Source organism: Aquarana catesbeiana, linkage group LG04, assembly GCF_042186555.1.
Source record: "Aquarana catesbeiana isolate 2022-GZ linkage group LG04, ASM4218655v1, whole genome shotgun sequence".
NCBI classification, from domain to species: Eukaryota; Metazoa; Chordata; class Amphibia; order Anura; family Ranidae; genus Aquarana; species Aquarana catesbeiana.
Window position 1 is genome coordinate 258,127,538 of NC_133327.1, and position 288,358 is coordinate 258,415,895.

The following is a 288,358-nucleotide window of genomic DNA, read 5'->3' on the forward strand; positions in this document are numbered from 1 at the left end:
TAGGTTCTTCTTGTCAGTGGGGAGAGGGTGGTCCCAATCTAGCGACTCACAGGTTAAGTCTCTAAGTAGTGCCTTACCCTGGATGGTGACAGGTGCTGCAAAGCCTAAGGGATCATACAGGCTGTTTATGGTAGACAGAACACCTCTACGGGTAAAGGGTTTTTCTTCTCTGTTTACTTGGAAAGTAAATGTGTCAGATCTTAAGTCCCAAAGCAAACCAAGACTGCGTTGCATGGGAAGTGAGTCTGTGCCTAGATCTAAGTCCTTTAACTCGTTAGAATGATCTTGGACAGGAAAGGCTTCTAAAACTTCTCTACTGTTGGAGCAATCTTGTGGAGTCTTAAGTTGGAACAAGCAAGCATTGCCTGAGTTCTTTTGAGGAGACTGATTGCGGCTTCATTTGTGGGTAGTGATTTCAAGCAACCGCCTACATAGAAATCCTTGTCCACAAACTGTCTGACATCTGACCCATACTCTAACTCTCCCACTCTAGCAGAGTGTCTGAGGCCATATATAGCAACTGCAGGGGAAGGACTGTTGCCAAATATGTGCACCCTCATGCGGTATTCTGTGATGTCTCCAGAGGGGTTGTTGTCCCTGAACCAGAGAAACCTTTCGGTGTTCTTCTTTAACAAGAAAGCAATAGAACATTTGTTGTATGTCTGCCATGAATGCGACTGAATCTTTGCGAAAGCGAAGAAGTACTCCTAATAGTCTGTTGTTAAGATCAGGGCCAGAGAGAAGGACATCATTTAGAGAGACACCCTCATGTTTGGTGCTGGAATCGAACACCACTCTAATCTGCCCTGGCTTAGGGTGATAGACTCCGAATATGGGTAAGTACCAACATTCCTTTGAATCTTTGAGGTCTCAGCATGACCATTCTGGAATATTTTCTCCATGAAGGAAAAGAAATGTTCTTTCATCTCTGGTTTCCTTTAAAGATTGTGTCTTAGGGAAGTGAGACGTTTATATGCTAATTCTCTGTTGTTAGGCAAACGTTGTCTTTGTGGTCTAAAGAGAAGAGGTGCAGCCCAGCTATTAGTCCCGTCTTTCTCCATACTCCTTTCCATAACCTCTAAGAAGAGCCTATCCTCAATGGACATTGCTACCTGGTTGTCTTCCTTTGTTCTCCTGAACACTGCTTCCTAAGTCGCTTTGGTCTTCGTCATAGGTATTGCTGTCACAGAGGGGACTTAGGAAGGGAAGAGGTACAGGGTTGTTGTGTGGTAGCTCCTTTATGAGGATGTGATTTTGACAGGGTTGGAAAAGAGAAGGACGACCATTCTAGTGAGCAGGTTATTAACAGATGCCAGTTTGTGTGCACCTCCCAGGCAAACATCGCCTATAATGACCCACCCGAGATCCAGTTTTTGGGCATATGGGGCATTTTTAGGACCGTTGACCAGTTTTCTTGCTTTGTGGACTTGCAAGATATCCCTTTCTAGGAGTAAGATTATCTGAACCTGATCATCTAGTTCCGGTATGAGATGTGCTATGTGATTCAAGTGAGTCTGGTGAGCTGCTGCGTCTGGTGTGGGAATCTCTGATCTGTTGTCTGGCATCTGGTTGCACTCTATTATGGTCGGTAAGGGTAGGCATGCCTTACATCCATAGATTCAATTTGTAGGCCGTCAGCTCTTCTCCCCGCTGTTTCCACTGTACCTGCACAAGTCCTAAGGGAGTAAGGACTGCTGGGGCCTTTAAGGTTTAGAATGTAAAAAAACATAGATCTAGCTAGTGACTTGTTACTCTGATCATCCAAGATGACGTAGAGCTTGACTGCTTTGTCTCTGCGTCCTTTTGGACAAACTCTCACGAGACAGATTTTATAGCAGGATCTGCCACCTGTACTTCCTTTGCAAACTTCAATACACTGTGAAGTGATTGCTATGGCGTCTGTACTAGAGTCTTTGGTCTCCCCGCCTTGCTCCTTGTCCCTATGAACAGGTGGGAAAGTTCTTGGAGTAGGCCTTGGGTGTAGAGCTGTGTTGTGCTCTGTGCTGTCACATTCTGTACATTTGACACTGACCTTACAGTCCTTGGCGAAATGTGTGGACGAAGAGCAGCACTTGTAACAGATGTTGTTCTCTTTGAGGAAAGCTTTGCCAGCCTGGATGGTCTTTGTCCTGAAGGATCTGCATTTCAGAAGAGGATGTGGCATCTTATGTAGAGGGCAGAACTTAGGGTCGCTGTCTTGATCCTCTGGCTGAGACTCTGCAAATCTGTGGGAAGAAATGTTAGTTTTGTGCACTGCTACTGGAGCTCTGAGTTCTTTAGGGCCAGAAGAAGTGGTATAAGACACTGGAAAAATGAAGCTGGGGTCATCTTTCATTCCTGCTTGTCTGTCTACAAGGTCCACAAACTCAATAAAGGGTGGAAAAGGCACATTGTGTTTTCGTTTGTAGTTACAGACATGAGTAATTCATTTTTCGTGTAACTCATAAGGAAGTTTTTGTGCTAAGGAGTTAATACCTCTAGCAGAGTCAAGATAAGAAAGGCTAGGTAAGTCTCCTTCTGCTTTAGCAACTTGTAACTCCATACACAGGTCACTGAATTCTCTGAGTCTTTGGTAACCTCTGCTAGGTATTTTTGGGAAGTCTTCTATCCTTTTAAACAGTGTACTTTCTATAGCCTCTGGTGAGCCATAACAACTATCCAGTCTGTTCCAGATGTTTGTAAGGCCTATCTCAGGGTGGTTTATATTAATGTCTCTGATCCTTTTGGCATGTTCAGCAGAATCATTGCCAAGCCACTTTACGAGAAGTTCTATCTGTTCCCTGCAGGATAGATCTAGACCTTGAATGACACTCTGGAAAGCGGATCGCCATGCCCTGTAGTGTTGAGGGCGATCACTAAATTTGACAAGTCCTTGGCCAGGAACTTGGCAAAGTCTACAGTAGCCTGATTGGCATTGAGGTAGGCTGCTGGTGTATTGTGGTGCGGTGTAAAGGCATACCTGGTAAAAGTCTCTTCTTTAGGCACGCTGGGTTCAAACTTACATAAGGTTGGCAGTTCGTACCTGTTTGTTGCATACACCTTTGGAGTGAAGACTGGTGTTTGATGCTTGTATGAAGGCTGGGTACCTTGTGGAGTAGAAGGTTTGGTTGGAACTGGAAAGTCTGGAACTCTGTCAGATTTTTCTTGCTTGCAGCGTTGGGGTCCCAGGTCGTCTTGTTGCTGCTTTATTTGATGTGACTCACTGACATCATGTTTAATCTCTTGTTGTGGGATGCTTCTTGGGTTCCAGTGCTGGTAGACATAATCTGACGTGCGTTGTGAAGAATCTTGTTGGTCCTCTTCTAGACCCGGTATGCTGCTGCCTACTCTTGGCTCATCATGGACGGCTGCTTCTAAAGCTTCTGCTTCTGCAATGGCGGCGGCAGTGTCTCTTTCTAGTGCCAGCTTCTCCATGTTAGCTTCTAAGAAAGCTTGCTGCAATTTCAGAGATGCTTCCTGCTGGGCTAGCTCTTCTTCCAGGCGTATTCTTTCCTTCTCTCTCTCTTGTTCCATGTGTACTCTTTCTCGCTCTCTCTCTTGTTCCATGTGTACTCTTTCTTGCTCTCTCTTTTGTTCCATGCATACTCTTTCCTTCTCTCTCTCTTGCTCTAAACGTACTCTTTCCTTCTCTCTCTCTTGCTCCTGTCTCACCTTTTCTGCATCAAGGCGGGCCTTTTCTTTTTTCATCTGCAACTCTTGGTCTGCGAATGCGGCCCTGGCTTTTGCTGCTTCAGCTTTTGAACGGGCGATAGCTGCTGCATTTGCGACAGATGACTTAGATGAGCTTGCTCGTGAATGTGTTTTGTAAGAAGATGTCCCACTGTGAGACATGGCTGCGGGGAAGAAGCTGTCTTGCTGTATAGAGACCGCTCTAGTGTAGATGCTGCTTGACAGAGCGCGTCTCTGTGTAGCGTGGCTGCTTGCTTTGCCTGCCTCAGGCCTGTTTCTTTAAGGCTTCTGACTGTATGGATACTGCGTAGCCCCGGGCTGTACAGACTTCCGAAGTCGGCTTATCTTCCCTTCAGAGGTCAGCTTAAACATTTCACCATTCTGCCTCTGGGACAGCTAGCTAAACCTTCTCATCCCAATAACTGTAGATACCATATTTCTTTGATCTCAGTTTTATTAGAACAAGCAAGGTGAAACTACAAAATAACAGAAATAGACCTCAATAAGTATAATATTGCATACAATACAGCATACATTGCATAAACAACGATATACAGTACAAGATGGGATAGTAAAAACTTACTTTTTAACTTCTCTAAGGGGTGATGGCGATAGATAGAGAAATACATGTGTTGTTTCCTGAATGTCTTCTCACAAAATGGTGGCTGTTTCACTTCCTGCTAAGATCCTACCCAAAATTCCCTGCTTGCTGACAACTTCCTTATTTACACATACATTAAAAGAAATAAACAGAACTGCAGCAATACCAAAAAGGAACACTAGATGGAGCCTGCACACCACATATGATTGTCTTAAGTAAATTACACATTTTGCATGTAAATTTAACAACACAGGTACAAATAACCAGTATAAATCTGGTGGACAGAACAGACAGTGCTAAGTACAGTTACCTTGCAGGGCATTGTTCCAGAACTCCCAGGCAGCAAGCAGGCAGAGGGAGCCTACATCTCTTAGTCAATACAGCTTGTCAGGGGGATGGGGTTTTAACAGACAGACAGAGCTCAGAGCAAAGCGGAAGTTCAGGTGAGTAAACATCCCTCCCTCGCATTTTCATCCTGTTTTAGCTTGTTGGCGAAAATTGGAATTGATTTTCTGCATAGTTTTCGTCAATTGACTTAATTAGGATTTTATTTTTGTTTAGTTTTCACTACTGAAAACATGCAGCTGATGAAAATTATGGCGAAAATATTTTCATTGACTAAATTAACACTGCTGGAGTCCCCCGCCAGCACTCCTGGTTCCTCCTACCTTCCAAGTACCCCGCCTAACAAACCGCTTGCTGAGGAGTACTCATACGGGCTCACTCCTGAGCCCCACTGCCTGTGTGGGGATTTTCCCTGCCCCCTGCTCCCTCTTCATAGGATTTGATTGACAACAGCAGGAGCCAATAGCTCCTGTTGCTATCAGTCTGCCCAGTGAGGAGGGAGAGAGCCATTGCTCTCGTGTACATCACTGGATTAGGATCAAGCTCCGGTAAGAAAAAGTGGGGGCTGGGGGTTATCCTGAACACAGAAGTTTTTTTTTACCTTAATACAGAGAATGCATTGTTGCATAAACAATGATCGGGAATTGTCTGTGACAGCTTAGTTACTGCGCAAAGAGCATGCAGTGAGGGCGCTCTTTGTGTAGAAAGTGTGCTGCCTTCAGCAGTATAGGAAAAATGTGATTGCTTGTATGTATACAGCCTATACTATCTTAATCGTTTTTGATTAAATGCCACCTTGTGATCGTTGTTGGTATTACTTTTAAGTTTCTGCATTTTCCTTTCCATTAGGCTCGGTTCACATATATGCAAATCTGATGCGTTTTGAACGTCATTTGGTTTGCATAACATGTGAACCGGACTGGCTTGCAATTGAGCCAATTCACATATGTCCAGGGCAGCCAGGGCAGCCCTGGTCTGTTTTTGAAAAGATTCCTGATTTTAGGTTTGGTTCAGGTGCAAATTCAATTAAGAACAAAGCTGGACTTCTTTTAAAAACTGCAAACCGCAACCGAACATGTGCCTTAGACCCCATACACAATATTAGATTTTCTGCAGAATTTTGTTGTCAGATTTACCAAAACCAGTGCAAGGGCCTGCCTGATTGCATACAAATTGAAACTCTTAAGGTTTGACTTCATATTATATGGTTTTGGTAAATCTGAAGACACAAATCTGCAGAAAATCTAATAGTGTGTATGGGGCTTTACTGTGATGTAATTTCTCTTTCCTTTTGTAGGAGCTTCTTAATGCTCCCCTTGAAGACACAAATTGGGGCTAGGAGAGCCAATACTCATTCTGAACTCTCTAAACACCTCTATATCAAATCTGCCGCATCTTATTGCATTGCCAGAGCATTCTTCTTACAATAAAGACATTTGAGTTTGGTCAGTTCAGCTATCTGATGAAGATAGTCCACAATGATGGTCCCTGCTATATTCAGGCTAAGCATCAAGGTCTCAGGAAGGAATAGTCACTTTCACAATGAATGAATCATAGTGAGAATAGGAAGCCATTCCCCACTGATGCGGTTGTGCAGTGACTTGACGGTAAAAAAACCTGCACAGCTGCTGCATATATGTGTATAGCCAGCAGGAACAGTTTAACAAAAGCCCATCAACACAGGTCCTAAGGTTTCCATCTTGTTAAAAAAAAAAGTGCAAATTTGATGGTGCATATGTAGCGCTGGTAGATTTTCAATCTACTGCTGACAGGTAAATTTAGTGGGTTATCCGTTCATAAATAGTCAGATCTGCCTCTGTTCCAGCTTGGCTGAGTTGCATATAGTTTCACACTGTGCCTGTGGGTGTCGTTGTCGCCATGGGTCGGTGTTGGAAAGGCAACACGCTGAAGCGTATGAGTGCTCCTCTGTCCTGGAGATAACTCGGTGGAGGTGGTCCTCCGAGTTGCATTCTGGGAAAGGGTATTTATGGGACAGACACCATGTTTTAGAGTTTGTTTCCTTCCACCTGCTGACCCTCCTGGCCAACAGGTATGTGCTAGGAGTACTACCTCGTGGTCCTCTGTCCGGGAGGCCCACGTCGCTGCAGTGTGTGGGCGGGCCCAGAAGCCTGTCTGGGGCCTACCACAGCGGCAGAGGAATGGTCCTGGGCTGTCTGTCCTATGGGAAGAAGCTGGACAACTGAGAAGATCCCAGGGGAGGACCCGTCATTGAAGGATCATGCAGAGTGCTGGTCTGGAGAGGGGCCTGGTGACTCAGTTGGAGGACGTATCCTAAAGTAACCCTACTGCATAGTACTGCCGGGTCGGCTTAAAGGTTCTAGTGCTGTGTTTGCTACTCATCTTAAACCATTACATCCTGTGGCAGAGGATCGTACGGGTTTTGTTCCAATCAAGTCTGTGGCAGAGACTTTTGTTCTTGCTGCGTACTGGCTGCTAGGTTAGTGAGAGAAAGCTACCCAGGCGGGCAAAGATTCAACTATAAAGAGGGAGTACATTCTTCTATGAGCTCTCAATTCCTAATACTACACCAAGAAAAGGTATTTGAACTTCCTTGCAACTCTCCTTCTACCTCTTTCCTGCTACTTCCTTCAATTTACATTTATTAAAGCATTGGAAAAGATACTCAAGTGTCCGGTGCCTACATTGTCTGGTATTAAACTCAACGGGACCCTAGACCCGGTTCTGGTGAAATAGAGTTAACGAAGGTGACGGTAACAGCCCGCTTTAAACCAGCAGCTCCACCGTGAGTTATTGCTACATGTGTGGGCGTCGTCCAGGATTGTTAGCTGTTAACCTCCCACAACCCTGAGAAGTATTTCACCGGGAGTTTACGTTGGAATAAGTTTCTGGACTTTGTCGATATTTGGAGAGAAGAAGGGGTTAAGTTGCAGGACTTTATTTCTGACTGCGTAGGCTGTGGGTGAGAAGTAAAAGCCCGGGAGCTACGTGGTCAGAGGAACAAGTGGGAGGAGCCTAACCTACTTGTTGCCGCGTGGGACACGTGTGTGTGTGTTTGGCGCCAGAGGAGAAGAGAGGCCTCGTGGTCGTGCTGAGAGGATCAGAGTGCAGCCATGTCTTCTTTTTCGTTGATACCGCCAACTATGGGACCTAAGATGTTCCCTACGAGTACCGCTGCGGGTGCTATGTTGACCGGAACCCTGCTGACAGATACCGGCATTCGTCTGAGACCGCAGGGGAGGTTTGTTCTCTACACAGTTGGAGATATTGAAGGGCTGGGCATGCTTTGCCACAAGTGTGAAGGACTGGCCATACATCTCTGTCCATTTGTTCGTTGTTTGCAGTGCGGAGAATATTTGTTCATAGTGGAGCAACCTACTATGTCGCCCCGTGCTTATCGGGTGGACTGGGCTACAGGTATTGCTACAGTGGAAGCTGCTACCATTGCTGTTAGAGAGCAACAGACCATGATTTCACCTGTTGCCACCGAGAGTGTTCCTGAGGGAGATACCGCTGTCACTACTTCTTCAGCGGACATCACTTTCATTTCCACGTCTACTACACCTATCCCTGTTGCACCGGTCCAGAGGAAGGTGGGATATGTAAAGGCTTCCCGCGGCCGTGGTCGAGGCCTACCGCAGAGACTACCTGAACCAGAGCCGGAGAAATGCATGGATCCGGAGAAGTCCACGTCAGGAACGGGTGAGAGATCAAAGGGGGACATATCTGGGACTCTTTGTAAATATTTGCCAGCAGAAGAGTTGAGAGATTTGGAGATAGATTCCATGTCAGATCTCCCCGGTGATGATGATTTGTTTGAGACAATGTCACAGGAACTATTGTGGGCCCAGGGCGAAGATGTTGCTTCTGCCTTGACTTTCTCAGAGTGGACAGCCATGGACTCTGGGAGAACATCACCTTGTGTGGAGCCGCACAGTACTACTAAGGAGACATTATCTAAAGTTGCTAATTTGCTTCCCACACCCATCGGGTCTATGGTGAGTAAATTACCGAACTCTTGTGTGCCTCCTGGTTTGGGGAAAAATAGATCTTTGCCTAAACTTGCACGTTTACAGAGAGTGCTTACCAAACGTGTTGCCACAGAATATGGTCTGGAGTTTCCTTATGTTACTCAGGAGATTATGCAGGAAATTGAGGCCAACTGGGAACTGTGGTACAGTGAAGCTGTTTGGGACTATTTGTCTGTGCCAAAGCCTTTCCGGAAAACTGGATATTCTGTTGCCATGGATGAATGCTTCAGTGGATGTTTCCTGCACTGGAACTATGGTCGGCACATCTATGCTGACAAAGTGGTCATTTGCAGACCCGGAAAAGATGACATTGTGTACTTTATCACTACAGTGGATAAACTGGGAAAGAAACTGACATTACCAGATCCACGGTTTTATTGGTGATTAGGGATGAGCCGAACACCCCCCGGTTCGGTTCGCACCAGAACCCGCGAACGGACCGAAAGTTCGCACGAACGTTAGAACCCCATTGACGTCTATGGGACTCGAACGTTCGAAATCAAAAGTGCTCATTTTAAAGGCTAATTTGCATGGTATTGTCCTAAAAAGGGTTTGGGGACCCGGGTCCTACCCCAGGGGACATGTATCAATGCAAAAAAAACTTTTAAAAACGGCCGTTTTTTCGGGAGCAGTGATTTTAATGATGCTTAAAGTAAAAAAAAAAAGTGAAATATTCCTTTAAATATCGTACCTGGGGGGTGTCTATAGTATGCCTGTAAAGTGACGCGTGTTTCCCATGTTTAGAACAGTCCCTGCACCAAATGTCATTTTTAAAGGAAAAAATCTCATTTAAAACTGCTTGCGGGTTTAATGTCATGTCGGGTCATGGCAATATGGATGAAAATCAGTGAGACAAACGGCATGGGTACCCCCCAGTCCATTACCAGGCCCTTTGGGTCTTGTATGGATATTAAGGGGAACCCCGCACCCAAATTAAAATAAGGAAAGGTGTGGGGCCACCAGGCCCTATATACTCTGAACAGCAGTGCAAACAAGACAGGGACTGTAGGTTTGTTGTTAAGTAGAATCTGTTTGTAATTTTGAACATTTTTAACGTGTTTAGCTCCAGCCAAAAAATCTTTTCTAAGCTTTTTGGAAAACATAGGGAAGGGTTATCACCCCTGTGACATTTGTTTTGCTGTCTTTCCTCCTCTTCAGAAGATTTCACCTCACTTTTTTGTCCCAATGAAAAATGTTTTTTGAAAATTTGGGTTTTTTTGTGGAACAAGGATTGGAAAGCATCAGTGGAAAGGAGAAATTGTTTTCCCATATTAACTCTTACAGGAGAGAATTTCCCTTCCTAGGGGTAGATTTCATCTCACTTCCTGTTGTCTCCTTCCGTTTGCAAGTAGGAGTCATTTGTAAGTTAGATGTTTGAAAGTAGGGTCCTGCCCTATATACTCAGCAGAAATTTGGGCCTTAGGTATTGCTGTGGCCACAACACTGTAAGCCCTCACAGGGCCCTGCTGTGAAATATTAGATCAAGAATTGTAATTACATGCCCCTGTTGAACAGGAGCTGAAAAATTAGGCCTTAGGCACTGGTGCTGGTGCCACAACACTGCAACCCCTCACAGACACTCTAGTTGGAACGCAGGAATGAGCCCTGCTGCAAAGTATTGCTTCAAAAATTGTAATTACACGCCCCTGTTAGACAGGGGCAGAAAAATTGGGCCTTAGGCACTGGTGCTGGTGCCACAACACTGCAACCCCTCACAGACACTCTAGTTGGAACGCAGGAACGAGCCCTGCTGCAAAGTATTGCTTCAAAAATTGTAATTACACGCCCCTGTTAGACAGGGGCAGAAAAATTGGGCCTTAGGCACTGGTGCTGGTGCCACAACACTGCAACCCCTCACAGACACTCTAGTTGGAACGCAGGAACGAGCCCTGCTGCAAAGTATTGCATCAAAAATTGTAATTACACGCCCCTGTTAGACAGGGGCAGAAAAATTGGGCCTTAGGCACTGGTGCTGGTGCCACAACACTGCAACCCCTCACAGACACTCTAGTTGGAATGCAGGAACGAGCCCTGCTGCAAAGTATTACATCAAAAATTGTAATTACACGCCCCTGTTAAACAGGGGCTGAAAAATTGTGCCTTAGGCACTGGTGGTGGCGCCCAGAACCAAAAATGTTCTTACAAGCTATCAGCGTGATGATTGAGGAGGAAGAGGATAATTACTCAGGGATAGTCACTCAGCATCAGCATAGGCAGTCTTTGAAGGGATCTGAGATTTCAAAAAAAATTATTCGGTTACATCAGCATCAGGTGCTTGGTAGCTGGTGGTGATCCAAGACTCATTCATTTTTATGAAGGTCAGCCGATCGACCGAGTCGGTGGACAGACGCACCCTGTGATCGGTTACCACGCCTCCAGCAGCACTGAATGTGCGTTCCGAAAGAACGCTGGATGCAGGACAGGCCAGTAGCTCAATTGCATACTGTGCAAGCTCTGGCCAGTGATCCATCCTCAAGACCCAGTAACCCAGAGGATTTTCGGTGGGAAAGGTGTCCAAGTCTGATCTTGCCCCTAGGTATTCCTGCACCATATAAAACAGACGCTGGCGATGGTTGCTGGAACCGATCATACCTTGGGGCTGCGGACCAAAAAATTGTCTGAACGCATCGGTCAGACGGCCACCTTCTCCACCGCTCCTTCTTTGACTGACCGAAGCCTCAGCAACACGTTGTCCAGAAACAGGAGTTTGTAACCTCCCAGTCTCTGGGAACGCGTTGCACAGACCTTTCTGCAAGGCCTCCCGAAGATGTTTCATCCTCTGCTCCCTCTGCGATGGCAAGATAAGGTCCGCAACCTTACCCTTGTAACGTGGATCAAGGAGGGTTGCCAGCCAGTATTGGTCCTTCTCCTTGATACCACGAATACGAGGATCCTTACGCAGGCTTTGCAGGATCAGGGAGGCCATGCAGCGTAGGTTTGCTGAGGCATTCGGTCCGGAGTCCTCTGGGTCACTAAGAACGACATGGTCCGCAGCCACCTCCTCCCAGCCACGTACAAGTCCATGTGTTTCTTGGGACTGATCCCTTAAAGACTGCTGCTGATGCTGAGTGCCAGGCTCCACCTCCATACTGACACAATCTTCCTCCTCCTCCTCTTCCTCCTCGTCCTCTTCCTGTGTGATCGGCGGGCACGCAGGAACACTGTCTGGATAAAGGGGGCCTTGAGAGCTAAGGAAGTCCTCCTCTTCCTGCCTCTGTTCTGCCTCAAGTGCCCTGTCCATTATTCCACGCAGCGTGTGCTCCAACAGGTGGACAAGGGGGACAGTGTCACTGATGCATGCACTGTCACTGCTCACCATCCTCGTGGCCTCCTCGAATGGTGACAGGACAGTGCATGCATCCCTGATCATGGCCCACTGGCGTGGGGAAAAAAAACCAAGCTCCCCTGACCCTGTCCTGGTGCCATAGTCGCACAGGTACTCATTGATGGCCCTCTGCTGCGTGTGCAGCCGCTGCAGCATGGCCAACGTTGAGTTCCACCTGGTGGGCATGTCACAGATTAGGCGGTTCTTGGGCAGGTTAAACTCCTTTTGGAGGTCCGTCAGCCGAGCACTGGCATTATATGACCGGCGGAAATGCACACAGACTTTCCTGGCCTGCCTCAGGACATCCTGTAAGCCCGGGTACCTGCCCAAGAACCGCTGCACCACCAAGTTAAGGACGTGAGCCAAACAGGGCACATGGGTCATTTGTCCCTGTCGGAGGGCAGAGAGGAGGTTGGTGCCATTGTCGCAAACCACCATTCCTGCCTTAAGTTGGCGTGGCGTCAACCACCTCTGAACCTGCCCCTGCAGAGCTGACAAAACCTCTGCCCCAGTGTGGCTCCTGTCCCCCAAGCACACCAGCTCAAGCACCGCATGGCATCTTTTGGCCTGCGTACTTGCGTAGCCCCTTGAACGCCTACGGAGCACCGCTGGTTCCGAGGAAGAGGCCATAGAGGAAGAAGAAGAGGAGGGGGTGGAGGAGAGAGGTGTGTCACAATCAGCATTTTGGAGGCGTGGTGGCGGAACAACCTCCAACACTACTGCACCTTGTCCTGCATCCTTCCCAGCTGCCAGCAGAGTCACCCAATGCGCCGTGAAACTTAGGTAACGTCCCTGTCCATGCCTGCTGGACCATGAGTCAGCGGTAATATGCACCTTACCGCTGACCGCCCTGTCCAGCGAGGCATGGACATTGCCTTCCACATGCCGGTAGAGAGCCGGAATCGCCTTCCGTGAGAAAAAGTGGCGTTTGGGTACCTGCCACTGAGGAACCGCACATTCCACAAACTCACGGAAGGGGGCAGAGTCTACCAACTGAAAAGGCAGCAGTTGAAGTGCTAGCAATTTTGCCAAGCTAGCATTCAACCGCTGGGCATGTGGATGGCTGGGAGCAAACTTCTTTCGGCGGTGCAGCAGCTGGGGCAGGGAAATTTGCCTGGTACAATCTGACGTCGGTGTACCAAAAGCAGATTGCCCACAAGTACTTGGCTGTGACACACCTAATTCTACACCTTCATTCCTCTCACTGCAGGTCTCAGAGAGGACTGAAGGTCTAGTGGGGTTGGAAATCTCAGCTGATGAGGAGCAAGGAGAGATCCTCTTTGTTCTTTGGTGTGGGTCTTTTAGATACGCTTGCCAACGAACTGCATGGCAGGTCAACATATGTCTGGTCAAGCATGTGGTACCCAAGCGGGAGATGTTTTGGCCACGCGAGATACGCTTGAGACATATGTTGCAAATAGCAGCGGTGCGATCTGATGCACTCGTCTCAAAAAAGGCCCACACCAAAGAACTTTTTGAATAACGCGCAGAGACTGCAGCGCCCTGCACATGTGGAGCTTTGGGGTGTGATGCAGTCAATGTGCTGCCCTTAGGCTGGCCCCTGGAGGGCATCCTGCCTCGTTGGTGATGTGCCGCCGCCTCCTCCTCCTCCTCCTCCTCCTCCTCTCTCCTATCAGGCACCCACGTTGAGTCAGTGACCTCATTATCCCCTCCCTCCTCATCACTGGAGCAAACCTGGCAGTATGCTGCAGCAGGGGGAGCATGACTGCCAGATTGCTGTCCTTCTTGGGCACCCCCTCTGTCCGTGCTCATGTTACTGCCTTCATCGAGCTCAGTATCGTCATCAGAGCCTTCCAAACGCTGGGCATCCTCCTGGAGCATGTACCCAACACTGTGGTCAAACAGTTCGAGGGAATCCTCATGAGGACATGGTGGAGCTAGGGAAGGAGTCACTGATGACATTGAGCTGAGGGAAGAGGCCGCTGCTTTGCCAGACAAAGCACCCTGGGCATGGGTGAGAGAGGATGAGGAGGATGAGGACGGCTTGGTCATCCACTCGACCAAGTCTTCCGCATGTTGCGGCTCAACACGGCCAGCTGCCGAAAAAAAGGCCAAGCGTGTCCCATGGCCACGTGCTGATGAGGATGCACCGTCTCCACGACCAGCACTAAACACAGAGCCTGCTTGCCCTCTCTTATTGGCTTGTGACTGTCTGCCTCTCCTTCTTGGCCTTCCAGACATACTAATGGCCTGTAGCTGCACTAAGCTGGGATAGAACACCTGTAATTTTCTTCAAGTAGCTTTATATACTGTAACCAGACAAGCCTGCCTGTCAGTAGGAAGATAACAGGAACGGATCTAGCTGAACACTGTGAGCAGGACGCACTGTACTAAATGTAAATAGTCTAGCTGCCTGACCGTGGTACTAATAGGATCAAATAGAACACCTGTAATTTTCTTCAGGTAGCTTTATATACTGTAACCAGACAAGCCTGCCTGTCAGTAGGAAGATAACAGGAACGGATCTAGCTGTACACTGTGAGCAGGACGCACTGTACTAAATGTAAATAGTCTAGCTGCCTGACCGTGGTACTAATAGGATCAAATAGAACACCTGTAATTTTCTTCAGGTAGCTTTATATACTGTAACCAGACAAGCCTGCCTGTCAGTAGGAAGATAACAGGAACGGATCTAGCTGAACACTGTGAGCAGGACGCACTGTACTAAATGTAAATAGTCTAGCTGCCTGACCGTGGTACTAATAGGATCAAATAGAACACCTGTAATTTTCTTCAGGTAGCTTTATATACTGTAACCAGACAAGCCTGCCTGTCAGTAGGAAGATAACAGGAACGGATCTAGCTGAACACTGTGAGCAGGATGCACTGCACTAAATGTAAATAGCAGGAACGGATCTAGCTGAACACTGTGAGCAGGACGCACTGCACTAAATGTAAATAGCAGGAACGGATCTAGCTGAACACTGTGAGCAGGACGCACTGCACTAAATGTAAATAGCAGGAACGGATCTAGCTGAACACTGTGAGCAGGACGCACTGCACTAAATGTAAATAACAGGAACGGATCTAGCTGAACACTGTGAGCAGGACGCACTGCACTAAATGTAAATAGCAGGAACGGATCTAGCTGAACACTGTGAGCAGGACGCACTGCACTAAATGTAAATAGCAGGAACGGATCTAGCTGAACACTGTGAGCAGGACGCACTGCACTAAATGTAAATTGCAGGAACGGATCTAGCTGAACACTGTGAGCAGGACGCACTGCACTAAATGTAAATAGTCTAGAAGATAACAGGAACGGATCTAGCTGAACACTGTGAGCAGGACGCACTGCACTAAATGTAAATAGCAGGAACGGATCTAGCTGAACACTGTGAGCAGGACGCACTGCACTAAATGTAAATAGCAGGAACGGATCTAGCTGAACACTGTGAGCAGGACGCACTGCACTAAATGTAAATAGCAGGAACGGATCTAGCTGAACACTGTGAGCAGGACGCACTGCACTAAATGTAAATAACAGGAACGGATCTAGCTGAACACTGTGAGCAGGACGCACTGCACTAAATGTAAATAGCAGGAACGGATCTAGCTGAACACTGTGAGCAGGACGCACTGCACTAAATGTAAATAGCAGGAACGGATCTAGCTGAACACTGTGAGCAGGACGCACTGCACTAAATGTAAATTGCAGGAACGGATCTAGCTGAACACTGTGAGCAGGACGCACTGCACTAAATGTAAATAGTCTAGAAGATAACAGGAACGGATCTAGCTGAACACTGTGAGCAGGACGCACTGCACTAAATGTAAATAGCAGGAACGGATCTAGCTGAACACTGTGAGCAGGACGCACTGCATTAAATGTAAATAGTCTAGATAGAAGATAACAGGAACGGATCTAGCTAAACTGAATACAGTGTATATATATATATGCAACACCTGGGATGCATATATATACACAATACACTGTAAGTGCAGCTAACTGACTGACTGTTCTGCCTAATCTATCTAACTCAAATCAAATGACACTGTCTCTCTCTCTCTCTATCTCTCAGCACACCGGAACACACACTACACAGGGCCGCCGTGCAGGCGGCCTTATATAGTGTGGGGTGTGTACTAAATCCCCTGAGCCATAATTGGCCAAAGCCACCCTGGCTTTGGCCAATTACAGCTCTCTCTACTGACGGCGCTGTGATTGGCCAAGCATGCGGGTCATAGTGCATGCTTGGCCAATCATCAGCCAGCAATGCACTGCGATGCCGCAGTGAATTATGGGCCGTGACGCGCCACACGAATTTAGCGCGAACAGCCCATAACGTTCGCAATTCGGCGAACGATCGAACAGCCGATGTTCGAGTCGAACATGGGTTCGACTCGAACACGAAGCTCATCCCTATTGGTGATTATGAACAAAGAACTCTGGGGTGTATAGTTAGAGAGTGTCAGTGTTTAGAGATCTTCGCGGTCAAGAGATAATGTTCATCTCAGCGTTTCAAATCCAAAGACTCTTTGCTAGCTGGATTTTCTTCATTGAAAGGATGTGATTTACTTAGAAATAGGGATGGACTGCTCAAGTTACTCTAAGTTTGTTTCATTAAGAGGAAAAAAAAATGGGAAGAGAGTGTCATTCTTCTTTTGGAATGAGACTTTGCTCCTAAACTGTTTATTGAGGGTACTGTACATATTTCGTGTGTGTCTAACTTTGTGTTTTTTTTCAGGAACAATTGCATCTCCTATCAAGCTGTTAGGCTTTTCAGCTAGATAGACAGTGGGGTTGTGACAGTCATAATGTGATTTTGTTTGCGGATGTGAACATGTTGTTTTATAAATGTTGAAACTGTAATATCTCCATACTGTCCTTTCTTTTTCCTTGCCCTTATCCAAGTTTGCAAGTTCAAATTCCTACTCTCAGGCTTGGGAGTTATTTTGACAGACGTTAAGGACAACGTCTGTTGTAGTGGGGGGAGTATGTAGCACTGGTAGATTTTCAATCTACTGCTGATAGGTAAATTTAGTGGGTTATCCGTTCATACATAGTCAGATTTGCCTCTGTTCCAGCTTGGCTGAGTTGCATGTAGTTTCACACTGTGCCTGTGGGTGTCGTTGTCACCATGGGTCGGTGTTGGAAAGGCAACATGCTGAAGCGTATGAGTGCTCCTCTGTCTCGGAGATAACTCAGTGGAGGTGGTCCTCCTAGTTGCATTCTGGGAAAGGGTATTTATGGGACAGACGCCATGTTTTAGGGTTCGTTTCGTTCCACCTGCTGGCCCTCCTGGCCGACAGGTATATGCTAGGAGTACTACCTCGTGGTCCTCCATCCGGGAGGCCCACGTCGCTGCAGCGTGTGGGCGGGCCCAGAAGCCTGTCTGGGGCCTACCACAGCGGCAGAGGAATGGTCCTGGGCTGTCTGTCCTATGGGAAGAAGCTGGACAACTGAGAAGATCCCAGGGGAGGACCCGTCATGGAAGGATCATGCAGAGTGCTGGTCTGGAGAGGGGCCTGGTGACTCAGTTGGAGGACGCATCCTAAAGTAACCCTACTGCATAGTATTGCCGGGTCGGCTTAAAGGTTTTAGTGCTGTGTTTGCTACTCATCTTAAACCATTACATCCTGTGGCAGAGGATCGTACGGGTTTTGTTCCAATCAAGTCTGTGGCAGAGACTTTTGTTCGTGCTGCCTACTGGCTGCTAGGTTAGTGAGAGAAACCTATCCAGGCGGGCAAAGATTCAACTATAAAGAGGGAGTACATTCTTCTATGAGCTCTCAATTCCTAATACTACACCAAGAAAAGTTATTTGAACTTCCCTGCAACTCTCCTTCTACCTCTTTCCTGCTACTTCCTTCAATTTACGTTTATTAAAGCATTGGAAAAGATACTCAAGTGTCCGGTGCCTACATTGTCTGGTATTAAACTCAACGGGACCCTAGACCCGGTTCTGGTGAAATAGAGGTAACGAAGGTGACGTAACAGCCCGCTTTAAACCAGCAGCTCCACCGTGCATTATTGCTACACATATATTGGTGTTAAAAGGTACTATTTAACCTGTTGACCTTGTTAGAAACTCAGATCTTCCCTGTGTCCCATGCACACTTCCTGTGTTATCTCAAGGGAGCATTTTGGACTAGAGAATGATTGAAATTATGCAGGTTGCAATGGTAATTGGGAAGTACAGAGGGTCTAGAAGTACGGAGAAGTCTACATTGCGCGGACATAGACAGCAATAAAAGTCTTTTTTTTTTAAAGAATTTAAAGTGGTAGGAAAGTCTTTTTTTAAACTTGTACCTACAGGTAAGTCTATAATAGGGCTTCACTGTAGGCAGAGTAAATATCTCCTAAACTTGCACTATTTAAGAGATATTCACGCTGCATGCAGCCGGTGATGTCACCGGTACATGCGCTCTGTAGGGATGGCATACACGGAAGTGACATAATCGTGGTTTGGCTAATCAGAGGGCTGGAGCATGCAAACCTGGAGCAAAGACCAGGTGAAGATGGAAGCCCTATCAGCGGTGACAGTGTGCCAATGGAGGGCTTCGTTCTAAGGTAAGAATTTCATAATGTGCTAGTATGCGATGCATGCTAGCACATTATGCCATTGTCTATCCTTTTTTCTTTTTTAAAGACTGCAGTTTACTACCGCTTTAAGGCTTCATGCACACAACTGAAAATGGCCAGATAGTGTACAATATGACCATTTCTTGGCCAGGAGTGAAAGGTGCAGTGTACAGCTACTAACAGTTAGCCTTCTACAAATCAATAGCAGATTTGTAGGTGCACAGATTAGTCCTGTCAATTTAGGAAGGTGCTCCTAACGACAACTCGTTATGTGTATAAAAGACACCTGTCCACAGAATCTCTTTCATTCAAACCTCACCAATATGGGCAAGACCAAATAGCTGTCAAAGGACGTCAGGGACAAGATTGTAGACCTGCACAAGGCTGGAATAGGCTACAAGACAATCAGCAAGAAGCTTGGTGAGAAGGAGACAACTGTTAGAGCGATTTTTTGCAAATGGAAGAAATACAAATTAGCCATCAATTGCCCTTGGTCTGGAGCTTCATGCAAGATTTTGCCTCATGGGGTAAGGATGATCACAAGAAAAGTGAGGGATCAGCCCAGAACTACATGGGGGGGAGCTTGTTAATGATCTTAAGGCAGTTGGGACCACAGTCACCAAACAAACCATTAGTAACACAATAGGCCACCATGGATTGAAATTTTGCAGCGCCCGCAAGGTCCCCTCCTCATGAAGGCACATGAACAGGCCCATTTGAAGTTTGCTAATGAAAATCTAAATGATTCAGAGAACAATTGGGAGAAAGTGCTGTGGTCAGATGAGATCAAAATTGAGCTCTTTAGCATTAACTCGACTCGCCGTGTTTGGAGGAAGAAAAATGTTGACTGTGACCCTAAAAACACCATCCCTACAGGCAAGCATGGAGGTGGGAACATTATGCTTTGGGGCTGTTTCTCTGCTAAAGGTACAGACCGCATTGAAGGGCCAATAGATGGGGCCATGTCTGTAAAATCTTGTCTGAGAACCTTCTTCCCTCAGCAAGAACACTGAAGATGGGTCATGGATGGGTCTTCCAACATGACAATGACCCAAAACATACCGCCATGGCAACAAAGGAGTGGCTTAAGAAGAAGCACATTAAGGTCATGGACTGGCCTAGCCAGTCTCCAGACCTTAATCCTACAAAAAATCTATGGAGGGAGCTGAAAATTCGAGTCGCCAAGCGACAGCCAAGAAACCTTAAGGATTTAGAGAAAATCTGTAAAGAAGAGTGGACCAAAATCCCTCCTGAGACATGTGCAAACCTGGTAACCATCTACAAGAAACGTTTTACCTCTGTGTCAACAGGGGGTTTCTCCACCAAGTACTAGGTAATGTTTTCCTTGGGGATCAAATACGTATTTTCTGGATTTTTGGTTGAAACTTTGTCTCTATCATTTAAAATACCAATTGATAAAAATGATAGACCCTTCATTTCTTTGTAAGTAGGCAAACTTACACAATTTGCAGGGGATCAAATAATTATTTTCCCCACTGTATATGCAAATCTGAGTGGCTGCATGCATACAGGGCCATATACACCTCCCCAAACGCAGACTGTCTGAGTTCAATGAGGCACATTTGGCCCTGTATGTAGCCATTCGGATTTGCGAATATTTGTGTTATATGCACTCAGTTGCCATCTGTTATTGGTTTGTACAGGCTGACTGGCAGCAGCTGTATGCTGCACCTGTCACTCCTGGTAGAGAAAATATGGCGGCATTGTACGCTATTTGGCCATTTTACAGCCATGTGCATTAATTGTTACTAACCGAGGTGGCAGAGTTTTACAGACAGAGAAACTACCTGGAGAAGTTGGGAATTATACTCACCAGTGATCCTGTGTCCATGAGCACCTTTGCTAGCTACCGACATCTTCGACCAGTCTTCTTCTAGGTTCTGATCTTCAACCAATTTGATTGGTCGGGCTGGGATGATGCCACTCCTGTGCATATGCTGGAATTAATTAATCTCGGCAGATATCAAAATTGTACACTGAGCTGTGCATGTGTACATTTCATCTGTTCACCGTCACGATTTTCATACGAAGGTTTTCATATATATAGGACTCATATCACATATTTATTATTTTTTAATTTTTTATTTGGATTTCGTTTGATGGTGCATTATTAGTCATTGAATTTACAGTATTTACACTATATATACAATTATATATTGTTTATCACATTTTCTTTCATGATTTTTCATATTAGCGCTACGCTTTTTGTTTCCAATGTGTACATTGCAGACAAGCTGGTAAGGATACTTTAATGCAGACATAGTAAGATATAATTCTATTTTAAAGACATGTTTTGTCATAGAATTTTCTCAATGATGTGGCACAATAATTCCACATGTGAAACAATAAACAGTTTATTTCAAAATGAAAGAGGTCATATTTACTTTACTTTTCTTATCATCAAGTTAGTGGTATTTCTTAATGAATTTGTCACAACAATACTGCTTTATAGTAAAAACACTGCTAATTCGAACTACTTGAATTTGCTACGTACATCAGTATTAACAATGGAAATGGGTTCTCATGAATATGGTGTAAAGCTTCCAATTACTTACACACCTTCATAAAAGTGTTGCAAATGCCTTATTGAATCACCTTGATTGAGATCTAAGGTAAACAGGGCCTCTAACGGACAAGACCACAATTAGAGAGGCTAGAAAAACTTAGTTGAATTCTAGTAACAAAAAGATAAGGGCTCCCACTACTGGGAGTACCTAAGTTTTGTAGCAGAAATTGTTAGGTCAGTGATGTTGAGCAGTAGGTGGTGCCACATGCAGTATTTAGAGAGAAAGGAAAAAGAGATCCCCTATGTGGTGGACATTTAAGGCACGCTAATTTTACAAAATTACATTACAATTTACAACATTTTTTGTTGAGTATTAGGATAATTTCAAAAACATTTATTTAGAAAAGTATGTATATATACCAATAAAAACATGGGATGTTTGGATATATCTGCAATTTTTCACCATCAATACAAAATTATACAATACAGTTTGATTTCTTGCACCCGACGCGTTTCAGAGCACTAAGTGGTCTCCTTCCTCAGGGGTGTAAGCAAGAAGAAAACATATTTCAAGAATAGAACAATACAGAAATCAGTACATAATAATATTTGGTGATATATGGTATAGTTAAAATACAATATTTGCAGAGAGAACTTACAGGTGTTGTAACAGTATGGTTAACATTCCAAGGATTGCATCTTTAAAAGCATGAGAGAGTGTATATGCCTTTTAATTTCAACACCCAGCCATCAAGTGGAAGGAATGCGGGGACGAGCGGTCACTGCAAATATAAAGGGACCTATATGTGTGGGTCCTGCCATTACTGTAGGTTCATGCTTACCGAGAAAAACCCGAGGTTACCAAATGGCCAAATTTTTCAGTCTAAGCATTTCGCAAACTGCAAAACATTTGGCGTGGTATATATATTAATATGCGACTGCACATGTTTTTATATTGGTAAGACCAAGCTGCAGTTCTGGAGAAGGGCCTACAGACATGTTAGGAGTATGCAGGTATGTGACCCAGACTTCCCGCTTGGTCGACATACCAAGATCGTACACAATGGCAGATTTGCAAAAATTAGATTTCTTATTTTGAACCGTATCCATCCCAACCCCAGGGGAGGGGACTGGAATAAGGCCCTTCTCCAGCTTGAAGCACGCTAGATCCACAAGTTAAAGGCAACACAGCTGCCAGTACCAATCCATTTTGATGAATTTGCTATCAGACACATCCCCTCCCTTTAAAATCATTGTATGACTCAACATATAATTTTCATTATTATTTATTTAATATGAATATATAATATATTTACTTGGATCTTTCTATAGCTTCCAGCCACATATATTCACTCCCACCCCCTTCTAATTGCCACTTTTGCTAGTCATGCACTCCTTGTAATATTGTATTTGTTGCTCTTACTCTTCTGTATATCCATTCCATTATGCATTGATTGCCTTCCATTTATGTATGATGTTTTCTCATTATATCTTACTATTTGCCTAAACCAATATAACTTGTCAGTACATAGATACTGTACTTTGCATATGATCCGTCATCTGTCATATTTATCCCTTTCTCTTTTCCCTTTGAAGACTCCCCATGGTGCCTATACTAGTATAGCACCTCAGATGCAGATCCTTATTGGAAGGGCTCTGCCGTTTTTCCTCCCCCTACCATCCTTTTCCTTGCTTTGGTGTGGGCGTGTCCTGGCGACCGCCCGGCACGCAAAGCCACCTTGTTTCCTTGGAAGCTTGTGGCGGCATTATGGAGGCTGGTAGCATATAGCCACGGCGCCAGGCCTCTATTTTGCTTCACTTGGCGGGAATGCACTGTCCGTCGGTGAAGCTTTGCGTGCCGCTGGGCGTGGCCGGGTTCCAGTGTGCGGCCTCTGCGCAGGCGCGCCGGGACGTGGCGGCGCGCGCACCACTGAGAGGGGCGGGCTTATCAACCCTGTATCCCTCCCACCCCCTCACGATCAGCTGTGCTGTTAACAGCTGATTGGGGAGGGAGGGTGATATATACCTCGATGTGACCACTCGTCCCCGCATTCCTTCCACTTGATGGCTGGGTTTTGAAGCGAGCGGTCATAACAGATTTCTACCTAAGGTAAATGACAGTTTATTTATATTTTTTTTACACCAACTTATATCTTTACTGCCTATTGGGATCACCATATTTACTCTTAACAGCACTGTCTAGGATCACTGCATAGTTATCCTGGACATAGCAATGTTTTGAACTATACCATTTTATACTCATTAAACACTTCTTTATTAACTATATTATACATAGACAAAACTTCTTACTGGCTGTCTTGTATAGTAACGGGCTCTCCAATTGTTTAAGGCAGTTTAATTTTTTACTTTGGTGTTTTCATAGGCATTATTTTTACCACATCCATACTTACCATTGATATATATATATTTTAGAGCCGCGAGTACACCTCTTTTTTCATCTGCTCCTTGTAGAAACCTATCTACCATCAACAGGTACCAAATATCTTTAAACAATTATTTTACATCTATAATATACATATTAGATCCATATACTTCTATGGACTTTCTCCTTACTCCTTTTCCCGACCCCAGTGTGTCTTTGGGGCTACCCCTGCACCCCTGTTTGGTTATCCCTCCTGTGACAGAAGAGAGGGGTTTTGGGTCAACGGCAGGCTCCCTCCTAGGTCTGCACACAGTTACTCCATTGGGGGTCTCTCTATGGAAAATTAAAAGGCATATACACTCTTGCATGCTTTTAAAGATGCAATCCTTGGAATGTTAACCATACTGTTACAACACCTGTAAGTTGTCTCTCCAAATATTGTATTTTAACTATACCATATAGCGCCAAATATTATTATGTATTGATTTCTGTATTGTTCTATTCTAGAAATATGTTTTCTTCTTGCTTATACCACTGAGGAAGGAGACTACTTAGTGCTCTGAAACGTGTCAGATGCAAGAAATCAAACTGTATTGTATAATTTTGTATTGATGGTGAAAAATTGCAGATATGTTCAAACATTCCATGTTTTTATTGTTATATATATATATATATATATATATATATATATATATATATACTTTTCTACATATTTTCTAAATAAATGGTTTTGAAATTATCCTAATGCTCAACAAAAATTTTTTTGTAAAATTAGCGTGCCTTAAAAGTCAATCACATAGGAGATCTCTTTTTCCTTTCTCTCAGTTTTGTAGCAAAGCAATTTTCTTATCGTACATCACGGGACATAGAGCCATAGTAGTTACTCTGTGGGATGTCCCATAGCAATGCCAACTGAAGGGAGGGAGACACAACAAAAGTAGGGCACTAAGAGACTAGAGGACTTATACTGCAGCCTGCAGTACACTGCGCCCAAAGGCGATATCCTCATGACCTTTTACATCTACTTGATAGAACCTGGTAAATGTATGGACTGAAGATAAAGTTGCAGCCTTGCAGCCATGGAGGCCTGGTGATGCACTGGCCAGGAAGCACTAACAGCCCTGTTGGAGTGCGCTTTAATATGAATATTAATATGAAAAGGTGGAATTTTCCTCTTTAAACCATAAGCTTGAACAATCACTTGATGAATCCATTTAGAAATAGAAGATTTTGACGCTGCCTGTCCTCTCTTAGGACCTTCTGGAACACAAACAAAACATCTGTTTTACGAATCTGAGCGGTCACCTTCAAATAGACCTTGACTGCTCTCACCACATCAAGAGAATGTAGTGACCTTTCTTCCGCAGAACGAGGTTCTGGAAAAAATGAAGGCAGAACAATATCCTGGTTTAAATGAAAACGTGTCACTACCTTCGGTAGGAAATTAGGATGAGGACGCAATACAACCTTATCCTTATGAATAATCAAATATGGCTCTTTACAAGAAAGAGCAGCCAACTCTGATACTCTTCTTGCAGAAGATATGGCAACCAAAAAAAGACTAATTTCCTTGTCGAAAGGACCAAGGGAATATTGTATCGGCCCAAAGGCTGTTTCTGTAATGCCGACAGGACTAAATTCAAGACCCAAGGGTTTAGGGGTGACCTAACCGCAGGATTAATCCGCGTTACTCCCTGAATAAAACTACGAACCAAAACTACGAACGGCCTCGAATGAAGCTACCATCTTTCCCAACAATCTCATGCAAAGCGAATAGAAGGATTCTTCTTTGCTTTGACCACCTGAATCAGTTCCCTTATGGAACTGATCTTTGCCTGGGGCAAAAAACCCTCTTCTGAGCTGTATCTATGATCAGGCCCAAGTACTGCAATCTTCTTGATGGTTTTAAGGAGGATTTCTCTAGGTTGAGAATCCAACCTAGGTATTCCAGGTAGCTGACTGTGGTGACCAAACTCTGGTTTAAGCGGGCTACCGACTGATCTATCAAGAGTAGATTGTCTAAATAAGCTAGAATCGTTGTACCCTGAGCCCTTAATCTTACTAAAGGGGGAGCCAGAACCTTTGTAAACACTCGCGGTGCAGTAGCTAGACCGAAAGGCAGAGCTACAAACTGAAAATTAAGATTTTCTATCTCGAAGCGTAGATATTTCTGGTGAGCGGGGAAAATAGGTTCATGTAGATTTAGCATCCTTGATGTCGATTGACACTAGCAGTTCTCCACCTTGTAGAATGGAGACCACTGATCGGATTGACTGCATGCGAAAAGAGCGGATATTCAAAAACTGGTTTAGATCTTTGAGATCTAAAATGGGTCTGACTTCCCCGTTTGGTTTTGGTACCGTAAAAAGGTTTGAATAAAACCCTAGCCCTCGCTCTTTCAAGGGGACCACCGATATCACTTTTTGAGACAAGAGATGATCCAAAACCAGAAAAAGAAACTTCTTTTTTTCTGGGTCTCTGGGAACTTTTGATCTGAGAAAACGAGGAGACGAGAACTCTCAGAACTCTAGTCTGTACCCTAGAGATATTGAGGAAGCCACCCATTTGTCTTGACACTGTTCCTGCCCGACCCTTGAGAACTGCAGAAGTCTTCCCCCCACTCAAGCGAGTGGGGGTGCCCCTTCATAAGGAGAGTTTAGTATTTTGTTTAGTGGGTTTCCTCCCCCAGGGCTTCTTTTGACCCTGGGGTTGACCCTGAGTTTTACCTCTTGAATTTGACAGTGGAAGCTGTCGAAACTGCCTGGAGGCAGATGCTCCTGGCACTGGAGAAGAAGCTTGTTTAAAAGAAAACTTCTTCTTAACTGGTAAAAGGGAACTTTTTCCATTAGAAATTCTTTGGATGTATTTATCCAGATCGTCTCCAAACAACCGTTCACCATAAAATGGAAAACTAGCCAAGAGCTTTTTGCATGGTGCTTTGGCTGACCAATTTTTCAACCATAGAACTCTACGCACATGTACCAGCCCGAGCATAAGTCGCGAGGCTTGGAGAATAGAATCTTTCATAGCGTCTACTGTTAAACATAACGCCTCTGATATCCTGGCCAAATCTTGGACCTGCTGATCAGGAATAATCTTGAGCACCTCTTTAAACTGGTCTTTTAAGGACTGACATACCCCGATCGCTGCCAGCGCAGGCTGGACCACTGACCCTGCCAGAGAAATATTGTTTTTAAATAGGAATTCCAACTTCTTATATGTTGGATCCTTCAGCATTTGAGCATTGTCTACAGGACAAGTCAAGTTTTTGTTCACAGAGGATATAGCAGTGTCAATTTCTGGAATTCCCCATTACTTATTAAACTCTTCCTCCATAGGATAAAGTGATGAAAACTTTTTTGGAGGAAAAAACTGTTTATCTGGGTACTCCCACTCAGAATACATAAGCTTTTTCATTAATGAATGGATAGGAAAAGCATGTATAGGCTGGGGAGGCTTTAGTGAACCCAAACAAGAAGTGGGCTCATCGACTGACTTCGTTACTGGCAGCAAAAATGTGGAGCGAACCAATTCAGTAAGAGATTGTACCAACAACCTTTCTTGTGAACCCGATCCTTCCATATTAGACTCTTCAGAAGACGAGTCATCAGCCTCTTCCTGGTCCCTTGAGAAAAAAGCGTCATCTCTTGCCCCCTGTTCCTCAGTTTGAGGGTCCTGGGTAATGGACGGGGACCTTTTACGCTTAGTCCCACTCTGGGATGCGATTAAGGCATCAATTTTTTGTTCTGAGCCTAAAATAGTTGAGGAAAAAACCTCTTCAGTAATATATACAGGGGCTGCAGTGCTAAAAGCAGCTGCAACACCCGATGTCCCTGATGGCTCACTCTGACCAGCCATATCACTCTCAGGGGAGGAAGCCATCTTTTTTTCGATGATTTTAGGCTTCCTAGTGGCTGTAGAAGTCTTTCTAGAGCCCTTTTTGAGGTGTTTTTACCCCCCCTTCTGACCATAGCCCGATGCACAAAGCAGAAGGAACACATCCACTGCTTGAGCAATAGTCCAGCCCTGCCGCTGCTATTAATGCTTAGCCTGATGCAATAGTAAATGTGTCAAAAGGAATGCCTGTGTCACCAAACGTCTTTCATGCCCCTCCTGCTCTTGTGTCCCTCCGTCAGCTTGCAGCAGTAAAAATGGTGCTTTAAAACACACATTCCCGTGCTGGACGTTAGAGGACGCCAAGCTAAGCCCCGCCCCCCTCCGTCGCCTTCGGCCCCCTCTTTTTTAAAAAACAGCTTTCCCGCGCCTCTGATCCTATGGTATCACTCTGAGAGGGGGATAAAAATGGCGAGAAGAGAGCCTGGAAGCCGCCAAATAGGGCGGCGTGCCGATCGTTTTTTTTTTTTCCGTTTTTCTCCTGACACTCTTCCTCATGAAGAGGGGGAGAATACAGCACAGGTGGGGGTGTCTGGTGAGGAGGTAACCCCCCCCAGACTTAGCAGAGGTCTGCTGCTGGCTGAAGAGAAAGGAAGCCTGCTGTTCCGGACACATCGTGATCTTTTGAGCAAAGCATGAGAAGGTATGTGCTCCATACAGCCTCCAGTGGTGACACATAGGCATGACAACATTTACTAACTTAAAGGAGACATTCATAAGAAAATTCAAAAATGTTTTAGAAAACTCCACTTACTTTTCCCGCAGCAGGGTTTTCTGTGGTAAAACCAACAGACCCAATCTTGACCCTTCACAGTGGGTTCCGTTAATAAATCTTCAGGAGCTGGGGATCCTCGAGGAAACCCACAATCCTGGGCCCGTAATAGCACCTCCGCCAGTAAAACTTTATGGCCTTAATACCAAAAGTACTGGATCCCGGGGTCCAGCTCTCTAAACAGAGAAGCGTTTACAGGCAAAACCTTGTTTCTTCGGACACGAGGCCCAGGTACCATTCAATTCAGCCTAAAAGACACTTTGAATGGATCCGGCTGCATAGCTAGCCCCAGCAAGGATTTCTACGGTGGACCTCAGCACAGCACATGTTCACTCGTGACCAACACCTTAGACACTGGGGGAAAAACTGAGGTACTCCCAGTAGTGGGAGGGGTTATATAGGGAGTGGACTTCTTGTCTTAGGGTGTGCCAGTGTCCATCACCTGAAGGTGGCCTATAACCCACATAAAAACTACTATGGCTCTTTGTCCCATGATGTACGTTAAGAAAAGACATTTCTAAAAAATGCTTTGTTTTAGTAGAATTAGAATTAAGGCTTTATAAAGCAGTTAAAATATACCCAAAAAAATACCAAGAAAATCTTTAAATGTCTTACACGGTGGTGGCTTAGTCAAACAATTGATGGATAATTGCTGTATGTGCAGATTGCATATATCTTTGTTCCTCAAAAGCAACTTTATAGTTTCACAGAAGGTCCCTGAACAGCTCACAATCTCACAATACAGTATGTTCTCAAACCTTTCTAGTCATCACAATATCTCAGCTGCATTGGTGAAGGTGAAAGAAATCGTTATGCCTAGCTTTGTACAGAAATCCAAAACATTTATTTCATTTACCTCTGCCGCAGACTCAGAGCAAGGCCATGTGTCATTACATTTCCAGCGTCATCATCCATTGTCCACAGCAACATAAACAATGACATGCTGGAGGCAGCTGTGTGCTCTGAGTAGAACAGACTGTTCAATACACATAATATTTTCTGCCATGTAGAAAACAGTCTTTTATGGAACCTTTTTAAGTATGTTCATTAATGTTCACCTGTATTCTAGGTCATTAGAGTGCATTGATTAAAGGTGTTTTCTTTTCTGATCAATCTCTTTCAATAGGAATAATTGAGATCATCTATAGTCAACAACCCATTCAACTGATATGACACACATGGAAAAGTGGATTACAATCAATATTTAAAGCGATGTTCTGCTGACAGCTATCTCTCTGTAGTGCTCTGTGGAAAATCAGTCTCTCTCTCTTTCAATCACCTCAGCACTTCTCTCTCTTCAGTCTCCTGTCAGCACCCTCTCTGTAGTGCTGTGTGGAAATCCTGTATCTCTCTCTTTCAATCACCTCAACACTTCTCTCTCTTCAGTCTCCTGTCAGCACTCTCCCTGTAGTGCTGTGTGGAAATCCTGTATCTCTCTCTTTCAATCACCTCAACACTTCTCTCTCTTCAGTCTCCTGTCAGCACTCTCCCTGTAGTGCTGTGTGGAAAACCTGTCTCTCTCTTTCAATCACCTCAGCACTTCCCTCTCTTCCATCACCTCAGCACTTCCTGAAAAACCCTTTTCCCAGTGTGCTCTGTGTCTCTGGGTTTTCTGGAAGGACAAGTCAGCATCTCTCTGTCTCCATCTTGTGGCCAAAAGGAGAAATTCCATTAAAACATGCCTGCCACATATGCATATATCATACCTGGCTGATTTTCCCAAAAAGTAGAAATCACTGAAGTGTGCACCACTACTCCAATGATCTCCATTTGCTTCCAGGTCCCACGCTAAACCCGAGCAGATTCTCTCCTGCATTATGAACACAGGAATCGGCCACTCTGCATGGGCATCATTCTGAATGAATGAAAAGTGTTCTTTGATTGGATGAAATGGGGCGGTGACATCATACTCTCAATTTCACTTTGTATTCATTCAGAAAATGCAAAACTGGACCAATATAATTATGTAAAAATTGCCAGCTTTAAAATATTGCAGCTTGCCTGTACTTAGATGTAGTAAATGGATTCATTTTGTTTTCAGGGTAAGAACATTTTTGGCAAGTACAGAAAATATCTGTTGATCTTGCCCAAAATGCAATGTACTTGTCACTGCCTTCATCTGTTAGTCATCAAAGAGTTATCTTTTCAGCCTGAAACATGTTACAGCTGGATGGTATTGCTCTTCTGTAAACCCAATAGCAGGTGCTGGTAGACATACATTTTGTGTGCTGTCTTACTCAGTCTCTTGGATAAGTCAACATGTACTTTGCTGTAATTTTGTGTTTGTTTCTTCTATAGCCACAGCAATGTTTTGTGAGCTTTGTTAGGTCTTTTATGTTAAAGAGAATGTAGGTGTATCATTGAAACCTGTAGCACCCTCCTAGCGTAGGATGCTCAGTAAATTTAGTTTTTGGCTCCTTCTCTAATCAAGGGAGCAGTGATTGTCTGTTCTGACCTGTTCAGGGTTTCACAGGCTGGGAGTTTGATTGCTTCCCCTGCCTCTGGAACAAGCTTCCAGAGCTTAGTGAGGGAGATGCAGATAACCAGCCTGAATATTTTTCATGCTCCAGCCAATCCCTGGAAAGGAGTGTCCACAAGGGGGCCTTAAAAGGTGATAAAAAGACTGAAGCACTGGAGGGCTGGGTTCTCTCTCCTCAGGACAGTTTGAAAGCTTGAGGGGCTGCAGCCCTGAGGCAACCCATGGACTTTGTAACTGTTCTAGAGACCTCAGCGGTGTCAGGGCGGGGGGTCTGGAAGGATCTTGCTAGAAGCTCATTGCAGGACCTCACCACAAGGAATCAGGTCTGGAGAAGTACCATCTCACTCGCTGTTCTTGCTCTGAAGGAAGCTGGAAGGTGGCAGCTGTCCTGGGGACTTGTGAGTAAAGACCCTAGATTGATCTCTGTGACTGTGCAAAGTTCTCAAATACATTGGCTGCCAGTAGTTGTGCCTAAATGCAAGGTAACCAGATGCCAAAGAAACTTAACTCATGTTCTTTAGACTGTTCAAGATTCATGTTTACTTAAAGAGAAGATTGCTTTCTAATTGGTATGTGCTAATCCTTTTGGAGTATCCCATGACCCTCTCCTGTTAAAGTTTCTTCAAGCAACGAATCTTAGAAAGACATCCCCTGGCCTATACTGTGTTACTGAATCCAATGTGAATGGACTGGTACTTGTGGTGGTGGTCAGCTTCAGTACTTTTGGAAGAAACCAGTTATTACCAGCGATCCCTATGGGGGTAGCATGAGAAACCTAGGAGAGGAATACTCTGCAGATATACACAGAAAAAATACAGCTTAACGCCTTTAGTAAGTTATTTGTTGAAAAGAGGTTTTATGGTTTGAAGCATCCTGCAAGCTTGTCCATTAGATTAGAGTTATCCAAACTATACTATAGTACTGTGGCAAACAATTAGAATTCCTTACTGGGATGCAAATATAATATTTATTATGCATAAGAAAAGCAAGTTCTTTTAAGCTATATCCCTTCAAATACCATGTTTTGCAATTGCAAACTTGATCTTGAAAATTATATAATAATTTTATATATATTTATAATAATATTATTAGTAATAATTAATGTATAAAAAGCCAGAAATCACCTAATATGTGCAGAAATTTGAAACAGGCCTTTGTGATAAGGCAAAAAGTTTTTTAACTGGCTTTTTTAGCATTATATTATTTTAGTATATTTTCCATGTTCTGACAACAATGCTAAGAATGTCTAGCTAAAATAAACCTGTGATAACCCAAACGTAACAAACCAGTTTTCGCACTGGGCACCAGTGATGGGAGTAAGTCACACATGTGCAAGTCACAAGCAAGTCTCAAGTCTTAACCTTCAAGTCACAAGCAAGTCCCAAGTTACTGTGGCGAAAAGCAAGCAAGTCAAGTCGAGTCCCTGCTAGAAGTCAAGCAAGTCAAGTCAAGTCATTTATTTTGGTCAAGTCACAAGTTAAGTCAAAATACTGATCTACCCCGAAGCCGGGACTCGGGGGGAGCTTTCTTTTGTGGGGGGGGGGGGGGGGGGCGGCTTTTGCCTAGGCCAAGACACAGCACTGGTGGTGCCAAGTCATTGCAAGTCAAATAGCCCAAGTCAAAGTCAAGTCGCAAGTCATTAGTGACAAGTCAAAGTCAAGTCGAGTCATTTATTTAATTTTGTCAAGCAAGTCGCAAGTCCTCAAACAGGTGACTCGAGTCTGACTCGAGTCAAGTCATGTGACTCAAGTCCCCCACCTCTGCTGGGCACCATATTGTGTTGGCCACAAATCCTAAGCCTCCCTAAACAATACGTTTTTGACATTTACTGTTATTGTCAAATGCCGACCTTACCTCTATGTGTTTGCTGCATGTTCCTATTGGCCTTTCACTTTAATGGGTAACAATACTAATGAAAATGAACATGTAGGAGGGATGGGACCAGCATTACACACTACTAGGAAAGTGTTGACACTTGCAATTTACAGCAGCCCATTTTTTAGGGCAGCTGAAGTGTGGTTGCCGGACCACCACTCAAAGAGGAGATGGCAGTATAATGCAGCAACCTGGATGCACCTGACAGACTGCTATAGAATATAAACTGCATATACAATTGATGGATTATATGTATTTCTGGTTCCTCCTCTAAATGATCTCAAAATAAGTACACAGGTTAGCTGGACGTTTGAAGAAACTGTTTGGAGTGTGAGTTGACTTGACTTCTGGGAGCACAGCATGTTTCACATTATCACATGGAGTGAGAGGAGCATGACTGTACTGTGCTTGAAATTAAAAGTCGATTCTAATGCCGCGTAGACACGAGCAGACTTTCCGGCATACTTGGTCCGGCGGACCAGAGTCTGCCGCACAATCCGATCCTGTGTAGGCTCCCGCTGACTTTTTTTCCCAAAAGTCCGCCGGACCTAGAAATGAAGCATGTTTCAAATCTTTCCGTCGTAAGTCCGCCTGACGGAAAGCCTGTTCGTCTGTATGCTGGTCCGACGGACCAGATACGACGCAAGGGCAGGGTATTGCATCTCGCGAACAAATTTTCCTATTGCGGCGAACGCGGGGCATACCAAGCCCTTAGGTCTGGTATGGATTTTAAGGGGAACCCCCTACGCCGAAAAAACGGCGTGGGGTCCCCCCCCAAAGTCCATACCAGACCCCGATCCGAGCATGCAGCCCGGCCGGTCAGGAAAGGGGGTGGGGATGAGCGAGCGCCCCCCCCTCCTGAACCATACCAGGCCGCATGCCCTCAACATGGGGGGTGGGTGCTTTGGGGGAGGGGGCACACTGCAGGGGCCCCCCCATCACAAAGCACCTTGTCCCCATGTTGATGAGGACAAGGGCCTCTTCCCGACAACCCTGGCCGTTGGTTGTCGGGGTCTGCGGGCGGGGGGTTTATCGGAATCCGGGAGCCCCCTATAATAAGAGGCCCCCAAATCCCGGCCCCCCACCCTATATGAATGAGTATGAGGTACATGGTACCCCTACCCATTTACCTAGGGAAAAAATGTCAATAATAAAGCACATTACACAGGTTTTTAAAGTAATTTATTAGACAGCTCCGGGAGGGTCTTCTTCCGGCTTCGGGGTTCTTCTTCCGACTTCGGGGGTCCCTCCGGTTCCTCTTCTCCCGGCGTACTGTTGGTTCTTCTCTGCTCTCTCTGGCCTCTTCTCCCGGCGTTCGACCTCTGCTCCCGGTGTTCCAGTTCTTCAGCCAGCTCCTCCGATATCTTCATGCCGCTCTTTTGCTAGCGGCCGCCCGGACTTCTGGCTTCTTGGCTTCTTCCCTCTTCTCTTCTTCTGATGTTGACACGACGGTCTCTTTGGCTGGAATACAATACCATTGCCAGGAATAGAAAAATGTAAAAGAAAACCGTGTGGTGGTCCCTTGTCTCTCTCCCCCCCTTAATCCATACCACGTCAAAATATGGAGTGGGGTCCCCCCAAAATCCATACCAGACTCTTATCACCCTTAGCATGCAGCCTGGCAGGCCAGGAAAGGGGGAGAGTGACGAGGGAGCACCCCCCATCCTGAACCATACCAGACCACATGCCCTTAACATGGGGGGGTGCTTTGGGGTGGGGGGACAAGGGCCTCTTCTGACAACCCTGGGTTGTGGTTGTGGGGGTCTGCAGGCAGGGGGCTTATCAGAATATGGAAGCCTCTTTAACGAGGGGGCCCCCAGATCCCAGCCCCTCCCATGTGAATGCGTACCCCTACTCATTCACCAAAAAAGTGTCAAAAAGAAATAAAAACACAGAGTTTTTGACAACTCCTTTATTAACCACTTACGGACCGCCCGCCGTCATTATATGGCGCCACTTTGAAGTTGAATATCGTTGTTATGGCAGCAGCTAGCAGCCATAACCCCAGTATCTACTGCTTCAGCAGGCAGTCCGCTTTCAGATAAAAGTGGTCTCAGAGGCGGATTCACCGGGAGATAACTTTTATCGGTGGTGGGAGAGCCCCAACCCCCCGCCCGCCATGCTCCGGTGCCCTCCACCGCTTACCGGAGCCGCCGGCAGTGACGGAAGTGATCGGATCCTGTCCCCTGCTTGGCATGGAGCTGAGTGAGGGGAAGATGGCCCCCTCCCGGCTCCATACCATTGCAGGGCGAAAGCGATGTCAAAACGTCACTTCCACCCATCTTAAAGGGACATTTTTAATTTTTTATTTTTTCAAAAAGCCATTTTCTTTTATTTTATTGCATTTTAGTGTAAATATGAGATCGGAGGTCTTTTTGACCCCAGATCTCATATTTAAGAGATTCTGTCATGCTTTTTTTCTATTACAAGGGACACATTTTTTTAAAAAAAAAGAACAGTGTAAAAATAAAAAATAAACAGTAAAATAAATAATAAAAAATAATTTAACTGCTGTCTTATTTTTTCATTCAAAAAAGTGTATTTTTTCCAAAAAATGTGCTCGTAGAACTGTTGTGCAAATACGGTGTGACAGAAAGTATTTCAACAACTGCCATTTTATTCTCTAGGGTGTTAGAAAAAAAAATAATATAATGTTTGAGGGTTCTAAGTAATTTCTGTAAGTTCTGTAAAAAAAAAAATAAATAAATTATTTTAACTTGTAAACAACAAGTTTGAAAAATAGGCCCAGTCCTTAAGTGTGTATATATCTAGTGTTTGACTGCGCTACCTCCAACGCTTTAAACCAAATACACAAATCTATTCAAATAAATCATGTTTGTGATATAGACAAAAAACAAACAAAAATCAAAAAAACAAAAAAAACCCCAAAAATCAAAAATAAATCCACTATTCAGTAACTATCATGCATGAATAATATTACATATAGTCCATTAGATATATTCTGCAAACAAAGGGCTAAAATCTCAGTGTGGACTTCCCACTATGCCTGTGCTGTTTTTTGGTGCTCCTATTCTTAAATCGGAGCAAAAAATGTGGCGATGGTCAGGCAGAACTTTTGCTCAGCTCAAACTGTTCTCCCAACTCTATATACAATCTTTAGACCACCCTGGCTGAAGAAAATTGTATCTAAAGGTAATTGAAGACACTCTTTGGGGGTTTTTATTTTAAGTAGACATTCTTAGAGTTGTAGTCATAGAAGTTCAATTGACAATTTATTACAATAAGGTCCTTTAAAAAGCATATTACACTTTTTTGTCTTGTGGTGCAGGTATGTTTCAAATGCTGAACTTTTGTTATTTTTCACAGCCTATTAAGTAGAATAAGTACTAAGTAGTGGTGTTTCATGTACTTCTTCATAAAGTATTGTATTTTATCCTTTTTGCATTGATATTGGGTTTTTTGGGTCCCTCCACAGCTTCAAACAGAATATTAGCATTCTTCAGTTTGCTTGAGCCAGCTAATATCATGTCATCTGCTGGTGTTTAGATGATTCCAAAGCATCTAAATATTTCACAATTATTTTTTTGCCTTGGTTAAGAACTTCACTAGCAAATGTGATTCCAAATGGCAGCTAACTGAATTTGTGTTATCCCCAATGTGTATTAAAAGTACATAGCTGTGATGACTATTAATCTAAACCAGTGTTTCTCAAAGTGTGGTCTGGAAGCCAGTGCTGGCTGGTGGTGTGTTATGGAAACCTTTGCTGGCTGGTGTGGCTATGACTTATCTCCTGGTGCCGGGAGGTCCAGCTCTGAAGTAAAACTCCTATTTTTATTACTAGGTAAGCCCAGTGTGGACACCAGTTTGCATGACTCAAGAGCCACAGTCCAAGAACATTTCTTCTCTAACTGTTCCAGGTCACGGACTAAGTAATCGCCTAAGCAGGAAACATTCTAACTACTTGCTGCTATGGAAAGGTAGTCAACAGGTATTAAAGTGCCACATATAGACCTTAGGTTCCATGTTGGGTTGCAGGGATTTAAGTGGTCCATGTAGACCACAGAACATTAGAACCGCTGATCTAAACCAATATGCCAATAGATATGCTCTCTTCTAAAATAGCAAATCATTTTGCATTCAATTTGGAGTCCATATCCTCACGCACTGAAATGAAGTAACGCTGTTTTTAATTATTTTTCTAAGATCTCTGGGATTTGGGGAAGACTTTGGGATTTGGAATTTTGATCTGTTTAAACATTAGCATTCCCAGTGACAGGATTTTCAACTGCTCTAGCTTTTAAAGCAGAGCTCCAGTTCCTAAAATCATGATTGTTAACTTCTACTTTAATATTTGCATACTGTTAGAACTGTCTTCATGCTTCTTTCTTTTAAATCAATAATTTGTTACCTGATCTCAGAAGCAGGCAGGGGCCATCGAGGTTGTGGGCATCTGAAGCCCGCTCATGTTTTTTTCCTGGATGCAGCTGACTACCCAGCATGCACCTCCTTATCTCAAGCCTGTGCAGTAATGACACTGTGCAGCGTAGTTTGTTCATGACAGGTTGCCATAGCAATGGTGGCATCGGGGAAAGTTCCTGTCCTGTTGTTACTGCAACTTCTGATTTAAATGGCACCTAGCTCCTACCATCCAAGTCATTTCCGTGCTGCAAATATGGCAAGATTTTATTATTAGCATTACAGAAGACTGCTGGGATAGATAACGCCAATATTCCAGGAGCCAATGGGACTCGCCTAATGACGTCATCGCCTAGGCAGGCAGAACAGGAGGTGCTGCCCGAATACAACAAAGAAAAGTTATCCACAAACCAAAAAAAAAAGCCATTTAGCACTGTACACAGTGGGGGCATTCCGAAGAGAGGAATTAAAGAAAAAAGGGTGGAACCAGAATCTGCTTTAAAGTGGTGTTCCGGCCGAAATTGTACTTTTTAAATAAAAATACCCCTATAATACACAAGCTTAATGTATTCTAGTAAAGTTAGCCTGTAAACTAAGGTCTGTTTTGTTAGTTTATAGCAGTAGTTTGTTATTTTATAAACTTACAGCAGGCCATGGCCATCTTAAGTGTGGGCATTTGAAGCCAGACTGTATTTCTTCCTGAATCTCAATCTTGCAGATCTCACACATGCTCAGTGCAGCACAAGCAGTTTAATAGGTTTCAGGTCAGGTTTCCATAGCAATGGCAGTGTCAGAGGAAGTTGCCGCCCCTTCCCAGAAGGCATTGCAAACAAGAAATGATGCGATGGGCCACGGCCAGGGAGGAGGAAGTGAAAAATGAATACAGCAGATATACAGTAGGTGCTGAGAAAAAAATTTAAAAATATCCAATTCGTTTACAGTGCACAGTTTAGTGAGGGATGCTGAAGAGTTGTAAAAGTGGGTGGAACTCCACTTTAAGCTGTGAATGTGTTTTCTTACAGTGTATCTACATGATGACTTGAGGATATAAAGCTGGAGTGTTTGAAGGGTCATCTTGAATAAGGATGAGCTCAGGCGTGTTCGCAAGTCCACGTGCCCGTGCCCGCCAGGAAGCTGACACACCGCAAGTAGTGAGACAATTCCCGATCTGTGCAGCCGCGGATCGGGAAATGTCTCTCTGCTTGTGATTAGCGCTGCGGAGTGTCAGCTTCCTGGCGGGCGTGGGCGCAGGCACGGGCATGTGGACTTGTGAACGCACCTGAGCTCATCCTTAATCTTGAACATGGTGTACTCTTGGAAGATTGCCAACTCCTTCAAAAACTTTAGGACACTTGCTTTTATGAAAGAATATTTTAGCAATCTCAAGTGTAAAAAGTACACTTACATTTCTGTCATTTCACTTGCTACCTTTTGCATGTTTTAAGAATGAGCTTAGTACATAGCAGCACTGTAATCATATGTTAAATTTGCATAGGAGTGTTGCTGTTGGCATCACTAATACCTCTGCTATAGTATATGTCTTGACTTTTCCTGAATTGTCTCCAATAGGTAATGCTGAACTCTGGTCAAAAGTTTTTGTTTTTACATAGTTACATAGTTTGTAAGGTTGAATAAAGACACTAGTCCATCCAGTTCAACCTGTGTAGGTGTATGTGTGTTCATGTCGATAATCATTTCCCATACCCCTGTATGTTGTGTTTATAAAGATGTATGTCCAAGAGTCTTTTAAATCCATCAATACCTCCTGCTGAAGCCACAGATTGTGAAAGAGAGATCCACATCCTTGCCGCCCTTAAAGTGAAAAAGCCCCTATGCAGATTAAAGGAGAAGTACAGCCAAAGCTTGTTTGGCTGTACTTCCCCTGTGGATCACAGGAGTGCAGTTCCTCCTGCACTCCTGTGACTCCTTTTCAGCAGACAGCTGAAACTTTGTCATTGGTACCAACGTGTATGATGACAGCTGGGTCCTCTCCAGCCCCACCCAACAATCTGTCAATCCAATCCGCGATGTGCAGAACCGGAGTACACGGTAAACAACATACCGTTCGGCGTTCGCAGTCTTTGTGACAGATTGCCCTATCTGCCCTTCTAATGATTGAGTCCCCTACCACCAGTACCTGCCTATCCTTGCCAGTGTCCTTGCCTCCCTCCTTATCAGAGCAGTCATTCCCCTGGCAGTGCTCACATCCCATACAGCAGTATTAGCCCGGGAACGGCTCTTCAAGGAACACATACATGGAGCAATATGTGCACTGAGTCACATTACCAATCCTGGCGGACATTTTAACCGCTACTCTAATGTGGATAATCCAAAAAAGTTACTCTGGTACTCTACACCAGTGTTTCTCAACTCCAGTCCTCAAGGCGCCCCAACAGGTCATGTTTTCAGGATTTCCCTCAGACGAATCAGCTTTGGTAATTACCAAAGCAGTGAAACTGATCAAATCACCTGTGCAAAATAATGGAAATCCTGAAAACATGACCTGTTGGGGCGCCTTGAGGACTGGAATTGAGAAACACTGCTCTACACTACTCCAAGTTACCCCTGGTACTCCAAGTTACTCCTGGTGCTACAACTACTTCAAGTTCCTCACAGTCACTCCCAGTACTCCATGTCACTCCCAGTAATCCAAGCTATTCCAAATTACACAGTTACTTCCAATACTCAAAGTTACTCCAACTCACTCCCAGCACTCCATCGCACTCCCAACACTCCAACTCACTCCCAGCACTCCTCCATAACTACTGTGAGCATTCTAAGCTATTCTAAATTACTTATGGTCACTCCTTGCACTCCAAGTCACTACCCCGTACCCAAGTTACTAATCAGTACTCCAAGTCACCAATCAGTACTCCAAGTTATTCCAAATTATTCACCTTAGCTCCCAATACTATAAGTTACTTCAAGTCACCCTCAGTACTCCAAGTTACTCTCTGTACTCTAAGTTACTACAACATTACTCCAAGTTACTACAAAGTTACTCCCAGTACTCCAAGTTACTACAAAATTACTCCCAGTAGCCCAAGTTACTACAAAAATTACTACCAGTACTTCAAGTTACTACAAAAATTCCTCCCAGCAGTCCAAGTTACTACAAATATTACCCCCAGTACTCCAAGTTACTATTATTTTGAGACCCCACTTTTGTTTTGAATACAGCAGAGAAGGGTAAAGAAGGTTTTTATTGCAGCATGTGTCTCTATTGGGAAAATTTCCCTTCACTTCCCGTCTGGACAGTAAAGGTGGGAATTCTCTCCAACAAAGACATATAAAAATGAATTTTAATAGCGTAGAGAAGGATTGAAAGTTCTGACATTGTTTTATTACTGTTTGTGTCTTCCAGTAGTGATGACAGCTGCTCACCCATATCTTGGCACCACAGGGACAAAAGGTGAAGTAAAAACCTGACTCTTCACTCCACTACATTGAAAGCTTTGGTATTGTGTACAGTGCTGCTGAATGAAAACACCAATGATGTGCAATAATTCTGGTTCTTTAGCACTATAAAATCATTCTTTTGTTCATATTTATGGCCTGTGGATCTATAGGCTGAGCACTCTTATGGTTTGTTCTATTTATTATATTGTTTTGGTTGTTTATCTGCCTTGCTTTCTATTTAAAAGATTCTTGTAGATTTTTTGTACTTTTGCATTAAGATACAACCCTTGTTGGCCTCCCAGATACTCTAGCACTGGTCTTACCTCACTGTAGGCTTTGCAGGATCTCTGGAAGTTGGTGACTCTGGTTAATCAAGACAAAGTTGAGAATGAAGTTGTAGTTTGAAAATAATACCTAATTTTAGTTTTTTCAGACCAACATTAGCAACATGCACACGGAAATGGATTCCACTCAAATAGCATCCAGACGTTGCAAATACAGATCAGGTGATCTAGTGCTCCCTACTGTAAATCTGAAAGTGGCAACACAGCATTGTGAAATAATAATTGTATACTGCAGTAAGATGCAAAATTATAAAAGTATATATGTTTTGTGAATGTGCTTAAAAGTACAGGAGGTTGACTAAATATGTTTATCAGTCGCATCATGGTGAAGATAGTAAATAAACTCCTCCCCATCAGCAATAATTGAGACTAACAATATGATGCATCTTTCTGGCAGACATTCAGGCACAAAGAGGGTTAATCTGTGCTGCCAGCTTTTCTATGGGTATCAGATGGCTGGGTGGAATGCCACCATCTGTGACAGCCAACAGTGGCATTAAGCTAAACAAATAACAACAATCTCTGGTGCTGAAGCTAAATAACAGAGGCGGCAACTGGCACTATCTCCCTCTTCTCTGCAGAAATAGCAAATGTCAAAAAATCTTGTGCTTTATTTGTGCCCACGTATTAACTCATTCATGACTGCGAAGATTGTATGTCTACAAGTATGAAAACAAACTAATAGAACAAAGAAAACATTGTATTTCTCTCTCAAAAAAGAAGCAAAATAAATCAGACTCCAAATTAGGAACCTAAATTGATATTAGGAAAAATATATAAAAGTAAAGGTCAACTTTAATTTAAACTGATATAAGCTTAGGATCATTACAATCAGTTCCACTCAACCTCTACATGATATGCTTCACTCTGTATACCTTATAATGACCCAGTCAGTATTATTTGAAAGTGAATAAAGCAAAGTGCAAAATGTTCTGAGTACATGAAAGGTTATCCATACCTGGCCTGGTCTGTTCAAAGTGCCTAGTTTCAGAGTTACCTGCACAGATTGGGTGAGGTCTAAGCTAGCTGTGCCCAAGAAGATAATAACAAGTACTCATTATGACATACAGAAATTTTCTAACATATTGGAAAATCTTTGTATATGTGGATACTAGTCAATCTCATTAGCTACCAACATTTCTATAAAAACAGTAAAGACACTTTTCTTATAATGCAATACTCATGCACCTGTGACAAAAAGAAGGAAGAAAAGCGTTCACCCTTCAGTGCGTGCCTAACCGTTCCTGACTTCCATCTGCTCTTCTGTGGATGGCCCTCTCCACACTGTTCCTGATTCAACAGTGCTCCTCCCCTCAATTAAATACAGAAACTATTATTGATCTCTTCAGTTACCTTTGCAGCTCTTCTACAGCTATTGAGGAAAGTGCAGTCATGCAAGACTAGTGTAGCGCTAGCTCTGTAGGAGCCGCTGGATAGGATGGGTCCTCTGCTCTTTGCCACGACCTTCTCTAGAACCTCAGCCCCTCTGACACACCAGGTTGAGTGAACAAACATACAATATCACAGGAAATCACTGAAAGTAATACTTTGTGCCTGAAAGTAGTGCTATATGAAAAAAAACAGACACCAAACCATGTAGTAAAGGCAAAGTTTTTTTTTTTTTTTTAAATCAAAAAGGTGTTTATTGAACAAGTTCACATAGTTTCCAATGTACAAGCATCATACATTAATACACTTTCATGCAATCGGTACAGTCTACCCTTCATCTATTTCCACAATCTTGTCTATATGTCAAAGATGTGTATAACATACCAATACTCTTCAGACCTCTGACCTTTAATCCTTAATAAACCTTCATGGACCTCCCGCAGGACACTGTAGCAATCTAGACAATACCAATTCCCTGGGACTTAGTCCAGGGGTGTCCAACCACGGTGCCCAGATTCTCTCGAATCTGTTAGAACTACCCCTATGTTGATAAATACATTTTTCCATAATCAAGGTATTACCCATATGTCTTATCCACGAGGTCACTGAGGGTGGGGAGACCGATTTCCAGCCAATCAATATAAGTTTGCGTGCCTGGAACAATGCCCTAGTGAGTGCTATTCTAGTCATCTCTTCCAGGACAATTTTCTCTAGGACCCCTAATATACAATAAATTGGATCTAGGGGGATGGTAGTCTGGAACACTTGATTAAGTGTCCCAAGTACCTCACTCCAGTACCTATGGAGTTTTGGGCATCTCCAGAGTAAGTGGATGAGATCACTTTGATGTCGCTCACATCTACTACACAAAGAGTCTGGCCTTCTACCCATTTTATATAATTTAAGTGGAGTGTAGTGCACTCTAAGTACTATATATAATTAGGAGATCTTTTTAGCTATATTGAGAGAGCATATATTAATAGTTTGCAGAGCTTCTTCCCATTGATCTCCCGTGAGTTGTCCTACATCCTTCTCCCATAGGGACGGTGCCTTAGTTGGGTGAGCTTTTAAATGTTGCATCAGAAACATCTGATAGCAATGTGAGATAAACCCTTTAGTTTCTGTGCTGGTCTGCAACAAATGAAAAATGGGGGTAGGTGACAAGGTCCAGGGAGTAGCGTCTCCCTGCGCGCCCACCGCATGTCTGAGCCAGAGATAAGGGTAGTACATGGTAGTTGGTATATTATACCTGGCTTGTAGTTCAGAGAACGGCATCAACTTGCCATTCCGGAATATATGTGATAATAAAATAACGTCAAAGGAGCGCCACCTGGGACCCTGTTGTAATTTTGCTAGCTCGACATAGGAGAGGTTCCCCCATATCGAACTATATTCCGTGAAACCTGTCACCTCTTGCAGTTGCCTACCCTTGTTCCAGATTTTCTGGATCAGAGTGAAAGTGGGTGTCTGTTTATTAGATTTGTGGAACAACTGAGCCTCCAGACCCATCGGGATAGTCTCCGCTCCAGATCCAGTCAACATCAGCTGCGCCGATGAGCCGGTCGGATCTCGGGCCATGGAGCCAATTAGATGCTGTAGTTGGGCCGCTATATAGTACAGCCAAGGGTTGGGTACTGCCAGCCCTCCGCTGTCCTTAGGGTTCTGTAATTGTTCCAATTTAATTCTAGGGGTGCCCCTGTTCCACAATAGTCTTCTAAAAAGGGTGTTAACCACCCTAAAAATTTTTAGGTATATCACAACCGGGGAGTTGTGTAGGAAATAAAGTAGCTGCGGCATCAATATCATTTTTATTAAATTGGCCTTACCTGCCAGTGAAAGTTTAAGCTTATTCCAAGTGTTCATTTTGTCTCTAAATCTAGACAGTAAGGGATGTTTATTTAAATGACAGTATTCAGCAAGTTTAGGTGAGATTTGTATTCCCAAGTATTTGAATGAGGTCGTCACCGGGACCGAGCAGGAATCCGGCAGATTCACCAGTCCTTCCTCGTCCAGCATCATCAGAGCCGACTTAGACCAGTTAATCGTCAGGCCAGAAAAGTGGCCGAAACCCGAGATAATGGTGATCACCTCAGCCAAAGATGTGGTGGTGTCTCCCAGGAAAAGCATCATGTCATCAGCGTACAACATAATCTTCTCGTGGAGGTCACCATACTGGAACCCTGTGATCCCCTGACTTGCCCTCACCGCAGCCGCCAGTGGCTCAATAGCGATGGCAAAGAGCAGGGGGGACAGGGGACATCCCTGCCTTGTGCAGTAAAGGCAAAGGTAATATATTGACACCCAATATGGTTGGTAACTAGGCAAGCATAAAATACATTGACAATGGTAATAACACAAATTAGCATACTAAGTGATTAACAGTAAGGACTAGGCATAAGATGAAATCTGATGTCCAGTTCAGCTTAAACAGCAACAAAGCAACCTCAAGTATAGAAGTGAGCAGTAGTAAAATGTAATCTTCCAAGTGCTGGAACTATACTGCCAAAGCGCATTTATGGCGGCAATGCTAGACCTAGACCGACTGGGTATGCACTGTCCAAAAGAAAAGAAGGATAGTAGCAGTGGGGGCAGGGGAACGAAAGGGGCTTACAGAATGATTATTATTAGAGAAAGGGTAGTCCTTTGAGATTTTCTTCCACCGGCTATTGTTGGGGCGCTTTAAGAGCATCTTTGCACTTAACAACAGTCCCAGTTAACCTGCATGCAATATAGGGTACAGTATAGTCTCTGCACAGTTGCAAGGTAGGTGTGGTTCAGATGCATTAAAGGTTCAGAATAATGTGGTATAGTGTTGGTATAGGTGCAGTCTAGGTTTGGAATAAGTGGGTATAGAGTGTGGTATGGATTGGGTACACTTAGTGTCCTGCTCTTAGTGGCTCAGTGCCTGCGAGCAGAATAAGCAATGAGTGAATAGTGCTCTCACAAGTCCCTGCGGTCCCCTCTCGCTGTGGTAGGCGAGGCCCTTAGTCTTTCCCCGGAAGCCTCTGGTGATCAGTGATGGGAAGCAAAGGGTGAGTGGATGCTCCAGTTTGCTTGCTGAAGCAGTGCAGGTGCTGTGATGTGAACAGTGCCGCGCTGTCGCTGGGTGTTCTCACTTCCAATCTAAAGCCTCATACACATAATCGGATTTTCGTCAGGGAATTGTGTGATGAGAGACTGTTTGCCTAAAATCCGACCATTAGTACACTCCATCAGACAATTGTTGTCCAACTTTCTGCCAACAAATGTTGGATGACAGGCTAGTACATTTTCGGCGGACAATGGTCTGTTGTCAGATTTCCATATCGTGTGTACACAAGTCCATCACTTAAAAGTCCAAAGTACAAACAGGCCTGTTCGGAATCAATGCTCACTAAACACGACATTAGCAGGTCAAAGGGTGGCGCTCAAGAGCTGAAATTCCACGTAGTACGTCACTACGTTCGTGTTTGTTGGCCGACAATCATGTGCCGTTTGTATGCAAGACAAGTCTGTTGGACAACAATCCAATCGCGGGTACGAGGCTTTAGGCTTGTATCTCTGCCTGTATGATCTCCCGCTGGCAGGTGAATATCCAGACAGAGATGCTCTCTCTAACTCCTTCTGTGCCAAGAGGAAGAGCTTTCCTGGGCATTTTAATAAAAATCATCTCTCCACTCCTCCTACTGCTTGCTGCATATTGGAATTTGTTTTGTGAGGAGTCCATTTTTCCCATTATATGGCTGCTGTCTCAAACTACATCTCCCAGGTTTCTCAGGGCTCTGCATAGAAATGTATGGGCTTGCTTAGCTTTATCTCTCCCCCTGCTGGCCTGAGGAGAATGGTACAGCAAAACATCAGTATGTCAGTAGAGGGAGAGAAGAATAAAAGGCAATGTCTCCTCCATATTGCTGTAGCCTAGCACCCGACTATACTAATATAAATCATAGATTACATTAAACTGAGATGACCTTCTAGCTTTAGTAAAGTTGCATTTTTGCTACACAGCATTACCAATTTACTTAGTGATTTTAATGGAAATCTGAAGCTGCTTTTTTTTTTTTTTTTTTTTTAGCTCAGGTATAGATTGCAAATGAAACAATGATACAGGTGGGCCTTGGCTAGCTCCTGCACAAAATGCAAGTATACTAAAGCTAGAAAGTCATCTAAGATGTACTGGAACCCCCACTGCAGATGCTTTTCTCTGCATCACTTGCACTTATGTGATCTGATTTTGCATGACCAAGCACAGAGGGTCCATGGAGATGGGTCACTGCACTGCTATTGTAGCTTATCTGTTGTTTCTTTACTGGGACATACAGCTTATCTCTGTAACTAAACTACTGGGTGATAAAGAGAGATTTCCACCCACAAGTATTATTCAATGGCATGGGACACAGTAAGCAGCTACCTTCATGTAAAGAACTTGCTCGGCCTTTTGGCTAAGATCAAGTGCAGTATCTGTTCTTATCAGTTGTCAGGGGAGGCGCTATGCTACTCCCGAGAGTGGGGAGGGCAGATTCAAATCCATTGGTGTTATTGCACCTGGAAGGGCGGTTTCCGTAGTGGCCAGCGTCTGGGCGCCCTTAGAGACGTCAACGTGGTCGAGTCTGAGCCGCTCGGAAGGGTGCGCCTGGGTCTGACCAGAGGGACGGGTCCCTGGCCTTTTGGCCTAGATTGGGGTAGCTCTAGCTCTGGTCAGTTTTTTGGGAGAGAGCACCGGCTCCTCTCTAGCTGAGGGGGAGGAGCGGTTAGTATTCCCCGAATATAATTAGGAAGGAGTGATGGAAGCCACGGTAGAGCCTGATGGTAAAGGGCTCTCACCAAGCTCTCAGAACTTCATGCCTTCCTGCCTGGAGTGGGGACTGCTGTGGTCTGGGTCGTGGGTCAGGGTTGGTACTGAAAGCCTATGGTGTATGTGCCCCTGGAGTGGCAGTCCAAGGGTGCCATAAAATCACTGTGAGTGAGGGTCTCTCTGATTTGTGGCACCACGGTCACTGCACCATATACACGCTTTTTTTAGCACCTGCCTCCTGGGCCGGGCCTTTTGGCTGGGACCGGAGGAATATTTTATTAATTGCACAAAGGCCACCTTTTCACTCTCCTCCACTTCCTTCTTCCCCACTTTCTTTTATAGATTTCCTTTGTGTGTCACGTTTTTGTATTCTTTTGTTTGTACACATTTTGTTGCACTGTGTGACTGGTAGGGTTGCAGGTCCTCGGGCCTGCCCTGAAAGTCTTGGGAGGGGGTGGACATGGCCTTTTGGCTTAGTTCGCCCTCTCTCATGGGGCCTCCTTTCAGGGGAGCCCCACCAAGTACTTGGGTGGGTCTGTTTCGGCAGATCCTCCAGAGAAAGGGGTCCGTCTGGTTTCGGCCAGATGGACCAAGTGTAAGTACCCTTGTTCCCGCCAGGGGCCTAACGCCCCGGGGATTCAGGGCAAGGTACTCTGATTTTAGAGGGCTTGTGTACCCGTTGCACTTTTTTGTGTTTCACTCTTTATGTGTGTGCACATTTTTTTGGCACCGGGTGAAGTTTTTAAGTGTGTTTCACACGCCATGGGCTTTAAAAAAACTTGTTCTGACCTTCAATAGCCAGAAATGGTACTTTCATTGGAGGGGGTGGTGGCTGTTGGAACTTAGTCATGAAGTCAGGACCAGTAACAAAGTGAAAAAATATATAGGATGGTGCAGGAGAAACTTTTCTGATTTACAGTGCCTTGAAAAAGTATTCATAACCCTTGAAATTTTGTCATGTTACAACCAAAAACATAAATGTATTTTATTGGAATTTTATGTGATAGACCAACACAAAGTGGCAGATAATTGTGAAGTGGAGGGAAAATATAAACGGTTTTCCAAAATTTGTAATACTTTTGTAGAACCACCATTCGCTGCAATTACAGCTGCAAGCCTTTTTGGGTATGTCTCTACCAGCTTTGCACATCTAGAGAGTGACATTTTTGCCCATTCTTCTTTGCAAAATAACTCAAGCTCTGTCAGATTAGATGGAGAGTGTCTGTGAACAGCAATTTTCAACTCTTGCCACAGATTCTCAATTGGATTTAGGTTTGGACTTTGACTGAGCCATTCTAACACGTGAATATACTGTGATCTAAACCATTCCATTGTAGCTCTGGCTGTTTGTTTGGGGTCGTTGTCTTGCTGAAAGGTGAACCTCCACCTCAGTCTCAAGTCCTTTGCAGAGTCTACTGCTGCGTACACACGAGCGGATTTTCCGTCTGAAAAAACTTGGATGGATTTTCTGACAGAATTCCACTCAAACTTGCCTTGCATACACACGATCACACAAAAGTTCTCCGAACTTTCAACCGTCAAGAACGCAGTGACGTACAATACTATAACAAGCCGAGAAAATGAAGTTCAATGCTTCCGAGCATGCATCAAATTGTTTCCAAGCACGCGTAGGAATTTTGCGCGTCGGAATTTGTACAGACGATTGCATTTTCGACTAGGAACTTTTTCCGACTGAAAAATTGAGAACCTGCTCTCAATCTTTTGCTGGAGGGAATTCTGCCAGCAAAAGTCCGATGGAGCATACACACGGTCGCATTTTCCGACCAAAAGCTCTCATCGGTCTTTTGCTGGCTGAATTTCCGATCGTGTGTACACGGCATAACAGGTTTTCTTCTAAGATTGTCCTGTTTTTGGTTCCATCCATCTCCCCATCAACTCTGACCAGCTTTCCAGTCCCTGCTGAAGAAAAGCATCCCCACAACATGATGCTGCCACCACCATGTTTCACGGTGGGGATTGTGTGTTCAGGGTGATGTGCAGGGTTAGTTTTCCGCCACACTTAGCGTTTTGCTTTTAGGCCAAAAAGTTCAATTCTGGTCTCATCTGACCAGAGCACCTTCTTCCACATGTTTGCTGTGCCCCCCACATGGCTTGTCGCAAACTGCAAACTGTACTTCTTATGGCTTTCTTTCAACAATGGCTTTCTTCTTGCCACTCTTCCATAAAGGCCAGATTTGTGGAGTGCATGACTAATAGTTGTCCTGTGGACAGATTCTCTCACCTGAGCTGTGGATCTCTGCAGCTCCTCCAGAGTTACCAAGGGCCTCTTGGCTGCTTTTCTGATTAATGCAATCCTTGCCCGGCCTTTCAGTTTAGGTTGACGGCCATGTCTTGGTATGTTTGCAGTTGTGACATACTCTTTCCATTTTCGGATGATGGATTTAACAGTGCTCCGTGAGATGTTCAAACATTGACATATTTTTTTATAACCCAAGCCTGCTTTAAACTTCTCCACACTAAGGTTCTCTAACAAACATCTGAGGGCTTCACAGAACAGTTGTATTTATACTGAGATTAAATTACACACAGGTGGACTCTATTTACTAATTACCGTATTTATCGGCGTATAACACGCACTTTTTTCCCCTTAAAATCAGGGGAAAGTCGCAGGTGCGTGTTATACGCCGATCCCCTGCGATCCCGAGCTGTCAAAATATCAAAATCGCCGACCGCGATTTGAAAATGGCGCCGCCGGCGCCGAAATACACAGAGCCGGTCCTCGGCTCTTTCCGGCGGCTCTCGTTTACTTTCGGTTTCACTCGTAGTCCCGAGCGGAGCTATCCGAACCTACTCGGATAGCTCCGCTCGGGACTACGAGTGGAGCCGAAAGTGAACGAGACCCGCCGGAAAGAGCCGAGGACCGGCTCTGTGTATTTCGGCGCCGGCGGCGCCATTTTCAAATCGCGGTCGGCGATTTTGAAGCCCAGCAAGCAGGGACAGGGGATCGAAGGCTGCACTGGGGCAAGGCTGCACTGGGGCAAGGCTGCACTGGGGAAGGCTGCACTGGGGCAAAGCTGCACTAGGGAAGGCTACACTGACAAGGCTGCACTGGGGAAGGCTGCACTGGGGAAGGCTGCACTGGGGAAGGCTGCACTGAGAAGGCTGCACTGACATGGCTGCACTGACATGGCTGCACTGAGAAGGCTGCACTGGGGAAGGCTGCACTGGGGAAGGCTGCACTGACAAGGCTGCACTGACATGGCTGCACTGGGGCAAGGCTGCACTGAGAAGGCTGCAATGATGGGCATTTAAATGTAAGTTTTTTTCCCTTCAACTTCCCTCCTAAAAGTTTTTTTTTCCTTAAAATTCCCTCCTAAATTGGGGTGCGTGTTATACGCCGGTGCGTGTTATACGCCGATAAATATGGTATGTGATTTCTGAAGGCAATTGGTTCCTCTAGATTTTAGTTAGGGGTATCAGAGTAAAGGAGGCTAGATACAAATGCACACCACACGTTTCAGATAATTATTTGTAAAAAAAATGTGAAAATCATTGATCATTTTCCTTCCACTTCACAATTATGTGCCACCTTGTATTGGTCTATCACATAAAATTCCAATAAAATACATTTACCTTTTTGGTTGTAACATGACAAAATGTGGAAGATTTCAAGGGGTATGAATACTTTTTAAGGCACTGTATAAGCAGACATATTACGGCATCTGCTCTTAGGCAAGCTGTTTAAAAGTATAAAATAAAGTACAGGTTTAATAGAGTGGTGGATACATCACACTGAATGCAGCTCTTAAGCATTTCCCTTGCTAGTTTACCACACTTCAGAATGATTGCTGTAAAATTCTAGTAAGCATTTTGTGTTTGTAATGTTAAGATGCATGAACATTTATTTCTAGTTTGTTAAAAAATCTTTGATCACCACTTTAGGATTTGCTATAGTCCCCACAGCCCACCTTTTGGTGTAATATCTGTCGGTTACATTCCCATGGTAACCATCTGTTTACTAAATGCTGCAGTATTTCCTGCAAATTGGACTAAGATGCTGTGTAATAAACAGTGAAAAAAGCAATAGAAATGGACAAAGAGCAGTAAATCATAGCAACTAGACATTCAGATTTACTAGTCAGATTAAATGTATTCTGAGACTATGAACTTGACTCCTTTTAAAAATTGACTGCACAAGTGCAGCCGGACATGTGTGAACCTTAGATGTTGATTTATAAAAAATGATTGCTTTAAAAATTCATAAAACAATACCGGTGAGTAGGACTGTAATATTCCAATATTCAATATCCAATAATATTTTTTTTTTTTTTTAAATGGTATTGTGCACGTGGTCAGCATTACAATCATAAGACACTTCCACGGTTAAAATTTTTAGGGGAAACAATCCAAAACTGGGTATGATTCTAAAAATAAATGAAAAACAAGTAACGTGGAAGGGCTCAGTGGTGTCCCCCATGCTCAAAGTAGACATGTCAATAAATTTGTTCAGTTTCATTCCGTTCCGTTTCGTATTAGCCGATAATTCGTAATTCGTGTCCAAAATTCAATTTGGATTCATACGAAATATGAATTTTTGTTAGGTTCGTTAACTTTTCGTAACAATTACGAACGTTCGTTATGATTCATTTAAAAAGCAAAAAATACCTTTCTCAATATGGCAGTCATCGGACTCATTATGCTCATTATGAGGGGCTCCCACCATCCCTGTGCTGTGCTGACTTCCTCCTGGGGCTGTACCCCTGCTGTGCTCATTATGAGGGGCTCCCACCATCCCTGTGATGTGCTGTGCTGACTTCCTCCTGGGGCTGTACCCCTGCTGTGCTCATTATGTGGGGCTCCCACCATCCCTGTGCTGTGCTGACTTCCTGAGTTTGTACCCCTGCTGTGCTCATTATGAGGGGGCTCCCACCATCCCTGTGCTGTGCTGACTTCCTGGGTTTGTACCCCTGCTGTGCTCATTATGAGGAGCTCCCACCATCCCTGTGCTGTGCTGACTTCTTGAGTTTGTACCCCTGCTGTGCTCATTATGAGGGGTTCCCACCATCCCTGTGCTGTGCTGACTTCCTGGGTTTGTACCCCTGCTGTGCTCATTATGAGGGGACTTCCACCATCCCTGTGCTGTGCTGACTTCTTGGGTTTGTACCCCTGCTGTGCTCATTATGAAGGGCTCCCACCATCCCTGTGCTGTGCTGACTTCCTGGGTTTGTACCCCTGCTGTGCTCATTATGAGGAGCTCCCACCATCCCTGTGCTGTGCTGACTTCTTGAGTTTGTACCCCTGCTGTGCTCATTATGAGGGGTTCCCACCATCCCTGTGCTGTGCTGACTTCCTGGGTTTGTACCCCTGCTGTGCTCATTATGAGGGGACTTCCACCATCCCTGTGCTGTGCTGACTTCTTGGGTTTGTACCCCTGCTGTGCTCATTATGAAGGGCTCCCACCATCCCTGTGCTGTGCTGACTTCTTGGGTTTGTATCCCTGCTGTGCTCATTATGAAGGGCTCCCACCATCCCTGTGCTGTGCTGACTTCCTGGGTTTGTACCCCTGCTGTGCTCATGAGGAACTCCCACCATCCCTGTGCTGTGCTGACTTCCTGAGTTTGTACCCCTGCTGTGCTCATTATGAGGGGCTCCCACCATCCCTGTGCTGTGCTGACTTCCTCCTGGGGCTGTACCCCTGCTGTGCTCAATATGAGGGGCTCCCACCACCCTGTGCTGTGCTGACTTCCTGGGTTTTTAACTTCATCATAACGAACAATCGTAATTATTACGACAATAAGAAAACGATATTAACGAACATTCTTATTTTGTCCGATTCTGAATCTCCCATCGACTACCAGTACCAGTCTCCCACTCCAATATTAAAAAAGGTAATTTTCCCAACCCTCACTCAGCAGCAGAAGAAAACCTCTGATTGGTCAACAAAACACCAGTCACGTTTCTGTTGTAAGGGAATTTGGATCCGAAATTCGTCAACGGAATTTTGTATTTCGTATACAATTCGGAAGCATAGAAATTCATATTTCGGATGCTTCCAAATTAACAAATTTTCAGAAATTCGTACGAAATGAACCGCACATGTCTAGCTCACAGCCATCAAAATATCCATGTCGGAGCCTAGTGCCCTGTGTCGGGGTGGCTTCACAGTCATGCTGTCACTTTACCCTGAAAGGGCAGTGTCTTTTTAAGGTACAGTTAGTCTATGCTGCATTCTACACTTGATGAGTATGTTGACCCTAGTACAAACCATAAGTGACTTTAAAGTGTATTTCCACTTCTAAATTGGGATAACACATACTTTATATTTGTTACATGCCCCTATTCACATAGCATAACTTAAGAGAAATTACAATTTCAGTTTACCTTTTTTAGATTGTCTATTCTGGACCCTCTAGCAACAAAAATCCTAGGTAGTTCCCTTTGTTTATGGGGAGGCTGGGCAAGTGTGCTTGCCATAATTAACCCTGTCTGTACTGTGCATGACATTATTCATTGTAACTAAATTTAAACTGTCCTAACAAAGGGTTAAAGGTGTTGAGGCTGGTCTCCTTGTATTGTATGTTTATGAAGAAGACAGACCTGGGACAGGCTCACTAAAACATTGTTCAAAAAACTACCTAGGTAGTTCTCTTTGTTTATGAGGGGGCTGGGCAGCAGTGCTTGCCATATCTAACCCTGTCTGTACTGTGCATGCAGATCTTTATTATTAATTGTACCTAGATTTAAACTGTCCTAACAAAGGGTTAAAGGTGTTGAGGCTAGTCTTCTTGTATTGTATGTTTATGAGGACAGACCTGGGACAGGCTCACTGAAATATTGTTCAAAAAAACCTTGCAGTCATAACACCTCCTCCTGAGAAACATCTAAAGAAATATTTAAAAGAAAAAAAAATGTAGGCATGCTGCGTGAATGGGAATACATAAACATAGAATGGGGTTTTCCCAATTTGACTGCAAAAGTGGAAATACGCTGTAATGCCCCGTACACACGGTCGGACTTTGTTCGGACATTCCGACAACAAAATCCTAGGATTTTTTCCGACGGATGTTGGCTCAAACTTGTCTTGCATACACACGGTCACACAAAGTTGTCGGAAAATCCGATCGTTCTGAACGCGGTGACGTAAAACACGTACGTCGGGACTATAAACGGGGCAGTGGCCAATAGCTTTCATCTCTTTATTTATTCTGAGCATGCGTGGCACTTTGTCCGTCGGATTTGTGTACACACGATCGGAATTTCTGACAACGGATTTTGTTGTCGGAAAATTTTATCTCCTGCTCTCAAGCTTTGTGTGTCGGAAAATCCGATGGAAAATGTCTGATGGAGCCCACACACGGTCGGAATTTCCGACAACACGCTCCGATCGGACATTTTCCATCGGAAAATCCGACCGTGTGTACGGGGCATAAAAGGTTTAGAAGGAACTTTGTTTTTTTTTTCCCCTTTAGTTGTCTGTTGAAGCCTCCCCCTGGGGACTTGCCTTTCTGTTGCTCTGAAGATTTAACAAAGACATCTCCCCACTGTGAAGAGTGAACAATATGGGCACAATCAAAATTACCTATAAAAAAAGTCTTCAGAGTCCCAGATAGTCAAGTTTTACATATATCTGATATGGCAGAAAAAAAATGTGTAAACATTTACCATACACATTCATCTGATTGAACAAGTTTCCCAACATTTGCCCATCATCTGAATTTTGCAATTTTCCATTCCACAATGACCATTGTTCAATCCACCACCCAACACTTAACCCTTTTAAATGGAGATCAACTTGTTTTATAAATCATTCACCATTTTTCTTACAAGGACCCACTACCATCAAATCCATATTTACTCAACACACAGCACACTTCAGGATTTATGCCTAAAACCCTAATTTGCACGTGCTGTCATTCCACCCCTGAACCTAGCACCACAAAGCAATATAAGTCCTGTGTGTATGAGAGAAAACAGCAGTGGGTGATTGATAAATGCAAGTGGAATCAGGACTTGTAAATACACTATATTACCAAAAGTATTGGGGCGCCTGCCTTTACACGCACATGAACTTTAATAGCATCCCAGTCTTAGTCCATAGGGTTCAATTTAGAGTTGGCCCACCCTTTGCAGCTATAACAGCTTCAACTCTTCTGGGAAGAATGTCCACAAGGTGTAGGAGTGTGTCTATGGGAATGTTTGACCATTCTTCCAGAAACGCATATGTGAAGTCAGGTACTAAGCTTGGACGAGAAGGCCTGGCTCACAGTCTCTGCTCTAATTCATCCCAAAGTTGTTCGATCAGGTTGAGGTCAGGACTCTGTGCAGGCCAGTCAAGTTCTTCCATACCAAACTCGCTCATCTATGTCTTTATGGACCTTGCTTTGTGCACTGGTCCAAATCATTTGGTGGAGGAGGTATTATGGTGTGGGGTTGTTTTTCAGGGGTTGGGCTTGGCCCCTTAGTTCCAGTGAAGAGAACTCTTAAGGCGTCAGGATACCAAGACATTTTGGACAATTTCATGCTCCCAACTTTGTAGGAACAGTTTGGGGATGGCCCATTTCTGTTCCAACATGACAGCGCACCAGTGCACAAAGTAAGGTCAATAAAGACATGGATGTGCGAGTTTGGGGTGGAGGAACTTGACTGGGCTGCACAGAGTCCTGACCTCAACCCGATAGGACCCCTTTGGTATGAATTAGAGCGGAGACTGTGGCTCATAAATGCGCTTCTGGAGGAATGGTCAATTGTTCCCATAGACACAATCCTAAACCTTATGGACAGCCTTCCCAGAAGAGTTGAAGCTGTTATAGCTGCAAAGGGTATGCCAACTCAGTATTGAACCCTATGGACTAAGACTGGGATGCCATTAAAGTTCATGTGCATGCAAAGGCAGTTGTCGCAATACTTTTGGTAATATAGGGTATACCTGGATACCACCATTCTCTTCAACCATCAACCTGCTTTGGTGGCTTGGTGAGTCTGCAGGGGACAGCATCAGAGATCCGTTGAGTATAGCAGCTCAGTCTGCTTTATTATTTTAGCCCCTGCCAACATATCCATTGGCTTTAAATAAGTGATGCAGCATATTCAGATCCCAGCATGCAACATCATGTATAAATCTGTAAATGTATTGAAAGCTCCATGATTACTGTGTGAATGGGTACACAGCAAGATTTTTATGTTTGCCTTTTGATGCACCCCTTGAGATAAGTTTTGTTTTTACCATCTCCTGTAGCATAAAGTAGTTTAGAAACCGTTTACCTGACTTTGCTTTTGGACTAACCTGTCTTTTCTATATATTCATATGTGCTCAGAATGCTACGCTAACATCCTCGCTATTTGATGCTAATATCAAGGCATGCGTTGAAACTCCGCTTGGTGGATAATGTTTACCATGCTGTGATGGTGTATACTACTAACATTTTCATTGTGTTGCAAGAAGCTCTGTCATGCTTGGAAATGTTTGTCTGATGTGGATATTCAAACGAAAAGATTATTGTTCCTTTAACTAATTTGCACATTCTACAAAAGCACTGTCCTATTTTTTTCCTTTGTTCCTAGTAAGTGGCAGAATATAAGTAAACACTTGGAGCACGACCAAGGAATTCCTGTGTGTGCCTGCAAAAGCCTGGTTGGATAGCTAAAAAGAGAAAAACACTCTGTTCATAATGTCAGTGAACAAACGCTAGGCCGAGGGATGAGTCATGCAGACAGATCTGCAATAAGACTAGGCACAGAGGAAAAATAGCATAAGCTTGCTGCTGAAGATCATGTTAATCCTCTCTGTATGGAATGGTAAAACACAGAATTACAAAATCAGACCTACGTGTGCCAGTATCTGTTATGTCTCATTTATTATGTGGCTGTGAAATCAGGCCTGTAACCATGATCAGTCCCATGAATAAGTCATATAGTTTAAAACTAGTCTATCGTTAGTACCACTAATAAATATCACAATGCCCCCTACTGAACGATTGTGCATTCTGTTTCTCTTCCATTCATGCCTGTCAGCCCCTACCCTGCTCGAATAGTTGGGCATTCCTGTTAGATAGCTTAGCTGAAGCAGAGCTCTATTACTCCTGCCCCCTTTAGGCTCGGTTCACATTGCCACGACCTGAAAGTCGTGTGACTTACAGTGTGACTTTGCCAGGCGACTTCCTGGAGATTTGCTGGCAACTTGAGTACTACTTGATGAAACTTGATGTGACTTTGAAGCGACTTTTAAGCAACTTTGAAGCAACTTTCAGGGAATGCCTGGGTAATCATTCTGTAATGTGAGATCCAAATCACATCAATATAGATGAGAATCTGACTTGGAGGTGAATTCCATTAAAGTCTATGGGCACAAGTCAGATAGAAGTCGCTTTGAAGTAGTACAGGAACCTTTTCTAAAATCTGAGCGACTTTAGTAGTGCTACTTAAAGTGGAGTTCCACCCAAAAGTGGTACTTCCGCTTATATGCTCCCCCCCCCCCCCCCGGTGTCACATTTGGCACCTTTCAGGGGGGAGGGGGGAACAGGGGACCTGTTTTTGACAGGTCCTCTTCCCCACTTCCGAGAGACAGGCTGTGGCCCGATCTCCCGGAAGTTCGGCCCCCTCCTCCTTCGCCCGCTGCCAAGCCAATTAGAAAGCGCAGCGTGCCTTGCGCAGTAGGGAACCAGCAGTGAAGCCGAAAGGCTTCACTGCCTGTTTCCCTTACCAGGAATGGCGGCGGCAGCACCTAGGAGTCGATCCAAAGATCATCACAGGCTCCCTGGACAGGTAAGTGTCCTAATATTAAAAGTCAGCAGCTACAGTATTTGTAGCTGCTGACTTTAAATTTTTTTCACCCAGGCTGGACCTCCCCTTCAAGACAGCTCTCATTGACTTACATAGGATTTCACATGTCAAGGTTCGGTTCACACTGCCGCGACTTGGGATCGGACTTGTGAGACCCCAAGTCATGGCTGAAGTAATCTATGCAATATTATACAATCTAATATATCCTATATAACTATTGCATACATATATTAACTTGACTATCCCTATAAATTAGCTAGTCTATAAGAATCTGATAAGCACAATAATATAACAAACACATGTGCTTAGTAAACAATGTTACATTTATTTCCCAAGAAAATAGGAATATACTAAACAGCAGAATTAGGAAAACTAACATAAAGGCATTAAAAGAAATTACAATGTTACAAGGCTTACAATCAGAACACAATACAAGAATATACTTATCACATCCTCTAGTCTGGACTCATCAGCTGGTCTCAAGATGCTGAAAGAGAGCTCTGGGCCACATGGCTTAGGCCCAAGCCAGCATTCAGAGCAAGGTCTCAAGATGGCAGAGCCAGCAGGCTCCAGTAAAGACCTGCAGCGAAAGAGAGAGAGAGAAAGAACCATTGTGGCTCCGGCAAAGGCCAGCATCGAAAAAGAGAGAGCTCTTTGCTTGAAAAAGCCCTTTTTACAAACCTCAGTCACACCTAATCCAAACTCCCCCATTGCCAGCCCCACTCGGTCTTGGATGAATCAGAGTGTTCACAGGGCAGTCTTCCTCAATAGATTATATTACTGACTGTCTTGCCGTAATTGACCTCTGAGGACAGTGTTTGTCTACGAATCATCTCTATTAGTCCTGGGCCATCTTAGCTAGCTCTTATTCTCTTTGAAGCCTGTGATCACACATATCACAACAGGTGGGCTTGAGCCAAGCCATTGTTATTCTGATATGCTACAAAGCTTTGATGTGTTTCATTCCAACTTAGGCCACCTGGCTGTATCAACCAGGAGATGAAATACCAGAAGTATGATATTAAACCATGTTGCTTTGTTAAATTCTTACTGAGCAGTGATGCTAACTCATCAGGCCACTGCCCCTCATACAGAGACTGTACAATCAGCTTGATGTTGGTTGATACTCCTGCCTGTCGCTGTGTGCACGCCAGAGCCCATGACAGCTTTCTGTCCTGTACCATCACACTCTCTACCAACCTCTCAACATGGTTGGCAAAATCTGGAGCCACTTTAACCTGGGTGTTTATGTGACTTCGTTGAATGTTATTAAGGATGCCACCAATCTCTCTGAGTAACAAAGCCCTGCTTAAGCTGTGGCTGAGAGTTTGTTCCTCAGGATACCGATGTCCACTCCATTAACAACACCCATCCCAGCTCCTATTCCCCCCAATATAGTGCTGAATACATCCCTCCTCTTCCGGTTACTCCTCAAAAATAAGCGTCCTGTGTGAACCTCATCCTGTGTCCGCACATCTCTGGGAGTAAGCCACTGGTACAATGACTGCATTTGATTCAGTGTATACTCAGCACATACAGGGCAATAGGCTTTTCTCAACTATGGTGAGATGCTGAAGTGCCATGTGGTGAAGGCATATTGTACCCTGGTTGCCAGCGCTTGTTCCCTTTATTTAACGGAGCTTGCTCCTGTGTGTATTCACTGGCATTAACTGTGCAGGGTTTCAACCTCTCAGGTGAGACATCAACCAGGCGTATCTCCCCCATGTCCAGTTCTGGTGTCCAGATTGTCCAGTAACCGAGAGCTTCTCTACAGGACTGCTAAGATTGATACACCACCCCTACAAGGAAGTTTTCACCCCATTGATGTGTCACCTGGCACCTTCTAGTCTAGCCAACCAACACCTTATTATGTATAAGTGCCAGCCTCCTGGGTACCTGCACCATAATAATTCCATAACGTCAATACATGTCATACATTAAAAACCTTTTCTTCTTTCAATTCCTCCCTCCAATGTTCTGACGGATTGGATATGTTATATTCCTTCCCCAACCTCCAACCCATTGCACATGTATTAATAGCACATTTGCATTCATCAGGAGAGACTCCGGCAAAAATGTTTCACAAGTCTTGTTGATAGGCACAGTCTTTCAGATTCAGCATTAGCACTAAATTGTCCATAAGAAAAGAACAAGTATTAAACCGAATCTTTTCGTTTGTGCCTTCTTTCCTGAATGTTTATCAGAACAAATTTGTGGTGTGGTATGGCACAGACAAACTGCCAACCAGATGAACATCTGTCATCCATGTTCCAGAGACCTCTCCAATCTCGCTCCACCGGGACTCTGGAAGTGAAAAACAAGAGCAGAATCAAATTCTTATCCATAATATCTGCTCGCTTGCTACGTTTATTTATAGTTCCTTCCTTGGAACCCAGGAACTTAGTATTCCTGGCTTCTACAACTCTAACCAACTCATCAAACAACCATGACTTCTTTAGGCTGAACCCACTCTAAAATGGATCCCCATGATCAAAAATTTAAAAACAAACAAAGGTCAATGTTGTTTCTCAAAAATTCTCAATTTAAACACTTGAAAAAACAATGCAGTTATCTGTATCTTAAGACCTATGCACTAACTCCCCTTTCAGGTGGACAAAGCGTAAACCTTTTGGAACTCTTTCCACTTGAATGAAAATAAAAACAAAGGGAAAAAAAAACTCCCGCAGCTAGAATGGCTTTCTACCAACTCTTATCTTAAACAAAATGTATCTACCTGGAGGACATATCCCATGACCATCTATTCAGCTGCTAATTGAGGGCATAGCCCATTACCCCCCTTTCAGGTGGACTAAACATAATAATTTTTCCACCTGAACAAAGTAAAAATAAAATAAATTAATAAACAAATAACAAAGATAAAAAATGAATTATAAAAAAAAAATTAAAAATGTATTTAAAAAAAATTAAAAGGAGTGCGTGGTCTGGACATGGCGGAGTAGAGAAGTGTTTTAACTGAGCTCCGTCCATCCCTTCAGCTAAACCAACTACTAATGCAGCTTCTCACCCCAGAATGAGCTCAAAAAAGAAGTGGAAGGTGAAGGGCACCTACGCAAACTCTCCCCGTTCGGAAATACCACACTACTACCCCGGGTCCCGAAATTACACATTGTGGGCATGCACCACCGAGACACGTGGAGAGACCTCACCAAGCCCATGAATGGTGGCTCTCCCTGCCTCGCCAACAGCCTCGGACTCTCTCTCTTGGGCTTCCCTGGAGACCTGATATCCCAGCCTGCAGCCACCCCGGGCCCCTCAACCCCCCTGCCTTCCGTGATGGGAGAACAGGATCTCAGGGCTCTCCTGCAGGCTCTGCCCACACAAGCGGACATGGAGTCACTGATCAGCCGGATGGAGGAGGCACATCACAGAGACCTCCACGCGGTCAGAGCAGACGTCCACCAGCTGTCGGATCGGGTCTCCTCAGGCAAAGTGTCCAGGACATCCCTGGAGAGCTGGGTGTCTCAGCTGGAGAGGGAACAGTCCTCACATGCCTCTCAGATTACCGCGCTGCAGCTACGAACTGAGGAACTCGAAGACAGAAGCCGCCACAACAATCTGAGACTGCGGGGCATACCAGAAGCCACAGGTCGGGAGTCCCTGCAACCAACGGTCTTGGATATCTTCCGACGACTGGCTACTTCCATCGCACCCCAAGACCTGGAATTCGACAGAATACACAGGGCTCTTGGTCCGTGCTCCCCGGATCCAAACAGACCCAGGGATGTCATCTGTCGCCTGCATTGCTATGCCCATAAGGATCTGATCCTCCGCAAGGCCTGGGAGGTAGGTGACATAGACTTTGATGGGGCCCCTGTTAAAATCTCCCCTCCTGGACAGGCTGTGGCAACTGGGGTGTACCTACAGATGGGGCTTCCCTATGTCGCTGACTGTGCGGAAGGGCCAGGCATCTTTTGCTCTATTTGCTCCGGCTGACCTGCCATGTCTTTTTGCATTTCTGGAGACGGATGCTTTCCCGGTTCCCAATTGACTGCAACTGCTGTGGAGACCGCCACGCCGCTCGGCATCCTCCTCTACACTGTCTGGCCTCCCCCCGTGCAAGCAGGGGACGACACAGATCCCAAAACACCTCAATGGCTGGTGATCGTGAGTCTTAAATCATCCCAAGACTTCACAAGATCACTTACCCTGCACCAGAAACCGTTATCATTGAAGTTACCTGTAAGGTGAGATGTGGCCTGACAGCCTCAGCTATGCCCAGTGAATTCGCCATCAAACCTTGAATGTTGCTGACACAGGCTCTGCTCCTGAATTTTTCTAGTCCATCCTCCACAGTGGACTAAACCGGCCAGACTTGATGCCTGGTTGCCACTCCTGGGCCAGTATGATTGTGCTCTGGAGGACATTGCGCCTCAATTTTTTTCTTTTTTTTGGCCCTAAACTATTGTGGGTCTGCTCTGACCCTACCCCTCTCCTATGCTCTGTTTTGAAGACTGACACTGCTGCCCTTGGTGGTCCTCATGAGACAGTACCCCCCCCCATTATTTATTTATTTTTTTCAATTTTTTATATATTCTTGCATATGCCTATACATGCCTTTACTGCATAAGCTATGATTTATATGTAATATGTCTAACCTGTGTAGGTATGATCAACAGCACTAAATAGGTTTGTTAGTAAAAGGTTCAGGTTGGGTTGATTTTGAAGAAAGAAGTGTATATATTTTTATTACTCATGTAGTAGAGAAGGTAGTCAAACGATGGGGAATGTAGGCCTGTGGCAGCCCTTCCCCCCCCCCAGGCCAGTAGAGGTCAGGAGGGGTCGGTGGGACTCAGGCCAGGCTGGGGGGTGTGGGGGGGTTGAGTAGGCAACAAATTCAGATGTCAGCAGAGGGCTCCCTCCAAGGGCGGGTTATAGGTCTAAGTGGGGAAATTCAGGGAACGTCACTGCCTCCCTGGGAGGGATGAGCGGGCACACTCCCTATGGCGACACTGCAAGGTGAAGGGGTGGCCTCATGGGGTTGGTCCTCACCTCCCCCTATGTGGAGCAGAGCTCCAACTAAGTTTAATACTGGGTTTGACTAGGTTCCCAAACTATGGGCCGATAGACAGGGAAGGATTAGTTTGCACCCCACTAAGGGGGCTCCGCATTTGACCTTACGGGTTGTTATTTGTTATCTATTGCCTAATAATTGTTTGTTAATAGTTTGCCTTACTTCCTTAAAGTTCTATTACTGCATTATTTTCTGCTGCTTTATATTCATATTTGTATTTACTTCACTGCTGAAGGGCCCTGGCATGGGCTCCATACTCCTAGCTGTTGCCACCCACCTCCCCACATAGGCCTGCACTTGCATGAACATATGTGTTCTGTAACAAGTGCTATTTGTATCTTGTAGAACCTCCACTGCCTCCTGTTGTTCTTTTTTTTTTTCTCCTTTCCCTCAACCTTTCTTCACACCCCCACCCCATCTCTCCCATTCCCCCTGCGGTAATGGATGCTGTGCAAATTACCTCCCTGAATGCTAAAGGACTTAATGTCCCAGAGAAGCAACGTATGCTTCTTAACGCTCTAAAATGCTCTCGTACGGACATAGCGTTTGTGCAGGAAACTCATTTTAGGACGGGGGGACTTCCCTTTCTTCAAAATAGATCCTTTCCCTGTGTCTACCATACTACCAATCGGGAAGCAAAATCTAAGGGCGTCTCTATCTTGATCTTCAGTCGTATCCCTTGAACTCTTTCCAACAGTTGCTTTGACACAGAGGGTCACTACCTTTTTCTTAAAGGACATATTGGCGGCATTAAAGTAACATTGGCGACCATCTATGCACCTAATACCCGTCAAGACTCGTTTCTTTGTAAAACCCTAACAAAGCTGGGTGAGTTTGCAGAGGGAAAATTGATTCTTGGGGGGACTTCAATGTTCAGCTCGACCCCAGTGTGGATACCTCCTCTGGTTCTTCCTCTGTCCCCCTCAGCTCTAGGAAACGTATACAACAAAAACTCCATGATCTGCAGTTGGTGGATGCATGGCACATTCTACATGCAAGTGAACAAGATTACTCTTTCTTCTCTGCCCCTCATCAGTCGTACTCCCGAATAGACCTCTTTCTAGTACCACACCAACTATTATCTTTCATCCAAGACGTTTCTATTGGCCACATAACCTGGACAGATCATGCACCTGTTATGCTGCGACTCTCTTTGACTAGCTCTAACGCCGCCACGGATTGGCGATGGAGACTAAACGAAAGTCTGTTGCAGATCCTGGAGGTTCTGAATGAGGTTGTCCGAGAAACCAAAGCCTACTTTCAAACGAATGCGATCCCGGGAAAAGCGATCCGGGGAATCCTGATCAAACATGGATCCCGTATTAAGAAAGCAAGAGAAGCGCAACTGACGAAACTGCTGACTGCTATCCAGGATCTCGTATAAGAGGTCTCCTGACCCAGTGGTGGGGACTGAACTTGCCCATCTACGTTGGCAGGTCTCAGACCTCCTCCGCTACAGAGCCAAGGCGGCGCTCCAGTCGTGTAGGACGATAGGGTATGAATCTAGAGACAAGTGTGGCAAATGGCTAGCCTGAGCCATCAGAGACCAACGTAAGGCCTCTTATATCCCATATATTAAGGGCTCAGATGAGCAGAAACTCTCTATGCCCAAAGACATCGCCCATAGGTTTGGGGAATTCTATACCTCCTTCTACAACCTCTCATCCTCTCCTACCTCCTCCTCCAATGAGGAGTATCTCTGATCGGCGCATATATCGCGCCTTCCGACCCAGTTTCGGAGCGCGCTTGAAGTCCCCATCTCCATGGAGGAGCTGAGCGGGGCTGTGAAGTTAGCTAAACACGGCAAAGCACCCGGCCCAGACGGGTTCACAATACAGTATTATTAGACCCTCCTCCCCTTATTAGGTCCACATATGGTAAAAGTATTCAGTGGCCTAGGTCAGACTACTTCATTCCCGCCAGAATCACTCTTAGCACACATATCAGTTATCCCAAAGGAGGGGAAGGATCCCTCGGTTTGCGGAAGCTACCGGCCAATTTCCCTACTTAATGTGGACTTCACCAAAATACTTGCATCCCAGTTGCAATCCTTGCTACCCCAACTAATCCATCTAGATCAAGTGGGCTTTATTTCTAACCGCGAAGCCAGAGATAACACAATCAAAATGCTCAATTTAGTTCACTTCGCCAATCAAAAGGGTTCCCCCTGCATCTTCCTTAGCACCGACGCGGAGGCCTTCGATAGGGTGCACTGGGCCTACATGTTCGCGGTTCTGAGGCACATGGGTTTTGGGGAACAGATGCTCTGCTGGGTGTCTAGCGTGTATTCTGCGCCTAGAGCAGCGGTCAAGGCGAATGGGGTGTTTTCAGAACCGTTTCCTATTTCCAACGGCACCCGACAGGAAGGCCCGCTCTCACCCCTCCTTTTCGCCCTCTCGCTGGAACCCTTCCTAAACAGGATTAGATTAAATCTGGACATCTCGGGCATTCAGGTGGACGACGTCTCCCATAACGTTTCCGCCTATGCGGATGACCTATTATTCTCCCTGACCAACCCTCATATCTCTTTGCTGAATCTACTGAAAGAATTTGATCGGTACGCAACACTATCGAATATGAAAATTAACTACTCCAAATTGGAAGCAATAGGAGTCGCTTTGCCCATCCCCTTGCATCACTTCCTCAAACTTGACTTTAACTCTAAATGGACTCCCTTTGCATTGAAATACTTGGGGACCCACATCCCACCGAACCTAATGGACACATTTAAAATGAACTTTCTGCCCCTAAGTCCGCTCCCTTCTGGACAAATGGAATTGGAGATTGCATTCCTGGTTTGGGCGTTGTAACATCATCAAAATGAGCATCCTGCCTAAATTTTTGTATCTATTTCAGACCCTGCCCATCTCAATCCCTCCATCCTTCTTTCGGCAAATTAATTCCCTCTTTACCAAGTTCATCCAGGCACGCAAGCGACCTAGAATCAGCAGACACCTCCTGACACTACCTAAAATCTATGGAAGAATAGCTGCACCAGACGCTTTCAAATACTACCGAGCGGCCAATTTGGGCAGAATAATAGATTGGTGCAGGCATAGAGACCTTAAATTATAGACACACCTAGAACAGCAATTTAGCCCTATTCCTTTGAATAGAGCGCCATGGTGCTATATCTCCTTACCTGCCTCCCTCAAGTACCACCCTACAATAGGCCCTACTCTCCGGGTCAGACACATGGCCTGCACGAAACTGGGACTCTCCTCCGCCCATTCTCCACTATTCCCCATATTGGGAAACCCTATATTCCTGCCAGGAATGGCGCACGGCCCATTCCAGGACCTCCGAGAAGGGGACTGCTTCCAAGCTTCTCATTTTTTGCGTACGAATGACTGGCCCACACTTTCCATGTTGATGCTGCAAGGTGGTCAGTATAAACTGCCCTTCTGGCAAACGCTGCAACTCCATCACTTCCTCCACCCTGGGCCCCCTGACTCAATTCCGTGATCGGCGGACTCTGTTTGAATCGTACTGTGAAGACAAGGACCCCCTCCCTCACACCCTATCAAAGATGTATGCCCTGCTCGTCTCCCCTCCCGATGACTTTATCTTGCCGAGCTTTGGAAAATGGGAGGAGGACCTGGATAGGACCTTTACTGCTACACAACGCCAAAACATCACCTACCTATCCCTGAAGTCATTCATCTGCACGCGCACACAGGAATCCAACTATAAAATATTGATGCGCTGGTACCTTACCCCGTCGACCTTGAGTAAATGCTTTCCAGGGTCCTCAGAACGCTGTTGGAGATGCGGAGATGAGAGGGGAACCCTCCTTCATATTTTCTGGTCCTGTTCGAAGCTCCAACAATACTGGTCAGAGGTACAGAGGATCTCCCAACAATTCACGGAGTTCCCTATCCCGAGAGACCCAGCCTTCTTCTTGCTCCACTGCTCGCAAATGCCAATTAGAACATACAAAAAATCTATCCTCCGTCACTTAACTAACGCCACCAAAGCCTGTGTCGCCTTGTGTTGGAAAGACTCCAACCCCCCTTCCATTGCTATATGGCTTAACAGGGTTAGGAATATCAATACCCTGGAGGATCTGGTGCTTACTGCCCAAAATCAAAGAGAATGATATTCAAAGACTTGGACACACCTGAATATGTTCATATTCAGGGAAGTCCCTCCTGGAGAATTGCTCCGAGGATTGAGGTCCTCCTATTAATTGTACTGTTGCGCCCACGCATCTCATTGCCCTACCGCTTTCCCTCTCCTCCTTTACTTCTGTTTGCTCTCCTTTTCTCATCTGCCCCACTATTTCCACACTGAGACACCCTAAGGGGTGACTATATGTCTTTATATTATAGTTCTCCCCTATACTAAACAGAAACATCGGCTCGCTCATCACGAGCAACATGTACATAGGTACCATCTAATTGATCTAAGGGAGAAAGGTACTTGACTGTTAGCACTGTCACACTAACCTGCTATTGAGCAACTCATCCTCAAACTAAGTTATGGCTCTTCCGGCATAGCACCATATATATCCTTTTGTCTCTTTCTCTGCTAACACGTGCTGTGGCAGTTATGTTATGTTATGTTCTGTTATTCTTCTATCTAATTTCATAAATAAAGAATTTGAAAAAGAAAAACATTAAAAATGAATAAAAAGAAAAAATTGAAAAATTAAAAAAAAAAAATTCTTTTAAAAAAAATAAAAATTAAAAAAAATATCACAAATTAAAAAAAATAAAAACAAAAATTTAATACAAAAAATAAAAAATAAGAGAAGAGAAAAAAAAAACATAATAATCATAACAGAAATTTTTTTTTTTTTAAAACAAATAACAATTTAGAGGCTTATCCTTGAAAATACTAAAAACCTATCAAGGTCCTCTATTACGGTGGGGACGGAAAGTATTCAGACCCCCTTAAATTTTTCACTCTGTTATATTGCAGCCATTTGCTAACATTTAAGTTCATTTTTTTCCTCATTAATGTATACACAGCACCCCATATTGACAGAAAAACACAGAATTGTTGACATTTTTGCAGATTTATTAAAAAAGAAAAACTGAAATATTACATGGTCCTAAGTATTCAGACCCTTTGCTCAGTATTTAGTGGAAGCACCCTTTTGATCTAATACAGCCATGAAACTTTTTGGGAAAGGTGCAACAAGTTTTTCACACCTGGATTTGAGGATCCTCTGCCATTCCTCCTTGCAGATCCTCTCCAGTTCTGTCAGGTTGGATGGTAAACGTTGGTGGACAGCCATTTTTAGGTCTCTCCAGAGATGCTCAATTGGGTTTAAGTCAGGACACTGGCTGGGCCATTCAAGAACAGTCACTGAGTTGTTGTGAAGCCACTCCTTCGTTATTTTAGCTGTGTGCTTAGGGTCATTGTTTTGTTGGAAGGTAAACCTCCGGCCCAGTCTGAGGTCCTGAGCACTCCGGAGAAGGTTTTCATCCAGGATATCCCTGTGCTTGATGGCATTCATCTTTTTCTCGATTGCAACCAGTCGTCCTGTCCCTGCAGTTGAAAAACACCCCCACAGCATGATGCTGCCACCACCATGCTTCACTGTTGGGACTGTATTGGACAGGTGATGAGCAGTGCATGGTTTTCTCCACACACACCTCTTAGAATTAAGGCCAAAAAGTCCTATCTTGGTCTCATCAGACCAGAGAATCTTATTTCTCACCATCTTGGAGTCTTTCAGGTGTTTTTTAGCAAACTCCATGCGGGCTTTCATGTGTCTTGCACTGAGGAGAGGCTTCCGTAGGGCCACTCTGCCATAAAGCCCCGACTGGTGGAGGGCTGCAGTGATGGTTGACCTTCTACAACTTTCTCCCATCTCACGACTGCATCTCTGGAGCTCAGACACAGTGATCTTTGGGTTCTTCTTTACCTCTCTCCCCAAGGCTCTTCTCCCCCGATAGCTCAGTTTGGCCGGACGGCCAGCTCTAGGAAGGGTTTTGGTCGTCCCAAACATCTTCCATGTAAGGATTATGGAGGCCACTGTGCTCTTAGGAACCTTAAGTGCAGCAGAAATTTATTTGTAACCTTGGCTAGATCTGTGCCTTGCCACAATTCTGTCTCTGAGCTCTTCAGGCTGTTCCTTTGACCTCATGATTCTCATTTGCTCTGACATGCACTGTGAGTTGTAAGGTCTTATATAGACATGTGTGTGTCTTTCCTAATCAAGTCCAATCAGTATAATCAAACACAGCTGGAGTGAAATTAAGGTGTAGAACCATCTCAAGGATGATCAGAAGAAATGGACAGCACCTGAGTTAAATATATGAGTGTCACAGCAAAGGGTCCGAATACTTAGGCCCATGTGATATTTCAGTTTTTCTTTTTTAATAAATCTGCAAAAATGTCAACAATTCTGTGTTTTTCTGTCAATGTGGGGTGCTGTGTGTACATTAATTAGGAAAAAAATTAACTTAAATGATTTTAGCAAATGGCTGCAATATAACAAAGACTGAAAAATGTAAGGGGGTCCGAATACTTTCCGTCCCCACTGTATATTCAAAACATAAAGGGCAAAACTCACATCTAAACCTTTTCATAGCAAGGAAACATTGACCAGAAAACTCTTAGCATCCATGCAGCTCACTAAGTGCTGCTAACATTGTTTCCCCCAGTGCTATATTTGAATAGCCATGCGGCTACCTCCATTTTGACTTTACGCAACTGTTCTACATATTGATTATTTTCAGTTTGTAGTCTCCGCATTTGGGTCTTAAAAGGGAAATGGGTTTGATTACTATGGCCTCCATGCTTTGGATTGCTACCCCATCTGGCAGAATAAACTTCATAAGGCCTTGGTGTAGTTTTAGGGTATTTCCTTTGCATATCATTCTTAGCCATCAAACAACGTGACCCCCCTTTTACACAAAAAACATTTTAGAGCTGGTTTCCCTGCATAGGCCCTTCTCTGAGCATATGGCGCTGGAAACTCACATTGCTGGACAACATTACTATGATTGGAATGAACAGACTTTACACTTTCATCGTCTGAGGAGTCATCAGAAGTTTCCATTGTTTCAACTCCTGAATCAATTTCAAGTGCAGTTACTGCACTTTTATTTAAATCTCCAACATTGATTCCTATCATAGTAACATCATTTGCAGTAACAATAGCATCTGGTTTTTCTGCATGTTGTTTCACTTCTATCTTTGTTGTGCACTGAGCATGTGCGGAGGGTACCTCCACCATTGCACATTCGGCTTTATCTAATTCCTTCCTAAGCAGTATTATAATACGCTCATTCTCCGACCCTCTATGATTCAAAGAGGCAATGCAACTTTCTCTCTGTTTACAAGTTTCCTCTAACATATTAACTTTCTTATCCAATACACATTTTTCAGTCACTAATTGTTCAATGTGATCATGAGCATTTGCATCTGCCTTTTCAACCATAACTAATATATTCTTAGTTACACTTTTTATCTGTTCCAATAATTGTTTTCTCTCAGCATACCATTCTAATTCTTTTTTTTCAGCGATGTCTTTCATCTTCAACAACATGCATACAACATTAGCCATTCTCTCCTTCTTGCCTTTTTTTGAAGACTTTTTATATTTTGCAGTATCATTATGATTATTACATTGTTTCCAGAGGTCATTGAATTGGTGTGTTAAGGCATTATTTTGTATAGTCTCAAATCTAACACAGCCGTGCTTGTTAATGAAACCTTCAATAATTTCCATTGATATGCTAATTCGCAACTAGCTATACTGAAACCTGTTTATCCTGTTTTTACAACAGTTGCTTACAATGCACACAGACAAAAAAAAAGCAAAAACAAATACAAAGCCGTTTAAAACTGACTTATTACTTGTAGTTCTACAGCCTATAAAACAGAGCACACTCTTAATCAATGCTCTCTTGTTAAATTGCAGGTCACATTTAACTTCTATTGGAACAGAGAGCTATTTCACTCTCAGGTGGGTAAAAAATAAAAAAATAATAAAAAAAAAAAAAATCGATAAAAATCTATATTTCTCCCACTTTTTCCTCAAAGATGTATGGTAATCCTGTCAATTTCTAACAAAGGGTGATCAGCCCTTTACTCACCAGGCCACTTGACCAGCTACACAGGCCTTTTGCATTTGCAATACAAAAAACGTTACACATAAACATATAGCAGCCAAAAATCTCACCAGGTTTTGCACATCCACTCACTGATGAAATATTTCATAGAACTTCCAGGACCATCCAAGCAGGGTTTCCGACTTCATGACCAGCGCAAATCTTTATCCACGGTAAAGACAGCCTTCAGTTCTAGTTATGGGGACTTAGGAAATAAATACATTAGGTTTTGTGGATTCTGTGTAAAAATAAATCTCACACGCTTTCTGGGGTGCCAAATGAAGTAATCTATGCAATATTATACAATCTAAAATATCCTATATAACTATTGCATACATGTATTAACTTGCCTATCCCTATAAATTAGCTAGATTATAAGAGTCTGATAAGCACAATGATATAACAAACACATCTGCTTAGTAAACATTGTTACATTTATTTCCCAAGAAAATAGGAATATATAGTTACATAGTTACGTAGTAGGTGAGGTTGAAAAAAGACACAAGTCCAACCTATGTGTGATTATGTGTCAGTATTACATTGTATATCCCTGTATGTTGTGGTTATTCAGGTGCTTATCTAATAGTTTCTTGAAGCTATTGATGCTCCCCGCTGAGACCATCGCCTGTGGAAGGGAATTCCACATCCTTGCCGCTCTTACAGTAAAGAACCCTCTACATAGTTTAAGGTTAAACCTCTTTTCTTCTAATTTTAATGAGTGGCCACGAGTCTTGTTAAACTCTCTTCTGCGAAAAAGTTTTATTTCTATTGTAGGGTCACCAGTACAGTATTTGTATATTGAAATCATATCCCCTCTCAAGCGTCTCTTCTCCAGAGAGAATAAGTTCCATGCTCGCAACCTTTCCTCATAACTAAGATCCTCCAGACCCTTTATTAGCTTTGTTGCCCTTCTTTGTACTCGCTCCATTTCCAGTATATCCTTCCTGAGGACTGGTGCCCAGAACTGGACACCATACTTTAGGTGCGGCCGGACCAGAGTCTTGTAGAGTGGGAGAATTATCGTTTTATCTCTGGAGTTGATCCCCTTTTTAATGCATGCCAATATTCTGTTTGCTTTGTTAGCAGCAGCTTGGCATTGCTTGCCATTGTTGAGCCTATCATCTACTAGGACCCCCAGGTCCTTTTCCATCCTAGATTCCCCCAGAGGTTCTCCCCCAGTGTATAGATTGCATTCATATTTTTGCCACCCAAATGCATTATTTTACATTTGCCATTGTAGTTGCCCACCTCATTAATTTGTTCAGATCTTTTTGCAATTTTTCCACATCCTGCGGAGAAGTTATTGCCCTGCTTAGCTTAGTATCGTCTGCAAATACAGAGATTGAACTGTTTATCCCATCCTCCAGTTCGTTTATGAACAAATTAAATAGGATTGGTCCCAGTACAGAACCCTGGAGAACCCCACTGCCCACCCCTGACCATTCCGAGTACTCCCCATTTATCACCACCCTCTGAACTCGCCCTTGTAGCCAGTTTTCAATCCATGTACTCACCCTATGGTCCATGCCAACGGACCTTATTTTGTAGAGTGTACAGTAAATGTTTATGGGGAACTGTGTCAAATGCTTTTGCAAAATCCAGATACACCACGTCTACGGGCCTTCCTTTATCTAGATGGCAACTCACCTCCTCATAGAAGGTTAGTAGATTGGTTTGGCAAGAACAATTCTTCATGAACCCATGCTGATTACTGCTAATTATACCGTTCTCATTACTAAAATCTTGTATATAGTCCCTTATCATCCCCTCCAAGAGTTTACATACTATTGATGTTAGGCTAACTGGTCTGTAATTCCCAGGGATGTATTTTGGGCCCTTTTTAAATATTGGTGCTACATTGGCTTTTTTCCAATCAGCTGGTACCATTCCAGTTAGTAGACTGTCTGTAAAAATTAGGAACAATGGTCTGGAAATAACTTGACTAAGTTCCCTAAGTACCCTCGGGTGCAAGCCATTTGGTCCCTGTGATTTATTAATGTTAAGTTTCTCAATTCTAATTTTAATTCTGTCCTCTGTTAACAATGGAGGTGCTTCCTGTGTTGTGTCATGAGGATAAACACTGCAGTTTTGGTTACTGAAGCCCCCGATTCACTTGTGAAGACTGAGGAGAAGAATAAATTCAATACCTTTGCCATCTCCCCATCCTTTGTAACCAGATGTCCTTCCTCATTCTTTATGGGGCCAATATGGTCTGTCCTCCCTTTTTTACTGTTTACATACTTAAAGAATTTCTTGGGATTTTTTTTGCTCGCCTCCGCTATGTGTCTTTCATGTTCTATCTTAGCCGTCCTAATTGCACCCTTACATTTCTTGTTGCATTCTTTATAAAGTCTGAATGCTCAACCTTGTATTTTTTGAAGGCCTTCTCCTTTGCTTTTATATGCATTTTTACATTGGAGTTAAGCCATCCAGGACTTTTGTACGCCCTTTTTTAATTTATTACCCAATGGGATACATTGGCTAATGCTGTTATTTAATATGCTCTTAAAGCAAACCCATCTCTCCTCTGTATTCTTTGTTCAAAATATTTTATCTCAATTTATGCCTTTTAGCAAGATTTGTAGTTTAGGGAAGTTGGCTCTTTTGAAATTCGGTGTCTTTGTATTCCCTTTATGTTTCCTATTTGTGTGATTTATACTGAAACTAATTGACCTGTGATCGCTGTTACCTAAATTGCCCCGTATTTCCACATCCGTGATCAGGTCTGTATTGTTGGTAATCAGTAGATCCAGTAATGTTTTATTTCTAGTTGGTGCGTCTACCATCTGACCCATAAAATTGTCCTGCAAGACATTAAGGAACTGGCGAGCCTTAAATGAATGCGCGGTTCCCTCCGCCCAGTCTTTGTCTGGATAATTAAAATCCCCCATTATGATAACACTTCCCATCCTTGCTGCTAATCCAAATTGTGATAGGAGATCTGTCTCCACTTCCTCCCTCAGGTTAGGGGGCCTATAGCATACTCCCAGTATTATTTTCCCCTTAGCTTCATCCCTTTGGAGCTCTACCCAGAAGGTTTCCACCTCCTTCCTAGCTCCCTCAGTGATGTAATCTCTCACATTCACTTGTACATTATTCTTGATATATAGGCATACCCCTCCCCTCTTTTTACCCTCTCTATCCTTGCGGTAAAGGGTATACCCTTGAATGTTTGCCAGCCAATCATGAGAGCTGTTGAACCAGGTCTCTGAAATTCCCACAAAATCCAAATCCTCCTCGTACAACAGTATCTCTATTTTACCCATCTTGTCCGCCATGCTCCTGGCATTGGTGAACATGCCACATAGTTTAGACCGGTTGCATATTGTCCTCGTAATGGGTGTTTCGAGATTGCAACTAGGACTTGCAATCTCAAAACACCTGATATACTAAACAGCAGAATTAGGAAAACTAACATAAAAGGTATTAAGAGAAATTACAATGTTACAAAGCTTACAATCAGAACACAATACAAGAATATACTTATCACATTCTCTAGACTGGACTCATCAGCTGGTCTCAAGATGTTGAAAGAGAGCTCTGGGCCACATGGCTTAGGCCAGGCATCACTAAATGGCGGACCGCGGGCCAGATCCGGACCCAGTAGCAGCCCTATGCGGCCCGCAGCCTCGCCAGATGGTTGGCTGAGTGTTCTCTCCCCTCTGCTGGCTCGCCCGCCCGCCGCTGCCGCTCACATCCTTGATTTACATGGGAGGCGTGGTGGGTCTCTCCTTTACATCATCGCATCACTCCCCCCTTCCTCCCCCTCCACACACACTACCCTACCTTATTCACACAAGCCTGGAAGCGCTGCAGGTCCGGACAAAGGGCGGGACTTTTCAAGTTACAAAGCAGGTGATTGATTGCTAGACAGTGGGGCGGTCCCAAGCAACCAATCACCCGCCTTTAACTTGAAAAGTCCCGCCCTTTGTCTGGATCTGCCATGCGTGCTTCCTGGCTCATGTGACTAAGGTAGGGCAGTGTGGGGAGGGGGAGGGGGAGGAGCGGGGAATGCTGTGTTGATGAAAGGGACAGACTCTGTAATCTCGAGGGAGGACTGTGATGGAGGGAGTCTGGGGGGGTCTGTGATGGGGGGATCTGTGATGGGGTGGGGTCTGTAATGGGGGGGATCTGTGATAGTGGGGTCTGTGATGGGGGAGATCTGTAATAGTGGGGTCTGTAATGGGGGGATCTGTAATAGCGGGGTCTGTAATGGGGGATCTGTAATAGCGGGGTCTGTAATGGGGGATCTGCAATAGCGGGGTCTGTAATGGGGGGGATCTGTAATAGCGGGGTCTGTAATGGGGGGATCTGTAATAGTGGGGTCTGTAATGGGGGGATCTGTAATAGTGGGGTCTGTAATGGGGGGATCTGTGATATCGGGGTTTGTAATGGCGGGATCTGTGATAGTGGGGTCTGTAATGGGGGGGATCTGTGATAGTGGGGTCTGTAATGGGGGGTCTGTAATGGGGGATCTGTAATAGTGGGGTCTGTAATGGGGGGATCTGTAATAGTGGGGTCTGTGAGGGAGTGGGGTCTGTAATGGAGGGATCTGTGATAGTGGGGTCTGTAATGGGGGATCTGTGATAGTGGGGTCTGTAATGGGGGGATCTGTGATGGAGTGGGGTTTGTGACAGAGTGGGGTCTGTGTCGGAGTGGGGTCTGTGGGGTCTGTGACGGAGTGGGGTCTGTAATGGGGGGATCTGTGATGGAGTGGGGTCTGTAATGGGGGGGATCTGTAATAGTGGGGTCTGTAATGGGGGGGATCTGTAATAGTGGGGTCTGTAATGGGGGGAATTTGTGATGAAGTGGGGTCTGAAATGGGGGGATCTGTGATGGAGTGGGGTCTGTAATGGGAGGGGATCTGTGATGGAGTGGGGTCTGTAATGGGGGGGATCTGTGATGAAGTGGGGTCTGTAATGGGGGGGATTTGTGATGAAGTGGGGTCTGTAATGGGGGGGATCTGTGATGGAGTGGGGTCTGTAATGGGAGGGGATCTGTGATGGAGTGGGGTCTGTGATGGGAGGGGATCTGTGATGGAGTGGGGTCTGTAATGGGGGGGATCTGTGATGGAGTAGGGTCTGTAATGGGGGGGTCTGTGATGGAGTGGGGTCTGTAATGGGGGGGGATCTGTGATGGAGGGGGTCTGTGCTGGAGAGAATCTGTGATTGGGGGATCTGTGATGGGGTGGAGGGGTCTGTAATTGGGGTGGGAGGGATCTGTGATGGAGGGCGTCTTTAAAGGGACACGCTGTGATGGGATGGTCTGTAATGGGTTGGCGGGTCTCTAATGGGTCGGTCTATGATGGGGGACTGTGATGTAAAAGGGAGAGATGTGCTGTGAAGGGGGCACTGATGTAAGGGTTTCTTCACACTTGTGCAGAGATCTATAACAGAAAACAATCATGACGCGACGAGTCATCACCAATATGACACTCGGACCTTGGAAGAAAATTTTACTGACCGGACCCCCGTGAATTTTAATTCAGTACCCCTGACTTAGGCCCAAGCCAGCATTCAGAGCAAGGTCTCAAGATAGCAGAGCCAGCAGGCTCCAGTAAAGACCTGCAGCAAAAGAGAGAGAGAGAAAAAGAGCCAATGTGGCTCCAGCAAAGGCCAGCATCGAAAAAGAGAGAGCTCTTTGCTTGAAAAAGCCCTTTTTACAAACCTCAGTCACACCTCATCCAAACCCAACCTCCCCATTGCCAGCCCCACTCAGTCTTGGACGAATCAGAGTGTTCACAGGGCAGTCTTCCTCAATAGATTATATTGCTGACTGTCTTGCTGTAATTGGCCTCTGGGGGCAGTGTTTGTCCATGAATCATCTCTATTAGCCCTGGGCCATCTTAGCTAGCTCTTATTCTCTTTGAAGCCTGTAATCACACGTATCACAGCAGGTGGGCTTGAGCCAAGCCATTGTTATTCTGATATGCTACAAAGCTTTGATGTGTTTCATTCCAACTTAGGTCACCTGCCTGTATCAACCAGGAAATGAAATACCAGAAGTATGATATTAAACCATGTTGCTATCCAACAGTGGCAGTGTGAACCGAGCCTTACTGTGACATCTGGGTCACAGTATGCCTTCAAATTATGTAGGCATAGGACACACACCCTGCCACACCCATTTTAAGGGAGAACTATACATACAAAAAAGTATTGGTTAAACCCACATGTGCTTTTTTATGACTACTATTCCTTTATTGTCTTTTAGGATTTACAACTGCTGCAATTTAGAAATTGGATGAACAGTTTAGCCCCAGGAAACACTTTTTCAAAGATAAATAGTGCATTTTATATACAATTATATAGATGAGACCAAAATGAGGGGTAAATGAGGAGGAAAGAGGGACAGAGATACTTTTTTTCTGAATGAGGGACAGTCCCTCGAAATCAGGGACAGTTGGGAGCTATGAGTAGTGACTGCACATGAGTTTGGAGCAAAGACAGAGCTTCTGTCCAATTTGCTGTGAGTCTGCCTGTCTTTGAGAGAGATTTTTTTTTCCTGGCAGTCTCATTGACATGTTCCCTCCTGCTGCATACCTTGGTCAAGCATCTGGAGCCAGAGACAAGTGTATCTATACCACCTAGAAAAATGGGACCAGGTGCTACATGCACTTTGTGTCCTGGGTACAGGAGAAACTTAAAGTATAACTAAAGGTAAAACTTTTTAGTTATACCTCTAGGTAGGTGCTAGAGGTAGGATTTTTGTTAGGACAGGTAAAATTAGGCAGGCCTGGCTGTTTGTTTTGATCTTATCTGGGCTGGGAGTGGCTCAGGGTAGCAGCTGGTGACTCACAGGCAGCATCACTGAGACCTCCCTCTTCTTTCCAGAGTATGCTAGAAAGATCTGGAAAGAGAGGAGAGGAGAGGTGGAGCTGCCTGGGGTGTTTAAGAAGCCCTGACCAATCCCCAACCTGGATTGGCAGGGGGCAGGCTTCCTTAAATACCCAGGGTCAGCCCAGCTGGGGAGGAGCTGTTCGAGTGGAAGACCTGGAGATGGGGTGCTAGGCTGTCAAGGTCTTTGAGGGAGCTCCCCAGCCTGGGGGGGTGACCTTGGGCCTGGGCTCGGCTGCGGACGGGGACCTCCAAGAAATTGTGATGGTGTCCTGAACAGGTGGCACAGGAGGAGCAAGAGAGGACAGTGGGAGAGAGCATTGTCAGACAAGTCTCCAGGGAGAGGAACAACTGGTCGCAGCCAAGAGGGCTGGTGAGTGACATGCACAGTAGTAGAGGACTGGGGAGGCACGCCTGGGAGGACTGGGAGCACACAGTCTGGGATGGGTGCAGAACCAGAGGAGTGGACTGTGGTGTCATGGGCAGTGGAGAAGGGCAGCTGCAGCCAGGAGGGCTGGCAGGGCCTGAAGATGGGTTACTGGGCTCAGTAGCCGCATGTAGGACAGCTAGCACCAGGAACTTTCTATTTTGCTACATTAAAGGGGCCCACCTGGCTAAGCCAGTGTCAGGCCTAACCACTATGTGCTAGCTGTGCCCGAAGATTAGAGAGGAAGTGATGTGCAAGAAGAGAAATTAAGTGTGAACATAGGACTGTATATAGTTGTCCCAAGCAAGTTCTACAAATTCTAATGGGCATCCCATACTTCCCTTACCCCATCCTAGTTCAATCCCCTCAATAAAGCTCCACCCCGGGTATTTACCTGATCCTGCCAAGAGGAAATAAACTAATTTTCCTTGCTGGAAGGATTTTAAAGGAGCAGCTATTTTAAAGGGGCAACAAAGAGACCCCTGCCTACACAAAGTACTTTTGAGGCAGGAGAGGCTTGTGCCTCAGTCACTTTAATTTGTAGGTGCATAGCTAAGGCTATAGCCCCAGAGTTTGAAAAGACAACACCAAAAGGACAGATGACCAACTGAAATCTGCAGGGCCCAGCTGTCAGTTTGATAGCTGTGTCCCACTGTGAGTGTAAAGAAAGATGACAACGGCTCCTGTAAGAAAAAAGCTTGCAAACAGTCGTTGAAAATGTTGCTTATAAATAAACAATAAAGATTACTCCACTATATTTTGGCATCTTTGCTGTGTGTGTTAAAGTTCCTTATCCTGACTTGGTTGTCTGGATGTTATGATGACCTAACACTGTAGCTTCAGTATTTTTTAGGTCGCTGACCTGACACAAATATTCAGATCAGAAAAGTATTTTTTGTTTTATTTAAGAAGCTTTTGGAAAACATAAACAATGCGCAGTATTCAGGGCTTTTCAGCATACTTGTTCCAGGTCAGAGTCCAGTGGGAAACAGGGCTTTCATCTGTTCTTCTAGTCATGTGTGCGTAATGCTCTTTTGTTTAAGTTTTTAGACATAAAACATAAAATGCCAACAGTTATGACTAAGTGCTATCATCCACATTTAAAAAGGGATTCTAATGAAACAGAAAATAGCATTGAGAGACTATCAACATCAAAGATAGGATTCAATTTTTTTTTTTCAATATAGTACCTTTAATATTATATGACATTTAAAATGTCTCACAGTTTATAGCACAGTATATCAGCCTGTATATATCGCCACAAATTACCCCAACATGTAAGCCTATCACAGCTACCTGTCTGATTTTACAGTGCCTTGAAAAAGTATTCATATCCATTGAAGCTTTCCACATTTTCTCATGTTACAACCAAAAACGTAAATGTATTTTATTGGGATTTTATGTGATTATCAACACAAAGTGGCACATAATTATGGCACTTCTCAATGAGAACAGTAGGGGCATCAAACTCAACTTTGAGTCCAGCTTGGAGGAAATTCATTTCCTTGATCCTAAAATCACAGTGAAGGAGGAGAGGTTTGTCACGTCCACTTTTTTCAAGCCGACTGACAGAAACGTATACATCCCTCTAGACACTTGTCACTCTGAACCCTGGCTAAAAACTGTCCCCCAGGGCCAATTTATGCGCCTGAGGCGCAACAGTGCTGGAGTGGATGCTTTTGACAACCAAGCAGCTGTCCTTTGTAGTAGGTTTGTGGAAAAGGGATATGACCCAAGACTGTTAGCTGCAGCTGTAAAATCCACACATGAGGTGGATAGAATGTCGCTACTATTAGAAAAGCAACGTAACTGTCAGGAAAGGTCTCCTCCTCTGGTAATATCAATCATTTGGCATGCAGTACTGAGGTCCACCAGCAGGTGTCTCCTGGCAGTTTGGAGCTGTCAGAAGAGATTTTTCCTGCTGGTATTCTGTCACCTTTGGGCCACAGTACTGGCATCCACCAGCGGAGGAATCTTGGCAGTATGGAGCATGGAGCAGGTATTCCCCTCTGCAGACAGGTGTCACCTGACCTTAATTAGCAGAGCTGCAGTATAAATACCCGGCATGTGCACACTCATGTTGCCCTGGTATTGTCCTTGAGCCCTGATCTGCAGCCTGCTCCTCTGATCCTGAAACCTGATTCCTGAACCTGAACCTGAAGCCTGATTCCTGGAACCAGTTGATCCTGTTTCCTGTCTGTTACCTGTACCCTGGACCCTGAGCCTTGTACCTGACCCGTCCCTCCTGTGATCCATCCATCCTCTCTTGTCCTGTTTGTTTCCCTTCCCAGCTACTGATCTCCTGTTTATGACCCTGGCCTGGCTTGACTACGATTCTGGTACTCCCTTTTGCTACATATACTGGTTGTGTATTATCACTGTTTGGCTGTTAGGGTTGTTCACTCTGTATTGGTGGTGTGTTCACATGTATATGCATTTACCTTAATAAACTTACCTTCACCTATGTATGTCTGGTTCACTCTGTTGCAGTCCACACAGTTCTGGTCTTATCTGGTATATGACAGTAACACAGTAGATACGAAAAATACCTTTTATCACAACGTTTTCTGTGCAACATCAAAACATCAGAAAACTGATCCAAAAACACTAGCATCTATTGGGTAGCGATCAAGTTTTAAGTACCATCTTACCCGATAGACCACAGGTAGTTTTCAAAGGAGCGCCCTCACTGAGGGATAAGATTGCCCCTAGTATTCAGGCTAGTAGATGTTTTTTTTCAGAACCTCACAGGTTTTTATTGCTGTAAAAAAATGCCAGGTCTTCTCCCTCAATAAATGCAAAGACAGTAAAATTTGTAGTTTTGTGTCTATAAGTGCTTCTCGGGCTTTTGACATAGAGCCATTTATCATTTGTTCATCTGAGGGCGTAGTCTATCTTATCCAGTGCCCTTGCAGGCTACAGTATGTAGGGAGAACAAAAAGGGCTCTTCAAGTAAGATTATATGAGCACATTAGCAATATAAGAAAGGGCTTCAAAAATCATTCAGTGTCTAGACACTACGACTTGGTACACAATAGAAACCCTGCAAATACACTCTATATGGGGATTGATACATATAGGCCCCAATGGAGAGGTAGTTTACTGGTTAGAGAGATCTCTAAACAAGAAATAGCCTGGATATACAGACTTAAGATGTATGTCCCCTATGGCCTAAATGTTGACACTGACGTGAACGCATTTATTAATAATTCTTAAGTTGTATTTTACAGTTTTTTTTTTAGATGTGGCTTATAGAATATTTTGGATATCCCCGATATGGCCGTTATGACCTATGTATTGGTATTTAACATCACAAATATTTTATTTCTGTATGAGTGGTCTTTATACACCCATTTTTGGGTGTACCACATACATGATTGGATTATTGAGTGAAGATGTAAAATTATATAAGCTAGATTGTTTTTTTTTAGAGATGAATCTAGTTTTCTAATTATTTTTAATTATTAATGAATTTTAGTATTCTTATGCATTAATAGTTAGGATATTCTCAGCACCCTGTTCTGAGCCTCTATTTGTGAAGGACTAATAATCTGTAGCAATTAATTTTGGCATAAAATTGTTGCATTAGTGCCGGACAGCAGTGCAGGGAAGATTGGAATACTTGCTTATGTTCCCGGGCTGACACTATAAAAAAAAATTTTACAATAGGTATTTTGTAAATTGATTCTGCAGATAAGTGGTAATTTGCGTTTTGTTCACTAGGTGTCACTTTGCTTTAAGCGCTGAGTATGGCACCAGTACACACATTGGATCCACTTCCGTTTTACTTTTGCGGGAAGGAGGATCATACCAAATTCGTTATCTCCTTATTGTGTCCCATCTATTATGGATGGGTCACATAATAAATATTTGGGAGCTTAAAATAAGCAGTTGTTTTTTATGCATCTATATGCAGGGTTGTTTAAACTGCAGAAATCTTTTTTGACTGGGCTCAATAGCGTGATGGATATTCTCATTAGAGATTGTGTTCACGCTACCGCGCATGTCCACTGGGCGAGTCACGGCTCAGAGCTGAGCCTGGTTAGTTAAGTTTTTTATAAAGGGGGTGACACACCATGCCGCCCGTGCCCCTGGACGACATCATCTCTGACGAAAAGCGTAGGGCGGAGCGACGTGCTGACATCACCTCGTGTCTACTATTCGTTTCCCGGAAGGACAAGTTTGTCTGTTTGTGCGCCAACTGGCACATCAGAATTAAGGCTCATATTGATGATACCATTGTAAGTGCAATACTTTGTATTTTAAAGTTTTAACAAATGTAAAAGGTTTTACACTATTTGGAGCCTTTATCTTTTATGTACCATGCCCACCCACCCATCGGTTTGAGCTTATAAGAGGCGGCTTGAGGACTTTTGAGCGTGCTCACTGTGTATTGAAACCAAGCTGTGTTTAACTACAAATGCTTACACTGATCCTCTGTAATGGGGGATCATGGCAATCTGGTAAGAAGTGATTTCTTCTAATTGGTGGTGGATTCAGCACAACTTTTTGACAGCGCTGGGAGACGCCATCACATATGTGGATGGACTGTATTATTTGAGCACTGGTGGACTTTATATTGAACTGGAATTTTTATAACTATTAAATATTTATGATTTTATGATTTAGCGCAATTCTATTTTTCTTTTGATTTACTCCCACTGTGTTTATGTTATACAGGAGAATTGTAGCTTCCGACATTCCTTAGAATTTTTTTTTTTTCTTAGCGCAGTTTCTTCACTTTTTTCTACATAATTATGAAGAAGAAGGAAAATGATAAATGGATTTAAAAATTATTAGAAATATCTATAAAGTGTGGCGGGCATTTGTATTCAGCCCCCCGAGTCAATACTTTGTAGAACCACCTTTCACTGCAATTACAGCTGCAAGTCTTTTTGGGGATGTCTCTACCACCTTTGCACATCTAGAGTGAAATTTTTGCTCAGTGTTCTTTGCAAAATAGCTCAAGCTCTGTCAGATTGGATGGAGAGCGTCTGTGGACAGCAATTTGAGTCCTGCCACAGATTCTCAATGTGATTTAGGTCTGAACATTGACTGGGCCATTCTAACACATGAATATGCTTTAATTGGAACCATTCCATTTTAGCTCTGGCTGTACGTTTAGGGTCGTTGTCCTGCTAGAAGGTGAACCTCTGCCCCAGTCTCAAGTCTTTTGAAGACATTAACAGGTTTTCTTCTAAGAATGCCCTGTTTTTGGCTCTACCAACTTCCCATCAACTCTGACCAGCTTTCCTGTCCCTGCTGGAGAAAAGCATCTCCACAACATGATGCTGCCACCACCATGTTTCACGGTGATGTGCAGTGTTAGGTTTCTGCCACACATAGCGCTTTGCTTTTAGACCAAAAAGTTCAGTTTTGGCCTCATCTGATCAGAGCACCTTCTTCCACATGTTTGCTGTGTCCCCCACATGGCTTCTTGCAAACTGCAAATGGGATGACTTTCTTTCAACAATGGCTTTCTTCTTGCCACTCTTCCATAAACGCCAGATTTGTGGAATATACAACTAATAGTTGTCCTGTGGACAGATTATCCCACCTAAGCTGTGGATCTCTGCAGTTCCTCCAGAGTTACCATGGGCCTCTTGGCCACTTCTCTGATTAATGCTCTCCTTGCCCGACCTGTCAATTTAGATGGACGGCCATGTCTTGTTAGGTTTTCAGTTGTGCCAAACTCTTTCCATTTTCAGATGATTGATTAAACAGTGCTCCATGAGATGTTCAAAGCTTTGGGATTTTTCTTATAAACTAACCCTGATTTAAACTTCTCCACAACTTTATCCCTGACCTGTCTGGTGTGTTCCTTGGCCTCCATGATGCTGTTTGTTCACTAAGGTTCTCTAACAAACCTCTGAGGGCTTCACAGCTTCAACAGCTGTACTTATACTAAGAATAAATTACACACAAGTGGACTCTGTTAACTAATTAGGTGACTTCTGAAGGCAATTGGTACCATTAGAGTTTAGTTAGGGGTATCAGAGTAAAGGGGGGTTGAATAGAAATGCACGCCACACTTTTCAGATATTTATTTGTAAAAAAAAATGGAAAACCATATATTATTTCCCTTCCTCTTCACAATTATATGCCACTTTGTGTTGTGATCACTTAAAATCCCAATAAAATACATTTACGTTTTTGGTTGTAACATGACAAAATGTGGAAAATTTCAAGGGGTATGAATACTTTTTCAAGACACTGTAATCAGAAGACGGGTTTCCAGGTAGAGTCTTCTTCAGGACTGAACAGAAATAGTATTGTTATTCTGCACGTACGGTGATCCAAGATTTACATAAAGCATGCTAGCAAGCATTATCGGAAAAAAGGACTGCCTAAAACCTGGACCACATGGTATGGGATTTATAAAAACAAAACAAACAAGGAAAAACTGTAAACTCCTCCAGAAAGCAAGAATGCCCAAGTCAATCCCTTGTGCATTCAGCAGGTGGTGGCAATGTGTAAAACATAGAGGGTCGGATGTCAAGGTGCCATCCAGAATGTCCATTCCAAGCATACATACACTTGTTTGGGAGAAGGGATGAGCCGAACACCCCCTGGTTCAGTTTGCGGCAGAACATGCGAACAGGCAAAAAATTTGTGCAAACACCATTAAAGTCTATGGGACTCAAACCTGAAAAATCTAAAGTGCTAATTTTAAAGGCAAGTCATTGTCATAAAAAGTGTTTTGGGACCTGGGTCCTGCCTCAGGGGACATGTATCAATGCTAAAAATAAAGTTTTAAAAACGGCAGTTTTTTCGGGAGCAGTGATTTTAACCACTTACTGACCGCCGCATGACGATGTACATCCAAACTTTGAACGGGGATATCGTTGTTATGGCAGCAGCTAGCTGCCATAACCTCGGTATCCCCGTTTTCGTGTGGCGGCCGGCTTTCAGATAAAAGTGGTCCCTGTGGCGGATTCGCCGCGAGATCACTTTTATCGGTGGCGGGAGAGGGCCCCCCCCCTCCCGCCGCGATCCGGTGCCCTCCGCCGCTTACCGGAGCCGTTGGTAGTGGCGGAGGTGATCGCATCCGTCCCCGTCCTGTGTCTGGAGACGAGTGAGGCTAAGATGGCGCCCACTCATCTCCATGACACTGGTGGGCGGAAGCGACGTCAAAACGTCACTTCCGTCCACGCCTCTTAAAGGCACATTTTTTCAAATGTCATTTTTTTAAATGACTTTTTTTTTTTTTTTATTGCATTTTAGTGTAAATATGAGATCTGAGGTCTTTTTGACCCCAGATCTCATACTTAAGAGGTCCTGTCATGCTTTTTTCTATTAATAGAAAAAAGAACTGCGCTAAGTGCATAAAAGAATGAGTGAAATGTGAAATGACAATGTAATGAAACGTCCTGCTGCTAAACACTAAACCTCGATATAAGACAAAAAACAAAGTGGATAAAAAACAGTGTAGCGCTGGATAAAAATAAGAGTTACTCTAAAAATGTGTTAAGCTCAACCCCTAATATCACCAGATGCCTAGTGAGTTGGGTATCGGCAATGGAAAATGATGATAAATACACAGTGAATAAACAACGTGACATTAAATAAATAAATAAATAAATAAATAAAACAGTGCAGATAAACAATATAAGCACACCTGGTTTACTCATCAAAAACTATGTAAACTTAAAATAAAATCCATATAAGCAATAATGACCAATATAAAAAGAGAAGTGGGGGGGGGGGGGGTGCTGCGCTATCCGAAAGGTCTCTGTTTATTTGTATGTATATGATCCCTACTGGTCAATATGATTGATGTCAATATAAATGATTATACACAATCCATGTAAATAAATTAAAAGGTGATAAATATAAGTGAAACCGATTCAATATATGTTGAAATTATTCAATCCAATAATAAAATAAATGAAAAGTGCTCGTGCTCTTGTGCCATGTAGAAATCGTAAAATAATCCAAACTCATACATATGCTAAAGTGCAGAAATGTAACAATATTATCACACAAACTCAATGTATTAAATATATTCAACAAAAAAACACATGGTTGCCTAATCCTGGTGTTGCGACCAGTGCAACAGTGCAAAACGCAGTTAAAGTGATCACGTGAATAAATAAATAGATAATTAATCCAAAGATTGCTGGTGTCCTACAAAATCAATTGATAAGTAATCCAATATCTAAAAAAGTCCGTGCAGTCTAAAACAAAATTACTCAATGGTGCACAGAGGAACAGTGCTCAAACACAGCAGGATAAATGACAGTGAGGTGGTGATATGCAAATGAACCACTCTGTGTCCTCTTCATGCAGCATGCACTGGTGTGGGTAATAGCCTCTTACCTAGCGGTGCTAGGTCAACCGCATATAAGATATAAGATCTCGGGGTCCAGGGTCTCTCCTACGTCTCTGTATCCAAGTTGGCTGGCTCTGCAGGGTCCTATTGGGGGCTGGGTATATCTGGTTGTGGTCCTAATTGAGGTCCTGGGGCACTGCGACTCCTAGCTCCTCCTCCATATCACATCTCCAGTGTATGTAAAATATAGGACAGAGTACCCAAATAGTGAAGTAGGTTTTTCTTAGGGTCACTTTATTCACATATACAATGCACTATCGGTGCATTGTATATGTGAATAAAGTGACCCTAAGAAAAACCTACTTCACTATTTGGGTACTCTGTCCTATATTTTACATACACTGGAGATGTGATATGGAGGAGGAGCTAGGAGTCGCAGTGCCCCAGGACCTCAATTAGGACCACAACCAGATATACCCAGCCCCCAATAGGACCCTGCAGAGCCAGCCAACTTGGATACAGAGACGTAGGAGAGACCCTGGACCCCGAGATCTTATATCTTATATGCGGTTGACCTAGCACCGCTAGGTAAGAGGCTATTACCCACACCAGTGCATGCTGCATGAAGAGGACACAGAGTGGTTCATTTGCATATCACCACCTCACTGTCATTTATCCTGCTCTGTTTGAGCACTGTTCCTCTGTGCACCATTGAGTAATTTTGTTTTAGACTGCACGGACTTTTTTAGATATTGGATTACTTATCAATTGATTTTGTAGGACACCAGCAATCTTTGGATCAATTATTTATTTATTCACGTGATCACTTTAACTGCGTTTTGCACTGTTGCACTGGTCGCAACACCAGGATTAGGCAACCATGCGTTTTTTTGTTGAATATATTTGATACATTGAGTTTGTGTGATAATATTGTTACATTTCTGCACTTTAGCATATGTATGAGTTTGGATTATTTTACGATTTCTACATGGCACAAGAGCACGAGCACTTTTCATTTATTTTATTATTGGATTGAATAATTTCAACATATATTGAATCGGTTTCACTTATATTTATCACCTTTTAATTTATTTACATGGATTGTGTATAATCATTTATATTGACATCAATCATATTGACCAGTAGGGATCATATACATACAAATAAACAGAGACCTTTCGGATAGCGCAGCACCACCCCCTCCCCCCCCCACTTCTCTTTTTATATTTATTTTGGGCTTATGTCAGCCCTGTGTTCGGTGCATGCAGCTGCCCGGCGATATACGTCTTATACAGTTCTAAAAACCAGTTCTACATTTCGCACGATTGCTGTATCTTTTTTCCTTATCTGGTAGCGCAGGAATAGCCCCCGTTTTTATCAATAATGACCAATAATTGTGAAATTATACCCACAGGGTATATATGAAAAGAAACACAAAATATGTGAAAAAATGTTGTGGAATTGATATTAAGTTCAAAGGTGTCCCAAATAAAGAATAAGTGATAATTCCAAAAAAAATCCAGAAGATCCACAGGGTTCAGGATTGTTTAGTACACCTCGAGTGCGGCCCGCCACCAGATGTAAGAATTAAAGGCTTACCAGAAAGCCAGCGACCACCCTTACTCAGGGGGGTCAGGTCAGGCTTAGTAGTGGAAGGTAACCAGGGATGGTAGACCTCTGGACTCACAACACACTTTGTTCATCCGACCGGTAGTCCACAGCGATAAGGGCTCCAGTGTGAAAAAAACCTGGGGTTCCTTCAACTCTCCATCCCAGGAGGCCAAAGCCACGGGTTCCAAAAAAACACAAGAGGGAACTCCAATAGTGCAGATTGAAAACGGAGATTCAATTTATTAAACTTAATATGCCAAAGCAGCACTTACAGCAAAATGACAGTAAAAAATCCCTAAGTTGTTTTAAAAGCGGTTCGCGCATGCGCGATGCGTGACAACGTTGTGACCCTACGGCCGTTTCGTCACAACTGACGTCATCAGGGGTACGTAATCGCGTACGCGCATTATATAACCCAGCAGCGCTGCCAAAAGCAGCGCTATTGCTTAGTTCAAGTTCGGCTGGATATTTCATTTAAGTAATCCAAACTTCCGATCATTAAAATACACCTGATACAAGTTGGTAAGCAGCTGAATTCATACATAGCAAAAGGCTGATCACAACAGCGCCATCTAATGGACATTTACAAAATCTATTGGTAATTAAAATTAATGAAATATATATAAACAATTTTTCTATGCAATACAGACATATAACTGCAAAGGCACAATAAAATATATAAACAATACCAAATCTCCCCTAAATTAATGTAAAAAGGGAAACCACATAAGAATAAATAAATAAAATAAAATAAGAGCATGAAATTAAGGATAAAATAAATGGAATCCAGGTAATGTGTTGATTGATACTCACAACCTGCATCATCCTTATAATATGTAATAGGTCCTAATCATGATAATATAAAAATAAAGACCTTAAAAATATCTTGAAATAACCTCAATAAGAAGTAAAGATAAATAAAATCAAAATTAAAAATTAAAAATACAAAAAATACATAAGGGGGAAAAAATACACAAGGGGGAAAAAAAGGGGGGAAGGAAGGAAGGCAGTAATAGGAAGGCCAAAATGCCTCGAAATGGACAGCAGATAGCAACGGCAGGACAAAAAACCCCGAATGGGACATCAACTGTTATTAATAAAACAGTTAATGTCCCACTCTATGTTCAAGCCATTGGGGGCATGAGACCCCAATCTGTAGATCCAGTTGGTCTCGGATCTAGAGATGGTTCTCCTGCCATTGCTGCCACGCCAATGAGGAACATATTTCTCAATGCCAATAAAGGTAGTGCCCGTTGGATCCCGGTTGTGTACAAGGTCGTAATGTTTTGAGACACTGTGCTTGTCAAAACCTTGTTTGATATTGGCGATATGTTCACCCAGTCTCACATGCAATTTTCTAATAGTGCGTCCAACATATTCAAGCCCACAGGGGCACCTGAGAAGATATACAACACATTTGGTGGTGCATGTAATTAGCGTTTTGATAGGGTATGTTAGACCCGTGTTAACTGAATAAAATTCAGTCAATCTTCTGTCCTTTAGTGTGTTAACCCTACATACTGTACATTTTCTACAAGGTGAAAACCCCTTGAGATCTCCAAAGAAGCTCAAGCGTGCAGGTGGATCAGGGACATTGGGTGTCAACATATGCCTAAAACTAGTGGCTCCTCTAAATAGGATCCGAGGTTTATCCGACAATAAGGGCCCAAGGATCCGGTCATTTTTAATAACTGGCCAATGTTTTTTTATGATCCTTTTTATGGCCCAATGTTGGCTCGAATAGGTGGTAATAAAAGCAAGTCCAAAGTCCTCTCTATCCTCAGTACGGGGAGGTTTGTCCATTAATAAGTCCCTACAGTCCCTATTTCCTACTTCTAAAATTAATGAATCGAGGGTCATTTCATCATAGCCCTTACTCAGAAATTTAGATTTTAGGGTGGATGCTTCCTTGTGGAATTGTTCCATGTTCGAACAGTTACGCCTCAATCGCAAAAACTGTCCCTTAGGGACAGCAGCCAGCCAAGAGCGGTGATGACAAGAGTCAAGGGGAATGAAGCTGTTTCTGTCGGTTGGTTTGAAAAATGTAGAGGTGGTAATTCTTTCATTAACAACATTGATGACCAGATCCAAAAAATGGATCTGAGTTGGACTGGTTTCATAGCTAAGCACTATACCCCTATCATTGTTATTAAGGTTCGAAAGGTAAGATGCAACCGATACTGCGTCCCCGTCCCATATAAAAAGGACGTCGTCTATAAATCTTTTCCACATGACAAGCTGGTTAGGCCTGTCATGCAGAACCTCATCTTCCTCCCATTTAGCCATGAAGAGGTTGGCCATACTGGGGGCAAATTTAGCCCCCATGGCCACCCCCTTCACTTGCAAATAGTGTGCACCATTGTGCCAAAAATAATTATGCTCCATTGAGAAGTCCAATAGCTCCATCACAAAATTACATTGTGTGGTGGAGATATTGGAGTCTCGATAGAGGAAATGCAGCACCGCCTCATATCCTAATTGATGGGATATTGAAGTATAAAGTGATGCGACATCCGCTGTCCCCAACATATAAGTATCTTTCCATTCTACCTCCTTCAATATATTAAGGACGTGTTTAGTGTCCTTAAGAAATGAGGGAGTGCCCATCACCAGTGGTTGGTAGCTTTTTTCTATTACAAGGGATGTTTACATTTCTTGTAATAGGAATAAAAGTGACACATTTTTTTTTTTAAAACAGTGCAAAAATAAATAAAATATTGTAAAATAAATAATAAAAATAAAAAAAAACTTTTAAAACCACCCCGTCCCGACGAGCTCACGCGCAGAAGTGCCCGCATATGAAAACGGTGGTCAAACCACACATGTGAGGTATCGCCGCGACCGGTAGAGCGAGAGCAATAATTCTACCTCCTCTGTACCGCAAAATATGCAACCTGTAGAATTTTTTAAACGTCGCCTATGGAGATTTTTGAGGGTAAAAGTTTGACGCCATTCCACGAGCGGGCGCAATTTTCAAGCGTGACATGTTGGGTATCAATTTACTTGGCGTAATATTATATTTTACAATATAAAAAAAATTGGACTAACTTTACTGTTGTCTTATTTTTTTATTAAAAAAAGTGAATTTTTAAAAAAAAAAAAGTGCGCTTTTAAGACCGCTGCGCAAATACGGTGCAAAAAAAAGTATTGCAACAACCGCCATTTTATTCTCTAGGGTGTTAGAAGAAAAACCATATATAATGTTTGGGGGTTCTAAGTAATTTTAAAAACCTGTTTTAAACATGTAAACACTTAAAATCCAAAACGAGGCTGGTCCTTAAGTGGTTAATAATGCTTAAAGTGAGACAATAAAAGTGAAATATTCCTTTAAATATCATCCCAGGGGGGTGACAATAGTATGTCTGTAAAGTGGCACATTTTGCCCGTGTTTAGAACAGTCTCTGCACAAAATGACATTTCTAAAGGAATAAAAATAATTTAAAACTGCTTGCGGCTGTAATGTAATGTTGCCCCCCCAGCCCATTACTGGGGCCTTTGGGTCTGGTATGGATATTAAGGGGAACCCCGCACCCAAATTAAAAAATAAAAGCCCCCAGGCCCTATATACTCTGAGCAACAGCAGTATACAGGCGGTCCCTGGGTTACAAACAAGATAGGGACTGTAGGTTTGTTCTTAAGTTGAGTCTGTTTGTAATTTGGAACAGGTACGTTTTGTAAGTGTAGCGCTAGCCAAAAAATCTATTTTTATCATCACCCCTGTAACATTTGCTTTGCTGTCTTTGCCCCTTTTCAGAAGATTTCACCTCACTTTCTGTACCAAAGACAATTGGATTTAGAACATTTTGGGTTATTAGGGAAACAAGGATTGGTGACAAAGCATCAGCAGAGACACCTTTTTCCCATATTAACTCTTACAGGAGAGAATTTCCCTTCCTAGGCATAGATTTCCTCTCACTTCCTATTGTCTCCCTCCGTTTCTAAGTAGGAGTCGTTTGTAAGTCAGATGTTTGAAAATAGGGGACTGCCTGTATATACTATACGGCCTGCCCTATACACTCTGAAGAAAATTGGACCTTAGGTGTTGGTGGTACCAGAACACTGTAAGCCCTCATAGTTACTCTTGGTGGGCGCTGGAACGGGCCCTGATGTGAAATATTATATCAAGAATTGTAATTACGCGCCCCTGTTAAACAGGGGCATAAAAATTGGGCCTGTGGTGGTGGCGGCACAACACTGTAAAGCCTCACTGATACTTTTTTTGAGCGCAGGAACAGGCACTGCTGTGAAATATTGGATCAAATATTGTAATTATGTGCCCCTGTTAAACAGAGGCATAAAAATTGGGCCTTAGACGGTGGTGGTGGCACAATACTGTAAAGCCTCACAGATACTTTTGTTGAGCGCAGGAATAGGCCCTGCTGTGAAATATTAGATCAAAAATTGTAATTACGCAACCCTGTTAAACATGGGCAAAAAAAATTGGGTCTTAGGCGGTGGTGGTGGTACAACACTGTAAAGCCTCACAGATACTTTTGTTGAGCGCAGGAATAGGCCCTGCTGTCAAATATTAGATCAAAAATTGTAATTACGCAACCCTGTTAAACAGGGGCAAAAAAATTGGGTCTTAGGCGGTGGTGGTGGTGGTAGTGGTGGCACAACACTGTAAAGCCTCACAGATACTTTTGTTGAGCGCAGGAACAGGCCCTGCTGTGAAATATTAGATAAAAAATTGTAATTACGTGCCCCTGTTAAACAGGGGCATAAAAATTGGGCCTTAGGCGGTGGTGGTGGTGGTGGCACACTGTAAAGCCTCACAGATACTTCTGTTGAGTGCAGGAACACACCCTGCTGTGAAATATTAGATCAAAAAATGTAATTACAAGCCCCTGTTAAACAGGGGCAGGAAAATTGAGCCTTAGGCAGTGGTGGTGGTGCTCTGAAACGAAAATATTCCTAGAAGCTATCATCATGAAGATTGAGGAGGAATAGGATAGTCACTCAGCATAATAGGATAGTCACTCAGCATATGCAGCCTTCAAGGGATCCCACAGCCATAGAAAAATCAATCGGTTACATCAGCATCAGGTGCTTGGTAGCTGGTGATCCAAGATGGATTCATTTTTATGAATGTGAGCCGATCAACAGAGTCTGTGGCCTGGCGCACTCTGTGATCGGTTACAAAGCCTCCAGCAGCACTGAATGTGCGTTCAGAAAGAACGCTGGATGCAGAACAGGACAGTAGCTCAATTGCATATTGAGCAAGCTCTGGCCAGTGGTCCATCCTCAAGACTCAGTAACCTAGTGGATGTTCTGGTGGAAAGGTCTCCAAGTCTGATCTTGCCCCTAAATATTCCTGCACCATGTAATTCAGACACTGGCGATGGTTGCTGGAACCAATCAGACCTGGGCACGGAGGACTGAAGAATTGTCTGAAGGCATCTGTCAGCCGGCCACCTTCTCCACCGCTCTTTCTGTGACTGAACAAAGCTTCAGCAACACGTTGTCCAGCACAAGAAAATTGTAACCTCCCAGGCTCAGGAAACTCATTGCACAAACCTTTCTGCAAAGCCTCCCAAAGATATTTCATCCTCTGCTCCCTCTGCGAAGGCTGGATAAGTTCTGCAACCTTACCCTAACGTGGATCAGGAAGGGTTGCCAGCCAGTAATGATCCCTCTCCTTGATACCATGAATCCTATTGTCCTTTTGCAGACTTTGCAGGATCAGAGAGGCCATGCAGTGTAAGTTTGCAGAGGCATTTGATCCTGAGTCCTCTGGGTCACTAAGCATCACATGATCCTCAACCACCTCCTCCCAGCCACAACAGCCACACCACAACTCCATGGGTTCCTGGGGACTGCAAACAATCCCTTGAAGACTGCTGCTGATGCTGAGTGTTATCCTCCACCTCCATGCTGACACAATCCTCCTCCTCTTCTTCTTCCTGTGTGATCGGCGGGCCTGCAGGAATACTATTATCTGGATAAAGGGGGCCTTGAGAGGTAAGGAAGTCCTCCTCTTCCTCCCGCTGTTCTGTCTCAAGTGCCCTGTCCATTATTCCATGAAGCGTGTGCTCCAACAGGAAGACAAGAGGGACAGTATCACTGATGCATGCACTGTCACTGCTCACCATCCTCGTGATCTCCTCAAATGGTGACAGGACAGTGCATGCATCCTTGATCAGTAGCCACTGGTGAAGCAAAAAAAATCCAAGCTCCCCTAACCCTGTCCTGGTGCCATACTTACACATGTACTCATTGATGGCCCTCTGCTGTGTGTGCAGCCACTGCAGCATTGCCAACGTTGATTTCCACCTGGTGGGCATGTCACAAATGAGGCAGTTTTCTTTGAATGTCAGCCAGCCGAGCACTGGCATTATATGACCCGCGGAAATGACCACAGACTTTCCTGGCCTGCCTCAGGAGATCCTGTAAACCAGGGTACCTGCTCAAGAACCGTGCACCACCAAATTCAGGATGTGAGCCAAACAGGGAACATGGGTCAAGTGTCCCTGTCAGAGGGCGGAGAGGAGGTTGGTGCCATTGTCGCATACAACCATTCCTGGCTGAAGCTGGCTTGGCGTCAACCACCTCTGAGCCTGCCCCTGCAGAGCTGACAGAATCTCTCTGCCTCAGTGTGGCTCCTGTCCCCTAAGCAGACCAACTCAAGCACCGCATGCCATCTTTTTGCCCCAGGTGCTGTAGCCCCTTGAACACCTACGGAGCACCGCTGGTTCAGAGGAGAAATCTGCAGAGGAAGAGGCCATAGAGAAAGAAGAAGAGGAGGGGGTGGAGGAGAGAGCTGTAGCAGAATCACCACTAGCTTTTTGGGGGCGTGGTAGCGGAACAAGCTACAACAATACTGAACCCTGTCCTGCATCCTTCCCAGCTGCCAGCAGAGTTACGCAGTATGCTGTGAAAGAAAGGCAATGTCCCTGTCCATGCCTGCTGGACCATGAGTCAGCAGTAAAGGCACCTTACTGCTGACCGCCCTGTCCAACGAGGCCAAGACATTGCCTTCCACATGCTGGTAGAGAGCCGGAATGGCCTTCCGTGAAAAGAAATGGCGTTTAGGAACCTGCCACTGAGGTACCGCACATTCAACAAATTCACGAAAGGGGGCAAAGTCTACAAGCTGAAAAAGCAGAAGTTGCAGTGCTAGCAATTTGGTCAAGCTAGTATTCAGACGCTGAGCATGTGGATGGATGGGACCGAATTTTTTTTGACGGTTTAGCAACTGGGGTAGGGAAATTTGCCTGCTAAAATCCGATGTTGGTGTACCGCTAGCAAATTGGCCGCAAGTACTTGGGACACCTATTTCTATACCTTCATTCCTCTCAGTGCAGGTTTCTGAGAGGACTGGAGGTATAACGGGGTTGGAGATCCCAGCTGATGAGGAGCAAGGAGAGGTCCGCCTTGTTCTTTGATGTGGGTCTTTTAAGTGCTGTTGCCAATGGACTGCATGGGAGGTCATCATATGTCTGGTCAAGCATGTGGTGCCCAAGCATCTGCTGTATTGGCCACGCTTGATAAGCTTCAGTCATATGTTGTAAACAGCAACGATGCGATCTGCTGCACATGTGTCAAAAAAGGCCCACACCAAAGAACTTTTCAAAATATATGGGGGGGTCAGCAGCGCCCTGTACCTTCGTTGGAGATGTGCCTCCTCTTCCTCCTCTCTTCTATCAGACACCCAAGTAGAGTCAGTGACCTCATCATCCCCTCTCTCCTCGTCACTGGAGCAAACTTGGCAGTATGCAGCAGCTTGGGGAACACAACTGCCAGCTTCTTGACCTTCTTGGGCACCCCCTCTCTCTAGGCTCACGTTTCTCCCTTCCTCAACCTGGGTACCATCATCGGAGCCTTCAAATCGCTACACATCCTCCTGCAGCATGTACCCGACACTGTGGTCAAATAGTTTGGGGGACTCCTCCGTGCATGATGGTGGGGCTAGGGAAGGAGTGACTGTTGACATAGGGCCGATGGAATAGGTCGCTTTGGCAGCTGCATTGGCAGGCAAACTTCTTTGAGCCTGGGTGACAGAGGATGAGGAGGATGAGGAGGGCTTTGTTATCCACTCCACCAACTCTTCTGCATGTTGTGGCTCAATAACACTGCCAGCTGCAGCAAAAAAGGACAAGTGTGCCCCATGGCCACGTGCTGAGGAAGCACCGTGTCCACGACCAGCACTGTCGACTGTAGAAACAGAGCCTGCTTGCCCTCTTTTAGTGGCCTGTGAGCGTCTGCCTCTCCTTGGTGACCTTCCGGACATGCTGTAAATTTTGTTTTAGCAAAACCACACTACACTGTATTGTGTACTGTGTACACCACCAGAAAAGTAGTAGCAACTGCACTAGGGGTGCACGGTACTGTGCACAGAAGTGTAATAACAACTATGGGCGTACTGTATGTATTGTGTACTGTGTACACTACCAGAAAAGTAGTAGCAAGTGCACTAGGGTGCACGGTACTGTGTACACCAACAGAAATGTAATAACAACTATGGGTGCACTGTATGTATTGTGTAGGGATGAGCCGAACACCCCCCTGGTTCGGTTCGCAGCAGAACTTGCGAACAGGCAAAAAATTTGTTCGAACACGCGAACACCATTAAAGTCTATGGGACACGAACATGAATAATCAAAAGTGCTCATTTTAAAGGCTTATATGCAAGTTATTGTCATAAAAAGTGTTTGGGGACCTGGGTCCTGCCCCAGGGGACATATATCAATGCAAAAAGAATTTTTAAAAACGGCCGTTTTTTTGTGAGCAGTGATTTTAATAATGCTTAAAGTGAAACAATAAAAGTGTAATATTCTTTTAAATTTCATACCTGGGGGGGTGTCTATAGTATGCCTGTAAAGGGGCGCATGTTTCCCGTTTTTAGAACAGTCTGACAGCAAAATTATGTTTCACAGGAAAAAAAGTCATTTAAAACTACTCGTGGCTATTAATGAATTGTCGGTCCAACAATACACATAAAAGTTCGTTGATAAAAACTGCATGGGATTTCGCCATAGGGGAACCCCAAACCAAAATTTAAAAAAAATGCGTGGGGGGTCCCCCTAAATTCCATACCAGGCCCTTCAGGTCTGGTATGGATATTAAGGGAAACCCCGCGTCAAAGTTAAAGAAAAAATGGCACGGGGGTTCCCCTCCAAATCCATACCAGACCCTTCAGGTCTGGTATGGATTTTAAGGGGAACCCTGCGCCAAAATTTTTAAAAAAAATGGCGTGGGGTCCCCTCAATAATCCATACCAGACCTTTATCCGAGCACGCAACCTGGCAGGCCACAGGAAAAGAGGGGCAGACGAGAGAGCGCCCCCCCTCCTGAACCGTACCAGGCCACATGCCCTCAACAGTGGGAGGGTGCTTTGAGGTAGCCCCCCAAAGCACCTTGTCCCCATGCTGATGGGGAGAAGGGCCTCATCCCCACAACCCTTGGCCGGTGGTTGTGGGGGTCTGCGGGCAGGGGGCTTATCGGAATCTGGAAGCCCCCTTTAACAAGGTGACCCCAAGATCCCGGCCCCCCCGTGTGAATTGGTAATGGGGCACAAATTAGAGGTCGACCGATATGGGTTTTTCTCTGGCCGATGTCGATATTTAGAAATTGCGGTGGCCGATATATGATGCTGATTTTTTTTTGGGCCGATACGTTAAGCCGATTTTTTTTTCCCTTCATCAAATGCGCACTTCTGCCGAAGCGCCTGCAAAGCAATTCGGCGGCGGCGCTTCACGGCGCACTCAACCCCTTCCTCGGGCGCTAGCTGGGTTATAAGCGCCCCGCTAGCAGCCGAATAGCGCTGCTAAAATGACGGTAAAGCGCTGCTAAAACTAGCCAAGTAATAAGTGATACAGAAAATTTCTTACACTTAAACAGGTAATCAAAACTTTTGGACGAAAAAAAAAATGGGCTAACTTTACTGCTTAGTTTTTTTTTTTAATTCATTAGTGTATTTTTTCCAAAAAAAACTGCGTTTGAAAGACCACTGCACAAATACCGTGTGACATATATTGCAGCAACCGCTATTTTATTCCCTAGGGTCTCTGCTAAAAAATATATATATAATTTTTGGGGGTTCTAAGTGATTTTCTAGCAGAAAATACAGGATTTTTACAAATGTCAGAAAAGATTTAGTCTTTAAATGGTTAAACTGAGAACTCCTCCACACAGAGTTCAGTTCATTGACAAGTGGAAACATTGTATCTTTTTAGTTTATTTTATCAGACTTGGCAGGCTGCCCAGAGAGGATAGAAGTCGCTCCACAGAAGACTTCAGGCAACTTGCATTGACTTCTATTACAGAAGTCATTTGCAAGTCGCGCTGAAGTTATAATCGCACTTTTTTATCAGCACAATCGGCTGATACCGATTAATTAAAAAACGCCAAATATCGGCCGATATATCGGTCGACCTCTAGTACAAATGTACCCCTACCATTTCACAAAAAAAGTGTCAAAAAGTTTAAAAAACACAAGAGACAGTTTTTGACAAGTCCTTTATTAATTTTTTCTTCTTTCAGCTTCTTCTTCCATCTTCTTTCCTCTGGTGTTCTTTCGGTGTTCTTCTTCTTCCTCCATCTTCTTCTTCATCTTCTTCTTCTCCATCTTCTTCTTCCTCCGCTCTTCTCGTCCCGCATCTTCCTCCAGGCTTCTTTTCCGCTACGTCTGCCACGATCCGCCTCAGTGGGAGTCTTCAGCCATGTGACGCTTCGCTTCTCCTGACACTTCTTATATAACGGAGGATGGGGCCACCCGGTGACCCCTTCCTCTGACGCATTCCTCTGATGCATCCTCCTCTGGGAATTCACCCTCTGTTATATAAGAAGTGTGTTACTTACAAGGTGCAGAGTTAAGGATTATGCTATGTACAGAGTACAGAGTTCAGGAGTGCGTTATATATAGAGTGCAGGGTTCAAGGGTGCCCTATGTACAGAGTGCAGGGTACAGTGCCTTGCAAAAGTATTCACCCCCTTGGCATTTTTCTTGTTTTGTTACCACACAACCTGGAATTAACATGGATTGTTTGAGAATTTGCATCATTTAATTTACAGAACTTGCCCACAACTTTGAAGATGTTTTTTTTTATTGTAAATCAAAAAACAAATAGCACAAAATAACAGAAAAAGTCAATGTGCATAACTATTCACCTCCCTAAAGTCAATACTTTGTATAGCCACCTTTTGCGGCTATTACAGCTCCAAGTCGCTTTGAATAAGTCTCTATGAGCTTGCCACATCTTACCACTGGGATTTTTGCCCATTCCTCCTTGCAAAACTGCTCCAGCTCCTTCAAGTTGGATGGTTAGGGCTTGTGAACAGCAGAGGTCTGGGCTTTGACTGGGCCATTCCAACACATTTACATGTTTCCCCTTAAACCACTCAAGCATTGCTTTAGTAGTGTGTTTGGGGTCATTGTCCTGCTGGAAGGTGAACCTCCATCCTAGCCTCAAATCACACACAGAGTGGTACAGGTTTTGCTCAAGAATATCCCTGTATTTAGCACCATCCATCTTTCCCTCAAGTCTGACCAGTTTCCCAGTCCCAACTGCTGAAAAACATCTCCACAGCATGATGCTGCCACCACCATGTTTCACTGTGGGGATGGTGTTCTTTGGATGATGTGATGTGTTCGGTTTGCGCCAGACATAGCATTTTCTTTGATGGCCAAAAAGGTAAATTTTAGTCTCATCAGACCAGAGCACATTTCTCCATACATTTTGGGAGTCTCCCACATGCCTTTTCATAAACTCAAAACGTGCCATTTTGGTTTTTGCTGAAAGTAATGACTTTCTTCTGGCCACTCTGCCATAAAGCCCAACTCTATGGAGCGTACGGCTTATTGTCGTCCTATGTACAGATACTCCAGTCTTTGCTGTGGAACTCTGCAGCTCCTCCAGGGTTACCTTAGGTCTCTGTGCTGCCTCTCTGATTAATGCCCTTCTTGCCAGGTCCGTGAGTTTTGGTGTGCGGCCGTCTCTTGGCAGGTTTGCTGTTGTGCCATGTTCTTTCCATTTGGTTATGATAGATTTGATGGTGCTCCTAGGGATCATCAAAGATTTGGATATTTTTTTATAACCTAACCCTGACTTGTACTTCTCAACAACATTGTCCCTTACTTGTTTGGAGAGTTTCTTGGTCTTCATGGCAGTGTTTGGTTAGTGGTGCCTCTTACTTAGTTAGGTGTTGCAGCCTCTGGGGCCTTTCAAAAAGGTGTGTATATGTAATGACAGATCATGTGACACTTAGATTGCACACAGGTGGACATCATTTCACTAATTATGTGAACATAAATAAAAAACAAAGGCGCCTCTAAGTGCAGAAGAAAAGCAAATTTTAATGCCCCAACTGGGTTCAAAAACACTTACAGGATGGAAGATATGAACCCAGTTGGGGCATTAAAATGTGCTTTTCTTCTGCACTTAGAGGCGCCTTTGTTTTTTTTTATTTATGTTCCTATAGATCCTGCTTCAGTCTCTTAAAGCTGCAGCCCTTTGTGCTGAAGATATTACCACATCATCATCATTACCAGCACCCTTTGGACTACCCCCTCATATAGAGACTTTGTTTAGACTACTCTAGTCTTGTGCGCCCTATACTTTTAATTTTCACTAATTATGTGACTTCTGAAGGTAATTGGTTGCACCAGAGCTTTTTATGGGCTTCATAACAAAGGGGGTGAATACATACGCACATGCCAATTATCAGTTTTTTATTTCTGAAAAATAGTTTTATGTATATATTTTTCTAATTTAACTTCACCAACTTAGACTATTGTGTTTGGATCCATCACATATAATTCAGATTAAAAAAAACATTGAACTAAAGGCTGTAATGTAACAAAATAGGTAAAAAGCCAAGGGGGGTGAATACTTTTGCAAGGCACTGTATAACCTCTGGAAAGGAAGTGACACATGCTGTGGGAAGGCACAGCACAGCACACCATTAACCCCTGAGTTACCAAACATTAACCCTTAATGCAAAATACCAGCAGCATTTTAGGCACCTGCCTACAGACTGGGCTCACAGGAAATGGGCAGAATGACATAACGTCCCTCTGCCCTGAAGATGACCTCCAGCACTAGGCTGAGCAGGAAGTCGGGAATGTGGAGAGGGCAGGGGAAGCCTGGCAATATTTTTTTTTCTCTTTTTACAGGATGGTTTGGTAGGGAACAGGAATTTAAAGATTAAGAAAAAAAACTTGACGTTCTACTTTAAAAACAGAAAATAATAATTTAACTTTCAGTGTAAAAATTGTTCACTGGCGGGCCATTAAAATACCATCCACCTTATTTGAAACACAGAACATTGTATTTTGTATATACTTGTGGCGTTGTTAAATTGAGTAGCTCAAATGTCATCCTCTTTAGAAACATATAGATTATGAAATGGATTGAATTTAAAAGTGGATCTAGTTGTAATATAGAAAACTGCCACCAGGGTGCACTGTTCTACATCACATATTTCTATAGTCTTGAATGTATTTTGTCCTCTCCCTTGTGCTTAGAGCTTTGAAAAGAATACACATGTTTTCTGCATGTTTGCACTCACTAGAAAGTACAGGGCTAGAAATAGCATCATAAACCCCCAAATATGTTTGCCTGAAAATGTGGATATATAGAAGATATACCTGAGTGAAAACAAAGCCCTTTCCCCTTCTGGCAAAGTAGTATAATAACAATTTGCTAGGAAATAGTTAACTAATCCTTTATACGAGGAACTGACTGCTGTGCTCTTCATAATAAATGATATTTTATGTCTGCACATCTTAGACAGCTGGTTGCTTATCATCCATAATCTGCCAGGTTTTCTGTTCTCTGCTGGCTGTGCATTAATGCTCCGCTACCTTATATGACATGCTGACCTACTTCTGCGGAGATCAGAACGGCTCATCCAACTTAAAGAAAGCCGCAGGGGGCCCAGATCGTACAGTATGTGAGAGGTGAAATGAGGTAACGGGGATTCTACTGCAAAACATTCATTGTGCCGCTTCTGTTCTCAATAGACTTATGACAGACATAATAATTCTATAGGCAGCCTATGGATTTGTTGGGAAAGCATGCTGTTTTCTCACATAAAGCTATTTCTGGTACACACAGATTACAACAAGAACGAAAAAAAATGTATTATTCATTTACTCTGAAACAAGACATATTTATCGTGGTTCAAATTACAGCTACATTCGAAAGAAGCCATTATGAGAAGTAGTCTGTACAGTATATCAAAAAAATTGGCCTTGAGGTTTCTAATTTTGTGCCTAATTGAAAGTGAGATAAAGGGATTAAACGCCTACAAATATTTGTTACAGAGCATAGAGAGATGGTGTTGGGTAAACAATTCTGGCCCACGCTAGACTATGTGGTTGGGTGCAATGGTACTCCCTTTGATTTAAACCCATTTTTAAATTTTTTTTTTTTTTTGGTGAAACACTTTTTTTTGGGGGGGGGGGGGGGGTTGCATGTTTTTGGGTTTTTCACTTTTTGTCTATGTGATTCTAATTTCTTTGTTTAAAAGAAAACGAGAAAAATTAGGTTAATGGGGGATCGTTTTTTGGCAGAACAGGCCAAGGATAGTTGACAAGTGTCAGGAAGCTATGGTGACACGTCGGGAGCACAAACTTATTTCCTATGGAATGGTATCCAGGCATGCACATGTGCACAAGAATGTGCATGTGCACAGGAATGTATGCACACACGGAAGCATGTCCACAGTGTCCATTGGCGTCAGATGGCCTATTTAAAGGATGCTCAGATTCATGCTCAGTGCTGACTGGTCTTCAGCTGTTCCTTTGTGCCCTGCTTGTACCATGTATTCTATCCGTTGCTGACCTAGCTTGTTATTGACCTAACCTTGGATGCTGTATATGCTTCTGCTTATGTGTTCCTGACCTCTGCTTACCCTTGACCACGTTGCTGTCTAATGCTTCAGTACTTCATTGCCTGCTCGGTTTGGCTCCACCTTATTACTGAGTGCCTGCTCTGGCTGGCTTTCATCCCAGCTCCAGTTGTCACAGTGTGTTCTTGCTTCAAGCCTGCTGGGAGCTCCTACAAGCCACACATCCAGAACCTGCAATGCCAGTGGAGTGCCCCTTTAACCTCAGCTGGTCTACCCTGCATTGCCTCTGTTCCTGACCTGATGCCCTGCCTGACCCACTGAGTTTACATCCCCTGCTGCAAGTTCTGCTGTCATTACCTGCTGGCACTTGTGCACCTCCTGTCTCTTGGCACCATCTGTTCCACCTTCAGTGGGGCCTGGGCTGGAGATATAAGAGGCCAACCTTGTCAATTCAGGCTCCTACCAGGTACATGACAAAGGGGCTTCTGTAACCCTTAGGAGCCTTTTAATTCATTTTGCACCTCTAACCAAAATAATGAAATGTTGCCAACATGTTGCTTTTCAACCCCTATAAGAAGCATGCAAAACATTCTGGGCAAAACTCAGCTGGAATAGAAACGCAAACATGCAAAAGCCATGCAAGATGTATTTTGAATTGCACTGTGTCTGTGTGAATGACCTTTGCAGTCAATCTAGTGGTCAATAAAAGAATCTACTGTATTCACATCGCAGAGCATAACGTCGCGGGAACCATGCCAATAGGCAGATTTTATGAGCTGCATATAGATTTATAAATCTTCCTGGGGCAACATCAGGATAAATGCAGTGGTAGCTGGACATTTCTTTTTTTTTCTAGCCCAAATTAAACTGAAGAATAACACTAAAATGTAGGTAACAGGCCATTGTAACAGATGGAACAGAAGAACACAAGGTGCAGCATTCTGTTGCACAAGCCAGTGTGCTGACCACTGTTCCTGACCTGCTATTAAACACTTGGCTCATTTGCAGAGATAAATCAAACCTTCCTATGTGAAGAGGTAATTGTCTCTCATTTACTGTGTAATGTGTTCTCTTCAAATATCCAATCAGGTGCAGGAGAATTTAAAAAGTTGACATTCTCCTTCACACGATTGGATACTGAACAGGGGTGGTTTTGTGAGCTTCAAGGAGAACAACTGGCGCATAGGGGGAATGTTCAAAAACAAAGTCCAGCCAGCTTAAGACAACAATGTTTCTTATAAGCAATACAATAATATGGGATGGGAGGCAGTCTTCTGTGATCACAGGGCTGTGATGAGTAGATGGTAAACTGGGAAAGTTCAGGGATCACTTATGGCTGCTGACCTCAGAGTTGTGAAGGCTCTGTATGGTACAAGCAAAATAAAGAGAAGGACACGCCAATCTAAGTGCAGTATCCCAAGAGTTTTAATACAAAAGTAAGATTAAGAACACTTACAAGAGAAAGGATTAAAATGGGCTCATCTGTAAATAGATCTCCAGGGCATGGTGCTTGTCATCAGTAGGAGTATCAAGATGGGGAAGAAGTGTGGACTTCCTGCTTCCGTGGGGATGTGGTCGTCACTTTCAAGGCTGTGTGGATGGATGGATATTTTCTGTCCTAAGAGTCCTGTGGCCACCAGGAGATCGTAAGTGCAACCAGCTTGGAATGTGGACCAAGAAACCGGAAGTGACGTCATTGGAACGAGATGAGGCCAGACTGAATGGGAAAATGCTGTGGATAGAATAGGCTACGCGCTCGGAGGGTTCAGCTCCTTCTACAGGCCTCACACTTTATTAAATCAAGCCCTATGTTTCAGGAAAATAAATCATAGTCTATATATAGTAAGGATAATACATCAAAGAGGAGGTGTGATCTATAGAAACCCATCAGTCTTCTTGTGTGTTTTTTTTCAATGCAGGTTGATAAATTAAAGTACACCATCGTTTACTTGGATTGTGACTCTTTCTGTATTTTCTTCCTAAAAGAAAGATTCTAATTTATGCAACACTGAAAAAGGGTAATTCAGATTGGTTGCTATAGGGAGCTCCATTTTGGAATTGAAAAAAAGACCAATATATGCCATATAATGGAAACGGAATAATTTTAACAATGAACATACACTATATTACCAAAAGTTTTGGGACACCTGCCTTTAATTGCACAAAAACTTTAATGGCATCCCAGTCTTAAGACTCATACACACGATACGAAAATCAGATGGATCGGGTTCCCTGCCTCCAATTCGCAATAGCAGGAGATTTTGACCAGCTCTCTATGGAGCCGATTCACATATCTCCACAGCAGATCAGGTGCGTTTTGCGTTTTTGCGTCTTTTGGTCTGTTTCAGGTCCGAATTCAGCCCAAAATTCAGGCTGAAATCGGACCTGAAACGATGAACCAGGATGCACCGGAATCCTGCTGTGAGCCGCATGCGGTTAATATGTGAAGCTAGCCTCAAACTACATATATCAACTTAGTTGGTAATTACATTTTTTTTTTTTTTTTTATAAAATAATGCGATTGCCTGCCCTAATTTTCCCTACTTCCCCGAGGAGGGTATATTAATTATGCTATACCTATGTACAACCAAATTGCATGGTGTTTAATTATTCAATAATAGTAATAATTTATCAAGTACATTTTTCCGTGTTAATATCGCACCTTAGTATATTGCCGTTTTTATGTCAGAAGAAAATAAAGAGTTTCCAGTCCTGAATTTAGTCTGTGACTATGTATTTTACAGCTGAGTGGGTTCCTATGAGATTAGAAAAAAAAAGTACACCTGGTTTATAGTTTGGCTTTTGGCACCTGCACAGTTCAGAAATCTATTTTCAATGTGCTGTAGCAGATTTCCTCTTGTTGGGAACTTTGGTGTAATAAAGCACATTTTACCAGCTGTGTGTCTGTTTGTTCTAATACCAGGTGGCATTGCCTTGCCATACGCAGATCGTTCTATTTTTAACATTTCCCTTGATTACTGTTCTGACTCTCTAATCGTGTTCTGCCCAGAGCCGCTCTAACCCCATTATTTGAGAAGCGTGATCTTATCTCATGCTAGTTTAATTTGATATTTAAAATATCTTGCACTTGCCATAAATTGGGCTGTCAGCATATACAGGCCAGCCTAGTCAGCATGTGATTGTGTACTGATATGTAAAAGTCATCATGTCTCCATTGCTCTTCCTCTCAGGAGGTGAGGTGAGGGATTGTCAGTATTGTAACATTTAAAGGGAATCTGTCACAAAGCTGAGGACCTGTGTGATTAAGCTGTGGAAAATCTGCCATTCCATGACTCAGGCGCCATATGCCAGTTCTGTATTAAATATACAAAACCTGTCCTGTAACTATTGTATACTGTAGGTGTCAAATATTGCTTTTTTTTAGCTGTTGCATAAATGGCCTAATATTTACAGTTGTAAGTATCTCTGGATATAGTTATACTACTTAAAGTGGATCTACACTGCATCTGAGCACCACAAACCAAAAATTTAATTTAATTTATTTTTAATAATCAAGCAAACCATTGATCCATGCTTTATTTTGCTGAGAAATCACTTTGAAAACACCCCCTAGTACAGTGTTTCTCAACTCCAGTCCTCAAGGCGCACCAACAGGTCATGTTTTAAGGCTTTTCACTATTTTGCATAGGTGATTTGATCAGTTTCACTGCCTTAGTAATTACCACAGCCGTTTCATCTGAGTGAAATCCTGAAAACATGACCTGTTGGCGCGCCCTGAGGACTGGAGTTGAGAAACACTGCCCTAGTATTTGTAGCCAAGGCCATCTTGAATAAGAGCGAATAATTAATGTAGCATTTACCCCCTGGAATCCATCTGCCCTTAGCTCAGCCATGCATACAGGAGGGTGTGCTTAGCTGAGAAAACCCCTCCTACCCCCCGAAGCTTCCTGGGATGTATGACATCATCTGCCTAGGCCTGGAAACCAGGAAGTAACTGATGAAATGTAAAAAAAAAGTTTAAAACAAGTAAATATGATATACTTTCCCATCTCTTTACTAATGCTAGCAGCATGAGGATTAAAAATAATCATTGTTGATTGGGAGACTGAAGTTCCACTTTAAGAGAGTAATAACAAGTACCATTGGTGGTCAGAGATGCTAATTATTGCAACCATGCCTGATTTTTAATCTATGTTTCTTGGCTGTCTCTAGCATGCTGGATCCTGGAACTCCTGACTCCCTGATTCTGACTCGCTCAAGGAGAGGCAAACATCTCCTTAATGTTCTTAGGGATATTTCGGCTTGCCTATAGTTACCCCCAAGACCAGGAGAAGCACTTGTTTATGTGTCCTTTGTATTAGGGTCATGCCAAATGGAGTGGATTGCATTAGTGATATTTAGTGATTCTAAAAATGTTTCACAAGTGACATAAACATTACTGCTAGTCAAAGGTTACTACTTTGCTACCCAAAAGCAAAAACTCAGTTGCTAAATAAAAAAAAAAAAAGCAGAAATGGGGCAACAACAGAAGAGTCTGAGCAGCCACAGAGTGATTATGGATTATAAAAGTTGAATTCAATGACTCTACCACTGGCAAGCTATCACCAGCAACAGGATCTTCCATTTAACATGGGCCTTAAAAAAATATATTTTACTGGAGATCAGTCTTGTTCAGACATTTGTTATCAAATTTGTTATTAAATAATGGATTTGCTGTTAATGGGGGAATGTCTGGCTGTGTACGATGAGTGGGAACTGTTGGTGTTTGTATATACTTTAATTTTGAGCAGCTCTGTGCCTTCTGATTATGAATTTTCTTCCATAAAAAAAGCCTAGCCACACAGGTGTCTGCTTTATGACGGTGTCCCTTTTATACATACTTCACATCTATAAACCTGCTCTAGTTTATCTAGACAATAACATATCCTGTTAGTTATGCTACACCCCCTTTGAGTCCTTGAAGTGAAAAAGCAGTGAAGAATGTGTTTTCTATTTATTGCAATGCATAGCTGCATTTAATGGCAGCGTCATTCATTCATGCAGATCTAGTGCTGCCTGAAAAGGAAAAGCTTTTTAGCCACAGTTGCAGCCTGTTGTAATTTAGCATTCATCCCTTGATTCTAGGTCTGCGATTCGGTTCTGTGCCAGTGGACAAATGTTATTGTTCTGACCTATATAATCATTTATCTTGGTGACCATATACATTTTTAGGTGATTAAAAGTTAATTACAGTTTTTGTTTGTAAAGTCTAAAAAACAGCCTTCAGCTGGCCATACACATTACTTTTCTTATTCAACCCCAAGGCCTGAATGACATAAACCACCTGAATTCCCCTTCTACTCTAAGCAGCGTAGATGGACAAATCTACAGTGCTAGCTATTCTATTCTGACACAAAAACAGAATAGTTGCTCAGGGGATTTTAACCACTGCAGCCCAGGAAGAATTTCCCCCTTCCTGACCAGAGCACTTTTTGCGATTCGGCACTGCGTCACTTTAACTGACAATTGCGCGGTCGTGCGACGTTGTACCCAAACAAAATTGACGTCCTTTTTTCCCCACAAATAGAGCTTTCTTTTGGTGGTATTTGATCGCCTCTGCGGTTTTTATTTTTTGCACTATAAACAAAAAAAGAGCAACAATTTTTTTAAAAACGCATTATTTTTTACTTTTTGCTATAATAAATATCCCCCAAAAATATATAAAAAAACAATTTTTTTTCCTCAGTTTAGGCCGATATGTATTCTTCTACATATTTTTGGTAAAAAAAAAAAAAAAAATCACAATAAGCGTATATTGATTGGTTTGCGCAAAAATAGGGGATAGATTTATAGCATTTTTTTATTTTTTTTTTTCTTACTAATAATGGCGGCAATTTGCGATTTTTATTGGGACTGCGTCATTATGTCGGACACATCGGGCAATTTTGACACATTTTTGGGACCATTGACATTAATACAGCGTTTAAGGCTATAAAATTGCATTGATTACTGTAAAAATGTCACTGGCAGTGAAGGGTTAGACACTGGGGGGCGATTGAGGGGTTAACTGTGTTCCCTGGGAGGTGATTCTAACTGAAGGGGGAGGGGACTGACTACAGGAAGTGACAGATTGTGCTTCCTGGCTAAAAGGAACATACGATCTGTCACTCCTGTCAGAACAGAATAGGGAAGTATGTGTTTACACACACTCGTCCTTGTTCTGTCTCTCCTGCACACGATCGCTGTGCAGCGGGTGCACACGCGCACCTGCTATCCCGACCCCGTGAGCCGTCGTATAGCTACGACGGCTCGCGCAGGGGAGCCAATCTGACTGGATGCAGGTGCTGTTTGGCCAAGAATTTTCCACCTGGCTTCTTTGACAAAAGTCAATTGCAAATTGGACTATTATTGAGCCAGGTGGTTCCCGACAAGGTCACCCACAGACCGAATTTCATCTGATTCAGCAGGAAACAGCAGAAATTAAATCTGTGTATGACCAGCTTTAGGCCCTGGCCTGTCTGACTTTTCTACAGATTTTTATTATTATTATTATTATTATACAGGATTTATATAGCTCCAACAGTTTGCACAGTGCTTTACAACATCAGGGAAGACAGTAAAATTACAATACAATTCAATACAGGCGGGATCAGAGGGCCCTGCTTGTTAGAGCTTACATTCTAGAAGGGAGGGTCAAGTGGAACAAAGGGTAGTAGCTGTGGGGGATGATCAGATGGACAAAATGAAAATACAGTTGTTAGGTGTGGGTAGAATAGGCTTCTCTGAAGAGGAGGGTTTTCAGGGATCAACTAAAAGCTAATAGAGTAGGAGATAGACGGACAGATTGGCATAAGGAGTTCCATAGGCTTGGAGAGGCTCTGGAAAAGTCTTGGAGACGAGCATGGGAGGAGGTGATGAGAGAGCAGGAGGTCTTGAGAAGAACAAAGAGAATGATTAGGTTGGTATTTTGAGACTAGGTCCATCATGTAGCTGGGGGAAGAGTTGTGGATTGCATTGTAGGTAATTGTTAGTATTTTGAATTTAATTCGTTGGGTGAGCGGAAGCCAGTGGAGGGATTGACAGAGAGGAGTAGCAGAGACAGAGCGGTTGGTAAGGTGGATGAGTCTGGCAGCAGCATTCATGATGGACTGAAGGGGGGATAGAGTATGCAGAGGTAGGCCAATGAGGAGGGAGTTGCAGTAATCGAGGCGAGAGATGACCAGGGAGTGAATTAATTTGTTGTGTCATTGGTTAGAAAGGGGCGTATTCTGGAGATGTTCCAGAGGTTGAGGCGGCAAGGTTTGGACAGTGATTAGACATGGGGCTTAAAGGAGAGTTCAGAGTCCAGGACTGCTCCTAGTACCTTGGCATGTGGGGATGGGCTGATAGTTGTGCCATCAATTTTGACAGAGAGATCAGGGGAAGAGGCACGTGGGGGAGGAAAAATGATAAGTTCGGTTTTGGATAGATTAAGTTTGAGGAAGTGGTGTGACATCCAGACTAATATATCTGATAGTAAAATAGTGATACATGAGGAGACTGAAGGAGTGGGTTGAGGGGTAGAGAAATAGATTTGAGTGGGGAGGCTATCAGCTGACCCAGGGAGGAGGTGTAGATTAAAAATAGGAGAGGTCCAAGAACAGAACCTTGGAGGACCCCAACAGAGAAAGGAAGAGGAGAGGAGGAAATAGAATTGTAGGTAACGCTAAAGGTTCAGTTAAATAAGTAGGTAGAAAACCAGCGAAGAGTATAGTTACGGAGACCAAAGGCATGGAGTTTTATGAGGAGGAGGGAGTGGTTAACCGTATCGAAGGCAGCAGAGAGGTCCAGAAGTAGGAGTGTCCCTTAGTTTTGGCCGTTAGTAGATTGTTTGTTAGTTTTAGGAGAGCAGTTTCTGTGGAATGTTGAGGAGGAAATCCAGACTGAAGGGGATCAAGAAGGCTATTTTCAGCAAGATGGACGCTCAGTCGGTTGTAGACTAGACGTTCAAGGAGTTTGGATAAATAGGGGAGGAAGGAGATGGGGTGTAGGTTGTTAAGATTGGATGGGTCCAGTGAGGGCTTTTTAAGTATGGAGCAAGCAAGTGCATGTTTTAAGGAGTTGGGAAAGATACCAGAAGAGAGGGAGAGATTGAAGATGTGGGTTAGAGAGTGTAGAATAGAGCTAGAGGGTGATTGTAGCATTTGCGAGGGAACAGGTTCCAGAAGGCAGGTGGTAAGATGGACGTTAGCAAGTAATTTAACAACCTCTTCTATAGTGGAGGGGTTGAAAGAGGTAATGATTGTACCTGTGGACATGAGGTGTAAGGCATTGTAGGTAACGCTAAAGGTCTGAACAGTAGAGATCTGCTTGCGAATTATATCAATCTTCTGTTTGAAGTGATTGGCGATCTCCTGGGCAGTGAGTGAGTTAGTGGGTGGAGGCAGTGGAGGGCGAAGTAGAGAGTTGAAGGTAGAGAAGAATTAATGGGGATGGGATGATAAGTTTTTAATGAGGGTGATGAAATAGATCTCCTTGGCAGTGAGGAGGCTGGAATTGTATTTTTGGAGGGCAGATTTATACTGGCTGAAATCTTTCTGGGACCTCATCTTATGCCACACGCATTCGAGAGCACGGCTGTGTTTTTCAGACTTTCTAGTGTGATCTGTTTGCCAGGGTTGAAGGGGATGGGGCTTGATTATTTGTGTAGTGTGGGGGGCCAGTGTGTCCAGTGAGGCTAGAAGTGAAGTGTTGTAGACAGAAGTGGCTAGGTTGGTGCAGGACAGAGGTGCGATTTTGTCATAGAGGCGGTCAGTAGCAGAGTAGAGAAGAGAAGGGTTGAGATGGGCGAAAGTTTACAGTTAGGTGTATGGAGGGTGAGGAGGCAGAGGTGAGGGAGAGAGTGAATTTAATAAGGTAGTGATCAGAGAGAGGGTAAGGATAGTTGGAGAGGTTGCATGGAGTGCATAGGTGGGAAAATACGAGGTCAAGGGTGTTGCCTTCAGAGTGAGTAGGAGCATGTATCAATTGCTTCAGCTCAAAGGAGGAGGTTAGACTGAGAAGTTTGGAAGTTGTAGGAATGTAATGCCGCGTACACACGGTCGGACTTTTCGTCTACAAAAGTCCAACGGACGCTGACGGACTAAAGCTGGCTGGTAATCCGATCGTGTGTGGGCTTCTCCGGACTTTCAACTGACTTTTTCAGCCTCAAATCCGACGGACTTTAGATTTGAAACATGCTTCAAATCTTTCCGACGGACTCGAGTCCGGTCGAAAAATCCGCTCGTCTGTATGCTAGTCTGACGGACAAAAACCCACGCTAGGGCAGCTATTGGCTACTGGCTATCAACTTCCTTATTTTAGTCCGGTGTACGTCATCACGTAAGAATTCGACGGACTTTTGTGTGATCGTGTGTAGGCAAGTCTGTTCGTTAGAAAGTCCGCCGCAAGTCCGTCGAAAGTCCGTCGAAAGTCTGTCGGACAGGCTGTCGGACTTTTGTAGCTGAAAAGTCCGACCGTGTGTACGCGGCATTAGTATTAGTAGGGATGTTGAAGTCCCCAAAAATGATTGTGGGGATTTCAGAAGAAAGAAAGTAGGGTAGCCAGGCAGAGAAGTCATCAAGAAAGGATGATACTGAACCAGGGGGCCGGTAGATCACAGCTATCCTTAGAGAAACTGGGGAGAAGAGCTGAATGCAGTGCACCTCAAATGAGGAGAGTGACAGAGAGGGAGGCGGGTGAAGTACTTGAAAGGTGCTATGTGGGTCTAAAAGGATTTTTACTTTGTTATCTCGCAGATGCTACAGGAGGAGTTTAACCTTCAGCCAAAAGCACCTTGAAAGGACAAAGCATAAGGTTACCATCATTATCAATACATTACAAGATGACTTAAATATACCTTTTGTGTTGTTTAAACAAAATTCTATTTTTTGTCTTGTGTGTGGATATTACATTATGTTAGCATTATTTGTGATTTATTAGCCTGCTGAGGAGTTTAAACATTGAGGACAGAAGGCAAGAAACAGGAAGTTTGTCTGAGGAACATTTGATTCTCTATGTAGGACATTATTTATACAAAACCCCAGTATGCAAATAGCAGCTGGGCCGTGTGGTTTTAACCGGTATTCAGCAATATTTAACCCTGACATGCACATGTGAAAGAAAATTTGCAATGTAGCCATGAGCACTTGAAATGAAGATGTTGTACAGAGGCACAAGATTCGGGGCTATCAATGACTCACCAAGCAGTGAAGCACCTTCAAAACTACATCTGCAATGGAAATTCCCATATTTATAACCTGACATGTTATTTTTAAAGCTAGCTCCTCTGCTTTTTAAATACGTTTTCTAGTGTGCAGATTGATGGCCAATTTTTTCAACTGTAGAAACCATTAATTGCGGGTCCAGCTCATACTAGTGCTAATTAATTGAGACTATGCTGAATGTATCCAAACAAAACATGCAATGTTCAGGTATGTGAAATATTTACTGTGTGTGTATGCATGTATTTGTATATGTGTGTGCATGTGTTTGTGTATATAACGTAGAGCTTGCAGAGAGGTAGTCCAGACTCCAAAGTGAGTTTAAGGGCTTATTGCCCATGTATATTCATCTCTGTTGTCTCAAACACATAGCAAAAGTGTTTCCCTCATAGGGGTCTGTGTCAGCACAATCCAGTATACACAACAACACATTCAGCCTCCTGGTTAGTTCTGAGACATTTTTGGGTCAGCTGAGACCTGCAGACTGTTCCAGCACAGCCTGCATATAGTCTCTCTCTCCAGCACAAACCACACACTGCTTATCCCAGAGAAAGCTTAAATTTCCCCCAGGTGGGGAAAAGGGTGCTGTCTGCGCTTAACCCCCTGTCTACTGCTAGGCAAACCTAAATCTATCTCAAGTTTATCTTATAAAATGCTACAGTCCTTATATTGTAAAAGGGACAGACTCAATTGGTATTGGTAGCTGTAAGCCAGGCAAAAGATAGGGTCACCCAGGAGCAGTCCATTCAAGTTTGTCCTGCACTTTCATTCAGCAAGGCAATAAACACAGTCAACAGCTTGCAAAACATACAAAAACCATCAGCTCTCAAATTCACAATAAAGAAAACAAAAATCCATAGAGCTTGATTTACTAAAGGCAAATATACTGTGCACTACAAGTGCAGTTGCGCTAGATCTGAGGGGGAGATCTGAAATCAGGAGAAGCTCTGATGATTTCTATTATCCAATCATGTGCAAGCAAATATGTTGTTTTTTTATTTTGCTTGCATGTCCCCTTCAGATCTAGAGCAACTGCACTTGCAGTGCACAGACTATTTGCCTTTGATAAATTAACCCCATAGTGTTCATATGTTGACTAAAAAAATCGAGAACAAGTGGATTACAGACTCCAGTAGCTCCTGGTAGATCTGGAAAAAGGTCCCTCATAGGCATGCAAAGAAAGAAAACAGCAGGGTGCCAGGGTACAAACAGATAAAATCGCCAGTTTTAATGTGTAGCACCCGTACATGTAAAAATGTGTATAACAGCTCAGATAGCCAGGGCAGAGGATACATAAAGGACAGCATAGAACAGCAGTCAAAGAAGACCAATGATCGGCTGCAGGAGCATGGACAAAAAAACAGCCTGACAAAGGAGGATGGCCTCAGAAACACATTGCAGCCTGCCTCCTTTCACCTGTCACGGCTTCCAGTGTATGCCCAGAGCAAGAGCTAGCGACGCTGGTTGTTTTTTCCATCCCAGCGGGGCATATTTGATAAGGGCTAAATTCGAATGGCAAAACGACCGGGTCAAACTAACTCCAAAACTGTAGCTCTTGTGGGATGTTCCCAGTCTGCAGTGGTCAGGACTTACCAAAAGTGTTCCAAGTAAGGAAAACCAGTTAATAAGCAACAGGGGTGTGTAGGCAGGTGCAGTCTATATTCTCCACTGCAGGTGATGCTCATCTGCAGTGGCAATGCAGATGGGGGAGGAAGTCAGTAGGAACCTAGTTCCTCTATAGTTTCCTCAGTCACAATTGGATTCTGGCTCCCCATGTGACTTTGGTGCCCATCTTGGGTCAGGCAGAGTCTATTTAGGACCCTGGCTCCCGGGCTTGCCACATATTTTTGTGAGTGGCAGTGTAGGGACAGGCTACCTGTCTGTCAGGGACAGTACTTAGCGTCAGGGAAAGGTTCCAGAGGAAAAGGGAAAATGCAGGGACATGCCATCCTTCCTGGATGCCTCCCCATTTGGGTATGGACCAGTCAGGCTGCATTCTACTCCTCAAGACAGACACTCAGAGTCTTCAGTCTACTGTTCCATCGCTGTACAACTCGTGAGTGTTCCTGGCCGGGTAGCCATCCCATTGGGTCTGTTGTGTGTTCCAGGACTTCTGTTACAATATATTCCCATTACTGCACTTGGACTCCATGTGTTTTCTGTTCACCGCATCACACTGCACCTACCCACAGGTGGCCAATGCTCATTGATGCACATGGGAAGCATAGGCTAGCCTGTGTAGTGCGATCCAGTAGAATTACTGTAGCTGAAATTGCTGAAAATAGGTAATTCTAGTTGTGATAGAAAGGTGTCAGAATGCACAGTGCATTGCAGTTTGTTGTGTATGGGGCTGCATAGTCACAGATCAGTCAGGGTGCCTTTGCTGACCCTTGTACACAGCTAACAGTACCTGCAATGGGCACGTGAGCATCACAATTGGACCACAGAGCAATGGAACAAGGTGGCCTGGTCTAATGAATCACTTTTTATTTTTTTTTGTACATCATGTGGATGGCCGGGTGCATGTGTGCCACTTACCTGGAGAAGATATGGCACCAGAATGCACTATGGGAAGAAGAAAAGCCAGTCAAGGCAGTGTGACACTTTGTCTAGTGGTGCCCATGTCTCCATGGGCTGGACTGTTTTTATGGCAAAAGGGGGACCTACTCAAAATTAGATGGGTGGTCATTTTGTTATGGCAGGCAGTCATAATGTTATGGCTGATCCGTGTATACCTCTCAAGAGTTGTATACAAAATGGACCATCAGCACTTTCCTATTTCATCGACATCTCATACTTTAATACCTGTATTGACAAAGCACAGGTTCACTTTAATGACAGCATCTGGAAAAGTTGTAATTAAAATAAAAAACTAAAAAAAAAGTTTGCTTGTGCTTGAAAAATCCAGCATCAATTCACATTGATGCAAACTTAGTAAACTCTGCATCACAACTACTGATCTTTACACTGGACTGAGAGCTGTCTTTCACAACTCTGTCTTTGTGCTGAGAATAAGCAGCGAGCACAAGTATTTATTTTCTTAGTATTTTCCTCAATTACTGTGCACATCTGCTTCATATCTTACCATAAATATATATTTGCCTGTATTTCTGTACGTGGCCTTATAAATGTACACAGATAAAAAATGTTAACCAAAATACACAGCATACAGACGATATGAGTGTCCAAAGGCAATAGGGCCCAAGATTATCACCTCAGAAGCGGTTGTTAGCTGAGTTGATGTAGGCCCCTTTCACACTTGCGTGACTTGTCCTGCGACTTGGGACTACAAAGTCGCATGACAAGTCGTACCCCATGATTTTCAATGAGTACCAATGCATATCTGTGCGACTTTAAGCACTGACTTTAAAGTAGTCTGTGTACTACCTTGGTCCGACTTTGATGCGAGTTGAGGTCCATAGACCTCAAGTTTACACAGGCATTCCCTGAAATCGCGGCAAAATCACAGCCGCGAAATTGCGGTAAAATCATGGCAAAAGACTTTGAAGTCACGGTAGTGTGAAAGAGGCCTTACTTAGTTTTCCTAAACAAATACATCAAAAGCATAGGTGTGCACAGCCTATTGCATTAGTGTGTGCACCCCAAATTTCAAACATATGCGTGTGTGTGTGTGTGTGTGTGTGTGTGTGTGTGTGTGTGTGTGTGCGCATGTGTAGATATACTGATCTTTAGAGCAGTGGACGGTGTCAGAGCAGTGGATGGTGTCAGAAGAGCAGTGGATGGGTGTCAGTAGGGCAGTGGACTGTGTCAGTGGTTTTTATTTTTATTATTTTTTACGATTTTATTTTTTAAGCAAAAAAAAGCTGAATTCTTTTTTAATTTGGTGAAATATCAGTGGTCTAAACAGGAGGAATATGCGCCACACAGTGATTAGGGTGTTCCCAGGCACACCTGGCACACCCTGTGCGCACGCCAATAAACAAAAAGGTCGGTGTTGTTTGTATTGCACAAAATTATTACAGGTCAGCAAACAATGTTATAGGGCGTACACACGGTCGGACTTTGTTCGGAAGTTCCAACAACAAAATCCTAGGATTTTTTCCGACGGATGTTGGCTCAAACTTGTTTTGTCTACACACGGTCGCACAAAGTTGTCGGAAAAGCCGATCGTTCTAAACGCGGTGACGTAAAACACGTATGTCGGGACTATAAACGGGGCAGTGGCCAATAGCTTTCATCTCTTTATTTATTCTGAGCATGCGTGGCACTTTGTCCGTCGGATTTGTGTACACACGATCGGAATTTCCGACAACGGATTTTGTCGTCTGAAAATTTTATCTCCTGCTCTCCAACTTTGTGTGTCGGAAAATCCGATGGAAAATGTCCGATGGAGCCCACACACGGTCGGAATTTCCGACAACACGCTCCGATCGGACATTTTCCATCGGAAAATCCGACCGTGTGTACGGGGCATTAGTGTCGCACACCTTGCAAAAGGAGCCTGATGAGAGGAGGATGGCCTCCCTTTCACCTCCAGCTCAAGGCCCCTGATAGAGTGAACAAGAAGTACGAAGGCAATTAGTGGTATCAGTGCCTCAGTGGTGTGCTTCATGCTGGTACAGGTGAATGGAAGCTACTGGTTGGCTCATGATGTGGGACTTCCCTTGGAGAATGACCGGCTGGAGACCGGTCACTGGAACAGCAGATGCATTGGCCAAATCAATAGCCTGGTAAGCAGACAGATGTGTAGTAGGTAGAGTTGTAAGCAGATAGAAGAGATGCAGGAGTTATGGTTTGGTTTGAGGTCGGGCAGGCTGGGTCAGCAGCTAGTGGGCAGATCAGGTACAGAACCGATAGCGGGTGCAAGGTCAGGTTCAAAGTTGGGGTTGGTATCAGAAAAGCAGATCTAGAGCAAGACAAACAGGCGGAAGTGTGGTCATGTTCCAAACTAAGGTTGGTACAGGCGGACAGCAAGAGCAAGTTAGAACAAGCCAGGTTGATATCAGGAAGTTAATCAGGAAATACTGGGCATAGGTTAACAGGTACTGCTGAAGACACATCAGGTATCCAGTTTAAATAGTCTTCATGGTTCCAAGAATAGTAGAACGTGTTCATCCATGTGTACACATTCATGCACAAGTCAACCTGCAGTTATGCGCATATGTTTGTACGAAAGTGCCATTTCCAATACTGGTTTGACCTTCCTGACAGTCATGCCCTGTACACACGACAAGTTTTGCCGTTGGAATAAAATCTGAAGGTTTTTCTGATGGAATTCTGCTCAAGCTGTCTTGCATACACACGGTCACACCAAATTCCAACCGTCAAGAATGCGGTGACGTACAACACTTATGATGGGACAACACGTATGACGTCTTGTACTTGCTTCAGAGCATGCGTCATTTTTGGTATGTCGGAACAGCATACAGACGAGCGGTTTTCCCTATAGGAATTTGTTCCGTTGGAAAAATATAGAACATGTTTTCTATCTAAGTCCGTCTGAATTTTCGACGGAAAAAGTCCAATGGGGCATACACACGGTCGGAATATACGATGAAAAGCTCCCATTGGAGTTTTTCTGTCGGAAATTCCGACCGTGTGTACGGGGCAGCAGTAATTAATTTATAAAATGCTTACAGGAAGGCAATGCCGATAAAAGATTGTATTTGGTGATAAGCAGGATATTTGGACATAAGATATCATCAAAATAATGGAATTATAATATTGAAAATTGGGCAGTTTAATTTTTTTGACTGGTTCTGTGTCAGCACTTTAGAGCAGAGCAATCTCATCTGATTGCCCACTGCCCACTTTGCATGGACTTGCATTTACTGCCTTGCTCCCCTCCACATTGGGTTGTGGTTTTGGCGCAGAGCCTGTGCTGCAGAAATTCATTCTATGACTTTTCCTATTATCTCCATAATACTAAAAAAAAAGAACCTTGTGTGGTTCTGCATTGGGTCCCAGAAGATAAGAAGCTGATGTGGGATCCCCCTACGCCCTGGATTTATTTCATAAAACTGGACTTGCCCTTTAAAGAGGAATGAGGAACAGAAGGAGTTGGCTCAAGAAGGACTATTCCTGTAAATGTGGGGCACTTTATATAATGGATACAATTATAACAATGTAATTTGTGGCACAACAAGTGGAATACATTGTTCCCGGCTTTGGTGCTCCTTATGTTACCCTGATAATAAGCCTTACCTCCATGAACATACCCTAATCTGTTTAGAACACTTGCAATGAACACTTGTTTTTACTCCCATATCTGTATGTAAAACATAGGTTAAAATAGCAGTAGCAGTTTTTTGTAGAATCACTAAGATGTTTTCCTAGAAAGGATTGTTTTTCTGGAAATAAATATTGGACAGGGCTGTAAAGTTATTCCTTCCATTGTTCCTTTCCTGTCTTTCATTTCCTCCATCTGATATGTGCATGCCAGTCAGTTTACTCATAATCAAGGGAAAAAAGCAATGGGCGTATCACCACATATTTGGGAAATTAACAATAAAAGATATTACATTTTGACATGACCAGTATAATGTGAGATACATGGAGTAGAAAGGTTGTGTAATTGTATCCACATGTCAATAAATAACTAATCTTTTAATAAGTGATATTAGTGAAGCAAACGGAAGTTGATGGAACAATGTTCCTCTCACTTTGGAGACAGTACCTTTTTATGACATTATACTGTACATGGTATAAGAATACAGAAGCAAACCTGAAACAACCAATGTATGCCCAGCTGTTTCCAAACTGAACTCCCCGTGTGTACTGACAGAGCATACTGGGATGTGCAATTATGCACTGGGGTTGATTTACTAAAACTGGAGAGTGCAAAATCTGGTGCAGCTCTGCCTAGAAACCATCAGCTTTCAGGTTTTATTGTCAAAGTGTAATTGAACAAGCTGAGATTAAAAGCTGATTGGTTACCATGCACAGCTGTACCAGATTCTGTTTTGCATGACTTGATTTATACTTCTTTCTTTGACCAGCTCAATAATGAACTAAGGCTAATGCCCCGTACACACGGTCTGAATTTCCGACAGAAAAAGTCAGATGGGAGCTTTTCATCGTATATTCCGACCGTGTGTATGTCCCAACTTTTTACATCGAAAATTCAGACAGACTTAGATAGAGAACATGTTCTATATTTTTCAGATGGAACAAATTCCTATCGGGAAAACCGCTCGTCTGTATGCTGTTCCGACGTACCAAAAATGACGCATGCTCTGAAGCAAGTATGAGACGTCGTACATGTTGTCCCATCGTACCTGTTGTACGTCACCGCGTTCTTAGCGGTCGGAATTTGGTGTGACCATGTATATGCAAGACAGCCTGAGCGGAATTCCGTTGGAATTGCGTCGGAAAAACCTTCAGAGTTTATTACGACGGCAAAACCGGTCGTGTGTACAGGGCATGATTATCCAAAGTCACCGATCTGAAGTAATAGTAATCAAGCGATCAATGTGTACATAAACTGCTTCTGAAGTCATAATGCATAGAAAATTGGTGAATAACAATTATTATTATTATTTTACTGTGTTTGAACTGTTTACTGATGTACTTTAAAAATTCCGATAGCTTTGCCCTCAAAAGACAGGAGCAGCTATTATGTTACATTATCATAGACATATCTTCACCATGTACTGACTGCTCATGGTGCGATAAATATCACAATTCGAACAGATCAACATATTGCCAGTTATTTACCAACTTAAAGCGGAGTTCCACCCATAAAATCAACTTTGCAGAAAACAATAGCATTATGCATCAGCAAAAGCATTTGGGATTTTTTTTTTTTACTCACCCCTTCAGCACTGTTGCTATGGGGTCCTTTTTATTCTGCCACTTCCTCTCCATGTCGCCTGACGTCATTTCCTTCGTCGTCTGTGCTCGCTAGTGCTCCTGGGAGATTCTTGTCATCATTTCCGAGGGCTTCGTTGCCATCACAATGTGGCGGGCACTCCTGACGACACTACCCATTGTGATGGCAGAAAGGTGAGTGCTATAAACCAATGATATTCAGCAAAAAAAAAAAAATGTTGGAAAAAATAACAGTTGGAACTCCGCTTTAATATTTTGTGATGTGCTCATGTTTGTCATTTGCTTCAGCCAGTTAGAAATTTCCATGAATTAACTGACTTTTAAAATATCTTCTGTGCTTTCTGTGCACTAAAATCTCAAACTAAAGCACACCTTTATAGACCCTACTCATATTGGATTCCTTGTCTGATTTCTAAAGAACCGTGGGTCTGATTTCTAAAGAACCGTGGATCTCTCTGGAAAATAGATGTGGAGCAGAGCAAATGGGCAGCATGAATATTTATACAGCCCTGGCCAACCCTTGGGGGGAAAGGGGGGTTGGCCTAGATGGTTGCTGGGAGTCTGTATAAATACTCTGGGAAACAGAGCTTTCAGATATTTTCCTGTAGAAGAGGGATACAACCTAAAGGGGGCTGCAAAGAAAACACAAAGAGGGGCTGTCGTTTAAAGATCTAGTCTGGTATCACAGGAAAAAGGTATTGCATGGATGTTGGAAGGAGGCAACCAACTTTCCAAATTAACTCCCCAAAAGGAATTTTTTTTAAAATCTTTTTTGGGGGAGACTGAATAGATATTTTGGGAAAGGAAAAAGGCCCGGAGAGATCACTATTTATTTCTGTGGCCCTCTCAATCAGATAGCCCCTATGTCTGTGTAAATGTCATTGATTTGTTATGTTAATCATGTCCTTGTCTGTGTATGTTTGTCTTGTATGTTGATTTACAGTGGGGACGGAAAGTATTGAGACCCCCTTAAATTTTTCACTCATGCATTATGGAGGCCACTGTGCTCTTGGGAACCTTAAGTGCAGCAGAATTTTTTTTGTAACCTTGGCCAGATCTGTGCCTTGCCACAATTCTGTCTCTGAGCACTTCAGGCAGTTCCTTTGACCTCATGATTCTCATTTGCTCTGACATGCACTGTGAGCTGTAAGGTCTTATATAGATAGGTGCGTGGCTTTCCTAATCAAGTCCAATCAGTATAATCAAACACAGCTGGACTCAAATGAAGGTGTAGAACCATCTCAAGGATGATCAGAAGAAATGGACAACACCTGAGTTAAATATATGAGTGTCACACCAAAGGGTCTGAATACTTAGGACCATGTGATATTTCAGATTTTTCTTTTTTAATAATTCTGCAAAAATGTCAACAATTCTGTGTTTTTCTGTCAATATGGGGTGCTGTGTGTACATTAATGAGGAAAAAAAATGAACTTAAATGATTTTAGCAAATGGCTGCAATATAACAAAGAGTGAAAAATGTAAGGGGATCTCAATACTTTCCATCCCCACTGTATGTGCACTTCTTGGAATATATTTTTGCCTCCCCTTTTCTCTCCTCCCCTGTTCATGCCTTTTCCCTCACCTTCATGGGGGGTAACTATGAGGGATTGGGTGATGGAGATGGCGGATTGGGGGGGGGGGGAGGAGGTAAAGGAAGTAGGGAGGCATGGGTTGGAGTGACAAATTTTGGATTTGCAGTATTTGGTTTGATTATTTTGGTCAGTTTATTTGAGATTAGTTTGACATGGCTCCTTTGAGTGAAGTGCTAATCTCATGGAATGTTAGAGGTCTTGGTAGCCTTTCTAAGCAGCAAGCAGTGTTTACTTCACTAGAGAGAGATTTTCACCTTCATTAATATGTCTCCAGGAAACCCATTTAAACTCTGACACGTTGCATTAATTAAAACTGAATCAGTTTAATGCCCCATACACATGAACAGAAATCACGCCAGCAAAAGTCGGATGTGAGCTTTTGGTCAGAAATTCTGACCATGTGTATGCTTCATCGGACTTTTGCTGGCAAAATTCCAGCCAGCAAAAGATTGAGAGCAGGTTCTCTATTTTTCGGTTGGAAAAAGTTCCTATCCGAAAATGCTTTAGTCTCGGATGTGCAAAAAAACACGCATGCTCGGAAGCATTGAACTTCATTTTCTCGGCTTGTTGTAGTGTTGTACGTCACCGTGTTCTTGACGGTCGAAAGTTCAGAGAACTTTTGTGTGACTATGTGTATGCAAGGCAAGCTTGAGCGGAATTCCGTCGGAAAAACCATCCAAGTGGATTTTATATGTAGACACATTAAGAAGGACAGTAAAGGCTGATTTATTTTTTTGTAATGTACATTATCAGGCCAACCATATGTGATTGGAAATATATATATTCCCCCGCAATATTCAACATAAGTATTTAAAGAATATATTCAGTTTGTATCTGATAAATTAGATGTATTAGATTAGTGCCTATTGGTTGGTGACTTTAACAACTATATGGATTCTGCAATAGATAAATACAATATAACGGATAAGCAAACTTCATTGGGGCTTACGGCTTTGCCAGCTATGTAGCGGAATTCCATTTGATAGATCTCTGGAGACAGCGTAATCCAACAAATAGGCAATGTTCATGCTTTTCTAGCAGCTATAAAACTCTCTCCAGAATAGACTTAGCATTGGGAACATATTCCTTGCTCCCATATCTTTGTGATATTACCGTATTTATCGGCGTATAACATGCGCCGGCGTATAACATGCACCCCAAGTTTAGTAGGGAATTTTAAGGAAAAAAACTTTTAGGAGGGGAATTAAAGGAAAAAGACTTACATTTAAATGCCCATCAATGCAGCCTTATCAGTGTCCATCTTCAGCCTTGTCCATCATTGCAGCCTTGCCCAGTGTCCATCTGCAGTCTTGCCCACTGTCATTGCAGCCTTGCCCAGTGTCTTTGCAGCCTTGTGTCATAGCAGCCTTGCCCAGTGTCTTTGTAGCCTTGTGTCATTGCAACCTTGTGTCATTGCAGCTTTATGTCATTGCAGCTTTGCCCAGGCAGTCTGATTATTTAAAATTGACGCAGATTCCCGCTGATTGCAAGAGGAGAGGAGCGAGCGCCGCCGACATACACAAAGCCGACTGTACTCGGCTAGGCTTGGCTCCTCTCGGCTACTTTCTCAGTCCCGCCCAGTCCCGCCCCTATGATGGACATAACACAGGTCCAATGGCGGGACTGGACGTGACTGTGAGAGGAGCCGAGAGGAGCCGAGCCTAGCCGAGTATACTTGGCTATGTGTATATCGGCAGCGCTCGCTCCTCTCCCCTCAGCAGAGCGGAGATCGGCAGGGATCGGCATATAACACGCACCCATGATTTTCCCATGATTTTATGGGGAAAAAAGTGCGTGTTATACGCCGATAAATACGGTACTTACCAGAATATAAACAGAACCTCAGTCTCACTTCTAATATATTGGGATGCATTGAAAGCGTATCTCCGAGGTCTCCGCATTGCTCAGATATCAAAAATTAAGAAGTGGGAAAAAACTCTATCTGATAACATGATGAATGCCGAATTCCTATATATAACTAATCCAAATGAAGATACTAAAAAAGAATGGCTTCAAAGCCAACTACATTATGCAGCAGTGGCCAAGAAGAAGGCAGAAAATAAAAGATTCTTCCTACAACAACCATATTTTGAGGAGGGAGAAGGGACGGAACACCTATTGGCAACTATTGTAAAAGCTCAGCGGCCGGCATCATATATAATTGAAATACAATCATCTTCAAATAAGAGGGCTGTTACTACCCCAGAGATATTGGAGGTATTCAGGGAATTTTACCATGCACTATATAAGAGTAGGGTATCTTACTCGGAGGAGTCCCTGAATAGATTCTTTGATACTATTGATTTACCAAGCATTTCAAATGATGAAAGGGTGGCTTTGGAAGGCCCATTAACATTGGACGAGCTAACAAATGCACCATCTAAGTTATCTAATAATAAAGCACCAGGACCAGATGGTCTTCCAGGGGAAATATATAAAAAATATGAGGATGTGTTGTTACCTGAATTGCTCGATGTCTTTAGTTATGCCATGGAGGTGGGTTCATTACCCCCCTCTATGACTGAAGCAGTAATTATTGTCTTATTGAAACCTGGTAAGGACTCAAGTAATCCTGACTCGTCCAATATCTTTGTTAATGTCAGACATCAAGTTGCTGGCAAAGGTACTGGCAATTATATTATCAAGATGCATTTCAAAATTAATTCATTGTAATCAATCAGGCTTTATTCCTAACAGACCTACAGCGAATAATATCTGGCGTCTATTTTTAAATCTACAACTTCCAACAGACAACATGGGAAACAGAGCTACACTGGGAGTGGTAATTACACCAAATATTACAGAATATACAGATAAGAATATGCTCCCTCTTATTGTGAAATTTAGACAACTGAGCAACACATGGAGTAAATTCTCATTGTCCATGGTAGGAAGAGCAAATTTGGTGAAGATGGTGTGGATGCCCCAAATGCTATATGTATTGCATAATTGCCCCATATGGTTGACGTTACGATTATTTAGGACTATTGACTCGGTTTTTAGGGATTTTGCGTGGAAGGGTGGAAAACCTAGAATTAGATTTGAAACATTACAACAGGCCACAGATAAGGGAGGAATTGTGATACCTAATGCAAGATTATACTTTATTGCATCACAATTACAACATTGGCATGGCTGGGAGGTAATGGACATTCAGGACCCCATACAGAATATAATAATAACCCAATTCAAAAAATACCCTTTAGTTCAATTAATAGTAGCTCACCACTTTTATAATAAAAGAAAATTCCCTAATTTTTACTTGATTCATAGGGTATGGGAAGCAGTGCAAAATATTACTCAGCATAAGGGTTATACGAAACATATGCCTATATAGGATAACCACTACCTTTATGAATTGAATAGACTTTCGGAATTTTCAGATTGGAAAAAAGCGGGCATAATATTTTTATATCAGTTATATGAAGGGGATGTTTTACTTCCTTTTAATATATTAAAAGACCGCTATCAGTTAAAGAACAATAATTTCTACCAATACCTCCAATTACGCCACAAATCCAAAGCTCAAAAATCCAATTACAGTATAAACACTCTAAAATTCTATCAAAGGCAATTTCAGTTACCTGCATGAAGCGAGGATTAATAGGAGACCTTTATTCTAATTTACAAATAATAGAGAATACTGGAAAACAAAAAATTGTTTTGCCCGGTGGCAAGGAAACATAGAGGATCTAGATGAGGAGGACCAAACACGTGCCCTGGAAATACTTTCCAGGACATCTCTCTCGCCCTCCCAAATGTTATCTCAGCTCTTTATCATACATAGGGATCATTACAGCCCACAAAAACTCTATGCTTGGGAAAAATATATAACACCGTTATGCCCGCGATTCTCTCTATTTAATGGATCTCTTATCCACATACTCTAGTGATGTCCAAAGCTTCATTGTTACTGGGAAAAATATTTATAACCCTAAATTTATTATGCTCCACTGAGATAACAGGGATGCCCAAACTTGCCCTACTGGGAATAATCCCCAGTGGAGCATTACCAGTAGAGATGCATCCTTATATTTAGCACGTAAAGTTATTTTACAAAAATGGTCATCTGCTGATCCTCCAACCCATAAACAATGGGTTGAGAAACGTAACTATATACCGTATTTATCGGCATATAACATGAGCCAGCGTATAACATGAGCCGGTGTATAACACGCACCCCAATTTAAGAGGGAAGTTTCAGGAAAAGAAAAACTTTTTTTTTTAAATAAACCACTTTGAAGCAAAATAATGGTCAGTGAGAATCAATGCAGCCTGATAAGTGCCCATCTACAGCCTCAATGCAGCCTAATCTGTACCCATCTGCCACTTCAGTGCAGCCTGTTCTGTGCCCATCTGCAGCCTGCTCTGTGCACATCTCCCCCATCAATGCAGCTCACCATCTCATATGAAATCACCGAGCCGTCATCTGTTTCCCCAACTCTCAGTCAGCAGTGACACACACAGTCCCGCCTCCGCCATCGGCATTGGACCAGCTCCTGTGATAGACAGAACACTGGGCCAATGTCGCTGGCGGAGGCGGGACTGTGTGTGTGACGTGCGAACCGAGTTAGAGCCGAGTGAGAGCGGAACGGAGAGCCAAGTGGAGAGGAGATGACGGCTTGGTGATTTCCGGCGGCACTCGTCCCCCTCCTTTCCCTCCGAGGTACGCTGTCGGCGTATAACACGCACCAGCAATTTTCCCCCTATTTTCAGGGGAAAAAAAGTGCGTGTTATACGCCAATAAATACGGTAATTAAAAGAGAAAAATTAACATATAAACATAGAGGTACACCCCAAAGGTTTGGTAAAATATGGTCACGTTGGATAGAACCTAGTAATCAACTACTGTATTTGATGGTTTACCCAATGGAGAGGAGTGAAGGTAGAGGCGATAGATGGGAGCAAAGAGCAGGGGTGGAGGGGTGAGGAGTAGAAAATAAATAAGCATGTAAAAGAAAGATAATTTGATGCTGCATAGAGAAAGTTGCCATAGTCAGATTCTTGATACTAGGGGTGAACAATTAGACGTGTAAAATGTATCCATGTCTCTATATAATATTATGTTTTGTTTACTATATGCTAAGCTATTTTAGTCCGAAAGGTGCAAGGTTTGTTTGTTTTGTGTGTTTTCCTATTTTCAATACCTTATGGATTAATTTGACATAATATATGTAATTCAATGTATTTTCTTCTTTTTTGTGTGTGTGTGTGTGTGGGGGGGTATTTATCCCTATATGATTTAAATATGGTTATTTGTTTGTATGTATGTTTAATGATAAAAATTAAAACATTATTAGATTGAAAAAAAAACTTTCCTAGGACCTTTTGTGAGTACCGACTACTGTGAGAGATCTTACAGATTTTTGAGCTGCTGTCACCCCTCTGGTGCTAGAGAGTCAGCTACGTGAGTGTAAAGGGGACATTGGCTGGTGTCCTGAAGAACTCAATCTATCTAATTTCTTTGTGAAGCAATTCTTGCTCTAATTGCTCAAAAGAGGAGGCTTTTTTGCCTCTAGTTGCTACTACTAAAAAGCCCACAAAAATAAAAACACCAAAAAGAACACCCTTGAACCGATTATTAAACCGAAGAGTGACTGTGACCATGTGCCTGGCTGCCAGGCAATTACTGGGAAAACCTGGGCAAATTTCTAGTGGTTCTTACAGGAGTAACGCCACACTCATATTTAAAATTAGCCCTTAACATTTCCCTTCCAACTAAGATATAACACTTTGTTCAGTGGTGAAAAATATTTATCCATAACAGAGTGTGAATTTCTAATTCAGGTTGATTTAATGTTAAAACAGCACTGGTACTATGTAAAATGGTTTAAAACTTAAGTTCTACAGAGAAAATGAAATCTTATTTCAGGCATTTTAATTCCCACCTGAGAATAACAGGAACTTTTTCTTGGTTTGCGGAATTTTCTTTTGTATGTGCAAATGTAACGGCCAGAAAATCCCAGAGCTGTATCCTTTATTTTCATACTAATGCATCCAACATTTCTTGGAACGATCCTTGAATGATTTCAGACCCATTTCTTCCTGCTAACCCAGTTAGGAACAGATGTTTCCCATATTTCTTGTCCGTGTCAAGTTTAGCAGGTTGTGTTGCTTTTGCTGTTACACTCTAAATTTTATGTTAGAAAACACTCTATTGGTCAAACACATATCATTAATGGAAACTGTTTTATTTTTAATATGTGGCAATCTTTGTAATTAGTTGTTTTTTGGAATATTGAATTCCAGAATAAATGGACCACCCTACAATAGGATTATGAGGTACAGCATCTATATATATATTATTTTTTCTAACATTTTTACATATCATAATGGAGTTATCATCATCTTGCAGGTCCATTTCTGGGTGGTAATTATGCTTAACCACTTCCAGAGCGCTGCATGCCTATATACGTCCTTACTTTGAAGAGGAATATCATTGTTATGGCAGCAGCTAGCTGCTATAACCCCAGTATCCGCTTCTTTGGCCAGCGGTCCGGTTTCCAATAATAGTGGTCTCTGCGGCGGATCACTTTTATCTGCGGCGGGAGAGGGGCCCCCCTCCCACCGCGCTCCGGTGCCCTCCGCCGCTTACCAGAGCTGTCGGCAGCAGTGGAAGCGATCGGATGCTGTTTCATGCTGGGTATGGAGATGAGTGAGGGGAAGAGGGCCCCAACCCGTCTCCATACAATTGCAGGGCGGAAGCAACGTCAAAACGTTACTTTCACCCATAGTCCTTAAAGGACCATTTAAAAAAAAAAAAAAATGTTAAATTACATTTTTTTAATTGTATTTTAGTGTAAATATGAGATCTGAGGTCTTTTTGACCTCAGATCTCATATTTAAGAGGTCCTATCATGCTTTTTTTCTATTACAAGGGATGTTTACAGGAATAGGAATAAAAGTGACACATTTTTTTAAAAAAAAGAACAGTGTAAAAATAAAAAATAACAAGTAAAATAAATAAGGAAAAAAAAATGTTAAACCACCCCGTCCTGCCGAGCTTGCGTGCAGAAGCAAACGCATACTTGAGTAGCGCCCACATATCAAACCACACATGTGAGGTATTGCCACGATCGGTAGAGCAAGAGCAATAATTCTAGCCCTAGACCTCCTCTGTAACTCAAAACATGCAACCTGTAGAATTTTTTAAACATTGCCTATGGAGATTTTTAAGGATAAAAGTTTGTCGCCATTCCACGAGTGGGCACAATTTTGAAGCATGACATGTTGGGTATCAATTTACTCAGCGTAACATTATCTTTCACAATATAAAAAAAATTGGGCTAACTTTACTGTTATCTTATTTTTTAATTAAAAAAAGCGTATTTTTAAAAAAAAAAAAGTGCGCTTGTAAGACCGCTGTGCAAATACGGTGCAACAGAAAGTATTGCAACGAACACCATTTTATTCTCTAGGGTGTTAGAAAAAAAATGTATAATGTTTGGGGGTTCTAAGTAATTTTCTAGCAAAAAAAAAAACGTTTTAACTTGTAAACAACAAATCTCAGAAAGAGGCTCAGTCCTTAAGTGGTTAAAGTGTTTGTTACTCCAACACTTCATATTCCTGATATGTGTCTGCTGTACCATGTACGTGTATGAAAAAGTATCCTATTCTCTTTGTATTGCTTCCGTTGTGTAAAATCCCTGGTGTTTCTGCCAGTTTCCTATTAAAAACGGACTACACTAAGCAGGAGAGCACACCGTGGTCAGTTCTCTAGCTATCTGGGAGCTCAGTGTACTCTCCTCCAATGATCAGACTTGTCCTGACATGCCCCCACCTCACAGTCATTCACTGTCAAGCTCAGTTTACTGCTGCTTCTCCCCCCCAGTTCTCGTGCAGCTGAGAACAGAGGGAATGTGATCACTTATAAAAAAGGGAAAAAGGGTGTTTATAATTTTTTTTTATATATCTATACAAAAATGTTGTTTTACAAGATGATAATTTACAATCACTTTGATACTTTTAAGTTGGCTCTGAATCGTTACATCCAACACATAGTTTGTCATGGTTCATATATACGTATAGTTTATATAGAGGAACGACCAAATAGCACTTCTACTACATAGCAATCGGGATAAAAAACATTAAACAAACTCCCAACTGCTATGGAGGCTGGGAGATTGTTTACATGCTGGTACTTCCACCGTAATACTGACTGCAGAAGCAGTAAAAGACTATAAACTTGTATTCCATTTGTTATTATGTATTTTCTCTTAACCATGCTTTCTGTTTTAGGCTTCATGTTCACTGGCAGCTCATAAACTTGAGTTTAGGAGCTTTTGGCATTTATTTTGCCAAAGTCCCTAAATTTAACTCCATGAAAGCCTATGTGTCCATGTACACATAGACTTTTAGCAGAGTTTAGGTGAGGTTAGACCTCCCTCTCCTGAACGTGGAAGAATTGCGTTCAGGATAGGAGCGTTTTGACTGCTGGCCCTGGGAAAATGCAAATCATGGCAAAATCTGGGAAAAAACATATTCAGCGTTTTTGCCATGTTTTGCATTTTCCCACGGCTGCGTTCAGTCTTAGGCCTCAAGCACACTGGGCTTTTTTTCAGCTCATAGGGGCACCTGGCATTTTTTTTCCTGCCTCTAAACTCCCCTGCATCCATGCACACATAGGCTTTTAGATGAGTTTAGTGGCGGAGGCATTTAGAGGAAGGAAAAAAAACCCACTGCCAGTGCACCCAAGAGCAGCAGAGTTTTGTCAGAAAAGCGTTTGAGGCTTGTAAACGTGCCTTAATGCTGGGCACCTTTAGCACTTGAGCATTCATTCATATCAATGACCAGAATCAATTATTATTGTTGCCAAAACACGTTACATACTTTTACAAACATCAGGCATTTTTTTTCTGTCAAAACGCTGCTGCCAGGTGCAAAGGCTTCTAAGAGAGTTTGCAAAATGTCCTGTGTGAATGAGGCCTTAACATTAAAGAACTTAACATTTTTTAAAGTTTCGCTTTGCGTTGTTTAAATTCTGTACTTAAATATGCCCATTATTGCTGTTTATATATATGACATTTTTAGAGGTAGATATTAAAGGGCATCACCTCTATGACATCTTTATTTGAGTACAAAATTTTGTTTTGATTATTATTTCAATGCAATTCCCTTATCACACAAGCAGCGGTGCTTCATAGTATTTGATTTAATAATTAGATAATTACTTGAGTATTTAATTATGCTGAGTTATTTGTACAGCTTTTCACAACAGATGATTTTTATGTCATTACTTCATGTTACAGGTAGTAAAGTGATTCATCGTGTTAGCTATAGATAGCAGGAGGAAAGTGAAAATATAGGCAATACTTTATACGAATTTTATAGTTTACACTTTTTTGAATGCAGGGTTTTCAAGATGTAGCACTGTAAAATATATATTAAGCCAATGAAAAGTAATTTGTATATTATCATTTCAACTTTGTCTATCTGGGGGCTTGTGTGTGTTTTTCCTGACTGTGGGGTTGTTTGTCCTGATTGTGTGTCTTGTGTGTTTGCACTGTCTCTGTGTGTGTGTGTGTCTGTCTGTTTCGACTGTGTCTGTGTGACTGGGTGGGTATGTCAGTAATGACTGGATGTGTCTGCTCTGACTGTGTGTACTTTGGCTGGTTATATATGTCTGCCCTGACTGGGTGTGTGCTGGACAGTGTGCCCGCTCCATTCACCATGTGCTGTAAGTAGAGGGGTCCTGCAGCATGCAATCACTCCTCCATGCATGCTAACAGCCAAGGCCGGGACAAGGGGTGGGCAGGAGGGGAAGCTGCCCTGGGCACTGTAGTATCATGTGAGGTGCAGGGGGTGCCATAAGGAGATTGGGGAGAGGGGGATTTGTGTTGGGTGGGGGAATTTTGGGGGCAACGGGGGTAAGAATTGTTCTAGGAGGGGAAATGTGGGGGTAGGGGATTTGTGCTAAGAGTAGTGATTTTTTTGGGGGGGATTTGTGCTGGGAGGATTTGGGGAGAGAGAGTATTTGAGCTGGGTGGGGAAATGGGGGGGGGGGATTTATGCTTAGGGGATAAGCATGAAGATTAGTGCTCAATTTATATATTTATTTTTTGGGAGGGGGGGATTTTTCCTATCGCATAATGCTTTTTTTGGGGGGGGGCACAGTTTGACATGTTCGCCCTGGGCTCTAAAATGACCTTGTCCCAACAGTAAAAGAGGGGAAGAAATCCCCTCCTCTTCTTTTCATCCTAGTTACAGAGCTGGCTTTTCTCTGAGGACAGCTGCCGCTAGGGATGAGCCGAACACCCCCCTGTTCGGGTCGCACCAGAACTTGCGAACAGGCAAAAAATTTGTTCGAACATGCATTTAAATAAAGGAATTGTCAAAAACTGTCTCTTGTCATTTTTAACATTTTTGACAGTGTTTTTGTGAAATGGTAGGGGTACTTTTGTACCCCCTTACCATTTCACACAGGTGGGAGGGCCGGGATCTGGGGGTCCCCTTGTTAAAGGGGGCTTCCAGATTCCAATAAGCCCCTCGCCCGCAGACCCCCACAACCACCGGGCAAGGGTTGTGGGGATGAGGCCCTTGTCCCCATCAACATGGGGACAAGGTGTTTTGGGGGGCTACCCCAAAGCACCCTCCCAATGTTGAGGACATGTGGCCTGGTACGGTTCAGGAGGGGGGGCTGCTCTCTCATCCCCCCCTCTTTTCCTGCGGCCTGCCAGGTTGCGTGCTCGGATAAGGGTCTGGTATGGATTTTTGGGGGGACCCCACGCCATTTTTTAAAAAAAATTTGGCGCGGGGTTCCCCTTAAAATCCATACCAGACCTGAAAGGCCACGTCATTTTTTTTTTTTACATTTTGGTTCGGGGTTCCCCTGTGGGGAATTCCCATGCAGTCTTTATCAATGAACTTTTATGTGTATTGTCGGACCGGCAATTCATTAATAGCAGCGAGTAGTTTTAAATGACTTTTTTTCCTTTGAAATTTAATTTTGCTGTCAGACTGTTCTAAACACAGGAAACATGCGCCCCTTTACAGGCATACTATAGACACCCCCCAGGTACGAAATTTTAAGGAATATTACACTTTTGTTTTTTCACTTTAACCACTTGCCGACCGCCGCACGACTATATACGTCGGCAGAATGGCACGGGCAGGCAAAAGGACTTACATGTACGTCCTTGCCTGCCCGCGGGTGGGGGGTCCGATCGGACCCCCCCCCCGGTGCCTGCGGCGGTCGGCAAATGTCCCCCGGCAATCGGTGGTGAGGGGGAGGCCATCCATTCGTGGCCCCCCCCTCGCGATCGCTCCCAGCCAATGGGATCATTTCCCTGCCTCTGTATTGTACACAGAGGCAGAGGAAATGATGTCATCTCTCCTCGGCTCGGTATTTTCCGTTCCGGGCCGAGGAGAGAAGACTGAAATGTGAGTGCACAACACACACACACACAGTAGAACATGCCAGGCACACATTACACCCCGATCCCCCCCCCGATCGCCCCCCCGATCCCCCCCCAATCACCCCCCCCCTGTCACAAACTGACACCAGCAGGTTTTTTTTTTTTTTTTTTTTCTGATTACTGTATTGTGTCAGTTTGTGACAGTTACAGTGTCAGGGCAGTGAGTGTTAGGCCCCCTGTAGGTCTAGGGTACCCCCCTAACCCCCCCTAATAAAGTTTTAACCCCTTGATCACCCCCCGTCACCAGTGTCGCTAAGCGATCATTTTTCTGATCGCTGTATTAGTGTCGCTGGTGATGCTAGTTAGTGAGGTAAATATTTAGGTTCGCCGTCAGCGTTTTATAGCGACAGGGACCCCCATATACTACCTAATAAATGTTTTAACCCCTTGATTGCCCCCTAGTTAACCCTTTCACCACTGATCACTGTATAACCGTTACGGGTGACGCTGGTTAGTTTGTTTATTTTTTATAGTGTCAGGGCACCCGCCGTTTATTACCGAATAAAGATTTAGCCCCCTGATCGCCCGGCGGTGATATGCGTCGCCCCAGGCAGCGTCAGATTAGCGCCAGTACTGCTAACACCCACGCACGCAGCATACGCCTCCCTTAGTGGTATAGTATCTGTACGGATCAATATCTGATCCGATCAGATCTATACTAGCGTCCCCAGCAGTTTAGGGTTCCCAAAAACACAGTGTTAGCGGGATCAGCCCAGATACCTGCTAGCACCTGCGTTTTGCCCCTCCGCCCGGCTCGGCCCAGCCCACCCAAGTGCAGTATCGATCGATCACGGTCACTTACAAAACACTAAACGCATAACTGCAGCGTTCGCAGAGTCAGGCCTGATCCCTGCGATCGCTAACAGTTTTTTTGGTAGCGTTTTGGTGAAATGGCAAGCACCAGCCCCAGGCAGCGTCAGGTTAGTGCCAGTAGCGCTAACACCCACGCACCGTACACCTCCCTTAGTGGTATAGTATCTGAACGCATCAATATCTGATCCGATCAGATCTATACTAGCGTCCCCAGCAGTTTAGGATTCCCAAAAACGCAGTGTTAGCGGGATCAGCCCAGATACCTGCTAGCACCTGCGTTTTGCCCCTCCGCCTGGCCCAGCCCAGCCCACCCAAGTGCAGTATCGATCGATCACTGTCACTTAAAAAAACACTAAACGCATAACTGCAGCGTTCGCAGAGTCAGGCCTGATCCCTGCGATCGCTAACAGTTTTTTTGGTAGCGTTTTGGTGAACTGGCAAGCACCAGCCCCAGGCAGCGTCAGGTTAGTGCCAGTAGCGCTAACACCCACGCACGCACCGTACACCTCCCTTAGTGGTATAGTATCTGAACTGATCAATATCTGATCCGATCAGATCTATACTGGCATCCCCAGCAGTTTAGGGTTCCCAAAAACGCAGTGTTAGTGCGATCAGCCCAGATACCTGCTAGCACCTGCGTTTTGCCCCTCCGCCCGGCCCAGCCCAGCCCACCCAAGTGCAGTATCGATCGATCACTGTCACTTACAAAACACTAAACGCATAACTGCAGCGTTCGCAGAGTCAGGCCTGATCCCTGCGATCGTTAACAGTTTTTTTGGTAGCGTTTTGGTGAACTGGCAAGCGCCAGCGGCCTAGTACACCCCGGTCGTAGTCAAACCAGCACTGCAGTAACACTTGGTGACGTGGCGAGTCCCATAAGTGCAGTTCAAGCTGGTGAGGTGGCAAGCACAAATAGTGTCCCGCTGCCACCAAGAAGACAAACACAGGCCCGTCGTGCCCATAATGCCCTTCCTGCTGCATTCGCCAATCCTAATTGGGAACCCACCACTTCTGCAGCGCCCGTACTTCCCCCATTCACATCCCCAACCAAATGCAGTCGGCTGCATGAGAGGCATTTTTATGTCCTCCCGAGTACCCCTACCCAGCGAACCCCCCAAAAAAGATGTCGTGTCTGCAGTAAGCGCGGATATAGGCGTGACACCCGCTATTATTGTCCCTCCTGTCCTGACAATCCTGGTCTTTGCATTGGTGAATGTTTTGAACGCTACCATTCACTAGCTGAGTATTAGCGTAGGGTACAGCATTGCACAGACTAGGACACACTTTCACAGGGTCTCCCAAGATGCCATCGCATTTTGAGAGACCCGAACCTGGAACCGGTTACAGTTACAAAAGGTACAGTTACAAAAAAAGTGTAAAAAAAAAAAAACACAAACAAAAATATAAAATAAAAAATAATAGTTGTCGTTTTATTGTTCTCTCTCTATTCTCTCTCTCTCTATTCTCTCTATTGTTCTGCTCTTTTTTACTGTATTCTATTCTGCAATGTTTTATTGTTATTATGTTTTATCATGTTTGCTTTTCAGGTATGCAGTTTTTTATACTTTACCGTTTACTGTGCTTTATTGTTAGCCATATTTTTGTCTTCAGGTACAGCATTCACGACTTTGAGTGGTTATACCAGAATGATGCTTGCAGGTTTAGGTATCATCTTGGTATCATTCTTTTCAGCCAGCGGTCGGCTTTCATGTAAAAGCAATCCTAGCGGCTAATTAGCCTCTAGACTGCTTTTACAAGCAGAGAGAATGCCCCCCCCCCCCATCGTCTTCCGTGTTTTTCTCTGGCTCTCCTGTCTCAACAGGGAACCTGAGAATGCAGCCGGTGATTCAGCCAGCTGACCATAGAGCTGATCAGAGACGAGAGTGGCTCCAAACATCTCTATGGCCTAAGAAACCGGAAGCTACGAGCATTTTATGACTTAGATTTCGCCGGATGTAAATAGCGCCATTGGGAAATTGGGGAAGCATTTTATCACACCGATCTTGGTGTGGTCAGATGCTTTGAGGGCAGAGGAGAAATCTAGGGTCTAATAGACCCCAATTTTTTCAAAAAAGAGTACCTGTCACTACCTATTGCTATCATAGGGGATATTTACATTCCCTGAGATAACAGTAAAAATGATTAAAAAAAAAAAAAAATGAAAGGAACAGTTTTAAAATAAGATAAAAAAGCAAAAAAATAATAAAGAAAAAAAAAAAAAAAAAAAAAAAGCACCCCTGTCCCCCCTGCTCTCGCGCTAAGGCGAACGCAAGCGTCGGTCTGGCGTCAAATGTAAACAGCAATTGCACCATGCATGTGAGGTATCACCGCGACGGTCAGATCGAGGGCAGTAATTTTAGCAGTAGACCTCCTCTGTAAATCTAAAGTGGTAACCTGTAAAGGCTTTTAAAGGCTTTTAAAAATGTATTTATTTTGTTGCCACTGCACGTTTGTGCGCAATTGTAAAGCATGTCATGTTTGGTATCCATGTACTCGGCCTAAGATCATCTTTTTTATTTCATCAAACATTTGGGCAATATAGTGTGTTTTAGTGCATTAAAATGTAAAAAAGTGTGTTTTTTCCCCAAAAAATGCGTTTGAAAAATCGCTGCGCAAATACTGTGTGAAAAAAAAAAATTAAACACCCACCATTTTAATCTGTAGGGCATTTGCTTTAAAAAAATATATAATGTGTGGGGGTTCAAAGTAATTTTCTTGCAAAAAAAAATAATTTTTTCATGTAATCAAAAAGTGTCAGAAAGGGCTTTGTCTTCAAGTGGTTAGAAGAGTGGGTGATGTGTGACATAAGCTTCTAAATGTTGTGCATAAAATGCCAGGACAGTTCAAACCCCCCCCCCAAATGACCCCATTTTGGAAAGTAGACACCCCAAGCTATTTGCTGAGAGGCATGTCGAGTCCATGGAATATTTTATATTGTGACACAAGTTGCGGGAAAGAGACAAATTTTTTTTTTTTTTTTTTTTTTTTTTGCACAAAGTTGTCACTAAATGATATATTGCTCAAACATGCCATGGGAATATGTGAAATTACACCCCAAAATACATTCTGTTGCTTCTCCTGAGTACGGGGATACCACATGTGTGAGACTTTTTGGGAGCCTAGCCGCGTATGGGACCCCGAAAACCAAGCACCGCCTTCAGGCTTTCTAAGGGCGTAAATTTTTGATTTCACTCTTCACTGCCTATCACAGTCTCGGAGGCCATGGAATGCCCAGGTGGCACAAACCCCCCCCAAATGACCCCATTTTGGAAAGTAGACACCCAAAGCTATTTGCTGAGCGGTATAGTGAGTATTTTGCAGACCTCACTTTTTGTCACAAAGTTTTGAAAATTAAAAAAAGAAAAAAAAAAATTTTTTTTTTTGTCTTTCTTCATTTTCAAAAACAAATGAGAGCTGCAAAATACTCACCATGCCTCTCAGCAAATAGCTTGGGGTGTCTACTTTCCAAAATGGGGTCATTTGGGGGGGGTTTGTGCCACCTGGGCATTCCATGACCTCCGAAACTGTGATAGGCAGTGAAGAGTGAAATCAAAAATGTACACCCTTAGAAATCCTGAAGGCGGTGATTGGTTTTCGGGGTCCCGTACGCGGCTAGGCTCCTAAAAAGTCCCACACATGTGGTATCCCCATACTCAGGAGAAGCAGCAGAATGTATTTTGGGGTGCAATTCCACATATGCCCATGACCTGTGTGAGCAATATATCATTTAGTGACAACTTTGTGCAAAAAAAAAAAAAAATAAATAAATAAATTGTCACATTCCCGCAACTTGTGTCAAAATATAAAATATTCCATGGACTCAACATGCCTCTCAGCAAATAGCTTGGGGTGTCTACTTTCCAAAATGGGGTCATTTGGGGGGGGTTTGTGCCATCTGGGCATTTTATGGCCTTCAAAACTGTGATAGGTAGTGAGGAGTAAAATCAAAAATGTACGCCCTTAGAAATCCTGAAGGCAGTGATTGGTTTTCGGGGCCCCGTATGCGGCTAGGCTCCCAAAAAGTCCCACACATGTGGTATCCCCATACTCAGGAGAAGCAGCTAAATGTATTTTGGGGTGCAATTCCACATATGCCCATGGCCTGTGTGAGCAATATATCATTTAGTGACAACTTTTTGTAATTTTTTTTTTTTTTTTTTGTCATTATTCAATCACTTGGGACAAAAAAAATGAATATTCAATGGGCTCAACATGCCTCTCAGCAATTTCCTTGGGGTGTCTACTTTCCAAAATGGGGTCATTTGTGGGGGTTTTGTACTGCCCTGCCATTTTAGCACCTCAAGAAACGACATAGGCAGTCATAAATTAAAGGCTGTGTAAATTCCAGAAAATGTACCCTAGATTGTAGGCGCTATAACTTTTGCGCAAACCAATAAATATACACTTATTGACATTTTTTTTACCAAAGACATGTGGCCAAATACATTTTGGCCTAAATGTATGACTAAAATTGAGTTTATTGGATTTTTTTTAGAACAAAAAGTAGAAAATATCATTTTTTTTCAAAATTTTCGGTCTTTTTCCGTGTATAGCGCAAAAAATAAAAACAGCAGAGGTGATCAAATACCATCAAAAGAAAGCTCTATTTGTGGGAAGAAAAGGACGCAAATTTCGTTTGGTTACAGCATTGCATGACCGCGCAATTAGCAGTTAAAGCGACGCAGTGCCAATTTGTAAAAAGTGCTCTGGTCAGGAAGGGGGTAAATCCTTCCGGGGCTGAAGTGGTTAAGCATTATAAAAATCACTGCTCCCAAAAAACGGCCGTTTTTAAAACTTTTTTTTGCACTGATCCTTGTCCCCTGGAGCAGGACCCAGGTCCCCAAACACTTTTTATGACAATAACTTGCATATAAGCCTTTAAAATGAGCACTTTTGATTTCTCCCATAGACTTTTAAAGGGTGCTCCGCGGCTTTCAAATTTGCCGCGAACACCCCAAATTGTTCGCTGTTCGGCGAACGGGCAAACAGCCAATGTTCGAGTTGAATATGAGTTTGACTCGAACTCGAAGCTCATCCCTAGCTGCTGCCTTTTATTCCATTTTAGGAATTGACCTCTATGGACGAATGGACTAACATTGATTATCTATTGCCCACTTTTATGCCCGCAGCCACACTGTCTCACCACCTAGTATCATCGCAGACAATAGCCACTAGTTGATTTAGCCAGCTACATACCAGTTAATATATTTGTTTACATGAAGTAATTATTTTTAAAATATTAACTTGTTTTTTGTCTTTGCTTTTTTAGAAAGTGATTATTGTCTGTTCAACAAACAAATATATTTCTAAAGAAATGTACATTGTTCTCTTCGTGTTCAGTTATGAAATGCCTTTATGTTTTCTTTGTGTTGGAAATGACTAATAGTCAGCCAAGTGTTGTTTTCTCCTATTTCTTAAATATAGCTTTCTCCTGTCATGTTGTTTTTTTGGAAGTCAAATAAGGGTGTCAGAGTGGGTTATTTTCTGAGCATCTTTTAGCAATAAATGGCTCTCAATTCTATTATCTCAGAGGATGTCACTTTTTCCTATGCACTCTGAATGGTAGAAATGTTCTCTGAATCAGCTGTTAAGCATCATTACCACCCATTGGCACATTATACCTATACAGGAGCTCGGTGTCGTCTGGATAATGTTCGTCATTAGAGTTTGGCATTAAAAGAAAAATAACAGTTTCAGAAAGGTAGCTGAAGAGTACATCCTGGCTTTAAATTCACCAAAAAACTTTTTGTTATTTTTGAAATATTAAGCAGTGTGCAAACAAAAGGATTTTTATAACAGCTTACCTGTAAAATCCTTTTCTTTGAAGTACATCACATGACACAGAGCCATAGTAGTTACTATATGGGTTATAGGCCACCTTCAGGTGATGGAGACTGGCATGCCCTAAGACAAAAAGTGCACTCCCTATATAACCCCTCCCACTACTGGGAGTAACTCAGTTTTGTAACAAAGCAATACACGTGTCTACCAAAGAAGGGAGGGACCTCTTAGTCCGTGATGTACTTCAAAGAAAAGGATTTTACAGGTAAGCTGTTATAAAAATCCTATTTTCTTATTGTACATCACGGGACACAGAGACATAGTAGTTACTATGTGGGATGTCCCATAGCAATGGCAACTGAAGGGAGAGAGACACAACAAAAGTAGGGCACCAAGAGACTAGAGGACTTATACTGCAGCCTGCAGTACACTGTGCCCAAAGGCGATATCCTCATGACCTTTTACTACTTGATAGAATCTGCTAAATGTATGGACTGAAGACCAAGTTGCGGCCTTGCTGATCTGAGCCATGGAGGCTTGGTGATGCACTGCCCAAGAAGCACTAACAGCCCTGGTGGAGTGCGCTTTAATATGAAAAGAGGAATTTTCCTTTTTAAACCATAAGCTTGAACAATCACTTGACGCATCCATTTAGAAATAGTAGATTTCAACGCTGCCTGTCCTCTTTTAGGACCATCTGGCAATACAAACAAAACATCTGTTTTACGAATCTGAGCGGTCACTTTCAAATAGACCTTGACCGCTCTCACCACATCAAGAGAATATAGTGACTTTTCTTCCACACAACGGGGTTCTGTAAAAAATGAAGGCAGAACAATATCCTGGTTTAAATGAAAACCTGACACTACCTTCGGTAGGAAATTAGGATGAGGCCACAATACAACCTTATCCTTATGAATAATCAAATATGGCTCGTTACAAGAAAGAGCAGCCAACTCTCATACTCTTCTTGCAGAAGATATGGCAACCAAGAAAATTATTTTCCTCGTCAAAAGGACCAAGGGAATTTTTCGAATAGGCTCAAAAGGCTGTTTTTGTAAACCCGACAGGACTAAATTTAAGTCCCAAGGGTTCAGGGGTGATTTAATTGGAGGATTAATCCGCGTTAGCCCCTGAATAAAGTTACGAACCAGCGAGTGTGAAGCAAGTGAGCGTTGAAAAAATACTGATAAGGCCGACACCTGGCCTTTGATAGTACTCAAGGCCAGCTTCATCTCTAATCCCATCTGTAGGAATTCAAGGATCCTACCTATGACATATTTTCTAGGGTGCCAACCCCTGGATTCACACCAGGAGACATATGCCCTCCAGACTCTATAGTATATGATTCTGGAGGCCGGCTTCCTGGCATTAACCAAAGTAGAAACTACTGAAGTTGATGTCCCACGGTCCTTTAGAATGTGGGTCTAAATAGCCAAACCATTACATTTAGTATTTGTAAGGTAGGATGGAATACCGGACCTTGCGAGAGAAGGTCTGGCCACAGTGGTAGGGTCCAAGGGTCCCCTACCACCATTTTTATGATCTCGGCAAACCAAGATCTCCTGGGCCATGCTGGGGCCATAAGAATCACCTCCTTCCCTTCTTGCTTGATCCTGCGAAGGAGATGCGGAAGAAGCAGAACAGGAGGGAACACATAGATCAGTGAAAACTGATCCCACGGAAAGACCAAGGCATCTGTTCCGCATGCCATCGGATCCCTTGTCCTTGACACAAAGTTGTTGATTTTGTTGTTGAACCTGGACGCAAACAGATCCACGTCTGGAACTCCCCATTTCTGACATATTGACAGGAAGATGTCGGGATGAAGGGACCATTCTCCCGGGAACAATTGTTGGCGACTCAAGTAATCCGCCTGCCAATTCTCTATCCCTGGAATGAAAATTGCTGATAGGCAAGGAATGTTGCTTTCTGCCCAAGAAAGAATATGATTCACCTCTCTCTGGACCGCACGACTTCTCATGCCCCCTTGGTGATTGATAAAGGCCACTGCTGTGGCATTGTCGGATTGAATTCTGACAGGACAATTCCGTAGTCTGAGCGTCCAGGCCTCCAGGGCCAGGCGTACTGCCCGAATCTCTAGAATATTGATGGGCAAGGTCCTCTCTGATTTGGACCATTTCCCTTGGACAGACGCTTCTTTCAGGACTGCTCCCGAGCCCAGAAGGCTGGCATCTGTTGTTACCACCTTCCAGATAACTGATAGAAAGGATTTCCCTTTTTGAAGATTCTTGGATATCAACCACCAATTGAGGCTCTGATGCACATCGGGGGATAAATGCATTGTGCATTGGGAAGTCCAGAGCTTGGACCTTCTTGTTCCAATTTGACAGGATACTGTTTTGTAGCAGTCTTGAATGAAACTGCACATAAGGAACAGCCTTGAAAGAAGCCACCATCTTTCCCAACAATTTCATGCAAAGTCGAATAATAGAATTTTTCTTTGTTTTTACCAACTGAATCAGTTCCTTTATGGAACTGATCCTTTCCTGGGGCACCTGAACCACCCAACTGCAATTGTGGGTAAAGGTGATGGATTGGCCAAGCCTGTGTCCATTACCTTTACCCTCAGCTTCTTTAGCAAGGCAGTGGTCATCTTGGAGGTGTGTTTGGCGTCGTTATCATGTTGGAATACTGCCCTGCGGCCCAGTCTCCAAAGGGACGGGATCATGGTCTGCTTCAGTATGTCACAGTACATGTTGGCATTCATGGTTCCCTCAATGATCTGTAGCTCCCCAGTGCAGCACTCATGCAACCCCAGACCATGACACTCCCACCACCATACTTTACTGTAGGCATGACACACTTGTCTTTCTACTCCTCACCTGGTTTCCGCAACACACGCTTGACACCATCTTAACCAAATAAGTTTATCTTGGTCTCATTAGACCACAGGACATTGTTCCAGTAATCCATGTCCTTAGTCTGCTTGTCTTCAGCAAACTGTTTGCGGGGTTTCTTGTGCATCATCTTTAGAAGAGGCTTCCTTCTGGGACAACAGCAATGCAGATAAATTTGATGCAGTGTGCAGCGTATGGTCTGAGCACTGACAGAATAGTCCCCCACCCCTTCAACCTCTGCAGCAATGCTGGCAGCACTCATACGTATTTCCCAAAGGCAACCTCTGGATATGACGCTGAGCATGTGCATTCAACCTCTTTGGTCGACCATTGCGAGGCCTGTTCTGAGTGGAACCTGTCCTGTTAAACCGCTGTATGGTCTTGGCCACCGTGCTGCAGCTCAGTTTCAGGGTCTTGGCAATCTTCTTACAGCCTAGGCCATCTTTTTTCAGATCCTCAGAGAGTTCTTTGCCATGAGGTGCCATGTTGAACTTACAGTGACCAGTATGAGACATACATTAACACACCTGCTCCCCATTCACACCTAGGACTGTAAAACGAATGAGTCACATGACGCCGGTGAGAGAAAATGTCAAATTGGGCCCAATTTGGATATTTTCACTCAGGGGTGTACACATTTTGGTTGAAAAAAGAAAAAAGAAACTGCGCTCTGGTAAAAATGTATACCCAAACCCTAAGGGTACTAGTGAAATATCTTAAATTTGTGAAGCAGAGATTCTCCTGCACAACATAAACACAGCATATAAGAGTAAATAAAAATGGAATTGCGCTAAATATGTAAAGTGATTGTGTATAAATACATACACTAATTGATAGCGATGTGCCCATAAACATATCACATCTGATGTGAGCAAATTGTGAAAAATAACACCAAAACTGAAAAAAACAACAATTGAAAACGTGTAGAATAAGTCCAAAACATATAGTGACAATATCACCCGTGAAATTGCAATTGTATGATAAATTATTCTAAAGAGTCCATCTGTATTTTATGGAGGCCTCGATAGTATGGAGAAAAGTATAGTGCCTGGTCCACCACCAAAGAATATAGGTTTGCCACTTACCAGAAAACCATGATCCCCCATTACAGAGGATCAGGGAAGACCTGTATTGGAAACTGTCCTCCGGGACATAGCAGATGCAGCCAAAACCTAGATTGTTTGATGGTAAAGTATGGTATTCAAAACACGCCCACCGGAGCTTCAGATCTCATCGTACCTTCCCCAACTCGCAAGTGGATAGGTATAGCATGAAATACATAAAGGGGCTCCAATAATGTAAAACCATAAGACATAAGAAAAAGCGCCTGTATGTCAGGTGTGCCAGCCAGCGAGCACTCAGAAAAGCCCGTCCTACTGGAAACAGCAACAATGATACGAGGTGACACAAGCGTGTTGCTCCGTCCTACTTGTTTCGTAATAGAATTACGTGGTCCAGGGGCACGGGCGGCGTGCTGCGTCACCTCCCTTTATACCATAGTAACCTAGCCAGGCCTCACTCTGAGCCTCAGTCCGTTGACGGACATGCGCAGTAATGTTCAAGCCAGCTGAAGCGTCCGTAGACTGCATAATGAACAGGCAACTGGTTAAATGGCGAACCATGAAGGCCAGAACATAAAAAGGCATAAAAACGCATTATAACTGAACCTTCAAACTGTCCACCGTCATCCATCATGGGCGGAAGTGGGATGAATGTGCACACCCGTGTCACCAGATCACGCGCCCCCAATGGCCGGACTAGGAATAGAATACAAAACTACAAGGCTAAAATCCATGGCAGGATATAAAAATATGAGCATGGAACTAGAAACCACTGTCTCAATACAAGTGTCTGAATGTAATAGCACATTGACAGTAATAAAAAAATAAATTGCTCGTGGCCGTCAAAGTATAAGTTAGAAGGCCGGAAATGCCACCAAAAAATATATAGGGTACATGTGGGTATATTGTAAGAGACCCCCAGTGGATCAATTATGAATTACAAGTTCACAATCACCCATCAAATAAAAACTATTTAAAAGAAATATAACATAAAAAAGGACAATGTAAAAAATGTGAAAAATATATGAAAAGATAAATAAAAAACATCCAGATGGATAAAGGCTCAGAGCTTTGCAGGCTGAACATTTAATTCTCCAGACAAATCACCATTGTAATGGGGGACAGAAAAAATTCAAAATATTATTATAGACCATAGTCTATTTTGAAAGATACATTTGAAACTAGGTCCATATATAATTGCACAGTCTTACAAACAGACGATTTCAAAATAGATAACCTAATCACTAAAGAGAAGGAATGATTGTATATATTGCATAGTAAACCCCATCTCAGAAGTTGTTAATGAAGGCGTTAACATCTGTATCGACCTACAGACTAAGAAACCAAGAAAAAATGATTGTATATGATACATAGTAAACCCCAAGTCAAGAATTGTTAATGAAGGCATTGACGTCTGTGTTGACATTCAAGCCAAAGGGGACATAAGTTTTAAGTCTATGAATCCAGGCCATTTCTTGTTTTGAAATTTCTCTGACTAACAGACTACCCCGCCAGTGAGGTCTGTATCCCTATAAATAATGTATTAGATGGATCTCTCTTGTGTACCTGGTCATAGTGTCTCGATACTGGATGTTTGTCATAGCCTCTCCTTATGTTACCAATGTGTTCATTCAATCGAACATGAAGTGCCCTTTTAGTCCTCCCAACATATTGTAGCCCGCAAGGGCACTGTATTGCCCCGTACACACGGTCGGACATTGATCGGACATTCCGACAACAAAATCCTAGAATTTTTTCCGACAGATGTTGGTTCAAACTTGTCTTGCATACACACGGTCACACAAAGTTGTCGGAAAATCCGATCGTTCTGAATGCGGTGACATAAAACACGTACGTCGGGACTATAAACGGGGCAGTAGCCAATAGCTTTCATCTCTTTATTTATTCTGAGCATGCGTGGCACTTTGTGCATCGGATTTGTGTACGCACGATTGGAAATTCCGACAACGGATTTTGTCGGAAAATTTTATAGCCTGCTCTCAAACTTTGTGTGTCGGAAAATCCGATGGAAAATGTGTGATGGAGCCTACACACAGTAGGAATTTCCAACAACAAGGTCCTATCACATATTTTCCATCGGAAAATCTGACCGTGTGTACGGGGCATATGAGGTAGACTACACCTTTGGTTGTACACATAATGAAGGGTTTGACCTCATAAACTTGTGAACTGCTGGAAGACACAAAATTGCGAATCCTTCTCTCTTTGCATTTATTAAGAAAACAGACCTGGCACTTCCCACATCTATAATAACCCATAAGGTTCTGAAGAAAACATTTGTTTTCCTTCGGGGGATCCTGAACAGAAGGAGCAATCCTGCTGCCCAAAGAGGATACCCCCTTAAAAACAATCCTGGGCCTAGCAGGTAAAATAATATTAAGTACTTGGTCACTAGTTAAGACATGCCAGTGCTTCTGGATCAGTCTCTTGATAGTCCGATGCTGCACCAAAAAAGTTGTAATAAACAGTGCAACATTGGAATTATCTTCCCTCTTAAGCGGAACATCCAACAGAAGTGAAGATCTATCCCTGTCCCAGGCTGTTTTAACAGCCTGGGACAGGAAGCCTTGATCATAGCCCTTCTCAACAAATCTGCTGGAGAGAATGGGCGCCTGTTCCTCAAAAGTGTTTATCTCTGTGCAGTTACGTCTAAGGCGTAAAAACTGGCCCTGAGGGACTGCTTTCAGCCACGGCTCATAGTGACAACTATCTAACGAAATATATGAATTCCTGTCAGTTGATTTAAAAAACGTAGATGTCACAAATCTGTCCTCAACAATCTTGATCTTTAAATCAAGAAAGTTGATTTCATCTAGTCTAGCTTCAAAGTTCAGTTTGACGCCTCTATTGTTGTTGTTGAGAGTTGTCATAAAACTACGTAAGTCAGACTCCTAGCCATTCCATAGGAGGAGGACGTCGTTGGTATACCTAGCCCAAAGGACCATTTCTGGTCTCCTGGGGGCATCCACGACGTCCTCCTCCCACTTGGCCATAAACAAGTTGGCCAGACTGGGGGCATATTTAGCCCCCATAGCAACCCCCCTGTCCTGGCGATAGAATTGATGTTTGAACCAGAAATAATTGTGACTGGCCGCGTATTGTAATAATTCCATAATGAAATCTTTTTGGGCAAAAGCTAAACCAGAGTATCTAACCAGAAATAGCTTAACTGCCTCAAGGCCCAAATGGTGGGGGATGATGGTGTAAAGTGAAGCTACGTCCGCAGTAACCATCCAGAGTCCTTTTTTGGGGGTAATATTAGAAAGTAGATTGATCACCTGTTTAGTATCTTTAATATAAGATAGAATTTTTCAAACCAAGGGTTGCAGATAGTGATCAATATACTTGCCCACCCGGGACGTCCCATAGTGAGTGGGATAGATTTGGTCAAGTCCCGGGGGGGCAAGTTTACACACTTTTGTTGCCAGTGGTTTAGACATTAATGGCTGTGTGTTGAGACATTTTGAGGGGAGAGCAAATTTACACTGTTATACAAACTGTACACTCACTATTTTAGATTGTAGCAAAGTGCCATTTCTTCAGTGTTGTCACAGAAAAGGGTGTAATAAAATATTTACAAAAATGTGAGGGGTGTATTCACTTTTGTGAGATACTGTATATATATCTACACACATTGCTATTTGTAGGTATTCGGTTTTAGAAGAAGGGTGTTATCTGTTGAGCCTGAAACTGTCAACCTGGATTACAATGTAACTTTAATGTAACCTTTGGATTTTAATCTTTTCATTAAAGATTTTTTGTGCAACAATCCCATCTCTTTTTTCTATATTATGGCCCTTGGGAAGTCCTGATTGTTTTGCACTTACACTTATAACTGACGTGCACATCTCTCAGAACTTTGCTATATATATATATATATATATATATATATATATATATATATATATATATATATATATATACATACATATATATTTATTTCCAAGGGTAGCCACGACACTCTATACTTGAGGTAAATGCCCAGGTGCTCACCCACAAAGAAATCTATATAAATCCAAAACTTGTTTAGAGACACTCACGGATCTTGTAAAGGAGGAAGATCAAGTCTTGAGAAAGATGGACTGAGCTTCATCAAAACGTTGACAATAAACACACTGCTGCTTTTGATTTTCCTCCTCTGCAAGACCCATGAATGCCTCTTCCCCACTGTGTATATACATACACAGTGGGGAAAATTATAATTTGATCCCCTGCAGATTTTGTAAGTTTGCCCACTTAAAAAGAAATGAAGGGTCAATATTTTTTATCATAGGTATTTTAAATGATAGAGACAGAATATCAACCAAACCATAACAAATGTTATAAATTGAGTTGCAGTTCAATGAGTAAAATAAGTATTTGATCCCCAAGCAAAACATGATTTAGTACTTAGTGGAGAAACTCTTGTTGGCAATAGGGATGAGCTTGATGTTCGGGTTCGAACACAAGTTTGACTCGAACATCGGGTGTTCGCCTGTTCACCGAAAAACGAACATTATTTGGAGAACGCGCCAAATTCGAGTGCCGCGGAATGCCCCATAATGCACTGCGAGATCGTATGACAGTGCATTCTGTGGTGTACTGTTTCTAATACACTTCAGGCGGTGTAATATATATATATATTATATATACTCTGCATCCAGTGTAGCCTAAATCTACAGTACATTCCGGTATACACAGTATCTAATACAGTGTGTACAGTTTCTACACTTCTGGTGGTGTACACAGTACACAATACAGTGCAGCCCTAGTACAGTTACTAATACAGTGCAGCCATAGTACAGTTTCTAATACAGTACAGGTGGTGTACACAGTATCTAATACAGTGTGTACAGTTTGTACTACACTTTTGGTGGTACACACAGTATAAAATAGAGTGCAGCCATTGTACAGTTTCTAATACAGTGCAGGCGGTGTACACAGTACTAATACAGTGTGTACAGTTTCTACTACACTTCTGGTGGTGTACACAGTATCTAATACAGTGTAATGTGGTGTTGCAAAACAAAATATACATCATGTCCGGAAGGCCACCAAGGAGAGGCAGACACTCACAGGCCACTAAAAGAGGGCAAGCAGCCTCTGTGTCTACAGTCAACAGTGCTGGTCGTGGACATGGTGCACCCTCTGCAGGTGTCCGTGGGGCATGCTTGCCCTTTTTTTCTGCTGCTGGCTGTGTTATTGAGCCAGAACATGCAGATGAGTTGGTGGAGTGGATAACAAAGCTGTCCTCATCCTCCTCATTCTCTGTCACCCAGGTTTAGAGTAGTTTGCCTTCCAACGCAGCTGCCAAAGCGGCCTATTCCACCAGCTCCTTGTCCACAGTCACTCTTCATAGCCCCACCATCATGCACGGAGGATTCCCCAGAAATATTCGACCACTGCTAGAGGATGTGCAGCGTTTTTTTTTTTTCAAAATTGTATTTTTATTGGGTTATCAAATAACATGTATAAATTTGTAACATAATGTACAATACACTATTAATGAAAGTGTAATATAAACAGACATAATAAAAAGGAAAAAACAGAATAGAAAATAACATAAGTCCCGCAATCCAAAAGATCCCATGGCTCCCATACTTTATTAAATTGGGAGATGCAGTCATGCACCGAGGCCGTCAGAAACACCATCGTCCCAAACTCAGCCACCAGGTGCAGAAATCTGGACCATGAAGGAGGCGTATTGGATAGCCAGGACAATGGGATAAGCCTCTTGGCGGCTAGCAAAATATAGGATATTAGTCGATTTGCCTTTTTAGATACACCTGAAGAAGGGAGGCCCAACAGATAATTTAAAGGATCCAATGGAGGGGACACCCCAACCACCTTTTGTATAAGTAGATGCACATCACGCCAAAAGGTTTGAATCAGGGAGCATTGCCAAAAGATATGAAATAGAGAACCTACCTCAGTCCCGCACCGCCAGCAGCGCGGCGAGACTGAGGGCTCATACTTATGGATTACATCAGGGGTTCTATACCAAAACATGAGAATCTTAATGGAAGTCTCCCTCTGAGTCACACATTTGGAAGATTTAAAAGTAGAGGACCAGATCCTATCCCACATCTGTATTGTGATAGGTCGGCCCACCAAATGGGACCACCTGCTCATACAATGATGCATGGTTTCTGTGAGAGGAGTCGACTCATGGAAGATACGGTAAATATATGAAATTAAATGCAGTTGGTGGGGGCCCTGAGCACATAAGTATTTAAAGGTGGTTGGCTTATCTAGGGTCAGGGTTGGGGATTTAGAGTGGAAGAAGTGTCTAACCTGTAGATAGAAATGGAAAAGGTGTGATGGTATATCAAATTTCTCACCTAAAGTATTGAAAGTATGTAGTCTCCTCGTAATGTGCAGCGAAGGCTCCGATGTTGGTTCCCAGGTTGAGGAAGGGAGTAAAGTGAGCCTAGAGAGAGGGGTGCCCAAGAAGGACAAGAAACTGGCGGTCATGTTCCCCCAGCTGCAGAATACTGCCAAGTTTGCTCCAGTGACGAGGAGGGAGGGGATGATGAGGTCACTGACTGTACTTGGGTGCCTGAGAGAAGACAGGGGGAGGAGGAGGTACAACTCCAACAAGGCAGGATGTCCTCTAGGGGGTATCTTAAGGGCAACCACCCTATTGCATCACACTGCAGAGCTCCGCAGGTGGAGGGCACTGCTAACTCCCCGCTGACTTTTAAAAGTTCCTTGATGTGGGCCTTTTTTGACACGTGTGCAGCAGATTGCACCGTTCTTGTTTGCAACCTATGTCTGAAGTGGATCAAACGTGGCCAGAACAGCCGCTTGGGCACTACATGCAGACATATGACGACCTGCCATGCAGTCTGTTGGCAACAGCACTTGAAAGACACACATCAAAGAAAAAGGTGGACTTCTTCTTGCTCCTCATCTGGGATCTCCAACCCTACTATACCTTCAGTCCTTCACAGCGCACTGGGCAACTAGGCTGGTAGCAGGGAAGGATGCAGGACAGGGTTCAGTGTTGCTGGAGCTTGTTCTGCCACCATGCCTCCAAAATGCTAGTGGTGATTCTGCCACAGCTCTCTCCTCCACCCCCTCCTCTTCTTCTTCCTCTATGGCCTCTTCTGCAGATTTGTCCTCTGAACCAGCAGTGCTCCGTAAGCATTCAAAGAGCTACGCAAGCAGTCAGGCTAAAAGATGCCATGCAGTGCTTGAGTTGGTCTGCCTAGGTGACAGGGGCCACAGTGGGGCAGAGATTCTGTCAGTTCTGCCGGGGCAGGCTCAGAGGTGGTTGACACCACACCAGCTTCAGCCAGGAATGGTTGTATGCGACAGTGGCACCAACCTTCTCTCTGCCCTCTGACAGGGACACTTGACCTATGTTCCATGTTTGACACACGTCCTGAATTTGGTGGTGCAGCAGTTCTTGAGCAGGTACCCAGGCTTACAGGATCTCCTGAGGTAGGCCAGAAAAGTCTGTGGTCATTTCCACCAGTCATACAATGCCAGTGTTCGGCTGGCTGGCTGGCCGCCTCATTTGTGACATGCCCACCAGGTGGAACTCAATGTTTGCAATGCTGCAGCGGCTGCATACACAGCAGAGGGCCATCAATGAGTACCTGTGCAAATATGGCACCAGGACAGGGTCAGGGAAGCTTGGCCTCTTTTCACAACGCCAGTGGCTACTGATCAAGGATCCATGCACTGTCCTGTCACCATTTGAGGAGGCCACTAGGATGGTGAGCAGCGACAATTCATGCATCAATGACACTGTCCCTCTAGTCTTCCTGTTGGAGTACACACTTCATGGAATCATGGCCAGGGCACTTGAAGCAGAACAGCAGGAGGAAGAGGAAGACTTCCTTGCCTCTCAAGGCCCCCTTTATCCAGATAACATTCCTGGCGGCCTGCCAAACACACAGGAAGAAGAGGAGGAGGAGGATTGTGTCAGCATGGATGTAGAGGATAACACTCAGCAGCAGTCTTCAAGGGATGGTTTTCAGTCCCCAGAAACCCAAGGAGTTGTACGTGGCTGGGAGGAGGTAGGTACAGATCATGTGATCCTTAGTGACCCAGAGGACTCAGAATCAAATGCCTCTGCAAACTAACCCTGCATGGCCTCCCTGATTCTGAATAGCCTGCGAAAGGACTCTAGGATTCGTGGTATCAATGAGAGGGATAATTACTGGCTGGCAACCCTTCTTGATCCACATTACAAGGGTAAGGTTGCAGAACTCATCCTGCCTTCGCAGAGGGAACAGAGGATAAAACATCTTCAGGAACCCCTGAAGAAAGGTTTGTGCAACGCATTTCCAGACCCTGAGAGGTTACAATTTTCTGGAACTGGACAACATGTTGCTGAGGCTTCATTCAGTCAGAGGAAGAGTGATGGAAGGGCGTTAGGTTGACCAATGCCTTTAAACGATTTTTAAGTCCTCAGCGCCAAGGTCTGATTGGTTCAAGCAACCATTGCCAGCGTCTACATTACATGGTGCAGGAATATCTAGGAGCAAGAGCAGACTTGGAGACCTTTCCAACAGAGCATCCACTGGGTTAGTGGGTCTTGAGGATGGACCATTGGCCAGAACTTGCTCAATATGCAATTGAGCTACTGGCCTGTCCTGCATCCAGTGTGCTTTCTGAATGCACATTCAGTGCTCCTGGAGGGTTTGTAACAAATCAAAGAGTGCGCCTGTTCACAGACTCCGTTGATAGGCACACATTCATAAAAATGAATGAGTCTTGGATCAGCAGCTATCAAGCATCTGATGCTGATGTAACTGATTTAATTTGCTATGGATGTGGGATCCCTTGAAGGGCACCACCACCACCACCCAAGGCCCAATTTTTCTGCCCCAGTTTAACAGAGGCATGTAATTACAATTTTTGATCTAACATTTCACAGCAGGGCCCGTTCCTGCACCCAACAAGAGTATCTTTGAGGGCTTACAGTGTTGTGGCACCACCACCACCCACAGCCCAATTTTTCTGCCCCTGTTTAACAGGGGCATGTAATTACAATTCTTGATATAATATTTCACAGCAGGCCCCATTCCTGTGCCCAACAAGTGTATCTGTGAGGGGTTACAGTGTTGTGCCACCACCACCACCAAAGGCCCAATTTTTCTGCCCTTGTTTCACAGTAGCATGTAATTACAATTCTTGACATAATATTTCCTGCGCCCACCAAGAGTAACTGTAAGGGCTTACAGTGTTCTGGTACCACCAACACCTAGGCCCAATTTTCTGCAGAGTACATAGGGCAGGCCGTATAGTATATATACTGCTGCTCAGAGAATATAGTGCCTGGGGGACCCCCACGCCAATTTTTTTTAAAACTTAGGTGCAGGGTTCCCCTTGATATCCATACCAGACCCAAAGACCTGGTAATGGACTGGGGGGGGACCCATGGCATTTTTTTCAATGATTTTCATCTATATTGCCAGGACCCGACAATACATTACAGCCGCGAGTAGTTTTAAATTACATTTTTTCCTTTAGAAATGTCATTTTGCTGTGGTATTGTTCAAAACACAGGAAAAATGCGCTTCTTTACAGGCATACTAAGGACACCCCCCAGGCACAATATTTAAAGGAATATTTCATTTTTATTATTTCACTTTAAGCATTATTAAAATTACTGCTCCCGAAAAAACGGCCATTTTTAAAACTTTTTTGCATTGATACATGTCCCCTGGGGCAGGACCTGGGTCCCCAAAAACTTTTTATGGCAATAGCTTGCATATAAGCCTTTAAAATTAGCACTTTTGATTTTTCACGTTCGTGTCCCATAGACTTTAACGGTGTTCGCGTTCAAACAAATTTTTTGCCTTTTCGTATGTTCTGCTGCGAACTGAACCAGGGGGTGTTCGGCTCATCCCTAGTTGGCAAGCACAAAGGTAAGATGTTTCTTGCAGGTGGTGACCAGGTTTGCATGTCAGGAGGGATTTTGGTCCACTCCTCTTTACGGATCTTCTCTAAATCCTTAAGGTTTCTTGGCTGTTGCTTGGCAACTCGAAGTTTCAGTTCCCTCCATAAATTTTCTATAGGATAAAGGTCTGGAGACTGGCTAGGTCACTCCATGACCTTAATGTGCTTCTTCTTAAACCACTCCTTTGATGCCTTGGCGGTATGTTTTGGGTCATTGTCATGCTGGAAGACCCATCCGTGACCCATCTTTAGTGTTCTGGAGGGGAAGAAGGTTCTCATCCAAGATTTTACAATACATAGCCCCGTCCATTGGCCCCTCAATGCGGCAAAGTCGGCCTGTACCTTTAGCAGAGAAACAACTCCAAAGCATAATGTTTCCACCTCCGTGCTTGACTGTAGGGATGGTATTCTTAGGGTCATAGTCAGCATTTTTCTTCCTCCAAACACAGCGAGTCCCCCTCCTCAAGAAGGCACATGTACAGTCACGCCAATGAACATCTAAATGATTCAGAAAAAGATTGGGAGAAAGTGCTGTGGTCAGATGAGCCCAAAATTGAGCTGTTTGGCATTAACTCGATTCGCCATGTTTAGAGGAAGAAAAATGCGGATCTGTAAAGAAGAGTGGACCAAAATCCCTCCTAAGATGTGTGCAAACCTGGTCACCAACTACAAGAAAGGTCTTACCTCTGTGCTTGCCAAAAAGGGTTTCTCCACCAAGTACTTATTTTACTCACTGAATTGAAACTTAATTTTTCAGCATTTGTTTTATGTAGAAGAAGGAACAATTTGTATGGGACTATGTTGTTTTATAGTCTGTTTCTTGTCTTTCTCCTGTGGCTACCTGCAGCTCTGCAGTGGATATAGCACTTCATATCCATTGAATAAACTGGTGACTATACTTCTAAGTGATATTTCAGAGACCCGGGGTAAGCATGTGGGATGGCTGGTACCATTACACATGTATATAAGTCTTAAAAATGATATTGTTTAAAGGGAAATGTTTTAATATTTTGTATATATATATATATATATATATATATATATATATATATATATATATATATATATATATATATATATTTTTTTTTTTTTTTTTTTTTTTTTTTCTGCGATTATATGATACTTATGGTATATTCCTCATATCTTTTTGTTCATTAGAATGCTGAGACCCCAAGCAGATAGCATCCCCTGAGGAAGTCCAATAGGGCAAAACATATTGGGATCCACTTCTATACCGCTATAAAAAATATGGAAAACAATAAGCTGGGATAAGCACATGGTTTTATGAATTTGATGTTTTAGACCTTTGTTAATAAATATTGAAGATTTTAACTTTATTTTTTGGGTTGTTGTTCATATTGCACCCACACAGACCTATTCAAATTGTTCCTTCTTCTAAACAAATCCAGGGATGAGGTGCTTAGGATCTGTGATGATCTATCCAAATTAGATTACGTTCTATTTGTTTTATGTGTTTTTTCTGGATTTTTTGATATTCTGTATCTAGCATTTAAGATACACCTATGATAAAAATTATAGACCCTTCAGCTGATCTCCCTGAGATAAGCAAATGTAGCCTCAGTACAAGAAGCACACGCATTTGTCAAGAAAGTCTCATTCTTGTGCACAGAAGATCGGTCCGTGGCCAATTTGTGCACATGAGTGCGCGCACATGAACAAATAGGTGCACACGTGTGAGTGCAGGTGCTGCTCTTCAGCAATGCATGCACTGCACTTCAGCACCCTGCAACAGAAGATCGGTCAGGCACTCGTGCTCAGGCGCTCCTATCACTTTACCAGGGTTACCAGGTACCTAAGCCAGAGGTGTAAGAGAAACGTAACCCCTGCCCCCCCCTACGTCAAGCTCCACCACCAGGTACATTACAGCAGTACATTAACTTACTTAAAGGGTAACTCCACTTTCTGGGGAAAAAATAGCAAATAAAGAAAAAATAATATAGCGTGTACAATTGCGATACAAGTCATATTGTAATTGAATGTTATTAAAAATTACCTTTCCTTTTCAATCTGCAGCCGCTGTAATTTTCTATAAATGCAATGCAATATGGCTACATGGAGTTGTTCTGTACACAGAGTGTGTACTGACAACTCCACAGAAACATAATTTCCTGCTTGTGTGATTGGCTCACCAATTTTCCCAGAAGTCTGCCTAAGATACAAGTCAGATTTCAGGCATCCCCTGCAACAAAAAATGTCATTACTGGTGAGATATTTTCAATAGGAACACATCTAAAGGGATGCAGGCCTAGCAGCTTTCCTCATTAGCTGCCACAGCTGACAGTTAATTATGAAACTCCTCCCATTAGACCTACTCGGCACAGAGGCACAGATAAACACACATGGATTTCTTCAGAATAACAAAAGGTAGGAATCTGCAACAAAGGTTGTTATAATCCTTGCAATGTACATAGATCACCCAGGGGGGAATTTTTTTTCTCAACAAAAGTGGAGTTACGCTTTAAATCTGGTGTGCTTTATGTATTTCTTTGTGTATTTCTTCCAGATCTGTCTTGAAATCCATTTTGAAAGTTTGCCTCTGTGTAGGGGTTTTCTGTAATCAAGGCCAATCACTGCTGCTCGCTCTGTCGCATCTGTCCCCCTCCTGTAGTTTTGTGCAGGCTGCTTATTTGGGGTGGATTTACTGGGTCTCTTCAGCAGGTATGCTATTTGTACAGGTTATGTGCAGCACAGTGATGATGACAATGCTACTTATAATGTAAGTACTGGGCTTGCAACGACATTTGATATTCACAAAAGTGGATTTTTATCCTTCATGGTTATTGAGAAATATATTTAAATGAAAGCCGCTGTGTCCAGTGTGCAGCTTTAAAATTGAAATAAGACTAATCTGGTTGACTTGAAAAATGTTTTAAAATTGAAAGGATTACTTTTATTTTTTATCATATATATATATATATATATATATATATATATATATATATATATATATATAGGATAAAACAAAGGAGGGTAGCACAGGTAATGCAATACAAAACAAAGTTTCAAGAACTAGTACACAGGAGTTTTCAACAGAATATAGAAATTTAATAACAATAGGAGAAAGGACTCTGTCCCTAAGAGTTTACAATCTGGAGGGATACAGAGTTGAAACAAGAGGTAATGGAAATCAAATATTGATATGTACAGTAAAGGTTAATGAGCACTCTCTTGGGCACCACATCCCCAATATGGTAAATATAGAAATAACTCATTATAAATAATGGAACTTTATGGGTGCCAACTGAATAGGGAGAAGGGAAATCAATAAGCTGTTTTATCAATACTAAGTGTAAGGAAATAAGAGAACATGGTAGCAGAGATGGCTGATGAAAATGAGTCTGGAATGAAAAACAGTACTGAAGTAAGATCAGGAACTGAAAGACAGATTTGTGTGTTGTATACACATTGTATACCCATGAATGAGCCACTTGATAATTTGGGGTTCTCCATTCTGCTCCAAGTACCTTAGCCTCTCTGACACACCTGGTTGAATGACAGTCACTGCAAGCACATATAAGGACATGCGTATAAATACTTTTAGCTTCGCTGTGAATTACTACTAAAAAATAGACAAGATCTTTTAATTGTAGATTAACTCAATATATTGGTACGAGTTAATATAAAGGGTGGTTTGAGCATAAATGGCCACACAGAAGGCAGATTCGGACATAATCTGCTAGACAGTGTAATTGCTATGCCAAAGTAACGGCAATGTGAATAACAATACTGCAAGTAGAGGGAATGCTAAAAGAATGGTTAAGTCATTTGCAATGTCTCCTGAGAGGAACCTCTAAACTAAGTAAAAGGCAAGGGTCTCTGTGCAACAGCTGTAATCGGCAGTCTTTAGTCCTGAATCCTCAGCCGGCTAATGCTGGGGCCCAATGGTACCAATGGCATGCATGAGAACAGTCAATAAGGCCTGCATGTAATAATATAGCTATAAAACAGACGTTGAGTTATTTCCTAGGGGCTCAGTCTCTAGTGGTAACAACAAGTCATGGCTGCAATGTCCTCTCACCAGAGACACAGCAGCAGTGGTCCCTCTAGTTAGATGTTTGCTCACTCTGGGTTATCTGGAGTGATTCTAGTACTCAGCACAGCATGACTGTATTCTGGTTAAGGCTCAGTCCCTCAGCACACAGGTCACAGCTCTGCAATCTTTGGTCCTCAACACAGCAAATGGCTTTCTGGTGGCTCAATCTACCTTTCTCTTTCCTCTGGGATGGTCCACACAACATGGCCCTCTCAGTCCCTCTGTCTGCACTGCTTCTCACTTGAATTTTCTCAATTTACCCAGAAACCATCTTGCTCTCTCCTTCTCCCTGCAAGGCTTGGTGGGAGCAGTAGTACAAGCCTTTAACTCTCTCTCGCTGTGTTACTGCACAGGGGTGGGAGTGAGGGGAGATAGGAACCCAGGCTACTCATCCAGTCACTCTGTACTTGCTCACAGCAGCAGGAGGGTGAGCAGGGAGAGCAGGCACACAGCTGGAAAAGCACCCAGCTACATACGTGTAGACAAGATATAGAAAGCCATATGTGTTATTTAGACAAGAAAAGGGTTCCAAACTCAAAACCAGCCATTCTCAATCAGGGTTCTGTGGAACTTCCTGTAGAGGTTGCTCCTTGAGCTGTAGCTAATTCAACTCTCATTTGATGGTGATTTCCATAGTTCCAGATCCAATGATCTTTTTAGCTGACTGTATGGGTGACATTCTGGCCAATGTCAGGACAAGGGCATCCAGCATCCAGGGCGAAGATGGCAAATTGTGCCCCCCCTCCCCCAGCAGAGGGGGTAGCGCTAATAGCAGCATGCAGAGCAAAATGCATGTAATGTTTGTGGTGTGCACAAAATAGAACCAATAGTTATGGTACACTGCAGCAAACTAAAGAGTTTAAAATCAGTGCACAAATAAGGGGCTAACGGTGGCGAAAAAAAATGTACCTGTGTCGTGGTGTCACTGGAAGGAAAAAATGTCGATGTCGGTGGTGTTTCTAACAGGAACAATGGTGCTGCATCAGTGTCAGTGGGAAAAAACTGCTGCTGCATTGCTGGAGTCAGTCTGAGGAGGACTGTCAGGGGGATAAAGGAGGGAAGGGGAGGTGGGCTCTGAGGTTTTATAGAACCAAGGGGATCTAGGGGGCTCTGGGGGAGGAAGGCGTGCTGAAAGGTCTCTAAGGGCTCGATCAGATATGCAGCTATCATTGTTGCCCCTCTGAAAAACAATTAGTGGCAGATCCATTTTTATGAGAATGTTTGATACGCAATGAGGAGCCAATTTGCCACCTCTTCCTGTTTTAACCCACTGACCCGCTGCGCCGCAGCCATATGCATTGCATGCAGTTGCAGCATGGCCCTATTCCATTTAATTTTGTTGTGAACTTGTGGCCATTAAGCAAAGCTTCGGGCCTTGGCATGTGTACAGCCCTGAGCAGCTGTACCTCCTTGTTCAGGTGGGTGGTTGGGAAGGGAGGGGGGCAGCAAAAACAGTTTGCTTTTATAACCCTTAATCCGCCTATCTGAACAAACCCTAATGCCTTTTTTACACTTGCTGTTCAGCAGTATTGGGGCATAACAGGTGTTTTTACTGCCTCCTAACTGCCCCCTCTGACCGAGGTAGACCGTATGGGGTATACACATACTCAGCAAAAATGATCCCCTATCATGTTTGACCGCTCATGATGGTACATGCTGTGAGCCATATGGAGAAGGACTGTTGTGCCTTGCAGTCTTTCAGAGGCACTAAGATTCTAGAGAAAGTCCAAGAGAGAATGCTCTGTCCCCTTATGTTTTTATGCAGAGTAGTGACCCGGACTTGAGGGTTGAACAGCAGGGAAGCAGCATCAACCTGAGGGTGAAGCTGGGTTCACACTGGTATGACATACGATCTGACGTTGGGAGCACATGCCAAATGTTGTGTATAAGACTAGGTTCACACTGGTATGACACGACAGTCATACGACTGTGGATCCGACTTTGCCCTGCGACTTGAAGTCCGACATGCATCCGACTTCAATGAACAGGGATCCGACTTTGATCCGCGACAATACCAAACACTGTGTCTGGCATGGATCTTTATCGGAATCTGGAATCCCCCTTTAACAAGGGGGCCCCCAAATCCCGGCCCCCCCACCCTATGTGAATGAGTATGGAGTACATTGTACCCCTACCCATTCACCTAAAAAAAAGTGTCAAAAATAAAATGCAGTGCACAGATTTTTTAAGTATTTTTTAAGGCAGCTCCGGTGTCTCTTTCAATTTCTTGGATGAGGCGGGGGGTCACCGATTGACATCATTCAGAGGCCCCGCCCCTTCTGACATCACCGCCCCATCATGCCCAGGGAAGGAATGTCATAAGGGACAGGGCCTCCGAATGACATCACCCGGTGACCCCCCGCCCCATGCCAATATAAGTAGTGGCATACCGCTCACCCAGCATTAGAGTGGGAGAGTGCCGAGTCCACATTGGAAGAAGAACAGAAGGAGAAGACAGCGGAGAAGACCCGGCAAAAAAGCGAGAAGACAGCGGACAAGACCCAGCAGAGGCAGAAGACAGAGGGAAAAGAACCGGAGAGGGCTAAAAGACATCAGTGGAGAGCGGAGAAGACCCGGAGAGGGGAGAAGAACCGGCAGAGACAAAATACATCAGCGGAGGAGGCAGTAGAGCCGGAGAGGGGAGAAGAAGCGATGCCAGAGCTGCCTTAATAAATTACTTTAAAAACCTGTGTACTGTGTTTTATTTTTGACACTTTTTTTAGGTGAATGGGTACCCAATACTCATTCACATAGGGAGGGGGCCGGCATCTGGGGGCTCCCTTGTTAAAGGGGGCTCCCAGATTCCGATAAGCAACCCGACAACCAACGGCCAGGGTTGTCGGGAAGAGGCCCTTGTCCTCATCAACATGGGGACAAGGTGCTTTGGGGTGGAGGGCGCAGGGCTCCCCTGCCCCAAAGCACCCACCCCCGCATGTTGAGGTCATGCGACCTGGTACAGTTCAGGGAGTGGGGCGCTCACTTGTCCTCACCCCCTTTCCTGACCTGTCGGGCTGCGTGCTCAGATAATGGTCTGGTATGGATTTTGGGGGGGACCCCACGCCGTCTTTTCGGCATGGGGATCCCCCTTAAAATCCATACCAGACCAAAGGGTCTGGTATGCTCTTGGGGGGGAACCCATGCCAATTTTTTTTTTAATTTGGCGTAGAGTTGCCCTTCAAGATCATCAGAGCATAAGTCGCATACCAAAGTCGGATCAGTTAAGACCGCGATCCGACTTTGATCTGACTTCAGTGATATTCAACGGGCTGAAGTAGGATCAAAGTCAGACCAAAGTAGTGCAGGGAGCATTTTCAAAGTCGGACCGACTTGTGTCGGACCAGTTAAGATGGCTCTCATAGGAAACATTGATTTTCACACGTCATGCGACATGTGCTGCCAATGTCGGAGCGTTTGTCGTACCAGTGTGAACCAGACCTTAATTGCCATGTCGGATGTTACAAGTTGGATGGTTAGGACAAGGATCTGACTTTGATCCTACTTCAATGATATTCAATGGGCTGAAGTAGGACCAAAGTCGACCAAAATAGTGCAGGAACCTTTTTCAAAGTCAGACCGATTTGTGTTAGACCAGTTAAGACAGCTCTCATTGGGAATCATTAATTTACACACGTCATGCGACATGTGCTGCCAAAGTCGGAGCGTATGTCGTACCACTGTGAACCCAGCCTGGGAGCACATGTCGTATGGCGTGTACAAATCAATAGTTCCCTAAGAGAGCAGTCTTAACTGTTCCGACACAAGTCGGTCCGACTTTGAGAAGTCGGATCAAAGTAGGATCCTTGTCCTAACCATCCGAAATCTGACATGGTGATTACAGCAGGAGTAAAAGGAATTTATGACAAAGGACAAGTCGTACTATCTCAAAGTCGGAGCAAAATCTTATCATGTTCATTCAAATCAGATGAAAGTAGGACCGATGTCACAGGGCAAAGTAGGATGACAGTCGTACAACAGTCGTGTTGTACCAGTGTGAACCCAGCCTTAAGGCCGGGTTCAGACTGGTATGACACGACAGTCGTACGACTGTCGATCTGACTTTGCCCTGTGACTTGAAGTCCGACATCCGTCCAACTTCAATGAACAGGAATCTGACTTTGATCCCAACAATGCCAGGCACTTTGTGTCTGGTATGAATCTTTACAGTGAACTGCACGCCAAATTTGAAAAAAAACGACATGGGCTCCCCCTCAAAGAACATACCAGGCCCTTCGGTCTGGTATGGATTTTAAAGGAAACCCCCTGGCAAAAAAATGGTGTGGGGTCCCCCCAAAATCCATACCAGATCCTTATCCGAGCACACAGCCCAGCAGGTCAGAAAAGGGGGTGGGGACAAGCCAGCGCCCCCCTCCTGAACTGTACCAGGCCGCACGCCCCCACCCCAAAGCACCTTGTGCCCATGTTGATGAGGAGAAGGGCCTCTTCCTGAAAACCCCAACCGTTGGTTGTTGGGGTCCCCCCGATCCCGGCCCCCCCACACTATGTGAATGATTATGGGGTACAGTCACCTAAAAAAGTGTCAAAAATAAAACACATTACACGTGTTTTTAAAGTAATTTATTAAGGCAACTCCAGCGTCTCTTCCGATCTCTTTTCCCCTCTCTGGCTTTTCTGCCTCCTTCACTGATGTCTTCTGCCTCTACTGGTTCTTCTCCCCTCTCTGGGTCTTCTAGCCCTCTCTGGTTCTTCTCCCTCTGTCTGCTGTCCCAGAGGAAGGCACGAAACCCCTGTGCCGAATACGCGTCTGGGAGGGGTAGGACGGAGCTGTCAGCAGAGGAGGAGGATTGCACATGCCATACCGCACGCCATACGATCAGCTGCTTATTATCTTACCTGTACAGTCTGGTGCACTCTAGCACCCATCCAATGTGAGTACCCTCTTGGAGGGCTTATTCTTTAATAAATGTCCTGGCTATATTGCACTATGGAGTCCCTCTGTTTGTTTTTTCTATGATTTTGGATCTTGGTTTTACCTGAGAGGAGTGTTTTTGCACCATTGTAACCTGAGTGAGCCTAGCAGTTTCACCTGGGAGGAGTGTCTTTGCATCATTGTATCCTGAGTGAGCCTAGGAGTGGCCCCAATGCTTATTTTGACACCGTTTAATTACTGTGTCACAGGACTGAAGGTGAGCGCAAGCACATGTGGGGTGTCACGGGAGAGCAGAGTTTTCACGTGTTGTGATTTATACACCCATCAGAAGAAGCATGATGTTTATTCATTTTGTGGACACTATTTATTCACGTTTTTTGTGATTTGTATTTATTAATTGGGATATACACTCATTTGTCACTGGAAAGTGTTTTGATATTTATATTTTAGCACGTTGCACTTTTATTAGTTACTACCATGATTGCACCTTTATATGCACTTGGTGGTTTATCATTTATAGTTATTTGCATTATATTTTACCTGTATGGTTTTATTTATCACATTACATGAGTTTTATATGTGAAAATATTTTTTATATATTTTATATGTGACACTATACTAGCGCGGGCACATTTATTATATATTTTTTATCTATCTACACGCAATGAAACGTGGTTCAGTGCTTGCAGCTTAAATAGTTTACTCCTTAGAGGCATTAGTCCATCTGTGGCTCGCAAGACACCTATATTTTATTCCCTCCTCTTAGATGGCTCTCATAGGGAAACATTGATTTTCACACGTAATGCGAAGTGCTCCCAAAGTCAGAGTGTTTGTCGGACCAGTGTGAATCCAGCCTAAGACAGCTCTCATAGGGAACCATTGATTTACACACGTCATGCCACATGTGCTCCCAAGGTCGTACTAGTATGTCGTACCAGTGTGAACATGGCCTTAGGCTGATTGCAAAATGGAGCAGCCCTGTGAGAGAGACGGGCTCCTGTGAGGCAAAAGAAACAATTCTTGCAGTGTCAAACTTCTTCTATCCTTTTACATTTATAGTTCACATATAAACTGGCTGTCCCAGAATTCCATAAAGCTTTGAAAGTGTAATGATCACTTTTTTTTTAGGTTCAGTTATTTACCACAAATGTAAAAAACAGTAGAAGAGTGTAATTAAAGATCAGCTGACCAGAAGTGATATTTCAGTTTTTTTAGACAGTTAAACCACCTGTCAGTTTCTTAGATCTCTGAGGGTCACATTTGCGCTTGATGTTCCTGGGTCTGCACAGCTGTTGTGGTTATTTCATGGGCGTCCCACTCTACCTGTTGAATTTTCTGCTTATGTGTTATAGAGCATGCTGCACCAGGAGGTGCTGGAATAACCAAAATGCCCAGGTGGTCAGGAACATGATCAGGAAATATGATGGTAAGATTGCGCTGCTGATCTATCCAAGCCATACTGTATAAGAAACCGGGGGCTGACTCAGCCAAGTCAGACTCTCCCATACCTAAAACATCACTTTTTGGTAGACCTAGCAATTCTATAGACAAACATACAACATATCTTTTCACTCCCTGCTAATCATCTCCAACACAAAGGGATTTATTTACTAAAGGTAAATCCACATTGCACTACAAGTGCACTTGGAACTGCAGTCGCTGTAGATCTTAGGGGGACATGCAAGGAAAATAAAAAAACAGCATTTTTGCTTGTACATGATTGGATGATAAATCAGCAGAGCTTCCACTCATTTCAGATCTTCCCCTCAGATCTACAGTGACTGTACTTCCAAGTGCACTTGCAGTGAAAAGTGGATTTGCCTTTAGTAAATAAACCCCAAAGAGTCAATGAGTCTGACAATGGAAGGTACTGCACTGACATTTTTTTCCCACTTTCGCTCAGATTTAATTATGAAATGAATAGCATATGTTCAGCAGATTTTAGAAACTGTCATCCATAACGTTGAAATGAATCCAAAGAATAAACAATTAAGAAGATTAAACAGATTATGCCTGTATGGTGTTCCCCTTATCCTGAATTATTGAAACTGTCTCTCTTTTTTTTCTAACGAGCATTTATCCATCAGAATAAAAGCCGGTTTGATGTCTGTGTTCCCGGTTTATTAAAAAATATGAACTAAATTAAAAACAAAAATAGTGATGCCTTAGGAATTGTTTATTACTGTTAAAAAATGACTGTGTGCTGGAAGGATTCTGAACATTTTTTTTTTACCTTCGCTACATAATTCATTTTTATACCCTTAGATTGGTTTGCACATCCGAGATCCATTAAACTCTTCACCTTAAGTACATTACATGTATTTATTGCACTGAGCGGGGTACATAGAACACTTCATATTTAATATCAGGTTCCTTGAATGTGGCAGCTGCTGTGAATTTTATAACATGTAGTATTGTATTTTCCCTTGCTAGCTATAGATGCCTGTGAAAGAATAAAAGATTTCAGAAGCAACAGCATTCTCTCAGTGTCAAGGGATAATCCGATAGCTCTGGAAAAACAAGCTACTCAATATAGACGGCATTGTAAATATGTTATAATGCCCTTGTTGTGTGGACTGATACAGTTGATATCTAAGCTTGCCTTTATGGAAATGTACTGGGTCATACTTTTAGGAAAGCCTTACTGTGATACAAGTAAGGGTAACCATACACAGTAAATTGTTTGTGCTTGATCACTTGGCAGCCACACAATGTACCTGATAGAATTAGTCTGAAATAGAACATTTTTTAAAATTGTATGATTGTTTATTCAATTATACAAAAAAAATCAATCAGAAGAGTAGAGCTAACCTGGCACCACACAATGCTATAATTGCACTCCTGTGTGTCACCATACACTATGCAATTCCAGATTGATCAGCCTGATTCTAGCTTCATTGTTGACAACTTTTCTGGGAAAGCATGTGACCAAACCCAGGATAGCTTGGTCATATTCACTGTGCATGTGCCAAGAGCTTTGCAATGAGGGCTCGTTCACATCAAGTGTGTAGAGCTGCGTTGATCGACAATGATTATTGCAAGGACACAACACAATTGTTCCCTAAGTGTCTTGTTCACACCATACATGTGCGGTGGTGTACCCTGCATTAAAAAAAAAAGACACAAGAGAGTGAGACCTCATCAAGGACAGACATAGGAGGGACATGCAGAGTCTGCACAGTGTGATGTGATCTAAAAGGGAGAGGTAATACTGACAAATCGAGAGCTATTGGAAGTTGATGAAGCTCTCCCATTGCTGCCTTGGTGGAATCATTTGTATTCATGCCTATTTGGGCATTATTGGTAATTTATGTTTGGTGAGTTTGCACTTTTACCCCACATGGTGGTGCACACCCTTTTTCAGCACAGTGTTGGGATGTGATTTATTCACTTTTATTTAGGGATGTTATATGGACTTTTATTTTGATTAAAGTGGTTGTAAAGGCACAGCCAGTGGGCCAATCAGGAGATGGAGGGGACGGTCCGAGCCACAACTCCGTGTGTGAATAGACACACAGAGACATGGCTCGAGAGTGCGCCTGCTTGGGTGCCCCCACAACAAGCTGCTTGCTGTGGGGGCACTCGGCAGGAGGGAGGAGCCAGGAGCACCAGCATGGGACCCCAAGAAGAGGAGGTTCCGTGCTGCTCTGTGCAAAGCCACTGCAAAGAGCAGTTAAGTATAACATGTTTGTTATCTTTTAACATAAAAAACTAAGATTTTAATAACACTTTAAGTGTATACTCAATATATGTGTTTGGTGATTTATGTACATTTTGTATATTTACGTTATATACAATATATATATATATATATATATATATATATATATATATATATCATACACCACTACACAGAGAAGGTAGCGCTATACACGGCACACAATAATGCTCTCAGTGTGCTATTTAAAGTGCATAAATATACACTTAAACATTAATATAGTCCATAAACAGTTTAAGAAGAGTTGCTGTGTTAATTAAACACACAAAAAGTGAATAAAAGAGTCCAATGTTCTTTCCAATTCCGTTAACCGGAAATACTTTCACCAACACCTCCAAACGTGCAGCGAAGAAGGGGGATGTGCAGATTCCCCCTACAGATAAAACTCTTACCAGAAATAGCTGGAAAATAGCGCATAAACAGCGGAATATGGTTTGGACAAGAAATCTTCGGATACTCCCTCTCCAGGTCTCGTTAGTGCCAGAGGACGTGTCTCTCACTCAAACGATCATTCAGAAAACAAGGAGGAGGAGACAACATAGCGTAATCCTGTTGATAAAATGTATTAAACAAAAAAAACAACACTTCCCCCTTTAGGGATTGCACTTACAAGATTGCAAACATAAGCAGGCATGTATAACATTCGGTCAGAAAAGGCACCAGAGAATCGTTCACGTTGTCTCCTACTCAAATGCGCTGAAATCACCAGCGGTAGTCACAGCCGTATCTCCAATCGACCGATATGGCTTTATGATAACTAATTGGCGAGGAGGTGCACAGGACACTGTCATTGTGCTATATGCTATAAGCCCCTGTGCCTTTAAGGAGGGGTGGGCTCCCTCTAGGCTTACCTGCCCTATATCTATCCATTATTATATGTGCTTTTCCTATGGAGGCTCTCAAAATGTATATAATACGGGGGGGGGGCCTTGTCGCGGCCTCTGCAGCTTATGCGTGTATTTGCAAATGTATGAAAACTAAACCCCTGTTTTTAACGTGAACTGTTAGACAGGACAATTCCATTTGTTGTAGGCTGGCTGGTAATTTGAGTTGGGAATTTTTCTTTGTTGTTGTTTGATATTAATATATTGAGACCCTTTGACAAGCTCCAACAGGAATTTGGCCTAGATAACCCCTTCCTGCCGAGCGTACACAGATATGCAGCTGCAGGCATCATCCCGGTACCATGTTGTAGAGCGGGCGATCGGCTATCCATGTATAACAACCGATGTGGCTAAAAGCCGCTCGGCTGTTATACCGGGGGGAGCGGGAGGGGACGCCCCCCCTCCCGCCGCCTCCCGCCGCTCTTACTGGGCCTCCCGATCCACCGGGAGGCCCGATCGATGATCTGCCGACTCCGGCGGCTGCTGACAGTCTGGAACGAAGCTGCGTACAGCTTCGTTCCAGCCTTCTAATTGTAAACGCGGAAGCGACATCATGACGTCACTTCCCGTTTACTCGGCTGCCAATGGCGCCGGTTTTAAAAAAATATACAGTGTTCAGAATCGCTGTTTTCGGCGATCTGAATACTGTGAAGTGCAAAGGAGGGATCGGGGGTCTTTTAGACCCCCGATCCCTCCATAAAGAGTACCATACCTGTCACCACCTATTACTGTCACAAGGGATGTTTACATTCCTTGTGACAGCAATAAAAGTGATCAAATTTTTTTTTTTTAAAACACAATTTCTAAAAATAAAAATAAATAAAATAAATAAGAAAAAAAAAATGTTTTTAAAGCGCCCCCGTCCCCGTGAGCTTGCTCAGCAAAGAAAACGCATATGGAAGTCGCGCCCGAATATGTAAACGGTGTTCAAATCACACATGTGAGGTATCGCCACAATCGTCAGAGTGAGAGCAATAATTCTAGCACTAGACCTCCTCTGTAACTCTAACCTGGTAACCGTAAAAAAAATTTAAAATGTCGCCTATGGAGATTTTTAGGCACCGTAGTTTGTCGCCATTCCACAAGAGCATGCAATTATAAAGCGTGACATGTTTGGTATCTATTTACTCAGCGTAACATCATCTTTCACATTATACAAAAAAATTTGGCTAAATTTACTGTTTGTTTTTTTTTAAATTCATGAAAGTGTCCCTTTTCCCAAAAATTTGCGTTTAAAACACCACTGCACAAATACCGTGTGATAAAAAATATTGCAACAATCACCATTTTATTCTCTAGATTCTCTGCTAAAAATATATATATAATGTTTGGGGGCTCTTAGTAATTTTCTAGCAAAAAAATACGGATTTTAACTTGTAAACACCAAATGTCAAAAATAGGCTTAGTCATGAAAGGGATAAAGACCAATTCTACAGATATTTACAACTATGACATGCACTAATAGCGGGGATCTTCCAACTACTGCCCTCCAGCTGTTGTGGAACTACACATCCCATGAGGCATTGTAACGCTCTGACATTCACAGACATGACAAGGCATTATGGGAATTGTAGTTTCTGAACAACTGAAGGGCCATAGTTTGCAGACCCCTGCACTAGAGGCTTAAACCCACCTTACAGCTTTAAACTTAGATGACCATTCCTTGGTTGGGGATATAACCCAGTCCACACTTAAAAAGAGAATGATTAGCTGTATCTACACCAATCTAATGCTTAGTTTTCACTCTCCAGATAAATTGCCATATAGGAGAAAATGGGAGGCTGATGTGGGCGCCATTGATGGCGATAAGTGGGAAGCGGCATTAAGTTCTATACATTTAGTGTCATTATCTGCTTCACAGAGACTTAGTCACCTTTTCATATTCCATCGGCATATAGAACTCCAAATAAATTATTTTAATGAGGTAAAACAGCTTCCCCCCTCTGCCTAAGTGTAATGTCCCGTACACACGGTCGGACTTTGTTTGGACATTCCGACAACAAAATCCTAGGATTTTTTCCGATGGATGTTGTCTCAAACTTGTCTTGCATACACACGGTCACACAAAGTTGTCGGAAAATCCGATCGTTCTGAATGCGGTGACGTAAAACACGTACGTCGGGACTATAAACGGGGCAGTGGCCAATAGCTTTCATCTCTTTATTTATTCTGAGCATGCGTGGCACTTTGTGCGTCGGATTTGTGCACACACGATCGGAATTTCCGACAACGGATTTTGTTGTCGGAAAATTTTATATCCTGCTCTCAAATTTTGTGTGTCGGAAAATCCGATGGAAAATGTGTGATGGAGCCTACACACGGTCGGAATTTCCGACAACAAGGTCCTATCACACATTTTCCATCGGAAAATCCGACCGTGTGTACGGGGCATAACAGTAATAGAAGTGATTTTATTCACATGATATGGTGCTGCCCAAAATGACATTGATATTGGTCTGATGTTCCATCCACACCCTCCTTGTTATGCCACTGGTCCTAAGATTGTCTAGCAATATATATGGTACAATTGATCTTGAAACTGAAATCCAGTCTTATTTTCTCTTAGTACAGAATTGTACTGGCAGGATGCCTTTATGTTTTCCGGAAGTTATCTACAGCAGTCTGTCTGCCCCTCTCACAAGCCATGATTTGCCTGCATTGCATTTAGAAGCACAGAGAAGACATTGCTGACTCTAAAGTAAGGTTTCTAATAAATACTGAAACGTTTTTTTTTTTTAAATGCCATTAGCAAGTTGATAAGGAGGAAGTAGAGACCAGGGAAGGAAAAATATAAGTGGAATAAACTCCAACTTTAAATAATAACTTTAAGCACTGCAAAGGAGAGGTCTGACAGATCCTTTACATTTTTCCCGTTGTTTTCTATTTTGCAGTGATATAGCAATGCCTACCTAATTGAAGTTTTTCCATTATGCTGCTAGTGCATTACACAGTTTTACCCGCTTTCATTTTTATCTAGATATTCTTAAACAGTAGCGAAAATAATAAGAAATCACAAACTAACTTGCAAAAGTTTATAATCGCTTCCTTTGTTGGAAGTTTCCAACTGTAAAATGAGTGGCCCAGCTTTTGTTGTGTTTAGGTCAAACAAGGTGAGTGTTCACATGACAGGTAGTCTGAGGTAACATTGCCATAGGCCAGATATGTCCTAGCTGTATGTTTAATTCATCTCACTTTATTTACATTCCTTGTGTGGCCCAGTCTAGATCTTAGGTCGTATCTGGAATGCTATAATGCGGTCAAATGAAAAACAAAGCATGATACTTCAAATTAATTCTTTTATGTCTTTAACTCTCTCAGGGCGGATTACATTTGGGATTGTCATGTTATAATTGTTTAAACTAGCATTTGGGCTTTAAATGTTATATTAAAAAAGAAAATAGCAAAACCCCATTTAATGTTTAATCAACATGGGAGGTGCCTATAAAAAGATTAATACACTGCAAGCTTATGAATTATAATTATATAACACTCAGTCCTGCTAGTAAGTAAAAGAGTTTAAATAATTTAATTATTCTACTCTCAGTCTCAGTTTTACACATGTACAGTTTTATGTGAACGCCACATACCAATCTTGATGTATTGAGTGAAAAACAAGCAGTGCTTTAAATTATGAGTACCATAATTAATACACCATTGTAAAAATCCATACCTCGTTGCCGTATTTTTCTGTCTGTCTTAATATGTTAATATTTATTATGGGTGAGTTTCAATTATATGACCCCTCAAGACAGAAAAGAGCCCCCCCAATCAAAAAATGTTTTGGCTTTTCTATTCTATGCACTGTGTAAAAATATGTGTAATTTCTTTAAAATTGAATCATTGCTTTTGTTTCATATTTTTAAGTAAGATGAAAGTAATAAGGTTAGGAAACAAGGGGCTTCCTCTAAGTTATGGTCACCTTACCGAGGCCATTGTATTAGGGATATACATAGATACAGATTTACCAAGAACAGATTTTTATTTATAACATATACAATCCTATATGCAGGTCCCAGAAATATCAAAAAGATAAGTGGATGGGATAAGCTGGCGGGAAGGCACCGGACCGGGAAAACTCACAGAATGCAACAGGGATGTGTAGTAGAGTAGAATGCGGCCTGGACGGTCTGTGCCCAAAAAGAGGGGTCTCCAGGAAGGTATTTCCCTACTGGATTGGAACCTCTTCCTACTGCTAATTACTGTCCCTGACAGACGGGTCACCTGTTCCTGCACTACTCACATACAAAAGCCTGGGAGCCAGGGTGCAAATCTGCCTGACCCCAGATAGAAATCTATTTATTTCTCTCTTTCAGCTGGCTGTACTAGCTATCAAGATAAATCTTTCCGTGTGTCGCCAGCTTAAACCTGTGAAACCTAAAAACTTATGAAAATTAGTGAAGCCCTCTTTTGGGGGTTATGAGAATTGACCCTCCACATACATGATAGTGCACTCAACCTGTAGATAAATAAGAGAACCAGAAGCTTTGGTAAATGGGTCTGATAATAAAGTTGGCAGTGCCTCCACCCAAAACAGGGCCTCTGTGAATAGAGGGAATTTCCTTTCTGGAAACCTAATCCAAGTATTTGGGCACAGGGGAACTACTGTAGCCAGCATATAACATTACCATAAGTATATAGATGCACACCAGCATAGAAATAATATGAACTTTATATAATGAAGATTAATAGTACATATACGTATATCCAATATACAAACGGAAAATCAGCAAAGGGCCCAACAGGTATCACAGGTGGAACTTTACACGCATACACAGGTATATATATTTATTAATAAATATACCTCTAGATTAATGTTGCAGCAAAGTCCAGTTGCAGGGGCCCCTGAAGTCGATCACAATGGGGCGTAAGCTTTGATTTTCGAAAAACAGAAGACAATATTAGCAACAATGGGGAGATCCTGTAACCCTTGTCCAACCCTCCTGGAAAGTAGCTTCTCTCTAACAGAAACTATGGTGTGATACTGGAACTCAGAGTCAGCCTATCTACTCTTCGTTTTGGTCCCTAGTAGTTTCTAATCTGTCATGCAACCGGACCTTTAACTACCAAGTGCCCGTTGGATGCCTAACTAAGATTTGTTAATTGGCAAACACAAACAAGTATTTTTCCTAACAAATTCATTCAAGACCATGTTGCAAAAATGAATACACCCCAATGAAAGTCTTAGGAGCAAAGCTATTCAACTACAGGTGAGTTGAATTATTTATTAAATAGGTGTCCAGCAGACAGTTGATTCTAAAAGGCTGTTACTTAACAAAGAAAAGCTCTTGCCATTTCATGCTGTCAGAAATGGCACCACATGGAAGAGAAATTTCACAAGGCCCGAGAAAGAAAATAATTTCTTTACACAAGAAAGGTGAGTGCTACAAGAAGATCAGCAAAGCCTTACTTATCAGTCCGAATACTGTAGCAAAAGTGATACAAAAATGTAACTGGAACTGCAACCATCTCACAAAGATACTGCAACCATCTTACATGCAGTTCCATGTAAGATGGAACTGCAACCATCTCACAAAGATGTCCAGGCCGTCCACGGAAGTTAACACCTGGACAGGGGCGTCTTCTGATGAGAAAGGTTGAAGAAAATCCCCATGCAAGTTCACTGCAGTTAGCTAAAGAAGTAGAAAGCCAAACTGTGGTGATTGTTTCCCATGACACAATACGGTGTACACTGCAGAGGAATGGCATATGTGGGTGTGGTCCATGAAGGAAGCCTCTCCTAAAGCCCATGCACAAAAAAGCCTGCCTAGAAATTTGCCAGGGCCCATGCTGAAAAAGAAGACTACTGGGGCTCTGAACTCTGGAGTGATGAATTCAAGATAAATGTTTTTGGAACTGATAGCTTCACAAAGGTGAGGAGTACAAAGAATGCATGGTGCCTACAGTGAAACATGGTGGTGGCAGTGTTCTTATGTGGGGCTGCATGAGTGCTGCTGGTGTTGGAGAGCTGCATTTCATTGATGGTATCATGAATTCACAGATGCACTGCTCTATATTGAAAGAGAAGATGCTACCATCGTGTCGTGCACTTTTCCAACATGACTGTAATCCAAAACACACATCTAAGGCCACTGTTGCATTTCTGAAGAAGAACAGGGTGAAAGTGATTCAGTGGCCAAGTATGTCTCCTAATCTGAACACAATCGGACACCTATGGGGAATTTTGAAGAGACAAGTTGAGACTCACCCTCCATCCAGCATCCAGGTTCTAAAAGAAGTTGTTCTTGAAGAATGGAAAAAGATAGATATTGCAATATGTCGCCAACTTGTTTATTCCATGACTAGAAGACTTGGTGCTGTCTTTACAAATCATGGAGGTCATACAAAATACTAGATGTACTGTAGTAGTTTTTGTTGTGGGGTATATTCATTTTTGCATCAACTAATTTGAGTAAAACTGAAGATATTGTAATCTAAGTTATATTATTAACCCTACTTTCATGTAATGGAGATAAACAAATGTTCTATAAAACTCAGTTTTTGAAAATTGTTCTTGTGTTCATTGAGATATTGATTAAAATCTTACTTTTCAAAAAGGTATGTATTACTTTATGCTGAGCACTGTATGTATATATATCTACTATATATACACACTTAGAAGCTATTGGCAACAAAAGTAAACTAATTAATATAGGAACAATTGCTTTATAATTCCTGCTTCTAGTTTGGATTCAGCAGCAGCCCTTCCATAGAAGGATATGTGGCATTAGACTCTCCCTTTCTACTTCCTCCCTCTGGGGTTTCTGACCCAGTCACACAAAGACAGGAAGTGATGTACATAATTATTTCTGTGACATTAACAAGCAACAACTATTTACAAATACAGACAGTAGTGGAAAATAGATCCCTACACTAGAATAAAGAAAAGGGAACATTTTGGTCCCAGCTACTAAACAGATTTCCAAAGGTCAGATTAGAAAATCAAATCAGCCTGTTTTCTGTATGCAGTTTTACTATAGATCCTTTACAATAGTTTAGCACCATTGTGTTTTCCTAAAGCTTACTTGTCTGCCTTTCTTCTTATTAATATAATCATACTTTATAACATGATTTTCTATTTTAGTCAGGTATATAGTATCTGTGTACATTGTGTATGGATATTAACTTCAAATTACTCTGCTTTGTCCATATATCTATATACACTATGTTGTCAAAAGTATTGGGACACCTGCCTTTACACGCACATGAACTTTAATGGCATCCCAGTCTTAGTCCGTAGAGGTCAACATTGAGTTGGCACACCCTTTGCAGCTATAACAGCTTCAACTCTTCTGGGAAGGCTGTCCACAAGGTTTAGGAGTGTGTCTATGGGAATGTTTGACCATTCAGGCACTGATGTTGGACGAGAAGGCCTGGCTCGCAGTCTCTGCTCTAATTCATCCCAAAGGTTTTCTATTGGGTTGAGGTGAGGACTCTGTGCAAGCCATTCAAGTTCCTCCACCTCAAACTTGCTCATCCATGTCTTTATGGACCTTATAATGTAGTAAAAATTGAATACCGCGCTAACCTAATAATAACTAAGGAAAAAGTAAATAAATAGCTGCAGCTCAAATTTGTGAGATATGCACAAACACAGTATATATAATAAAAGAGAAGAAGCTGCGCAAAAAAAAAATAAAATAAAATAATTAATTTATAATAAAAATAATATTAGAATAAAGTGAATGAATGAATGTGATATAACACAAACAAATATGAATACCACTAAAACAACAGGTGAAAAGTCCTCAAATAATTAAAACAAAAACAGTCCAGTGATGTGAGTGAAGATGAAATGAATTCCTCTGTGCAAAAAAAACAAATACTGTGAGCCTCCACCACACACAATGCACACTTACCAGAAAGAATTACCGTAAGCCAGCCGGCTTGCAGGCACCCGTACAAGAGTACACCGCGATGACGAGGTAGATGTGCTGACATCATCGTGGTGTACCCTTGTGTGCAGACAGGTGTCTGCAAGCCGGCCGGCTTAATTCCACAAACATTTTATCTTCTGTATTGATGTAAGTGCAACTTTTAATTTGCAATAAACTGGCATTTTTACCGATTTACACTATGGTGAGCTTCTCTTCACTTTCCTGATCGCTGCCTTGCTGGTTATACCCATTGAGTTGTGGTTTCTGGCTTGCCTTCAGTATGTCCATAGAGAGTTGCTGCTTCTGCTGGATTGATGTCCGGACGCTGACTAATTACATGGGCTTGTTTAAGCTTGCCTTCTGGTAAGCGTGCATTGTGTGTGGTGGAGGCTCACAGTATTTGGTGTTTTTGCATGGAGGAATTCATTTCATCTTCACTTACATCACTGGACTGTTTTTGTTTTAATTATTTGAGGACTTTTCACCTGTTGTTTTAGTGGTATTCGTATTTGTTTGTGTTATATCACATTCATTCATTTCATTCTAATATTATTTTTATCATATATTATTATTATTTTTTTTTTTTGCGTAGCTTCTTCTCTTATATTATATATACTTTATGGACCTTGTTTGTGCACTGGTGCACAGTCATGTTGGAACAGGAAGGGACCATCCCCAAACTGTTCCCACAAAGTCTATTGTCGCATACACACGGTCGGACTTTACGGCAGACTTTGCCCGGCGGACTTTTCGGCGGACTTTTCGGCGGACTTTACGACGGACTTTCTGAATGAACGGACTTGCCTACACACAATGCACCAAAGTCCGTTGAATTCGTACGTGATGACATACGACTGGAATAAAACAAGGAAGTTCATAGCCAGTAGCCAATAGCTGCCCTAGCATGGCTTTTTGTCCGTCTAACTAGCATACAGACGAGCGGACTTTTCGACCGGACTCGATTTCGACGGATTAATTTAAAACATGTTTCAAGTCTTTTGAGAAAATAAAGTCTGCTGGAGCCCACACACGATCGAATTGTCCGATGAAATCCCGTCCGCTGGGCAAAGTCTGCCGTAAAGTCCGCTCGTGTGTACGCGGCATAAGAAGAGACTTAGATAATTATACCTACAAGAGAGTTTTCAATTGGAAAAGGAACTCCACCCACCCTTCCCCTTCCCCACTTATCCCACTGCTTCCTCACTCTCAGTTGAAAAATTCTCCAGATACTGTTATATTCCCCTACTCCCTGCCCATCAGTTCCTATTCAATCCCGTATCACTTCAGCATCCCTTAGAGTGTCACTCATTCAGCCCAAGAAAAATAAAACTGTTAAACCTTTTTCTGTTCCTGCAATCAACAACACCTCACATCGTCTCCCACTTCTGACCCAGTTGTCTCTAGAGCCCAGCATAATGCATCTAGATCAGTCTCCCCGCATCAGGCCCAGCTGGGACCCATTCTTCCAGATGCGTCCTTAGAAGTAGAAGAGGAAGGAGATGGGGGAAACACAAATCCAGATCCATCCCGTTTGGACAAGCTGCGGAAACTATAAAAATCTATAACTTGTCCTCCCTGAAACTTAACACGTAAGAACTATTATTATTATGCAGGGGTCTTCATTTTGTTCCTACGACTTATCCTAATTCATTCACCATGTTCAAAGACCTTAACAAATTTATTAGGAATTTGACTTTGAAAAGGCATTTTAATATGAAGGCCCAAAACACTACCATTAATGATACTATCCCCCCAGATGACCAATCATGTTTGATAGATGACTCCACTGACCAACAAGCCATCCAAGATCTTTGCGATCTTTGGAATGCAGATGAAGAAGATGAAATGGTAGTTTGGTCCCAATATTCTCAACCTACTCCATCCATTATACATACCTTGTTCAGACCCAAATCCATCATTAATCCCACCCAGTCAAAAGGACCCTATTTTCTACCCTCTATTAGGTAGTCTATAAAGAACTAACTGACCTTTGTTTATCTGAGTCTTCCCGGGTCACACTACCCCATGAATAATCTTAGTCCCTTGGAACATTCAGCCCTTAAATCCTTGAGTAATAATACTGATATTATTATTAAACAAGTCGATAAAGGCGGGTGTATAGTGTTACAAAATATGACTGATTATCTGAGAGAAGCAAGACGACTTCTCTCAGAAATTAGTACCTATGAAAAACTTACTAAAGACCCTTTACCCAAATGTATTGAAGAATTCAATTCCATAGTGGTACAAGCCCTGACAGAGGGTATTTTGAGCAAAACTGAGGCTGCCTTTTTTAAGAAACCCTTTTTCCAAGTACCATATCGATACCATCTACCCAAAATTCATAAGGATATCAATAATCTGCCAGGTCGCCCAATAGTCGCTTCAATGGATAGTATTACCATCAGCCAGTCATTATATATAGACCATTTTCTCCAGCTTCTGGCCCAGGCACTCCCTTCATATATTCAAGATGGAACTCATCTGATAGAACAGTTATGTCCATACACTTGGGAACCATCCAATTTGTGGGTATCTTTGGATGTATGCTCCTTATACACCTCGATACCACACGAAGTGGGTCTGCAGGCTGTAGCATATTTTCTTAATCTAGACTCCACACTCAACACACAACAGATTGAATTAATTCTTTTGGCCACCCAGTTCTGTTTGGAGCATAATTATATTTCTTTTGATGGTGACTTCTTTTTACAAAAACAGGGCACAGCCATGGGGGCCAACTTTGCCCCGAGCTATGCCAACCTAACCACGGGGCTGTGGGAGACCAGGTGTGTTGGGGCTGATAACCCCTTTTCCACACACCTAGTTTTCTACGGCCGATACATTGATGACATTATTATCTGGGATGGTCCAGCGAGCTCTGTCAATGAATTTGTCACATATTGTAATAGCAATAGTTTTGTCCTCACATTAACCTCAGTCATGGACCCTGACTCTATATGCTTTTTAGATTTAGAACTGAGAGTATTATTACAGCAAAGAATTACACTAAACCGACAGCTGGAAATTCATTTTTACATTATTCCAGCTGCCACCACCCCAGGTGGGTAAACATTGTGCCAAAAAGCCAACGCCATCGCTTTAGGCGTAACTGCACGAAGTTGGATGATTACACATCCCAGTGTATTCCACTTAAGAAAAAGTTCCATGATAAAGGTTATCCCACTAACCTCATTGAAGATGCTTGCACTTCGTACCAAACTGAAAACTCACCCATCTCCAAAAAGCAATCCTCAGAACCCACAACTCGATACATTACACAGTATCATGCTTGTCACAAAAAATAGAGAATATTTTTAAAAAACACTGGTCCATCCTAACTCAAGATCTGCATCTATCTGTGTCCCTACCCGATAAACCCAAGTTTGCCTACTGAAGGGCACCTAACATCAAGAGTAAAATTGCTCCAAGCAAAATTAAATTTCAGGGTAACAATAAACCACATGCTCAAACAACGCACGCTAATTCCACTTATAAGTATGTTTCGTTGTAAAAAGGCATTATGACTTACTTGTTCCCATGTCACTCATGGCAAGAAATCGTTTACCACTAATGGCAAGACTTTTACTTTAAGTTCCTTTTATAACTGTTCCACTACACATGTAGTCTACTGTATATCTTTGTGGACTTCTATATACATTGGTAGAACAATTAGGGCCCTGCATGCCAGATTTGGAGAGCACCGTCGAGCTGTTCAAGCTGGCAATGCCGCATATAGTGTTGCGCGCCACTTTGCTGCTCACCACCAGAAAAATATTGCTGATCTCCAAGTCTGGGTTATTGAATCGATTTCTGACCAATATACCCCCAACTGAGAGATTTTCACATCTATGTAAACAAGAGACTTATTGGATATATGCTTTAAACCGCTTGTCGCCCCACGGTTTGAACGAGGAAATAGAAATTAACACAATTATATAATTGCAAAACATTGTTCAATCAGCTTTATATACCTTTTAACTGTCCATTTTCCACTTGCATTGTTTTAGGTTTTTTATCCATCTATCTACTTTGTTTTCTTTGAAGTTCCATAATATATACCTTTTTGTGGGTGGTAAGTAAATGTGCTAACAATGTTGTCACACCCTTAGTCTTTTCCTTTTCCCTTAATAAAATTCCCTTTCCATAGGCCAGTATGTTACAGTCTTGTGACTGTCCTACATACCGTCCTATTATTATGTAGTAATTATATATATATTTATCTACTTTCCTCCAATATATACTAATGCGGATAATGTATAATGGTTATATTTACCGTAATATACATGCTTGTTCTTAGAAAGATATTTACATGCATTTATTGATATATCATATCCCATTTTTGATATTATCCTTTTTTTATGGCTTGTATTATATTATATATACTAAGTTACTGGCAGTCCCAATTCCCTCCCCCCCCCCCCCATTTGTGTTGGTAATCACTTTGTGCTTAATATTAATTTTGTTGCTTTGATTTAGCATATTTAATTTAATTTCATTGAAGGAAATCAAATTGCTGAGGATTCTCTATGATAATAATTTTGATGACAATTTTTTATGATAATTTTTTATGATGATTTAATATGATCTTATGAATTTTATTGAGGAAATAATTTTTTCCAGAGGCTGTTGCAGTAATTACAACATGCCATTCTTTATTAACTCATTTATATACGGAAACCATTATACTAATTGTTTTTAAAAAAAACTCTAATGGTATTTTTATAGGTTCGCTCCTGCATGTCTAAATACAATAATTGCCTACATATAACCCACTCATACCTTTAGAAATGCATGGGTTTCTACATAGCTTTTATTTTACTATATTAATTCCACTCTAATTGTTTTTATGTCTGGCGATCTCTGGTCCATGTAATGTATGTACCTCTGCCTATGTCTAAATACAGTGTACATCCGCTTTGGACGCTCCTTTGTTCCCTCCCCCTTATGCTATATATGTCTGACCTCTTGGTTGGCCAGTTAGATCTGAAGAAACAGCGGAGGCTGTGAAACGCGTCATCTGATTGGTTGCTTTAAAGACGTCACTTCCAGTCCTCGTAGCTTGCGCTCCATGCTGATACACATTTCCGGTTCCGGTTTCCGTTTTTCATACAGACACAGAGAATCACAGCGTGCTGGACATCCTATACCTTCTGATATCCACAGAGGCTTCACTGCCAATCCAGCGGCTTACCATCTGTACCACTGTGACCCAGTCAGCTTCCCATCGTACGGACTGCATCTCGGACCGCCAGATGACCTCGCATCCTGCACCCTGGACCCCCCACTTATGTGCTTGATACCATTTTCCCTTTGTGAGTAGCCATTTGGCTTATTCTGTTGATTAAATGATTACTTTAATACTACACTTAGTCTGGTGCACCTTGTCCTTCTTAACCTTTGTTTTCCAGAGTTGTACTTCCACTCTCAAGGTTGCAGCCGCTAGTATAATTTGAAACTTATACTAGAACTGACTTTATACTAGAACTGTTTTTTGAACTGAACTTTTCTCTTATAATTATATTTATAATTATCTTCCCACACCTCTCCCCTTCCCTCATAATTCTTGCATTTCATTTGGGATTTTATTATAACCATTGCCCAGTTGGTTCTGATGCCATCTCCCTCCTTTTCTACATTTTTTTTTTTGTGTAGCTTCTTCTCTTTTATTATATATACTTTATGGACCTTGTTTGTGTACTGGTGCGTAGTCATGTTGGAACAGAAAGGGACCATCCCCAAACTGTTCCCACAAAGTTGGGAGCAGGAAATTGTCCCCATTAAGAAGCGGAGTTGAGGGTGTGCGCCCACCACGGTCTCTGTAACCGTGGGTCCTGCCGACTCGATGTCTGCCGGGTGCCCGTGATCGTGTCACAGAGAGGAAGAAGGGGAGATGCTTTTGTAAACAAAGCATTTCCCCATTCTGCCTAGTAATAGGACAGTGATCACAGCTCTCTCTCATCGAAAGCTGTGATCACTGTCCTGTGTGTTGAAGTCCAGCCCCCTAACAGTTAGAATTACTCCCTAGGACACACTTAACCCCTTCACTGCCCCCTAGTGGTTAACCCCTTCACTGCCAGTGTCATTTACACAGTAATAAATGCATTTTTATAGCTTTGATTTCTGTATAAATGACAATGGTCCCAAAATAGTGTCAAAAATGTCCGATGTGTCCACCATAATGTTGCAGTCCCGATAGAAATCGCAGATCGCCGCCATTACTAGTTAAAAAAAAATTAAAAACAAAAATGCCATAAAACTATCCCCTATTTTGTAGACGCTATAAATTTTGCGCAAACCAATCAATATACGCTTATTGCGATTTTTTTACCCAAAATATGTAGAAGAATACATATCGGCCTAAACTGAGGAAAAAAATTGTTTTTGTATATATTTTTGGGGGATATTTAATATAGCAAAAAGTAAAAAATATTGCTTTTTTTTCAAAATGGTTGCTCTTTTTTTGTTTATAGCGCAAAAAATAAAAACCGCAGAGGTGATCAAATACCACCAAAAGAAAGCTCTATTTGTGGTAAAAAAAAGGACGTCAATTTTGTTGGGGTATAACGTTGCATGACTGCGCAATTGTCAGTTAAAGCGACGCAGTGCCGAATCCCAAAAAGTGCTCTGGTCAGGAAGGGGGTAAAATCCTCCGGGGCTGAAGTGGTTAATATTCTGGTTTCTTGCATGCAGTAGAAGAACTTGGGATAAAGTAGCAATTACATCTGTCATCAGCTATTTCTGGCCTAGTTGGAGCATAGAAGTAGTGTGATTAGTGAGATGGGGTTAAATTGTACCGTTATTCATTGATGCACACTTCTTTTTACATTAGAATGTTCCTAAATTCTTTCAGTCCGTAGGGAGAAAATGGAACATGCCAAGAGCTGTTTTGGCTGCTTTTCCTTCTGAGAATAAAGTTTAACTCATTTTAACAGCATGCTTGTGGAATTTGTTTCCATAAGTCCCTAAAGTTTCATTAATATTGTAACAGACAGTACATTGTTAGAACAAATGAAATAGCTGTTCATATAGTCCATTAAATGTGTTGTAAATGTAGCTTTTTGAAAATACTCCTCCTTTTCCACTCATTGGCTGCTAGCAGACGGGTGGTCTTCAGAGCTGAGAATGAATATGGTACATTACATGTGTTTTTTTTTTTACCTTAAACATTGGATCAAGATTTGACTCCTTACATGATCTTCTACCTATGGTACGTCAAGAGGGGAAAAAAGAGGCTTCATCAAAAGCTATGCATATTAGCACATTATGACAGACCTACCTGTCAAACGAAATCCTCCAGTGCTGCGCTGTCAGCGCTTAGGTGCTTCTATGCATGGTCCAAATTGGGTAAAACAGTATAGAACACAGATACTTGTGATTATTATAATGGACAGTGTCCCTCATAGTGAAGTTCAGTGTAGCTTTGGTAACACAGATGTACAGTTGGAGGAATCCAAGGCCCAAGGACAAAGAGCCACCCCAATTGAATTGGAGTATTCTGTGCAATCAGGGAGGTTCCCCCACAGAAGGTGGGTCTTTTGGGGAAGTTGCGTGCTATTAGGCTGTGCCTGCATGCCAGTTCTGACATCAGAAGGCCACTCACCTGTTCAGTTGCCTTTGCCTCAGGTGTGGCCTTCTTGAGATTTTGAAACAGGGAAGCTGAGAAATGTATCTTCCCTAGGTGTGTCCAGAAGCCCAGGGAGTTATTGGAAAAGGGGCCTGCACCTGTACCTGAACTTGAGGAATAAATGGGCACTCCACTAAAGCCACTGCCTAATCCCACTGTAGCCATTAGCTGCTTGGAGAAGCATATGGGAATGAGGTGTGAAGTTGCTTAAAGAGGTGTTCCACCCAGGGGGGCCGTCAAAAAAAAAAAAAATTAAAAGTCAGCAGCTACAAATACTGCAGCTGCTGACTTTTAATTGGACACTTACCTGTCCCTGGGTCCAGCGATGCGGGGAATCGAAGCCCCGCTCGTCCCCCCCTCCGCTCGTCGGCGCCGGCATTTCAACTGTGGGCGCCGGGCTGTGTCTTCACAGCCTGGCACCCACTGCGCATGTGCGAGCAGCGCCGCGCGCCGTGATTGGCTGCTCAATCACCTGGGACCTGTAATGGGTCCCAGATGATTGACAGGAGGGAGGGAGCAGAGTGGAGCCCTTCCTGTGCCTGGGGGGGAAGTGATGTCACCAGCCCAGGCAAAGGAACAGGCAGACTACGAGGGACCACCTAGCAACAGGCATTTAGAGGTAAGTGAAAAAAAATAACTATCCAAATGTTTTTTTTTTAGAATTTTTCCAGGTATTTTTGTTTTTTGGGTGGAACCCCACTTTAAATAAGGACAGTGGGGGCAGCTAGAAGGGGGTGGTAGTGTATAGGGCCCACAAGAATCCAAATCCAGTCTTGCTAGCACTACTTGGAAAACAATGATGAAAGACTGAGGCCCTGATTTTAAAGCCATTCCATGCCATGAAAAGAACATGAAATAAAAGTTTTACTAAAGTACTTTAAATGAAACATCATGAACATGCAGCTATTTTGAGCTGCTAAAAGATATTTTTCTGAAATAATGTAAGCAACGGGATGTTCTAGCAGTGTGTGCGCATTGTAGGTTCATTTTTTACAAAATACTTCTGGACACAATAGACTGAATTCATGTTGTCAACAAATAGGTGACTTATTCAGTATATTGGTATTAATTTAGTGGGAGTATACATGAGCGTATCATACCGTCAAGGTCATAAATCTGGCAGCCTAATGGCTCCAGGCGCTGCTAAGGCTTAGAATACCTCTCTTTACTGTCAATGATGTGTGGATTCTTTTGTGTCCAGACATCAGTGATAAGAGCTTTTAGCTAGAAGAATGTGCTATGCTACTGAACATTTTTTATTGTTGGTTTTATGTGTCTGTGTGACATGCAGTTCTGTTCAAAGAGATTTGGGTGTGCTTTGGTGAAAGGGTTGATGCAGATCCCAAAGGACTATGTGATGGTGTGACTAATACAGCTCATACATTTTAAAATATATACTGTGCTTTGCAGTAATCAAAAGAACGTTGTTATTGTGGTTTGTGTGATTTTGAAACAACTGTATCAGGTGTATATGTTTACATGGCCATTGGGAACCTGTTCACTTATGCATAGAGAGGATTACAAAGACCTAGAAAGATCATGCTAGGCATCACAGGAAGCACAATATAAGTCCCATAATGGTATCCAATAGAGGTCATAATTTGGATACCATCCAGCCTGAGAGCAGCTCTACATCTTGCAGGACTTACAGGTCTACCAGTGCACAAAATGACAAAAAGAATCTTAGTTGGGATTTGTGTTTTTTTACTTTCTAGAAATAATATGGATCAGTATTCCTGTTGGCTCAAAAGGGGTACCTCTTGCATGTTCTTTACCACTGCTAAGCATTCCACTGATGCTGGTGTGGCACCCTCCCAGATAGGCTGCCTGAGAAGAGTAGGCAAATTTAGCTTTATGGCTCTGCTGTAATCAGTGGAGCAGAGTGTAATTGCTTAAGGCTGCAAGTTTGATTGATTAACCCTGTTTTCCAGAATATGGTGGGTGGAAGAGTCAGCCAATCAGCCTGAATATTTATGCAGCTCCAGCCAATCCCTGGGGAGGGTTGCCCAGATCGTTGTTGAAGAGTGCATACATAATTTGGAGTACCAGAGAGCAGTGTTATTTTCCAGGAGGAGAGGTTCCAAGCCTGATGGCCTGCCAGTCCTTCCTGCCCGCCCTACTGAAGGTTTTGCCTGTCTCAACGAGGTCCCAGCTGGGCTTCAAGACCTTTGGGAGCCAAAAGAGGAGTGCCACTGAAGATCTTATCTGGGTGCTCTACAGAGGAATCTGCCTGCCTGAGTCAGAGGGAGACTGTCAGGGCTGGGCTCAGCCCTTCCTTCTCTGAGCTAGTCGCTCAGCTGTCGGCTAATTGCCAGCTCCTATCTCTCCACAGTGACTCACCTGTTGATGATATCCTGCTCGTCAGTCCTGCCTACTTAAGCCGTCCAGCCCAGATGATCTCTGCCTTCGCCTTGGTCAACATCGCAGAGACTATCTCCTGCGTTCCTGTTAAAGACTTGCTTGGCTGGCATTCCTTCTTGCTCCAGATCCTGCTTGCTGTTCCATTACGCTGTTCTCTAGCTTCCTGACTTTCTGGCTTGTCTGACTATCTGTTCCGGTTACTGAACTTTAGCTATGTTTTGACTACGTTTGTTCTATTTACTTATATTATTAAACAAGTGTAATTTAACTGTATTTCTGTCTCAGTCTGATCCACAGTTTCTGACAGTAGGCGAAGGCCATAAATTCAGAAGATGCAGTCAATCCACTTGTTGGCAATATTTTTTCCAGTTTGGATGAGCAGGATCACCGCATGGATCAGTTTGCGATGGCGTTACAAGCTCTCCTGAGTCGCACGGCTCACCTGGAATCTCCCATTGTGGCTGCTCCAGTACAATCTGTGTTGCAGGCCATCCCTGCTGCTGCTCCAGTCTCTGTGCAGGCACCCGCCTCAAGTATCTCTATAAGAGGTATGTCTGGTTCCGCTCCGCTTCCCCAGTGATTTGGGGGTGATCCAGTCCAATGAGGAGGGTTTCTCAACCAGGTTGAGATATACTTTGAGATGCTGCCCCAAGTGTTTCCCACGGACAGAAGCAAAGTAGGTTTCATGATATCTTTGCTTTCTGAGAGAGCCTTGGCCTGGGCAAACCCTCTATGGGAGACGCAAAAACCTGTTGTCTTGAGTTACCCTGAGTTTGTGGCTTCTTTTAAAAGGGTATTTGATGTTCATGGTCTCTCGGATACCATCAAGGATGAGATAGCAGCCCGAGATATACCCACTGAGCTGGAGAAGTTGATCACGTTTGCCATCCTCATTGACTCCGGACTCAGAGAAAGACTCTCTTTTAAAGGGGCGCTTGCGGAAGCCTCCTGTACATTTTTCTCTTGGGCTTCACGCATCTCTGCAGATGAGAGAACTCTTAGGAGGAGGGAGAGATTGTGCCTTTATTGTGGCCAGGTAAGTCACTTTTTGAAGTCTTGTCCTACCCATCCAGGGAATGCCCGAACCTTGAGGTCTTGTCACGGACAGACCTTAGGTGGCGTTGTTTCGTCCTCAGTTATCCAGAAGTCGTCCATTGAGATACAGGCTCTAATCGACTCATTAACGTTGCCTTTGTATCAAAGCACTCAATTCCGCTGCAGCTGTGTGACACTCCACTTGCCACTGAGGCTCTTGAGGAGAGACCTCTAGAGCCTGCCCATGTGACTCATAAGACTGTTCTCTTACCCATGGCCGTGGGGCTCTTCACCATGAGATAATCCAATTCCAAGTTATTTCCTTACCTAAGTTTCCACTGGTTATTGGTTATACTTGGTTACAGAGGGACAACCCCTTTTTGATGGCTCCATGCTGACGTTCTCTCCTGGTCGCCACAATGCAGTAAGACATGCTTCCAGAAGGTAGTCAAGGTCCTGTGCACCTTTTCACTCTCCTCCCTGCCGGAGGAGTACCGTGATTTTAGCGATGTCTTTGACAAAGGTCAAGCCGGAAGTTTGCCTCCACACCGGTCGTATGATTGTGCCATTGACCTTCAACCTGGTGCCATACCCCTCGTGGCCGGGTTTACCCTTTCTCGGTCTTGGAGGATAAGGCCATGGAGGAGTATGTTGCAGACACACTTTTTCGAGGTTTCAGTCACAAATCCTCATCTCCTGCTGGCGCTGGTTTCTTCTTTGTGAAGAAGAGGAGTGGTGCACTGAGACCTTGTATTGATTATAGGGGTCTCAGTCATTTCATGATTAAGAATGTCTATTTGATTCCGTTGATTATGGAGTTATTTGACCGCCTCAAGCGAGCAACGGTTTTCACAAAGCTTGATTTGAGAGGGGCATACAATCTCATGAGGATTATTATTATTATTATTATATGGGATTTATATAGCACCAACAGTTTACGTAGCGCTTTACAACTTGAGGTTAGACAGTACAAATACAATACGCTTTAATACAGTAGGAATCAGAGGGCCCTGCTCCTTAGAGCTTACAATCTAAGAGGGAAGGTCAAGAGCTACAAGAGGTAATAACTGTGGGTGATGTGCTGATTGAGAAGATAAATGTACAGTTGTTAGGTTGGGGCCAGATAGGCTTCTCTGAAGAGATGGGTTTTCAGGGATCGTCTGAAAGTGGATAAAGTAGGAGAAAATCGGACGGATTGGGGTAGAGCATTCCAGAGGATGGGAGAGGCTTTGGAGAAGTCCTGAAGGCGAGCATGGGATGAGGTTGTAGTGATCGGGTCTATATTAATATATACTGGGTGTATAGATGTAGAGTGGGTATGATAATTAATATTTAGGTTATTATATAATGATGATGTAAGTACTCTTCCGCAGCAACCCAATTCTTCCAGAGAGATGCACTTTATTGACTTCCAACACAGAACAAAGTTCAAAGTCCACAGATGACAAAGAAATCCGACAGAGGAGATATAATTCAGAACCCCATGTCTTAGGTCCGAGTGTGCATACACAGACAAGCCTCACTCATACACAGACGAGCCTCACTCATACACAGACGAGCCTCACTCCCCCCCAACTATAGACTGAATGCCGTGTTATATTCACTAAATATTGAATGGCTGAGCAATTTGATTGGCCGTTCCAATTTAGGACTTTGATTAGCTTTTGTCTTTCAAACAGACAACAACTCCCAGCCGTGAACAGTTGCAGTCATAAACCGCCCCAATTTGCACTCCCGCATATCAACATCAACAAGTCCCCTTTAGATATATGTAATTAGATTAGATTAACATACCACCTGAATACCCTTTGAAATGTTCAAATAGACTTGCATAAGATTAACACATCAAAGAGTCTTCAGCTGTTAAAATTCAGTTGGACAAATCAACCATTCGGTCAACATTGACTGCATGTGTACATACACACAACAATGTCCCACATAAATCGGTGAACATATTACAACATATACCCCCACTTGGGTCGGTTCTAACTACTAGAACTGACCCATAAATCAAACAACAAAAAATATCATTATGATTTAAGGTACTGGATGCTTTACAATGGCTCATATAAAATATGAAGTTGAAACTGGTTACATCTCTCTTCACCAGGCTCTAAAATATCCCCATGAAACAGTTATTAGATAATATAACTTTTAGACCATGACTAGAAAAGGATTTGGTAAACATCAGTGGCCCATATAGCTGTTAGGCCTTATTATATCACATCAAGATCTTGAATATTGCTCAAAGACGAGCTGATGTCACAGTCCATCCTTTGGTCTGACTTCATCACATCTCTCACCATCTCACTGAAAGTAAACTTGGTATGCTCTGCTCTGGGAACTCCAATCCACAAGTCCAGGATTCTCTCATCTCCAGGCTCAAGCTTTTCATTTTTAAAGATGCTTTTACGCAAACACTCTACTTTCATCTTTATAGTAAGAAGAACCATCAATGTACCAGCACTCACTTTCAAGGTCAAAAAGGTTTGGATATGGCAGTAAAACTATTTCCTTGCACTTGACATTCATGAGTCCATCTTTGTTGATTGCCAGTCAAAATTTGCTTTTGTAATTTGCTGTAGGCCGACCCCTCATTGCCTTCAATAGAGCAGTTACTTGGATCATTCAGTCCACAATTACACTTGAACGGTATACCAACATATACATATAGATATACCCCCACACGATGGTTCAGATAGAATCAGCTTGACATCAGTGTTTATCAGATCTTCTATCCAGACAAAGCGGCAGTGGAAATTCTTGCTAGTATCTTCACCATGAAAGGTAGAAAGGTCTTTTTCATCCATATATGTCATATCCTTTAGCATATTATAAACAACTGAGTCAACAAAGTTTCAAATCATGACTAGAGTGATGAATTTCACTCATCCCTCTTATAAATTTAGGAAAACCACCCAACATACTAAAATTTATGCTATGCCAAACCATTGTGCAGCATCTCACCTTAGATGTCAAATATATTGATCAATACGCATTATGTAATATGTACAGATGTTATGAAAATTATTTTAGGTTAAAATGCTTCTCTTTGGTTTTAAGATAAAAGTTCAAGAAATAAAACATAAAGAAAATAAAAAATGAAAAGCAAAATATATCAGGAAAAGGGAGAAAAATTAAAAATTAGGGCGTTGAAGAAAAAAGAAAAAAAAGGTCCATTGCTTGATGAATTTCGAGAGAGTCCATGAATGCTTTATAATTCCTTGTTGTCAATTCAGCATTTCTTCCATAATTCCCCCCCACTTAGCCAGCAATTTCAGACTGTGCTTCTGCTATTCACCGTCATTTAAATTTCAATATCTGAAAGACAAAAAAACTCTCCAACAAAACTAATTAGCAAGGTCCTTAAACATTGTTTGAAGTTAAAACAAAACACTATTTACAGTTTGGAGCTAATTCACCCCCACTGCTAGACAAGTGTCATCTGCATTCAAAGACAGATCTGGAGAATGTACATCTTGTACATTCATGACACCCTGTACCCCCTTCAACTGCTGTAATAATTTATCACGTTCCCCTCTCATCTTGTCATACTCAATTTTCAGGTGGTCATATTTCTGTTTTAACTGAGAAAACGGTATCCAAGTCTTGGACCTTTTCTTATTATTATTTTGTTCAGCTCTGTTTTTCATATTAATATCACCTATGTATGACCCGGAGTGTCCTCTCTGGGGGTTATCATAGGATATTATCTTCTGATCTTTATGTTCAGTATTTGTCCTAAACAATGTGGCTAAATCAATTTTGACAGCCTGCTCATTTGACTTTCTCCATAAATGGTCTGCTCTCAACAATATGTCTTTTAAATCATGAGGATTTGGGGTAACTAATAAAATATTTTGTTTGATATCTTCATGCAAAGCATCTAGAAACATACTCATATGTATCGAGCCACCACGCTCAAATGCAAGATTATTACCGACCAATAATTCCATAATAGTTGCTATCCTGTGTGACAATTCATAGGGAGATTCATTTTGCATTTGTTGGATCTTTCCATGAATAGTAACATCAGAACGTACACCATACAAAACACATAATAATTCCAGTAATATGTCCCTTGTCCTCAGAGGCTGAATACAGATTTGTTTAATTCTCATCCAAAGACCACTTCCTACAGAATGTTGCAAAACTCTTTCTAAGTCAGATGGGTTGAGATTGTACATATCTCTGACTTGCTGCACGTCACAAAACCATTTTAAAAATCTGTTTAAATCATGGTAAGGAACCATTCCTATTTCTTTAAGAATTGCGTCTAATAATTTTGGTTTCAATGGCTTCATTACCAGCTGAACTTCACCTGTATTATTATTATTGTTATAAACTGTGGTAGTCACAGTGGGGGCAGCTGGTAATGAATTATCAGATTTAATATGAGGTTCTGTTTGCTGCAGATTGCTGAATCCAAGATTTGATGCATATCTGCATTCCTGAGATCTCTTCTCTAACTCCATAATTCTTAATTTTAATCTCTCATTTTCCTCTGATAATTCATCACAACGTTTAGATTTCTCAATTAAGGCTTCACCAATGGTAACTGCATGCAACTTTAAATTTACTGTCTCAGTGTCTGATTGGTTTTGTAACCTCTCACAAACATTGTTGCTATTATCAACTGCCTTCTGTAACTGGGTCATTTCCTCAACCTTACCATTCAAAGAACTTTCCATTGTTAAACAGCAAGATAACAAGCCCTGTATAATGCAACCTTTTCTTTTACTTTCTGAAATTTTGCTATCAAAAACATTTTTCTCTAAAAATTCCTTCATCATCGTCCATGTCTGCTTACATTTTTCTGGAATTTCATAAGGACCGCCATGGCGCTTAATACATTTTAATACCCATCTGTTAACTTTATCAGAACTGACACTGGCTTCACACTGAGTAAGCATTTTGACTATATTACTAATAATTAAAAAAGGAAATATTTTACTCACCGCATTAGTTACTCCTTCAGCTTCCACTTCAGGTCTTCTGGTACACGACACAGTCCTTTTTTTTTTTTTTGTTGTTGTTTCCAGTCTCCAGAGAATAATTCTGGGGGTTCCCAACTTGTTTAAATTTGTAGATCAGACTCTCTTATGTCACAACCAGACATTAGAGTCACAGCACAGCTCTTGGTTCTTCATCAGACTTCTGTCCACCTCACAGGATTGTTGTCACCACCGACTTCTGTTACTAAGTCCGAAAATGCTCTTCTGGTCGCTTGAACGGCACCAGTGTAGTGATCGGGTCTATATTAATATATACTGGGTGTATAGATGTAGAGTGGGTATGATAATTAATATTTAGGTTATTATATAATGATGATGTAAGTACTCTTCCGCAGCAACCCAATTCTTCCAGAGAGATGCACTTTATTGACTTCCAACACAGAACAAAGTCCAAAGTCCACAGATGACAAAGAAATCCGACAGAGGAGATATAATTCAGAACCCCATGTCTTAGATCCGAGTGTGCATACACAGACAAGCCTCACTCATACACAGACGAGCCTCACTCATACACAGACGAGCCTCACTCCCCCCCAACTATAGACTGAATGCCGTGTTATATTCACTAAATATTGAATGGCTGAGCAATTTGATTGGCCGTTCCAATTTAGGACTTTGATTAGCTTTTGTCTTTCAAACAGACAACAACTCCCAGCCGTGAACAGTTGCAGTCATAAACCGCCCCAATTTGCACTCCCGCATATCAACATCAACAAGTCCCCTTTAGATATATGTAATTAGATTAGATTAACATACCACCTGAATACCCTTTGAAATGTTCAAATAAACTTGCATAAGATTAACACATCAAAGAGTCTTCAGCTGTTAAAATTCAGTTGGACAAATCAACCATTCGGTCAACATTGACTGCATGTGTACATACACACAACAATGTCCCACATAAATCGGTGAACATATTACAACAGAGGTGACAAGGGAGTTCGAGAGCAGGAGGTCTTGGGAGAAGCGAAGAGAACGATTAGGTTGGTGTTGGTATGTGACTAGGTTAGAGATGTAGCTGGGGGCCAGGTTGTGGATGGCTTTGTAAGTTATAGTTAGTATCTTGAATTTAATTCGGTGACTGAGCAGCAAATGGAGGGATTGGCAGAGGGGTGTAGCAGACGCTGAGCGGTTTGTGAGGTGGATGAGCCTGGCAGCAGCGTTCATGATGAACTGAAGTGGGGATAGCCTATTTAGAGGTAAACCAATGAGGAGGAAGTTGCAGTAGTCGAGGCAGGAGATGACCAGGGAGTGGATTAGAAGCTTTGTGGAGACATTGGTTAGGAAGGGGCGTATCTTGGAGATGTTGCGGAGATTGAGGCGGCAAGTTTTAGATAGTGATAGAATGTGGGGTCGAAAGGTTAGTTCAGAGTCCAGGATTACACCTAGGACCTTGGTGTGGGGAGATGGGTTAATAGTTGAGCCGTTGATATTGACAGAGAAATCAGGGGAAGTGGCACCTGAGGGAGGAAATATCATGAGCTCAGTTTTGGATAGGTTGAGTTTGAGGAAGTGATGTGACATCCAGGCTGATATATCTGCTAGTAAGTTGGTAATGCGTGAGGAGACAGATGGAGAGAGCTGGGGGGTGGAGAGATAGATTTGGGTGTCATCAGCATAGAGATGATATTTAAAGCCGTGGGAGGCAATCTACTGACCCAAGGAGGTGGTGTAGATTGAGAAAAGGAGAGGTCCAAGAACAGAACCTTGGAGGACCCCAATGGAGAAAGGAAGAGGAGAGGAGGAAGTAGAGTTGTAAGTGACACTGAAGGAGCGGTGGGATAGGTAGGATGAGAACCAGCGAAGAGTACAGTCACGGAGACCAAAGTAGTGGAGTTTTTTGAGGAGGAGTGAGTGGTCCACTGTGTCAAAGGCAGCAGAGAGATCCAGGAGAAGTAGTACAGAATAGTGTCCACTGGTTTTAGCCATTAGTAGGTCATTTGAGAGTTTAAGGAGAGCAGTTTCCGTGGAGTGTTGAGAGCGAAAACCGGACTGAAGGGGATCAAGAAGTTTATTCATGGTCAGATGGTCGCTTAGTCGGTTGTAGACCAGTCTTTCAAGAAGTTTGGAGGAGAAGGAGAGTAAGGAGGTGGGACGCAAGTTGTTGAGATTGGTGGGGTCCAGTGAGGGCTTTTTAAGTATGGGGGTGACTAGCGCATGTTTTAGAGAGTTTGGGAAGATGCCACAAGAGAGGGAGAGGTTGAAAATGTGAGTTAGAGAGTGTAGAATCGAATCAGAGGGTGAGCGTAGCATTTGCGAGGGAGCAGGATCCAGGGGGAAGGTGGTTAGATGAGTGTTAGATAAAGTTTAGCAACCTCAGTAATAGTAGCAGGGTTGAATGAGGGAAGTAATGATTGTATCTGTGGACATGGGGTGTTGTATGGGGGAGGTTTTTGCGCATTGGCGATCTCCTCATGAATTGTAGTGATTGGCAATCTCCTGGGCAGTGAGTGAGTTGGTGGGTGGAGGTAGTGGAGGACAGAGTAGAGTGTTGAAGGTAGAGAAGAGTTGACGTGGACTGGATGAGTTAATGAGTGTGATAAAGTAGGTCTGTTTGGCAGTGTGAAGGCAGGAATAGTATTTTAGGAGGGCAGATTTATATTGTGTGAAGTTTTCCTGGATCTTAGTCTTATGCCACAGGCGCTTAAGAGCGCTGCTACGTTTTCTGAGACTTCTGGTGTCATCTGTTTGCCAGGGTTGTAGCAGTCGGGGGCCTAATTCTGCGTGTAGTGAGGGGGCAAGTTTGTCTAGGGAGGAAGACAGTGAGCTGTTGTAGATGAAAGTGGCTAGGTTGGGGCAGGACAGAGGTGAGATTTTGTCATAGAGGTGATCAGTAGCAGAGTAGAGAAGAGAAGGGTTGAGGTGGCGAAGGTTTCTACGTGTAACTGTTAGGCGGTTGGAGGGAGAACAGGTGGAAGACAGGGAGAGAGCAAAGCTAATAAGGTGGTAATCAGAGAGTGGGAGTGGATTGTTGGAAAGGTTGCACGGAGTGCACAGATAGGAGAAGACAAGGTCAAGGGTGTTGCCGTTGGAGTGGGTAGGAGCCTGTATCCATTGCTTCAGGTCAATCGATGAGGTTAGACTGAGAAGTTTAGAAGTAATAGTAGTGTTAGTGTTAACAGGGATGTTAAAGTCCCCGAGAATAATTGTGGGGATTTCAGAAGAGAGAAAGTAGGGTAGCCAGGCAGAGAAGTCATCAAGGAAGGCTGATACTGGTCCAGGGGGCCGGTAGATGACAGCAATTCTTAGAGAAATGGGAGAGAATAGACGAATGCAATGTGCCTCAAAAGAGGAGAGTGTCAGAGAGGGAGGTGGGTGAAGTACCTGATAGGTGCTGCATGGGGCTAGAAGGATTCCCACTCCACCTCCCTTCCGTCCACTTGGCCTAGGGGAGTGGGCCCAGAGAAGGCCCCCATAGGAGAGGGAAGCAGGAGATGTAGTATCTGATTCATGAAGCCAGGTTTCAGTAATGGCAAGTAGGTTAAAGGAATTTGTGATAAAGAGGTCGTGAAGGGCGGTGAGTTTGTTGAAGACAGAACGTGCATTCCAAAGGGCACAGGAAAAGGGGGGCTGGTTTTGGAAAGAGGAATAGAGACCAAGTTCTGTGGGTTGCGGCTCCTGCCAGAAGGTGTAGGGGGATGGGAGCGTTGGGCAAAGACAGATGATGGTGGCCCAGGGTTTGGGGATATGTCACCAGAGATTAGGAGAAGCAGAGGGTGAGGGAGGTCATGTGGGAATGTGATTTATGTGAAGGGGCATGTCTCAGAGTACTGGAGAATTAAGGAAGATGACGAGTGGAAAACTGCGTTTAATACCAGAACAGGCCATTATGAGTACCTCGTAATGCCTTTTAGCCAGTTTTCCAGGAATTTATTAACAATGTCCTCTGAGATTTTATGAGATGGTTGCCACACAAATGATAATTAGTAAGTTAAATTTGGGTACCTTCATCCTTCATAAATATTTGAATGGGGAAAAATGGGGGGAGAAGAAGAAAAAGTTCAGAGGGACTACTCCAATTGAGTCCCGCCTCGCCACCCCACAACTAATTGGACTATACCGGTACCTCATACAATGATACAATTATAGGTAAAATTTCTGATTTATTCAAATTACAGCAAATTTAAAACATCTACAGCCAGGTCCATTAATATTGGGACATGGACACAATTGTAATCTTTTTGGCTCTATACACCACCACAATGGATTTAAAATGAAACGAACAAGATGTGCGTTAACTGCAGACTTTCAGCTTTAATTTGAGGGTATTTACATCCAAATCAGGTGAACGGTGTAGGAATTACAACAGTTTGTATATGTGCCTCCCACTTTTTAAGGGACCAAAAGTAATGGGACAATTGGCTGCTCAGCTATTCCATGGAAAGGTGTGTGTTATTCCCTCATTATCCCATTTAAAAGGAGCAGATAAAAGGTCCAGAGTTCATTTCAAGTGTGCTATTTGCATTTGGAATCTGTTGCTGTCAACTCTCAATATGAGATCCAAAGAGCTGTCACTATCAGTGAAGCAAGCCATCATTAGGCTGAAAAAAACAAAACAAACCCATCTCAGAGATAGCAAAAACATTAGGTGTGGCCAAATCAACTGTTTGGAACATCCTTAAAAAGAAAGAATGCACCGTTGAGCTCAGCAACACCAAAAGACCCAGAAGACCACAGAAAACAGCTGTGGTGGATGACCAAAGAATTCTTTCCCTGGTGAAGAAAACACCCTTCACAACAGTTGGCCAGATGAAGAACACTCTCCAGGAGGTAGGTGTATGTGTGTCAAAGTCAACAATCAAGAGAAGACCACCAGAGTGAATACAGAGGGTTCACCACAAGATGTAAACCATTGGTGAGCCTCAAAAACAGGAAGGCCAGATTAGAGTTTGCCAAACAACATCTAAAAAAGCCTTCACAGTTCTGGAACAACATCCTATAGACAGATGAGACCAAGATCAACTTGTACCAGAGTGATGGGAAGAGAAGAGTATGGAGAAGGAAAGGAACTGCTCATGATCCAAAGCATACCACCTCATCAGTGAAGCATGGTGGTGGTAGTGTCATGGCGTGGGCATGTATGGCTGCCAATGGAACTGGTTCTCTTGTATTTATTGATGATGTGACTGCTGACAAAAGCAGCAGGATTAATTCTTAAGTGTTTCTGGCAATATTATCTGCTCATATTCAGATAATTCATTGGACGGCGCTTCACAGTGCAGATGGACAATGACCCGAAGCATACTGCGAAAGCAACCAAAGAGTTTTTTAAGGGAAAGAAGTGGAATTTTATGCAATGGCCAAGTCAATCACCTGACCTGAATCCGATTGAGCATGCATTTTACTTGCTGAAGACAAAACTGAAGGGAAAATGCCCCAAGAACAAGCAGGAACTGAAGACAGTTGCAGTAGAGGCCTGGCAGAGCATCACCAGGGATGAAGCCCAGCGTCTGGTGATGTCTATGCATTCCAGACTTCAGGCTGTAATTGACTGCAAAGGATTTGCAACCAAGTATTAAAAAGCGAAAGTTTGATGGATGACTGTTAATCTGTCCCATTACTTTTGGTCCCTTAAAAAGTGGGAGGCACATATACAAACTGTCGTAATTCCTACACCGTTCACCTGATTTGGATGTAAATACCCTCAAATTAAAGCTGAAAGTCTGCAGTTAAAGCACATCTTGTTTGTTTTATTAACAATCCATTGTGGTGGTGTATAGAGCCAAAAAGATTACAATTGTGTCGATGTCACAATATTTATGGACCTGATTGTATATACATACAATATAGATTTCATACATGGCAATTGTTTACAGTACAAAAATTACAGTGACATTAAAAAATGCCAACAAAGGTAGTTGGAGGCTGTTATTTAGAATACTTGAGAACGTAACCTTAACAGTTTCGCGGATTGACCGCTTCTTCAGGAGGCGTCCAGGTGAATTCTCTAAGGATCAAATAACTACAGTTACATAAGTGATAAATAACATATGTGGTAAATAAACAATGAATGCATTGACAATAACATGAGCATTGGAGTGATAATTCATTTGAGATAAATGTATATAAACTCACCAACCAATGCCCAAACCGGGCTTGAGCGGCACTGTGAGACGCCCAAAATTGGGCGTTCCCCCGGGGGCGAGCACGGAGGGTTTTTTACGGCAGAGCACACTGAATATGTAAAAAGAATAGGGAACATATTAGATGATAAAAGTATGGGACGATTATTGGTAAATGAGAACCAACCAGGTAGAATAGAAATTATGGTGAAATGGCCAGGGGGAGGAGGGGGGCTGGGGAGGGGGGCTGGGGAGGAGGGGGGAAAGGAGGGGACAAAAGGAAGGGAGGGAAGGGAAGGGGAAAGGGAGGGGGAAAGGGAAGGGGTAGGGGAAGGGAGGGGGAAGGGGAGGAGGGAGGAAGAAAGGGGGGGAAAGGACAGGGAAAAAGGGGGGGGGAAAGGACAGGGAAAAAGGGGGGAGGGGGAAGAGAAGGGGGGAAGGGAAGGGGGAGGAATTGGGAAAAGAAGGGGAAGGGGGGTTAGGGAAGAAAAGGGGGGGGAGAGGAGGGAAGGAAGGGGGGGGAGGGGGAAAGGAGGGGGAAAAAAGGAAGGGAAAACGGAAGGGGAAGGGGGGAGGAGGGGGGAAAGGAAGAGAAAATGCGGGGATGGGGGCAGGAAAGAGGGGGTGGAGAGGAAAAGGAAAAATGGAGAGAAGGAAAAGAGGGGAGGGGGGCCAAAGAGAGGGGGACGGGTAAGGTGGAAGGGGGGGAAGGAGGGGAAAAAAGGGGGGGAAAGAGGGGGAAAGGAGGGAAGGGGGGGGAGGAAGTGAAGCAGGAACAGCCCTCCACCTATGATGTGTCTAAACCCAAAAAACACCCACCATTGTTTTAGTACCAATGAGGGTCCAATAAATTGCACCTATGGATAGGATTATTTCTTTAGGACCATATAATATGATAGTTCTTGCGGATTAATGCATTGCAGCTTGTGGAGGTAAATAGAGTAATCAATAGACTATGCAGGTGTCAGTGGTCACAGCGGACCTGTAGAATCACACTGCAAAAAACAGAGAAACACCATCATATTCTTGAAAATAAGCAATATTTTGCCAAAAGATAGCAGGTAGGTGAGGAGAGGAGGAGGGGATATACTGAAGATTTGGATATAAACTTACTTGTGGTGCGTCCCTGCATGGGTAGCCTGCCAGGTGTCCGTCGTAGATACAAGGCCGCCATAGCGGCGGCCTTATATACCCCCAACCCAGAAGAAGTGCGGCTCTTGGGCATCCGCAGCACCGCTTCCGGGTCAGGCTTTCACCTAGAGCGCAAGCGCGGACACTAATCCGCGCCTGCGCCTAGCCCGTTAGATTGGCGGTGGTTGACACCGCCAGAGGAGGCGGAGGAAGAGAGCCTGATCCGGAGGAGGGGCCCCTCCTCTGCCTGGAAAGCCACATGCCCGCCCGAAAGATACCATCAGGGAGCAGTCGCAAGGCCGGGCAGATCATAGGCATCAACTTTTTACTATAAAAAATACTTATATGTATGTGCCTCATTGAGGCCAGGGGGAGTGAGAGCGTTCAACCGTTCTATCCAGAACGATTCCCGTTTTAGAATTTCTCGATCCCAGTCACCCCCTCTGGGGTCCTCTGGGATGACTTCCAATATAGTAAATTTCACATGATCCGGGTTAAATCTGTGGTGAATCCCAATATGGCACCCCACAGTGGTGAGTTTGCCATTTGTTGATGCATATAAATGATCTCCCAGTCGTTGCCTCAGCTCCCTGATGGTCTTCCCCACGTAAAACGCCCCACAGTCGCAGGTCATTAAATAGATAATACCTCTCGTGCCACAATTAGCCGAACGACTTGGAGAAAATAATTCACCATTGGGGAGCACCAATTGTTGTCCCTCTAAGATCCATGGACAGTGCGGGCAATTGCCGCATTTGTAAGTGCCTCGGGGCTCTTTAGATGTAATCCTAAGGGTTCTGTAGTGACTGTGGGTAAGTCTGTCTCTCAGTGAGGTAGCCTTTCTGAATACTAATTCAGGGGTGGATTTAATGTATTTTTTAACGATATGATGGTCAGTCAGCAGGTGCCAATGTTTGGAAAGTATGTTACGCAGCTGGTGATGGTGGATGGAATATCTGGTAATGATTGCCGCATTGAAAGGTCGTTTGGTACGGGGAGGACCATACAGCAATGTCTGACGATCCAGAGCAAAGGCTTTATTAAAAGCTTTTCTCAAATTAGTGCGGCAATAGCCGCGTGCTAATAAACGTGTACGTAATGCGTCAGCCTGTCGATGGAAGTCCCCGTCCTCAGTGCAGTTTCTCCTTAATCTCAAATATTGAGCGTAAGGGATACTGCGGATGAGAGGACGGGGATGTGAGCTAGACGCATGCAGTAGCGTGTTGACCGCCGTAGGTTTACGGAATAAGTTCATAATCAATTTCCCTGAAGGGTTCTTGATGATCTGTACGTCAAGGAATGATACACTTTGAAGATCATACGTATACGTGAAATGCAGGTTGAATTGATTGTTATTCAGCCTTTCTATGAAGGAATTGAGAAGTTCTACAGTACCTGTCCAGATGATCAAAAGATCGTCAATGTACCTATACCAACATAGGGTATGGTCTAAAAGGGGTTCTAATTGTTCATCCACAAAAATGGTACGTTCCCAGCTGCCAAGATATAGATTAGCATAAGACGGGGCACATGATGTGCCCCTTGCGACATCTTGTGTTTGGAGGTAGAGTTGATCCATAAAGGTGAAATAGTTTTTAGTAAGAATAAAATCCAGTAACCTAAGGATGAAATTATTAACTGGCCTAGTATTATGGTCTTGCTCCATGAGAAAAGATCCAGCCATCCGGACGCCCTGCTCGTGGGGGATGCTCGAGTAAAGAGCCTCGACATCAACAGCCATGAGCAGGGCGTCCGGAGGGACTTGAATCCCCTCGATGTGTTTTAGTAAATCCGTAGTGTCGCGAATAAACGAAGGTAAGCTTTGTACATGTGGCATTAGGAATGTATCTACTAGCTTACTCGCATTTTCTGTGAGTGATCCTTTGCCCGAAACGATTGGGCGGCCTGGTAGGTCAGGGAAAACTCGGGATTTAGGTTTGAAACCAGTGGGGGGATCTTTTTGAGTGAGGCAAGGATTAGTGTTACTTAGATTTACTTCAGAAAAATCATTGTCAGTATCGGCATCCTGTGGGTCTACTGCTCCCTCGTCATACAAAAGCATTAAATCCCATAATGCTCGAAATTCGCCATGGAAAAATGTTTTGTTTTTTCTGCCAACTCTTTCTCCAGCTTAAACTTTTTCCGATCTTGATCGAAAATGTAGCTAAATGTTAGGTTCCTAGCAAATCTCAGTCCTCTGAGATTTGTTGCAGTTATGTGTGGTGGTTTATCTCGACGATATCCTCATATTTTCCAAGTCCCTAGAGAGCCACCACACAGATATCTGTCGTGTGCTTCAGAAACTAATGCCGCGTACACACGGTCGGACTTTTCGTCTACAAAAGTCCGACAGCCTGTCCGACAGACTTCCGGCGGACTTTCGGCGGACTTGCAGCAGACTTTCTAACGAACGGACTTGCCTACACACGACCACACAAAAGTCCGACGGATTCGTACGTGATGACGTACACCGGACTAAAATAAGGAAGTTCATAGCCAGTAGCCAATAGCTGCCCTAGCATGGGTTTTTGTCCGTCGGACTAGCACACAGACGAGCGGATTTCGGGGTCCGTCGTAGTTACGACGTAAAGATTTGAAGCATGTTTCAAATCTAAAGCCCGTCGGATTTGAGGCTGAAAAAGTCTGCTGAAAGTCCGGAGAAGCCCACACACGATCGGATTACCAGCCAGCTTTAGTCTGTCGGCGTCCGTTGGACTTTTGTAGACGAAAAGTCCGACCGTGTGTACGCGGCATAAGAACAATCTCTATTGTAAATTGGAGAAGTGTGGATTCCATTGTGAACAGGTTAAACTCCTGGGTTATTTCCACTGCTGTTTTTTTTGATGGACCCAGAGAAACTTTCAGCAGTCCTACAGTGGCCCTGACCCGTGGGTTTACTTCCTCTGCAGCATTTTCTTGGCTTTGCCAACTATTATCGGAAGTTTATTCATAACTTCTCGTCTCTGGTCAAGCCCCTGACTAATATGACCAGAAAGGACGGTAACCCATAGAGTTGGTCTCCAGAGTCCATTAAGGCCTTTGAGAGTCTCAAGGCTGCCTTTGTTTCTGCTTCTGTGTTGGCACATCCTGATCCTACTTTACTTTTTATCCTTGAGGTTGATGCTTCTGAGACTGGAGTTGGCACCCTTCTGTCTCAACGTCCTACCTCTAAGAGCGCTATGCATCCTTGTGGCTACTTTTCCAAGCAATTGTCACCTGCGGAGTGCAATTACAAGATTGGTGACAGAAAGCTGTTAGTGATCATTTTAGCCCTGAAAGAATAGAGACATCTTGTCAGAGGTACCACTGTGCCGGTCCTCATTCTTACTGACCAGAAGAATCTCACATTCTTGTCTGAGGCCAAACGCCTCTTTCCCAGAAGGGCACGATGGGCTCTTTTCTTGTCTAGTTTCAATTACATTGTCTCATTCTTACCCAGTACTAAGAATGTAAGGGCTGATGCTTTGTCATGACAATTTTCCTCCACTTCCAAGATGGGGTCAGTTCGGGTTCCTGTGATTCCTCCTGATCGTATTCTGGCTACGGTTCGCACCAGTCTCACTTCTCCTTTGGGTGACAAAATTCTTGCTACTCAGGTCCATGCTACTCCTGAGAAACCTTGTGACCGCTGCTTCATCCCAGAGAGTCTCCATATTGCCTTGCTCCAGACTTACTATTCTCCCTAGGCTGCTGGTCACCCTGGGAAGAATTAACTCTTTTGGGCCATTTACCAACAATTCTGGTGGCCCAGTCTACATGCTGATGTAACCGTCTTTGTAGCTGCCTGTTCCGTGTGTGCTCAGAGTAAGAGTCCCCTCACCTTCCAGTGGGCATCCTACATCCCAAACCCAATGGAGAGAGGCCCTGGACCCACCTGTCTATGGATTTTATTGTGAAGTTACCCAACTCCCAGGGTAACACAGTTATCCTTATGGTGGTTGACCGTTTCTCGAAAATATCTCATTGTATTCCACGTAAGAAGTTGCCCACTTCTAAGGAACTGGCTTCCATTTTTGCTTGGGATATCTTTAACTTACAAGGGCTACCCAAGATGATTGTCTCGGACAGGGGTAGTCAGTTTGTGTCCCGGTTCTGGTGAGCCTTTTGTGCACAGTTGGGAATTCAGCTTGCTTTCTCCTCTGCGTATCACCCGCAGTCTAATGGGGCCGAAGAACGAGCAAATCAGTCCTTGGAGCAATTCTTACATTGCTAAATTTCTGACCATCATAACAACTGTTCAGACCTCTTACCGTGGGCGGAGTTTGCTCACAATAGTGCCTTGAATTCTGCTTCCCGATTGTCCCCATTTATGGCGAACTATGGTTTCCAACCTTCCATGTTGCCTGACTCATTTGTTCCACAGAGTATTCCTGCGTTAGAGGAGCATCTCCATGGTCTTCGTTGGGTACAAGGAGGCTTTGCGACATGCTAATGATAGGTACAGACTCAATGCTGAGGATCTGGCTGTCGTCTCGCAGCCTCCGACTTCATGTTCCCTCTCTGAAGTTCCCACCTCAGTCTATTGGGCCTTTCCGTATTCTTCACAGAATGTCTAATGGCTTACGCATTAGACCTTCCTTCTAATATGCGTATCTCAAATGTATTTCATGTCTCCTTATTAAAAACGTTGGTCTGCAACAGCTTTACCACCTCGGTGCCTCGTCCTCACCCTGTACAGGTTGAGAACCATGTGGAGAATGAAGTACAGTCCATTGTTGACTCCTGTAGGTGCCGTTGGCGCATACAGTACCTGGTGCATTGGAAAGGGTACGGTCTGGAGGAACGCTCTTGGGCCTCATCCTTGGATGCACATGCCGCTGTCCTCCTCCGTGATTTCCATATACGTTTTCCCTTCAAGCCTGGTGGTCCTCTGAGGGGGAGGGGTCATTGAGGAGGGGGTACTGTCAGAGCTGGGCTCAGCCCTTCCTTCTCTGAGCTGGCCCGCTCAGCTGTTGGCTAATTGCCAGCTCCTATATCTCCACAGTGACTCACCTGTTGATGATATCCTGCTCGTCAGTCCTGCCTACTTAAGCTGTCCAGCCCAGATGATCTCTGCCTTCGCCTTGGTCAACATCACAGAAACTATCTCCTGCGTTCCTTTTTCCTTGCTTGGCTGACATTCCTTCTTGCTCCAGATCCTGCTTGCTGTTCCATTACGCTGTTCCCTGGCTTCCTGACTTTCTGGCTTGTCTGACTATCCATTCCGGTTACCGAACTTTGGCTATGTTTTGACTATGTTTGTTCTATTTACTTTTATTATTAAGCAAGTGTGATTTAACTGTACTTCTGTCTCAATTTGATTCATGGTTTCTGACAGAGACACTCAAGTCCAGGGAGTACAGACCCAGGGGTAAAAGGATCTCATTGACTATTGCTGTTGTTAACCCCTGCTACACTCAGTTTAAGGATTGCCTGGCCTGGAACATTGCTAATGGTGTACCAGTGCTGCCTGCTTCATGTCCTAATGCTTGGAGGACTGTGTTAGGAAGCTGTAATAATAGATGTGTAAATTAAGTCTTGGGGCTCATTCACATGGGTGCTATGGCCTGTACAGTGTGAAACTGTGTTTTTTTTTTTTTTTATGTGGTTGGAGCTGTGTGTAGGTAGGCTATGTTATGCTATGGAGATGCAGCACCTGTACGAACACAGCCTCAGGTCCTAATTTGAAAGGCGTTTGGATGCAGGTGTACCTCGTACCTCCCCATTTGGGGCCACTCACACCTGCACACCTTTCAAATTGGGACCTGTGGCTGTGTTCATACAGCCACTGCATCCGCATAGAATAACAGGCAGCTCCAGCTGTACAAACAAACCACTCATTTACATGGGCCAGAGAACCCACATGAATGAGCCCTTATTCTTTTTTTATTATTTTTTTTTAAATGTAAAGATTTTTTTACAAATTTGTATTTATATTTTTACAATGTTGTTGGGAGGGGGCGTGTAGTGTTGATTTAGTGAAATATCTGGGGTCTAAACAGACCCCTGATGTCTCACTTTTGAGAGAGAAAGGGTCTGAGAATATAAATTCCTCAGTCCCTTTCTCTGCGGTCTCAGCTGCATTGAGCAGTGAAGGAACAGAAAGCTTCTAACTTCAGCCTCCTCAATTAAGCTTTACCAAAAAAAAACAAAACAGGAAGCTGGTTTCTATACAGAGCTGCACGAGATTTTGCACTCTCCAGTTTTAGTAAATCAACCCCTCAGTGAGTGAACAATCACTCATTGTTTTTATTCAGACCAGAAAAGGGGCCAGTAAATATGACATATTTACTGGCCCCTTTCCCTGCTCTCCTTGCTGAAACATCCCCCTGTGTCCCCGCAGCAGCCAGCGGAAGGGAGAGTAGGGTTACCGGCAGTGCCATGCAGGGGGAAAAGGAGGGTGTACAGGGAGGATAAGCGGGGGCCAATTGCTGGAACTGATTCCCTGTATAGATCTTTCTGCAGCAAGTAAAAAGCCAGCTGGAGGGAGAGAAAGAGAAGCTGGCTTTCATCTGCTTCATAGAAATCCATACAGAGGAATGGTAATTGCCCCCCCCACCCACATGGCTTCCTTGTGGGGAGGTTCAGGGTACTACAGTGGCAGTAACCACACAGACTCCAGTTGTAAAGAACAGAACTTATATTAGTGCAGAATCCAGTAATTCAAAACAAACCCAGCGGAGGGGCACCTGAACGGGAACATTCACGGCAAGTAACAGCAGTGTGTAGCAGAGCAGGTCTCAGATGTTCCGACAGCCTCTGCCTTGAGGGGTGGAATGTGGCCTGGCTGGTCCGCATCCATATGAGGAGGTCTTAAGGTAGGGTGGCGTGTCCCTATGCTTTCCTTACTCGTCTGGAATCTCTCCCTGCTGCTAATCACCGTCCCTGTCAGACAGGTGACTTGTCCCCACACTACCCACATGTGAAATGTGCACCAAACCTGGGAGCCATGGCCTTAAATAGGCTATTCCTGACCCAAGATGGCTGTTGGAGTCACATAGGGTGGCAGCATCCAATCAGATAGTTTCCCTAGTAACCCTGGAAACCATAGAAGGACCATGTTCCTCCTGACTTCCTCTCTCCCTGCTATGTCACTGCACTTGAGTGCCACCTGCAGTGGAGAAGGTAGACTGCACCTGCCTATACCCTGCTGGCCCAGGCCCCATGCACGAAGACCGGTGGCACCCCCTAATCAGCAGCCCTGATGGCAATCATATCCTGCTAGTCAGTAGGTACTGCAGGGCTGTGCTACATAAAGTGTCAGACTGTCAGGCAGTGACTCTTTGGTCTGGGAAAAGGATTCTCTTCTTTGGGGCCTTCAAGAATCAGGATGTACACAAACTATTTTACATGAGCTTCACCCTAGGGGGGAAGTGTGAGGACTTCTCCTGATATGGGAGGTCTCACTTCTCATCACATCTCTCTCAATGTGTTATTAAAGACTTTGGAATACATTCAAATGTGCTGCTACCATTGCCTTTTATGGGACTGTCTTCTGAAAATCCACAAAGCTTTGAAAGTCAAGGATTACATGAAGGGTACTTCGTAAGTTAGTCAGCTTCCTTGCATAAATTGTACAAATATATTACTTTCCTAAACAATCTAACACCTTCCTTTTGCTGCTAAGCGCCATGTATATGAATTCATACTTAGCTCAGATGGAGAAATTTGTTTGATTCCTTTTGTTAAGGCCACAAGCTAAACAGAATTCTTTTTTACTGTATGACCAGTTTAAATGTCTGTAGCTTCCTCCACTAATGGTAATTCCTGTGTGAGTGATTGGCTGGTGCAGCTGTTACCATGCCAACTTCGTCTTCATCGTAAAAGTTTCCCATTAACTGAACCTCCATGCTCTTGTTGTGGGTGGATTAGGGATTGCTTGCTGTTGGATCACTTAGACGCTTTGGAAGACATTAATATAGACTGGAAGAGAGTGATAACAATGCTGGCCATTGGGCTGGTGGTACAAAAAATGCATATAAATGGTGACAGAATTCTGAGATCCTTGAGATAAGGGAGGGAAGAATCTGTAGTGGTTTTTATGAACCTGTGGATCGTGTTATCCTGTTAGTGTAGTGTGACTAGCAGAAGGCAGTTTAGAGGGGAAATTAAGTTTGCACATGAATAGCCTGTAAGCATGTACAATACACTTCCAAAAGTAAGTTCTATCTTGGCAAGCAGAGGGGAGAAGTGAAAGTGTAATTCCTGTCAAAACTAAACTAACATCGACTCCCACCCTCATTCTAAACCTATTCTATCTACCCTGTGAAAGGAAAGAGGTCTATACTTATCTATTCTGAAGTCATTCCGGTCTGATCCCATGATCAGGTCTCAGCACCGGCTTCAGTGTAGAGGAGAGACAGCCAACAACAGATGCCCTATAGTAAGTCTAAAGGTTACATCATTGTCCAGGCTTTTCAGCCATTGTCGGCAATCTCTCCTCTTCAGTAAACAGCCACTGGAGAGATCATGTGATCGGACCTGAGCTACTTCAAAATAGGTATGATTAGGCATCTTTACTTTTTCCAGGGTACAGGGGATAAGCTTAGAGTGGGGGTGGGAGTAGATTTAAGCTTAGTCAGGTTTTGACTGGAATTACACTTGAAGTTTGAAGTGGAAGTGAGATTCCTAGAAATGTGTTAGTCTCTTTATGTATCTGTAGAGATCTGCTGCCCACTACTGTCTGAATTTGTAAATAGCTTTTATTTGTAAATTTCCACAGAGTTAATTGTGTCTGTCACTCCCTGTCTCTGGGTTGTTGGGTAAAACCCCTGGAAGGTTAAAATGAAGAGAGAAGGTTTTTGAGATCACATGTTCCTGTGGAAGAGATGTTGCTAACCAGACCAGAAAGGGTAATTAGTTAATTGTTCTTGTGTCCTGGCTGTTTAACTGTAGTTGCTCATAAATACTTGATCTGAATCCTTGTGACAGATGCATCTATATTCCTTATTATTTCACACAATGCCAGATAGCTAGGTCTGTGCTATTGTATGTGTGTAGTGATCACCTTCCAGTATAGTAGTAGGTGAACATGTATATTGCAATAGAGTTTATATATTAGTTCTTGTTATTTTAGTTAATCCTTTCCCTTCTGGTATGGGACTCTAAAGCTAGTTTTAGCTTATGGCTGAATAACCAGCATAGGCTAGAGCCACATCTGGTAGTCAAAGGTCTGGTTGCATGTCAGATTAGAAACTACTAGGGTGGAACTAAAGGGCAGAGTAGATAGGCTGACTCTGAGTTCCAGTGCCATACCACAGTTTCTGCCGGTAAGAAGCTGCACTGCAGTCTGGTTGGACAACAGTTGGAGAATCTCCCCATCACAGCAGATCATGTCTTCAGGTCTGTGACACCAACAAGAACACCACATCAAGATCATCCAAGGGGCCCCTGCAAATTAACTTTGCTGTAACATTCATCTGGTATCTTTATTAAAAACTATATATACCCGAGTATATGTGCACAATTCCACTAAGCCTCCTAATGGGCCCCTTGCTAATATTATCTGTTTGTATATTAGATATATGTACTATTATTAATCTTTTCTTATATAAAGCTTGTATATAATTTTCATACTGGTGTGCATGTATATATTTGTGGTAATGTTATATGCGGGTTGCAGCAGTTCCTCAGCTCCAAATTACTTTAATTAGATCATTGGTTAATTTCCCAGAAAGGAATTCCTGGCTGTTCACGGAGGTCCTGTCCTAGGTGGGAGTGCTGTCAACTTTATTATCAAACTCACTCTTACACTTAGCGAAGGTTCTTGTTCTCTTACCTACCTACAGGTTTATAACAATTTCCTTTTTGGTGAAGGCCATTTCTTATAACCCCCCCCCCCCCCAAAAAAAAAAATAGGGATATATATGTGGATAGTGTTTTATTAGGACATCAAAGACCAGTGGTAAGCACTTTTTGGGGTTACTGGGGTATTTAGCTGTTATTACTTTGATTGTTTGTGATTGTACATGCACATTTCTATTTGGCTTATTTTCTGGTGGTTTCTTGGTCATTTGCATTGGGGAATTTCCTTTCACTTCTTGTTGACTGAGATTTTAACTATTCCTCAATCTATAGGGAAAAAAAAAGCTTTAACAAAATGTTAATTACTTAATAGAGCCCAGTAACCTGCTAAACTGTAGCCTGGTGTTATTCACTTTAACATTTTTAGCACTAATGTTGGTACTGAATCTATCACATGTAGTACAACACGTGGTATATGTTTTTGAATGCCCGTGCAGGCTCATGTAAAGAAAAGAATATCCAAGCATAAACATAACATTTCAATAGGTTACAAGCAACATAATGTATCCCTTCATTTTAGGCAATGCCTTGGGAGGGATTCCTCTAGTTTGAAATTTTGGCAGGTGGAGAGAATCCATTCCTCTTGGAGGGGCTCTAACCGGATTCGGGTTTTATAAAAGAGGGAAACTAAATGAATTTATATGATCGATACACTGGTTCCAAAAGGATTAAATGTTTAAATAGATATTAATTGTTTCATCAGTGATTACTAAGAAAGATGTGGTTGAGATTTTGTTAGATATCAATTAGGGTGTTTTAAGAAGACAGGCTAATTTGGTTGGTCAGCAGACTGGTTGGTGAGTTGAGCTATGGAATTGTTTTTGTCTTACATGTATATGCCCTCCATGTGCTCCTTACCGTGAAGGTCAGTTATGGGTGTGGGCGGTGGCCAGTTTTTTGTTACTGTTTTAAGAAGTAACATGTATTATCTGTAGTTTTGAACCTTCATTGAGTAGAGGAAATTTGTCAAATATGTCATGTTTTTATTGGTGTTTTTATGACTAGTGTTAGATAATATTTAGTGGCCAATTTCAAATTTTTAGTTCTTTCAATTTTAATTTTATTTGGAATATGAATAGGCTATTATTAGATATTGTCATCAGAACATGATCTTGAAGATTTAAAAATTGTTTTATGCAAATTTTAAAAAATTTCGGGATCCTGGCCTGGTAAATGTTTTGATTGTTTTGAAGTAATTTGCAAATAGTGCAGATGAGGTTTGTGATTTGCACCTTTAATTGACTGCTGTTTTGCCTTTTGGGATGCTTATAAATTCAGCTTTGTCGTGCCGTATAGCCACACATCTTGGAAGAATTTATGATGGAGAAACGCATCAGACCATGGCTTTATGGGAGTAATGTCAAAACGCTGACCAAAAGTGACACGGTCCAAGAGAATCATGCAAGAGAATCACGCAGGGCGAGCTTGGTGAGAAGCTGGTAACACCAGCCGCACAGTCTGAGCATTTGGTTGGTGACTTAAGCATATTGATGGGCATAATATCCTTTTATTTTTGTGAGTGTGTTTTTAAGTGAGAGTTGAGATTGAATAAAGAATTTAAATGGGAATTTAAATGGGAATATGCTATGTGGGCTATTTTTGAGTTCTAGTGTGTATTAAATGCTATTGTGGGGTCTGCTGGCCTTGGGAGGAGAAACAACGGTGAAGGATTGGTTTATGCGCTTTTTGCTGATCAGTAAAATAAGAGGCAAAGAGAGTTGGCGAGTGTTGAGTCTTGTGGGGAGTGGAAATCATTTGATGCATTGTGGTGAAAGTAATCTGTTGGTCAAGATTAAATTTGGGATTAGAACACACAAAGAGTGATTTATAAATTCAAGAGACATTTGGATTTAATACAATAGTTGGAGTGTGATTAATCACTACAGAGGTGGACTATTAATTCTTTAATTCTCACTATAATTACTGGATGATATATTTTAGTTTTAGGAGTGCTGCTTAGGGGTGAATTTTATTTACTTTTTTTGGTTTACTGTTACATGAATCAGCTGATGTTTGATTGGCTCAAAGACTATTTTATTTTTGCCATGAGATGGAAATGTTTATGCCTTTGACAGATCAACCTTGTGTTGACTTTGTTTACTTTTCACATATGTTAAAGAAGCTGAAGAAAACTTTGCTTGGCTTACGTGGTAGGCATGGAATGGAAAATGTCATGGGGCTTACTGTATGAGCAGTTTACAAATGCATGTGAACCAAATAGCTTGTTACAGATCACAGTGTGTGCTGTGTTGTGGGACAGAATAACATTAAGGCTTAGTCAAAGCACTTGTATTGCAATGTAAATGTGTTTGGGTTAGGATTATAATAGAAATACTTTCACTAATTGTACAGCAAAGAGAAAAGTTGGTCATTTAGTCCATAAAATTATAAATCCCCTTTACTGCTGGAGAAGGTGCAGAAATTGATGGAGGAAAAAGGTGCCAGGAAAATGTGAGGCGTTATAATACAGATTTACCACTTTGGCTGCAGAGCCTTTTTTCTTTTTCTGTTTTTTTTTTTCTTTTCTTGCACAGACATACTTAAAAGCTCATTTTGTGCATAAAATAAATTTAAAACCCCAAAACATTTATTTTCCATTTTTTGAAAGCAGAGGAACCATGAGATCAAATATCAATAGTTGCAATTTATGTTACACAATATTAGCGTAACTGTGTATCAAACACATTTCAAACATATTTTCAAAAATACACTCAAAATCATCTGTGCAATAATGTTTGCAAATTTTCTGTAAAATATAAAAGATGAGACTGACTTGATTACAAAGATACCAAATATGGCAAGATCTATAATATGTGCCTGCAAAACAACAACATTTTATAAAAATAAAATAGAAGGTGGGGCTGTGACACCATCATGCTGGGGGAACTCCCTGTGAGCTGGTGAGTGACAGGAGAGTGAGCTGTAAATAGCTGCAAATCTGTGTTCCTTATCCAGAAGCCGATACATATTACGTGGTGGATTTGTGAGTGAAGGGGACACCTGGGGAAGTCTAAAGTGGCACATTATAGGAGGAAAATTATATTATTTGCACGGTGGTGTATTTAGGAAGGACTTGGGCATTTATGCACTTAAATTCTGCACATGGGCAATTTGGATTCAGGACTTTATATATAGTATATTTTTATTTTATGGGTTTTTTAAATGTTATTTTAAAAGGATTTGGGCATTTTTTAATTTGAACTTTGCATGGGGGCAACATGCATTTGAACACATGGTTTTATATATATTAATTTCTGTATTTTTCTGGGTTATTTATGCAAATCACTTTGTGGCAAATAAGATGTATTGATTTTTTTGCCTTTTTGGATTCTTGTTTAGCACACAAATATTGTCAGGGGAAGTGCTTTACCATTAATATGTATAAATAAAAAAATTGTATACCCAAAATTGTCAATAGGGGATTATATAAAAACGTTGGTGGCACCATTGCCTGTTTACATCCTGTTAATGTCAGCTCTTAATACATATGGGGGTGGCAGTAAAATAGTTAAAGCAGAACTCCAGACAAATATAAAGCACACAATTTAATGCAACTCTGTAACTATTAATACATCATTAATTTATGTTTTTCAATGCAAACAGTCTTTGTACCTGAATTTCACCTGGTATTGGCTGATACGGTGAATTTCCTGTACAGAAGAGCTAAAGTGTAGGAGCAAAAAGCAGCACAAGGAGACAACCAGTTCATGTGCTGACAAGAAACATGCTAATAGGAAGATAAAGCAGAGGGACAGAGAGACAAACTCATTAATGTGCTGCCGTTCCTTCCAGTGTTCAGTTACAGACTGGGGTGGGTCCAAGATGACCTGGGCTCAATGGAAATGGGTTGAGTTTTGCTGGCCATCAGATGATATCCGTACTGCAGAAAAATGTAATCTCTGGATTGGAGATTGTGGGATAAAATTGCAGCAAAAACTGATTTTGTTTAATCTTTTATTTTCTCTTCATATTTTTCATGTTATTTTTGCTGGAGTTGTGTTTTAAATAGAGAGTTGGACGGACAGGCTGAACTAAAGTAAATGGATCTGTGGTGTTTTGTTAAGCAAAAACATACAAAAAAGGGTGGCTTCTCCTATTTGGAAAGGGGATTCTGGGTGTCCCTATATGAGGTGGGTGGAGTTCAGCCTAGGAACATCTAGCTAAGAGACACAGGGAGAAGAGGTCCTGTTCCAGGGATTGTGCTCTCCCCTTCAGTGTGTCTGTTCCCAATCTTTGGAGCTCACTGGAAAGAGAATGAGTACATGATCTTAAAGTAGAACCATAGGCAAAACTTTTTTTAAAATTTTGAATGGAGTAAGGTTGGGTTATAACCCCTGTTGGATTATTTTTTGTCATCTGTACCCCATTGGGGAGATTTATGTTCATTTCTTGTCCCATAGCCAAAACAGAAAGTGAGAGGAAATCCCTGCAAATTAAGGGAATCCCTTGGAACTCCCCAGGCCACTAGAACTAGTGTTTACGATTTTCCCTCTATTACTTTCATGGGGACAACCAAAAATTTGGGATTCTCTTTTTCTTCTCTTTTGGACTTTGCTATTGCTATGATTTAGTTTGTTTGGTGAATAAATACTTAGGTATAAGAATTTGCCTTAACAAGAAGCCTCTGTGTGATAACCTAATGAGAGAAGTATCCAACACAGCCAAAGCCTGAGATGTGGGGTAAGAGGTGTGTTTACTGGTGCAAAACTCGCCATCCAGGCCCTAGAATCTTACGTGTGGACCAGGCATGTGGGTACCCCGGGGAGGTGAGGGTTAACTGTGGGTGAACCAGGTTGATGGGAAGTATAGGCATCAGGATACTATTCGTGCAAGGGACAGTATTGGTTTGGGCTGATCAATTGATGACACCCTGCAACCTAAACGTAGAGGCTGGCGCCTGGCTATCTACTGCGGCCACGTATAAATGTGCCGGGCACCACCCTACGTGCTATGCTCACATGTTGACTGAGATGTTTTTAAATGGTTTGCACAGAAAACACTCAAAAAAAGTCACTCCAAAGCACATTCCACTCTGAGATACTGGATTAATTTCCTGCTATACAACAAAGATACCAAGAGATAAGTGTTTGCTGACCAGTGGCTGCATGATAAAATGGACAACTGAACAAGGACATAAGGGGTACATTCTAACACATTTCTCAGGTTACAAGCTAGGTAATGCAACATAAAACAATAAAAACCTAATTTGCTTTGAAGAAATACTCCATACTGAACTGCATTGTTTACTGACAATCATTGTCTGGTAATACTAAAAGCAGTGGATTCTTTCTCCTTTTTTCAGTGTTTTAGAAATGTCAATTAATACTTTTCCTTGTTATCCAAGAGAACATTTTACAGAACCATGGTAACTACATCTATCATGCTGTGTGACATCACTTTGAAGCTTATGATGAGTTAATTACATTAGGGTTTGCACCCCAAAGCTCAAACACACATGTATGTGTATATATATTATATATATACATACATACATGCACACTTTTAGAAATAAGTAAATGTAAACAAACATTTTAAAATGTATTAAAACATGTTTTAATTAAATAAGCACGTATCAAAGTAAAAAAAAAAAATATATATATATATATATTTTTTACATTTATTAATCACTTGCTTACTGGGCACTTAAACCCCCCTCCTATCCAGACCAATTTTCAGCTTTCAGTGCTCTCACACTTTGAATGACAATTACTCAGTCATACAACACTGTACCCAAATGTTTTTTTTGTCCTTTTTTTCATACAAATAGAGCTTTCTTTTGATGGTATTTGATCACCTCTGGGTTTTTTATTTTTTGCGCTATAAATGAAAAAAGACTGAAAGTTTTGAAAAAATAAAAACTAATTTTTCTTAATTTCTGTGATAAAATTTTGCAAATTAGTAATTTTTCTTCATAAATTTTGGCCACAATTTATAATGTTACATATCTTTGGTAAAAATAACCAAAAATTAGTGGAAATTATTTGGTCTGTGTGAAAGTTTTAGAGTCTACAAGCTATGGTGCAAATCATATAAAATTATCACATCTGATGTACGGGTGGCCTATCTAACTTCTTGACACCCTAACAAAGTGTCACTTTCCTGGGTGTCACTTCTTGACACCCAGGAAAGTACAAATGCCCCCCAAATAACCCCTTTTTGTAAAGTAGACATTTCAATGTATTTAGTTAGAGGCATGGTGAGTTATTTGAAGTTGTAATTTTTTCCCACAATTCTTTGCAAAATTGAGATTTTTTTTTTCCCCACAAAATTGTCATTGTAATAGCTTATTTCTCTCACATGGCATGTGTATACCACAAATGAAATCCCAAAATAAATTCTGATACTCCTCCTGAGTATAGCAATACCACATGTGTGGGACTTTTTCACTGCCTGGCCACATAGAGAGGCCCAACATGCAGGGAGCACCATCAGGTGTTCTAGGAGCATAAATTACACATCACATTTTTCAACCACCAATTACACTTTTGAAGGCCCTGGAGCACCAGGACAATGGAAACACCCACAAAATGACCCCATTTTGGAAAGCTAACACCCCAACGTATAATTTATGAGGCATAATGAGTCTTTTGAACGGTTCATTTTTTTCCAGAAGTTTTTGGAAAATGTGGGAAAAAAATGAAAACGCATTTTTTTTTACACAAAGTTGTTTATAAGATATTTCCAACACATAGCATTTAGATAGCAAAAATGACACCCCAAAATACATTCTGCTACTCCTCCTGAGTATGGCGATACCACATGTGTGAGACTTCTACACAGCCTGGCCACATACAGAGATCCAACATGCAAGGAACACCGTCAGGTGTTCCAGGGACACATAACATGTACATACCAAGAATTACACCTCAAAATACATTATGCTGAGCAAAGCGTAAACAAAAGATTACCTGTGGTTGTAGTAGCGCAGTTGTACACAGGAGGATAGCACTGGTCCAGGCAACAGGCAGGGACTTGGTCAGCAACGGCGAACACAATTGTCCAGGCAGCAGGTAGGGTTACTGTCCATATAAAGTCCAGGGTCAGTGCAGGCAGAAATATTGGCAGTGCCAAAAATATTAGTACTGGTAGTAGGCAGGTCCATGTGGTGTGGTCAGTGTGACAGGCAGAGGCATGACGGCAGTAAGTCCTACAGGCAGAAGTAGGGCCTCGTTGGGACAGAATGGGGACAGGGGTAGAGGCTTCTCCCACCCAAATCTCTTTGAAGCCTCCGAGTCTCCAGACCCTAATCTAGGATTGAAAAAACAAAACAAATTGTTTTCTTCATCCAGAAAAACAATTCTGGAGCCCCTCACATATGTGAGACCCCTGTGTTGAATCCCACTAGTCCAGTAGCAGGGTACAAGATCAGTCCATGAGGGAGGCAAAAAACATGGTCAAACAATCCAAGGTCAGTTCCAGATCAGGCAGAGGTATGTACAGAATCGTTAGGCAGAAGCATTGTTGAATAACAGTCCAGGGTCAGTTCCAGATCAGGCAGAGATATGTGCAGAATCGTTAGGCAGAAGCGTGGTCGAATAACAAGCCAGGGTCAGTTACAGAGCAGGCAGTGGCATAAGGGGTGTGAGGGTAAATTGCAAGAACTGAGGCTTAGTTTACCATACTTCACTAATAATTTACTGAAGTATGGTAACGGCTAAAACATTCACCTATGCAGAGGCCTGGTTCGGAAGGACATTGTGCACAATAAAAAGATGGGTCTCTTCTAAATTCTGCTCTGGTACACACTTTACATTTTTTTTGCCTTCGTTGGCCTGTTGGTTTGGGAGGGATTTTATCAGGAAAGTGGCATTCGGAGAGTCGACTTAGAACATCTGATCGGATATTTTCTGGTGGCACAGATGGGCACTGATGAGGTGGCACAGATGTGCACTGATTGATTGCACAGATGTGCACTAAGGCAGCACAGATGGGCACTGATTGGCACAGGTGGGCACTGATGAGGTGGCACAGGTGGGCACTGATGAGGTGGAACACTGATCACCGATGGCAGACAGGTGGGCACCGATTGGCACAGGTGGGCACTGTACTGATGGAGCACTGCACTGATGGGGCACTGTAAAAAGGTTTTTGAAAACTCACAGATCGCCGACAGATTCTCTCTCTCCTCACATGCTGTCTCTGTGTGAGAAGAGAGAGTCGGCAATGAGAGATGATCTCAATTGTTTACATTTGAGATCATCGCTCACTGGCCATCGCGATCGCGCTGTAAATGGCCGCTGTGATTGGCCATTTACAGCGATCTGGGATTGGCTGTGTCCAAGGGACACGGCCAACACAGAATTTCCCCGATGCACGCTCGTGAGCGCGCACGGGGAGCGAGGAAAGGGGAGGCCGTCATATGACGGCCTCCCGGGAATTGACATCCGCGCTGTAGCCGTCATTCGGCTATGGCCGGATGTCAAGTGGTTAAATCATTTAATTGTTCACACTACCGGTTGAGGTGCAGTAAAACCCCGCTATTGAGCTGTGCTTTTACTGCCATGTTTTAGCTGTAGAGGCAGCAGCTGGGCATGTTCACATGCCACGGCTGCAATTATACTCCTTGTTGCTTTTAGCAGGTATAACACCCACTGACTGTGACCTATTCAAATGAAAGGTGGCATTCTGCAAGCAGCCCATAACTGTGTGCAGCATGGAGTTCAAAGGGTTAAAGCAGGTTGGCCAATACAACGTCTCCTCACCCCCTCTCAAATGCTCTCTGCATGCGTGGGAGAGCCGAAGCCTGTGAACCTGGAAGGAAGGCCAGGGGAGGAGGTAAGCCCTGTTAGAGTGCTTTTTTCTAAGGCTAGCATTTCATAATGTGCTAGTATGCGATGCATACTAGCACAATATACAATTGCCTTCCAGGGGAAAGGGGTTTTTTTTTGTTTTTAACTGCCGCGGTTTACATCTGCTTTAAGTTGATACATGTGCACGGGTTTTTTTGTTCAGTTTGCTAGCTGACAGGTTCTTGCTTCTATACAAGCGATGTGGATGCAAGGATCCCCCTTGCGGAGACATTGTATTCTGACAGCGGGGACTCTCCACTGTCGGTATACAATGATTGGTGCTGCAGCTGATTTGCTGCAAGCTGCTAATTGAACAAGGTTTCAGGCTGGGTTCACACTTATGCGAATTGGATGCAGATTTCGCCACATCAAATTTGCATGGTAGGAGATTGTGACCAGCTTTCTATGGAGCCAGTTCACATATCTCTGCTGCGGCTCCGGTGCAAACTGCACAGGGGTCCTCAGCATCTTTTGGTCCATTTCAGGTCGGAATTCAGCCCAAAAGTCCAGGCTGAAATCGGACCTGGAACGGTGAATAGAGATGCACCGGACTCCTGCTGTGAGCCGCATGCGACAATAGTGTGAACCCAGCCTTAGGCAATCCTGTTTAAGAGAAGCTTATCTAATGATTGGCTTCTGTCTTACAGGGATACATTGAAATTTAGCCAGTTCCTGCTGAACTGGAGAAAACTCAATCTGTTTGTACCCAGCTTTGCTTTCTCCAGCAGGCGATCTCCACTGCTGTGACTTGTCCCCTTCAGCTCCTATGTAAATTACCGGTTGTGGTCACACTCCAGCCTCCCCATCATACCATACAGGGTTAATGTCCCTACCCTGTATGGTATGAGATGATGTCAAGGCTTTGTCAAGCCCTAATGCTTTCACACTGGAGCGGTGCAGTGGCAGAACGTTAGAAAAAGTCTTGCAAGCAGCATCTCTGGGGCGATTTAGGAGCGGTGAATACACCGCTCACAAAATGCCCCTGCTATTGAAATCAATAGCCAACGTTGCTGAAGCGCCTGCAAAGCGATTTGGCAGCGGCACTTTTAAACCTTTTTTGGCCGCTAGCGGGGGTTAAAAACGCCCCGCTAGCTTTCCTGAAGTTGGGGCTGTATTATAAAATCACATTGCTTGCTGTTTATGCTAACATTTTTTGATAGGACTTCTAAAGTGCTAAATAAATGTATTCCACATATATATATATATATATATATATATATATATATATATATATATATATATATATATATACTATATCTTATTAAAAAAGAATGATTTTAATAAGATACAGTGTGAATGTTGAATACATCTATGTAACAGAAGTCCCAGTGTTTCTTATTCTATTCTAGAAAGTCACTTTCCTTTCAGTAAATTGTCTACTGCAAGGTGCACGGCAGGTGTACAGCACAGCATTGTATAGAAGGAGAAGGTCAGGACTCATATGTGGAGAAGATTCAGGCTGCCATCCATCCTCTGAGATCTTCAGTCGGCCCCAGGGAGAGCTGTGCTGTGTGCTGGGCAGGAAGCAGTGCTGGGACTGCACTGTGATCATCTCTTCCTGCTCCGCCCACTTGTACTGGAGCTGTGAACCCCCCGACTTGTCCAGAGAATGAGAGACAGTCTTCCCTTTTCAAGCTTTTTGTGGCAACATGAAGCATAGGATGTGGCGGGCTCCAGTAACCCCTCACTCCTGTCAGTACTGCAGCCACCAGCTGTGGAGTAAGCAGTCAGGAGTTATCCGATGCTGCCTCTAAAGTCCCGGCCACAGCATCTCAGCATCTCAACTGAGAGTTGGTGGTGGAGTGATATGCAGCTGTCAGGGATGCTGTAGCTGGAACTATAGAGTCAGTATCAGAAAATGCGGCTGCCTGACTGCTTACTCTGCAGCCAGTAGCTGCAGTTCTCCCAGGAATTTGGCATCCAACTGAGAGATAGTCCCACTCGCAGCACTACAGGTTAGCAGGGGTGCAAAAATGGAGTTATCGCAAACACATTCTGACCCTGGGGTGTGTCTGGGCATTAGGGTGTGCCTAGGCACACCCGGCACACCCCGTGCGCACGCCTATGAATGAGTTACTATGCATTCCAGTAAGGTAGGTAGGCCAGTTTCTCTCACTTATATTTCAATTTTACAGTCTAGTTATTTCCTTGTTATGTCTTCACATCACAATTCAAAATTTTTACTGTCCAAAAGAGATGCAATTATTATTCAAAGTTTTTAAGCAGCAACCCAGGGCTGGATTTTTGGTGTTGTATGAACATTGCATGCAATGAGAAAAGGGCCCACAGAACATTTAGCACTTATGAAGGAGGGCAAACTAAAAAACATTGTTCGACAAGAATGAAATGTCATCTGCTGTCCAATAGTGGCAGCTGGCTGCAGGAGGAGAAAAGAGGGACAGAGTTACTCATGTAAGAGAGGTGGTGGAGAAGTTCTAGTCAGGACTATGACTAGAATGAGGCCTGAGTAAAGAATGGTGCCTAGAGCTTCTAAGAGGTCAAATCTGTCCTTATAGTAACCCCTGACAAGTAGCTAAAACCCTAATTAGCTTTCATTTGTTATATTCAATTATATAATGTTGACACTATTTCTGTATCACTTTTACAAAGAACTATACAGATTAGGCCTTGTCCCTGAAGAAGTTTACAATGTAATATTATTACCCAAGCATACACACAGTAATGCCCCGTACACACGATCAGACATTCTGACATCAAAATCCATGGTTATTTTCTGACGGATGTTGGCTCAAGCTTGTCTTGCATACACACGGTCACACAAATGTTGTCGGAAATTCTGATCGTCCAGAACGGGGTGACGTACAACACGTAAGACGAGCCGAGAAAAATGAAGTTTAATAGCCAGTGTGGCTCTTCTGCTTGATTCCGAGCATGCATGGAATTTTGTGCATCGGAATTGTTTACACACGATCGGAATTTCCGACAACGGATTTTGTTGTCGGAAAATTTGAGATCCAGATCTCAAATTTTGTTTGTCGGAAATTCAGAGGGAAAATGTCCGATGGAGCCTACACACGGTTGGAATTTCCGACAACAGGCTCCCATCAAACATTTCCCGTTGGAAAATACGACCGTGTGTACGCAGCATTAGACAAGGTTGGGAGGAAGTCAGTTAACCATCACACTTGTTTTTGGATTTTGAGCACCAGAAGTAAAACCATGAAAACACAGGCAGAATATCCATATCCGATAATAGGGTTTGTGGATAAAAACAGTTTTATGAATCAGTCACAGCATAGTTCATAAGTATCAAACTCAAGACCCTACAGCTAAAGGCAAGCATGCCATTCACTTAGCTAATTTTAGACCTCATTTAAAGAAGAGTGCTAATACTTAAATGATCATTTTAACTGCAGTAATCCTTTGCAATAAATCATAAATTTACTAGTCTGACTTTATAGGTTCCATTTAAAACAGAATTTAAGGCAAGCAAATACAATACATAGTTTAAATATATAGTTATCTCTTAAAGGCTTTGCAATTTTTATCAGCCAGTTTTTTGATCCAGGCACTCTTGCCTGACCAAAAAGTCAGGTCAGTGACTTTACTTTTCTCTTTTGCGTTTATGAACTACAGCTTGGTCACCACTTTGCTATTTTGCTTGTCACCACTTTGCTTGTTATTGGACAATAAGGGAGAAGCAGCTCACGGATGAGTTCATCCCTTTCATGTATTTACATACTGTGGGCTGATAGCCAGAGGCGTATCTAGTGAAAATGGCGCCTATGGCAAGCACTGAAATTGTGCCCCTGTCAAAACATTTGAAACCCATCTTTCAGATAACCCTAACAAAAAAACAGCTAACAAAACTACAAGTCAAGGTAATCAACAGAACCGCGCTAACAGATAAACGGAATGTGAGAAAAACAGTGATCTAAACAATATGAAAAATTAATTCCATAAATTGAATAAATAAAAAAATCAAAAACACAGTGTATAATCCGACCCAGATTAAGATGCCTGGATACCACACGTGACATAAATAAAAAAACTAAATAAAATAAGTAAGTGAATGGTGGTAAAAAATAAATACAATAGTGTCTTAATGAAAAAAAGTCTTTGAGATCAATGAAATCCACAAATGGTGATTAGAAGTTCATCAATAGACACCCAGTGAGATCCACCACCTATAAAGATGTACGCTTACCAAAAGTAAGCTTTAAAACAGCTTATATTGCAAATCCACTCAGCGGGGACACCACCATCTGTAACATCTCAGGCAAACGGATGACCGGAACTCACCATCCAGGGAAAGTGAATGGTCAGCAAGGGGAGCCCAAAGAAATGAAAAATACATTCTCCATAGTGTGAATCCGCATAATCAATTTATTAAAATAAAGAAAGATTGCACTTACATAAGGAAGTACGATTTAAAAGCATGTATACAAAACAGCCGGCCGGCCTGCATGCACCCGTTCACAGTGGGATGGAAACGATGACGTCAGCGCCTCTGCCTTCCGACGTACGTTTCGTCCTAATGGACGTTGTCATAGGGCGCCGGAAGGAAGTTCACCTCTCCCCCCTCCCTCTTGGCAACCATCTGGGACATGTCACAGGTCCCAGATGATTGCCCGGCCAGTCACAGTGCGCAGCGCGGCTCGCGCATGCACAGTGCCTGCCCGGCCGTGAAGCCAAGGCCGAGCGCCCACAGTGACAATGCCGGCGCCGCAGAGAAGAGGGGGAGAGGAGCGGGGCTTCATTCGTCCGCATCGCTGGACTGTGGGACGGGTGAGTGTCCGATTAATAAAAGTCAGCAGCTACACTTTTTGTAGTTGCTGACTTTTATATGGGTGGAACTCCGCTTTAAGTCATCATCATGTGCGATCGTGCGTGTGTGCCAGGCTCAAGCAAAAGCAAGCAGCCAATCAAATATAGTGCTCAATATGGATTAAATAAATATGCTTAGTCATAGATATCATAAATAAAGTGTAACAAAGTGATTTGTGCAACAGCAGGTACTACTTGCACAAATCAGTTTATTACACTTTATTTATTATATCTATGGCTAAGCATATTTATTTAATCCATATTGTTTGAGCACTATATTTGATTGGCTGCTTGCTTCACTTCTTGGCAGTTGGCACTGGTACACATGCAGATGATGATGATGATGATCAAGAGCATGATGACTTAAGTACTAGTACCTGCTTGGCTGCAGTGCTAATCCTTGCAATTGCTGCTACCTAGGGGTTCCCTGTTATCCAATTTTTTCTCCCTGGCCATTCTGGTCTCTTCTCCAGCCTCCCCTCCAGAGTCCTCACGTCACAGTCATGTCACAGACACGGAAGACCCCGCTCCGGGGAGAAGATGATGCAGCTGCGCAGAGGAGGGTAGGCAGAGCATTAGGCTCCGCCTCTGCCAGTTACCCTACCCTACGTAGACTCGGTCTGTCTGGCCAGTCATCGGCCTTCATGGGGGCGCCTGTCATTCCCCTCCACTCCCCACTGCCAGTGGCAGGCCAAGTAACTACTTGCAATGGTAGGTGAAGTGCCGTGCTGGAGCCTCGCTCCAGCAGGCCAGCCGTGGCACCGGGGGCTAGATTAGTGCAGGAGGCGGCCGTGAGAGCACGGATGGGACATTTTTTTTGTGTGGGGGGCAGCATTTTTGTCGCCCCCCCCTCCCCCGCATGGCACCCATGGCACTTGCCATGGCTGCCATACCTTGGATATTCCACTGCTGATAGCACTGTACAAAACAATAGAGCTCTGATTAGCACAGAGTACTGACCCCCCTGTGTCCCTGTGCAGGGGATTGCAGGAGATTGATATCAGGACAGATTTAGGAATTTGTGCCAATTCTAAAAAACATTTAATTTTTTTAAGTAATTCATATCTGGACTACATGGATTTTTCCAAATATTTGCAATGGATATGTTTGTTCAAAAAAGATGCCTGTAATAATATCAATAACAGGATTGAAGGTATAAGAAAGACATTGTAGTTCCTGTTTATATAAATGTATTTTTTATGTCACTTTTTTATTAACATGATCCACCACTAGCAGTGAAGAGACTGGCTGGCCTTTTATAAAGTACTAAAAAAAAGGTGAAAATGCCACCTTTTATACAGTATTGCAAATTTCTCTATGTATGCAGGTGCCTAGGAAATGCAAAAAGAAGTTGAAGTGTTTGGTTTGATTATAAGTGTATACTTTTGCAAGCAGGTGGATACCCATTGGGGCATAGTTATGACATTATAGGACTCAGAACAAAGACTTTATTAGTGGGACCCCTTATCTGGGTAAAAAGGGAAATGGACATATTAACAAAGCTAGGTCGTTGATAACTATCTTGGCATTCTAAGGGATGAGATTCAAACAGATGTAATAGTGGTATAAAGAAGTATTATATCAGCACTTGATGGTCTAACCAGCCACATGCAATTAATGCAGATATACAAAAGGCACTAAAATAGAAATAACATGGGAAAATTGCAGTGCTGAAAATATGTAAATGAACACAGGAAGTGTTCTAAAATGAAACAAACATACAAATAAAAAGTCCAAAGAAAGTCTCTGTGCACAATAATAAAGATAATATGCATAAGGTGATCTTCCAACCAAACTGGATTCCTTCACCCAGTGTCACCTCCACCAAAAGTAGAAAGTCGCACTCACCAGATGTAGTTGCTGTCTAAGAAATGGAACAGCCTTGCATATTACAGGGTTCAAATCCAGACTATAAGAGGTAAGTGGTTATCTTTCCGCAGATCTTGAAATGTTTTCCAAACCAGGAAGTTACTTCTTTAAATGTGTTATGCCGCGTACACACGAGAGGAATTTCCGTCAGAAAAATCTTGGATGTTTTTTCCGATGTAATTCCGCTCAAGCTTGGCTTGCATATACACAGTCACACGAAAGTTCGCTGAACTTTTGACCGTCAAGAACGCAGTGCCGTACAACACTACGCCGAGCCGAGAAAATGAAGTTCAATGCTTCCGAGCATGCATTGAATTCTTTCCGAGCATGCGTAGGAATTTTGCACGTCGGAATTGCTAGAGACGATCGGAATTTACGATCGGAACTTTTTCCGACCGAAAAATTGAGAACATGCGCTCAATCCTTTGCTGGCTGGAATTCCACCAGCAAAAGTCCGATGGAGCATACACACGGTCGCATTTTCCAACCAAAAGCTCTCATCGGTCTTTTGCTGGCCGAATTTCCTACTGTGTGTACGGGGCATTAGAATGTAAAAATAGCAACCTAAAAGGCTCTCCTTCTCATGAACATGCATACTCTGCACATCCCATCCATAAAAGCAAGTCACCAATGATAAAAAGAAAAAAAACCTCATGGTCCAGTTCACCAATAAATACTGCACCATAAGATTTTTTTCCTTTTTTTTTTAGATAGATAATGGTTAGTTAGGTAATGTTGGTTAACAGTGTTTGAGTGTAACTGTTTATGTAATCATTTTGCTTAAAAATATGCTTGGAAAATTACATACCTCAACCACTCTCTGTGTATGGCCTATGGCCATAAATAATAAAATATTAATTAATTAATTAATTAATAAAAATTAAAAAAACAATGATTTGGGAAACAGGATTATGATCTGAGATAATATAAAAATAATACTTTCTATATATTGAGGGTCATAGTTTAAAAAATGTTTAGTATACTAACAGGAAACAACAGATGAACACAAGTAAACATCAATGCTGGATCTTTTATAAGTAAGATCTAGCTCCCAACTGTGTACATTAATAGCAAGGAAATATTTACAATTTGTCTTCACAGACATTTACTTAATTTTATTTAATAAAGCTATCTTTAACAGCATCTTTAATTTTCCCTAATACATGACAGCTTCACCTGCAGAGTAGAGATGCTGTTTCTATAATTTCCTTTCCTAGAAATCATTTTTATAAAGAGAGTTGTTTATAGTGGTTAAATTACACACTGTATTCCTTATTATTAACAAGGCCACAGGGAGTCATTGTCAATGAGGGTCAATAGCAAATAAATTAAGAGTGCAGTGCAGCCATCAAAACCTCCATTCATCATTTGTTTCCCTTTAAGTACCATGAGCTACGTTACTTCAATGTTAATGATGTTAGGCGGTTTGTTCCACAGATGTCAAGAATGAACACCTAAGTAGGGTAACAGAACACAGCAGATACGTTCCCATGTAGAAATATAAGATGCAAGACATGTACATACATCCTGTGTAATTACTGTATTTATCTACGTATAACACGCACAGGCGTATAACGCACATTCATTTTAAGAAGGAGGTTTCGAGAAAAAAACTTACATTTTAAATAAGGAACTTTGAAGCAAAATAAGGGTCAGTGCCCATCTGCAGCCTCACCATTGCCATCAGTGCAGCCTGATCAATGCCCATCTGCAGCCTCATAAGTGCCATCAATGCAGCCTCATCAGTCTACATCAGTGCAGCCTCACAATTGCCATCAATGCAGCAGCCTCACCATTGCCATCAGTGCAGCCTGGTCGATGCCCATCTGCAGCCTAGAGGGGACGGGGGGGGGGGGGGGGCGGTAAGAGCACTGACAGAATACATACAGTGAGACTCTCCTATGATAGAAAGAACAGTGGTTCATTGACGGCCGAGGAGACGGGACTTCCTATTACAAGTAAACAGGAGATTCTCACTGTATGTAATCTGACAGCGCTCATTCCGCCCCCCTCCCTGTCCCCTCTGAGGCAGCTAAAATTGAAGTATTGGCGTATAACACACACACGCTAATTGCACCTGATTTTCAGGATGAAAAAGTGCGTGTTATAAGTCAATACAGTACCTAAATATACCAGTCTGACAGCAGAAATAAAACAGAAATTACACATTAGATAGGCACATCGCCCATTTAAAATGAAATGTGATTTTTATTTATTTACTTTTTTTTTATGTGGAACGTTTTATGGTAATATACCCAGCTAAGGTAGTGCAAATCTTTGTCCACATCTAAAATCCAAGGAATCAATGGACCTACATTTTTATGGTTTTTTTTACTTAAAATGGTTCTAAAAGGCAGAAGGTTTTTTACTTTAATACAAAAAACCCACATTCAGCTTAGCCCCCCCCCCTTATACTTACCTGAGCCTGATCTTGATCCAGTGATGTGAACAAGAGCAGAGACTCTTTCGGCTCTCTCTGTCCTCACTGGATTAGACACTGCAGCTGGAGCCATTAGCAGCCAATGAGGAAGGAGCAGGAGGTCGAGCCGCACTCTGTGTGTCAATGGACACACTGAATTGGGCTTGGAAGCGGGCACGCACGAGTGCCCCCATAGCAAAACCATTGCACAGAGCCCGGTAAGCATATTAATATATTATTTTGATAAAAAATGTATGCCGATCCTCTCATTTAAAGGGCAGTCGCCTGGATGGCTACCTCCCGGTGTTAACAATGTTCTTGTTGTTTTATACTCTAATCATAGCTCAATGCTTATTTTCTTTGTTTTTTTCTGTTGGTGTCCATGTGTTTACCTGGCGCCTTATGGAAGACCTAACCTGTCTACCAAAATCTTCTTTTGTTTTTTTTTTCTTCTCCCCCCCCCCCCCATTTATGTACCATTTCTTGTTGTATGTTCAGAGCATGCAAGGATTGTTTGCTGCTCTGTAAAGTATTCACTTACTTTTTGCTCTTTTCAAAATGGTAAATAAAACAATAGAAACAGAAAAATTGATGCTGATCGAAATTTGTCTTGCCAAATTTCAATGGGTGTGTGGCTGTCGCTGTGTCGCTGTTTGACAGAAGTTGAGTGATTAATCATCTTCTGTTAAAGGGACATGTTGGAAAAGTTCTGTCAATCAGCTGTCAGGATACGATTTCCCAGCAGAGGGGATTCCTCTATGCATCTCATTTGTGTAGACGGAGTAATCAGTTTTTTTCATTCAACCCACTGGCTGAGTGAAGAAAAACACATTTTGTATGGCCAGCTTAAGCCAGTAAAAATACAATATTTTTTGGTTTGGCTAAAGAGTTCTGCTCTGTTTGACACTTGTCACCTGGACAGGAAGTAAGGATAAATCTTTGCAATAGAGATACAAACAGCAAAAAAAACACAACTGTTAGCCCCGGTTCACACAGGGGCGGCACGACTTGCAGGTCACCTCACCGAGGCGACCTGCACACGACTTCCACGGCGTCTTGCAAAACGACTTCTGTATAGAAGTCTATGCAAGTCGCCCCAAGTCGCCCCCAAAGTAGTACAGGAACCTTTTTCTAAGTCGGAGCGACTTGCGTCGCTCCTATTAGAACGGTTCCATTGTACAGAACGGGAGGCGACTTGTCAGGTGGCTAGGTCGCCTGACAAGTCGCCTCTGTGTGAACCGGCACTAATAGGCCAAAAAGAGCACCAGATAAAAAATCTTTAGGAGTCCAAATTCTTTATTGTTCAACTGGTTACGACATACAGGGTAAAAGGCAGCCAATGTTTTGTCTTGCCACTTACCAGTTCACCCAGCCCTGAAGAAGGACAAATGTGTGGCCCCCTGAAATGTGTTGGCTGTCTTTTGCTGTGTTTGTCAAATTTAGTTAAACAACAAGGACTTTGAACTAAGGATTGTTTATTTGGCACTCTCTTTGACCTATTATACTTGGATTTCTCAACTCGGGTGAAACTCCTCTCCTGGGGTGTCCCTGTTTCCCTGTTTTTGAAGTGAGCTGCTGGATACAGACCATTTGGGCTCAAGTAATGACTTTATCCACATTTTAATAACCTGTAAAAATAACGTCCAGTACCCCTCTACCACTACTTCTTGGACTCTAGCAATGAAAACTCAACTGTCATGTGGTGGAGGTATATAAATAGCTGGGCTGTCCCACTGTGATGTTATATGCAACAAATATTTCACACAGGTTCATCTAATTAAAAATAATGAAAAGTAACAGTTACTTAACTTAGTTGCAAAAATATCAGTCTCTAGTCCAATATACTATATAGGTCCTGTCCAAACCATAGCAAGACCAAAACTGCATTCACCTCTTGCACTATAGGTCTCCAAGTATGAGTTTTGGTGATCATGATGGCTTCGCTTCCAGAGATCTCACCCTCCAGCATCAGGGTTGAGTTTGGTGTTATTGTGTTAAAAACAACAGCTTATCAGTGCACATTCCAAAATAAGAAGCAATAGAGATGCTTAATATAACACAGTTTTCAGCTGAACAGCAGCTTCTCATTTTGTTTCTCCATAGCCAGCTTTAACACTTTTTCTGTAAATTCAATTTCCAGTTGCAGTGTAGCTTAAGTTTAAAAACTGATATGCAACTTTTTAAGCATTACACAAACAAAAGTTTTAACCCTTCCCCTTTATACCAAAACCTGTTGGGGAGCTCCCCACTAGCTTCCTGTTCTGTCTCATTCCCTTCAAATAGGCAGAAAACAGTTGACAGAGGCTTTAACCCTTCCCACTCTATAAAAAAATGAATGGATGTTGGCTCAAGGTGCAATTTTAAAAAATCATTGGAAATTTTGGGCAGTGAAGGGCCAAATTAGGCATCACAACCCTAATTGGATACAATTAAGGAGACAAAAAGACGGGACTTTTAAGGTGCCAAACAAAAATTATAACTTATCTCACATGATAAAATATATTCAGAATTTTATTTCATAACTAATTTTTTAAAAAAATCTAAAAATGTATCACATCAACATGCCATTCATACAACAGTGCAGCCACTTCTGCTCTACATGTTTAGCCCAGAAGAGCTTCATCAGGAGTTTTAAAAGTGCTGCATATAGTTGGTGCTATAAGTGAAAAAGACAAACATCTATGAAAATTTACAAATATTGTGTATTAATATATACATTACATTCCAGTTCTTTTTAACTTTTTTTAACTTTTTTAACATTTTATATAGTTTTACATATATGTCTATATATTGAATTCAAAGGACAGGCCTACCAGATGCTTAAAAGACAGGACTTGACGGATCAGTCGAACCTCGTGGAACGTATTGTGACCATAGAGGAAAGATAAGGAAGAAGTCACCTAAAGTACGTGATGAGGATGTCACTTGCCACACTGCCTGCCACCAGATGGGAATGTCGCTTGTCACGCTGCCTGTCACCAGATGGGGATGTCACTTGCCACGTTGCCTGCCACCAGATGGGGATGTCACTTGCCACATTGCCTGCTACCAGATGGGGATGTCACTTGCCACAGTGCCTGCAGAGTACGTAAACAGTCTGACGTGGACTCACTTTACAAACGCATCTACCAAACATCCCCCATATTACTAGATAGATACAGTAGATGCATGCTTTATACCATATGTTTCCACTGTTTGGTTTGGCACCCAATTTTGTTAAATCAATAAAAAAATAAAAAAAAAATAGGGGCGTGGCTTGACTATGGAGGAGTGAGGATGTGCTGTGCCCGAGCTCCGTCCAGTCCGCAGCTATATCAGCAGCTACAGGGGTGATTACCCCCAGATTTACACCCAGGGCATGCCACAGCGACGCCGGGCTTCATCACAGCCGAAAAAAGCCCACTCTTTCGGCCAGGGATCGCTGGATTCTTTCCTCTCAGACACCCCTCATCAGCAGAGGGGAAAATCCAAGATGGCGCCGGAAAGAACGGCCACGCAGCAGCAACATGAGACTCAGCCTGCACCACCAGCACTGTCTCCTATGTCTTCTCCCAGGCTGGTAAGCGATTCCATCCCCCCAGCATCCCCCCGCTCCACATCACCACAAGACAGGGGTACAGATTTAGCAGAACTGACTGAAGACAGGGATATCAGGCAGCACCTATGGTCTCTCCCCACTAAAGAAGACCTGGAGCGTTTTACTAGCAGGATTGAAAGGGCTTTCAAGCAGGATATTGAACAACTGCAAGCAGATACCACTGAGCTGGGTCACAGGGTAGAGACTTTGGAGCAGAAATTTGATGATACTGTGCCCGCCATCTCCCAGCTCAGAGAATAGACTGTAGCCCACAGTCACCAAATTGAGGCCCTCCTGTGCCAATTAGATGATATGGAGAACCGCAGCAGGCGAGTGAACATTCGCATACGAGGCCTTCCAGAAGCCACTGCGCCTAAAGATATTGTTCCCACGCTGCAGGGAGTGTTCTGTGAAATCCTGAGTCTGCCTCCGTCGGTGCTGATTGAGATAGATAGGGCTCACAGGGCACCCAGGCCCCCATCTGAAGATCCGGAAAACCCCAGGGATGTTATTTGCAAGCTCCATAAATTTACCCTAAAGGATCGCATCATACAAAAGATGCGCAACAGACCGGTCTTTGACTTTGATGGAGCCCAGCTGTCCTTCTATCAGGACCTCTCTAGACGCACCTTAATGCAGCGACGGGCCCTACGCCCACTCCTGGCAGAAATTCAAGCGGCAGGCCTGACATACCGCTGGGGCTTCCCATTCAGCCTCTAGGCATCCAAAAACGGGCGCTGGGCTGTATTGCGTACGAAAGATGACCTCCCCCGCTTCCTGCACACCTTGGAGCTTAACCCTGTGGATTTCCCGGATTGGCGTACCACACCGGACATCCTGATTCCCCAGCTTCCTCAGCCGTGGATCCCGGCGGTTGGAGGCAGACGCTCCCGTGGCCGTAACAGGCAGATGGATGGGCCCCACCCGGGCACTTCTGCGACTAGAGACTGAATACACTACTGCTAACTTTTCTCTAATTTCCTGAAAAGACCACAGTTCACCCCCTCTCCACTATTGTTATCTCGGTTGGGGCACAGGACTCAATGGACGCAATGCTGTAAACACTACCCTCCTCTTACAGGACACTGAACCTTGGGTCCTCTCTATTATTACCCTGCTTCAAGCTATGCCTCATGATGTGTGATGGACTGGGGGGTCTGTTACTTGGCCCTCTGTTTGGCTGCCCTGTTTTGCACTTTTTGGAAGTTAAAGTTTTATATACTTCATTTTTTTTTCACCCTGTTTACATGTTATATTGGACTGGACGGGGCACTGTGCTCCGCGTCCCCTTGGTGGTTGCCCGCGTACCCCACTTAGACCTCACCTTACTAGGTGATAGTCCCTAGAGGGACTCCGAGTCTGCACCCGGGCGGTTTTTGGGTTGATTCCCCCCCCCCGGGGTGAGCTCTGTAGTTCACCGCTGTGCAATATACCTGGCCTGTTAAACACGGTCCGGCCCCTGTGGTGCTGTCATCTTATTCTCCTCTTCTCTCCTTCTTTCCCTCCTTTCTCCCCCCTACCCCCTTCCCTATCCTTTTCTAATCCCCCCTTCCTACCCTATCTCCCCTCTCCCTCTTTCCTTCCCCTCTTCTCCCTCTTATCTCACTACTGTTCCTTATATTGCTTCAAAGAGCTAATATTTGTTGCTTTGACCTTCAGGTTGCCTCTTTTTCAACTGAAACATGCACAGAGGACCTAGAGGGGGTGTGACGGACCAGTTATCATCGGCCTCAGGTACGCCATCACTAAAGGTACTGTCCTATAATGTCAGGGGGCTCTGCTCTCCACACAAGCGCAACAGGCTTTGGCTAGAATTAAAGCGTCTGGGGGTCCAGGTGGTTTTCTTGCAGGAGAGCCACTTCAGACAACAATCCCTCCCCAAGATACCCACACACCTTTACACCCAGTGGTTCTTTAGCAACTCCCCGATGGCTAAATCACATGGTACCGCCATTGCATTTCATAAATCCTGCCCATTCCAAATTTCGGAGAGTCAGGTTGTCCCACAGGGCAGGTATGTCTTCGTGAATGGGGTCTTGGCCAACACAAAATTTACACTTGCGACTCTCTACGCACCCAACGCCCAACAACTCTCCTTCATAGACTCCGTGTTAGACAAGCTGTCTGAATTTAGGGAGGGCCATCTAATTCTCGGAGGGGATTTTAACGTGAGCCCCGATGCGCTAGTAGACACGTCCCGCGGTCGCCCTACACATTCCCAAGCCTTCCTCAAGCATTTTCGCAAATCACTGCAAAATAACTTCCTTATGGACACATGGAGAGCACTCCATGCGTCGGATAGGGACTATAGCTACTACTCGAGGGTACATGACATATATACGCGCAGTGATCTCATGTGTGTGGATCATGATACCCTCGACCTACTGCAGTCAGCTGAAATTGGAAACATCACTATATCAGATCATGCCCCTGTGTGGGCTATGCTCAGGATACCAGATGGATCACCGAAGGCTTGGTCTTGGAGACTCAATGAAAGTCTCCTGGACAATGCTTCTGTGGTAGCTAGGGCCTCAGAAACCATCACGCACTATTTCGCAGAAAATGTGTCTGAGGACATGACGGAGGGAGTTGTGTGGGAAAGTCATAAGGCGGTACTCAGGGGTGAGCTAATCTCATTGGGCGCTAGACTCAAAAGAGAAAGACAGATAGACTTCCAGAGGGTGCTGGCAGCTTTACAAGAGGAAGAACTTAGACATAAATGTCAGGGGGATGCTAAGGCTCGCGAGCTGTTTTCACGCCTCCTTGACCGTCGCGCACATGGACAACTACGCTACTTATCCCATAAATATTATGAACAGGGTAATAAGTGCAGCAGAATGCTAGCTAGAGCGCTTCAAAAGCGACGAATAACTGCTCATGTACACTCGCTTCAATCCCCCGACGGTACGGCAACTTTACACTCCTCTGGGATTGCTTCCATATTCAGAGATTATTATGCAGACCTCTATCATTTAGATAAAGATATCTCCCAAACTGAGTGGACGGCTAAACTGAGAACTATTGGCGACTACCTCGCCTCAGCTGGACTCCCCTCTCTGACACATGAACAACAGCTAGACCTCGACTCCCCCGTCTTCCCTCAGGAGATTATCACGACAGTGAAGGCCCTACCTAACGGGAAGAGCCCTGGCCCGGATGGATATACCAAAGCTTATTACGTAAAATTTCTCCCCCTGCTACAAAACCATATGTGCAGGTATTTTAACTCTCTCGCCACAAGCCACCAGATTCCCCCTGAGGCCTTGCTGGCCCATATCACCGTACTTCCTAAGGAAGATAAAGATCCTACTCTTCCACAAATCTATCAACCAATATCGCTACTTAATGTCGATATTAAAATTTTCGCTAAAATTATGGCAAAGAGACTTAAACATATCATACCATCCTTTATTCACCCCAATCAAACAGGATTCATTTTGGGTAGAGAAGCTAGGGATAACTTCATCCGGGCCATGCAGCTCATTCAGTGGGCATGTTCCCACAGGGAGTCCACCCCCTACCTCATTCTGTCCACAGACGCCGAAAAGGCTTTTGACAGAATAGATTGGTCATACCTTAAGGCGGTCTTGGAAACTTTAGGACTAGGCCCCCATATGCTCCGATGGATCATGGCACTCTACACGACCCCCAGTGCGAAGGTCAAGGTAAATGGCCACTTGTCCTTGGAGTTCCCCATATGGAATGGCATGAGGCAGGGGTGCCCCCTCTCCCCCCTTTTGTTCGCTCTAGCTATGGAGCCCCTGCTTAGAACAATATGGGTTAGTGCTGATATCAGAGGGGTGATGGTGGGATCTATGGAACACAAACTGTTGGCTTATGCCGCTGACGTGCTCTTTCACTTGACCCAACCTCTTGTATTGCTGCAAAACCTTATGAGGGAACTCAAAATTTTCGGACACATATCCAATTTTAAGATTAATTTCTCCAAATCCGAAATTCTGCCCATTACCATTCCCGTGGAGATGGCCACTGACTTACAGCAAGCTTTCCCATTTAGCTGGGCTAAAACCTCTATTAAATATCTGGGTATCCAACTTACAAACCAGTTTGACACTATATACTCTGCTAACTTCCCTACCCTTTTGAGCATGGTGCGTAGGGACTTACAAAACTGGGCCAAGACCTCCTTCACATGGCTAGGCAAACTCAGCATACTTAAGATGAACATCCTCCCTAGAGTGTTCTTCTACCTGCAGATGTTGCCCATTCCCCTCCCCAAAAGCTTCTTCACACAGCTCCAAAGCCTAATGATTAATTTAATTTGGAATGGTAAAAAACCAAGACTAGCTGTGTCCTTATTGCAGCGACCCAAAGAGATGGGCGGCTTAGGCCTCCCAGAGGTACGGCGATACTACAGAGCCATTGCGATCCAACACATCCTTAACTGGCGCCACCATGGTGGCTCAAAAATGTGGGTCTCTTTGGAGAAGAGCCTAGCTGGTCACGACTTATCATACGCTCCCTGGTTACCCTGGGAACACAGGGGACTCTCACAGACGTCTTCCCCGATGACCACCCACACCCTACGGGTCTGGGATCTTGCTAATGCTCTGTATGCCCTAGATCCACCTGGGGTCCCCACTGGCACCGCTGGGGGGGATTCAGGTGGTTCCTTCCTGGGGAGCAGGTGGCCTTCTTTGGATCCTGGGTGAAGGACGGTAATTATAGCTGTGGCAAAAGTGTATATAAGGGCAAGTTGATACCCCTAGACGCTTTGCGGAATACTCAAAGCAGATTCCCAATGGATTGGTGGAGACACCAACAGCTCCAACACTTCATTGCGACCCAGGGTGCTTCGATGAGAGGGTTAGACACTATCACCACACTGGAACGATTGTTCATAGAGGGAGAACCCACTCCCCATCTTATTTCTGAATTATATCGGCTTCTGGGATCTGTGACCGCTGGTATAAAAGCCTGCTTTTATACGGGAATGGGAGCGGGACCTAGGGGTAGAGTTCACACCGGAACAACGTTCGCACTTATATAGACTAGCACACTCCAGCTCCATAGAGTCTAGGACACAAGAAACTAACTACAAGCTTTTGACTCGCTGGTATCGCGTACCAGCTGTCATATCACGTATTTATCCCTTGGTTTCCGACCGTTGCTGGCGGGGCTGTGGTCAGAAAGGCACCCTTCTCCATATTTGGTGGGATTGTTCAGCAATCAAGCCTTTTTGGATGGAAATACATACTTCTATAAAAAATGCATTGCAGATCAAAATCCCGTTCTCCCCAACACACTTCCTCTTGCACCTCCCTGCCCTTCCTTTGAGCCATTACAAAAAAAGCGCTCTCCCCCATTTACTAAATGCTGCTAAATGGCTTGTGCCTCTCTACTGGAAACGCCCACAGATCCCCACTTTAGCAGAATGGCTACAGAGGGTGGGCGATATTAGAGAGGCGGAGGAATGGGTGGCGAGGTGCAGAGACGGGAGTGAGCGTTTCAATGGCGTTTTGGCCCAGTGGCGGAAGTATACTACTGAAGCTAATCCTGTGTCATCTAGTCTGGACGTTGCGCTGCTGGAGCTAGCGGAGCCCTCCTTGAAGTTGAGGAGGCCTGTGAATGGTGATGTGCGTACCTGATTATCATGTCTCACTGCCTTACTGGTAGCGCAGTGACCTGTACTCTTCCTTTTCCTTTGTGTCTACAGCTGAAGGTTAATTTGAGGCGCTACGCGCCACTTGTGGTTAATGGCATGTTCATCCGTTTCTCATTCTAGTTATCTCCATGTTGTTACTTGTTTGTGTGCGTTAGTTAAGGGTCCCGCCTGGCGGCCTCAGTACCCTAGTGAAACCAGCGGTAGAGTTGGCCGCAGGGGAGGCCCGGGGGTGCTCCCCCTTGACGGAGGTTAGTTGGAGGCTTATGGCCCCCCTCCCGGGGGTCCCACCTACCGGGTCTTCGTTGGCCTTGAGGCCGAATCTAGCCCCCCAGTGCATAGGTGGGGGGCAGAGAGAAGACAGGGTCTGGGCCGAGGCCGCAGAGGCGGGAAACTCTTTATAATTCATTATGATTCTTTTATGATGTGAAGCGGTGTAGAGATAACCTTATCCCCCACTCTCCCCCCTCCCTTCACTTGCCCCCCTGTTTTTTTATATATATTTATATATATATATATATATATATATATATATATATATATATATAAATTAAATGACTGTGGCTATATGTTTGTAGCCCTCGTTCACATTGAATGCGCTTTGAAATCATACGACTTCATCTGAAATCGCACATTTTCAAAGCTGCATGTCAGTGCGACTTTGAAGACATTTCTGCGGCTTCATGCACAGATGTTTATGCAAGTCACATCCAAAAAATGCCCAAAATAGTGCAGGAACTACTTTTTCAAATTGACGTGGCACCGCAAAGTCAACGTTGCACCAACATTGCTGAGAATAGGGGGTGAACTGTCATTGACCTGTCAGATCGCATGATAAGTCTCTCCAATGTGAACAAGGACTAAATGATAAAGTTAATTGATACTTAATAAGCAGATAATAAAAATGAAACTAGATGAAGTCATATTTCTGTGACCTGCTAGGCTTTGAGGGCGGAAGGGACTTTGCATTTGACTTCTCATAATATAGTTTATATAGAAAAGTAATCTTGCCTTTTACTTGCTGTTTGTGGCTGAGCATCAAAAAAGAAGCTGAAATTCTGTAGAAGGTGCAGTCTTTAAGCTCTAAGCAACAGCAGAATGTTTGTGCTCGCCATGGCAACCTGATTTCCAAATGTTAACCAACAGGAAACTTTGATTCTGGCTCAGGATGAAAACAAGTGCAGAAAATAAATTTGTCATTTTATAGACTGAATGCTGAAATTTTAGATGTTTAAAACCAAGTACCTGGATACATTAGCAACCACCTGACACACACCAGTGCAATTCAGATCCCATTGGGAGTTTCTACCTATGTCTGCATTCTTTTCTTTAGGAAAACATTTGACAGTCTGCTCAGATGTATATTTAACCACTTCAGCCCCAGAAGGATTTACCCCCTTCCTGACCAGAGCACTTTTTTGCGATTCGGCACTGTGTCGCTTTAACTGACAATTCTGCAGTCGTACGACGTTGCACCCAAACAAAATTGACGTCCTTTTTTGCCCACAAATAGAGCTTTCTTTTGGTGGTATTTGACAACCTCTGGTTTTTATTTTTTGCGCTATAAACAAAAAAGAGCGACAATTTTGAAAAAAAAGCAATGTTTTTTACTTTTTGCTATAATAAATATCCCCAAAAATATGTTAAAAAAAAAACGAATTTCTTTCTCAGTTTAGGCCGCTATGTATTCTTCTACATATTTTTGGTAAAAAAAAATGCAATAAGTGTATATTTGGTTTGCGCAAAAGTTATAGCGTCTACAAAATAGGGGATAGATTTATGGCATTTGTATTCATTTTTTTTATTAGTAATGGCGATGATCTGCGATTTTTATCGTGACTGTGACATTATGGCAGACACATCGGACACTTTTGACACCATTTTGGGACCATTGTCATTTATACAGTGATCAGTGCTATAAAAATGCACTGATTACTGTGTAAATGACACTGGCAGGGAAGGGGTTAAACACTAGGGGGCGATCAAGGGGTTAAGTGTGTCCTAGGGGGTGGGCTACTACTGACATGACAGCGATCACTGCTCCTGATGACAGGGAGGAGTGGATCTCTGTCATGTCACTAGGCAGAATGGGGAAATGCCTTGTTTACAAAGGCACCTTCCCGTTCTTCCGCTCCATGACACGATTGCGGGCCCCTGGCGGACATCGAGTCCGCGGGACCCATGGGCACGGTCACTGAGTACGCAGCACACACACAATGCCGCAATTTAAAGGGGATGTACCTGTACGCCCATTTGCCCAGCCTTGCCATTGTGCCGACGTACATCGTCGCGGGCTGGTCGGCTAGTGGTTAATTCCAAATTCCAATCCCTGTGGAAGCTCATGGAAGTAGACACCACTACTACAGTGATCTCCACTAGCTTCTGGGTCCTATACTAAGCAGCTGCATAGTGAACACAAGGGGCCACTTGTTTGGTACAGGTGCCATTCACAGAACATTTTGCATTCTCTCAGTAAACGCAAAGTGTTCTCTGATTGGATGAGGTGGAGATTATGATGTCATTCCCCTGCCGTTCCACCTCCTCCAATCAGAGAATGCATTGCACTTAGACTACTTTCACACTCAGGCGCTACAGTGCTAAAAATAGTGCCTGCATAGCGCCTGTAAAGAGCCTCTCCTGTCTCTCCAGTGTGAGAGCCCAAGTGCTTTCACACTGGAGTGGTGCGCTTGCAGGACAATAAAAAAAGTCCTGCAAGCAGGATCTTTGCAGCGCTATAGGAGTGGTGTATACACCGCTACTAAAGCGCCCCTGCCCATTGAAATCAATGGGGCAGTGCTGTCGAACCGCCGGCAAAGCGCTGCTGCAGAGGCGCTTTGTGAGCGGTTTTAACCCTTTTTCGCCCGCTAGTGGGAGTTAAAAGCGCCCCGCTAACAGCTGAATAGTGTCGCTAAAACATTGGTAAAGCGTCGCTAAAAATTTACCGCCGAACGCCTCAGTGTAAAATCACCCTTATGTCGCATACACATGGTCGAAATGCCAATGGGATAACCTCCGTCGGCATTCCTGACGGAAAAATTTAGAACATGTTCTCTAAGTCCTTTAGAAATGCCGACAGAAAAAGTCCGATGGGGCATACACACGGTCGGAATATCCGACCAAGAGCTCCCATCAGACTTTTTCTGTCGGAAATTCCGACCGTGTGTATGGGGCATAACTGATAAAAATACAAAGTGTTCTCTGCATGGCAATAGAAGCTAGCAAAAAAGCCATACCTAATTTCAGTTTTAAGCACTGTACTGTACCTATGACTACTGTGATTGGTAACAGCGATCACATCGTACCAGGGCTGCTCACAGTGGCCCGGTACAGTGATGGGTAACACACGGCCACAGATTTTGCCACCACAAGCTCTCTACACATAGACTGGGATCTTTGTCACGTCTATGGGATCTGGCAGATCCTCCCTGAGTATTTTGATATGCACCAGACTCCCCTACGCATGTGTAAACACGCCCTGGGCGCTGCCATTATACTTATACTGTGTCTGTGCATGCATAAGAGCCCACAAGCTGCATCCTGAGATTCGTGAAGTATAATTGCCATGAGGAAGTTCGTGAGACAGTGCAAATGTGCAGAAACACTGCAAGGGGCCTGGAGTGACCTGCAACGTATGTCATCCTTGCCTAGGCAAGATATAAGGAACTGGACTTTAGGATAAAAAAAGTTGTTTACTTTTGAATTTTCTTTAATGCAATTGTGTTATAGGGAAGGGGAGGAGACTGGAGAGAAGAACATTTTAATGGAGTGAAAGTCAAATTCTGTACTGGCAGCAAGGCCCTATATAATTCCTGTGTTAAGAACAGGGATCTGCCATATTTTCTTCACTAGCACACAGGTGTCAACATTCGAGTGTAGAAAGGTAGTACAGGCTGAACAATTTAGTATATTACTCTTATGCCCTATACACACGATCGGATATTGATCGGACATTCCAACAACAAAATCCATGGATTTTTTCTGACGGATGTTGGCTCAAACTTGTCTTGCATACACACGGTTGCACAAAGCTGTCAGAAAATCCGATCGTTCTGAACGCGGTGACGTAAAACATGTACGTCGGGACTATAAACGGGGCAGTAGCCAATAGCTTTCGTCTCTAAATTTATTCTGAGCATGCGTTGCACTTTGTGCGTCGGAATTGTCCACACATGGTCGGAATTTACGCGAACGGATTTTGTTGTCAGAAAATTTTATAGCCTGCTCTCAAACTTTGTGTGACGGAAATTCCGATGGAAAAAGTCTAATGGAGCCCACACACGGTCGGAATTTCCGACAAGCTCCGATCGCACATATTCTGTCAGAAAGTCTGACCGTGTGTACAGGGCATAAGGCTAGTTGATTAAAAGGTTTGTATACCAAGTAAAGGAGTATTTTGTAGACTCCAAAAGAGTCAGTGCCAGTACAAAGAGAAGGGAAAGAAAGAAGTGTGCATGAAAGATACAATGTGATAATAACTTGTGAACTATCTGAGAGTGTTATTGTAGTGCCTACTCCCATATAAGCCGCTGGAATTTTGCCCAGGATCTTCCCCATCGGAGTGCCCGGCAACCAGGCACATGATCTCAGCCATACTTTTCCTCAATAACCAGTCTAGGGGTGTTGTTTTTATTTTTTGAGAATTGCATAGGGTTAAGGGAATTGAGTAGGATACTCCAGAAACAGAACTATGTACAGATTTGAGGGCAATAGATTTCTTTCTGAAAAGCTGAAGCAGATGACCTTCCTTATAGCAAACTGTGGGCTTAGCCTTGTAGAAGAAGCAGTTAAATACACACCATCTTCCTTCTTTAGAGCACCAAAAGCAGAGTCCCTTCACAGAGACCTAGATAGCCTAAGCTCTTCAGGGCATCAGCCAATATTTCCTTTAACAAACACACAGCTGACTCTCTAGTACAAGAAGGGTGGCGGCATCCCAAAAGTCTCTAAGATCTCTCACAGCAGTCTGACTAACTAATCCTAGAGGGTGCTACATTATGAAAGGGATTGTTTGTGAAGATTAAATACAGAATGTTTCTATACATGATTATTTTTTTAGCCTTTTCATTAAAAGAAGTATGGGTTTACAAAAAAAATAAACATTTACAGTGCCTTGAAAATGTATTCATACCCCTTGAAATTTTCCACACTATGTCATGTTACAAATAAAAACATAAATGTATTTTAATGGGATTTTATGTGATAGACCAACACAAAGTGGCCCATAATTGTGAAGTGGAAGGAAAATGATAAATGGTTTTCAAAATGTATTACAAAAATACAGTATATGTGAAAAGTGTGGCGTGCATTTGTATTCAGCCCCCCTGAGTCAATACTTTGTAGAACAACCTTTCGCTGAAATTATAGCTGCAAGTCTTTTTGGGGATGTCTCTACCAGCTTTGCACGTCTAGAGAGTGATTTTTTTGCCCATTCTTCTTTGCAAAATAGCTCAAGCTCTGTCAGATTGGATAGAGAGCGTTTGTGAACAGCAATTTTCAAGTCTTGCCACAGATTCTCGATATTTTCGGCTATATTAACACATGAATATGCTTTCGTCTAAACCATTGTAGCTCTGGCTGTATGTTTAGGGTTGTTGTCCTGCTGGAAGGTGAACCTCCACCCCAGTCAAGTCTTTTGCAGACTATAACAGGTTTTCTTCCAGGATTGCCCTGTATTTGGCTCCATCCATCTTCCCTGCCCCTGCTGAAGAAAAGCATCCCCACAACATGATGCTGCCACCACCATGTTTCACGGTGGGGATGGTGTGTTCAGGGTGATGTGCAGTGTTCGTTTTCTGCCACACATAGCATTATGCTTTTAGGCCCAAAAGTTAAATTTTGGTCTCATCTGATCAGATCACCTTCTTCCATATGTTTTCTGTGTCCCCCACATGGCTTCTTGCAAACTGCAAATGGGACTAGACATGTGCATTCGTTTTCGTCCGAATGCATTTTCGTCCGAATTTCAGGTATTTTCGTTATCATTTTAACAAACGATAACGAAAGTGCAGAATCCGAAAAACGAAAGATCCGACATAAACAAATGCTTTATTTTCGTTTTCGTTGCTACAACAGTTCGATATAGATAGGAGATTCGACATGATGATGACAATAACAATCTGTGTCCATCAAACCTGTGGTCGAATGTGCCTAACCTTAGCTCTATTAGTCCAAGATTATTCTACATAGAGAGAAAAGATTCGACGTAGAGAGAAAAGATTCGACGTAGGGGAGAAAAGATTCGACGTAGGGGAGAAAAGATTCGACGTAGGGGAGAAAAGATTCGACGTAGGGGAGGAAAGATTCGACGTAGGGGAGGAAAGATTCGACGTAGGGGAGGAAAGATTCGACGTAGGGGAGGAAAGATTCGACGTAGGGGAGGAAAGATAAATAAAAATAATGATGATGATGAATGTTATTGGCTGATTGTAACCAAAGAGGTGGAGCAGTAAAATAGCTAGAACTAAGTACACACGTACTTTGGCTTATGGTGTCTGTTGAAAGTTCTAAGAAGATTCGACGGAGCAGGTAAACTATACAGCATTGTACAGTTTAGCTGCTCCGTCGAATCTTCTTTGAACATTCGACAGACACCATAAGCCTTCAATGACAGATTCGACCTTAATTTGGATTTTCGGACGAATGCAATTTTTAACGAAAAACGAAATAAATAAAAACGAATTTCGGGAGTAACTAAATAAATTTATTTTTCAGACGAAAACGAAATTCCGAAACGAAATATTTCAGTGTGCACATGTCTAAATGGGACATCTTATGGTTTTCTTTCGGCAGTGGCTTTCTTCTTGCCACTCTTCCATAAAGGCCAGATTTGTGGAGTGCAAGACTAATAGGTGTCCTTTGGACAAATTCTCCCACCTGAGCTGTGGATCTCTGCAGCTCCTCCAGAGTTACCATAGGCCCCCTGGCTGCTTCTCTGATGAATGTTCTCCTTGTCCGGCCTGTCAGTTTAGGTGGACGGCCATGTCTTGGTAGGTTTGCAGTTGTGCCATACTCTTTCCTTTTTCAGATGATGGATTGATCAGTGCTCTGTGAGATGTTCAAAGCTTGGGATATTTTTTTACAACCTATCCTTGCTTTAAACTCTCCAGCTTTATCCCTCAGCTGTCTGGTATGTTCCTTGGCCTTCATGATGCTGTTTGCTCACTAAGATTCTCTAACAAACCTCTGAGGGTTTCAAAGAACATCTGTATTTCTACTGAGATTAAATTACACACAGGCTATTGGTTCAACTAGATTTTAGTTAGGGGTAGCAGAGTAAAGGGGGCTGAATACAAATGCATGCCACACTTTTCAGACATCACTTAACATTTTCCTTCCACTTCAAAATGATGTGCCCCTTTGTGTTGGTCTATCACATAAAATTCCCGAAAAATACATTTACATTTTTGGTTGTAACATGACAAAATGTGGAAAATTTCAAGGGGTATGAATACGTTTTCAAGGCACTGTATATGTAATATCTTGCCCCCATTGTGTTTAGCTGGTTAGTGAGCACGGAGGAGGAGGTGTGTTTACACCCACTTGTGTGACTCTATAGTCACATGGGCTGCTCAGATGTGAAAGGGAGGAAATGGTCAGCATAGAAATTCACTAAAAACTAAGCATTTGCAGAGCTGCCACCACTGTTCTGCAAAATTCCTAGCTGAATTGGGCACATGAACAGAAGGCGGAGATAGAGAACAGCAGGATCAACCAGGTTTTTTACAGAAAACAAAACCCATAGTAACTGAGTGAATATGAACAGCATTAAAAATACAGAATTTACTGATAGTTTTTATGATGTAGGTTTAGACTTAAACCCACCTTAAGATGCATATTTTACTCAGGGAAGAACATAGATTTATATGGGATGACTACAGACCACAAATAGCCATGACTATACTCAAATGAGCAAAGAGTTACAGGGGTTTGAGTGTACCCAATGATCAACAGTATTACAAAGATTTTGCACTTCAGATAATCCTGAACTGACACTTCCACACCTCCTCCGAACTCTGGGTCCCCATGAAAAAAATAATGGCGGGTAGGAACCTCTTTCATGCCCACTGGCTCCTTTGTGCATTTAGAAGCCTATTTCTGTGGACCTTGAAATTGATTGTAAAGCTTCTGATTTTTTTTAATTTAAAATAACAAACATGTTATGCGTACCTGCTCTGTGCTATGGTTTCACACAGAGCAGCTTCAATCCTCCTCTTATTGGGTCCCCTGCTGGCGCTCCTGTCTCCACACCCCCCCCCCCCTCACCACCACCACATGCCCCCATTGCAAGCCGCTTGTTATAGGGGTACTTGTGCATACTCACTCTGTGTGTCTGATAGCATCCACTGTTGTGTCTGAGCAAATGAGGAGGGAGAGAGCCGAGAGAGCCACTGATGGATCGCTGGATCCATCAAAATGTTGTGGGGTGGAGTGTTACACAGCTTCACCTACATCTGGTCTAACAGGGTAATATATATATATATATATATATATATATATATATATTGTTGTACCTGCTTAAGTGGGACTTTCTATATACCACTGTTGACCACCAAATATATATTAAAAATCAACATATATAAAATATATCAATTATTTTGTATGTAGATTAAAATGTTTAGTATAACATCATGGTTTAGCTCTCGCAGAACCGTTGCAGTCTTGATGTATATCCTTAGAAGAGGTCTAAGAGTTTTGCAGTATCACCGCTTACTCAGGACCAATAAGGAATTATATATTCAATCATTAAATAAATTAAAGTCAATGACAACAATTAGCCATATACAAAAACAATATGTCTTTACATATATTATCCCACTCGTGTGACATCAAATATAGATACAACACTAGTAGTGAGAAAGATCTTAGAAAATGCATTTCCGAAAGCGTGTGCTCTGCCGATGTAAGTGACAGGCTCACTGCATTTTTATTGCTTGCACACTGCACTTTACATCTACCAGCTCACCAGTGTGTTTAGAGACGTACCCTTGCAGGACACCCCTGAAGTGCCGGTTTTCTTATACTCAAATGTGAGTGTTTTTATGTTTTGTTATTAAATCCTACACAGTTTTATACTTAAAACACGCCCCTGTTCTGTTCTTTTCTACATGTCCATGGAGTGTGCTTCTACTTCCCACAAGAGGCTTTTCCTGAGCATTGAATTGTCTTTCCCTACAGCAGGATCACCATCTGTCTGTATCCCCCATGAGACTCTTGCCACTCTGTCCAATCTTCAATCATCTTTTCCTTATAGACTGATGGTTCTATTGTTGGTGACCACGACTTTGCGCCAGTACCACCCTATTGTGTAAGAAAGATCTTACCCTCAGAAGAAACTGGGGGAAAGACCAATGAGATGATAAAGAAAGTTGCTGCTGATTGGATAAAGCCTACCAGCCCATGGGAGGAGTACCCCCAGGTACCCAGCACCCAGGATCTACAATAGAAAAAATAATATATGTCTATGCCCAGCCTAACGTCATATAATCATGCATACGGAGAAAAAAAGCTATTTTTGTATGTGAATAACACTGGAATTAATAATCACGGGATTACTTAAATTGTACTTCACATGTAGATGATATTGTGATATATACACTCCAATGTTGAGATTCAAAAATGTGTGTGAATCCAGTAATGGATTGACAGAAACATCAATATATTAGCCCTTGCTGTAGGCTAGTGCTAGAAAGCCATATGTTTGTTACCATAGATGGTATATACTCTAAGGTTGCATAAAGCAAAAGAAGAGAATCTGCTCACCTCCATAAGACCCAGCAACATGGAACCCCAGCACTATTTGGAAAAGCAAAGGTATATAACTGCTGGTTGTAGCTGATCTACCAAACAGACAAAGAGGTCAGAGGTCACTATTTGTTTTTCTATTTGGTTACCTTGTTTTTCAAAAGTGTGACATTAGGAGAAGGGGTGTTCGGCAGAGACTGGAAAGAGTTCAGGAGTAGAAGCTTCTGGAAGAAGATAGCTGAAAGACTTCAGGGAGACATCATGTGAATTCTTCAGTCAGATCCCTGTTGTTCAATGCCTAAAGGACAGTGTAAATTGGGCATCCAGTGGATAGTGGTATCCACTATTAGGCTGCATTCACACCTGAGCGTTTCATTTTCAGGCAGAAAGTCTCACATTTTTGCCACGATTTTGTACAGGTCAAAAGGTCACCAATGTAAAAAAGCAGAAAACCGCCTGTAATTTGCCCAAAAAGAAGCTCCTGTACTTTTTTGCGCTTCAGGCGTTTTCCTTCAGACTACAAAACGTTCAGATGTGAACGGGGGCTGTTTAAATTAATGGGATTTTGCTGGTTGGGTGTTTTTTTGGGCGTTTTTCCTGGCATTTTACAAGCTGAGAACACTCAGGTGTGAATATAGCCTAAATAGCCCCTTAGAGCTATGTATGGAATATGTCGAGTAAAGTTGTTCCATTTGGCTGGCCCATGGCTGTGGTATTAAAGAAACAACAATGAAAGCAATTAAAGCATGACTTGCATGACGTGACACTTTCATACATCTGTCCCGTTAATGATGTTCTGTGTAGCGACTGGGAACAAGAGGTGCTAAAATTTTACAAGTCTGGGGTTCATTTGTAATTAAAATTAAAATAATGTTGAAAATAAAAAATGAACATTATTCTTTGAAATAAGTTTGTCGAAAATCACTAAAACTTTCTATGTGTGCGTCCAGCGATATGAACCTTCTTTAAATTGCATCAACACTATAGCTTTATTAAAGTAGTTGCTTTTATTCTCCGAAGCTGATGGCTTCTGAACAGAAAAGTCTGAAAATAATTGAAACCAAATCCTTAACAGATAACAGAAAGAAGCAGAAGAACTGGAAGAATGGCTTTCTTTCAGCGCTAGTAAAAGGACCAGGAATTATGTTATAGATTGTGCTTGCTATGGGATTCACCGTGTGTGTATTTCCTGGAAACTTCCCTCAAAGAAAAAGTATTAACGCCTCTGGGGCTCGGCGGCTGTTAATAGGATCACTTGTAAGCTTATTTCTGGTATACAAGGGAGGGGGCAAGAGCTGAGTTTTTGGTTATCATTCAGATCCTAGAAACCCAGGTTGATTTCTCCCCTCCCCACTAACAGGCATTTTTATTGGTGAAATGAAGAGAGACAGGACCTGAGTACTTGCTCTTCTTCTAGAGGTTAATGACCCAGTTAGCAGCTCTTGGCTGCATTTCCCGACATTTTGCAGACATCAAGGCCGTGTCTGCCTGCCAAGTACATCCTGTTCCCTGGAGCTTATCCAAACCCTCTCCTATTACTGTGTAATGCGACAAAAAGGGGAGGAGGGCTAGGGACCAGCCAGAGACAGAAAGAGAAGAGAGCTCATATCCAAGCCCTTAGCTGCCAAGACTACCTGCTTAGGCTTTCAGCACATGAGAGGTTAAAGAGCTGGATAACACAGGAATCCAGCCACTATAAAATACAGAGAACATCTCATTATTCTTAGAAACAGGGGAAGTGTCTGTGAAGCAGCAGGGCCACATAAATACCACAAAGACTTCCACTCTGTGACACCGATCCCATATCAAGCTCATATGAATCTGCTGCAAGAGAGCTGCATTTGTATTGTTTAATAAAGAGCTGCAATCAGCTACTGTATTATGTACGGTGCATTAACTCATGGCAACCAATCACAGATCAATGTCCAATGCTACAAGCTGCTACGTGATTTTAGCTGTGCACGATGCTTTGCATGTAGGCATTTAAAAAAAATGTCATATTGGAATCTACATCATGCATATTATAAGTATGTATATGCTGTAGCAACAAAAAGTCAGAATGGCCAAAATTATATTATTCACTTACAGACCAGAAGATTTGCCTGCTTGATGACCAGGCCATTTTTTGCGATATGGTACTGCGTCGTTTTAACTGACAATTGTGCAGTCATGCGATGCTGTACCCAAACAAAATTGATGTCATTTTTTTTTCCCACAAATAGAGCTTTCTTTTGGTGGTATTTGATCACCTCTGCGGTTTTTATTTTTTGTGCTATAAACAAGAAAAGAGTGACAATTTTGAAAAAAAAAAAGTATTTTTTACTTTTTGCTATAATAAATATCCTCAAAAATGTTTTTTAAAATCACATTTCTTCATCAGTTTTGGCCAAAATATATTCTTTTACATATTTTTGGTAATAAAAAATCGTAATAAGCTGATATTGACTGCTCTGCGCAAAAGTTATAGCGTCTACAAACTATAGTAAAGATTTATTACTTTTTTTTTTTTTACTAGCAATGGCGGTGGTCTGCGATTTTTAGCAGTACTGCGACATTCTGGCGGTCAGATCGGACACTTTTGACACATTTTTGGGATCATTGACGTTTATACAGTGATCAGGGCTATAAAAATGCTCTGATTACTGTGTAAATGTCACTGGCATGGAAGGGGTTAACACTAGGGGGCGATCAAGGGGTTAATTGTGTTCCCTCAAGTGTGTTCTAAATGTATGGGGAAGGAACTGACTAGAGGAGACAGATCGATGTTCCTAGCTAGTAGGAACACACGATTTGTCTCTCCTCATAGTACAGGGATTTGTATATAACATTTGATTTCATTGCAACCCATGTTGAAAAAGACAAATAATATAATATACTGTACATGTGGCTACGTGGTTAGCCCTTCCACCTACCAGGAGTAAGGTTGTCAGTTTGAATCCCAACCACGCAGGGCCGGTGCTAGACTATTTTGCGCCCTAGGCAAGATCAGACACTTCCACCCCCCACCCCCCACCCCACCCCCTCCCACAAAAAAAAAAAAAAAAGAAAGAAAACTTCAATGTTTTTAAAAACAGTAGACAATAGGGTAGGGTGATCTATCTGTCACCAGTGTTTTTTTTTTGTTTTTTTGTTTTTTTTTATAATTCCATTTTTTTATTATTTCACTGTGTGCCATTATAAAAAAAAAAAAAAAAAAAATTACCATTATATTAAACAAGTCCACATTCAACTACTGATACATTTCTTAACATATCGGTGAATGCAGCCTGTGCAGGGATACTTTCTCATCTCCTGGAAAGGAAGTGGATTTTAAGGAATTAAGGTTCTGCAGCATGGCTTGCGCGGAACCTTAATGGCTGGATACCTCTTCTTCACAGATTGGCTGAAGTTTGCAGGAGACAGCTTCATCTTCAGCTAATATCATCCAATCCTGCAGCTGTTTGCGGAATGTCAGTGCAGTTTGTGGGGAAGTCAGCAGAGTGTTAGGAAGCCGGCGGAAAGTAGGGAAACCAGGGGCCGTGGCTGCACTCCACGTGGCAGTGCGACTTAGGTGGCTGCCTAGTTTACCTAGCAGTAGCACCAGCCCTGCAACCAAAGCACTACCTGCACAAAGTTTGCATGTTCTCCTTGTGCCTGTGTGGATTTCCTCCCATACTCCAAAGACATACTGGTAGGTTAATTGTGCCTGGTCTAATTTGGCCCCAGAATGTATGAATGTGAGTAGGGACCTTAGGCTTGTAAGCACCTTGAGGGCAGGGACTGATGTGAATGCGCAACATATGTAAAACCGCTGTGTAGATTGACATCGCTATATAAGTACCTGTAATAAATACAGGCCAATAAAATGATATTATAAAAATTCAAGTGGAAACTGTTGCACAAAGTAAACAGTTGGTTCCAGACACTAATACTTTTCTAGTCCAGTACAAAAAAAAATAAAAAATGGATGTGATTTACTAAATTAGTATAGCGAAGTGCAATGAAGTTAAGAGAAACAAATCTCCCTTCTTTTATAAAATGTCCAGTCGTGTTCAGGAGAACAAAAAAAATAATATCTTATTTACCGTGACTGGATAATGAACAAAGATACTTTTCATATATCTTCACACTTTAAGGGCCCGTTCACACCATGTTATTGCAATCATCCATGTTAATTGCATTGGTATGATGGAGTGCCATTTATTCTGTATAGAACCCCAGGGCACCTTGTGACAGACATGCTTAGCAGCAAAGCACAATACTGAACAACACACTAACATGTGGTGCAGTTCCAAAAATAGTGCATGCGCTATTTTTTGGCAGTGTACTGCAACATACGTTAGTGTAGGGCTGCACATAGTGTGTTGCCACCTCATCCCTTTAAAACCAAACACATGTTAATTACGGTAGACAGGTTCTGTGGCTGATTAAGGTGATAATTAATTCACTTAGTACCTTACCTGCATTGAATGAATCCCAGAATCTGTGTAATGTATTATGTGTTTGGTTTTAAAGGGATGAGGTGGCAATCCTATGTGCACATTGCACTGCAATCCATGTCCATCATACCGTGTGTTGGTGTGCCACTCAAAAAACATAATGTGTGGTAAAGCTAGGGTTGCCACATCGTCCCTTTAAAACCGAACACATTTTAATCACACAGGTTATGTGGCTGATTAAGGTGGCAATTAAACTCATTTGGTGCCTTCTCTGCATTAAATTAGCCTCAGAACCTGTGTAATTCAGGTTTAAAGGGATGAGGGGGCAACCCTAGGTAAAGCGCTTTACTGCAGCAGTATGATGTGAATGGGCACTTAATCACGTCCATTGTCTGTTTTGTTGCCTCTTCATTTCTTGCAGCTTTGCACAAGAGGCCACTGCTATTTAGCAATATCTGCAGCCAAGCAGCAGGTGCCGTCGGGCCAATTAAGTAAGTAGAAGAGGTGCAGGGATTGTGCCTCAAGTTGATAAAAGTATGCATCAGTGAGTGACAAAGAGTAAAAGCTGGTGGAGCAGCAATTGCAGTCCTTGGTTTTTGTTTTCTCTAATGACAGGTTTACTTTTATTTTTGCAGCAGGACTCTGTGATTTTTGGGCAATAAGTCATAATCTTCAGGCACATTCTGTTGTACTGAGCTAATGATCATGAATTTGCAACAGGGAAAAAAAAATATTATGACTGAACCACTAGAGGGCATCACAGACAAGTTGTATCACAAAAAGCTACAGGTCATCAAACATTACAAGTGCATAAATTGCATCTGTGTAGGTATCTCTGAGATTTAGGATTACCATTTGCTAACTCAGGTTACAAACTCTAAAGCCTAATTAACATTCATATACAGTACTACAGTAGCTGTGACTGCACAGGATGGTCTTTGATATGCAGACTGCATGGATAAGTGAAAATCTCACTCATTTCCGAGTAATGATTGCTTGAACAGCCTGTGATAGCTATGTGATACTCTTTTTTTTTTTTTTTTTTTTTTTTTTTTTTCCAGCATGGATCCATTTTCTAATGTATAGTCACAAATCAAACCCATTTTTTGCTAATTCAGTAACAGTGCAGAACACTAACTGATGTGCATGCTGTGAGCAAATGGGACAGTGATAATAAATTATGAGCAATTAATAGTGCAAGAGCAAACAAGAAATCATTAGGTCGGGTACAAAAACCTGACAGCTACAGTTATTCTTGGAAATGTATAGCTGTAACAGGTAACAGAAAAACAAGAAGCAATGCAATAATATTAGCATTGTTTCAGGATGCAGGCAAATGAAATTTTTAGCGCAGATACCTGCTTTGCCAACCATTTTTTTTTTATTTATTTATTTTTTTTATGGACAGAATGGGGAAGAGTTAACATTTATGGCAGGTTTTTTTTTTCTGCCTTTGATGCCAGGTAGATCTTTCCTCGATTTCTACTCCTATGACACCCATACATGCATGGGTGGTGCATTGAAGGCAAGGACAACAGTTAAATAATTTTTCCATCGTAGCAAAAAAAAAAAACTCAGCAGAGGCTCTAGCCCAGCCATACTCAACCTTTTTAACACACAATAAAAACACACAATGAAAGAGTTGAAGCTTTCCTGCCAAAGTCTGCCTAAAGCCTTGTACACACGATCAGATTTTCGGATGACCGTTCATCCGTTTTATGTTGCATGCTAGTCTCATGTCGAAAGTGAAGAGGTTACTCACCAGTGGCGGCCTGTCCATTAGGGGTGCCTCCCCCTCTCTCCTCTCCAACCCCTATATGCATAGCATGAATCTATCCACGGCCACCCCCCTATCCATGCCTCCGGCCCCTTTTGGGGCACCAGGCACGTGAATTACAGTGGCCAGGGTTTTTTTTTTTTTTAAGAACCTGATTAGAGCCAGAGGCTCTAATAGGCTTCAAAATAGGGGCCTCGAGTCGCAGAGGATGCGTCCGGAGGCCACCTAGGTTTGTTGAAACAGCAAATTAATATTGGCTGTTGCAACACTGATCCTCCTCCCGGCCAGTCGGGATGCAGGTATGAAACCCGTTTCCCGATTAGCCAAAATGTCAGGTAATCCTATTGGAGGAGCAGAGAGGAGAGGACACCGGAGCCCACCACGCTGGGAGATGGCCACAGCAGCTTCGACCACTGCTCTCACCACCCATATCCAGGGTAAGGACAGCTGGTGGTGAAGGGGGGGTGTTGGTGCCGACGGCCGGGGGGGGTTGTTTGCCGCCCCCCCAAAAAAAACCCCACCGGCTGTCACTGTTACTCACCATACAAAAATTCACAGATGACAGAATACAACTTAAGAAGTGACGAAATGTGTTGACTAGTTTTGTATGTATTCTTTCGTTTCTGAGCATGCGTAGTCTTGCTCTTACGTTTTTGTTTTCTTTTTTGTACGAAAACTGTACTAATTGTACGAAAAGCCGACTCCGGGTTCACATCTGAATTTTTTTTTATAGTCTGCACCTCCAGCTTTTGTCAGACAAAAAACTGGAATCAGCTGTCGAAAGCACCATACTAACCATCAAAAAATCGGCAGATTGTTTGTCGGACGAAATTTGACTTCCGATTTTCATATCATGTGTATGGGCCTTTAGAAAGAATAGCTGGATCAATATTGTAATGCTGAAAGAAGGTCTCAGGGAAAGACCAGTTGGTTGTCCTCCAAATCCGTTTCATTCTTAGTATGAATGTGACAATCCAAGAAGCTGTGGTATATGCAGATGCCTAGAAAAAAGATTACAGTGCACACATACAAAAATGACATTTAACTCCTGCAAGGCTATTTAAAAACACCTGAGCATATTCAGAAAATATGGGGATTTAATTACACCATATGGCCATATAGTGCTAAGCCCACTATTACGTCAAAGTACCCCAATATCAGTGGGTCCTACATTATCCATAGAATGGAAGATCTTGCTTCTCTGAACCATGGGAGAAATACACTCCTCTATATCGGAGAACTAAAAGGACTCCTCCTATAACACAGGTGGACACTAATAAGAGGCAATGATGGGGGGTGGGGTGCTCCAGCCCAAAGGGATTTGGTCAGAATCCATACACTAGACAAAGAAAGATGATATGCAGATTCCCTTTGCTTTCTAAGCTCCAGAATGGAATATAAACAATATTTCTGATTTTCTAAAAGACTCCATAACTATGTAAGTATGCTTCCAATGATCTGCGCCAATTCTTGATTAAGACAGTAAAAAGAGACTACCTTGGACACAAAACACATGGTAGGGTATAGGACTACCTGAATAGGAAGTTTTGCAGGGCACATCCAAGTGCTTAAAGTCCAGAGTCCCTTCTGATGTGCACCAGGAAATCAGTGTTTAATGTAAACTGCCAGAGTGCTGCCCACTCACTCACCTGGGACAAAATGTTGGCTAGCAAGTTCATGGAAGGAATGACGACAAGTTCCACTGAGGAAATAGGTTTCTATGAGGAGACCAGATATTTAATGCCACCTTAAGAACTTGAAGAGGAACATGAGCCCATCTCTTACCAAAAGTGTCAAGAGAGACAAAACCTGTACATTTTTTAGAGCTAAGGCTTAAGCTAAGAGCAACACCTGACTGAAAAAAAGCCCAATACATGAGCATTCTCAGGATGAAGTGGGTCACATCCGCTCTCTGCAGCAAACTTCAGATACTTAGAGCAGCTGTGATGATAAATGGTATTTCTGGAGGCCTTCCTTGCATTTAGTAATATGTTTATGACATAGAAAGTATAGTTTAGACTAGAGCTTGCAGTCTTTTCCTTTCAGTTTCCATACACCAAGTGCTCTGGGCTGGAATGAAAAATGTCTGCCTGTGAGAGAAGATGAGAACCGGCAGGTCTTTGCAGGAGCCGAGCTGGAGAAGGAGTGGATATTATGCTTTTCAAGGCCAGTATTGAATTGTTGCCAAGACTGTTACTGGTTCATTCATTAGCTAGAAAGGAGTCTAATTATTAATGGGAACGAGGACACAGCATATGCCAGCTTGGCTGGATCAGGGCTTCTATACCTTTTGGAGTGCCATGCCTTCTGGGATACTTTGCCAGAAAACTTGTCATCCTGCGATTATACAGTGAATCAAAAAGGTTTATCGTTGGTATCTACCACTTTTTGCGGATCAAGTGTAATACCTCCTGGTCCAGAGACCATGTATTGTTCATGAGGAACTTCCTAGAAAGTGCATCTGCCTGGACATTCTGAAACGTTAGGATGTGAACCGCTTTCAAGTTGAACAGGTTCTTCTCTGACCAAACTAGGATAGGAGCCATTTTCTGACTGTAGGTGTTTCCCGTCTGGAAACAGAAGTCATATTGAGACAAAATTACAGAGCTCTGTACACTATTTGCAGTTCAAAGACATTGGATACCACTCCCACACCCTGGATATCCCATGTTTATTATTCCTGGTAGCCCAGGCGGTGGGCTCCCCAAACTTTGTCACTGGCAATTATGGCAATTATTATCCAGGTTGAAGGCTTTAACCGATCACTTTGGGTCCATCACCACAGGCTGTTCCTCATCCAATTGGAAATATGGATGTTCTAGCATAACAAACTCCTGTCCTACTGTGTCAAAAAACACAACTGACAGGGAGGTAAATGACAGTGGAACCCCTCTACCATTGGGTAGAGATGGGCCAAACACCCCCCCCCGGTTCAATTCACGCCAGAACTCTCGAACATTGCAAAAGATTGGAGCCGAACCCCACTGAAGTCTATAGGACCCAAATTTGAAAAATACCCATTTTGAAGGCTTATATGCAAGGTATTGGCCATAAAAAGGGTATGGGGGCATGGTTTTTGCATGTACCAATGCAAAAGAAAGAATTTTTAAAAAGATTGTTTTTAAAGGAGCAGTGATTTTAATGATGCTTAAAGTGAAACAATAAAAATGAAAAATTCCATTCAATATAGTGTCTAGGGGGTCCCCTTAGTCTGCCTGTAAAGTGGTGCATCTGTACCATGTATAGAGCCTGCTGCAGCAAAACTGACATTTATAAAGAAAAAATGACATTTAAATTGCCGGCAATAGAAAAATGTTAAAAAAAACGGCGTACCAAAATGTAAAAAAAAAAAAACACGGGGGTCCCTCCAAAATACATAACAGACCCTTATCCAAGCATGCAGCCGGGCAGGTCAGGAAACCATACCAGGGCACATTACCTCAACTTGGAGGGGGGTGCTTTGGGGCAGGGAGGCTCTGCCCCCCCCCACCCAAAAGCACCTTGTCCCCATGTTGATGGGCACAATGGCCTCTTTCCTACAAACCTGGGCTGTGGTCATGGGGGTCTGCAAGTAGGGGGCTTTTTCGGAATCTGGAAGCCCCTTTAACCCTTTAAGCCCCCCAGATCCGCCCCGCCCCCATGTGAAGGAGTATGGTACCCATTTACCAAAAAAGTGTCAAAAAGAAATAAAAACACACCGTTTTTGACAATTCCTTTTTAAAAAAAAAAAAGTGTCCCCCCCAATGAAGATCCATCATCAATCACACTGCCGCCGGACCCGGAAAAAAGAAGCTCTGTCCACGATGAAGGCTAACCACAGTCTGCCTGTTCCGCCATCTGACAGTTCTTGATGTAGGTAAGGGGCGGGGCCACCTGGCAACATCACCTGGTGACACTGCCCCATGTGACGTCACTGTTCGGGGCATGCTGGGTCAGTGAAGTCATGTTGGAGTGGTGTCACCAGTTGATATCATCAGGTAGGCACACCTCTTACCTATTTAAGAACTGTCAGATGGCAGAGCAGGCAGATGGCAGTTAGCCCTTATTGCGGGCGGAGCTTTTTTTTCAGGTGTGGTGGAGGCATCATCGTCGGAAATGACAATGGATCTACATCAAGGTACTTTTTTATTTTTAATAAAGGAATTGTGAAAAACTGTGTGTGTGTTTTTATTTCTTTTTGACCCTTTTTTTGGTGAATGGGTAGGGGTACTGTGTACCCCACACACATTAACATAACAAGGGACCCGCCCCCCCCCTTAACAGCCAGGGTTGTGGGAAAGAGGCCTTTGTACCCATCAAAATGGGCCCCCCCTGCCCCCAAGCACCACCCTATGTTGAAAGCATGTAGCCTTGTTCCCCTTAAAATCCATACCAGACCCAAAGGGCCTGGTATGGATTGGTGCGAACCACCACGAAGGTTTTTTCTAACATCTTTGTATTGCTGGCAATGGTATTGTATTTCCGGCAATTTTAATGTCTTTTTGTTTTTTCTTTATAAATGTCAGTTTTGCCATAGCAGGTTCTATACATGGTACAGATGCTCCACTTTACAGGCAGACTAAGGGGACCCCCCCATGCACTATATTTAAAGGAATTTTTCATTTTTATTGTTTCACTTTAAGCATTGCTTAAATCTGAGATCTGGGTGCTTCCAGATTTAGGTTAGCCCACTGTCCGCAGACCCCCACAACCACCATGGTTGTGGGGAAGAGGCCCTTGTCCCCATCAACATGTGACTCGTTAGTGTTACAAGGTCTCAGGTGTGAATGGGCAGCAGGTGTGTTAAATTTGGTGTGGGGCGTGGCCAGGACAGGGATGTGAGAAGACGTGTGTCTCACAGCTCCTACACAGTCTATTGATCCTCTCCCAGCAGCAATCCATCGGTGAGAAACGGCTATCCAGCTGGCTACCGAACAGGGCAACCTCCCAGACCACCCGCCGGCCCTCTGTACCAGAGGAGAAGCTAAAAAGAAGGAAGATTCCATGAGCTCCGAAATCCAAGATGGCGCCGCCGCGGCCCTGGCTCAGCGCACACCGAGAGGAGCAGACAAACTCAAGGGGGATCCCAGCAAAAGTCTACAAAAGACTCAGGGTAAGGAGTACCCGAGGGACATGCTTTACTATGCACAAAAGCCGGGGGGTTCCCTGGAGCAGATAGCAGAGGGGGGCACTGTACAAACTCTTGTGGCACCACAGGGCCCAGCAGCAATGGGCGCCATGAGGCAATCTGCAGGAGAGACAGAGGGACAGGGGGAGCAGGACTATATAATTGAGCAACCTCATCCCCTGCACACAGAAACGGAAGCATATGACACTGAGCAACCAACCCTGGCAGAGATACTTAGAGCGGTGCATGTCTGCACTGCCTCAGTGAATACCCTCAAGGAGCAGTTTGGGGGTCTAAGAGAAGATGATTCCCTACTGAGACAGGACCTGCAAAAAATTTGTGAATGCACGACAGCAGTGGAAAGCAGGGTGAGCGAGGTTGAAGACAAACTCCCCACTGTTGCTTGGGAGGCCCATGTCGCACATTAGCTGGCCAAAGATACCAACAATAGAGCAGATGCCTTCGAAAACCGTCTGAGATGGAATAATATAAGCATTGTGGGGTTACCGGAAAAGACTGCGGGGAAAGACCCTACCACCTTCGTAGAGGGATGGTTGCAGGAGTTATTTGGAAGAGAGGCTTTCTCCCCGTTGTTTACTGTGGAGAGGGCCCATCGTACACCAGGACGCCCACCACAACTGGGCGCCCCCCCCCAGGCCCATCCTTGCTCGTCTCCTACATTACAGAGACAGGGAGGCTGTGCTGAGACAAGCCAGAGAAAAGGCAAGTGAATGGTGTCCGGGTGTCCTTCTACCCGGACTTTTCTGCGGAGGTGCAGCGACGCCGGGCCAAGTTCTCGGATGTGAAAAGGCATCTGCAATCATTGCAACTCCCCTACGCCGTGCTGTACCCTGCCAAGTTGAGGGTTACTGCCAACCGTCAAACCCATTTTTTTAATCAGCTCAAGATGCTGCATTATGGCTAGATCATAATGAACAGGCCCTACGACATCGAGGTGAAGAGGTGGAAGGCGATTGATTTGTTAAAATCTGTGGAAAGGCAACATAATGAAAGCTGGATGTCCTAGAAATGCTGGCTGATTATACAAGGAGAGCTCATTTTTCGTTCACTTTTTGCCCCTTTGTTTTACCCCCCCTTTTTTGGTATCCTTTCCCCCCCCCATTTTTTTCTTTTATATTTTTGAGAGGGGAAACCTATACCTTGTTCTGCTGGGAGGAATTATATTAACATGTGAACCTTGAGCTATCTTGTGAAGTTGCAAGAAAAATGCATTCTATCTACATGCGTTGTAGAAAAGCAGTGCTGAATATGCTTTTGTTCCGAGTTGGATTAATCTGGCGTGTCCTGTTGACGGCCTGGACTTGTTTTTTATGTTTAACTCTAATGCCCCGTACACACGGTTGGACTTTGTTCGGACATTCCGACAACGAAATCCTATGATTTTTTCCGACGGATGTTGGCTCAAACTTGTCTTGCATACACACGGTCACACAAAGTTGTTGAAAAATCCGATCGTTCTAAACGCGGTGACGTAAAATACGTACGTCAGGACTATAAACGGGGCAGTGGCCAATAGCTTTCATCTCTTTATTTATTCTGAGCATGTGTGGCACTTTAAAGATATTAAATTATGGAACTGTCGCTATGCAAATTTTGGTATATTGATTACATTTGTCCTATGGCTTACAGTAACTACCGTGTGCTGGGGCTTACCCTGGCAGATGATGGGTTGGCCATCGTCCCCGCTAGGGGTCATCTAGTCTCACTTTTCTTATTGATTAACTTCTATATATATTATTGGTTTGTATGCACCCTGATGTTCCCAGATATCATGGTCCCAAATGGCTGAGGTACACGTGGTGTCTTGGAACGTTAGGGGGTTAGGTTCCCCACTTAAACGTATGATGATCTCTACTTGCCTGAAAAAGCTGCATCCAGAAATATTGTGTTTTCAGGAAACACACCTAACTTCAGAGACACAGATCTGTTTAAAATATTCTTGGGCGGGGAAGGTGTACCATTCTACACACACCTCCTTTTCTAGGGGAGTGAGTGTACTGGTGCACAATGCCATAGATTCTGAGGGGCGATATATTTTCTTGCATTGCGCATTGGGTCTCTACATTGTGTTTAGGCATGTATATATGTTCCTCCCCCGTTCACAGCGGAGGTGCTCAGGACTCTGTTGACCTACTTGGCGGGTAGACCTGACTTGCCATTGCTGATAGTTGGAGATTTTAACTGCTGGCAGAGTCCCTCCATGGACAGACACCCCAGTTTGCGGGGGTCTGCTTCGTTGAGGGAGTCGCCATTGCTGAGGTTGATTAATGAGGTGGGCTGGGTGGACATTTGGAGACACAGGAATCCTCTGCAGAAGCAGTTCTCCTGTTTCTCCAAGACGCATGGGACGTTGTCCAGGATTGATTTGGCAATATGTGACCCTACCATGCTCCCATCCATCTCGGAGGTGATGTACAAACCGCGTAGTGTGTCTGACCACTCCCAAATGGTGCTTAAGCTAATTGTGGCTCCGCTGTCCGGGTTGCCCAGGGCACCCTGGAAATTTAATGCTTTCTGGCTAAAATTGTTTCTGTCTCCGACGGAGCTGGAGGGGAGCATGCGGGAATTTCTAGCCAGACAGGATTTTCCTGATTCTCCATTGACCCAATGGGAAGCTTTTAAGACCCACTTGAGGGGTCTATTAATTGCAGAAATAATGAAGGTTAAGAGGCACTTCTCTGGGCAGAGGGAGGAACTGGAGAAGCTAGTGCAGGAGTTGGAGGAATGATTTGTTCAGGACCCCAGAGACTCTGCCAGGGAGTCATGGCAGTCGGCTCAATCTGCTTACGAGCGGCAGAGAAGAAAAGATTCTTCTCAAAGGCTGCATTTTTTGAAGAAGGGGAGACCACTGGCCGTCTTTTGGCTAAGATAGCAAACTCGCAGCAACGGTCCCCTGTAATAGGGGCAATTAGAACATCGGAGGGCAGGTTAGTGAGCTCCCCTGATCTGATTTTTCAGGAACTAGCAGGATTCTATGAGAGATTGCATCTCCCTACTGGGGAACATTCTGTGGAGGAACTAATGGGATACCTGCAGGGTATTAACTACCCACAACTTACTAATGAGCAAAGGAGGGACTTGGATGCTCCACTTACAGTGGAGGAGCTACAAATAGCGCTGGCGAAATTTCCTAACTGTAAGGCCCCGGGGTCGGAAGGGCTTCCCATGGAAATCTATAAGCAATATGAAACAATCCTTCTCCCCAAACTCTTAGTGGTCTTTAATGCAGCCAGGGAACAAGGGGCTCTGCCCCCTTCTATGTCTACAGCTAATATTGTGCTAATCTTAAAGCCTGGGAAAGATCCTAGTGGAAAAGGACAAGGTGTGGCAATCTAAGTGCAGTATCAAAAAAATGTGATTTTAATGTAAATGGTAAAAACAACGGCCAAATGGCTACTCACAATGGTTCAGTAAAATCAGGCACAGAAAAGCAAGTAGATAGCCCAGAGACGTCATGTCAGCTGCTCCCAGTGCAGGATCCAAAGGTGTTCCAAGGCGCTAGGGGGAGGCTGTCCACAGTACGTGATCCTCGGCTGGTGGGTGCTGAGCTATGGGAGGAAGGATAAGACCCAAATGTCCGCAAGGTGGAACCGGCGTGTGATCGAGCACCAAACCAGGAACAGGAAGCAGAAACCTGATGAGGACCAGCGTGGAGCGCACCTGACACTGGAGGGAAAGCAGCAGAAGTGTCGTATGGACGTGTCAGATGACGCGTTTCAATGCATCCGCATTTTCCTTGGATCTCTGGGAAAGATCCTGTCGACCCCGGTTCATATCGACCCATTTCCCTGCTACAGAGCGATATCAAGCTCCTAGCTAAAATCTTAGCGATTAGACTTAATAAGGTAATCACATCTATTATACGCCCAGACCAAGCAGGGTTTATGCCAAATAAGTCCATGGCAGTAAATCTCAGGAGACTATATTTGAACATCCAGTCCCAGGCAGACAACAGGAGACAAAGGGCGCTGCTTTCGTTAGATGCCATGAAGGCCTTCAATAGCATCGAATGGGAGTATTTATGGGGTGTCCTCCACTATGGGAGATTGAACATCTCCCCACTACTGCAGAAATTCCGAGACCGAATTAAGACATGGAATTCATTGTGCCTGTCGATAGCTGGTAGGGTGAATCTGATCAAGATGATCCTCATGTCTCAGCCCTTATACGTACTCAATAGTTCTCCAGTAGTGGTTCCTCTAAAAACGTTTAGAATAGTAAACTCCTTATTCCGTCTGTTAATTTGGAAGTATCATCCCCACAGGATCAAACTTGAACACTTACAGCGCCCTAAAGATGAGGGGGGACTAGCCCTACCAAACCCTTGGTTATACTATTTAGCAGCGCAGCTCCAACACCTAATAGTGATTATGGGTGGGGAGACAGATAGGAAGAGTATTACATGTAGCTCTGCAGAGACTGTGATGCTACAAACAGTAAAACGAGATTCAGTGCCAGCGGCACTTGAAGCTGTAGCCTTTGGGAAACCAAATAAGAAATACCCAACCTATAATCTTCTCCAGAAAACCTGGAACAAAATTAGATACTTACAGGGAGTGACAGGATACACGGAATTCAGTCCGATATGGTCCAATGGGACTTACCCTGAAATAGCGCAGTTACAGCATGGGGCCTTATGGAAAAGATTTGGAGTGATATACATTAGAGACATTTTTTAGAATGGTATTCTATTACCCTTTGAGACTCTGCAGGAAAGGAACGGTTTGCCGTCCCATATGCGATTCCACTATATGCAATTGAAACATGCTGTGAAGGCTCAGAGCAATGCTTCAGAATGGTCCCCTTCACCAACATCATTATTTAACCTAGTTATGAGAGCCACAAACACTAAAGGTTTCATTTCTCAATGTTATAATATGCTCTTGCAGAGCTTCTTGACTAAACATCCCTTGAGAATGATGGAAAAGTGGGAAAAAGATGTGGGGCAGATAGATGGAGACCAGTGGGAGGAGATTCTACAAGCGGTGCCCATAAGCTCATTGAATGTGTCACAAAGGCTAACACAACTGTACTTAATTCTGAGAGTGTACTATACTCCACATATATTACACAGAATGGGTCTTAGATCTACTCCAATGTGTACCAGCTGCAAAAGGGACCATGGGGATCTGATCCATCTACTGTGGAGGTGCCCGAAGCTTCACTCCTATTGGGGTGGAGTGGTGGATACCATAAACAGGGTATTTCAGATCTCTATGCCCACTGACCCAAGACAATGCTTATTAAATGTGCTGGAGGTCTTTGAATGGGAGGAAAGCATTAGAATAGCAGTTACCAGGACCCTATTATTAGCACGTAAGATGCTAATGCTCCACTGGATATCAGAGGACCCTCCCACAGTCAAGGAATGGATTTCCGCAGTTGGGAACATGATCAGAATGGAGAGAGTGGTATATCAGCACAGGGGATGCACTCGAAAATTTGAGAAACTCTGGGGCCCGTGGTTGGATGTACCTGGACCAGCTCCGGTGGATCTGGTGATGGGGAGACTGTTGGGTATAAGTGCTGATTAACTACACTTATATAGTTTATTGTTTTGTACGAAAGACCTCACTTAGGCAGGGAATTCTGCCAATTGGTGATGAGAATGTAACAATGTATGCAATGTAACTGTGTATTGTCAAAGCCTGGTTATGTTTGTTTATGTCGAATTCAATAAACTTTTTTCTGGATTAAAAAAAAAAATATTTTTTGTTATCACTCTAACTCTCTGATACTGGTCGCTGGAAGTTCAACATATCACCTCATGCCAAAGAACTCTCTGAGGATCTTAAAAAAAAAGAATTGTTGCTCTACACAAAGATGGCATAGGCTATAAGAACATTGCCAAGACCCTGGAACTGAGCTGCAGCATGGTGGCCAAGACCATAAAGCAGTTTAACAGGACAGGTTCCACTCAGCACAGGCCTCCCCATGGTCAACCAAAGAAGTTGAGTGCACGTGCTCAGCGTCATATCCAGAGGTTGACTTTGGGAAATAGACGTATTAGTGCTGCCAACATTGCCACAGAGGTAGAAGGGGTGGGTGGTCAGCCTGTCAGTGCTCAGACCATAGGCCGCACACTGCATCAAATTGGTCTGCATGGCTGTCGTACCAGAAAGAAGCCTCTTCTAAAGATGATGCACAAGAAAGCCTGCAAACAGTTTGCTGAAGACAAGCAGACTAAGGACATGAATTACTGGAACCATGTCCTGTGGTCTGATGAGATCAAGATAAATTTACTTGGTTCTGATGATGTCAAGCGTGTTTGGCTGCAACCAGGTGAGAAGTACAAAGACAAGTGTGTCTTGCCTACTGTAAAACATGGTGGTGAGAGTGTCATGGTCTGGGGCTGCATGAGTGCTGCTGGAACTGGGGAGCTACAGCTTATAAATGCCAACATCTACTGTGACATACTGAAGCAGAGCATGATCCACTCCCTTCAGAGACTGGGCCACAGGGCAGTATTCCATCATAACGACCCCAAACACACCTCCAAGATGACCATTGCCTAGTTAAAGAAGCTGAGGGTAAAGGTGATGGACTGACCATTAATGTCTAAACCGCTGGCAACAAAATTGAGTACAAAAGTGAAAATGTCCAAATTGGTCCCAAAGTGTCCAAATTTTGTGTGGCCATCATTATATTCCAGGTTAGCCTTAACCCTCTTGGGCATGGAGTTCACCAGAGCTTCACAGGTTTCCACTGGAATCCTCTTACACTCCTCTATGAAGACATCACGCAGCTGGTGGATGTTAGAGACCTTGTGCTCTGCCACCTTCCATTTGAGGATGTCCCACAGATGCTCAGTAGGGTTTAGGTCTGGAGACATGCTTGGCCAGTCCATCACCTTTACCTTCAGCTTCTTTAGTAAGGTAGTGGTCGTCTAGGAGGTTGGTTTTGTTGTCGTTATAATATTGGAATACTGTCCTGCGGCCCAGTCTCCAAAGGGAGAGGATTATGCTCTGCTTGGGTATGTCACAGTACATGTTGGCATTCATGGTTCCCTAAATGAACTGTAGCTTCCCAGTGTCAGCAGCACTCATGCAGCCCCAGGTTATGACACACCAAAAATGTGAGGGATGTACTCACTTTTGTGAGATACTGTAATAGTTAAAGTGACACTAAAGACACAGACTTTAGTGTCACTTTAAACCCAAAAGATCTGCAGATCTTTTATTTTGCATATTATTCATTCTTCTGGTGTTTCACTGATCAACACTTGTATTGATCATTTAAATGATCTAATTATATCTATAAAAAGGCAAGGTAAGCAAGAAGATAAGATAGGATCAATCTCTTCCAACAATCAATGTCTGACCTTCATCCTCACTAATGAATAATCAATTTGCTTGTTAAATTGACATATTCAGTAGTGGAAGAGAGGCAACAATGGAATTCCCTTTCCACCTAATAGTGTGTAATAGACGTCCTATGATGAGATCAAGATAAATTTACTTGGTTCCGAAAGTTTTCATACCCCTTGAAATTTTCCACATTTTGCCATTTTAAAACCAAAAACTTAAATGTATTTTATTGGAATTTTATGTGATAGACCAACACAAAGTGGCACACAATTGTGAAGTGGAAGGAAAATGATTATTGGTTTTCAACATTTTTGACAAATATCTGAAAAGTGTGGTGTGCATTTGTATTCAGCCCCCCGAGTCAATACTTTGTAGAACCACCTTTCACTGCAATTACAGCTGCAAGTTTTTTGGGGTATGTCTCTACCAGCTTTGCACATCTAGAGAGTGAAATGTTTGCCCATTCTTCTTTGCAAAATAGCTCAAGCTCTGTCAGATTGGATGGAGAGCATCTGTAAACAGCAGTTTTCTTGCCACAGATTCTTAATTGGATTTAGGTCTGCACTTTGACTGGGCCATTCTAACACATGTACAGTCAGGTCCATAAATATTGGGACATCGACACAATTCTAATCTTTTTGGCTCTATACACCACTGCAATGGATTAGAAATGAAACAAACAAGATGTGCTTTAACTGCAGACTTTCAGCTTTAATTTGAGGGTATTTACATCCAAATAAGGTGAACGGTGTAGGAATTACAACAGTTTGTATATATGCCTCCCACCTTTTAAGGGACCAAAAGTAATGGGACAATTGGCTGCTCAGCTGTTCCATGGCCAGGTGTGTGTTATTCCCTCATTATCCCATTTACAAGGAGCAGATAAAAGGTCCAGAGTTCATTTCAAGTGTGCTGTTTGCATTTGGAATCTGTTGCTGTCAACTCTCAATATGAGATCCAAAGAGCTGTCACTATCAGTGAAGCAAGCCATCATTAGGCTGAAAAAACAAAACAAACCCATCAGAGAGGTAGAAAATACATTAGATGTGGCCAAATCAACTGTTTGGAACATCCTTGAAAAGAAAGAACGCACCGGTGAGCTCAGCAACATCAAAAGACCACGGAAAACAACTGTGGTGGATGACTGAAGAATTCTTTCCCTGGTGAAGAAAACACCCTTCACAACAGTTGGCCAGATCAAGAACACTCTCCAGGAGGTAGGTGTATGTGTGTAAAAGTCAACAATCAAGAGAAGACTTAACCAGAGTGAATACAGAGGGTTCACCACAAGATGTAAACCATTGGTGAGCCTCAAAAACAGGAAGGCCAGATTAGAGTTTGCCAAACAACATCTAAAAAAGCCTTCACAGTTCTAGAACAACATCCTATGGACAGATGAGACCAAGATCAACTTTTACCAGAGTGATGGGAAGAGAAGAGTATGGAGAAGGAAAGGAACTGCTCATGATCCAAAGCATACCACCTCATCAGTGAAGCATGGTGGTGGTTAGTGTCATGGCGTGGGCATGTATGGCTGCCAGTGGAACTGGTTCTCTTGTATTTATTGATGATGTGACTGCTGACAAAAGCAGCAGGATGAATTCTGAAGTTTTTCGGGCAATATTATCTGCTCATATTCAGCAAAATGCTTCAGAACTCACTGGACGGCGCTTCACAGTGCAGATCTTTGTTAATCTGTCCCATTACTTTTGGTCCCTTAAAAAGTGGGAGGCACATATACAAACTGTTGTAATTCCTACACCATTCACCCGATTTGGATGTAAATACCCTCAAATGAAATCTGAAAGTCTGCAGTTAAAGCACATCTTGTTCATTTAATTTCAAATCCATTGTGGTGGTGTATAGAGTCAAAAAGATTAGAATTGTGTCAATGTCCCAATATTTATGGACCTGACTGTATATGCTTTGATCTAAACCATTCCATTGTAGCTCTGACTGTATGTTTAGGGTCGTTGTCCAGCTTGAGTTTTGCTTTTACTCCAAAAAGTTCAATTTTGGTCTCCTCTGACCAGAGTACCTTCTTCCACATGTTTTCTGTGTCCCCCACATGGCTTCTCGCAAACTACAAACAGGACTTTTTATGGCTTCCTTTCAACAATGGCTTTCTTCTTGCCACACTTCCATAAAGTCCAGATTTGTGGAGTGCATGACTGATAGTTGCCCTGTGGACAGATTCTCCCACCTGAGCTGTGGATCTCTGCAGCTCCTCCTTCAGAGTTACCATGGGCCTCTTGGCTGCATCTCTGATTAATGCTCTCCTTGCACCGGCCTGTCAGTTTAGGTGGACGGCCATGTTTTGGTAGGTTTGCAGTTGTGCCATACTCTTTCCATTTTCAGAAGATGGATTGAACAGGGCTCCGTGAGATGTTCAAAGTTTGGGATATTTTTTTATTGCCTAACCCTGCTTTAAACTTCTCCGCTTTATCCCTGGCCTGTCTGATGCATTCCTTGGCCTTCATGATGCTGTTTGTTCACGAAGGTTCTCTAGCAAACCTTTGAGGGCTTCACAGAACAGCTGAGATTACTGAGATTAAATTACACACAGGTGGACTCTGTTTACTAATTAGGTGACTTCTGAAGGCAATTGGTTCCACTAGATTTTAGTTAGGGGTATCAGAGTAAAGGGAGCTGAATACAAATGCACGCCACACTTTTCAGATATTTATTTGTAAAAAAATTTTGAAAACAATTTATCATTTTCTATCCACTTCACAATTATATGCCACTTTGTGTTGGTCTATATCATAAAATCCCAATAAAATACATTTACGTTTTTGGTTGTAACATGACAAAATGTGGAAAATTTCAAGGAGTATGAATACTTTTTCAAGGCACTGTATGTATTTTGACATGTTTTGAAACACATGGGTCCACAAAAGGAGAGGCTGTCCCTTGAAATTGGCAAAAAATGCATGACAATGTGTGCCTATCACATGTATGTATACATCACGTATGTTTATTTACATAAACCGAAAGGACAAATCTTGATATTATGTGAATCATTGTAGACTGGTGGAATCAAATTGATGTGACATATTCATCCTTGGTAACTAAGTTATTCCATACAGAATTGGAGCTGCAAATACCATGTCGATACTGTGCCTATTTCTCATGTGACATTGATGTGTATGCAAGAGGACAGTATGATATGATTAAAAGTTCAATATGCTGCCTCAGTTCAGATGAAGAACACTCAGCCTGTCACTCGGAAGGAAACTTCAGCACAGCCGTCACAAAAAGATGCACTTCACTTCTCTTGGCTTGGAGTTCACAAATCAGCAGCTCTGAAGTTTTCAGTATAATAGTAATAGTTCACTTTAATTACTGTTCTTGTGGACTAACAGATTTCCAATTATATAGGAGAGACTTATTTTAACGTTGTGCAATTTATGCATTCTAAATTTGAAACACAGAGTTTACACAAACATGTCATACTAAGAAATTACACTAATGGAGTAAACAAATGACCGTATTTGGAATGTATTTAAAGATATGCTCTTTTTTAATAAAACAAATAGTGCTCATCCATGCAAAAGGAATATTGCTGCACTTACCACCAATGGGTAGCTTTAACTTTTAGGTGGAGCGAAGGACTAGTATGAATTCAGACCCACTCTGTAAGCAGCCATGCTCGAGATTAACTGGCTTCCAGAAAGTTGGAATAAGAGGATCAACCTGTGAATCAGGCAAATCAGGCAAATTCAGCACATTTCATAACTTTTTCCAAAATAGCACTTTTTAATTTGCAGCAATACATGCATTCAGATTTGGTCCATGAAGAACCAGGCAATCAGGAAACATAAATTCTATGATACTGCACAGACTATGCACTCCTCCAAATGCTCAAGTCTAAAAAGATAAATTTAAAACTCACTGCATTTTTAACCAAATTCAATCATCAAAACTAGTAAAGTGTTGCAGGACTGAGACTTATTCAGATCAGCAAGTTCCTTCCCTAGTAACCAGTATATTTCAGCACCACTGGTTACCACTTGGGACTACACACAGCTTTTGGCTCCCCAGCAAGAAGAGGAGTGTGGTAGGTTACAGGAAAGGAACATATTTAGTTAATCTTTCCTTTTTTTTTAATGTTAAATTGGTATTAAACCCAAAAACCAAACATTTGTTATATTGCAGCTTACTGATACTTAGATGTGACGGCTGCATTCATTTTCAGGCTTTCTTTCTTTCTTTTTTTGCATCTGGTGATCCAATGCTCTCCGGCAAAATGTGTCATTTACAGAAATTAGACAAACCATTTAACACTAACAGAAGTGCTTACAATGATCAATTTTTACTTGTTTATGTAAAAGTTTTGTGTGTGGTGGGAAGGAACCCATAAAATTAGGACTTTGCAGATCATCGTCATAGCTTCTCGCAGGGACGTGTTCGTGTCACTCAGCAAGAGCATGGTGTCATCTGCATATAACATGCATTTTTCTTGGCACTCTCCATTCTGTAAACCCCATTGGCCCGTATAGCAGCAGCCAGAGGTTCAATAGCCAGGGCAAACAATAAGGGTGATAGAGGGCAGCCCTGCCCTGTCCCCCTAAACAGAGGGAAATAGTGAGACACCCTCCCAAATTCCCATATGGCTGCCTTCGAGGAACTGTACAAAAGTTGGACTCATGCTATGTAATGCGTCCCAAACCCAAACCCATAAGTAGGACCATTCTATGCTATCAAAGGCCTTATGGGCGTTGAGAGATAGCAGTGCCCTGTCCCCCATGTTATCAGCCATAGATTGTATATTAATAAACAGTCGGCGTAGGTTGGTTGCCGTGGATTTTTGGGGCATGAACCCTGCCTGGTCTGACTGGATTATGGATGAAATGGCTTTGTTCAGGCTAAGGGCTAGTACTTTAGCCAGTATTTCACGTCTGACTGTAACAGGGAGATTGGCCTATAGGAGCCTGGATCTAAGGGGTCTTTTCAAGAGTAGCACTATTATGCCTTTGGACATAGATAGAGGGAGACACCCCGACATTTTTGCTTTATTGAATACTTCCAGTAGCCTGGGTAGCAAGTATTTCCCATAATTCTTATACACCTCTATAGGTATACCATCTTCTCCTGGTGCCTTGGAGTCAGGGAACATAACGATCGCTGATTGAAGCTCCTCCAAAGTCAGAGGGGTGTCAAGAAGTTGATGGTCTGTTTCTGTCAATACAGGCAGTTCTATTCCCTCGAGGTAGTCCTGCAGAGAAGATTCAGTATAAATTTGTCGGGAGCAGTATAGGTCTGATTAAAATGATTTAAGAATCGCCATAATGTTATCTGTAGAATTAGTAGTCTTGCCATCAGGGGCCCTCAGGGCTCCAATGGATGGCGATGCCTGTTGAGCTCAGGAAATTTTTGCCAGGAGGCGACCAGTATGTTCCCCTTCCTTGTAGAAGGCAAGTTTGCTGAAGAAGCGTTTCCGCTTTGCCGTGGAGGATGTGAGCGTATTTAACGCCTCCTGTGCTGACAGCCAGGCGTCCCTACGTTCCTCACTACAACTGGGTCTCCAGGTCATGAACCGGGCACTCCACGCCCTTGCTTTGTGCACTTGATTTCTTTTTAAATATATTTATTTCCCTTATGAATAGCCCTTAAAGGTAGGCCTTTAACGTCTCCCATCTCATCCCTGTATCTCGGTTGTCTACTTGCTCTTCCCAGAAGTTGGCTATGTCTTGTATAAACTGAGGTGTTGACGGTAATTAAGCCAAAAAGCATTTCATTTCCACGGGGCTTTATTCAGTGTGGATGGGGGGCACACCTCCAGATCCATGATCAGAGTGGAATGGTCCGACATTCCCCTCAGAGTATAGGTAATATCTGTAACCAGTCGTGCCGCTGTTTCAGAACATAAACAAAAATCAATGCATGAAAGGGACATATATGACTTTGAAAAACATGAGAACTGGCATTTCCCAGGATTCCTACTCCTGCATAGGTCTATTCATCCCACCTCCTCCACCAATTTCCTCAGGGCCGTGCGGCACGAACCTCGTCCGCAAGGACCGGGGGATGTTCATCCAGCAGTGGATCGAGGAAACAATTGAAGTCTCAGGTAATATAGATCGGCACCTCCGGACGACCCAGTTGAAAATCCAAGATCGCCCTCAGGACCTGATGGCTGTATGGGGGCGGGATGTACACAAAAGCAAGTATACATTCCAATGAGAACAAACGGAAGTGCAAAATAACATACCTCCCCTCGCTATCAATCTCAGTACTCAATTCATGGTAGTCCAGTGCGCTATGTATCAATACACTCACACCCCTGGAAAAGGAGGTGTGAGTGGAGTGATAGGCCTTACCCACCCATATGAAATTGAGGCATGTCAGGGAATCGGGAGTAAGATGAGTCTCCCTGTAGAGCGCAAATGGCCGGGAGATATTTTCTCAGCGATGTGGAGACCATTGTGTGCTTAAGAGGCTCACCCAGGCCCTAACATTCCAGGACAGCACTTTGAGCCTATTCAGCCCCCTTGCCATATTAGAAGCATCTCCCGTGAATGACAATAAAACTCAGTCCGGGCTTCCCCGTTTTTTTCCCCCGCACCTCTCCACATCCAACAGCAAAGATCATGCAATTTGTAGGTTAGGTTTAGTGTTTCTTTTCTGTTGGTGTTGTAAATATTGTACCGTACTGCATAGACAGTTCTAAATTTTCCAAACCTTTGAGCGCAACTGCACTCCAACTTTGCCATGTACATACCATTAGATAGTGGCCAAAACCATGACCCTTGCGTGGTGTGTGGCCCCAGTTGCATCCGCAACCCCGTGGGCGCCCAAGCTAAAATGTATTTTGAGGGATTGTACAACTGGCATAACTTTAGGACAACAGGTCCTATTCTCCACTGGCATCACAACCACCAGCCTGAGAGTCACATCTGGTAGTAAAATGCATTTAGCACTTTGTGTACCTTTTTTTTTTTTTTTGAGGGTTTTGCTGGTGGCATCACGCTTTCTCTCTGTGGGGGAACAGAGAGCAAAAAATCAACTCTTGTTCCCGATATAATGGACAGTTATTGCCCCTATATGTGAAAGGGGAAACAAACAGGGCAACTATTGGTCAGCTGTGTCTTCCAGACTACGTTAGGGCGTTCAACCCTGTAAACCTGGGGCAAGTCAATCCTCTTCTGCCGCCATTCTTCTGGCCGGGTAAAAAGCACTTTCATTCATGTCCAGCCAGGCTGATGTTTCTGCCGCCTGTTCAAAGAAGTGGGCCTGGCCTCTTGCAGTAATACAAAGTTGTGCCGGATAAAGCATGGCAAGCCTGTAATTTTTGTAGCTCTTTTTTTACCTCTGTGAACCGGGCTCTCCTCTTCTGTACATCAGATAAAAAAGTCAGGGTAGAATGAGATACGTGCACCATTAAACCTTATGTCTTGCTTCTCCCTTGCCAGGCGCAGAATGATTTCTCTATCCCTGTAGTGTAGCAAGCGTGCAAGGATAGGGCGGGGAGGATGACCCGGTGGAAAGGGTCTCAGCGGGACCCTATGGGCCCTCTGCACAGCATAGAGGGGTGTAAACGCATCTTTCCCAAACACCTCTGGTAGCCATTTTTCAATGAAGTCGGTGGGGTCTCTACCCTCAATCTTCTCAGGGAAACCTACTATTCTGACGTTATTCCTTCTCATTTTGTTCGCGAGGTCATATGCGCGTTGGTCTACCGCAGCTACCATTCTGGTGTTGTGAGTCTCTTACAGAGGGGAAAGTTTGTCCTCCACATCACTGATCCTACTTTCAGCCACGGTGGTTCTCTCCCTGATTTTTTTGAATGTCCTGCCTGATTATGGACACTTCCTCTTTCAGACCACCAAAGTGTTCCTGCAGGGTATTCACTGAAGCAGCACATTTATTGACAGCCCTCACGATCTTAGCCAGTATAGGTTGTGCCTGCTTTTCCTCTTCTTCCTCACTGTTCTCCTCTGTCCCCTCTGCAGGAGCTGCTGTGGCGCTGTGGGTTGTGCACCCTGGAACAGCGTCCTCCATATTGCCCTGTGCAGTGGGTTCACCCTCAATCTCACTCCCTCCCTCTGTCGGCTCCTCCAGAGTCAGTGAGCCTGCCAGTTTTTTGGCATAATATCTAATGTCTTTAGTGAGGGGGTCACCGCCAGTGTGCTTTGAAGTTTTAGGGGGTTTACTCACAGTGTCCTTAGGTTTGTCAGCACCGCGCTGTCCACGCTGCTGCTGACCCCCCAGCGGCGCCATCTTGGATTTCTGAGCGGTGTCTGTCTTCCTTGCCCTTTCCTCTCAAAACTATCATGGGTTCTGGCCAGACAGGTACCTCCACGGGATCCCTCACTGTTCAGCAGTCTGCTGGTAGCTTTCAAAGTCAGTATGGATGCCGGGAACAGGATCGATGCAGGGTTACAAACGGAAGCTCTGCAAGGAAGCTGCTTCTCACATGCCGTTCAGGCCACGCACCCTAGGTATATTGCTTTAAATGCACTAAAGAACAGTGGGATCAGAAAATTATGGTGTAGTCTGATAGAGGTGTCTAAATTAGGAAATTGGCAGAATTATACATTTTTTAACAGGTAAGACCGATAATACTTTTTTTTTTCTTTTTTTAATTCAGCTGTGTCTATCTTTTTTTGCAAATTCTCTGGGGATGTTTTTTTAAATTCCAATGCGGTGTACACAGGACCGTTTTTTCCGTCGGGAATAAACTCTGAAGGTTTTTCCAACGGAGTTCTGACGGAGTTCCGCTGAAACTGTCTTGCCTACACACAATCACACCAACGTCCGACCATCTAGAACGTGGTGACGTACAACACGTACAATGGAACTAGAAAAAGGAAGTTCAATAGCGACTAGTCAATAGCTGCCGTCTCGTACTTGCTTCAGAGCATGTGTCGTTTTTGGTCCATCGGAACAGCATACAGACGAGCGGTTTTCCCGATAGGAATTCATTCCGTTGGAAAGATTTAAAACATGTTCTATTTCTAGGTCCATCAGAATTTTTGAAAAAAAAAGTCAGATGAGGCCCACACACGATCGGAATGTCCCATGAAAAGATTCTGTCGGACTTTTCCTGCCGGAAAGTCCGACCGTGTGTACGCGGCATTACTTGTCACAATTAAAATGCACTACTACATGGTTTCACACCATATGTTCCTGATATTTATAGTAGGTAAAGTTTGAAAAAAATCCTCATAAATACCCATATTAAACATAGGTTTAATTTGTTTAAGTAATTTAGAATGCAGCCAAATAAACAGGATGTTGACTTTTTAATTGTGATGCACATAGAAGGTTAAAGTAGTAATAAACCCTCCAGAGAGGTCCACAGAAAATGGTTTACCCTCCCAAAGCATGAATGTTAAAGTGGTTGTAAACCCATCCAAAACAATAAAAAAAAACCCTGCAAGACAAAGGCATAATGAGCTAGTATGTATCGCATACTAGCTTATTATGAAATACTTACCTTAGATTGAAGCTGGTGCAGTGGTCCCCATACACCGCTGTGGCCAGAGACATGTCTCCGGAATGTTACTTCCGAGTTAGCGAGCTCCGGCACTGTGACTGGTCGGAGCCACGATGACGTCACTCCCGCACATGCATGCGGGAGCCGCCGGTCACAGCACATCAGCTGAAGCAATGGCACGAATGAGCCGTTTCTTCGGGGCGCTGATGACGTCGGCACATGCTGATACAGTGGATACCTCGTAAACCATGCAGGTTTAGGAGATATCCATGGTACCTACAGGTAAGCCTTATTATAGGCTTACCTATAGTGAAAAGTGGTTTGTAAGGGTTTACAACCACTTTAAGTACTTTAGTACCACACAGTACTAGAACCTTTAAGCCGACCCTGCAATACTGCAAACATGTTTCAGATTGTAGAACAAGATCCATCTGCACAGTGTCAGAACCTTTAAGCTGATTCGGCAACACTGTAAGGACATTTGTTACTTTCAGGTGCATCCTCCAAACGAGTCACCAGGCCCTCCTGAGAGACCAGCCTTCATTTTGTCTCTCTCCAGCAAGGGTCCTCCCCTTTTCAATTTGGCTTGACTTCTTCCACACCGGGCGAGACAGCCTAAGGACCACCTCAGGAATTAGTAGGCCCCAGATAGGCTCCTGGGACTAAATGCAGAGCTCACTTCAGCAGCACCTCCTCACCAGAGGGGCCTGAGGCAAGAGCACATGGCCCAGCCCAAAAATATATCCTCTCCCAGAGTGCACCAGAACCTCCTACTGGGCTGGCTGGAAGAAAAATAAATATGCATAACTCAACCTAGTTGTACTATCTCATACTGGCTACAGTGAGAAATGCACAACCTAATTGAGATTAGGGAAAGACCAGAAATAAACTGTACAATCAGTCTGAGCTGTCTACAGCTCAGCCAAAAATGAAATTTGCATTATAGCTCCAGTTTAGGGCCAGGGGGGTACATAACATTGGAAGGGCATCGTGCTTCTAACCCAAAGTTATGATTTTCCTATGCTCAAAAATACAAACTATATATTTTGGTTTTGGATTATTAAAGTGCATTCTGAGAAAATTATTCTTGAAAAAACACCTTGACATTTACTGTCAAGGAAAATTAAAGTATTTTTGTAGACAAGACGTAAAAAAATAAAACAGTTGTATTAAACATTTACTTTTAGTTTTCTTTGGAGGGTTTCTAAAAGACCATGTTTTTTATCATATAACTTTTGCTCGTAATCTGACAAATTGAGAGACCGGTTCTAACTGCCAAGCCTTTGCTCTATAAAGGCAAAGCAAAGTGGAAAATGTTTATCTAATGTCATGCTGTAGAACATGCATACAGTACATGGCATAGGATCACCGATTCAAACGTTCATGCATCTCGACGCTATGCTGCAAAACTGTCACCTAGTATTTAGTGCCCCACACATTCAAGTTAAAGAAAATAAAAAACATATGTCACAATAAAAACAGAATATGTGGCTCCCTGGTGGCTTAGTAAATACAGTTAAGTGCTAGCTTTCACTTATGTAGGATTGCTAATATCAGATTCTGAGCATCATAATGGACTTTCTAAATGTTATTAATATAGTTATTTATTTTTTAAGTAGATGATAACAGGAGTTAATTAAGATTAAACACAGAATATTAAGCTATATTTCTCTTATAATTCAATGTAATGGTGCATTCCTAAGCTTAAATAATTTACCATAATTAGGAACAACTTACCTACATTAATAGTGCATTTTAAAAATAATACTTTTTGTTTGGTTGTAAAATCTCTAGGTGCCTGCTCCTGTGAGGGGAGGAGATGCTACAAAATAGGCTATGATGATGGGGATGTATGCTTAAAGAGGAGCTTCAGGCTTCCCCAAAAAAATTAAAAGTCAGCAGCTACAAATACTGTAGCTGCTGATTTACACACTGGATGTTATAAAAAACAAGCCAGTAATGTTAGCTGTAGAAAGCTGTAGCTGTAGAGTGAGTTTTTGCAGTAGCGTTTTTGCAGTAGCGTTTTTCAGCTGTAGCATTTCTAAGCTTTTTTTTTTTTTAGCAAAACTATACTCCTATAAAAGCTACAAAAACTGCTGATAACAGCCTATGTGTGCATGGACACAGATGATAACATGCTGGGGACTTTACTAGCTGCAGAAAAAAATATCTGAAGCCAAAAACAGCAGCTGTAAAAATGTCCAGTGCGCATGAGGCCTTAATATAAGTCCTGTTTGATCGACCTTTTTCTCATCCCCATATATATGAACGATCATTCCATCTTCCAACAGCTATGACTAAGCACCGCATAGTGGTGTGAAACATGTCAGCTTTTCATTGATCCTGTGCCTCTAATGTCTTTGTACCAGAAGAATTGTTATATTGTTTTCAATAAGGGTGTCAACAGAGTGTGGCCGTCTAGTCTTTTCTTTGATTCATTCCTTAATATAAGGACACTTGCCTGTCCAGGGATCCTGCAATGTCGTCATCCAAGCCACTCCTTCAATCGGCTTCTGTGCAAGTGCCAGCATCTCTAGTAAGAGAAACAGGAAGTGAAGCCTTGCTGCTTCACAGCCGGTTTCCTACTACGCATGTGCGAGCTGTGCTGCGCCTTGTGAATGGTCCCGTAGTCTTCTGGAACCTGCGATGTGTCCCAGAAGACTGCGGGGGAAGGAGGAGTGGCAAATCTCCAGCTCAGATCGCTACAGTTCCCCAAGAAGTGCCAAATGTGGCAGTGGAGCTCCCACCCAGGCCAATTCTGACATTTCTTTACTACATGTAAAAATCTGTATTTTTTTGCTAGAAAATTACTCAGAACCCCCAAACATTATACAAGTTTTTTTTTTTACCAGAGACCCTAGAGAATAAAATAGTGATTGTTGCAATTTATGGCACACGCTATTTGCGCAGCGAAATTTCAAATGCAATTTTTTGGGAAAAAATACACTTTAATGAGCTTTAATGCAAAAAACACAATATTTAACCCATTTTTTTATTGTAAAATATAAAAGATAATGTTACACTGAGTACATAGATACCTAACATAGATACCAGTTCTGGGCACCAGTTCTCAGTAAGGATGTACTGGAAATGGAGCAAGTAAAAAGAAGGGCAACAAAGCTAATGAAGGTTCTGGAGGATATTGGTTATAAAGAAAGGTTACGAGCACTGAACCTAATCTCTCTGGAGAAGAGACGCTTAAGAGGGGATATGATTTCAATTTACAAATACCATACTGGTGACCCCACAATAGGGATAAAACTTTTCTGCGGAAGGGAGTTTAATAAGACACGTGGCCACTCATTAAAATTAGAAGACAAGAGGTTTAACCTTAAACTGCGTAGAGGGTTTTTACTGTAAGAGCGGCAAGGATGTGGAATTCCCTTCCACAGATGGTGGAAGCGGGGAGCATCGATAGTTTAAAAAACTATTAGATAAGCACCTGAATGACCGCAACATACAGGGATATACAATGAAATACTGACATATAATCACACACACATAGGTTGGACTTGATGGACTTGTGTCTTTTTTCAACCTCACCTACTATGTAACTATAACATGTCACGCTTTAAAATTGCACACACTTTTAAATGGTACTTAAAAACCTCCATAGGCGACACAAATGTTTACAGATTATCAGTTAGAGGAGGGCTACTGCTAGAATTATTGCTCTTGCTCTGACGTTCACAGGGATATCTCACATGTGTGGTGCGAACACGGTTTATATATGCGAGCATGACCTATGTATGCGCTCTCTTCTGCACTTCAAACAAGATATTTGGGGGCACACCCTAAAAGATGCATTAAAGATGGTGCAGCCATAAGACCATACAACAGAACAAAATATTACAGCGCACACATGCAAAAAAGACATTTACCTCCTGCAAGGCTTATTTAAAACACCTGAACATTTTCAAAAAACATTATCAAAAAATATGGGGATATGATCTCCCAGTCTATGGATAATGTAGGACCCACTATTCATGGTGTACTTTGTCGCAGTAAGTGAGCTTAAGCACCATATAGCAATATGGGGTGACCAAATCCCCATATTTTTTGATAATGTTTTTTAAAAATGTCTAGTTGTTTTAAATAAGCCTTGCAGGAGGTAAATGTCTTTTTTGCATGTGTGCGCTGTAATATTTTGTTCTGTTGTAAGGTCTTATGGCTGCACCATCTTTAATGCATCTTTTAGGGTGTGCCCCCCAATATCTTGTTTGTCTATTGTATGGATTTTGACCAAATCCTTTTGATCGAGGAGCACCCCACTTCTTCATCAGTGCCTCTCATTAGTGTCCACCTGTGTCATGGGTGGAGACCTCCAGTTCTCCCATATAGAAGAGTATATTGCTCCCATGGTTCTGAGAAGCAGGATCTTATGGTATGACCAAATCCCCATATTTTTTGATAATGTTTTTTGAAAATGTCTAGGTGTTTTAAATAAGCCTTGCAGGAGGTAAATGTCTTTTTTGCATGTGTGTGCTGTAATATTTTGTTCTCTTCTGCACTTCTACACTGTCCCTTTCATTTTTTTTAACATGTAACAAAGTCCCGGGGCCCCTGAAGCCCAATGGTGACCTCCAGAGTTAGGGACAGTTGACATCCTTCAGTGTAGAGCGGGTTACAAGGCATGGTGGGTGTAATGTAAGATGAACAGGTGGGCGCCAGACACTTTTTGAATGCAATAAGATTTATTGTCTCTTAAACAGAACTGTAAGAGAGAGAGGATTAGGGCCAGGACACCCTTAGGTAGATGCAATGTTAATTGGCAGACTCTGAGACTTCTATAGGTAGATAGCTATACACGTGAAAGCCTCCGGCCGGACACCACTTCTGTATAGGTAGGACCGCTGTCTCCTATGGCAACAATCTTGTAGCTGTTACTAATGGTAAAGGTATTCAACTAACTGCAACATGAACAGTTCTCTTTACCCCACACTCACTCACTGTGAGTCTTCACTCAACGAGTTCCCAGTCTCTCTCACTAGACTTCGGATCCACTAGCCACTTAATCCCCTGAGCTCTTTCACTGTAGCACTCGGTATCTTCCTCAAGCATCACTCCAGCTTCACTGCTGGGTCCCTGGCTTGGCACTCACAGATTCTCCTCAAGCTTCACCCCTGCTGACACATTAGGTCCCTGGCTTGGCACTCCACAAGTGTCACTTCTGCTGTCCTGCTGGGTCCCTGATTTGGCACTTGCTGATGCTTTCCCACTTCTTCACCGTCCCCGGCTGGCGAGAAATCTGCTCTGGTACTGGCCTCAGCTCACTCACTGGGGTCTCCGGTAGCAAGGTGGATGGTCCCTTTGTGGGGACAGCTTCGACTCTACCTCCAACCACGACTGGTTCCCTGGCCGGCTGAACCGTTACTTCTGGTTGGACTACAGGCCCACAGTCCCAACCCTGCACTACTTCTGGATAGGCTCTCAGATAGCCTAGCAGCCAGATGTCCCCGGGATAGGTCTTAGGTTTCTGGCCTAGCAGCCCGAGGCAATATGACACACGTCCACCCAAACAGCCGCCCAGGTGGCACAGAACCCCGATCACCTGACTCCACCCAAATAAATAGGTTCTTCCAGCTAGCCAAGGGACCCAAGAAAATCCCTGCCCATTGGCTAAGACACCCCATGCATTCCTAATCTGCCCTTGTCTCATCTACAGATACCCAGCCATCTAGTGACAGAAGAGAAAAGTGCAGGAATTCCAGAATTAGGGCGAAATCAGTTGACCCCCTAGCAATTGACCAAGGCAACTATCACTTGGCAAATAAATTTAATAGCAACCCTGCCTAAACATCAGGGTGCTACAATCACTTTTATTCCTATCACAAGAAATGTTAACATCCCTTGTGATAGAAATAAGGCATGACAGGTTCTCTTTATGGAGAGATTTAGATGGCAGTGTTTTACATCTGCCAGAGGCGGAAGTGATGTCATGACATCGCTTCGAGCCTCCCAGGGTAATAGAAATGGCCAGGGACCATCCGATCCTCGGCCAGCTCTGTAGTAAGCCACGCCACCACTTGATCAGATCTCTGGTTTCCCCATCGCACGGGAGAGTCGCCGATGAACGGCAGGATGGGGGGGGACAATCCCCTCCCGTTGCCTATAAAAGTATTACAGCAGCTAATAAGCCACTAGGATGGCTTTTACATTGCAGGGAATCACTGGCTAAACAAAAAAGATATCTTGATGATGCCTGTAGCTGCAGTCCATTTCCACTTAAAGTCTACAACATCATATGAGGTCATGCGGGTGGGAAGTGGTTAAGTTTAGTGAATTTGCACATAGACACAACTTTCACATGCACTGTATTTGGCTTTAGTAAAGCAAGGTTGGGCACCCTTGCTGCTATGTAAGGGATAATTGGCCTGATGAGTTTAGAAATGCTTACACTGAATAATTTTCCTACCACATAGATAGGAAGGGAAAAAACATGAATGTTGCTATTATTGACCTTCCTTTCTGACAATGCAGACTCCTGCTGTCATGATGATCTGCTTCTTCAATACTTCCCCAGTCACTGATCTGATTTAATTATGCAATTTGGGAGTCATGACTTTTCTCTGTCTTTTGAGATTTTGTGACTCTGAAAATAAGAGAGCCAAGACACTAACAGCAAATCAGAAATAGCAACCTTTATATTTAGATTTTCTGTAAGACTGAACTTCAGGCAACAAGCTAAAAACACAATTGAAATACATATTGTATATCATGACTGTCCCGAATTAAATGTATTTCTCTCCATCCAGGCTTAAGATTTACAAAGTCCTGACAGACTGTGCAGCCAGGCTGCTGGCCTGACTTTTCTCTGCTGTAGTCCCCCAGCTTGTGACTGGGCAGTGAAGAAGCAGGAGCAGCTCACCCCTATAATCATTAAGTGCTCTCCTACTGTCAGCATATTCCTTATCAGCATACAGTATGTGCATGTACAACAATAGATTGACGTCTAGTGTTGTGCCTCCCCCAGTGCTGCTGTACAGAGAGTACAATAGGCTGGTGCTACATCAAATTCAGGTTCTTACATTTGTTTCATTGAAACATACATCAAATTATTTTTAATTGAATACATACACACCTTTATTGGAGTTTATGTTATATCTGCCCGGTGTTCAACATAAGAATGTTGTAGGAGATGCAAGTATTTTGGCATACTCTCAGAACTCTGGCCCATTATGATCATCAACATTTAGTCTATGATATGGTAGCTTTTCATGAACACACGGAATCTTGGAACCATTGAATCACATGGTAATGGGGCTTCTTTCAGGCTGAAAGAGAAGTGACAGTTTAGAGATTAAAATGTGCTATTTCTTACTGTGAACTAAAATATACAGGAATGAAAAATCAAGAGAAACTAAGAAGTACTGAATAATTTCAAAATGATTCTATTAATATTTATTTTTTTGTCTTTATTTTTCAGCTTGTGGGTTTGATTTACTGCTGCAATGTACAAGCTCTCAGAAGAGATGTATGCCTTCCTTGTAGATATGCCCAAAGATTAATATTACGTGGAATACATATATAGGTTTAGACTTTTTTGCCAATCTAAAAAAAATGCAAAAATAAATTCAGGTGAATTATAACATTAGCAGGATGAGTGTATGAAAATGTGATCAAAGAAAAGTGACAGTAATGTCTTTAGCCATTAAGAGGATTCCATGTGTTATTTTTTAGAGCAGTTTAGAAAGGCATGTAAGCTACTAACTCTTTTGGTTTCCTGTATATGATCGCCCTGTTTCTGTTGGGAAAATACATTTATTGCAAGATTTTAATGTGTCCTCCTTTCTTGTCTCCGGGTAGCAGCCATAAGACATGAGGGGGTAATCTCTACAAGAGAGTCACATATTTTTCATAAATTTAAAAAAAAAAATATCTGGAGTTGGGTCTTAAAGTAGAACTCAGTACACCTCTCACATTTTTGTAAATATTTGTATATATTTTATTAAATCTTTTCATGTGACAACACTGAAGAAATTACACTTTGCTACAATGTAAAGTAATGAATGCACAACTTGTATAACAGTGTAAATTTGCTGTCCCCTCAAAATAACTCAACACAGCTAAAAATGTCTAAACTGTTGGCAACAAAAGTGAGTACACCTCTAAGTGAAAATGTCCAAATTGGGCCAAATTAGCCATTTTCCCTCCCCGATGTCAAGTGACTCATTAGTGTTACAAAGTCTCAGGTATGAATGGGGAGCAAGTGTTTTAAATCTGGTGTTATCGCTCTCACTTTCTAATACTGGTCACTGGAAGTTAAACATGGCACCTCATGGCAAAGAACTCTCTGTGGATCTGAATAAAAGAATTGTTGCCCTACATAAAGATGGCCTAGGCTATAAGAAGATTGCCAAGACCCTGGAACTGAGCTGCAGCACGATGGCCAAGACCATACATCGGTTTAACAGGACAGGCTCCACTCAGAACAGGCCTCGTCATGGTCGACAAAGAAGTTGAGTGCATGTGCTCAGCGTCTTATCCAGAGGTTGTCTTTGGGAAATAGACATATGAGTGCTGCCAGCATTGCTGCAGAGGTAGAAGGGGTGGGGGGTCAGCCTGTCAGTGCTTAGACCATACGCCGCACACTGCTTCAAATTGGTCTGCATGGCTGTTATCCCAGAAGGAAGCCTCTTCTAAAGATGATGCACAAGCGTGTGTGGCAGCAACCAGGTGAGGAGTACAAAGACAAGTGTGTCTTGCCTACAGTCAAGCACGGTGGTGGGAGTGTCGTGGTCTGGGGCTGCATGAGTACTGCTGGCACTGGGGAGCTACAGTTTATTGAGGGAACCATGGATGCCAACATGTATTGTGACATACTGAATCAGAGCATGATCCCTCCCATTGGAGACTGGGCCGCAGGGCAGTATTCCATCATGATAATGACCCCAAACACAACTCCTAGATGACCACTGCCTTGCTAAAGAAGGTGAGGGTAAAGGTGATGGACTGGCCAAGCATGTCTCCAGACCTAAACTCTATTTAGCATCTGTGGGGCATCCTCAAACGGAAGGTGGAGGAGCGCAAGGTCTCTAACATCCACCAGCTCTGTGATGTCGTCATGGAGGAGGACTCCGATGGCAACCTGGTTATCAAAAAAATGGAGGTTATGGAATAAATCTGCTATACAGCAGCCAACATCCCAATCTCGATTGGTACTAAATTGACTGTCTCACAGTCTATGCCTAAAAAGTCCCGCCCCTAAGGGGAAAAAATTGTTGTTCCAGTGGCAACCTGTGAAGCTCTGGTGAACTCCATTCCCAAGAGGGTTAAGGCAGTGCTGGAAAATAATGGTGGCCACACATAATATTGACACTTTAGGCCCAATTTGAACATTTTTCACTTAGGGGTATACTCACTTTTGTTGCCAATGGTTTAGACGGAATGGCTGTGCGTTGAGTTATTTTGAGGGAACAGCAAATTTACACTTCTATACAAGCTGTACACTTACTACTTTACATTGTAGCAAAGTGTCATTTCTTTAGTGATGTCATTAAAGAAAAAGATATAATAAAATATTTACAAAAATATGAGGAGTGTACTTATTTTTGTGAGATACTGTATGTACAGTTGCAATAAAAAGTATGTGAACCCTTTTGGAATGATATGGATTTCTGCACAAATTGGTCATAAAATATGATCTGATCTTCATCTAAGTCACACAAAGAATTAAATGTTACCATGTTTTTATTGAACACATCATGCCACATCATCTCAATCGGGTTGAGGTCAGGACTCTCACTGGGCCACTCCAGAAGGCGTATTTTTTTCTGTTTAAGCCATTCTGTTGTTGATTTACTTCTATGCTTTGGGTCGTTGTCCTGTTGCAACACCCATCTTCTGTTGAGCTTCAGCTGGTGGACAGATGGCCTTAAGTTCTCCTGCAAAATGTCTTGATAAACTTGGGAATTCATTTTTCCTTTGATAGCAATCTGTCCAGGCCCTGACGCAGCAAAGCAGCCCCAAACCATGATGCCCCCACCACCATACTTCACAGTTGGGATGAGGTTTTGATGTTGATGTGCTGTGCCTCTTTTTCTCCACACATAGTGTTGTGTGTTTCTTCCAAACAACTCAACTTTGGTTTCATCTGTCCACAGAATATTTTGCCAGTACTGCTGTGGATCATCCAGGTGCTCCTGTGCAAACTGTAAACGTGCAGCAATGTTTTTTTTGGACAGCAGTGGCTTCCTATGTGGTATCCTCCCATGAAATCCATTCTTGTTTAGTGTTTTACATATCGTAGATTCGCTAACAGTGATGTTAGCATATGCCAGAGACTTTTGTAAGTCTTTAGCTGACACTCTAGGATTCTTCTTCACCTCACTGAGCAGCCTGCACTGTGCTCTTACAGTCATCTTTACAGGACGCCCACTCCTAGGGAGAGTAGCAGCAGTGCTGAACTTTCTCCATTTATAGACAATTTGTCTAACCATGGACTGATGAACAGCAAGGCTTTTGGAGATACTTTTACAACCCTTTCCAGCTTTATGCAAGTCAACAATTCTTAATCGTATGTCTTCTGAGAGCTCTTTTGTGCAAGGCATCATTCACATCAGGCAATGCTTCTTGTGAAAAGCAAACCCAGAACTGGTGTGTGTTTTTTATAGGGCAGAGCAGCTGTAAGCAACACCTCCAATCTCATCTCATTGATTGGACTCCAGTTGGCTGACACCTCACTCCAATTAGCTCTTGGAGATCTCATTAGTCTAGGGGTTCACATACTTTTTCCACCTGCACTGTGAATGTTTACATGGTGTGTTCAATAAAAACATGGTAACATTTAATTCTTTGTGTTATTAGTTTAAGCAGACTGTGATTGTCTATTGTTGTGATCAGATCACATTTTATGACGTATTTGTGCAGAAATCCATATAAATCCAAAAGGGTTCACATACTTTTTATTGCAACTGTATGTGAATTTTTAAACTGTCAAAATAACACAATTCTGCCCAGTCATTGTTCTCGTTTATACATAGCTGCCACAGTATATATCCAAAGGGTGACAGCCTGGGTTGGTAGGTTCTTGTTTCAACTGTCCTCTGCCACCCATCTAAATGGACTATAATTAAGTATCAACCAGCTGGTAAGGCCATAAGGTTAATTGCCACCTGATGTGGTGGTTTTTGACTTCTCACCAGGCTGCCCTCCCACCCCAACCTAAACACCCCCTGCCCTTCATGGCACTCTATTTTTGCCTCCTCTCTTCCCTTTGGTTGCTAGAACACTGACACAGCAACCATCAAATGAAAAAAAAAATACATGCAAAGAAAAGAAGACTTACTCGTCCTGATTAAAACGAATAAGCAAAAAATAATGTAGCGCAACCAATATGTGAAAGTTCCACCGTTGTGCAACTCTAGGTGATAGTTCATATAATTAATTATTCATAATATCCAGTGACTTCAGTGACCACCACCTCCAGCTGGAATGTCTGCTCGCCTCCAGATAATGACCCCACTACAGAGTCCCAAACGCCTGATATTATGTCTCTCAGAATGCTGCGGGGAAAGAAATCCTCCTCCTGGCGTCCCTGAACCATGCTGACCCCCTCCTGGGATCGCGATCAATCTTGTGGCCATAAAATGACAAAGGCAAACCATTAAGGGCGGAAGTAAATACAATGGTATGTTTGAGCCGAGTCCGGAACGTTGTTTCTGATTTTGTCACTTCCGGCCCTTTACTAGCCTCGGGTGATAGGTCCTTGTGTCGATACATCACTTCCGGTCCACAAGTAGGGTGTAAGTGCCCATATTTTAGATACTGAGCAGGGAGGAAGAGGAAATTGGGTATGGTGACACAGATTCAAGAGTCGCCTTGCTGAGCGTACAAGTGTCCACACTTGTAGGAAGATCGCTGATAAGGTAGACACCTATATAACCCTCTAATCACTGACGGCTCCCCATATGCTGAAGAAGTTCAACAGAGAGCATAACGCGTATAGGTGTGAGGTGCCGCCATTCAGGACGTTTTTTCTGTTTTTATGTCAACTTGGAGAGTTGATGATATGCATGTTTTTCACATACCTATGTGATTATTTTAATCCCTGTGTACAGTTTTAATAAATATTTGAAGTAGAGAACACTATGGTTTGCCTTTGTCATTTTATGGCCACATACGATTGAACAAGATTCCAGGAGGAGGTCAGGATTTCTTTCCCCGTCACATTCTGAGAGACATACTATCAGGCGTTTGGGACTCTGTAGTGGGGTCATTATCTGGAGGTGAGCAGACATGGGAATGTAGGCTGCACACTTACAACAAATAAATACTGATATTATGAAGAAATAAACCAAACATACAAAATTCTTTATTGGTGATAAAATGGTCGCGGCACCTTTATTGGTATATAAACTGAAGCAAAAATAAAATTTTCATTTTTATTAAATTCATCAATAAATAAATCTTTTAAAACTTTAAATTATATATCAATATCTCACTCAGTCATAGAACTCGAGCGAGTACCATAAAAAAAAAACATTCAGCAAAAGTCCCCCACCAGCCGATTTTGTTACCAAATAAAAACAGCCTACCCCAACATCGTGGCCATTTCTATGCTATTTTAACCCTTTCATGACTAAGCCTATTTTTGAAATTTGGTGTTTACAAGTTAAAATCCGTATTTTTTGCTAGAAAATGACTTAGAACCCCCAAACATTATATATATTTTTTTAGCAGAGAATCTAGAGAATAAAATGGCGATTGTTGCAATATTTTTTATCACACGGTATTTGTGCAGCGGTGTTTTAAACGCAAATTTTTGGAAAAGTGACACTTTCATGAATTTTAAAAAATCCAAACAGTAAAGTTACCCCAATTTTTTTGTATAATGTGAAAGATGATGTTATGCCGAGTAAATAGATACCAAACATGTCACCCTTTATAATTGCACGCACTCGTGGAATGGCGACGAACTACGGTACCTATGAATTTCCATAGGCGACGCTTTAAAAAATTTTTATGGTTACCAGGTTTGAGCTACAGAGGAGGTCTAGGGCTAGAATTATTGCTCTCGCTCTGACGATCGCGGCGATACCTCACATGTGTGGTTTGAACACCGTTTACATATGCGGTCGCGACTTCGGTATGCGTTTTCTTCGCTGCGCGAGCTCGCGGGGACAGGGGCACTTTAAAAAATTTTTTTTTTTTTTTTTATTTTATTTGTACTTTATAAATTGTGTTTAAAAATTTTTTTTTTTTTTTACTTTTATTGCTGTCACAAGCAATGTAAACATCCCTTGTGACAGTAATAGGTGGTGACAGGTACTCTTTATGGAGGGATCGGGGGTCTAAAAGAGCCCCCATCCCTCCTTTACACTTCAAAGTATTCAGAATCGCCGAAAACGGCGATTCTGAATACTGTGTACTTTTTTAAATTCGGCGCCATTGGCAGCCGAGTAAACGGGAAGTGACGTCATGACGTCGCTTCCGCGTTTACAACGAGAAGGCTGGAACAAAGCCGCTCGCAGCTTAATTTCAGCCCGCCCCCAGCCGCTGAAGGCAGCCGAATGGACACCGGGCCTCCCGATCGCACGGGAGGCCCGGTAACAGCGGCGGGAGGTGGTGGGAGGTCCCCTCCCGCTCCTCCGGTATAACAGCCGAGCAGCTTTTAGCTGCATCGGTTGTTATACACGGGTAGCCGGTCGCCCGCTGTAAACAACGGTACCGGGATGATGCCTGCAGCTGCGGGCATCATCCCGGTATAACCCCGGAAAGCCTGCGTACGGTCGGCGGGAAGGGGTTAAAGACCCAGATTAAAAATGTCCAGGCCTACATCAGACAAGTGATCACCATCTTGTCTGTAAAGGCCAGGTAAACCTCCTTCTAAATCTATATGACGGAAGGAGAAACTATCTAGTAAGGGCATGAATTTTTCAATAGACTGGTTCACACGCCTCCTAATCTTTTCCAGAGGTTTCCCCTCCAAAGAAGATAACCAAGTAAGACGTAGTACCATCTCCGAAAAAATCACACAAGTACCTGGAAAAGAAAGTTTTATGCAATGTAAATCACGTTTGATCATGAATATCAAATCCAAAGTTTTAGTTATTAATATAGATGGAGATGGCCACAGCTGAGCTAACTTGAAAGGTGAAAGAAAAGATTAGTCCATTGAAGACCACGAATGCCCTTCCAAAGCACTTGAAAAGGATCAGTAGGTAAAGATAAGTTGGAAGTATAACAGCATTGGCATGCTCTTTTGTGAGCCCAATGAACAAACGAATGTCCAATAATCCAAATGTAAGACTTGGAACCTAAGAAAATTAGAGAGATAAATTAGGTCGAACATAAAAATTAAATCTCTGAGATTCCCACCTCCCCAACCTCATAATAATAGCATCGTTGAGGCCCAATCTAGCTATTTCTGTGGTGGCTTCAATGCAGAATGAGTGGGTAGAAAATGTGAGGTGACACAGACCTAAATGGGAAAGGCAGCACTGAAATAAGGCAGAAAATTTAAATTTAGGCTGCTTTCAGACTGGGGCGGGCAGACGTCGTATATTTAGCGCCGCTTTACCGTCATATTAGCGGCGCTATTCGGCCCCTAGCGGGGTAGCGGCCGAAAAAGAGGTAAAAACCACCCGCAAAGCGCCAGCGGGTTTGCGGCGCTGCCCCATTGTTTTCAATGGGAAGGGGCGCTTTAGGTGCTGCAAAGATGCAGCTTGCAGGACTTTTTTGACCGTCCTGCAAGCACACCGCTCCAGTGTGAAAGCCCTCGGGCTTTCACATTGGAGTGAATTGAGCGGCTCTTTCAGGGCGCTTTGCAGGCGTTATTTTTAGCGCTATAGCGCATGCTAAGTGCCTCAGTGGGATAGTAGCCTTAGTGGGGGGGAATAATCCAAATGAACCAAGAAATTACCTAAACAGGAAGGCGTAGCAGAAAGATTTTTTGAAAGCCCGCATAAGGACAGATAATGGAGTCACCACAAGCATGTAAAGTGAGCCAGTGCCCCTTATTAGCAAGATCCGTCTTTGATGAAAACCTGTACATTACCATGTGAAATAAATACCTCATCAAATTTTAAACCCGAATCACCTTATTTATCATTTGGATCCATTTCAGAAATACGAAAGGCAGCAAAGAACATTAGAACAAAAGCCGAATGAAGTAACAACGCTTCGTAATGGCACACAATGGAAGT